Raw genomic sequence first — 284791 nt, 5'->3', positions numbered from 1 at the left:
GGAAACAGCCCAAGTGTCCGTCAGAGGACGAGTGGATTAAAAAACTTTGGTACATATATACTATGGAATACTACTCAGCCATAAGAAATGATGATATCGGATCATTTACAATAGCATGGATGGACCTTGATAACATTATACGGAGTGAAATAAGTAAATCAGAAAAAAAACTGAGATGAATCCATACATAGAAGGGACATAAAAATGAGACTCAGAGACATGAACAAGAATGTGATGGCAACAGGGGCGGGGGGGTTGGGGGAGGGGGGAGGGGGTGAAGAAGGAGAGAGGGGTTAGGGGAGGGGAGGGGCACAAAGAAAACCAGATAGAAGGTGACAGAAGACAATTTAACTTTGCGGGAGGGGTATACAGCACAATCAAATGTCAAAATAACCTAGAGATATTTTCTCTCAACATATGTACCCTGATTTATCAATGTCACTGCATTAAATTTAATAAAAAAATATTAATATTAAAAAAAAAAAAAGAATTTGTGGATATACTTTAAAACCAAAACACTCATGGAAGATTTTTGTAACACTATGCACCGGTTGTTTCAAAAATATTTGTTCACCGAGTTATGCCTATCTTTTAAATGTTGATAATTTCATTATATGTTTTCAAAAAATCCTATGTCAATGTCACTATGGATCTCACTAGGTACACACTATACATCTATTAGAATGACAAAAATAAAGATATAGTGATTATACAAAATGCTGGTGAGGATGGGCAGGAACTCATACATTACAGGTAGGAGTATAAAATGATACAACCAGTTTAAGAAAATAGAGTTTCTTACCAAACTAAACATGCATTTAGCATAAAACCCAACAATTGCACTATTCTGTTCATGCAAAACCTGTATACAAATGTTCATAGCTTTATTCGTAACAGCCCCAAACTAGAAACAGCAACTCACATGTCTTTCAATGGGGTAAATGGTTGAACAAACCTGGGTACATTTCACAAATCTGGCGCCTAGGTCCTTCACATCATCAATCAAGTCGTTGTGAAAAGCACTGAGTAAATGAACTGGGTTGATATTAAAGTCCTGAGCCTCCTGAATCTAGTATGACAGTGACTGGCTAGTAGGTTGTTCAGCAGCTAATCTTACCCAAACTTACCACTGTGTTGTCCTAGTCCTCCAGCTTGTGAGGGAGGGGAAAGGAAGGGAAAATAGCTTAAGTCCAAAATCCTACCTGTTGTACTTCCCTATTTTAAACATTTTTTTTTTTTCTGAAACTGGAAACGGGGAAAGACAGTCAGACAGACTCCCGCATGCGCCCGACCGGAATCCACCCGGCACGCCCACCAGGGGCAACGCTCTGCCCACCGGGGCGTCGCTCTGCTACGACCAGAGCCACTCTAGCGCCTGGGGCAGAGGCCAAGGAGCCATCCCCAGCGCCCGGGCCATCTTTGCTCCAATGGAGCCTTGGCTGCGGGAGGGGAAGAGAGAGACAGAGAGGAAGGAGTGGGTAGGGGGTGGAGAAGCAAATGGGCGCTTCTCCTATGTGCCCTGGCCAGGAATCGAACCCGGGTCCCCTGCACGCCAGGCCGACGCTCTACCGCTGAGCCAACCGGCCAGGGCCTGTACTTCCCTATTTTAATAATCCTGCTCAATGTTTTTTTTAGATGTTCATGCAAGCTCAAATGATCATTTTCATAGTTCTGTAAATACAACATACTCCCTCTTATCACATACCTTCCTCCCCTTTAAAAGTGACAGTGAAGCCTGACCAGGTGGTGGCGCAGTGGATAGAGCGTCGGACTGGGATGCGGAAGGACCCAGGTTCGAGACCCCAAGGTCGCCAGCTTGAGCGCGGGCTCATCTGGCTTGAGCAAAGAGCTCACCAGCTTGGACCCAAGGTCGCTGGCTCCAGCAGGGGGTAACTCGGTCTGCTGAAGGCCCATGGTCAAGGCACATGTGAGAAAGCAATCAATGAACAACTAAGAAGTCGCAACGCGCAACGAGAAACTGATGATTGATGCTTCTCATCTCTCTCTGTTCTTGTCTGTCTGTCCCTGTCTATCTCTTTCTCTAAAAAAAAAATAAATAAATAAAAATAAAAGTGGCAGTGAAGGGGCACCCTGGGGACTTCTAATAGCTTCCCATTCACCACCATTCCTCATCAATCATGTGCAGTGTTCCCATAACCTCATCTGAAAATTTCCCAAATATCTTAAAGATATTTTCCATTCAAGCAAAATTGTTCAATCAGTTGTAGTAGTAGGATGCTCTCCCCAACACCCACTCAACAAAAGATTTTATATTTACCTTGGGATTTATATTAGTCTACTGGGGCTACCACAACAGAGTACCACAGACTTGGGGCTTAAAACCCAAATTAATTTCCCCACGGTTTTGGAGGAAGGAGCCCAAAGTTCAAGTGCCAGCAGGACTGGTGTCTGGGGAAGCCTCAATTGTTGGGGTGCCGATGGCTGATGTCTTCGCATGGCCTTCCCTTCTGCCTGCATGGAGATCTCTGGCATCTCTTCCTGTTCTTGTAAGGACACAGTCCTATGTCTCGCCCTTAGGGCCTCACTTACGCTTTATTACCTCCTTAAATGTAGTCATCCTATTAGGGGTTAAAGTTTCAATATATAAATTTGAGGGGGCACATTTGGGGGAACAGGCTTCAATTTCTCTGTCCAATGTCTATTTCACCATTTTTCAAATACAACTTCAAAAAAAATGATGTAGATGAGCAGTTGTTTTTGTTAATAAAAATATAGTAACACTTTGAGCAATGGGCTTGTTTCTTCTCGCTTCAAATTTAACTTTTCAAATCCTTTTTGACATTTTCTACATTTTTCATACATTTGGCACTTTATCCAGGTACTGTTCTTATTGTGTTCAGTATTCTAATTGAACAAAATTTTTGTTGTATCCACAAAAACACTTGTTCTTACCTAATTCGAGTGTGCTGATCTCAAATCTGACATTAGTTTTTCTCTGTAAGTTACAGTTTTTTTTGCAATTCAAGATTTTAGGTTCTCATCTTATTGTAAAATTTTCAACATTTAGTTTAACATAATGAAGTAGAATGTCTTCTTGGGCATCATCTTTGTGAAAATATAATAATTTATATAATGCAGTAAATACACTAAAAGATATGATTGTATCAGAATTTGTCTACAATTTCAAAATAGAACATATTAAAACACTTATTTTAATCATAAAATTTGCACAAAACTTATTTAAATTCTATTCAGGCAAAAATTGGCATTTGTAGCTCTTGCGTTTGTGTACTTGTTGAGGACAATCTCGTTTGATGCTCCAGCAGTAGTCTGCTCATCACTAACAGCTCCAAGATTTTTGGGAAACTTATCAAGGTGACTGTTCAGGAAGTGAATCTTAATGCTCATATTACATCCAATGTCGTGGAAAGCTAACAGCATCCTTTGAACCAGAAGTTCATAGTTTTCTGCTTTTTTGTTGCCAAGGAAGTTCTTTGTAACTGCCACAAAAGACTGCCATGCTGCTTTCTCCTCCTTATTCATCTTCCTGGCAAATCTTCGTCACATATGAGGGTTTGAATTTGAGGTCCATCGAATACACCTGCTTTTATCTTCTCGAAAGACAAGGCAGGAAAAGCAGAAATCATATGTTGAAAGCATTCACTTTCTCTATTCAAAGCCTAAACAGTTTCATTAAGCCAAGTTTGATGTGAAGTGGGGGAAAAATGATCCTGTCTCGATTAACTACAGGTTCATTCACAATATTTTGCATCCCTACTTCCAGAGCTTCACGTTTCGGCCACTCCTTCTGTGTCCAGTGTTTCTCCCGAGCTTGGCTGTCCTACAAACACAGAAAGCAAGGATACTTTGTGAAACCTCTCTGTTGTCCTAGCAGGAAATTTACCATTTTAAGATTCACACAAATGATCCAGTTATGCTCCTCATACTTCACAAAGTCGAGGACAATTTTTATGTCATTCTTACTAAGTCATTCAATTCAGGTTGGCTAAACTGCTGAGGGGTTAATGACTGCTTGGCATCAGAAGAAGACCCTTCAGATTCTACAACCATTTCCTCATGCATCCTATCAAATTACACTTGACCACCATGTTCACTTTCGTCATCCTTAGAAGAAATAAAACCATTGAAAACTGGAACCAGGAGTGTCTCAGAGTGTGGGATAGGTCATATTGCTGAAGGAATATTAGGATATGTGATCATATGCCGTTTTTTCTTGCCGACGCCTTTTGTATGGATCAGACAGAAATAACAGTCACTGCTGTGGTCCTTAGGTTCACGCCAAACCATGGGAATACCAAAAGGTATTCCTTTGCGTTTTCCTTTTGTCCAGTCACGAAGCATTTCCTCACAATTATGACCCACAGTATGAGGATCCCAATTCTTGTCTTGATCGTCAAGGGGAACTTGAAAATAGGCAATATATGCATGTGTCACAAATGATGAAATATTGCTCCTTTGACGTTGAAGTGTGTAACAGCCACATATATAACAGAAGGTGTCAGGACTATTCTTACATTTACACCTACTAGAAGAAGCCATGATTCAATCTTAAAACAAAATAAGAGGGTGTTTTTATCAGATAATAATTTTTTACATTTAAAAACAACTACAATTATGTAAAAGTGATGTTTGTAAAACATTAATTGCCTTGTGGTTATGTTCAATCCAAGAGTCACTGCCCTTTAACTCCAATTTAAAATCCAATGCATGCCACTGACTGTAACAAAAGGAAATTAAAATTGCATAAAAACTAGAGCATGCACCATAAAAAGGATTTCAGATTTGGAATCAGCAATGCAGAAATATATAGAAACAGTTCTAAAATCTCATGCAATAGAAAATGAAAAAAAAAAAAATTGTTCCCCAGTGTTGTGTTCTGTCCCAGAAGGCATTAGATTTTAAAATTTATAGAGCTATAAGTAGTAGCTCACTCATTCTGTAATGAATACCCCATTTTTCTCCCTCCATCTGCTATTTTTGTATCTTTCTATTTTTTAATCTTAACTCCTCAAAAACCTGGCTGCATTTGGGAGAAAGTTGGAAAGCCTAGGACAGCAAAGATAATGCTTTCCTAAATGTATTCTTTTAATATTTTCTAATTGGTAAACAAATAGGAAATCAAAGAAAACAAGGGGCTTGCAAATGAATAAATGGATGTCTCCAACTACAAAATAAATTTTTAAAACTTAATCATTAATTTTTATGAAATCCTTTTAGAATTCAAATATAAAATATGTATCTTCAAAAATGTGTTGAGGTTTGAAAATACAATGAGCTTTTCCCACCCAATTTCTGAAGTGATGGAAAACTCAAGAATTTTAAAGGGTGTGGACAACAATCTCTTCTGACCCCCCGAGCTTCAACGAACAGCAAAATTTCTGCCTATAGCAAATCTGAGGTTCTCTCTTGCCTTCACAGTCTTGGGAGGGAGGATTCTACCTTGAGCAACATCTCACCATCAGCTGCCTCACATCATCCTGCTTTCCATTCATTCAGATTTATTTATTTTCTTATTTATTTTTAATTTATTTTTTTTTTACGGAGTCAGAGAGTCAGATAGGGACAGACAGACAGGAATGGAGAGAGATGAGAAGCCTCAATCATCAGTTTTTCGTTGGGACACCTTAGTTGTTCATTGATTGCTTTCTCATATGTGCCTTGACCGCGGGCCTTCAGCAGACCGAGTAACCCCTTGCTCTAACCAGAGACCTTGGGTCCAAGCTGGTGAGCTTTGCTCAAAACAGATGAGCCCGTGCTCAAGCTGGTGACCTCAGGGTCTCGAACCTGGGTCCTCTGCATCCCAGTCTGACGCTCTATCCACTGTGCCACCGCCTGGTCAGGCACATTCAGATTTTTTTAAACAACAGAGTAGTATATGCCGAGGGAGGAAATGGCAGGGATATATGCCACAGTATCACACACATACTGGTTTTTTGAATACAAGGGACTTTTACTTAGCATTTCTCAATTTCTGTGGTATTTAAATCAAATGAGCACACATTTTAGTTTTGTGATCATAAAAAGATGACTTTTTATAAAGAGAAAAGTAGCAGTAGATTATCTTGAGATAAAAGTTTTCTACAGTCCTCCTTACTTTGATAACTTACTTTATTATTCATTTTCATTAAAGTGAGGAAAAGTATCATTATTTCCATATTTTATGGGTTTTTTCCCATTTGTATTTATTCTTTATTTAGCAAACCATTTTCCACTATATGAAAATTTTACTTTCTAATCTATACGAAGGGAAAAACCTATTTTTCATGTGAAGTAGGCCATTTAAAAGAGAAATCTAAATATGAGAAGTTGAAGGGGAAAAGTGCTTAAAATAGTACTGCTTAATTTTATGCAGAAGGGGTAACATGGTGCCAGGGCATAATATAAGGAGCAGGAAGAAACCACACAAAGAACCAATTCTGAAATGATTTTTTCATTTTTAATTTCTTAAAAATTATGTTCACAGCACACTCCAAGAATGCCACAGAGCAATGGTTTGCTGCTCTTAGTCAAACAGAGTATGTCAGAAAACAAAACATTTTTAAATGGTTAATGGTTTTTAAAAATTAAGTCTCTAAAACTTCTGTAAAGCCAATAATCACGTCATTTAAATCTTTGTTTCAGAGTAGTAAACACTTTAGAAATGTAGTTAAGTATCTACCCCAAATCACACTTCTCTAAAATACAGTTAAAAGCTATATAACAGAAACAAAAATAAATATTTGCCTAGAAAGAACATATTTGGCATTTTAAAATAATGTTAAAGGAGAAGCTTTCAAGTGTAAATACTGTTTAGATTTTTACTTTCTATTACCAGATTGGGTCTCTAGTGGTTCCAATCTGAAATCAGTAACAGGAATGATTACATTGTAGCTGATGAACTTCAATCCTAACAAAGCCAATGTACTTTCCCAGTATAGTGCTTGAAGTGGCATCCAGCCAGTACTAAAAATTATTCAAAGTGAGGTCAGATAGTTCAAATTAGTTGGTTAATTTGGTACCCAACTTCTTTCAAGCCTAGTGTTCATTTGACTATTTAATATTTCTAATTAGCCTGCTAGAGTTCTCTCAACATTGATCAGTAAGTATACAGTTTGAATGAAATGTAAACTGAACTTTGTTTCTTTGACTTAATTAAAACATGTCACACAGGGTTAAATCATCTGCCCTTCCAGATGATGTACACTTTCATTATATATGGAGAGGAGATGCACCGTGAGTTACATTCATCTATTTCACTTAAATGTAGAAATGTTGAAAGTTAAATTTAAAAAATTTGGATGGTTCTTACACACTTATTTTTTTCAGAAACCTACAATGCCTTTTCTTGGATGTGAGTGAGCATGGAAAGGAAGAATTCAGTTTATATTTATGATGAACCAATAAAAAGTGTTTGCTTATGTCTGTTTCCATCAGCCATTCTGAAACCAGATTTCCATTAATAACTACTACTAAAAGAAGATATTTTCCTTTGGTCATAATCTGGAAAAAGAATTGAGAAGGGCTAATTTCAGGCCAATAAAATATTTGAGGACAGAAGACACACAAAACAGGGATGTGCTCAGAGCAAGTATGTTGTAATAAAAGCCTCCCTTGTAAACACAACTGTCCTTTCTTCCCATATTTGGAAATGTTACCTAAATTTTAAAAATTCTCATCAAAACATTTTACACCACAGATCCTACAAAATCAGGTCAATTTCAGCTAGATAGCATGTAGCTGTTAAGAATTATATTATCTTGTTCATTAGGTGATAGGTAGTAACATTTTATTCTCTCAAGGCCAAGCTAAAAATTCCACACAACTGGCATATGGGTTACAAAGGAAAAAGCACAGAAGCACCATTGTACACTCCTCACGCTCTGGTATTCAAGTCCCCATAACTTCATTGGCGTAGGCAGCCGCAGTCACTCCTGCGCTGACACTGAGAGCGGCGGGAATTGGTGCTATACATCCTGTGGGGCTGGAGCACCTTCCTCATCTTTCAGAAACGAAGCAGCTTTCCTTCCATTCTTCTGAACGTGATCTTCATTCATTTTCTCCAAAGCTTCTATCTACAAAATTAATACCATTTAAAACTGAATCCAGTTGTCAACATCTTATTTCACAGAAACCATAATTCAGATTGAGCCACCATCTTTATTCTCATAAAACAAGGTCACTCCTGCCTGGTCTGTAGTGGCGCAGTGGATAAAGCATTGACCTGGAATGCTGAGGTCGCCAGTTCAAAGCCCTGAGTTTGCCCGGTCAAGGCACATATGACAAGCAACCAATGAACAACTAAAGTGAAGCAAATATGAGTTGATACTTCTCACTCCCCCTACCTCCTCTTTGCAAAAAATCAATACATAAAATAAAAAAACAATTCTGACCAGTGCAAAGAGCATCCCAGGCACTGAGGACCTAGATTCAAAACCCCAAAGTCACAGGCTTGAGTGTGGGCTTATCTGGCTTGAGCGTGGGATCATAGACATGACCCCGTGGTCGCTGGCCTGGCTGGACCGCCCCCATCCCCCATCAAGGCACATATGAGAAAGCAAGCAATGAACAACTAAAGTGATGCAACTATGAGCTGATGCTTCTTATCTCTCTCCCTTCCTGTGTGTGTCTCTCTCTCGCTTAAAAAAATGAAAGAAAGAAAAAGGTCATTCCTGATGATGCTGGCCTTCAATTACACAGTATGTTACACATCTACTGCTCACAAAAATGAGGGGATCTTTTACAGCTTCATATTCATTTTGAAATATCCCCTAATTTTTATGTGCAATATATTACAATGTTTCATATACATACTTTACAGCTTGTTGCATATGGGTGTTTTTTACTTGATTACCAGGGTCAATATTTACTTATCTTTATCAGGTTTCCAATTGGAATCAAGGTATGTCTTACTGTGTACTCTATAAAGCTTTCAGGGAACAGGTAAAAGGATTTTCCAGCATTCATTCAACAATACTAACACCTACTTACTGAGCAACTGTACTGAGCTAGATGCTAGTTACCATCCTTCTCTGGCCTTAGACTCCTGAAGCATGCCAAATTCAAGTCGCACGGGGAGATCTGGAACAAACTCTACTCGCTCGCTGCTTTGGTATATTGTTGGAAATAATTACCTGCTGTATCATTTTTTTAGTTTTTGTTCAATATTAAAATACGTTTTCTGGAGGGAGATTTCTTTATGTTTCTATAGATCCATGTCGTAATAACTAGGTATTTCCCAGAATGACCACTGGTAACTTTTTATGTTTGTTTAGAAGCACAGACCATGTGTTCTTAATTCCTTTTTTTTTAAAATTTTTATTTTTTATTTTTTTTACAGAGTCAGAGAGAGGGATAGATAGGGACAGACAGAATGGAGAGAGATGAGAAGCATCAATCATCAGTTTTTTGTTGTTAAACCTTAGTTGTTCATTGATTGCTTTCTCATATGTGCCTTGACTGTGGGCCTTCAGCAGACTGAGTAACCCCTTGCTCGAGTCAGCGACTTTGGGTCCAAGCTGGTGAGCTTTGCTCAAACCAGATGAGCCTGCACTCAAGCTGGCGACCTCGGGGTCTCGAACCTGGGTCCTCTGCATCCCAGTCCGATGCTCTATCCACTGCGCCACCGCCTGGTCAGGCTGTTCTTAATTCTTGTATCACCAGAGTGTTTACCAGTTAACTTCATAAAACAGGGAAATACAGTGTACTGAAATGTGTTATTTGTCTCACCCAACTGTTAACTCCTCAAAGAACTGTTTTGCTATGTCTATCTTAGGGTTTAGGCCTGGAAAGGACCTAAAACATCTCAAGAAAAGAAAAATCTAAAATTAATTTTGTTTCTGAGGGAGGGAAGGATAAAACCAGCTCGGAGTGTCAGTTATCTGCTCTAGCCAGTACTCCATCACCAGCAAGGTGAAAAGCAGCTCAGCTTACCTCAGCTAAGAAGTCAGCTTCATTATCTGCGGAGATGTTTAAGCCTGAAACAGCATTGAAGAGTTCTCGTTCACTAAGGGCTTCCTTTACTCCTCCTTTCTGGAAAAACTAGTAAAGGAAAGGTAAGACGGTCAGAGACCTCAGCAAGGCTCGCTAAAAACAGGCACTAATACACTTGTCAGGCATTGCTCAATGCCTGTTACAGGATCCCCACTCAGGTTTAACTGTGCTCCGATCTACTTGTTCTCTGACCCCTCTTAAGACATCTGCGTTGTGTTCTGCGTTCAAGTCTGTCATTGTCTATAGCTGGTTTAAGTTTGCACCTTTAAAGCTGTAAAAACGAGCGGTTTATAAACGGCATCACTCTGAATGTATAAACTCAAAACACTCACTAAATCCCATGAATTAAAATTGTCATACAAGTACAGACATTATTTCCAATATGAAGTTATTTTAGGATTGAGAAAAATCATTACTATCGGAATCTGTTGCTAACAATTCATTTCCTTTAGAACAAACAAGTGTGGCACACTCTGTATTGACAGTGTCACCTCCCCTAACCTGTGTCCCCTGCCTCACAGGAACAATGACCAGACACTGCACCAGTAGGAATCTTGTCCTCTGAATGGTAACAGCAAAGACAGTAAACGTGCAGGCTTACCACACGCCAGCTTCTCTTTAAGCATTTTTCATGTATTAAATGTCTACTGCACTGTTTAAATATTTGGAGCCAAAATAAAAACTTACTCTATTGGAAATTTAATTCAATGGCTCAAATGTGAGGCATGCAATCAAATTCTTGATGAAAAAAACCCCTGACAAATGGGTCTTTATCTTGAAGGTAGCCAGTAACCAAACCCTTCCTTCAATTTCTAATATCTAGCTTATATTAGAAGTGAGAAAAATATATGAATCTTTTATATCCCATTAAAAAGTCCATATTAGTTTACATGCCTACCTGTGAGACATTCCTACAGTCACGGAACAAGAACTCCAGGCCGTGAGGATGGGTTGGTTCTACAGACTGACTGACATCGATCAACCAAACCTATTTAAATATAGAGCATATGGTGATTTACCTTCAGTAATTTACATCATCATTTAATCTGAACATTAATAAAATACGCTCCTCACCTTTCCAGCGTGCCACAGCATGTTATATTCACTGAGGTCAGCGTGCACAAGTGTGCACTGATTATATAGCTGCTGCATCAACTGTGAGGAGGCAAGGCAGACATTAGGAAATGAAGTAACAATTCTAATTTACCAGTTCAACCAAAAGGTCCATGCTAAGCAACAGTATCCAGAAAAATCAAGACTAGGTTAAAGAGCTAAACTTCCTCTTTGTACTACCTAGGGCTGGGCTTTCTTTATTTTTTATTTTATTTTTATTTTTTAAGGTGGGTGGTGCAACAGTGAGACAATGGTGGGTACTGAGTGTGTCCCTGTGATAACATGAGATCAGGAGGCCAAGGGGAAGACCTGGAACCCACATGAGTGAGAGCAGCCAGCTGTATGGTCACTAACCAGGAGACTTAGGCTTATCCTTCATAAAAGGGCAAAACTGACTCACTGAGACTTCTATGGGATGTATACAATTCCAAAGGTAAAATACTTCCCACAAGACAGAGTAGGAAAGAGATATTCTTATAAATTAAGCAGCACCTATGTTCGTCATTGATGATGAGCCCTTGCCTTATAGTAGAAACACCTTATCGGTGTTAGCTCTGTTTCCCAGCCTTAATATAATCAAACAGAATGAGTACATCTCTATTTCATCTCTTCCCCAGCCACCTCACCACCAAGAGAGGAGCCAGAAAAGTAACTGGACTTTCCTCTGAATGTTGTCCGATTGGAGGCAGAGAAAGCTGGATTATCTCTCTAGCTATAACTTAAAAACCTAACTTGTATAACATTTTTGTATTCACATCAACTGTTGACTGATGAGCGCTCCATGCAGAGGTGTAAAAAGAATATGTTTCTTCACTAGTCAATTAAAACAATATAGAAAACAAATGACAATATTGACATTTACTTAAGCTAGAAGGACCTCAGACTGAATTCAGTTGCTGTCCCAAAACATCAATAGCTCCTTCAGGGCTCCTGGCTTGTGCCTTCCACCTCTAACAGCTGTGCAGACGGAGAGACCACCCCTGCAGTCTGCAGCTGCACTTTCTTATAATGAGTCCAAATCTGCTTCCCTCAAATTTCCCAGCAAGAAAGGTAATTCCTTTGCAGTGAGAGCAATTATCATTCAAGAAGATATAAAAACCAATCAGACACTATATCTGCTAAATATACTAATGTCAATTATATTTAATGAAGTGTAGTGAATAACAGCTTCATGCTTCTATGTCACTGATGCTAACAATGGTGTCTTCACTTGCTTCATAAGTCTTTTTCTATAACAACTCAAGACATTCACATGGTGGTACGAAGACAATTCTTCAATGTTAACATTCCTTCACAAACTTCAGTTTGTTCTTACTATATTCTATTACCATCCAATAGTACTATTTTAACAAATGGTTTTAAAGTTTGAGAAAATATTTTTAAAAGCAGGTGAGTGAATGCTTTGAAAGGCACAACTTACGTGAAGCGTTTGAGAGTAGGCTTCTTTCATTTCTTCACTACTGAGCTTCACTTCTTTCAATTTAGGGGCTGGAACTTGATCATGGCCAATAAAAGACATAACTAAAATGTGTTTCTTGAGCAGCACAACTGATGGACAAGGAATTCCGGCTTTCTGCATTCTATACAGAAGTGATTAAGAATGTAAAGATCAGGAGAGAATGCTTTACTTACTAGAAAAACTAACGAAGGCCTGCAGTGCGCTGGCTGGTTCTTCCCTGGAGATGTGGGAATGCGTGTGAAGTAGTGGAAATGACAGACGGATAAGGAGACAATTCCAGTGCAGTGTGTGCGTCCACTGGCAGGGGGGACACAAACTATGGGAGCATGCAGCGCATCACAGAAGGCTTACAGAAACTGGGCAAATGGGACTTAGCCAGATTAAGACTGTGTGGGGAAAGGCTGGCCTAAGGCTGGAGGCAGCTCATGTAAGTACGTGGAGGTGTTCAAGAGCACAGTCTTTTGGGGAGTGTATAAAAATCAACACAGCTGGATCCTGAACAGGAGTGAGGGCAATATGGGTTGAGGCTACAGTGACAGGAAGGCTCTGCATCACAAAAGGACTTTGAACTTTACACTAAAGCAGCTGTTCTCAACCTGTGGGATACAATACATTTTTAAATAAAATATGTATTTTCCGATGGCTTTAGGTGACCCCTGTGTTTTGGTCGTTTGACCCCGTGGGAGTCGCGACCCACAGGTTGAGAACCACTGCACTGAAGACTACAGGGGCTACTGAAGAATACTAAGAAAGGCAGAGGTAAGATCTCAGTACAGAAGAGACAGGAGGCCAGGAAGACCTCTTGAAAAATTACCCTATACTTAGAATTCTTACTAAGTAGAATTTTGCAACTAATAAATATGAATATTACATTTGAAAGCAAACATCTTTAGAAAAAATAAACAAATTATGCTTTTAATAAGATACAGCAAAATTTATTGAGAAAGGTTATTACTAAGTTACTTGGTTGATAAATTCTGCTTAGAGAATTGGGAAACAAGTTTAATATTTTAAAGCAAAATGCAATTTGACCAGTAAGACTCCATACCCACCAAATAAACAAACATTACATGCAATAGACATTTTCTGAAACAAAAAAGGGAAACCGTTAATTATAATAAGCCTAATTGGAAGATACAAAAAGATGATGCTTAGATATATGACAAAATATCTTAGGCATAAAATGACTTCATTTCCCTGCACCTTTATGAAGGAAAGGAAAAAAGAAAATGACTTATTTATCCTAAAAACATAAATTCATACTTCTATGCATGGAAATGTTTATTATAGAAACCCTCATCAAACACTAGAATTTCAAGGCCTTCCATAATTTCTACAAATGAACTTAAAAGAAAGCATAGAAGCTCTGGCCTAATAGCTCAGTTGGTTAGAGCACTGTCCCCATATGCCAAGGTTGGGTTTGATGCCTACTTATGGCACATATGAGTATAAACAAATGAATGCATAATTAAGTGGAATGACAAATAAATGTTTCTCTGTGTCTCTCTCACTAAAATCAATTTAAAAATTTTTAGATCTAAAGCATAGATTTTTCACCTAGCTAAGAGGCCTAACACAAATGATAACTACTCAAGATTACCTCTTTACCTTGTGAGATTGTGCATTTCTTTTTCTGCCCACATTCGGATGATCTTACGTGGATTTAGTTTACTGAAGCGATCTTTAAACCTGAAGTCATCTTTAATATATTTGTCACGATTCTTAAACTCATTTAGGGTTGTTTTAAATACCTTAATGGCACATTCTGTAGGTATATATTTACTACATTCCTTTTCATCCTCCATGCTAAATGGAAGAAAAAAAATTAGGTCAGTGTAAGTTGCCAGGTCACAAGTAAAACAACTTCAAAATAAAGATTCTGTGACACATGAGTAGATTCACCTTCTCTGAGAATGACAAGGTTTATTTTTTTTTTTTAAGCTTTCAAGTTTTGGGTCTCAACGAAACCTTAGGTTTTGGTTTTTTAAATCAAACACATTTTCAAATAAGCTGTCAATCAGTTTTCAACAATCCGTAATATAATCTTCACTTCATGACTATGGAACCAAACTCAAGGAATAACGAGGACATACGCACTCTCAGATAGGCTGCAGTCCATCTGGGATGGTTCAGGGCCAAAGTCCAATAAAAGCAACAACCCAGAACAGTCTTTTAAAGCAGTCCCCTTCGCCGCGGGCAGATAACAATGAGTGCAGCGGCACTGCCCCCAGACTGTGCGCGAGGGCGGGGGAGTGAACGCCTGTAAACAGACAGGCCCCTCCGGGTCGGAAAGGGCAGGCCAGGCTTCCTAGAGCAGGAGGCCGCCGAAACAGAGGCAGTACGATGGGAGTATGAACACGCAGTCACAGCATTAACAAAAGGACAGGTAGGAACCACTGGACATGCCTGAGGAACAAACACTACAGCTAAGACTTGGCTGAAGTTAGAGCTGAAGCAATGGAATGGAGACAGACTTGTAAAGAGCCCTGACTGCCAGGTGCGAAGCCTGGATGTATCCCAAAGGTAACAGATATCACCAAGGGTCTGACATACTTCATGATATCAAGTCAATGACAAAGTCAGGAGGGAGGCGGCAGGAGCAGCTAGAAGTGTGGGCCCACTTAGCATGCTATTGCAATGGTCCCACAATAGTGAGCCACTGAGGAGTTTGAATCACGGTGGTGGTGCTGAGGAAGAAGAAACAATATTTACCTCTAAATATCTGAAGGAGTGTTAATCTGGAAAAGAAAGGAACTATGTTCCCAGAGGGCAGAATCTGACTCAAACTCCCAACCCCTCCTCTGTTCGCTATTTTCCCTGCTGACTCCTCCTCCAGTTAGCCTAAGAGGGTTAGAGTACTCCAACTGGTTCTAAGTAACCTCCTGGGAAATTTCATTTAACTCTGTGGCTTTAAATATCCTCTCTATACAGACAACTACTACATTTCTATCCTCAGTTCTGACCTTCTCCAGAATTTCAGGCCCATTTATGCAGTCCCTACTTGATACCACTTGGATGTCTAGCAGTAACCTTCCAAGTTCATATCCACAGAACAAAATTCTTGATAACTGCACCCTAAACCGGCCCTTTCCTAGGCTCTTGTCTCAGTAATTGGCACCACCTGCTTGTTCCAGCTAAGAATCTACCCTCTCACAGCCCACATCCAATCCAACAGCACCTACCATTAACGCTTACCTTCAGAACACATACAAACGGTTCCCAGCCTTCATTTTCATTACCACCTCCTTAGTCCAAACCACTGATCTCTCTCACTTAAACTATTACAGTAAGTTTTTAATTGATCTTACTACTTCTCTTACACTCATAGAATTCATTTTCCACATAGCAGAGTAATCTTTTTTTAGGGGGGGAGGGACAGACAGGAAGGGAGAGAGATGAGAAGCATCAACTCATTGCAGTACTTTAGTTGTTCACTGATTGCTTCTCATAGTGCCTTGACTGGGGGGCTCCAACTGAGCCAGTGATCCCTTGCTCAAGCCAGCAACCTTGGGTTCAAGCCAGTGACCTTTGGGCTCAAACCAGCAACCATAGGGTCATGTCAGTGATCTCAAGTGGCAACCCCACACTCAAGCTGGTAAGCCCATGCTCAAGCCAGATGAGTACACACTCAAGCCAGCGACCTCAGGGTTTTGAACCTGGGTCCTCAGTGTCCCAGGTCGACGCTCTTTTTTTTTTTAATTTTATTTATTTATTTATTTTTTACAGAGACAGAGAGTGAGAGAGAGGGATAGACAGACAGGAACGGAGAGACATGAGAAGCATCAATCATCAGTTTTTCATTGCACATTGCAACACCCTAGTTGTTCATTGATTGCCCTCCCATACGTGCCCTGACCATGGGCCCTTAGCAGACTGAGTAACCCCTTGCTGGAGTCTCGAACCTGGGTCCTCTGCATCCCAGTCCGACGCTCTATCCACTGCGCCACCGCCTGGTCAGGCTCGACACTCTTATTCATTATGCCACCGCCTGATCAGGCTGACTAATCTTTTGAAAACAAAACATAAATCACCGCTCTGGTTCCTACTGCACTGAAATAAGGAGCAGGTTCCTCACCCTGGCCTTACCGGGCCTAACCTCTGCTACTTCTCCAGCTCCTCGCTCCTGCACACACTGCACTCCAGGAGAGCTGGCTTTCCCAAAGTCTCTCAAAGATACCAAGTTCCTACCTGTCTTAAGGCATCATTAGCATTAGTTGTTCTCTAGTCTAGAATGGTCTTCCATCCTGTAACCTAGGATGTGCCATTCAAATCTTATTTTTCAGGGAGACAGAGTAGAGATTCTATCAAGAAAACAATTCCCAGTAATTTAAAGATGTTATAGACATCTTTGGATTTTGAGACCATAGGCTCCCTGTCACTACAATAGATTATCCGTAAGGTAGATGAAATCCTATCAGAAACACACTGAAGAGATTCCTTACTTGGAAGGTCTCGAGGATAGATCCTAATTTGTAATATAAAGAAAAAACTTCCTGGTTTCCTAGTAAACTACACATCTCTCTCTAGTTTTTAAGGTCCTGTTTACCAACTTCCAGTTTGCTATACAGTTTTATATCCTATTACCTCTAAACACTTATCTTCAAAATCTCATTGCCTAAACTTCAATCCTCCATTGTTAGCCCTTTTATTTTTTTTAAAGAATTAAACATTACAGATAAAGCTGAAGCTTCCTTTGATTACCACCCAGGTAGTTTCATTCCTTATTCCAACTCTCCAGAGGCAATCAGCATCATGAACAACATTTTCCTAGTCTTTTAACAAAGATAGCATGTATTAAATATCCACATACATAAGCATCTATTTTTAAAACTTCATATACATTATATTCTGTATGACTAAACATTTAGGTAGATAGCATACTATATATATTCTGTTACTAGCTTTTTGCACTCAGTACTGTTTAATTTTTGTTTTGGCCAATTTTTAAAATCCAGGCTGAGATCTAGCTTTATCAAGATCTTATCTCTTAACATGACTGGCAATAATCTTCCTCTGTTCTCTATTTCCAGCCCATATTACAAAGTCTCACTTATATAACTCTGTACTATGTAATTATCTTTTATTGGCCATAACAATTCTTGCTGTAATGTCCTCCTCTTGGCCATACCATAAACTCTTTGAGAGTAGAAACATCACATTTTATTTCCTGAAAAATCTAGCATAAGTTACTATGCAATTAATTGTTGATTTAAGGCCAACCTGAGAGGAAGAGAAACCGGAACAATTCTGTAGTAAACAGAATGCTAAGGTGGCCCCCAAGATCCCAACCCAGGTGTACACACTCTGAACAAATGTGTGGGTGGCAGAGCCACTCCCTTCATTAGCTTACATTATGTAGCAAAGGTGATGGTCTAGTCATTCCCAGGGTTATATTTCATTGTGTGACTCAGTCTTAGCCAACTGAAGGGAGAGATTCTCCTGCTGGCTTTGAAGAAGTGACTACTATATATGAAAGAGCTATACCACCAGACACTCAGGGGCCTCTACAAGCAGAGAGCAGCCGACACCTAACAGCCAACAAGAAAGTACAGACCTTAGTCCTATAGCTGCAAGAAACTGCATTGTACCACAAGGGAACCCAAGCTCCAGAAGCAGCCTAGTCTACATCCAGTCAGCAGGCCCATGAGACGCTGAGCAGAGAGCCCAGCTACGCCTTGCCTGCCCTTCTGATCAATTAAACTATGAGATAACACATGGGTAGTGTTGTTAAGCTGCTAAGCCTGTGGTAATTTGTCACAGAAAACTAATATGACTTTTAAAAGCATTTACTCTCAGTTGTAGAAAACCAAATGCTCTCTAGTTTTGCTAAATTACACTACCAAAATACAGATTATAATACCAATTCCACCAAAAAGGAAACAGATTATTCATTATAATAAAGTATTATTAAGTATATCAAAAAAATGGACAAAGGATAAACAAGGCAACTAGAAAGAAAACTACAAATGGCCAATGAAACATATGAACAAAATGTACAGCCTTAATCAAAATTAAATAAATACACACCAAAATATCAAAACAGTGCTTTTAATCTTTCACAGTGACAAAAAATACTGTTTGATGAGGACGAGGAAGACAAGCTCATACTGCTGATGGGAGCATAAAGTGAGTAACTCTAACTCTCTAAGGCAATTGGGCAATATCCATTGACATTTAGAATGTACACAAGCTGCGGATTTGACTAGCGCACAGGAAAAATTGCATTTGCCCTATCATTCAATGATAACACAAATTCAAGATTCTGGTCTTTGGTGTGATACACACAAAAAAATCTTTTTAATTTTTAATAAAAGAAATAAATACTGCTTGCTACAATAGCCGGTTAAAAGGCTCCAACAGTGAGCAAATATATGGGACTTTCCATTCAATGAGGTCTTCTACTACTGAACAAAAAGAGAGAAAAAAGTGTATATATAGTCTTTGCCCCACCATTTCAGCATTAGGAATTCAGTTTAAGGATATATTAGCAAAAGCATACCATGGTAGATGTACAAGGATATTCCTATATATTTACACAGTAGAACATACTATCATAATAACGGGTGAAGTAAGCCAGTAACATAGAAGGAGCTAAGATATATTACTGAAAAACTAAGATTCTGAATGTAAAGTTATAATCTCTTTTATATAAACACGAGGGATATAGGCATAAAAAATTTCTGGAACACTATAGAGTAAAAATTGTTAATAGTGGTTATCCTTAGAGAAAAGATCTGTAGGGTGAAAGCTGGTAAGAAAAGACAACTTTTAAATTTATCTTTTCTGTAAAGTCCTAATTTCTGCCACAAGTAATCTTTCATTTTAAATAATTTGTACCATTAGGTATATTTTCCTGGTCTTAGGGAACCCTCAAATTCAGAAGTAGGGCAAAAAAGCTTAAAGTAAGGGCAACAAAGCTTAAAGCTTAAGTAAGATTAACATGTACCAGGTATTGTCAAGTATGACCTTATTTGTCCCTACAAAAATCCTAACAAGAATCCTATGAGGCAAGGGTCAATTTACAAATGAGGTTTAGTAACTTGCTCCAGATCATACAGCTTAAAAAATGTTGAACTATTTTATCCTAACATTCACTGTTATCTTTTTTTTAGGGGGGAGGGGGGGACATAACAGGGTAATTCAATATACAATTATATGTGTATATCTCATCTAGAAAGGGAGACTAGTTAGTTAGTTTAAAAAATCTAAGAAAAAGACATGAGCATCAATTGTTTGAATCCCCTTAAGTATACAGTAAATAACCTTCTAAACCTAAAATAACTAGAATAATTTCTGTAATCTATTTTAACATTTTTATTTGTAAACAATGTTAAGGCAAAGGGAGAGCTGAGCTAGGAGCCCTGCTGTGACTTCAGTGGTAACAGATGATTTCATATTCCTGGCACCTTCCTGAACAGGCTCCACTTCTCAAAATGTTTCTCTCTCTCATGCCATTCTTTACTCATCTCAGCCCTCATAACAAAAGTGAAGTGGGTAGGATCTAAACAGCATTAAGATCTCCAAGAGACATTTTCTTAAATGTAAACATTATTTAAAGCCAGAATTTCTTAAATTAAGGGTTAGAGTTATGAGGAGAATAATGAGTGACTGATCTAAACAAATCCCTTCCGACCTGGTACCAAAAAGCCCTGAGACAAACTCAGGATCAAGCTTTAATCTGCTTCTTACAGCTGCTTATCTGATATGCTCTGATTACAATAAAGCAGAAAGAATACACATAGAAAAAATACTAAAGGAGTCTACATAAACCTAATGGTTACCACCAGATAGAGGCGATTAAAATGATTTTTTTTTACATTCTTATATTGTCTAAATTTTCTACAATAACATTTTAAATAATCTTCTTTCCATGAAGCAGTAACTTTGATTTTGTATAAATCCATTCATACTGGAAAGAGGGACTCAGCTTTTGTTGACACAATGGTATTGTATTTTGCTTATTTACCTCCCTCCATATGCATGAAAGACAACAGACTCCTTTCCTGTACTAATGCAGCCAGTGATTGTCTCCAACATTCCCGAGTTGACCATTTTATACATAAGTAAACGTGTCTTAGGATCAACTGCTTTTTCCTGCAAGAGATACAGTACTATAAATGAAAATGTTCATCACACATATTTTCTCAGCCATTTCTAATAGAAAATGTTCAAAATACATACCTTTTTAATCTTTATTATTTATTTAGAACAGGCTATTAAGAGTAGCATCAAGACTGGATAAAGAAGATGTGGCACATATACACTATGGAATACTACTCAGCCATAAGAAATGATGACATCGGAACATTTACAGCAAAATGGTGGGATCTTGATAACATGATACGAAGTGAAATAAGTAAATCAGAAAAAAACAGGAACTGTATTATTCCATACGTAGGTGGGACATAATAGTGAAACTAAGAGACATTGATAAGAGTGTGGTGGTTACGGGGGGGAGGGGGGAAGGGGAGAGGGATAGGGGGTGGGGAGGTGCACAAAGAAAACAAGATAGAAGGTGACAGAGGACAATCTGACTTTGGGTGGTGGGTATGCAACATAATTGAACGACAAGATAACCTGGACTTGTTATCTTTGAATATATGTATCCTGATTTATTGATGTCACCCCATTAAAAAAAATAAAATTATTAAAGAAAAAAAAAAAAAAGAGTAGCATCAAGATACAATTCATTCTTGTAACTTTAATGTCTTTGAAAATGAATACATAAAAGAATCACTCAAAGTCAGATGTTAGCTTAGTCAAAATCTTATTGCCAAAGTTTAAACAGCTCTCCCAGTAAACTTACCATTAGTTTGTTTTTCTAAAGGTTTAAAAATTACTTTATGCACAAGATATTAGACACTGTCTTATTAATGTACATTAGAGATTTTCTTTAAAATCTTAGAACATTAATATGCAAGATACACTATACAGTTCAAATTATGATCACTTAAATGTTAGTTTTAAGTGATTAATAACCATTATATTAAATCTAAAAAGTCTAATAAGCAAAGCTAGTTGAGTTTTACCTACAACTTTGATTTGAAAAACCACTCTCATGAAAACAGTATCAAACAAAAGAATGTAAGATTGCTTACTGCAGTAGAATGTTCTTTTTTCTCATGGAGGCGTGCACTTCGGCGTTCTTCTGAGTACGCATGTTGTTTTAAAGCATTGAAAACATGGTTTGATAGTTTTAAATCCATTCCAATTCCATCTCCTACCTGAAACCCAGGTGCAAACTGCCCCCCAAAAAGAATTAACATCTGAGTACTTTAATACAGGACCAGTAAAAACAAAACAATGAGAAGACCAGTCTTTACTAGAAAACAGGTTTCCTACTCAGTAAATGATCAGGCTATGAAGCAGAGCCCATAGGTATAGAGAAAAAATAAAGTGACTCACTAATAAACAGAAAGGAGAACAGGGCTATTTCAGAATTTGGCACCCAAATGAGGAAGTTTAGTCTAGTCTAGGCACAGAAAACATCCAATCACAACTAAAAACTAAAGTATTTCAGCATATGCTTTGTACCTTGCTTTTACATTGGACAAAGGGCACATTATATTTTGAGGACCACACTAAATCTTACCAAAGAAATAAAATTTCATAATTATTTCTGAGGAATGAGTTAGTATAGCAAGCCATTCCCACACCATGACAATTATGCTCTAGAGCTGCACTGTTCAATACGGTAGCCACTAGCCACATGTGGATATTTAAAGTTAAACTAATTAAAATAAAATAAAATATTCCGTTTCTCAGTTAAACCACCCAAATTTCAATTTTCAAATATAGTTAAAATATTAGATAGCATAGATATAAACATTCTACTATCACAGAAAGTTCTATCGGACAAGTTGTTCTAGAGTCAGATCTGGATTGTTTCTAGACTTTAAGAATATGTTTACTTAACAAGTATTTGTGTCCTTAAGTCTAAATATTTTATTAAACAAAATATGTATGAAAGAGGAAAAATGCTATTTTTTTCCTTTTTCTCCTGTTATATTTTATTTCTGATTTCTCAGGGGCAGTTCAGGCACAAGATAAAACATCTTAAAAGTATAAAAGGGGATACAGTAGAAAGTATTCCTCTCTCCCATTCTTACTGCCCAATAACCACAGTTATTTGTTCTTGGGTAGGGGTGCTATTTTACAAAATACAAATGTTACTTTCTTAAGAACAACTTCTTAATTTTAGAATCAATATAAATCAAACTATTTTTCTTAATATTATAGAATTTTGTCCTGCAGTACATTATATTCTCATTAGTGACTGAGATGTTTTGTGATCTTGCCATATTATAATAGGAAACATCTTTAGAAAGGACGAAGGATATTTCTAGAAATTTAAGATACTGTATTTAGAATCCCATGTTTTAACTTATTCTAATAAAACTCTCAATTCAGAGGTTATGCTTTCTGTTACTTACATTTTCCATTCTGGCTGTATTCTTTCTCCCACATACTATTTCATCATGTTTGGTGGTGATGTCTTTTCCTTTTCCAATAAAACCCTTTTTTGGAGTAGGAACTGGTTTTGCTAAAAGCAATTAAGACAAGCCAAGTACGTAGAAATAGCAAGGACTAAATTGCTGAATTCAATATTGTCTAAAAAGGTATCTGAAACTAACAGTAAATTGCCAAATGAGACTCAAAAGATAAATATAAGAATTCAGGCCCTGGCCAGTTGGCTCAGTGGTAGAGCATTGGCCTGGCATGCAGGAATCCTGGATTCGATTCCCGGCCAGGGCACACAGGAGAAACGTCCATCTGCTTCTCCACCCCTTCCCCTCTCCTTCCTCTCTGTCTCACTTCCCCTCCCAGCCGAGGCTCCATTGGAGCAAGGTTGGCCCGGGTGCTGAGGATGGCTCCATGGCCTCTGCCTCAGGCGCTAGAGTGGCCCTGGTTGCAACAGAGCATCGCCCCCTGGTGGGCGTGCGGGGGGGGGGGGGGGATCCCGGTCAGGCGCATGCGGGAGTCTGTCTGACTGCCTCCCCGTTTCCAACTTCAGAAAAATACAAAAAAAAAGAAAAAAATAGATAAGAATTCATTGGAAAACTTAGTCTTCCTATGTCCCCATCAAATAAAAGCACTGATACCTGGTCTATAGGGATCATCACGAGTATCCTGCCAGTCGACTTCATCTTCAGAACTATCACTATCTTCATAAGGATGCACTTTTCGATAATTTTCAAAGGAAATGGAAACTTAAAAGGCAAAAAGAGTTGAAGACTTATTTACGAGCACTAATCAAGCATTTTCTACCATCCAATGCAGTTGTCACAATAAGGTCATAGTACCTTTGCTATCTCCATTGAATTTTTTTTCTTCACGCCTAAGCTGTGCATCATATTCTCTGTCAAATTCCATCTGTAGCATCTGAGCCAGCATTAGGTCACTAGAAGTATCAGTGTTTTCTCCAGTAATAAATGGTCCTTCAGCAACACTATTCAAAATAAGGCAATATAAACTAACATACTGTGCTGATGTAAAGAGATGCTACCAATTATGAGATTAGGATGTGTTTTATTTATTGTTCAAAATTACACTATAGAAATAATGGGAAAATCTTTACCAAAGCACCTTCTCCTGCCCAGCTGCCCTCTGACTAAAGGCAGGAACCTGTGAGAGCACCAACTGAGATTAACCCTTTGAGTAGGGAGTTTTTTTCATGCTCACTGATCCCCAGAGTTTTTTTTTTCAAAAAGTGAAAATAGTTTCAGTTATAGTTTTATTAACTTAAAATCATGTTTGTTTGATAAACAATTTATGGAAACAAGAAGAACATACATTTGCCTTTTTTAATGTTGCCTTATATATTTTTAAAATAAAAAGATCGTACTCTGGATAGTCAGGAGGCATGAAGATGTACATGAACGTTCGTACTACTCAAAGGGTTAAGAAAGTTGTGAGAGACCTGGCTAGGGAGCTCAGCTATTTAGAGCATCGTCCCAATACACCAAGGTCGCAGGTTTGATTCCCCGTCACGGCACATATAAGAATCAACCAATGGAACAACAAATTGATGTTTCTCTCTCTCTCCTCCACTTCCATTCTCTCTAAAAATCAATGAATAAAAAAATTAAAAGAAAACTGCAAGAGAAAGCTGAAGGGTCTATAATAAAATCCACACTAAGACCCAAAATTCACTTGCTATGTGTTCTGATCAAAGGAGAGATAATATCTATATAAAAATAAACTACAGGCATTTGATTAAAACATTATTTGATAATTTGGAGACCATCTAGTTCAACTGTTACAATGACTAAACCCCTGAGAAACCAAGTGGTTTGTCTGAGATAATACTAAAACTCCTCACAAAATCAGGACCAGAACTCAAGTATCAGAAGACTGCCAGCACGGTGCTTTCTCCTGCACTGCTTTTCTACGTGTTTTTCTTCATCGTCTGTGATGACAATCACTAATTAAATCCTAAAACTTTGTTAAAATAAGCTGCTTAACAAAACAAATGTTTTGTGAATTTTACTTACACAACTTTAGGAAAGGCGGCAGCTTCGTCTTCTAACTGCAACTCTTTAGCCAACTCTTCACTCATTACATCAGACAAAGAACAAGATATTGTATTCTGAGGGGTAGCCCATGGACACTATTTTTTAAAAAAAAAGGAAAAATTCAATTCATAATAATGAAATTAAAATACCTTCCAAACTTGGAAATAGAATTATCTTTTGAGAATTCAACTAGTTAAATCAACCCAAAGTGAAAATGTTTCCCAGCTAATCAATGATAAATGTAAACTAAGACAACTTAACACTTTCTAACCTGTTTTGGTAAATAACTGTGTTCTTTCAGTTGAAGGGGAGCTATCACCCACTAGCCAACGAGTTCATGTAAAGCCCTGTTCCAAATCCATGCTCAACAGCAAACATCTGTTTATAATCTGGCTTCCATGTAGATTCTCTTATGGGAACAGACTCCACCAACTGGCACAATTTAAGCCCATCTGGAAGTTATACCTCATTCTAATTTACGTAAGTCTTTCAGATGTAAAAATTATGTGTCAGTCTCTCTCAAAACAACTTGGGATATGCTAAAACAAAAATGACAAACTGCCTGACCTGTGGTGGCACACTGGCTAAAGTGTCCACCTAGAATGCTGAGGTCGCCTGTTTGAAACCCTGGGCTAGTCTGGTCAAAGCACATATGGGAATTGATTGTTCCTGCTCCTCTCTCCTCCCCTCTCTAAAATGAATTAAAAAATAACAACAAACAATAAAAACTATATTTCTGAACTTCAAAAGTTGAGAAAGTCTTAAAACAATACCACTACAGCAAAGTGATAGTCTGGGAGACTCTTCCTAAGTGGCTATCAAGTCAGCCTTCCTCAATGATACCACTGTCAGCCCTCTTGAAATACAAACTGTAGGTATTGCACAACTCTTAAGTTTTTGAAAGGACAAGCCATACTTAGCAATAGCAAATGATTACACTTGACAGTCTAGTGATTACAACCATCAATGCTGAATAAGATGTCAAAATATCTCAACTTGCCCAGCTTCCCTTCCAAGATTCTACCCCAAGATATCACCCTCTCATCACAAAGCTAGGGCCTCCTTTCTGCTTCCAGTGCTGCTAGTTACCAGTCAAGCACATCACAACACAATGGTTTTTCTAAAATGCAGATTTGATTGGTCCAGTTTCCTTACTTAAAGCTCTTTCATTGTTTTAACGTTTTCCACTGCCTTTAGGATAGAGTACAAACTCTTTCCTTAACTACTACTACTGAGTACTTTAGAACAGTACAGCATATTTGCTTTAGCCAAACAAACTGCTTAGTCAAGTTCTATCTGGCTAAGGGCTTGTTGGTGTGACTCTGAGACAAAGGGCAACAGACTGTGGTAACTGTGTGGTAACCACAGCACTGAGGTTCAGGCTGTAATGGTGAAGTATTTAAAAGGGTGATAAATGACAGCTACGCCTAAGTGAGTCAGCATCAAGTTTTATCTAGTCTCACCCTGAGACTGATGAGAAGCGCCAATCCCCAGCACACACCTACACTAACCTGCTGAACTGCCCTGGAGAGAACCAGGAGGCTTCCTCAAGATCTAAAGTGACTTCAGTAGCCCAGATCTTATCAGTAATTAAGCACTCTCCTGGTGAGGATCTGGAGGTCTGGAATACTGAAACTCTCTGTAATCTGGAGAACATAGCTAATCTTTTGGCCACATAACTGCTTACTTCCTTCTAAATCCTCTATGTAGAAGACACAATGCTGCCTAGAAATACTTCATCTAACCAGTTTCAAAGTCCAGATTCCAAAAGACAAACGACTATATTCTCTAACGCAAAATTGACAATCACATTTTACAATGACTAATAGTAAAATAAAAGAGAATAATTCACTATATTTGAGTCACTTGGCCATATATATATATATAAATATATATATATATAAAACTTACAGCCTGACCAGGTGGTGGCGCAGTGGATAGAGCGTCGGACTGGGATGCGGAAGGACCCAGGTTCGAGACCCCGAGGTGGCCAGCTTGAGCGCGGGCTCATATGGCTTGAGCAAAGAGCTCACCAGCTTGGACCCAAGGTCGCTGGCTCCAGCAGGGGGTTACTCGGTCTGCTGAAGGCCCACGGTCAAGGCACATGTGAGAAAGCAATCAATGAACAACTAAGAAGTCGCAACGCGCAACGAGAAACTGATGATTGATGCTTCTCATCTCTCTCCGTTCCTGTCTGTCTGTCCCTGTCTATCTCTGCCTCTGTAAAAATAAATAAATAAATAAATAATTTAAAAAAAAAAAAAAAAAAAAAAACTTACATAGATATTTAAGTCACAGAACAATTGAGCAGTTGCAATATCATCCGTATTTTATAGATCTATGAACTGAGACACAGGTTTTTCTTTGTATAATAGGTAGAAGTGCTGAGATTTAAACAAACAGTTGGACCTAAGAGCCTGCACTTAGTTTTTTACTGTACTGCTCCCTAATCATCTTGTGTTGGGGTATAAGAAATAGACTGCTGTACTGCCTGCAGTTTAAAATCCAAATTCCTCAGCAGTATGTGTCCTTCATAACTTGACCTAATTTAACTTTCCAGTCTCATTTACCCTCATTACCTACGCTCAAGCAACAATTAATTATATGCCAAATATGGCATACTTTCATCCTTCCGCACTTCTCTCCTTATGCTTTCTCTTCTTATCAATTTCCCTTAAATTACACTTCCTCCTTAAGGCCGTCTCAATTCCATCCTTTCCTGTGTGTTGCCATACCACTGTGCATTGTCTGAGCAGGACCAATCACTGTATTGGATACTGCATCCACACAACGTAGCAGTAGCCCCTTGAAAGGCAAGGTCTTTCCATTCTCAGCGTCCAGCACAGAGCTTCAGACAGAAAGACACACTCTAGCACTTACTGGTTATGTGCCACAGGGAAACACTAGTGATACTTCATGGAACTGTCAGGTTGTCCCTAGGCTACAAAAGTCCGGTGTCTTTCTATACTCCTAATATTCTAAAGTCCTTTTTCCATCTTGAAGTTGGCCCCTTGCCCACCCACTTCTGATGTTTCTAATCTTTTGTGAAGGTCAATTAATTCCACACTAATGTGTAAAATTAGCTGACAATTCCTTGGAACAGGCAAGAATGAACGGCAGTAACCGTGATTTTGAGGCAGAGATTTAACTACTCCCAAAACAGACTGAATCAGAAAGGGAAGCACGTAGAGGGCACAGTGGGCAGCAAGACGCCCTGCCCACTCCCACTGCTCTTCTCCTGGGGGCCCCCGACTCTAGAACTGTACCTCCCTTACCTCTGCTGACCAACTCGCTGGGACGCCTTCCTAGGGTGAGAGTAAACAAGCACAGACTTTAGAAAGGTTGCCAACTCCCGTCCCTTGATCAAGTCTAAACTCTCCAAACCTGCAGTCAAAAGACCTCCATAAATGATTTTAAACTGTGTAAGGGACAATCCACCACAGGCACAAGGGGTTTACCACCCCCAAGGGGGCTTAGGAAATTTACTAGGGGCTCCTCCTAGGAATGGGACCCATGGAGTGTATGTAGAGAAATCCTTTGTCATCATCTTGCAACTCTTCAGTAATCAGGCACCCTTTGTAATTTAAGAAATTTGTTAAATGTTAAAATAATAATAAATCTAAGAAGATAAAAAAAAAGCCCCCACAATCTTCTCTATCTTGGCTGCCCAACATCTTTTCCCACTATTCCCTTCATCAATATAAACACCCCATTACGTCAGATGGGAAACACCACACAATTCTTTCTAGCTGGTTATTCTGCTTTAAATGACATCAAGTCCAGCCCCCCTGATTCACTCTTTCCTGTTTGCTGAAGAACCAGGAGACCCACTATGTTTTCCTCTCCTCTGGGAAACTGCCACCATTGAACTCGACTCCTTGGGGTTCTTCACCACTACCACATTCTCTCACATCTGGCTGACAGGAGCTCGAGGAAAATAGTCCCTTTTTCCTTCCAGCTCCTCCAAATGTGTCCCCTAGCTGCCCATCCCATTTTTCTTTTTTTAAAGCTTTTACTGCAGACAACTATAGGGGAAACCTCGAGTAAAATAAAAATAGAAAACAGCAAACACAAAGGGGAGCACATAAAAGTCCAAGTCCTCACCTTGGAGCAACAAGAGACCCATAACCCACAGGATGGTCCCCTGTCTACCCGTGCAGCTAGAAGATAAAACCTAGGCGGAGTACTTAAGTGGGTAATTTCACTTCTCAGGACAAGGCTCTCTGGAAAGCGTTATCTGGGTTTATACAACGGTCATGAACAGGTTGTTGTTTTGTTTTAACTTTAAATTTTAGAGTTTCATATTTATAGGAAAATTGCCAAGATAGTACAGAGTTCCCAAACATTTCATAAGCAATTGCTCTTGTATTAGTACTGTATATTTGTCACAATTAACAAACCAATGTTTATACATTATTATCAACTGAAGTCCATACTTTACTCAGAATTCCTTAGTTTTACTCAAATGTTCCTTTTTTCTTCCACAATCCTATTGAGGATAGCACACATTCCGTTATCATGTCTCTTTAGGCTCCCTTTGGCTGTCCGTTTTTTACTTTACTTGTTTTTGATGACCTTGACAGTTTTGAGGAGTACCAGTTTTGTACAGCTCCCTATCCAACAGAGCTACACACGTCCTCATTTTTGCCTACAATTAGCCAATCCTCCTCCTTGGAGTATCCCTAACATTCTTTGTCCATAAAGCAGTGTGGCATTTTATACATGGTAGCCCAGAACCTTGGGGCGGGGGGGAGGGGGGGGCTGCCCAAGACCATTTCAGGATCTGTGAGGTCAAAATTATTTTCATCACAGTACTACGACATACAGTTTCTTACACTCTCATTCTCTAAGAGCAGAGTTTTCCAGAGCCTGTGATCAGCTATGACATCACTGATGGAACCTGTCGGTGTGTATTCTTCCTGCAATTTCCAACCTTTTTATTTTCCCTAAGATTATATTTATTGACTTTACAGGGTTGGGTGAGGGGACGAGAAGTAGTTGCTTCACGCTATCTGTTCACTGGTATCTTGTTGTATGTGCCTTGACTGGGCAAGCCCACAGTTTTGAACTGGTGACCTCAGCATTCCAGGTTGGCGCTCTGGCCACTGCGCCACCACAAGCCAGGCGAACATTTTCTAAAGTAGTAGGTTTATAATATAAATGTGCATTTTTAGAGATAAATTCAGTTTGTATTCAATGTGTCTACTATGCACTAATTTACCAATCCTCGATTACACCTGCTATTTAATCTACATCTATGAAGCTGGATTTTCTTCATATACTTCAACCAAATCATAATGCAGCAGATTGAAGGAAAAAAGGAGCTATGAGAATCCAGCTGTCTTTTATTAAGTTATACATTTAAAATCACTTGCAAAAATGTAAAACAATATTACTCTCTTCATTTTTTTTTGTTTGTTTTGGAAAATAGTTTTAAATATCAAATATTACATTTTATATTAATATGACTTTTAAATCACTTAAAATATTTTTAATTGTTCAGTTTTAATTTTTTATGTGACAGATACCAATAGCAATAACCAATATAAACAAAAGTTCTGTGGGGTCTTCAATAATTTTTAAGGATGCAAAGAAATCCCAATTGAAAAGTTTTAAGAATTGCTGCCCTTTAACATTCTATTTTTCAAGACATTTCTCAAAACTGCACCCTCTCCATGTAGGCTACCATAACCACTTTTGTCTGCCAAGAGTTAAAGAAGGAAAGGATTAAATAAAACTTACAGCATCTTTCTAATTTTTTTGCCTGTGAAATGCTATGTTCCCAAGAGAACATCAATAAACACAGGATGGTTTTTTGTTGAATGATAAAAATAAAATCTGATTGAGGTAAATTTAAATTAAAATAGAACTGATTTCAAGAATTTTATTACTGAGTTAGTTTTTTGCAAGTAAAATTTGTTCTGAGGTTAGGTAATCTGAGCAAAGTTTATTGCATTTGACATTTTCACAAGGCACTATAGATGCTTAATTGGAGGAATTTAACACGTAAAGTATATATTAATTAGTCTCTACTGATTTTGCCCCTTTATGTCTACTGATCTTGGGCTTGAAAACAAGGTGTTAGTAGGGAAAAAAAGTACATGAAATAACATGTAGATGTAACCATAATTGCCAAAGGAATGTAGACTCTCCCTACAGTGGTATGAGAACTTTCATAAAACTAATTTTATTTAATAAGCTAATTATTTCCCCCTTCTCCTGTTAAGATCTGGCCTGAAGGTCTCGTAAGATTTACAAGTGACCCTTTACACACACACAGAAAAAGGTTCTGCGCTGGCGTGTAAAGAACTAAAAAAAAAGTTGGATTCCTTCACAACTTTAATTTTAGGAATACAAAATCCTAATGCAAGCACTCTTATTTTCAAGCAAACCCTCAATCAAGTGGAGGAAGAGTCTCCTCATACTTCCAGTGAAAGTTATCACACAAAGCACAGCCTGAATTCCAGAAACCAAATGTCAAATGCTTCATAAAATTAAAAGTTGGCCAGTATACGAAAAATGTTTCAGCTCAGGCCAGTAAGAATTCATAACCGGTTTACAGTACGTGGAGTACACTTCATGATTAGCCAACTGTAGAAAAGGGGCTCCTGGATTCACCTTTTACTACTTACAAAAACAAGAAATTGCCGAAGTAGGATAACCGCACTTGTCAAGTTAGGACACAGCTGTCTCAATCCCCTTTCTGTCCGGCTTCCTGTGTTACTGGGCTGACTCACTTGGCCCGTGAAAAACAAGTCGGTGCCTGCTCTCCCTCAAACGTCACTGTCCCTAAGCGAGCCCGGCCCACCAACACGCAACGGAGCTTCAGAGAGCAAGGGGCCGACCTAAAGGGAGACCCCGAGTGCCCGGCAGCCTGGCCCCTCCCCTCCCCTCCTCTCCCACTCCTCCTCTGGCGACCCTGCAGCCCCGCCCTCCTTTCCGAGGTCGCCGGGGTCTCGCCCAGAACTTCCCCAGTCGCCTTCGGAGCCGCCTCGGCGCCTTCCACCCCCTCCGGGCTCTCCGACAAGACCAGCCCTGGTGACCCAAGTACTGCAGGTGCGCTGGCCCCGACCGCCACTCACCTTGTTGGGTCCCCAGGCCGCTGCTGGCCCGGCTTCAGGCGATGACACTCCTACCAAATCCATGAGGGGGAAGAAGTCAGAGATGAGAACAGAGCAGACAGACAGCAGGACGGGGAGGCAGCCTCCTCCAAGGAGACAGGAGGCGGGACAGGGGCGACCAGGCGGCTGGGGCCGGAGCTAAGGTGACAGATGGCGGCCACCGCCGCCGCCGCGCCCGGAACTAAAACTCCTCTCTTCTGCCTTTTCTGCTGGGACCGTCGCTTCGGATTGGTCACGTCTGCGGGCTCCGCCTTAAGCCTCCTGTGCCCGCCCCCGAAGGGCTGCACTTCCGGCCTCTGGTCCGGGCGGCCCGTGTGGGGTGGGGCAGAGGTCAGCAGTGGCTTCTCTGGCCAGGCGGTATCCTGTCCTCGCCCTGCCTTCCCCTTATTTCCTTCTTGGCTGGGCAAAATAGCCTCTGGATCTAGTTATCTGAGTTAAACCCTGTGGACTATAAATAAACAAGCCTACGAATCTGTTTGTTATTTCCCGGCTTAATTCTAAACTGTGTTGGAGTGGGAGATACAAAGTGGTAGGCTTAGACAGCGGAGGGAGGCTGAGGCAGATGATCGGATATTTGTTAATGCATTTTGTCATTAGGAGGAGGACAGGAGGACATGGAATGTGGATAATGTAAAATATGTTACTTAATATTGAGATACATAGGAATGCCTAGTAAAAATTTTTACTTTGTATTTGGTGGAGAGATTCTTATAAAGTGGATGGATTAGAAGTAGCTAAGTTTTCACTTATGGTATATGTTCATGCACTATTCAAAGTACTATATTAACTCGTCAGTCCTCAAAATAATTCTGAAAGGTAAACTCTTACCGTTTACCAGTAATGAAACTGAGGCACAGGGAAATAAGTACCCTATTTCCCCATGTATAAGACACACTTAAAAAAAAAAGTTGGGGTCTAAAAACTGGGTACATCTTATGCAGTGGTTGTAGTTTTTTTACTTGCATTTTCCCCTTTTTCGCGCTTGTTTTTGCCCTCCTTGAAACTGATTCGTTATCAGACACAAATGAGGACAAGCTAATGTATGGGAGTTTTTTGGAGGGGGGTTGTCTTTTTTTTTTTTTTAATATTTATTGTCTTTAGAGAAAGGAAGGGGAGGGAGAGAGTGAGAGGGAGAGAAACATCTTTTGTTATTCCACTTATTTATGCATTCATTGGTTGATTCTCTGGACAATGCTTTAACCAACTGAGCTACCCAGTCAGGGGTCTTTTTTTTTTTTTTTTTTTAAACAGAGACAGAGAGAGAGGGACAGACAGGAATGGAGAGAGATGAGAAGAATCGATCAGTTTTTAGTTGTGACACCTTAGTTGTTCATTGATTGCTTTCTCATATGTGCCTTGACTGTAGGCCTTCAGCAGGCCAAGTAACCCCTTGCTTGAGCCAGCGACCTTGGGTCCAAGCTGGTGAGCTTTGCTCAAACCAGATGAGCCTGTGCTCAAGCTGGCAACCTTGGGGTCTCAAACCTGGGTCCTCTGCATCCCAGTCCAACGCTCTATCCACTGCGCCACCGCCTGGTCAGGCTAATGTATGGGAGTTTTGACAGTGATGAGGAGTTGTATGAATTTTATGATGAATAAAACTTGAGTTCAATAACTTTATGTAATACTTTCTTTTTCAAATTTCAGGCCCCAAAATTAAAGTGCATCTTATACATGGGGAAACACGGCATTTTGCTCCAGGTCATACAGCAAATAAGTAGCAAACCCGGCAGTCTGAAGATTGACTCTAAAATCTGTCTAGATGCTATAACTATTCAGACATTCTATTGTCTAGATGCTAACTATTCAGACATTCTATACATTCTGAATAACAGTGTTCTCCCTAAATTGCAGGTTAAATTAAGAACCAGGTTCCAATGCATGAGGTCTCTGGGATACTGACCTTGATGATTTCCATTAACATACAGTCCTTGCCTTCTACCCATTCAAGGTCAGAACAGGTTCTGAATCTTCCAAAAACTACGAACTGAAATAAAGTAAAACTATAGCTATATAATAGGAGACAGACTTGTGCTCGCCAAATGTCTCTATCTGTGAATGTGTGTTGGCATTGTATTCCCTCTCAGTGTTTAAAGGATTACAGCTAGTGTTCAAAGGTATAAATAGGTGAACAGAAGAGTGAGGTTGGAGACTGAAAACCTGCCAGGTGACTGATGATGAGGATTGCCTGAACTTCCATTTATACATCCTTTTTGTATTTTTTTTTTTTTTCTTTCTGAAGTTGGAAACAGGGAGAGACAGTCAGACAGACTCCCGCATGCGCCCGACTGGGATCCACCCGGCATGCCCACCAGGGGCGACGCTCTGCCCACCAGGAGGCGATGCTCTGCCCATCCTGGGGGTCGCCATGTTGCGACCAGAGCCGCTCTAGCGCCTGAGGCAGAGGCCACAGAGCCATCCCCAGCGCCCGGGCCATCTTTGCTCCAATGGAGCCTTGGCTGCGGGAGGGGAAGAGAGAGACAGAGAGGAAGGCGCAGCGGAGGGGTGGAGAAGCAAATGGGCGCTTCTCCTGTGTGCCCTGGCCGGGAATTGAACCCGGGTCCTCCGCACACTAGGCCGACGCTCTACCGCTGAGCCAACCGGCCAGGGCCTCCTTTTTGTTTTTTTGTTTTTCTTTTTCTTTCTGTAGCCAGAGAGAGAGAGAGAGAGAGAGAGAGAGAGAGAGAGAGAGAGAGAGGAAGGGGGAGAGAGGGGGGGAAGAGAGATGAGAAGCATCAACTCGTAGTTGCGTCATTTTTTAGTTGTTCATTGATTGCTTCTCACAGGGGGTAAAGCCAACCCAGTAACCCTTGCTCAAGCTGGCTACCTTGGGTTCAAGTCAGTGATCTTGGGCTTCAAGCCAGCAACCATGGGATCATGTTGATGACTCTGCGCTCAAGCCGGCAAGCCTGTGCTCAAACTGGGAACCTTAGGGCTTCAAACCTGGGACCTCAGCATCCCAGATCGATGCTCTATCCACTCTACCACCACAAGTCAGGCATTGACATATCCTTTAAATGCTTTAATACTTTCAGTCTAGTTTCAAGGTTCAGAAACTTTTAAAATTTCTTTACGATCACTTTAAATATTCCAACTTTATTTCCAAAATTTTGTTTTTGTTTTTGGTGCCTGATGTTGGTAGTACCAGGTAGAGGTAGAGCGGAATGCGAGGTAAGGAATCCCAGTGGAGCTCAAGGAGCTGGAATAACTTCTGCTTTTACTTGGTGACTTGTGAATGGTGGTGTCCAAAGATCTGGTTTGAAGGAAAGATAAAGATAATCTTAATTTGAGATATGTTACATTTAATGGCCTATGGAACATAGCAGCTATCAACATTTGTAAATATTCATATATTTGCCTATTTTTTCTCCACGAGAACTGGTAACATGTTTATTTTGTTTACTGGATAATCAATGCCTAGAATGCTGCCTGACATATAATAGGCACTCAATTAATATTTGTGATGAGCGAACTGAATGGATGCAGTTGAAAATAGCTAATAGACAGTTTGGAGTTTATGAGAAAAAATAGGATATGAAGTAGAAATTTAATTATCATAAACATAAGTATCTTTATTGAATGCTATTGTATTGACTAAACACTTCAAATATATTAGCTCATTCAATTCTTAAGACAATTCTGAGAGATATTGCTAGCTCCCTTTTATACATCAGGAAACTGAAATTTGGAGAATATGTCAGATATATTAAACTATATGCTTTATACTGGCTATGGAAGGAAATAAAAATGAAGATATTTTGGGAAAATATAGGGAGTTAAGGGATAAGACATTTTGATAAAATTGGAGTAAAGAAATTTAATGGGAGAAATGATATAATGGAGTGAAAGAGTTGAGAGATAGTGGGCTAAGTATTGATGAAGATGTGGAGAAATCGGAACCCTCATTGAAAATGTAAAATAGTGCACCTGCTGTGGAAATCAGTGGCTCCTCAAAAAGTCAAGCATGGAATTACTATATGTTACAGCAGTTCCACTTCTAGATATATACCCAAATAATTGAAAACAGATACTCAGCCAAATACTAGTACTTGAGTGTTCGTAGAACCAGTATTCACAATAGCCAAAAGGTGGAAACAATCCAAATGTCCATCAGTAAATAAATAAATGGATAAACAAAATGTGGTATATACCTACAATGGAATATTATTTGGCCATAAGAAAACAATTGTAGCCCTGGCCAGTTGGCTCAGTGGTAGAGCATCGGCCTGGCGTGCAGGAGTCCCGGGTTCGATTCCAGGCCAGGGCACACAGGAGAGGCACCCATCTGCTTCTCCACCCCTCCCCCTCTCCTTCCTCTCTGTCTCTCTCTTCCCCTCCCGCAGCCAAGGCTCCAATGGAGCAAAGTTGGCCCGGGCACTGAGGATGGCTCCATGGCCTCTGCCTTAGGCGCTAGAATGGCTCTGGTTACAACAGAGCAATGCCCCAGATGGGCAGAGAATCGCCCCCTGGTGGGCATGCTGGGTGGATCCCAGTCGGGCGCATGTGGGAGTCTGTCTGACTGCCTCCCCGTTTCCAACTTCAGAAAAATACAAAAAAAAAAAAAGAAAAGAAAACAATTGTAATGGATTGAATCATGTCCCCTCAAATTCATATATTGAAATCCCAACCCCTATGTTTGAACGTTACAGCATTTAGAAATAAGGTCATTAAAGAGGTGTTTAAGTTAAATGGATTAAAATGGGGCCCTAAGCCAATATAAGTGGTGTCCTTACATGAAGAGGAAGAGATACTAGAAGCATGTGCATGCACAAAGGGACAGGCAGCCATGTGATGAGTCAGCAAGAGTGAAGACATCTGCAAGTCAAGGAGACAGGCCTCAGAGGAAATTAATCCCATCAAAACCTTAATCTTGGACTTCAGCCTCTAGAATCATGAGATAATACATTTCTGTTGTTTAAACCAGTGGTTTTTAATTGCTATCTGTGGACCGGTGCTAGTCTGCCAAAAATTTTGTGCTGGTCCACAAAAGAGTTAACCACCCTGGTGTTGTATGGAGATTATAGACCCAATGATGATAGGCTAGGATATAGTTCTATGTTATTTAAACCACTCAGTCTGTGGTATTTTGTTATGGCAGCCCAAGAAAACTAATATAGGAATCAAGTACTGATACAGGCTACAGTGCGGATAAACCTCAAAAACAGTATGTTAAGTGAAAAAAAACAACAACAAAAAACCAGACACCAAAAGCAAATATTGTATGATTCAGTTTATGTGAAGAAAATGCAAACTAGGTAAGTCTATAAAGACAGAAAGCAGATTGGTTGTTGCCAGGTAATGGAATGGGGAGGGAGAAATGAAGAGTGACTACTTAATGGACAAGAGATTTTTCTTTTAGGGTATTGAAACCTGGAACTTGATATAGGTTATAATTGCATAGCATTTGTTGTAACGAAACCAGTGAGAGTATACAGACGTTCTCCACACCAAAGTTCAAATTTAGAGGAATCTTTATTCAAAGCCAGTGACCACACTGAGACCTAAGTCATTCAAATCGTGCGACTCCGAACATAGTTTGAAGTCAGCTTTTAAAGACAAAGTTACAGACTGATTGGGGAATAGGAAGGAGGGGAAGCATTGCAGTAAAACAAAGCAGTGAAACAAGCTCTTTTACAATGTTTATCTATAAGATTAATTCAGGGAAAAACATTCTGGGAACATCTGCAGCCTTACGGAACTATCCCAAGGCTACAGCCCGGGAACCCAGCCTCAGGGCCAGGGGTAGGGAGTCTTTTAGAAAAAAATGTAAGTTCTTCTGAAAGTCTCTGTTTTAGAGAAAGTAAGTTCTGCTAAAAGTTACTTATGCTAAGAGCCTTTCTTTTTTACATTTCACATTGTGAATCTACTCAAGGCCACTGAATTTCACACTTTAAAATGGTTAAATTTATGTTATGTGAATTTAACCTCAGAAAGGAAGAGAAAGAGAGAGAGAGAGAGAGAGAGAGAGAGAAAGAGAGACCTATTTAAGAGTTTTAGAGGTAGTCCTGACCTGTGGTGGTGCAGTGGATAAAGCGTCAACCTGGAAATGCTGAGGTCGCCGGTTCAAAACCGTGGGCTTGCTTGGTCAAGGCACATATGGGAGTTGATGCTTCCAGCTCCTCTCCCCTGTCTCTCTCCTCTCTCTCTGTCTCTCTCTCTCCTCTCTAAAATGAATAAATAAAATAAAAAATTAAAAGAGATTAAAAAAAAAGAGTTTTAGAGGTAGAACAGAGCAGATGCAGGTCACTCCCAAATCAGAGGAAGCCACAGTGAAACTGTGGTGAGGAGGTGAGGATGAGGTTAGGAATGCCAGGATAGTGGATGGGTTATCCACATGGACCTTAAGATTACTCAGTGAGATATCAGGGCTCGGGGTGGAGTGGGAGAGTATGAGCAGGTGTCAGAGTCTTCAGAAAATGTGCAGATTGCAACCCAAAGATCAGTAGATGACACTGGTAAGGAAGCTTAAAGACAGTGATAGCAGGATGGTCAGAGACACTAGGGGAGAACAGTTTTCTGGAGGGGGAAGGGATGATGTTTAGGAAGCGGCGTTGGAGAGAGAGTGAAGGGTGCTGACGACCCTTATTCCCTGCCTGGATACCAGAGGGAAATGAATGGTCTCAGAGGACACTCAATTTTTAGAGAAGGCAGGCTGCGAGGATAAGGGAAACATTTTCATTATAATATGGAGTTCCAGATTAGAACAGAAGTTGTGAGTTAACAATTTTAATCGTTGTGTGTCTAAAGTTAAGGTATGTACCTGATGACATCATCTATGTGCTCCTTGAAAAGGGAGGGGGATTTACAATATTGACAAATTGTTATTTTTTTCTTAAGTGAGAAGTGGGGAGGCAGAGAGACAGACTCCTGCATGCACTCCGACCGGGATCCACCTGGCAAGCCCAGTATGGAGTGATGCTCTGCCCATCTGGGATTATTGCTTTGTTGCTTGGCAGCTGAGCTATTTTAGCATCTGCGGTTAGGCCATGGAGTCATCCTCAGCGCCTAGGGCCAACCTGCTCCAATAGAACCATGGCTGCAGGAGGAAAAGACAGAGATAGAGAAGGGAGAAGGGAAGGGTAGAGAAGCAGATGGTCAGTTCTTCTGTGCCCTGACTGGGAATCAGACTCAAGACATCTACATGCAGGGCTGATATTCTGTCACTGAGCTAACCAGCCAGAGCCTAAAAATATTATTAATAGGAAAAATATGGTTTACCAAAACCAGGATATATTATAGTTCTATGTTATTTAGTAGTGAGTTCTTGATTAGGGTAATGGCCATTTTGCTGGCACAATGTTGAAAAGATATAACTCCAGTTTTTACTGTTATTTATTTGTTGATAAACTCACTAGCACTCAGCAGAGACAAAGCTATTTTAGAATGTGCACTACACAAACACATGGAATTGGCAGATTCTTTGGTTGCTCAAGGAAACATAAATAAAGCTCTCTAGTCTTCTTATTGAAATTAATTTAGTCTATTTTATAAGTAGCTGTTCCAGGCAATCAACAAGTATTTATTAATTTCCCAGAATACTCCTAAAGTCCTACGGAAGAAAGAAAAGAACTATGAGATTACAGCTGGAGAGATAAGGCATTCACATAGCAACAGTAAATAACAATACAACATTTCTATCTCATGAGAGTGCATGATTTATTGCCAAATGACAGCTTTGGACAATGAATGCCTCAATATGTGGGTTGGTGAGATATGGAAAGGCTCCGTGGAGGAGGTGCCACCAAACTAGGTCATGAAGTCTAGAGAGAAGCTATAAAGCTAGCTCAGGTGGAAGGCAGGGTATAAGATATGGCATAAGGGCAGGAAAGTCTGTCATGTATATAAGGTTACTAGAGTGGAATGTTATGAATATGCATCAGTTAGGTTTATATGGGACTCAGCAGTTCTGAATCCTATGTAACTCAGGACCATTTTTTTTAATAAAAATATTTTGTTTTTCTCTATTTATGGCACTATATATATAAGTGGGATATATATATATGTGTATATATACTGTTTTGTTTTGTTGTTTTTGAAAGAGAGAGGGAGGGAGAGAGAGGCAGGGAGAGAGATGAGAAACATCAACTCATAGTTTCATCAGTTTAGTTGCTCATCAATTGCTTCTCATACGTGCCTTGACCCAGAGGCTGAGGCCAAGCCAGTGACCCCTTGCTCAAGCCAGCAAGCTTGGACTCAAGCCAGCAACCTTGAGCTTCAAACCAGCCCTTGCCTTGTCTATTACCCCAAGATAAGAAGAGCTAGTGGAGCCCTGTGGGCTGAGAATCCTTGAAGGGGGAGGGGCTTCATAGAACCTGTTTGGTCTGGGAACATCCTTTCTAAATATAAGGGTGACTTCTCCTGCCTTAGGAAGCATGCAGTGAAGGTGGCTTAATTTGCCTTTGGTGGTTGAGTCATGGGAAAGGTAACTTCTCTCTAAAGAACAAAGACTCCACGCTGCCCCTTTCTCTGGAACATCAGTATGGTTTGAGACACTCTTAGTAAAGAGATTTGATATTTCAGCAGTTTTTTATAGCAACTTCCTAGCGAGAAACCTAGTTGGTGCCCTTTCTTTAAGAAGCCTTGGTTTGAAAAAAGTTGTCATCTATCCATACATCCATTTATCCATCTATCCATCCAACCCACCAAAAAAAAAAAAAAAAAAAAAAAAAAAAAAAAAAAAAAAAAAAAGGAACAAGAAAAAGAAAAGCCAATGTTGATGATCCCAAGCTCAAGCCGGCAACCCTGAGCTCAAGTTGGCAATCTTGGGGTTTCAAACCCGAGACCTCAACCTCCCAGGTCAACACTCTCTCCATTGCACTACCATGATCAGTCTCTTGTTTGTTTGTTTGTTTTAGTGAGAGAGACAGAGGGAGGGACAGACAGGGACAGATAGACAGGAAGAGAGAAAGATGAGAAGCATCAAATCATTGTTGCAGCACTTTAGTTGTTCATTGATTGCGTCCTCATATGTGCCTTGACTGGAGGTCTCCAGCTGAGCCAGTGACCCCTTACTCAAGCCAGCGACCTTGGTCTTCAAGTCAGTGACATTTGGGCTCAAGCCAACAACCAAAGGCTCATGTCTAATATCCCATGCTCAAGCTGGTGACCCCATGCTCAAGCCAATGAGCCTGTGCTCAAGCCAGGATCCTCAGGGTTTTGAACCTGGGTCCTCAGCATCCCAAGTCGACGCTCCATCCACTGCACCACCACCTGGTCAGGCACTTAAAATAACAGTTTTGTAGAGATATAATTCACACATCATATAACTCAGTCAGTGCAATTAAATGATTTTTAGTATATTCTCTAAATTGTGCAACCATCAAGACAATCAGTTGTAGAACATTTTTATCACCTCATAAAGAAACCCATACCCCTTAGCAGTCACTCCATTCTCTTCACCCCCTCCTCCCAGCCCCAGCCAACCACTATGCTATCTTCTGTCTCTATAGATTTACCTATTCTGGATATTTCATATGAAATCATATAACATGTGGTCTTTTGTTACTGGCTTCTTTCACATAGCATTTGAGTTAATTTTTGAGTATGGTATAAAATAAGGGTCCACCTTTAGTCAATATTCAGTTGTCTCAGCACCAGTTGTTGAAAAGTGCTATTCTTTGCTTATTGGATTATTTTGGCACCCTTGTCAAAAATCATTTGGTCATAAATATGAGGGTTTACTTCTGGATTCAATTCTACTGATCTGTATCTTATCATATTAGTACCATACTGTTTTGACTACTGCAGCTTTGTAGTAATTTTTGGACTCAAGATCTATGCATTTAAGTTTGTTCCTCCTTTTTTAATACTGTTTTGGCTATAACTGGTATCTTGAATTTCCATATGAGTTTTAGGATTAGCTTGTTAATTTTTGCAGGGGAACCACCTGGAATTTTGATAAGGTTTTATGTTGAATTAGTAGATCAAGTTGGGAAATATTGCCATCTTAATGATATCAAATCTTCCAACTTATGAGCATGACTATTTTTCCATTTATTTTTATCTTCTTTAATAATTTTTTTTTTTGTATTTTTTCTGAAGCTGGAAACGGGGAGAGACAGTCAGACAGACTCCCGCATGCGCCCGACCAGGATCCACCCGGCACGCCCACCAGGGGCGACGCTCTGCCCACCAGGGGGCGATGCTCTGCCCCTCTGGGGGGGGGGTCGCTCTGCCGCGACCAGAACCACTCTAGCGCCTGGGGCAGAGGCCAAGGAGCCATCCCCAGCGTCCGGGCCATCTTTGCTCCAATGGAGCCTTGGCTGCGGGAGGGGAAGAGAGAGACAGAGAGGAAGGAGGGGGTGGGGGTGGAGAAGCAAATGGGCGCTTCTCCTATGTGCCCTGGCCGGGAATCGAACCCGGGTCCCCCACATGCCAGGCCGACGCTCTACCGCTGAGCCAACCGGCCAAGGCCTTTAATAATGTTTTATAGCTTTCAGTATATAAATTTTGCACTTATTTTGCTTAATTTATTACTAAATATTTTATTCTATTTGGTGCTATTTTTAATTAAAATTTCCCCCAAGTTTAATTTTCAAATTGTTCATTGCATATGTATAGAAATGCAATTGATTTTTTTGTGTATTGGTCTTGTATCTTACAACTTTGGAGAACTCATTTCTTAGTTCTAATAGCATTTTAGTGTGTCCTGTAGAATTTTTGATATTCAAAATCTTCTCATCTATAATAAAGTTTGACCTCTTTTGCAATCTGGTTGCCTTTAAAAAACTTTTCTTGACTATTGTCCTACTAGAACTTCCAATACAATGTATAATAGAAGTGGCAACAATGGTCATCCTTCTCCTGTTCAGGAACCTTAGGGAGGAAATCATTGTCTTTCATTACTAAAAATAATGCTAACTGTAGGGTTTTCACAGATGCCTTTTATTAACTTGTGGAAGTACCCTTCTATTCCTAGTTTTAATTTTTAAAATTATTATTATGGAAGTGTGTTGGATTTTGTCAAACACCTTATCTGTTTCAACTGAGATGATGATATGATTTTTGTCTTTTATTTTATTGTCATGGTGTAATACATTAATTGATTTTTGTATGTTAAAGCAACCTTACATTCCTGAGATAAATCACACTTAGTCATGTATATGCTCCTTTTTTTTTCTTGAGATCAACCTTGCTTTATTTTTCTCATCATATACTACTTTTTTATGTTACTGAATTCCATTTGCTAGTATCTTGCTGATTTTTGTATCTATATTCATAAGAATATTGGTAGTCTTTCTGTTTTTTTTTTTTCAGAGACAGAGAGTAAGTCAGAGAGGGGGATAGACAGGGACGGAGAGAGATGAGAAGCATTAGTTTTTCATTGCGCGTTGCAACACTTTAGTTGTTCATTGATTGCTTTCTCATATATGCCTTGACCGTGGGCCTTCAGCAGACCGAGTAACCCCTTACTGGAGCCAGCAACCTTGGGTTCAAGCTGGTGAGCTTTTGCTCAAACCAGATGAGCCCGTGCTCAAGCTGGTGAGCTCGGGGTCTCGAACCTGGGCCCTCTGCATCCCAGTCTGAGGCTCTATCCACTGTGCCACCACCTGGTCAGGCTGTCTTTCTGTGTTTTAAGAGGAACTTAGAGGAGTCTCAAAAAATATGCAGCTGCTTCTGCCATATTTTGAAAATTCTCCATGTTTGCTTTCAAAATATTATTATTAAACATATTTGTAAGGGAAAAAACTCACAAGGTATTGTTTTATGCAAGCTCCTCTTTTTTATTCAACAAACATTTATGGAGCACTTATAGACTCATCATCAAAAATTTAATAATTGTATCTTTTGGTCTCAAAGACCTCAACAATATAACTAGTTAAATCTTTTCATGTATATAAAATGTCTGCTTCAATCTCATAGTTTATTGTTTGTCAATGTAAGCCCTGATAATTTCATTGCTATTCAGTGTTAGTTGAGTTTGTTTTGTAGAACAGAATAATGCAGCTTTGGAAAAATCAAAACTTTTTACAAGATTTGCAGCACCTTCGCAACCAATGTCAATTTCTGTTTACATGGTTCTTAATTGTTCTTGTTTCTGCTTGCTAAGCAAATTCTGTCAAGGAAAATAAGTGAAACAATAACTAAGAAATAACAGGGCCTGAATTGAGTTTGTTCATCTACTAAAAGAGCTCAGGGAAATCTCAGGAAATCAAATCAACCATTGATTTTAGCAAATTCTACTGGGCACAATTTTTTTTTTTTGTAAGGATAATTTAGATCTGAAATTTCTTTTCTAAGATAATGTTAAGGGAAAAGAACTTCTTAATTTATTTGTCTTTTATGTAGGGACAATACAGCCAGTGTTTGCTTGGATGATATAGTTTGATACACAATGTTATGTAGGGAATACAAGTAAAAATGAGCAAAAATTTTCTGGTGTGTGTGGTATTTCTAAAAATCCGTTTGTTTCTACATGCGGTGAACATTTCAATTGCACCTTTAACTCCTGACCAAGTCCATTACTGTTTTCGTGTTTGTTTACTACTATTTGACAGGTCAATTTCCCACCCTAAAAACTAGAAACAGGAGCTGTGCTTGAAACCCCACTTTTTGAATAATTTCTTATATAAATCTCAACAAAATGGAATTCCTTCTCTTAAAGAAAAACAACTATACCCATTCTAGTGCCTTCCCCCGCAGCCTTCCTTCTTTTAAAATAACATTTATCATTTAAAATTTTTTTTGTGTTTGCATAAGTAATACAGACTCAATGTAGAAAATTGGAAAAATTCAGTAAAGCACAAACAATATTTAAGTCCCCTGTACAGAGGTAGCTATGAACATTTTTCTCTGAATGGTAATGGGGTGTTGTGAAGTGTACTGTCAACTGCATTTTTTCCTTCTTCCACTTTCTGCTTTTACACAGCTACCGTCCATTCATTCTCTACAGGTGGTCACAGCCCTGGCCAACCTAGCTTCTCCTGCAAGGTCCTTCCGCCAGCTGGGTGCCGCCCCGCCCACCTCGAGTAGACCCCGCCCTACAGAGGAGCAGTCCCGTAAGAGCCAGGCACAGGGGGCGGTCCCATGCCCATTGGTGGAGCTCGAAGCCACGTGGCCGTCCAGGCAGCCAGGGTGGCGGCCCAGCTCCAGCCGCGGGGTCCCAGAGAAGGGCTGTGAATTGACAGATGTGCACGAAGAGGTGCCTGGTCGGCCTCATCTTTTGTACCTGCTACCTGGCTTTTTACCTCACGAACAAGGTGAGGGGATCGGGCGCGGGGAAGCGAGGATTCCGCGTGGGAGATTTGAGTCCCTGATTGTACGTGGAACAGATGCAGCCACCAGCTTTTATCTGATTGTTTCCTGAAGGTGATGGAGAAGAAATCGGCTCTGTGTGGGATGCTCTCTTAGAAATAGCCTGTGTTAACTGCACTGCCCCGTTTCCTGCCCTGAAAAGCATTCTGCACATCTCCTGGGAAACCGGATTTTTGACTGGCGAATTTGCAGGAACTTAATTTGGGGCAGTGTGTACTACTTCTAAGGGAGAGAAAACAATTGGTTCCCATTCCCTCGGGGAAGGAAGAGTAGGGGAAGAAATCGGGCACATCCTGCCTTTTTTTTCTAAACATGCCCTTGCCCCAGAACCCCCTCGAATACTGACTGGAAGCCTTTAAATAGAAGAGATCTGTCCATCTCCGCCGCACACCACTGATTCCCAAACCGATTATTTTTAATATGTTACCATCCCTGTCACTTCCAGTATATTCAATAATTTTTCATGGAATTATTTTTTAAAAATAAAACGTAAACTTAATTTGTCTAAAGTAATGTCATGAAACCCGTTTGTGAAGCAGCAGAAAAGCAGTGGCACCATGTTTTCTGTTTTGTTAGGAGGGGAAGCTCGCCTCGGGGTGGTACATGCAGAGAAAGGTTGGCTGGGACGGGGAATTGCCCTTATCCTGGACTCTGGGCTAGACACCAAACCCAAGCAGTGACAGGCCCAGGACCACCTTCCCCAGTGTAGGATCTCTGCTACTCCCTTTACCAACCCTCACTCCCCCCCCCCCCCCCCGCCACCCCAAAACCCCTCTGGCTCTCTGGAAAAGAACCATTAAGAAACAGCATTTCATGATACTGTCTTTCTCAGTGCAAGTGGCTGTCTTCAGTATGTTCAGAGGATACCTCTTTCCCTGTTCAGTGGATTTCTACTTATGGTGATGGGCCTTTAAGGATCCATTAATACCTCCTTGCTGGGAGCCAGAGAGAGGTTTGCATTCCTGGCTCCACTTATCTGGCCTTTGGGACTTGAATGATTCTAAGCCTGAGTCTTTTAAATCTGAAATGGGATAAAAAGTCCCCTTCACAGAGTTGTCACAAGGATTAATTAAAATGATGTTTGTAAGGTGATCTGCTGAGCGCCCAACATCATGGTGCATGCTACATAAAGTGGCAGTTACTGTAGAAGAGGGAAGGGAGGAAGGCAAGTCTTTTGCTTATGGTATGACACAGTAATTATTAGCTTTTAACAGATTCGGTTTTTCCTCATGGGACAGGGAGCTAAACTAAAGATTTTTTTGTAGTATCTACTCAGGAATATGTGAATTTGTGAAATCTTGGCCTTTATATTTAACTATACTGCTCAGAAAAATTAGGGGATATTTCAAAATGAATATGAAGTGATAAAATATCCCCTAATTTTTGTGAGTAGTATATTTTAATTTGTCTAGCTAACATGATTGATATATTGATAACATTATACTTTAAAACAGAATGAACTGCCTTAATTTCTGTATAATTATCAGAAGAGTTGAGGCATTGGCTAGAAAAAAATGTGTATCTAAGCAAAAAAAAGAAAAAAATCCAGCAGGCAGACAGTGGTTAGTTCACTGAAACTTATCCCCCTCTGTGTGTACATTTGCATGTGTGGCACTATTTTTATTTTTATTGAGGCACTACAACATTTTATTGTAATAAAGAATGAGTACCTTCTATGTGCATCGTCTCAAGGTGCTACATAAAAATAAACCAAATACTCTTGCCCCCAAGAATATCTAATCTGGGGAATAGAAATAAATGCCAGGGGCCCTCAGACTTTAAACAATAAGCCGAGGAACATCCTTCTGCGTTTCCATGACGGTTTGGATGCTTTGGTTCAGGGCTGTTGGGGAGTGTTGGGAGCTATATGGAAAGTAGGAGAACAGCAGAGAGCAGAGAGAGGTGAGGCGAGGGCATAGTATAAAGAGGAAGGAGGAGGTGAAGTTAAGAGCCATGTAGAGCAGCCACAAGGCTCCCAGAGGGGTAGGAGAGGTGGTTGTTCATAATGGGGCTCAGGTAGGGACTTAGTAACTCGCAGATTATGCTATAGTTTCATCTTCTCAGCCAGGAAGGTCACACTTCTTTCAGCAGCCAAAGTGAATGGGACCAAATAGAGACCAACTGAGAAAAGAGCTGTGGAGTGCGCACCCCGTGGGCATATTCCTCCGCATCCCATCTCTGCCAAAGGATTTTCTCTTAGAATTAACGAAGTCTTTCTGTGTCTGCAATCGAGGATCTTTTCTTCAAGTTTTTAGAACACTGTATGCTAGTTTCTTTATTTTCATATTTCTCTGTAGTTTCTCCTCAAACTGTTTCCCTTCTACTTGTATAAAAAATTTCATTAAGACTGACCTGTGGTGGCGCAGTGGATAAAGTGTCCACCTGGAACGCTGAGATCACCGGTTCTAAACCCCTGGCTTGCCTGGTCAAGGCACATATGAGAGTTGATGCTTCCTGCTCCTTCACCTTCTCTCTCTCTCTCTCTCTCTCTCTCTCTCTCTCTCTCTCCCCTCCCTCCTCTCTCTAAAATGAATTTTAAAACTCTTAAAAAAAAGAAAATCTTCTACATCATAGTTTCGTTCCTTAGTCTCATCACTGTTTGAACAGCAAGTGTTCTGGCTTTCCTGGCCTGGCCGCCCAGTCAGGATGGCGTGTTCCTCCATCCTGTGGGAGGTTCCAGCAGTGCCCGGACCTGGAGCCCAGGCAGCCACCTGTCCTTCTCCTCACAGGCATGAAGCCTTCAGTCTGGAGGCAAAGTCTACATCTGTTCTCCTTTCAAAGGCTCCCAAATTGCTCCTTCCTCTTCCCTGAGAAGCTCTCACTGTTCTTCCAAACAGCATTGTGCTCTCTCTCAGCGGCACTTTTCAGTGGTATGAGGACTTGCTGAAAGGAGAAACATAATTATATTTAGGACTTAGATACACCTTGTCAGGGATTTGCTTTTTTCACTGTTCTCTAGGAAGGTGAAGTGAGAGCTTCAGCATTTTCTATCACCTCCAGTATCTAGGACAAAGCTCAGCACACAGTAAACTAAGTAAATATTTGTTATCTTCATGAAAGTCATTAAAGGAGATGCAGGATATGGTCCAGATAACCACTCAATGCTTTCTCTATCTGTGTTCTAGAATGAAAATGTCAGAGAAGAGTGGGGAGGAACATATTGACTTATGTCAGTAAATAGACCAGACAAGAGTGAAGGTCATTTCTAATAAATGTATACCCGTGCACAGAGGCAGTTAGCCAGCATGTGACATTTAGGAACTCATGCAAATTGATATGTAAATTTGCCCAACACTATTCCATTTTTCAGGCCATGTGAAGAATCAGTGGAGTCCTTCCTAAAGCCATTTAATGGTTTTAGGCTTTAAAATTTTTTAAGTGCTTAGTGATAGAAAAATAGCAAAAGAGATCTAAAAGGACATAAGACAATCCCCCCATTCATTAAGTGCTGTAAACTTAACAATATAAATACATGTTGACCTTAGCGAGTTGGTTTAAAAAAATACTTGAAATGCTAGAGCACAGCAAAAATTGTGACATCTAAGTAGAATTAATTAGGAAAACAATCCTTAGCATGCAAAACCAAACAAAACCTAAACACAGAAGAAAACCAGGAAAGACTAGGATGCACTTTTATTTGAAGAGAAACAAAGAAGGGGGTTGGACTTTTGGGGACACTGACCGGAGAGCAGATAAAGTGGATACGCTGAGCAAACAGACTGTATCCAGGGTTTGTCTGGTTTTCTCTGGAGATGCTCTGGGCTCTGGGAAGATGCTGAGTGGTTCACCGTCTGAACCTCAGGCTCGGCTGCTGTCCCACTTTGCTCATTCTCCAGCTGGGGTGGGCTGGCTTCTGGTGCACGGGGGAAAGCAGGCCCACTCTTCAGTGTGACTTGGAAGGTCTTTTTTGTTTGTTTTTTTTGTTTTCCAATGTGTGATTTTGGCGGGGAGAGGATGGGAATAAAGGCCTTATGTTTCTTCAGTAGGGATTTCTTTGACTATGTGGTTTATCAATTCTCTATAATTTGAAAGTGTCCATTAACCTGGAATTTGTTTTTCAGTATGTGCTGTCTGTCTTGAAATTTACCTACCCTACATTGTTCCAAGGGTGAGTATTTTTTATGCTCCTTATACACACTTGTAGGACATGTCAACCAGCATCATTAAATGTTCTTTAAAATATATGTTAAAATTTTTAAATGTTTATGGGTGACATTGATTAATAAAATTATACAAGTTTTCAAGTATACAATTCTATAATCATCATCTGTACATTGTATTGAGTGCTCAACACTCCAAGTCAAATCTTCTGTCACCATATATTTGACTCCCTCTACCCTTTCTCTTTAAAATATTTTCAGTGATTTCCATGGATATTTTTAGCAAATAGACTTACTAGAATTTATTTAGCTAGTCTATGAATGAGCATTTAAATTGTGTCCTATTTGGGTGGTACAAACATAATGATGTTATCAGACATTTTTTGTATTTAACTCTGCCAAGTTTCCAACTCTTTCTTTGATGTAGATTCCTACATAAGAAATTTGGGTTAAAGAATATGAACTGCTTTAGGATTCTTAATGCATATTAACAAAATCTTTTCCAAAAATGTTTTACCAATTTACATTGTCATCCAGGCTGTATATGAAAAGTTCTATAATATACTTGAACCATGACTATTTTTTCTTCTTTCGGCTGATTTTATGAGCCCCAAATGGTATCACATTGTTTTATCTTACCATTTCTTGTTTATTCTTGAAGTTGGACAACTTTCTAATATTTATTACTAATTTGTATCTTTTCTTTCAGTGAACTGTCTATTTGTGCATTTTACTCTTTTAGTTTTAGAGAGGTTTTAGTATTTTTCTTAGCAGTTTAATGAATTATTTATATTTTAAGAATGCAAACCACTTGTCCATTATGTTTATTGGAATTTTTTATTATTTTTACAATTGTTTTGTTTTTTTGCCTTTTTACTTTGTTTATAATTATATTGATTATTTAAATATTTTAAAAAGTGCCATCATAGAAAATTTATTGTTTGAACATAAAAAGGAAGCAACAGAGATAACATGAGGTGAACTCAGTGTTTGGTCATGTGACGGAGGGATGCTATTATTAGAAAGAAGATTGGAGGTAAAAATGCCATAGGGTCAGGTCAGTAGTCTAGGTATTATAGAAGCAACCTGTAGTGCTCTGACACTCATATTTCTTTTTCACCTTATTCCCTCTCACCTTTCTATTTTTTTTTTTGTTTTGTTTTGTTTTTGTTTTTGTTTTTTTTTAATATTTTTCTGAAGCTGGAAACGGGGAGAGACAGTGAGACAGACAGACTCCCGCATGCACCCAACCGGGATCCACCTGGCACGCCCACCAGGGGCGACGCTCTGCCCACCAGGGGGCGATGCTCTGCCCCTCCGGGGCATCGCTCTCCCGCGACCTGAGCCACTCTAGCGCCTGGAGCAGAGGCCAAGGAGCCATCCCCAGTGTCCGGGCCATCTTTGCTCCAATGGAGCCTTGGCTGCGGGAGGGGAAGAGAGAGACAGAGAGGAAGGGGTGGGGGTGGAGAAGCAAATGGGCGCCTCTCCTATGTGCCCTGGCCGGGAATCGAACCCGAGTCCCCCGCAAGCCAGGCCGACGCTTTACCGCTGAGCCAACTGGCCAGGGCCATCACCTTTCTATTTTTTAAATATTTTATTTATATAGAAGAATATATTGAGTTTCTTTTGTGCTTCACCATTGCCTTCATAGTTACTCTTCTCTGTCACAATGTTATGCTGATATTTACCTACATTTCATCAAATCTTTAGTCAATTCTTGATCATTGTTGGTTTATTTTAGTGTATTTTGTTATTTTAGTGTATTTTATTTCTTCAATGTGAAGAAATCATCCCTCCACTAATAGTTTCATTTATACTGGCCCCGTTTGTTACGTTTTATTGTATAATCCTTACTTTGCCTTTGGGTAGTTAATATAATATACAGAGTTATTTTTCTAGGGTCTTTTTTTTTTATTATCTTGGTAATAAACTTCTTTTTTCTTTAGCTTTTTGGGAAAATTATTTGGTAAAAATTTTCTTAAGCTTTTTAAAAAAATACAGTTGACAAAATATTAGTTTCAGCTGTACAACATGGTGAATAGACATTTATATAACTTACAAAGTGATCACCCTGATAAGTCTAGTAGACATGGAATATTTCTAAATGAGTACTTAGTTGTCAGCTTTTAAGAAAAGGGGTTATGCTAGCCCGACCAGGCAGTGGCACAGTGGATAGAGCATCAGACTGGGACGTGGTGGACCCAGATTTGAAACCCCAAGGTCACCAGCTTGAGCATGGGCTCATCTGGCATGAGCACGAGCTCACCAGCTTGAGTGTGGGGTCTCTGGCTTAAGCATGGGATCATAAACATGACCCCATGGTCACTGGTTTGTGCCCAAAGGTTGCTGGCTTGAAGCCGAAGGTTGCTGTCTTGAGCCCAAGGTCACTGGCATGGGCATGGGGTCACTCACTCTGCTGCAGCCCCCTGGTCAAGGCTCATATGGGAAGCAGTCAATGAATAACTAAGGTGCCGCGACACAGACTTGATGCTTCTCAACTCCCTCCTTTCCTGTCTGTCTGTCCCTCTCTTTATCTCTGTCTCTGTCTTTGTCACAAAGAAAAGAAAGAAAAGAAAAGGTGTTATGCTAAATTGTTTTAATTATAGCATTTAAATATGTGGTTGAGCTCATTATCTCTCATTTTTAATCCATTTTTTATATTACACAAATGCAAACAAAAAAGCAAGGGTCATGATCTTAATGTCAGACAATGTTGAATTCAGGACAGAAAGCATTAAACAAGTGAAGTCAGAGAGATACATGTTATAATGCTAAAGCATGCAGTCTAAAATGAAAAGACATTCTAATGCTGCAGCATGCAGTTAAAAATGAAAATAAAATGGTGATGAGTACCTATTGACACCAACCAAACAACTGGGCGCCATCATTCATCAAACTAAAAGTGCAGGAATACAGGGATAAATAGAAACATACTGGTAATAGGAGACAAATTCATCGCTATAGTTCTTTGACAGTTCAATTGGACAAACAAAAATCTCCATACATATATTAATTGTATTATACATATGCGCTAAGTAATACAATTAATAGGTAAATATCAAACATTGTATCTTGAAAATATAGATTATGTTCTCAAATGCCCATGGAATATTCACAATGAATAAAACAATAGGAGATATGCAGTAGGGCAGAGTAACTCATTCTACAAATATTTACAGGGTGCATACTGTGTGCCAGGCACTGTTCCAGATACTTCTAGACATCAGTGAAGAAAACAAAGATTCCTGTCCTCATGGAGCTTGCTTTTCTCTTTTGCCTGTCCCTTAAATTTACATGTAGTGAATAATACCCTCTATCCAGTTGCCTGACTCAGAAACCTGCTAGTTATTCCTTTTGTGTGTGTGTGTGAGAGAGAGACAGAGAGAAGGACAGAGAGAGGGACAGATAAGGACAGGTAGGTGGGAAAGGAAAGAGATGAGAAGCATCAGTTCTTCGTTGTGGCACCTTTAGTTGTTGATTGACTGCTTTCTCATATGTGCCTTGACTGGGGGGCTACAGCAGACCGAGTGACCCCTTGCTCAAGCCAGCGAACTTGGGCTCAAGCCAGCAGCCTTGAGCTTCAAGATAGTGACCTTTGGGCTCAAGCCAGCGACCCTGTGCTCAAGCTGGTGAGCCCACAGTCAAGCTGGATGAGCCTGCACTCAAGGTAGCAACCTCAGGATTTCGAAACTGGATCCTCTGCATCCCAGTTCAATGCTTTATCCTCTGCACCACCACCTGATCAGGCCCGGGTAGTTATTCTTGATTACTTTGTCTCCTTCGTCCCTAACATGCAGTTAACCTCCAGGACCTCCTGAATGTGGTTAGACTCTGTCCACCTTCTTCATCCCCATGCCACTGTCATCTCCCAAACTACTCTAACAACTCCTAACTTGCTTGCTGGCCCCTGATTTTGTGTTTTTCCTATATGCTCTCTCTCTCTTGTTAAGGGAGGGAGCTTCCTCAAATGCAATCTTTTGTTATGGGTGCTGTCCTGCACATTGTAGGAAGTTCAGCAGCATCCCCTGGCTTCTGCTCACCAGGTACTGGTCACAACCCTCCCCTCCCACACTCCTACTGTGACAACCAAAACTGTCTCCAGATAGCGCCAGATATCCCCTGGGGAGAAAAACCGTCAAGGTGAGAACCACTTCTCTAGACCAAGCTGCTCAAGGGCACAGCCCGTATTTGTTCCACCTGTCTGTCAGCAAAGGATACTTAAAAACTGATCTTATGGAATAAGCAGGTGTCCACCAACACACAGGAGACTGGAAGAACATTATGGGTCAAGAGGACAGCACAGGATGCCTGATCAGTGGTGGTGCAGTAGACAGAGCATTCATCTGGGGCGCTGGGGACCCAGGTTAGAAATCCTGAGGTTGCTGGCTTGAGCCCAAGATCACTGGCTTGAGCAAGGTTCACTGGCTTGGCTGGAGCCCTCTGGTCAAGGCACGTATGAGAAGCAGTCAATGAACGCAACTACGAGTTGATGCTTCTCTCTCCCTTCCTGTCTGTCTCTCTCTGTCTCTGGTTCGCTTAAAAAATAAATAAATAAAATTAAAAACAAAAAATTGGACAGCATGAGCAAACTCTGAGAAATATGAAGTGGCCTGGCACATTCCTGGGGCTGTGGGCCGTTCGGTGTGGCTGGAAATGTGGTTGCCCATGGCGACAGACAGGAGGTGATCCTGGAGAGGGGCAGGTGCCAATTCCAGAAGGATTGTGTGTCACACACAAATGACTTTATCCTGTAGGTTAGAGGTTCTCAACTGTGGTGTCGCGATACATAAGTATGTTGTAATCATTTCTGAGGTAGTGTCTCAAGTCATAACTAAAAGTAAGGTTTTGAAATTTATGAATGATTCACCTGAAATAAAAAAACAAGTCATTTGCTATTTTGCTGTGCTTTCTGCAGTGGGAAAGGGAGGGATGCTTATATATATATATATATATAGTATATAATATATAGTATATATATATAGTGTGTGTGTGTGTGTGTGTGTGTATAGTTGGTTTTTTATGAGGGACAGACAGGAAGGGAGAGAGATGAGAAGCATCAAATGATAGTTGCCCCACTTTAGTTGTTCATTGATTGCTTTCTCATATGTGCCTTGACTGGGGGGCTCTAGCTGAGCCAGGGACCCCTTGCTCAAGCCAGCAACCTTGGGCTCAAGGCAGCGACCTTGGCCTTCAAGCCAGTGACCTTAGACTTCAGGCCAGCAGCCATGGGATCTTGTCTACAATCCCATGCTGAAGCCGGCGACCTCGGGGTTTTGAACCTGGGTCCTCAGCATCCCAGGTCGATGCTCTATCCAGTGTGCCACCACCTGGTCAGGCAAGAGGGATGTTTATTTTATAGCCTGTGCTCACCTGGAACCCTGCGAGCTGAGGAGACATGTCAGTGAGCTTCATGACCAAGTATGCTGTGGCAGAAGAGAGGATGAGAGGTGCCACCTGCAGCACCGGGAAGAATGAACCATTCTTAAAACAAGCGAGTAGCACAATTAAGTTAGCATTTCATAACAAATTCCTTGGTCTCAGTGTAGAGACTGGATGAAGTAAGACAACCCTGGAGAGAGGGGACAGTGTCCATGGTTCAGCTGTGAGATGGTGAAAGTCTGAAGTAGGCAGAGGTATAAGGGAGGGAAGGGAACTGTTGTTGGGGTAAAAGCAATAGAATTTTGCAAGTAAGTGAGGGGGATGAGGATGGAGGAGGGCTCGCTTTCTGTTTTGGCTGATTGGGGCAGTGGGAGGATGGCCAGGATGGTGAGGAGAAAGTTCAAGGTAACGTTTTAGGAATGCTCTATTTGGGAGCTTGTGGGGCTTCTGGGTGAGAAGGGGGACTTGAGAACCATCAGTGTAGAGGTCATGGGAAAAGAGGTGGCTGTGAGTAAGGTTGTTCAGGGGAAGTCTGGAATATGAGAGGACCAAAGTCAGCACTTACTGGCACAGCTGGATTCAGGGGACTAAGTAAAGTTGGCAAGGACAGGGCTGAGAATTGGGTTGATAACTAGGAGAGAGTGGGAAAAACAGTCGTAAGAAGGCCTGGATGTGTATATTTATGTCAGTTGACAGATCTTATGTGGCTGGATGGCTTTGAGACCATGGCACTATGGTAAATTCAGATTGGAAAAAAAATCAATAAAAATTTAAGAAAATAAATTCAGTTTGGCTTTATTCTTTTCAGGTGGCAGACGTTAATCGGTGGACTTTTGCTTCATGTGTCATGGAAGCTGGGCTGGGTTGAGATCAACAGCAATTCAAGGTAGAACCTCTTCTGTGCTTCGTGATTCATACTTGTTTCCTTTTTACAGGATTTAATTTCTTTGGTTGTACATTGCAAAACATGGTTGTTTGAGTTGTTTGGTCTCTTGGTTCCCTTCTACCCATGAGACTCAATGAATTTATAATGAAATAGAATTTCAGTAGTGTTTTCTGGTTAATAATGGCACTAATATATTAAAATTAGTTGAGATATATAACATGATACCATATGAATTCGGCTTTAGTTTAGATCATAGGACCACTATGAGTGAGGTTTTAAATAAACTTTAAATATTTTTATTCTGAAATTGTTTTCTTATAAAAGAGTTAGAAATAACATAGTTGCCTGACCTGTGGTGGCGCAGTGGATAAAGTGTCGACCTGGAAATGCTGAGGTCGCCAGTTTGAAATCCTGGGCTTGCCTGGTCAAGGCATATATGGGAGTTGATGCTTCCAGCTCCTTCCCCCTTCTCTCTCTCTCTGTCTCTCTCCCTCTCTCTGTCTTCTCTAAAAATGAATAAATAAAATAAAAAAATTAAAAGAAAAAGAAAGAAATAACATAATTTTCATATTCTAACTCAGGTTGCCCAATTATTAGCTGCCACACTTTTATCGTTTTTTCTTTATATAGAATGATATATATGTTTTTTCTGAACCATTTGAGAATAAGTTTAAGATTTCAGAGTAAGATACCTCTTTTCTTTACTTCTAAATTCTTTAGCGTGTATTTCCTAAGAGCAAGGACACTTTTTTTACATGACTACTGTACAGTTGGCAAAATCAGGAAATTAACATTGGTGAGATACTATTATCTTATCAACAGACCATATTCACGTTTTGCCAGTTTTCTCAGTAATATCCTTTATAACCTTCTCCTATCCCCATTCTGCTCCCTGGTCCAGTTCATAGCATGCATCACATTAATTGTTACGATTCTATTAACACAGCTTTTCCAATATATTTAAAAGAAATCTCAAGGGCTGTGACACTTTTCAGCCAAAATTATAATCTGAATGGCTATTCCTGCCTGCCTCTCCTGGATAAATTCTCAGGATTCTTTGAGAACATCATGCCTCGCCTGAAAAGATGCACAAAATGAAAAGAAAATGAAGTTAAGGTTTATATGAGTAAGGTAAACATCGGAACTGAATCATCTGGCCAAGACTTTCTCCTTGTAGTTTAGTTTATCTGCCCAATAATCAGATTAACCGCTTAATTGCTAAGTCATACCTATGCTTGACAGTCTGGGGAAACTTTGGGAACATCTCTAGTATAAATAATAATAATCATTTCCCGAAAATATAAAACTGGAGAGGAAGCCCTGGCCGGTTGGCTCAGCGGTAGAGCGTCGGCCTGGCGTGCAGGGGACCCGGGTTCGATTCCCGGCCAGGGCACATAGGAGAAGCGCCCATTTGCTTCTCCACCCCCGCCCCCCCCCTTCCTCTCTGTCTCTCTTCCCCTCCCGCAGCCAAGGCTCCATTGGAGCAAAGATGGTCCGGGCACTGGGGATGGCTTCTTGGCCTCTGCCCCAGGCACTAGAGTGGCTCAGGTCGCGGCAGAGCGACGCCCCGGAGGGGCAGAGCATCGCCCCCTGGTGGGCAGAGCGTCGCCCCTGGTGGGCGTGCCGGGTGGATCCCGGTCGGGCGCATGCGGGAGTCTGTCTGTCTCTCCCCATTTCCAGCTTCAGAAAAATACAAAAAAAAAAAAAAAAAAAAAAAAAAAAAAAACTGGAGAGGAAAAAATTAGCATTTAAAATTTTTTTTAATCATAAAGAGAGAGAAAGAGACAGAAACGTCGATCTGCTCCTGTGTGTGCCCTGACCAGGGATGGAACCCCCAGTGTTTGTTGGTATCGAGCCAATACTCTAAGTGTAACCAACCGAGCTGTCCAGTCAGGGCAGATCTAGTATTAGAGACTTTATGAAGGAGTGGCCCTGGGAGCATAGGTGTGGGTTAATCTCCCTGACCTGATTATGCCCTAGATTATCTGCTGAAAGAATATTCCACAAAACATGCTTAACTAATCCAAAGGACTAGTTCATTATGTCATAATTTGCATTTCCATGATATAGTGTCCTCAACTTGATAAAATAAAGATATTTTGGGATTTTACATGTGATATTACTTTATATAGTTCAGTGAGCACTGAGTCTTTATATAAACAAATGGGCCCTGAATTTACAAGGCCTGTGATGGTTCTAATATTCTGTTAAATAATGAAGCAAAATGACCCCAGATGGTTGAATTTATTCCTTCACAGAAGCAAAAGATTGGACTAGAATAAAGGAATTTGCCTGACTTGTGGTGGCACAGTGGATGAAGTGTCAACCTGGAATGTTGAGGTCACCAATTTGAAACCCTGGGCTTGCCCAGTCAAGACACATATGAGAGTTGATGCTTCCTGCTCCTCCCCCCTTCTCTCTCTCTCCCCTCTCTCTAAAAATGAATAAATAAAAAGCTAAAAAAAAAAAAAGAAGGAATTCACTGCCAGATTTTGAACTCGGGTGCAACAGTGCTTGTTAACACGGGTCTTCCACTCTTAGAGTGATCCTGACCATAAGTATCCTACAAGTTCTGATGTGAATTATTTACTTATTTAGTAATAGTCTTCAATATTACCTTAGTCATGTTTACTTAAAAGCAATGCCATTGTTCATACTTAAAGGTTTTTTGTATGTAAAATATACATAGCATAAAATTTACCATCATGAACAGTTTTTAAGTGCACAGTTCAGTCGCATTAAGGACATTTACACTGTTGTGCAACCATCTCCACCGTCCATCTCCAGAACTGTTTCGTCATCCCTAACGGGAATTCTGTGCCCATTAAACAATACCTCCCACTCTCCCTTACCTCCAGCCCCTAGTAAATCTCTGTTCTACTTGTTCATGTCTATGAATTTGCCTAGTCTAGGTGCCCCGTTTAAGTGGAATCATACAATATTTGTCTTTTTGTGACTGGCTTATTTCACTTAGCATAAGGTTTCAATGTTCATCCATGTTGTGGCATGTGTCAGAATTTCATTCCTTTTTTAAGGCTGAATATATATTAAAAAATTTTTTTTAGATTTATTCATTTTAGAGAGGAGAGAGAGAGTGAGAGAGAGAGAAGTGGGGAGGAGCAGGAAGGATCAACTCCCATATGTGCCTTGACCAGGCAAGCCCAGGGTTTCAAACTGGCAACCTCAGTGTTCCAGGTCGACGCTTTATCCACTGCGCCACCACAGGTCAGGCACAGTGCCCATATGCCACAGGCCCGTATTTTCTCTGTATGCCACATTATATACCACATTTTATTTACCTATTTATCTAATGCTGGGATTTTTCATACTTTTATTGCTTTTTTATGGGGGCGGGAGGAATGAGTAGTAGAACTGGGTGAAGTCAAAGATTTCCAAGATTCTTTTCCTGGAAGAAGTGGTCATTTGATGGTAGAGCTTTGAGATCCACTAGACACTGTTGTCCCTTGAGCTCACCCAGTGCTACGTTCCACTAATCTCAGAAGATCCATGGTCATACCCATTCAGTCTCCTTGCTAAACATCTTAGAGACCCGTTCACTTCTATCTCCTGGACTTGCTTAGATGGTTTCACAGCCACACGCATGATTGTGCTCAGTCAAGCTTCTTGGCCAAGATCTCAGTGTCTTACAGTTATTTGATGCTGTGTGGTTAGCAGCTGTGACACAGCCCCAAATTTCCAGTTGCCACAGGCCCAGTTACCAGATGGCAAACAAGGACACAGCACTAGAGTCCCTTCGTGTATGCTGGGCTGGGTGTGTGTTTGCTGTGGCTGCTGCTTCCTACTAGCGTTGGCTACTTGATGATGTCATGAGGACACTGAAGCCTAGCTTTGCTGTATGACTGTGTATTTGCGTGGGGATGGCAGAGGTTGGGCTCTGCTCAAAATGAGAACAACAGCAGGGAGACAGTTGAAGTCCCTGAAGTCATTGTGGAGTAGGGGTTATAATGGTGAGGCTGGGTCCCAAGTTGGTGCTTAGTAGTCTGTGCCACAGAGAGCTCACTCAGTCTGTCCTTATAACCTGGAGCACAGCAGAAGCCCAGATTCCCTCTCAAACCAGTTACAGAACCGGGCACCATATTTCTTACATTGCAGCGAGGCCGTATCTGCTATGTTGGTCAGTCTCTCGCCACATCGCATGTTGACTCCACCAAGTAACCCAATGCAATCACTCTCCTGCAGGATGTTTCCTTGGCAACCGGTTATTACCACCAACTGTTGGATGATGCCTTTGAAGGCTTCTGCCTTGCAAAAGATAGCACTGGTTTCCAGCTACAAGCTTGTCATCGTATGGCAACTACTGCTGTTGCCAAGCCATTGCAGAATGTTGAAGTGCTTTTTCTAGCAGATGCTGAAGCCCTTTGCCGAAGGCTGTCTATATTTCCAAAACATGATCCTAAAAGAAATTTGTGACCTTTTTCATCTGGTAGGCAGCACAGTGAGAACAGGGCACTCTTTACCAGATTCTTGAACCATCACTGAGGGTGACTCAGATGTGATTTCATTAGAGATTTAGACATTGTCTTCCAAATACTAAATTACCAGCCTACATGTTTAAATAAAAGCACTTTTAAAATGATTTTTAACCTACTTGCCACTTTAAACTTTCAAGTTTTCAAGTATGAGAAGTTCTAAGTTAAAAATTTTATTCCATGACACCTTTGTGACCAGAGATTTCTAACAGATGAGGGAGAAGCCCCCACACCTTAACTTTTTATTGAGAGTTTTTATGGAGAATCATAACAAATGTCTTTGATAAAACTTCCAAATAAACTCAGCCCTGTCCCTAAAGAAATGAACAGTGAGACAATCAGGATCCAGACTACTTCCTTTTAATGATTGCTTGCTTGTTTTTAAGTGAGATAGCCCACTTTCATTAAAACTACTGGTGGTTGGAATTTACTGCTTATGTTTTAATGTGTTCACATTTTATTGTGATTGACTCTTGTAGTTTTATAAAAAGTCATCTTTGCTCACAAAGGAAAGTTAGCACTCATATTCATGGTTTTTTTTTTCTTTTTCATTTTTCTGAAGGTGGAAACGGGGAGGCAGTCAGACAGACTCCCACATGCGCCCGACCGGGATCCACCCAGCATGCCCACCAGGGGGCGATGCTTTGCCCCTCTGGGGCGTCGCTCTGTTGCGTCCAGAGCCATTCTAGCGCCTGAGGCAGAGGCCACAGAGCCATCCCCAGCGCCCCCAGTGCCCGGGCCATCTTTGCTCCAATGGAGTCTCGCTGCAGGAGGGGAAGAGAGAGACAGAGAGGAAGGAGAGGGGGAGGGGTGGAGAAGCAAATGGGTGCCTCTCCTGTGTGCCCTGGCCGGGAATTGAACCTGGGACTCCTGCATGCCAGGCCGACGCTCTACCGCTGAGCCAACCGGCCAGGGCTTCATGTGTTTTTTGATATTTTACCCTGTTGTTTTTTCTCCAAAGGAATGCTGTAAATATATATATATGTACAAATTACTTTTAGGGGATAATAAAACCAACTTCCAAAACTTCCTCAGGAAACATGCTGAAAGCCACTGGAGGGACATAATACTAAATAAAACCCGATTGGTGTTGGTGTGGTGACTATGATTGTTCCCGGGAGGAGAGTCCACGAGGCCAGGGGTGATAAAAGGGAGGGGTTCTTTCTTTCAGTTTTATTGAGGTATAGTTGACAAATAAAATGGGAAGATATTTAAAGTGTACATTGTGGTTATTTGATATATTTATATACTGTGAAAGATTCCCAGCATCTAGTTAATGAACAGGTCCATCACCTCACATATTTACCTGTTTATAGTAAGACTATTTCAGTTATACTCCCTTAGCCAGTTTCAATTATATAATACAGGGCTATCAACCGTAGTCACCACAGATCCTCAGACCTTGTTCATCTTGTCTGAAAATTTGCGCCCTTTTACTAACCTCTTCCTATTTCCCAACCCCCCAGTTCCTGGCAACTGCTTTTATGCAGTTTCTATAAGTGTGAGGCTTTTTTTTCTTTTTAAAGAGTCACATGTGTTACCCTGAGGTAGTTACCTTTTTCAGGACAGGATTTCTGACCTTTGACACATGCAGGTCATGCCTACCCCACCCCATGCATAGGAATTTAATGAACTCATGCTCTATTATGGACCACACCTCGTGTCCCCGTCACTGTGTGTCAGCACAGCCCCTGGTGGCCCCTTCCCAGGCAGAGCTGGCAGTGTGAAGTGCACCGCTACCAGATCTGAGATCGAAGCCTGTGTCTGCTAGTTGGATCGTCAGCCCTTGTGGACTGTGGACTGGCGAGGTGCTTGTACTGGGCTTTTCCTCTTCCTTGTGTGTATTAGAAAGGAGAGCTCTTTTCTAGCCCGTCTCACTGAGGATTTGGGGGCCTGAGCAACCTGTATTTCTCTCACTTTTGTCTTTTTGGCCTCTGTTTCTCAGTCCTGGCATCTCCTCTGCTCTAGGCTGTCCCTGCAGTCTGAGTCCGAAGGCTCAGCTGTGCACCAGCCCTGGGCCTTGTGGGAGTGGTGAGGTGTCTGCTGATCGGGGGGAGGGTGACCCCCTGGCTGGCGGCTTCAGGTGGCAGCCCGAGTTCTGCAGCAGGGTCCAGGTTGGCCTACAGGGAAGGAGGAGAGTGGTCTTTCACACAGGACGATGTTGGGACTTGAGCGCTGGCCCTGGCTGACCTTCAGGGGTTGTGAGAACCTCACTGAAAGTGACACGAATTCCATTGAGCAGGATATGGGGTTATATGTTGAGAATCTTGGGCCAGGGAATGAAATGGGAAATGGGAAGAAGTGATGATTCCAAATGGAAAGAACCAGTTGTGAAAGTGCCTGAAGAATGGAACTTCACAGACAAGATGGTGACCAGGTCCTTTCTATCTCGCCAGCAACGCTGCCTCGTGTGAGAAACCTTGGGCAGCCCCGCTTGTGAGTCCGGAGGTTGGGGCCCAGCTGCCTGCATTGAATCGGGACTCGGCAAACAAGAGACAGAGAGTAAATATTTTAGGGTTTGTGAGCCATGCCATCGCAGTCACAACTACTCCACTCGGCCTCCGTCATAGGAAAGCAGTAACAGGCAGTGCATAAGGGGCAGGGGTGGTTGTCTGCAAACAGCAAGCTGTTTTCAGAACCAGAGAGCAGGTGGGGATTGGCCTGTGGGCCATGGTTTGCTGACTACAACTCTAAGCTACTCTCTGTCACACAGACTATCTTCACAGGGTTCTTGGTTTCAAGTAATATTAGGGTTGAACGTTGTCAAGGGTGTGTGGCCCTCTGTGAGTCAGAGGAAGGATGACGAGGGAAGGAGAAACGTCTATGAAGAGGAGGAAAGAAAGAAAAGAGAATAAGACTCTTTGGGGACTACAGTCACCAGTAATGGACCAAAAAAATAAGATCTAGGAATCTTTGTAAGTATTGAGTTAATATATCTAGAAGTCCTTGTAAATGATAACAGTGTTGACTGTATAATTGTAAGGTATTACTGTTTAGGCCAATAGTCAACTTGTAAACCTTGGTACCTTGGTTGCTTGTTATTTTCATGTTTGGAAACTGTTTATGGGTCCACTGGGTGTCAGTATAACAGAGAATTTTCAAGAATTCAGCTCAAGGAGACCTTCAGGCAGTCATGAACAGATAAACTGAGTATTTTCAGGGAACAGATGTTCCATCAATAATATATCGCTATTTGGAAAACAAGTGACTTAATTTAATTAACCTTCATCTCAATAACAACAGTTTTATTATAATTCACACCAACATTTTACATGCTTGTAAAATGCTGTGTTCAGCGGGGTTCTTAGGGGCCACAGAGTGTGCTCAAGCAAAAAACAAGTCCACAACTCAAGCAAGATGCCGTATTTGTATCTGTGCTTATAAATTGTGTGAGATATAAATCATAAATCCGGGAAGAACAATCATGCATCACCACAATTTTCAAACCAGACCCTGTGGCAAACGTCCTTCCACAGGGACTGCAGTCTGCAATTGTACAGTCTGTTATCTTTCCCCCTGAGAGCTGCTGTGAGATCCCTTCCTACACACACACACACACACACATAGACACAGACTCACACTCACTGGCTCAGCCACTCCGCAGAGGCCCATGCACCACAGGGACCCAAGATTCTGCCAGGACCACCGCAGGGTTTAATTCCATCTTGCCTCCTTTGTTGACACTTAGGATAATATAAGAATAAACCAGCACAGGAGGTCCAGATGGTGCCACCTTATGAGTGAGTAATGGGGAAAGAAAGAGTGCATTAATAAATAGTTTGGGCTCTTTTCTTATCAGGTGCTAATTCCATCACGAGAGCTCTACCATTATGACCTAACTTCCTCTTAAATGCCCCACCTCCAAATGCCATCTGGAGTTAGGGTTTTAACATGTGAATTTTGGGGGAATACAACTGTGTAGTCCATAGTAGAGGGTGAGTCAGTAGAACCTCTGGAAGGCAATTTTATAACCAGTTACAAACTTTAATGTATGTATCTTTGAACAGCAATTGCTCTTGGGGGATTTATGGTGAATATTACAAAAACATCATGAACATAAGAGAGTATATTCAAGATAACCATTGCAACATTAGAATAGTAAAAAATAGGATTAACTTAAATGTGCAGCAGTAGCCTAGTATCCAATGGTGAATAAATCGGGAATAATTTCTGACATGGAAAGGTGTTAAGTGGGTTATAAAGTAATACATACAGTAGGGTCCCATTTCTATTGACGTATTCATATGTGGCCACCTGGCATTGTTTGGAACGAGACATAGCAAGGTCTTAACAGTGGTTATTTTTGGGTAGTAAGATTGTGATTGTAATGTTTTTCTTGATGATCTATATTTTCAATATTTTACAGCATGGATAGGTACTAGTTTTTAATAAGAAAATAAGATAAATTATTATAGAAAACAGCCTCCATTTCAAGGGTCTAAGTTCATGTCTATTGAAGAAAAACATGTTTGGTTTTTAATGTAGTTAGTTTTCTGTTGTCATGGTTATAGGTTATAACACGATTGTTATAAATGTTTATTGAATTTGGAATTGTTTGACTCCCCATCAGGGTCATTTCAAAGAGGCAGCTGGCAGGATATATGCAGCTTTTGTTCTCACCCATGCCCTTAAAAACTGAGTGTCTGTGCGCACCGGCAGTTCTGTTCAGAGTTTGAGAGAAGCAGACAGAGACGTGTGAATTCGGGTCACGACTGCCGTTTCCCGGTATATTTTGTTGCTGTTGTTTGCCCCTTGCACCAATCCAGAGGGAGAAGGCTAAGTTATGAAAATTCTACGTGGTGATTTATTCAGCAAATATTTGAGTGTCTACTATGTATATGCTGGGCATTGTTCTGGGTGCTGGGGTGCGCGGTAAACAAAGCTGACAAAAATCCTTGCCCTCAACTAGCTTACATTCTAGGCAAAGGGAAACAAGTGAATGTGCCCTGACCGAGAATCAAACCGGCAGCCTCTGTGCTTCGGGACAAGGCTCTAACCAGCTGAGCTCTGTCCAGGGCTGTCAACTTTCTTTATGGTGTCTTTGGCCATTTTACGTTAATGGCTCCTGTCCTTGGGGTTAAGTGTGGAAAAGCCAGAGGAGAACATTTATTAAGTGTTGTTTTTAATGTGCCACGCACTGCCCTAGATACTGCATGTTCATCCTATTGGCTCATCTTCTCCATAGCTGTCTCTGCATTATTATCCTCCTTTTATAAGTGAAAACAAACAAACAAAAAAACTAAACAGTTCTCATTGCAAACTAGCTTTAGAGTTGGGATATGAATCAACTAGCTTTAGAGTTGGGCTATAAACCTTCTGTGTGAAGGTTTGCCTGACCACAAAGGCATATTTTTTCTGCTGCACAAAACCTTCTCTCTCTGTGTTGCATCCTTCCTGCCCCCCACTTCTAGATGACCCCTAGATGACCCCAGCCCTAGGTGACCTGACAGAAGAAAGGGCACAGCCCAGAGAAATATGTGAAGTTCGTCCATCTCTTAGAGCTACTGGTTAAAGTTAGGTAATTGCTGGACATTCCTTGGGTGTGATGAGAGCTAATTATTATTTCTAATGATTTACATAACCATGTCCTGTTATAAGATTATACTCTCCAGTGACCAAAACCAGACATGATTTCCATCTGTTATCGCTGTATCTCCTTGGAAAAGAATCCTCAGTTATAGTGCCTCAGAGCTAACTAGGGTTTTAAAATTATAATTTTATTTCTTCCTGAAGAAATGGTGTTTTAAAAATATGTCGAAAGATGGCAAGAGCACACAGAAGCACCAGCGCCCTTGTGGCTTGTGTCTTTACCTGTTTCTACACCACCTGTAAAAATCTGGAAGACACTTCCGATGCATTTTATCTGCCACGTAACCCCTGAAAGGTCTGACCCTTCTGTGTTGTGGTAGCACATTAACAGCTGTGGAAACCCTGTAAGGCAGAGTTCTAAATTCTAATTCCTGAAGCAGCAAGTGGAAACAATTCTTCAAAGTATGTAAATGCTGCCAGTTGACTACACTCCTGCAGCAGGTTCTCGTTGGAGTGAGGCCTGCCGGTCGGTGCGCTCCCACGGTGCTAGTGCGCTCCCACAGGGGAGGCCTGCCGGTGCGCTCCCAGGATGCCGATGCCCGTGCGCTCCCACAGGGGAGGCCTGTCCGTGCACTCCCACGGTGCTGGTGCGCTCCCACGGGGGAGGCCTGCACATGCGCTCCCACGATGCTGATGCCACAGTCTGTCTGCTGCCCGTCTCTCCCACTAGCTTGTAAATTTCAGTTCAGTGTTGTTTAGAATTTTGGAATGAACAATTAATGAAGAGTAAGTTTGTGACAAAGTCTTACTAAACCTTAAGCCACTCTTATTGCTGAGAATAATAGACCAAGGGGGGAAATTATGTTGAAGAAAATACATTTGAATTGTATCCTCAAAACCAGGGGTAAGGGAATGCAGGAGAATCAAAGGTAAGGCACACTTAATAGTGTGTTCTTGATCACTAGAGAACAGGGAGGCTCCCCAGACCCTTACATCCAGTGCTTTACTTGACATCTCTGCTTAGGTGTTCCAAAAGCATCTCAAGTTCATAATATTCAAGACTGAGTTAATGATTTCCCCAACCAAACCTCTTCTCGTTTTTCATATCTTAGTGCACCCATTTATCCGCTATTCAAACTGGAAACCTGGGAGTCATCTTTGGTGTCTCTATCCCTCATCCCCCATCCCCAGTAGAAATTATCACCAAGTTCTATCGGTTTCTCAAATTGGTCCATTCTTTCCATCTCCATCACCTCTTGTTTGGACCACTGCAATGTACACCTAACTGATACCCTGCCCCACATCCCTAACTCCGTTTTAATCTATTTTCCATGCTATAGTCAATATTCTCAAAGTGCAAATTAGGTTGTATTACACCCTCCCTACCCCCGGATTTGTCTCCATCTACTGAAAGTATATTTTCCTTCCTCCAATTTCCTCTTGCCACAGGGCCTTTACACATGCTATATTTATGTCTGGAATGTTGTGTCTCTTTTGCTGCTCTACTTAACCCCCTATACCAGTTTAATTTTGGATTTTATCTCAAATATCACTTATTTAAGGAAAATTTCCCTCGCCTCACTGACCAGGTCAGATGCCCAATGGTGTTATAGTCCTTTCCTCTCCTTTGTAACATTTCTCAGAGTATTTCACACTTATTTATATCAACAAAACACACATGGTTCCCACCTTTCTGAAACTTACAGTTCATTTGAGGAATGAGGAAAATGTTAATACACTGCTCACAAAAATTAGGGGATCAGGGAACATGCAGATTCTTCAATACTTTCAGCCTTTTGTATAGTGCATTTTCATCAATGAAATAAAAGTTGGTTTTGCATCTCATTTGACTTGTTTGCTTTTCTGATGTTCTTGTTTAATAAAAAAAATCAAATGCTTTTTTTTTAATCACTTCATATTCTTTTTTTTTTTTTTTTGTAATTTCCTGAAGTGAGAAGCAGAGAGGCAGAGAGACAAACTCCCACATGCACCCGACCAGGATTCACCTGGCAAGCCCACCAGGGGGCGATGCTCTGCCCATCTGGGGTGTTGCTCTGTTTCAACCAGGGCCATTCTAGTGCCTGAGGCGGAGGTAATGGAGCCATCCTCAGCACCCGGGCCAACTTTGCTCCAATGGAGCCTTGGCTGCTGGAGGGGAAGAGAGAGACAGAGAGAAAGGAGAGGGGGAAGGGTGGAGAAGCAGATGGGCGCTTCTCCTGTGTGCCCTGGCCGGGAATCGAACCCGGGACTTCTGCACGCCAGGCCGATGCTCTACCCCCGAACCAACCAGCCAGGGCCTCACTTCATATTCATTTTGAAATATCCCCTAATGTTTGTGAGCAGTATATTTATAAAAATTCCTTTACCTGACTTTGTCAGACAAATAACTAGTGGGTTAATTTAAAGTCAGATAAATCAGGGAATCATCTTTTTATTTTATTTTATTTTTTTATCTTTCTGAAGCTGGAAACAGGGAGAGACAGTCAGACAGACTCCCACATGCGCCCGACCGGGATCCACCCGGCACGCCCACCAGGGGGCAACGCTCTGCCCACCAGGGGGCGATGCTCTGCCCATCCTGGGCGTCGCCATGTTGCGACCAGAGCCACTCTAGCGCCTGAGGCAGAGGCCACAGAGCCATCCCCAGCGCCCGGGCCATCTTTACTCCAATGGAGCCTTGGCTGCGGGAGGGGAAGAGAGAGACAGAGAGGAAAGCACGGCGGAGGGGTGGAGAAGCAAATGGGCGCTTCTCCTGTGTGCCCTGGCCGGGAATCGAACCCGGGTCCTCCGCACGCTAGGCCGACGCTCTACCGCTGAGCCAACCGGCCAGGGCAGGGAATCATCTTTTGATGAAACAATCTATTTTCTTTTTTGTCTGTGATCTGATTTTTATTCAAAATTAGCTGTCCACAGTGATTTGATCTTTATGGAATAAACAAATTTATGCCGTATGCTTTTCTTCTGTGATGGGTTTCTTTCCTGTGGGCTTCTTCTCAGCCATTGGTCTCCTGGTAGCTGCAGCTTTTTTTTTTCCCCCACCAAAGGCTTCTTCGACTTTTAACACCAACAGCCTTCTTTTCTTCCTTCCCTACCCCAGGCTTCTTGCCTGGAGCCCCTTCTCATCTGACCTGGCTCCTGCTGCTGCTGCCACTTTATCCGCCCAGAGCTTGTGGCTCTTGGCCTGGTGAAGAATGTGTTCCGGCGCATGGTCTTGCACGTGGGTTTAGCTTCAAGATGACTCTCGGGCGTTTCAGTGGATTCTTCTCCTTCAGGACTCTGTGATGAGACTTCTTGCGTGGTGCCCAGAGGGCTCTTTGGATCTCTGGGCTTTTCAAGATTCTGCTAAGGTCTATACTGAGCATCTTGTGTGTGGGAAGGTTGTAGTTCTTCTTGAGGGAGGCAGCTTTACACCAAGTGCCACACAGATCACCTAACTTGCAGAAAGCACTTTCATTCCAAATGCAGAGATGGCCCACAAGCCCACCAGGAGCAAATTTCAAAATATTCGGTTTGCTTATATTAAGCAGAATAATTCCAGGGATGTTTCTGAAGGCTCTGATGATATCATTGTCATCATTATAGGTGATGCTAGGTCCCCTGTGTACGACAAGAGTTTCTCATTTTGCCCTTGCCAGCACTCATTTGAGAGGCTTGGACCTCTTTGAAATCATTCCTGGGCTTGAGTTCCTTCCTTCCTTCCTTCCTTCCTTCCTTCCTTCCTTCCTTCCTTCCTTCCTTCCTTCCTTCCTTCCTTCCTCCCTCCCTCCCTCCCTCCCTCCCTCCCTTCCTTCCTTCCTTTCTTCTTTCTTTTTTCCTTCCTTCCTTCCTTCCTTCCTTCCTTCCTTCCTTCCTTCCTTCCTTCCTTCCTTCCTTCCTTCCTTCCTTCCTTCCTTCCTTCCTGTGAGAAGAGAGGCGACAGAGAGACAGACTCCCACATGTGCCCCAACAAGGATCCACCTGGCAACCCCTGTCTGGGGCTGATGCTCAAATAAACTGCATTATCTTCAGCACCTGGGGCCAACGCTTCAACCAGTTGTGATGGAGGAGAAGAGAGAAAAGGGGGAGAGGGAAGAGAGAGAAGCAGATGGTCACTTCTCCTGTGTGCCCTGAATGGGGCTCGAACCCAGGACATCCACACACTGGGCTGATGCTCTCTATCTACTGAGCAAACCAGCCAGAGCCCAGGGCTTAAGTTTCTTAAGAAGCAGGACAACCTTCTTTGTCTTGTAGTCTTCAACTTTTTTTTTTTCGTATTTCTCTGAAGCCGGAAATGGGGAGAGACAGTCAGACAGACTCCTGCATGCGCCCGACCGGGATCCACCCGGCACGCCCACCAGGGGCGACGCTCTGCCCACCAGGGGGCGATGCTCTGCCCCTCCTGGGCGTCGCTCTGCACGACCAGAGCCACTCTAGTGCCTGGGGCAGAGGCCAAGGAGCCATCCCCAGCGCCCGGGCCATCCCTGCTCCAATGGAGCCTTGGCTGCGGGAGGGGAAGAGAGAGACAGAGAGGAAGGAGGGGGAAGGGTGGAGAAGCAAATGGGCGCTTCTCCTGTGTGCCCTGGCCGGGAATCGAACCCGGATCCCCCGCACACCAGGCCGACGCTCTACCGCTGAGCCAACCGGCCAGGGCCTAGTCTTCAACTTTATCTTCAAGATATCTTCAGGAGTTTCCTCAGCACGATGGACTTTAGACATGAGCTGCTCTGGTGAGGCCGAGGCAGCCATGCAGAGCACAGGACACATCGCTGCTGCGTTTTCTTCACTCTGCAGTGGCAGTGGTGCCAGGGTTTGGTTGGTGCAGACATGCAGCCCCATGGCACATTTTTCCGAAGGTACACTGGCCAGAATGATGGGTCCCACCACCTCAAGCTCTGGGAATTTGAGCACCCCGAGACTCGGCTCTGGTTTGAAGACCTGCTGATTCACTGGCAGCGTAGGGCTGGCTATTGCTTTCGCGCAAGTCAGTGTGAACAAACTTTACAATATCTGGTCAATGAGAGCCTTGAACATAGCAAGCACAGTGACACTTTTGCCAGATGCTTCCTCTTTTTCAGAGTACACTGATGTCAGTGGACAAGCACACGCCATGGCATGAAGAGGAGAAGGCCACGCTTCCTCGGTGGCTCCCACGGAAAAAGTGGAACAATCCATTTTCATTTAAGATTTATAAATATGCATTCATTAGCTAATCTTTGGGTAAGGTTTTTCTTTTACATACGAATTGTCAACTAGTCTTACCTTGAGTCTTTTCTTGCATAAACTACACTTAACATTTACTCTGAATTTTAGTAAGGTGAGAACTTTGATAGTTTGAAACAATATGAATGCAGAACCTATTCAACTTTTCATTATTTTTCCTTTTCTCTCCTTTCACACTTGTCTTGCCCACGCCTGGCTTGGCAGCACTTTCTCCAGTGATTCACAATTGTTATTCCTAATAGCAGCTCTGGTTTCCTGTTGGTGTGTGGTGGAGGAAGGCAGCTGTCTCACTGATAAGAGACTGGGGGCAGGCCCAATAAATCGCCGTAACCGACCTCTTCTGCAGGTGTCTAAGGCTCCACCACTAGTGCAGGTTGCTCTGCTCCATCCACCTCGAGCGTGGGCCCTGAGGCAGATGTCTGGGGAGAACCCAAGCACGAGTGTCCCTGTGCCTGGGTCACAGTCCCATATTTGGAGCCATATGCTCAACACAGTTGCTCTGTTGCATCTCCCCGATGTTGCTTTGGTCCAACTAGACCTGTGTATATCTTTTCTAGTTGAATAAATGTCTTTGTGTTTTGGGGTAGAAGGGGTAAAATAGAAGATGTTCCCTAGCCATGTTTTTGTTTTTGTTTTTTTTTATAGAATCTCTCTCTCTTTATTTATTTATTCATTTTAGAAAGGAGAGGGGGGAGAGAAAGAGAGGAGAGAGAGAAGGGAAGAGGAGCAGGAAGCATCAACTCCCATATATGCCTTGACTAGGCAAGCCCAGGGTTTCGAACCGGCGACCTCAGCATTTCCAGGTGGACACTTTACCCACTGTGCCACCACAGATCAGGCACCATGTTTTCTTTTCTGCACGTCCACAGCTACTCAGATACCTTAATGTCTCTTGGAGTCCATTGCTTGGCGAGAGTTTTCTTTGAGACGGAAGGAAACACAATGTCTGGAGCCTCACTGACCTTACATTCCACAGTCCTGGGCCTGCAGCGGCTCGGCCAGCGGCCATTTTCCCCAGTGCCTCCTTCCTTCCTTCCTCATCATCCTTGCTGCAGTATATTCTCTGGGCTTCCAGAGCGTGCCCTGGGCCTGGATCCTGTCTCTGCTGACCCTTCATATCTGATGGGAAAGCCCTTTCCTAGAGGAGTAGCTTTTGGCTAATGTTATGGGTGACCCATTAGGATGGTGGATGGCATATTCCTTTCTGTGTGCACCTTTTGGTTGGAAGAGCAGACATCTAGTATTGCTGTAGGACTAGCAGTTCCTCAGGTCATTAGCTACCAGACAAAACCTTGTGTTTGCTGCTTGTTTATTTACATGTCAGTGCTCCGTTAGAGTATGAGGTCCTTGAGGGTAATGTATAAATGGGTGGTTAAAGTCTAGGGCTTAAAAAAAAATCTAGGGCTTTAGAGTCAGGCCGACCTGAATTCAATTTTTGGCTTTGCCATTACCAGCTCTTTTGACCATAGGTAAAAATTACTTAAAATCTCTGTGCCTAAGTTTCCTCACCTGTACAATGGGGATAGTAACAATAATACTTTCCTCATAAGACTGTTGTGCAGATTTTTAAAAGATATGGTGTAGAAAACATTGAGTACCATGTCTGGTCTGTAGCCAGGGCTCAACAAATGTCAACTGTGATGTTGCTGTTAATAATTCTGGTGCTGTCAGCACCTTCCGAGCTGCTCTGAGTATTTGCTGAATGAATGGACATAAGAAGTAGGGTTTGAAGGCCTTGCAAGAGACTGAAACATTTTAATGCCATGTTCCCTGGGAAGTTGTATAAAAGCAGGTCTGACCATGAGTGGAGTGCCTGCTCATGCTAATAAAATTAACAAAGATCATTTCTTGAGCAGGCACCATCCCAGGAGAGCAGTTCATTGAGTTAGTTGGATTTTTATGTTATAGCTTGCTGGAATGGTCTCATTTATTTATAGCTATTAATAGAAGATTGTTCTGGGAACCTGACTTGGTGGACTGAATGCATTTCTAATTGATGGGGGAAACAAAGTACAACCTCAGTGATATGCACTCCATAAAACACTGGGTTTTGCTTTTCTTGAGGAGCAAGAGTTTTATTGGGCAAATGAGTTGTAAAATCTGTATTTTCTGGTTTTGCTTACTCTTATTGTTAAAGATGGCCACTGTTCACGTGATGATGCTCTCACGTGATAGTTAACTACATTCTTGTTTGGGAAGGGGCTTGGTTATGCTAATGTGTGCTGGAGGAGGGACTTTCAGGCCAAAAAGTTTTAAAAGGAGGAGCTAGGAGGCCATTTTGGGGAGAAGACCACGTTGTTCCAGGAGAGAGAGACCACGTTGTTCCAGGAGAGAGAGACCACGTTGTTCCAGGAGAGAGAGACCACGTTGTTCCAGGAGAGAGAGACCACGTTGTTCCAGGAGAGAGAGACCACGCTGCTGTAGAGAAGGGAGAGACCACGTTGTTCCAGGAGAGAGAGACCACGCTGCTGTAGAGAAGGGAGAGACCACGTTGTTGTAGAGAAGGGAGAGGCCACGTTGTAGCAGGGCGGAGAGGGCATGTTGTAGCAGGGCGGAGAGGCCACATTGTTGTAGAGAAGGGAGAGGCCACGTTGTAGCAGGGCGGAGAGGGCACGTTGTAGCAGGGCGGAGAGACCACGTTGTTGTAGAGAAGGGAGAGACCACGTTGTAGCAGGGCAGAGAGGCCACGTTGTAGCAGGGCGGAGAGGCCACGCTGTAGCAGGGCGGAGAGGCCACGTTGTTGTAGAGAAGGGAGAGACCACGTTGTAGCAGGGCGGAGAGGCCACGCTGTAGCAGGGCGGAGGGGCCACGTTGTAGGAGGGGCCGCGCTGTAGCGGGGCGGAGGGGCCGCGCTGTAGCAGGGCGGAGAGGCCATGTGGAGGAGAGGAGGCAGCCAAGATGGAGGCATGCAGAGGGGACTGAGTGAGGCTGGTGAGGCCTTTGATTCTAGGAAACTCGGATTTGTCAGTAGCTTTGTGAGCACTGAGTGAGTGGGTTTTGGAGCCCAGTGTGTTTGTGTTTATTCACTTGCCAAGTGCGAGCTAGGAATAAAGGTAATGGCCTACCAGTTCTTGGCTCTGTTGTTTCAGTACCATCTGCCTGAATTAAATGCTAATGTGCAAAAGCCAAGTGGCTGTGATGGTGGCCGTGGCTACCGGCTTTCCAAGTCTAAATTGTAATGAAAAGCAGTTCTTGGTGGGCCACAATTTAATCAAATCCTTAAAGATTCCAGGAACCAGCATTCTAGGTTAACGGTTGAAGAAGTCAGCACATGGCCTCCCAGCCCAAGTTCTAGCATGCTTTTATTTTCCAGTCCTGTACTTTGACACTGTGGTTCCTTTTGTTGTAGTTCTACAGAGCTGTTTGATATACTGCCCAGGTAAACAGCCTTTTAAAGTTTTTATAATTTGGGATGAGTTCAAAACTTCTAGCTACTAAAATCCAAAGAATAATGTTTACTGCCCCCTTAAAAAATTAGATTTGTCCCCTGTCCCAACCTGCAGGAAGGCTTTTTCCACGTCCAGCTCATCTATGCCCTGTTGTGGGATCAGGAGCCCAGGTAGATGGCAGAGTGGCGAGCTCTAGGCGGGATGGCTTTGTTAGCCTCTATCACTCTCAGTAGGTACAGACCACGTCACACTTCTCGAGTCACTCAGGACGTTTAGATAATCGCTGTCACTGTCTTTGGTGCGTCTGAAGGATAACACATTCCAGCTAGGTCTTTTGGACATAAAGTGACAGGTGTATCATGGCCTCTTTTCTTCTTTCTAGATCTGCTGTTTTGATGTGGCTTCCTGCTTCAGTGCTGTTTGTGGGCATAATCTATGCTGGTTCCAGAGCTCTGTCCAGACTGGTAAGTGTTAGAGGTTTGGGGGGACAGCCTTCTCTCTTCTGCTCCTTTGCCTTTTAACTTTCTGCTCCCAGGTCAACAGGGGACAAAGCACAAGCCAGATTGGAGAATAAGCCTGGGACTTGGCGCCATCATGGGGCCTTGTACCCCCTCTACCTGAATTGAAGATAACAGGGAAGGGCCAGCTTGTTTTATAAGATGGACAGGCACAGCTGGAGGTGCAGGAAGAAAGAGCAGCAACATTTGTGGCGCTCGTCACAGATAGGGCCAGCCTGCTCTGTCCGAATGCAGGCTATCTCAGGAGGAAGGAGAGAGGCTTTAGCTTGCTCCTTGCTCCTGGGGAACCATAACCCTGCCCATTGGTAATGTGGCCGGGGCATGCTGGGTTCAGTTGTGGATGTACGTGCCTGGCACAGAATCGATACCCACTAGCATGAGGATGCTAGTGAAAAATGTCTCTACTCCCTCCTCCTCCTCTGTCTTCCCAGGATTTGGCTCCTCAAGGGTGGGAGCTGTGAAGATAAACTTCTTCCAGTTACATTATATGGAACTCCAAAAGTGGAGTGAGTTTGCCATTGAAAGAGAATCCGTTAATACCACCATTAACCAGAGACTAAGAACATGGCTTTAGAAAAATCAGTACCGCAAGTAATGACTCTTCATGCGTTTTACCCTGACCACTAACTTTTTGTCTATTAAAAAATTATTGCATTCCTATTTTTGGAAAAATGCAAAATTTACAAAACAATTCAGTCCTTTCATGTAAAGCTTGTTGTTACGTTGGTCCCTTAGCTGTCAGATATGAGAACAGTGAAAAGCAAACCAGATCTGCCTGGCTGGATGACTATACTATTGTTAGGACAACAGCAGAATTGCAAAATAGCCGCCGAGAATTAATAGCAGCAATTTATAAATTAAATAAAAATTTTTACATCATGATTTATAACCCTAAGGAGATGGGATGGTGTTCACAGTGCGGGGCTGGGGGCGTCCTGGGTGGTCCTGAGAGTAACCCGCAGTGCATGGTGGTGCTCAGCCCAGATCGGAGGCCCACAGCAGGCTCTGGCCGCCCTTCCCGAGACAGTCAGACTCCTGTTCGCCTGCTGCCTAACTTTACAGCCTGGCCTGCGGGGGGCGCTTCTCCTCCTGTAGCGGAGTGTAGCATTTGGTAGAAAAGCAATGTGTTGTCCAAAGGCCTCTAAAGTTTTTCTAAGACCTGGGTAGTTATTGATGCCAGAATTTTGACGTTTGAATAATTAACATGTGCTAATAATAAAATATTTTTTTGTTTGTTCAGTGCTTTTTCCTGTTTCTAGAGTGATCTATTTTCTGTATCTTCGTGTTTCTCGTGGTCACCTGATCGGTGCTGGGTGACCACCTGACAGCAGAAGGAACTCAGGTGTGGGAAGTCTTGATCGTCTGCCTCTGGTTCTAGACAGTGGCAGCTCTTCTGACCTGTTGCCTTTTCAGAGATGCTCTTTAAGACCAATGCCTATGGACTTTAGAACAGGCCCAGGGTATAGTAGTCATGCATAACTCCAGACTCTTTTGGTTGCAAGTGTTGGAAAGCTCATAAACTAGTCTACGTATGAGGAAATTCACTGTTTCACGTGAGTGAAATGTCAGGCAAGGCTTGATCCAGAGGATCCAATAACACACTCAGAATCCGGTTTCTGTGTTTCTGTCTTTTAATTCTGCTCTCTGCCTTTGCCTCCTTTCACAGCCAGACCCCAATCTCATGGGTGTTGTTGACTCCACACTCAGATCTTCACAATTTTAAGTCTAATGGAAAGAGACTGTCTTTTTGTGGTTCCTGTGTGAGTCCCTGGATTCTCGCTGTTTGGATCATTCAGGTCCACTGCCCAGCACAGGTCTGAAAGCTAACCAGGAGCATGGGGTCGTGCTGACTGTCTGGCACTGGACCACCCCCTCTCTGAACTAGTCACCATGGCTAGAAAGACTCAGAGCACTGTTTAGCCAGCCCTCAACATACCTAGATTCCACAAACCAAGAGAGGTTGTGGCAGATCCTCAATATTGGATGCTTCACCAAAAGAAGGGTAAGGATACTAGATGGCATAAAACCCCTCAAAAATCCATCATAAATGTCAGTGAATATGTGTGCAGGCGGATGGGGAGTTGTACAACCTAGAAAGTGCTTTTTGAAATGTGACCCACAGACATTGCCGGTCGTGAGCTCTGTGTTATCCATCCTAGGAGACTGGGCCGGAATGCACATCAACTTCCGCACTAAACCTACAGCTTAGTTGAGCTGACATTTCATTTTTACAGCAATACTTTCTGTAGAAGGACGCAAAGAATTGATTTATGTTCTGGTGCGGGCTGCTTATCTTCTTGAGGCTCAGCACTGTGAGTAGCATTGACCTAGAGCACAGTCTCCTTTAATAGGTAAAAAGAAGCTCTCACAAATCAAACTCTTTGAGCAAAGGGAAAAACCAAAACCCCCAATAGCCCAGTTAGGGGAGGAGGACAGACAGGAGACACACACTGTGTTGTAGGTGTAGCGTGCTTTCTTTGTTTTCTGAGTTCTTTGTTTTCACGTAGTTGCCTAAAACTTCATAAAGTGGATTAAACATGAGGTCCTTGTACAGCTTGTGTTAGATAGAAAACAGGCATCAGTATGCTGGTGCCAAGCTGTCAGTTTAATGAATCCATGAAAAATTGGGGAACAAGTGCTCATTTAAAATCCATGGGTGCATTGTTATGCAAAATACTCTGGAGGTAGCTTTGCTCTGTAAAGGCCTCCTGTCTCTGACAAGACTTGGAAACTCTGTTCTCCTGATGTGCAGCTCCTGAGAGGAAGCTGGTTTCACTCTGCAAAGGCCCGGTGGGACAGCACTTTCGTGACTTTTCCACCTCAGACTCACAACCAAATGCTATACAGAGTTAAGAGAAAGAGGTTGTTCTTGTGGCTAACCATTATCAAGTATTTCTTAGGGACCTACTGTGTGCTGGAGGCTTCATGACAAATCACGGTTCCTGATCTTGAGGAACTTCAGAGGGAGTCAGTGAGAGACACACAGCTCACTGTGGGAGTAGCCACCATGAATATTCAATGGTAGTATGTGCTGGGCCCTTCCCATTGCCAACCTTCATGGCATGAAGTTGGACTTAATTACTCCTATTGACAGCTGAGGAACCTGAGATGCAAATTACTTGGCCAAGGTCAACAGCTAGTAAAAGTTAAAATAGAGGTCCAGACCCAAGTTTGTTAGCTATGCGGTGCATCTCCAAAGCTCACCCTGTTTCTGCCCTAAATTATACCAGCCAGAGGGGATCCGCTAGCAGGACGGAGAGGGGCCGAGGCAGGGTGGGGGCGCTGTGTCGTTGCTCTCTCTTCACTGGGGCCAATCCAGGCCTGCTTCTCCAGCTTCCTACACTGCATAAGCTCACAGTGGTGATGGCTCTGCTGGCATGTGTGCCCGTCTTTGGAGGGACAGTACAGTCTTGACCAGTCACTACTATTCTTGTTATATAATTTTCTGGCCAGAAGCCTTCTCAGGTAGACAGGGTGCCTCAAAGCCCGTGCTGGCCATTGTTCAGAACATGTCTGCAGATTCACACATGATGAGGGTGCTTGTGAGGGGCCATGCTGGTGTGGGTGATTTGGCTCCTCAAACCATGCTATGTCCTTGCTTGGGGAAGCCGGAGTCGGCAGTTGGAGAGAGTCTGCAAATCTAAGTTAAGACATCTTAACAGGACTGGACTTGGTGTCTTACTTTGATCTTGGTCCTTCCCAAATTGCTTGTCAGGGTTTCTGTCTTTTGTGAGCACGACATTCACTCAACATGTTGGGATGGAGATTGGATGGGGGTGTTGCTGAGGAAACACACATGGAGTGAGTTAGTTAAGTAAACTGGAGACCTCTTTGTTTGGCTCCAATGTCATGTAAAGGAGCTTGGAGCCACAAAGGGGAAGAATGTAAGTGTTGACATGGAGTGGAGACTCTTCCCCTCATGTTCCTGTCCCCGCTAGGTAGAGGCAGCTCTCTCCTTTCCCCTTGGTTTCTTCTCAGAGCTGATCAGAGTCCCGTTGCAAGGACCACTTATAAAGATGTGGGCTCTCTGGCAAAATAGGAAACCCCTCCTCTGGATTTTAGTTATCTACTCGTTCCATCTAAAGATGTTCTCTATAATCCTTATAAAATGACTTATTAACATGGTGCTCCAAGGGGAAACTTCACAACATGGGACTGGGCAATGATTTCTTGGATGTGACAACAAAGACACAGTCATCAGAAGAAAGAAGAGATGAATTGGACTTTGTCAAAATGAAAAACTTTGGAACATCAAAGGACACTATTAACAGTAAAAAGGCAACCTACAGAATGGGAGAAAATATCTGCAAATCATTTATCTGATAAAGGATTAATATCAACAACAAAAACCAAATAACCTGATTAAAAAATGGGCAAGACTTACATAGACATTTCTCCAAAGAAGATCTACGAATGGCCAATAAATTAATGAAAAGATGCTCAACATCATTAATCATCAGGAAAATACAAATCAAAACCATAATGAGATACTACTTCACACCCATTAGACTGGCTATTATCAACAATATAGAAAGTAACAAGTTTGGTGAGGATGTGGAGAAATTGGAACCCTTGTTCACTGCTGTTGGGAAAGTAAAATGGTGCTGTGGAAAACAGGTACAGTAAATCCTCCAAGAATTAAAAGTAGAATTACCATACGGTCCACAAAATCTACTTCTGAGTCTGCACCCCCCAAAAAAATTGAAAACAGAAACTTGAACAGATTTTTGTACACCGATGCTCATAGCATTATTCACAACAGCCAAAGGTGGAAGCGACCCAAGTGTCCATTGGTGGATGAATGGATAAACAAAGTGGGGGAGATGCACAAAACGAAATATTATGCAGCCTTAAAAAAGGAAGGAAATTCTGACACATGCTACAGCATGGATGACCTTTGAGGACATTATATTAAGTGATATAAGCCAGTCTCAAAAGGACAAACACTGTGAGTCCACATATATGAGGTCCCTAGAGTAGTCTAACTCATAGAGGCAGAGGTGGAATGGTGCCTGCCAGGGCTGGGACAGAGGAGAAGGACAGGTTAATATTTAATAGGTATAGAGTTTCACTTTGCAAGATGAAAAATTTCTGAAGACAGATGGTGGTGACGGTTGCACAACAATGTAAATGTAGTTCACGCCACTGAACTGTACACTTAAAATGGTTAAAATTATAAATTGTATATGTATATTTTACCACAATTGAAAATATACATTTATCTTTAAACACCCTGGGATCCAATGGAGATTTTCTTGGGGATTATATGAAGAGGAAGGAAAGATCATGGTCTCTCACTGGCCTCACTCATAACTTCTTCTCATGCTGTGGGATATGCATACTTATTTCTGTGCACTTGCGTAAAAAGGGTGAGAGCCATTCACTGAGAGCAGGCCAGCCTGCCCTCTCTTCTAGCCCGTGCATTCATTCACGTTCTCAAGTGAGCAAGCCAGAAAACTGAGGCCGCCTTTAGTCCCATTCTTACTCCCATGCATCTCACCACGCTGGAGGAGTTCCTGTATTTTGAGGTGTCTATTTTTCATACAGCAAGGCCTGTAAACATGGGTCATCTGCTTGATGTGATGCCCACATGAAGGACTGAGATGACCTCTCAGCTTGTACTGCAGATACACTGGGAAAGAGGGGAGTCTGGTCCTCTGCCCTTAAGGAGTTTGTCATCTAACAACAGAATAATAAAATTAATATAAATAAACACTTAAACTTACTTCATGCAAATCAGTTTATAAATGTGCTTATTTATACATATATACATGTACAAAAATATCTCATCAACCTCCAAAAAGGATGTCTGGTGGCTTAAAAGGATGATTATGATTAAAAGAGATAAACATTTTTTTTTTTAAATAGAGGTAAAAGAAAAAGTAAATGAGGTAACAGGAAGACTTAACACATAGAAATTTATGCTGTAATATTTTACAAAATAAATATTAGTTGGGTCTTGAGCTTTCTGCAGCCAAATACAAAAGTTACAAGACTCACACTGCTTGTGAGCTAATAGTGGGGGCATTGCCACAGAGAAGCCGAGCTCTTCTTGCTCTCAGGCGCTGAGTCCTCACGAAGGGCAGACAGGGCCGCTCAGGGAGGCAGGGTCTGCAGTACGTCTTTGTTATGAACAAAATGGTAACCTGGTTTCTCGGATCTTCATGCGTTTTTGAGGCATGGGGGCGCAGCGCGACTCAGTAGGAGCAGTTCTCTGGGCTGAACCACTGTTCTCGAGGTTTCTGGCTCCATCACAGGTCGGCAGACTGCCTTTAGGCAGCCTTCTAGAACCTTATTTCTGGCCTGCACAATTTTGGTAAAAGTTGTGCTTTTATAAAAAAAAATAAAAATAAAGGCAAGGGCCTAGAGTGCAATTATTCTATATTATAGGTTAAGGCCACTCCCACACATTGAAGAATCACCTCAAAAGAAGGTAAGATTGACATTGTTTTACAAATTTTAAGAAGAAGTCGTCCACCCCTCTGCAGAGTGACCCAAGCCATGCCTGTGAGTAGGGCCACTATTTTCCATAGGAAGCTGGTCCAAGTCAGTCCTAACACCTGAACAAAATAGCAACGAAGTCTTCAAAATTCCACTCTGGGAAGCATGGGAACAGTGAAAGATTTTAAGTTATAGTTACCAATATCTCTTCACAGCCAGAGAAAAATTTCCAATGGTACATGGATGAAATGTTGAATTTCATGCTAATGAACTCTAAGAATAAATTCGTCGCAAATTATGCCCCTAAGTAACTAAATGAATTGTCCTGCAGTGAATTTGAATTTGGTCAATTACATTTTGTGTCACAATGATGATTTGGGCTTTATGGTAGGTGATTTTGGGCCATTTTTTCTGATGAAAGATGTTAGGATCTTTTGTTGTTGAGGCCATTCCTACAGCCTTGACAATGTGGAGGGCATGCTTATTTTTCTGTTCTCTTCAGCAAGAAGCAAGTGTTTAGATCATCCAATTATTAAGAGGCAGGTTAAAAAAAGAACCAGAATCTATTTCTCTATTTTCTCATCTGTGTAATGGGGATATAGTAGTAGTATTGTCCTCATAGAGTTATTATAAAGATTAAATATGTAGAAGTTCTTAGAACAGTATCTGGAACATAATATGCATTCAGTATGTCTTAGCTGTTGTTATTGCTGTTATCTTTCCTCAGATTTCGTTGGATTTGGCAATGTAAGTCTTGCTGACCCTCGCTCCATAAAGATAATAAAGGGCTGGTTTTCTGAAGGAATCAGTCACTAGTAGGTCTCCTGAACTATTAGTATAGATCACACTGGGTCTTGTGCACAGATTTAGAGGCCAAGGGAAATCACACTGCCTCAATATTGTTTTTGATGGATCTCTACAGAGGCTGATATATAGTCAGTTGTAGAACTACTGTTTCTAAAGCCTGCTAGCTTCTCAGTAGAGAAAAATGGCTTGAGAAATTCTGATTGAATTTTTTTAGGTACAAATGGAATATATATTTTTTTAATTGGCATAAAGTTTATTCTGTGTTCCTCCATTTTAGATCATACCAGTTTTATTACTAGAGGAAGCCGACTGGCAGGACTTGGAACACACCAGTCGTATTGGACTATGGACAGCGATAGGTCTAGGATATTTATACAGGAGCTTGATGTGATTTGGATATTATAACATGCAGCTAAGAATGTGGGCTTTGCAGTTGGGCCTGGACTGGAGTCATGGTTCTGTCCCTGAACTAGCTGTGAGCACTCTGGCAAGTTACTTAATCTCCTGAGCTTCAGTTTCCTTGCCTATAAATCAGGGTAACAGCACCCACTAATACAGTTGTGTGGAGGAAGTTTAAATAAGAGAATGCAATGAAAATAATTGCCCCTGTACTCAACACATAATTGGTAGCTATTATTAGTATACTTTAAAATCAATCTTGTATGTATAGATAGATCCCTTTCCAGAATCTGTATCTACTCAGAGGAGGACCCAGGGAGGTTTAGAAACCTGTCCACAGGTTATAAGGTTGGGAAAATTAAGGCTCTTTTAGGTCTAGATTTAGAGTCTAGACCTCCAGAATCTCAGTCCTAAATCTGGCCTCATTATTGATTTTATAGTCAAGGAGTCAAAATATTTAAATAAATAAGATCCAAGTTGCCCTTTAATATTCACTTTCATCTGCCGCATGATTAACCTGTCCAAGATTTTCCTTGCCATCTTCTCAAGCCGAGAACTAGAAGGCCAGGGTCCAAGTGTGCCAAACATGGCATTGTGGATAAAGCCAGTTACAAACAGACAAACAAAAACCTCATAAAAATAATTTAAAACAAAGTAATTCTAAGGGGAATAAAAAGCACAAATGTCAAGTAAAATAGAAAATAATTAAAAAGAAAAGGCAGTTTGAGTTGAATTTTTAATGAAAGATAAAATAAGAGCAGAAAACATTAAAGGCGAGGGAAATGTAAGGCAAGAACTCGAGAGAAGTAAATCAATGCAGTTTAGAACAAAGTGCTAAAATAGGGCAGGGCTATAAAGTTCTGAAAGTTTTAAAAGCAAGGTAAAAATATATCCTCCAAAGAGATAATGACCAAATTCATCCGGGAGTAGGTGAGAAGCGTGATCTTTAAGCAGGTGCTCTGAGCTGGGACAGTTTCCCAATTGAGGAGCCTTGTGGAGGCTGCTGAGGGTGGGCGTGGTATCAGGTAATACAGACGACCTTTCGAATAGTGCTCCTGAACCACTCACTACATCCTGCACCGTCATTATTTCCGCGGTTCTTCCTAATAGCTGCTGATTGTAGATACTGTTATCCTCATACTTCAGAGGAGCAAACTAGGGCTTGGGTCACTGCCCTGTTCCACTAGCAGATAGTGGAGCTGGGGCCTGAAGCCCAGTCTGATGCCAAAACCCATGCATGTCCGTTACCTTTTTCTGCCTTCTAGGAAATCATCATCATCAACAGCAAAGACGATAACAAAACCCCATGCCCCTAAATCCTTCCCCCTCACCTCGTCAAGATGTTCTATGAAATTAGGAGAGACTGGCATTCCCAGCCAACAGCCCAGCTCTAGTCAATGCGCAGTGGGGACTTTGTGTGTCTTAATAACCCATTGGAGTGTTACTTTCCTTTTTCTCCCTTTTTTGTGTTTTGGTGCGAAGTTGATTCCAGTTATTCAAATGTTAGCCTCAGTTCAGTTTCCTAAATGTCTCCTGACTGTGGACACACTGCCCATCTTCACTGCCACTCCCAAGTCCAGGCCACCGTCTTGTCGTTCTTGCCTTAGTTTCCTGTGGCTGCTGTGACAAATGACCACATACACGGGTGGCTCGGAACAAGAGTCGTTTAGTCTCTCCTGTTCTGGAGACCAGAGTTCCAGGGTCAGCATCACCGGGCTGAAATCCAGGTATGTCAGCAGAACCGCACCCCCTCAGGGGCTCTAGAGGAGGATGCAGCTGCTGACATTTTTTATCTGTGGCCTTATCACTCCAGTCTCTGCCTCTGTGGTCACGTTGCAGCCTCCGTGTGTGTCAAATCTATGCCGTTTTTGGATAGATGCATGTGTTGCCATTTAGGACCTGCCCAGATAATCCAGGGTAAATTCCCTATTCAAGAGTCTCAACTTAATTACATTTGCAAAGATCCCTTTTCACCATGTAAGGTGGCATTCGCAGGCTCGGATTGGGATGTGGCTAATTTTTGCACAGGGTTGGGGGGGCTCAGTCTACCATGCCTTAGACTTTTGCAACCGTCCCTGCCTCCTGTCCTCTACCCTGCACACACCTTTAAACACACAGCTCAGGTCGTGTCACTGTCTGCTTCAAAACTCTTCAGTGGTGCCAGTGGCCCTCGGTACATCCTGAGTCCCTGATATGGAGGTGACTCCATATCAGAGTCTTCCACCTTCCTCTTCCCAATTCCTCCCTTCCACATTCTGTTCCACCCACTCAACTCCCCCCACTTGCTGAGGAGCTGGCTTTACTCTGTCCTCGGGGCCATTGTATGATCCTCTGCCTGCAACACTCCCCATTGTGTCTGGCTCACTCTGGTTCATTGTTCAGTTCTCAGTCAGCCTTTGGACTTCACTTCCTCCGAGAAGACTTGCTCTCCCCTCCCTGGGCTGGGCGCACCTGCCTGTGCGCTCTGTTAGAGCTCTAACCTTGATAGGGACAGTCTTCCTACTGTGTTCCCCTCGTTCACGGGATGTGTTCTCTGGCACAGTGCTTGACACTCAGCAGGTGCTTAACAAATAGGTGTTGATGAGAATACTCGTAGGAGGGGAGCCATACATTCGCCCTGCCTAGAACAATACCACACCCAGGAGCACCAGTCCACGCAGGAGTTGTTACTGGAGTGGGTAATACAGTATATGCGAATGCCAGGAGTTCCCACGGATCTTTATTTTTAAGCAGAAATCAAGAATTATGTAACTAAAAGATCAAAGAAAATATTTTCATGCTTATTATTCTGTTTTCTTTCAGGCTATTCCTGTGTTTCTCACTTTGCATAATGCAGCTGAAGTTATCATCTGTGGACACCAGAAATGTTTTTGGAAAGAGGTAAATGATATCGCAAAATGCTAGTTTCACTTCTCTTACTTTAAATGTCAAAGGCACACTTTTTTTTTTTTGATGTGGCTTAAATTAGTATCTACCTTCTCCTGACACCTGTTTCCAGTCAAGACTGCCTGACAGTGGTTATAAATGTCAAGGACCACAGCTTTGACATCCCTTCAGTTCACCGAGCACGGGCGAGTGCTTGTTGGCCACAGGAAGCTCCACTCCAGGCCAGGCCTGAACCAGGGCCCCTGGGTGCAGGGAGGAGGGACTGGGGGCCTGGGGGCTCCCCCCTCCAGCTCCTCCAGGCACCTCGTGGACATCAGTGTCAGAGCTGCACATGAGGTGCTGGTGGTACTGGCCCGCCTTGGGACGGACGTTCCTTTTCCTCCCAGCCCCAGCTCAGCCTTAGACCCGCTAGCGCAAGTGGCTTCACTGCTGCTCCATCTGTGAAAAGGGCTGGTAATTTCACCCAACTCACAGAGTTGTTGGGAGGATGCCACGTCAAGTGCTCCTATCAGTGTCGGCCATGGAACAGATGCTCTGTACATGTTAGCTGTGTTTATTAACATTCGTAGTGGTGGTTTTAGCTTGGTCCCTCTCTTGAGAGTTCCTTTGTTTCTAATATCTTCCCATTTGAAATGATTTTTTTAAACAAAATTTTGGAACTTTTAAACTAGAGAGGCTGGTAAGCCATTCAGTCAGCACACGTCTTATAGGGATACAGGAGACAGAAGCATCCTTCCTGTGGCCAAGGCCACGCTGCACACCTGTGCACCCATCGTCCTGCCTGCTAGGGCGGCATCTCCGTGGGTCACCTCCCCTCCTGCTCGGTGGGTAGTTAGCCTCTCCCCCTCTGCTGGCTTATTCCCTCGGTCTATAAACATGCCCAGTGTTCTCAGTCCACCATGGGTGGAGCAGGCCCTGGGAGACCCACTCACACCCACACAGCACAGGGAGAGTGTGTCTACAAAACCAAACCTCAGCAGGAAAGCCAGCGCATGCTTCCTCATGCACCCCCTCCGCCTCCACCTCATCCGTCCTCTTCCTCGTCCTTGCCCGCCACAGCGGGAACAGAGGGTCTCTCGTGCTGTCCACACCTGTGCCCTTGCCCGCCACAGCGGGAACAGGGGGTCTCTCGTGCTGTCCACACCTGTGCCCTTGCCCGCCACAGCGGGAACAGAGGGTCTCTCGTGCCGTCCACGCCCGTGTGCCCTCAGCCCCGTCAACCCCTGCTCCTGCCCCACCACTACCCTGAAAATGCTCTGGCTGAATCACTGACGCTTCCCTGTGCGACTCCCTTGGCTCGTTCATCACCCTGCGCCCTTTTCCTGACTCTCGTAGCTCACTTGATCCGCACTCCCCCGTCCCTGCCGGTCTCTTCCCATTCTCTGACTCATAGCCACCCATCCTTCCTTTTCCTTTGCCCCAGGGTCTCCTAGGGCTCTCTCTGAGGAGCCTTTTGTTCCCACGCCACGCACTTTCTGGACAATCTGATCCACACCCGTGACACCAGCTACCTTCTGTTCACTGGTGACTCCTGAAGCCCCATCTCCAGCCCGGACCTGGCTCTTCAGCTCAGACCCCCTGGCTGCTGGGCCCCAGCCCTGGTGTGTCCTGGGCATCTGGAATGCAGAGGAATCAAAATGGAACTGATGTGTTTCTCCACACTCGCTCACTGGGTGATCCTAATCCCGACTGTCCTCTGCTGAATCAGAAACAGCAAATGAGGGCTAGTGGCCTGGAAGGACCAGTGGGGCGTCACTGTCGGACTGGCAGGCGGGCTGTGGCGGAACAGGGTCGTAAAGGGCCAGGCCCTGGAGCTAGGTGGGTCGCCTTGCGCCAAACCCTTCGACCTTGGGCAGCTGACCTAATTTCTCAGTGCCTCAGCGTCCTCATGTGAGTGCATAACCCAAGGCTGTTAACAAACTTGTAACAGTCTGTCTATACGTGCAGAGCACCTGGAGCAGCAGCAGCACAGAGTAGCCCTCGGAGTAAGTGAGCTCACCCAGAGTGATGTTAGATAGTTACTGTGATTTTTGGCAGTGTGTGTTTGAGGTGTAAACTGCCCCAATCACCAGGACTTATCACTGGGCGATTTGGGACCCGGGGGGCCTGAAACGGTGTCTGCCCTGACACTAACTCCCGAGGTGTCTGCCCTGACACTAACTCCCGAGGTGTCTGCCCTGACACTAACTCCCGAGGTGTCTGCCCTGACACTAACTCCCGAGGTGACTGCCCTGACACTAACTCCCGAGCTGACTGCCCTGACACTAACTCCCGAGGTGACTGCCCTGACACTAACTCCCGAGGTGACTGCCCTGACACTAACTCCCGAGGTGACTGCCCTGACACTAACTCCCGAGGTGACTGCCCTGACACTAACTCCCGAGCTGACTGCCCTGACACTAACTCCCGAGGTGACTGCCCTGACACTAACTCCCGAGGTGACTGCCCTGACACTAACTCCCGAGGTGACTGCCCTGACACTAACTCCCGAGGTGTCTGCCCTGACACTAACTCCCGAGGTGTCTGCCCTGACACTAACTCCCGAGGTGACTGCCCTGACACTAACTCCCGAGGTGTCTGCCCTGACACTAACTCCCGAGGTGACTGCCCTGACACTAACTCCCGAGGTGACTGCCCTGACACTAACTCCCAAGGTGACTGCCCTGACACTAACTCCCGAGGTGTTTCTGGAACCCTGAGTGGATGGCGTCTGACAATGAACTTTTGCTCGTTTTGCTCTCCATGTCTCAGGTCTGAGCTCCTGTAGTCTGAGGGGTTTACAATATAAAAGGATACTCTCCTCTGGAATGGGTGAACTCTTGCAGGCACCAGACTGGTTCGCTGCCCTTGAACAGAAGCCCCGCATAGTTACCGGGTGCACATGTTACTCCTGGGAGAGTGGGGGCATCCCTTTTGTCCCCCTCCCTCTGTTCCTACACTTCCACCAATCTGTGGAGATGTAGGTTATATTTAGCTCGAAACCTTTCAGTGACACATTTTTCTCATAATAGGGATAATTATCCAGGTGTTCAGAGCCAGGTCACCTTTGTGTGGGTCATCCTTTCCTTCCTGAAGGGATGGGTGTCCCCACCAGGGGGCAGTGGAGCCACAGTGGCATGTCCTCTGTACTCTGTGGAGGAGGGTCCACAAAGGTGAGAGAGTAAAGGGTCTAACGATGCAGGCTACTGCTTTGTACGTAAACAGAATCTGTTTGTTAATCTGTTAGTAATGCGTGAACACTTAAGACCTCCTTCAGAGCAGACCACGTGTCTCTCTGGTCAGCACTTCCCTTTTAAACAATGTGGTCATGCTTCACATTTCATCTGAACTGGAGTCAGAAACTGTCGTTTGTCCTCAACTAGCAAAATCACCCTTCTGAAATGTTCAGAATTAATCTGTTATTCTCCTTGACCATTTCCCCTACTGAATACAGAACAATCTACGCTTCTCCCTGCCAGAATTTTCTTCCTGAGTGCAATGACTAATTCCCTTAAACTGTCTTACGAAAAGGAGGTGGTCAAGGTGGAGTCTGCGTTAGAATGTCTTCATTTCAGGGAGTTTAAGTGCCGGGTTGAGATTTTCCCAATCTGCTCTTTCCCTTCTCTGTAGGGGTGGAGTCAAAAGTCCCTTCTTTCTTACTGTTTCTTAATTTCCACATCATACCAGAGAATTTATAGCACCGCTGGGAGTCAGAGCTGGATTAATGAAAGGAAAATTTAAAGAGACAGACCAAAGTAGATGTTGAACACAAGCTTAATTTCTTCCCTGGCACAGGTTACATCAACTTCTCTCTTTCTCCCTGTCGCGGTGTGTAAAGTACGGCGAGGCTTGGCCCCGGTGTCGTTTTGGTTGTTCACAAGGAAGCCTAATTCAGATGAGAGGGTGGCACAGCTGCATCCAGGGTGCTTTGCCGAGGTGACTCGACGCCGCACCTCTGAGTCATTCTTCATTTGGTCCAAGCAGGAAAAGCCTCGACAAACACTCAAGTGCAGCAAGCTCTTAAGCCCCCCATAAACTTGATCTAAGTATTTTCTTTTATGGAAAAGTTTTTAAAGACTAATTATATATACAAATCTCTTTATTTTTCACGCAGAAAACTTCTCCTGCAAAGCTCTGTAGGTAAGTTTTAAAAAAAACACTCACCTCTAAAATACAAGATTTAACCTGATTTTTAACTGTAATGATAAACTGTTTGTTGACAATTCATACTTGAGAATTGACAAGGAGATTTATATAAACTCATATATCCCAATTTTGTGTCTTATTCTAAAATTGACTCTCTCTCTTTTTTTCTGAAATATTTTATTCTTAAGGCAAAAACAACTCGTGCTAGATTTCAGTCATTGATGCCCAAAACTTTCCTAAGAGTTGTGCAATACTGATGGAGAATGAAAATGGAAAACATGGAAATGACTTAAAATTGTAAAAATGATGTTTGCAGTTTATTGGATTTTTAAGAATCCCTGTGGTAGAAAAAGCATTGGCCTGTGAGTGTAGGGATCGGGGTTATGACCCTGGGCCACAGCACAGTGATGGTGGGCAGGAGCCAACACCCTCTGTGCCTCAGTTTCCTCGCTAGACTCTCAGGCAGCTCCCTGTGCCCAGGGTGCTGATTTCAACCTGGACACCTTCCCTGACTGCTTCCTGCCTCCTCTGCAGGAGCTGCGAGCTTTGTCCTGTAGATACAACACCAACAGCGGTGCTTTGATACATGGATCTAGGACTTTTTGTTTTAAATATTTCTGGGCTTTCATCCAGTCTCTTTCTTTGACTTTATTACAGGCCACTACTTGGCAAAAAAAGAAACATCAGGACTTATCCTCTTCTTTAAAAGATTAACAGGTGTAAAAGGAAGGCATTAAAGCCCCTAATACCTGATATACTCAGGTATTGCTCAAAGCCAAGGTTGGTGGAAACCAGGGGCTGTCTCACACCTGGCTGTTCCCATCTCCCCTCAACCCCAAGGGTTTATCTGTTTGAGGGGGTCTCTAATGCTCATTGCCTGTGGATGAGGCAGTGTCCTATTCTACAAAGCCTTCTACTGCAGGAAGACACCAAACCCATTAGGATTCTCCTCTTTTCCCCCCTTAAATCTTCCTGCTCCTGTGCAGTCCCAGAAAATCTCTGACAACTTCCTTCCACTCATCCCACCCTTTGTCTCTGAGCCCTTCGGCAGCCTAGTGCCTTGGAGTCTTCCATTTGTTTGTAGTGTGTGTGTGTGTGTGTGTGCGCGCGCATGCATGCACGCGTACCTTGAAAGTTGGTAGGCTGGAAAGGAGAACCTTCCTGTCCCTCAGGATGTCCCAAGGGACGTTGTTGTCCTGACCTTCCCAAGGTCGTGAAGTCCCCATTCTGATGACTCTCCCATACCAGTCCTCCTGCCTTGGGCCCAGCCAGCCATGCTAGTCTGTTGGGTATACAACGACACATGATGACAACAGAGGGGACTGTTGGAGTGTGGGGCTGTGGAAAGAATTGATTAACATCACTACTGTCAGTGTTCTGGGGTTATAACTATCAGGTTGTTGTGGATGACATATATATGTACATACAAAATATAAACTTGTATATGTATGTAGAATATATTGGTATGAGATGTCATATGACAAAGTCCCCTAAAAGGAACAAAGCTGTATTCTCTGCTTCTGATCCTTTGCTGTTTGCTGGCTAATGGAATGCTCAGTCCTGAATGGCCCCACACCGCACTGTAGAATGGGAAGTAGGGGAGATAATATGTGACAATTTGGGCTTGTGTTTTCTGGTGCCTTCTCTTATGTGGAGAGAATGGGGAAAGTGAGAGGGCAAGATCTTTTGCTGTAGAAAACCTAGAAGAGGTGTACTGAAAACCAATGATCGCTCCAAAAGGTAGCTCTAAATTGCCTTTCCAATGAATGAGGGTAGCTTTCTGAAAATATCTGTGATTAGCAGTGTTACTTTTTTGCGCAAAAATTTTAAAAAATTTGCCTGACCTGTGGTGGCGCAGTGGATAAAGCGTCGACCTGGAAATGCTGAGGTCGCTGGTTCGAAACCCTGGGCTTGCCTGGTCAAGGCACATATGGGAGTTGATGCTTCCAGCTCCTCCCCACGTTCTCTCTCTGTCTCTCTCACCTCTCTCTCTCCCTCTCTCCCTTTCTCTCTCCTCTCTAAAATGAATAAATAAAATAAAAAAAAAACTATTAAAAAAATTTTTTAAAATTTATTATGAAAATTTCTAAACATATATATAAAAGTAGACAGAATAGGCCCTGGCTGGTTGGCTCAGTGGCAGAGCATTGGCCCAGAGTGTGGAAGTCTGGGGTTCGATTCCCTGTCAGGGCACACAGGAGAGGAACCGTCTGCTTCTTCACCCCTCCCCCTTCTCTCTCTCTAACTCCCCCCTCCCTCTCCTGCAGCAATAGTTCGAATGGTTAGAGCAAGTTGGTCCCAGGTGCTGAGGATGACTCCATGGCCTCGCCTTAGACACTGAAATAGCTCAGTTGCTGAGCAACAGAGCAGCGGCCCCAGATGGGCAGAGTATTGCCTGGTTGGGGGCTTGCTGGGTGGATCCTGGTCAGGGTCAGTCTATCCCTCTGCCCCCCCGCCTTTCACTTAATAATAATAAAACAGTAGACAGAATAGCACAGTGATGCCCTGTATGCCCATCACCAGCTTCAACAGTTCTCAGCTATGCCCCGCCCAGGGCCTCCTCACTTCAGCAAATCGTAGGCCCCATAACATTTCATCTGTCAATATCTTAGTATGTATAAGAGATTTTCCTAATAAAACCTTTTATTGGGGAAAAAGTTTAAACCTGCAGAAAAGTTGCAAGAATATTATAAGGCACTTACATATACCTTTTACTTAGATTCACCCATCAATAATATTTTTTACATTTGCTTTCTCTGTCATTGTATACAGGTGTGTGTGTGTGTGTGTGTGTATATATATATATATATATATATATATATATATATATCACAGAGAATATATATAATATATAATCATTCTTACTTTAATTTTTCTCTGAACCATTTGAGAATAAGTTGCAGAGATCATGACCCTACCCCTAAATATTTTAAAGTGTATCTCCTAAAAATAACAATTTCTTATATAAATAGTGCAGTTATCAAATTTAGAAAATAAATATTATCTGATGTTGAGTCCATGTTCAAATTTGGCCAGTTGTCCCAATGTGGTCTTTTCTAGTAATCTCTTCCCCCGAAGATGTGTCTCTTGCTCGTTCTTTCATCTGGAACAGCTCCTCTGCCTTTCATTATCTTTCATTGCCTTGGCATTTTGAAGAGCATAAGCCCACTTCTTTGGGGACTGTCCCTGAAATTTGAATTTGTCTCAGTGTTTCCTTATGATTAAGCTCAGGTTTTGCATATTTGGGAGGGATGTCACATGAGTGACATTGTGCCGTTCTCAATATGTCAGATCAGGAGACACGTGATGTAAATCTGTCTGATTATTGGAGGCATGAGTTTGATCATTTGGTTAAAGTGATGCATGGAAGAGTCTAAGGTGCTTTCCGTGATGTTTCTTTCCTTTTTGTAAGTGGCATAATTGTAGACTGAATTTCCAGTTTTCCACTAGTGTCTTTTTGGGAATCCATAGTTTTAAGAAGTCTCTCTTTTATTACGTATTGCACAGGCACACTGATTTTCTCGAGTGAGCCAGCATGGGTTTTGCAAATGTCCTGCAAGTGCTTGTCCCTGGGAAAGTGGCTGGGTGTCCATTCAGTGGAGCACACAGTTGAAAACTGCTTAAGTAGTGAGGCTCTCAGAGGGTGAACAGGGGACCTGGGCTTGGTCTCGTGGGATCTTTGCCTCACCTATGCTCCAGTTGATGTATTTCAGCCTCTGTGCTATCTGGGAAATTCCTTGATGTTGAAAAGAGAAGCTGGTCCTGACCAGTTCGCCCATCTGCTTCTCCACCCCTCCCCCTCTCGCTTCTCTCTCTCTCTCTCTCTCTCTTCCCCTCCCGCAGCCATGGCTAGATTAGAATGAACTGCTCCTGGGCACTGAGAATGGCTCCATGGACTCGCCTCAGCTGCTAAGAAAGCTTAGTTGCTGAGCAATGGAGCAGCGGCTCCAGATGGGCATAGTATTGCCCTGTAGGGGCTTGCGGGGTGGATCCCGGTCAGAGTGCTAGCAGAAGTCTGTCTCTGCCTCCCTGCCTCTCACTTAATTAAAAAAAAAAAAGAAAAGAACGAAAAAGAAAAGTGAAGCTACTTGTTTTATTCCCCTGTCTGCAGTGCCTTCTTCCTCCTTGCCGCTGCGGGATGCCTCCCCTTCAATGACTCCCAGGTAAGTTCAGGTAAACACATTTTGCCTTCCGAGTATCTTTTACTATCAGAAGCTTGTGTATATGAGCAGAATTTCCTAGTCCTTTCTTTTAGAATCAGAATAACCTGGCCTATGCCAAGGCATTAACACTTTCAGACTGGGGACCTTTTGGACACGCCAGTGCTTTTCCTCTGGCCCTTACCTTCTCCCCGAGGCTGGGAAGTGTGGTCTGCAGAGTTCTGGTCTCCAGGTGCTGTGGTGAGTGCCGTCTGCCCTCTGCGTGTTCTTGAAGAACCTGAAAGCCAGTACCCAGTGCCCCAGCCTCATGCATTGAATCACAGTTGGATTTTTCTTCTTGTCCAAGGTCCTCATCTGCAGAGTGATTTTCACTTGCTTATCTGTTTTTCTTTATTAGGCACTGAGGACCCACCCTCACTCCCAGTAGTCATTCCATTGCCTGGTCTTTTTTCGTTCTTTTCTCCCCCAGCACTTATTAAGTCTCCATTAAGTGTCAGGCACTGAGCCAGGCTCTGGGGGCATAAAGAAGAATTGTCCTCATCCAGACAGAAATCGGAGTCTAGTTAGAGCAAAGGGGAGGAGGACAGACGATGAACAGACAATTATAGCACAGGGAGGAGGCCAGGGCTCTGTCCCAGGAGGGACGGGACGCTGTGAGGCACCTAGGAAGATGGGCCGACTTGGGAGATAGAAAAGCTAACAATTACGGGGAGCCTGCTGTGTGCCCGGCGCCGTTCCAGTGCTTCATGTGCCTAATTTAAAATCTCACAGCAATCCCACAAGGGATTATTATTACCTCGATTTCATAGCTAAAGAATAATGCAGCCTGAAAGGTTACCAACTAATGACTAAGTGGGATTTTAGAGTTTAACCCAGATCTTTCTGATGCTAGAGCCAGGCAAGTAGTAAGTGAAATAGTGTGGAATGAGATAAACTCCTTCGGAGACGAGGAAGGGAAGGTGACTAGGGGCTGAGCTGGTGGGGGAAGTGTTTGTGCTTAGGCAAGTGCAAGTTTTCTTTCTCTGGAGAGGGGGCAGTAGATGGCCCTGGATGGGTTGACAAGGTCTTGTCATAGAGACCCTTGAGTGTCATGAGTTTGGATTTTATCCCGAAGTCACTGGAGGACTATTGAATGATTTTAAGCAATAGGTGACATCCTCAGATCAGCCTTTTATAGACCGAGGGTGGGGACAGGATGAGGACTGGGGCAGGGGTGCTGGGAGCAGGGAGCACGTTAGGAAGATGTCATAGACACCCGGATGAGAAGTGAGAGGAGGGACTGGCTCAAGGCTCCAAATTCCTGTCCTGGCTCCCTTGCTTGGCCCTGCGCATCGACACTTAGCGTTTCTCATTGTCACGCTGGTTTGTTTGTTGGTACCTATAGCCATGTTTTTTTGGTTTATTATTATTATTATTAATTTTAATGGGGTGACATTGATAAATCAGGGTACATATGTTCAGAGAAAACATCTCCAGGTTATTTTGACATTTGATTATGTTGTATACCCATCACCAAAGTCAAATTGTCTTCCGTCACCTTCTATCTGGTTTTCTTTGTGCCCCTGCCCTCCCTCCTCTCTTCCCCACTCCTCTCAGTAACCACCACCCTCTTGTCCATGTCTCTGAGTCTCATCTTTATGTCCCACCTATGTATGGAATCATATAGTTCTTAATTTTTTCTGATTTACTTATTTCATTCAGTATAATATTATCAAGGTCCATCCATGTTGTTGTAAATGATCTGATGTCATCATTTCTTATGGCTGAGTAAATTCCATAGTATATATGTACCAAAGCTTTTTAATCCACTTATAGCCATGTTTTTAATGTCCTGTGTTACAGTTTGATCCAGATGGATATTTCTGGGCTGTAATTCACTTAACCTGCATGGGTAAGTTTTAAAAGCATGCTTAATTAAATAATTAAGGCTTATTAATTAGACCTTATTGTACATTCACTTTTTAGTGACTTTGGACAATAAGAAGATTAAATACAGGTGTTGAGGTTAAAATTAAATGGAGGCTCTCTGGTTTTATTTTCCTGTTTTGGAGTTTTCCTCAACTGTTCCGTTTCCAATGTAGTCTCCTCTTTTTCGTGGGAAACACTAATGCTCTCCACACCAGCTCCCGTTCTGCAAGCTCACGTCCACCTGTGGGATGCTGGTTGGTTTTCTCTAAAGATGGTGGGAAGAGATCCAGAAGTTTGTGCCAAAGACATTCTCATCAGTATACAAAACTAAAATAACTAGGTGTTTTAAATAAAAGGACCATGTGACTATATTTCAAACCCTGTGTTTAGTGTTTCCTGTCCTTAGGCCCAGGGGGAAGAGCAGTGCCCTTTGTTAAACACTGTTCAGAAATCCAGTGCGTTTCTCCTGCACACGAAGCAAAAGCAACCAGCAGCTTCCTGTGAATCCTTCAGTTGGTCAAGAGCCTTCCCCGCCCAGCACTGTCCATATTGACCACATTATCACCGGGATTACGCAGTTAGCATCCTGGAAACTCTCCCAAGTGTTGTCGGTTGTCCGCCGTGGGCACGGGGACCCTCCTAGGGAAGAGAGGCTCTTCTCCATGTGGATTTGGTGCTTCCCGGGAAGTGCGGGCAGCCGCTCACACACAACGCCCCGTCCCAGTAACACGTGTTGCTTTATTTTCAGGGGTGTATAAGATACTACGGAAGTCCCAGAAACCCAGTGCATTAAGGTAAACTTTTAAAGTTCAGTGAGCTGTTTGGTTAAGGAAAAGGGTGAGACCGTGGTGCTGGGCGCTGCTCCTGCTCGGACAGAGACTCTGCAGGTCTGGTTGCAGCGGGACAGCGGGCTCGACCCCCGAGGCCCTTTCTCTTGTGTTGGAGCCGTTGCAGTCCAGGTCCCCCAGGACCCGAAACATCCAACCGTCAGCGAGGACGTGTGAGGAACAGGGAAGTCTCTGTGCTCTTCCTTCAGGGGCAGTCATTCAGATGACGTTTTCACTAAAATTATGTGAACAGCTGCTTTGGACCCCGTTTCCTCCTCCAGCTCGGGGGCACAAGTCTCTTCTCCTGGTTTCCCCAGGCCCTTCTAACTGGGCTTGGTTCAGACCCAGCAGAGTCCCCTGTCAGTAGCTCTGCGCTGGGGTAAAATGAGGCCTTTGTTGTGGGCAGTCAATGGACCAGCCTCGGCGAATGTTAATGAAGGAGAGATTCCGGTCTCGGCTGGGCTGGAGCAAGGCGGTCAGAGCCCCAGCCCAGCCTGGAGCAATGCAGTCAGAGCCCCAGCCCAGCCGTCTGGAGCAATGCAGTCAGAGCCCCAGCCCAGCCTGGAGCAATGCAGTCAGAGCCCCAGCCCAGCCTGGAGCAATGCAGTCAGAGCCCCAGCCCAGCCTGGAGCAATGCAGTCAGAGCCCCAGCCCAGCCGTCTGGAGCAATGCAGTCAGAGCCCCAGCCCAGCCGTCTGGAGCAATGCAGTCAGAGCCCCAGCCCAGCCTGGAGCAATGCAGTCAGAGCCCCAGCCCAGCCTGGAGCAATGCAGTCAGAGCCCCAGCCCAGCCTGGAGCAAGGCAGTCAGAGCCCCAGCCCAGCCGGCTGGATCAATGCAGTCAGAGCCCCAGCCCAGCCGTCTGGCTTCGGGCCCTCAGAGCCGCCCTGGAGGCTGAGGCTGAGGAGGCCAGGTCTGCAGGGATGGCTCCTGTCACTTCGGGTCTCCAGAGCACCTTTTGTTCTTTTAATAAAGTGTTTCTGGAGCAAAAAAAAAAAAAAAAAAGTAGAGTTTCCAGATAAAATACAAAATACCCAATTAAATCTGAATTTTAGACAAGTAGTGAATTTTTTTTTTAGTGTAAGTATGTATCATATAATATTTGGAGCATACTTATACTAAAACATTACTCTTTATTTGAAATTCTGATTTATTTGGGTGTCCTGTATTTTTATTTGTCAAATCTAGTAGCCGTAGAAGCTAGTCCATTGGTCTCAGATAGTTGACACTCCTTTAAAGTGACAAATGGACACATAAGAAATAATCAGCCGTACGTGAAGATGTGTGTGACCATACTAAGCTAGGAAGTACTGTTTTATTTCACTTAATTAATTATTGTAAAGTGTATTTTTATTAGGGTGTCACTAGTTAACGTAATTATACAGATTTCGGGTGCCCAGCTCTACAACACGTCTCTGTGCCCTGCACTGTGCATTCATCTCCCTAGGAAGTGTTACTTTACAAAGGTGCCAGGAACCAGCTTTGAGTATGAAGTGCTCTTCCATACTGTTTATTGGTAATTTATAAATGTAGTAACTTATGCATAGATATAATTTATTAACACAAGGTAATGACAACTTCGTGTATGTAAAATGCTTTTCTACTTTACGTTTTATCTTTTCTTTTTTCCCTCTTATTCCCTAGTGACATTGACCAGCAGTACTTAAACTATATATTCAGGTAAAATATGATTTACATTTTCAAAGAGTAACTCACAGACTTCTAGAGCTAATGGATTTTACTTTCCCAATAATATTTTGAGTTGGGGATTCTGAGCCAGTTGCCTTCCAGGGAGGCAAGCTAAGTCATTGTGAGGGACCAGAAGCTGAGAAAACCAAATAGCAGTCCTGCCCTCAGACAAGACAAGGGCCTCTGTCTGCCCCACACTCCACAAGCCTGTCTCTCTCCCCACGGGGATGGTCTGTGAGGCTAAGGGAACATTTTTCCCCGAGCCTGCAACTTCCCTTCCAGCCTGGGCCCTGGAATTCCCTACCCACATGCTCCAGAGCTTGACTCCAGCGCCTCCCTGGGTCTGTCTTCCCAACTCATCCCTAGACCCAGTGGTGTCCAAGGACAGGCTGTTAGTGGGAGGGGTGTGGGGGAGGGTGGACCTACAGGCTCTTTGAGGGATTTAGGTAATTTATAAGTAATGAATATTATGGGATGTGTGGCTAGGACCCTTTCTTTTTACTACAAGTAGACACTAGGCTTTCCTCATCTATTAAATAGAAAATTACCATAATGTTCTTTGTTTATACCCCACTTTTCTTCTTTCTTCTTTCTTTTTTTTTTTTTCTTTCTTTGTGAGAGGTGGGGAGGCAGGGACAGACTCCCGCATGTGCCCCAATCAGAATCCACCCAGCAAGGCTGCTAGGGGGCGATGCTCTGCCCATCTGGGGCCCTTGCTCCATTGCAACCAGAGCCATTTTTTAGTACCTGAAGCGGAGGCCATGGAGCCATCCTCAGTGCCCAGGGCCAACTCGTTCCAGTCAAGCCATGACTGCAGGAGGGGGAGAGAGAGAGAGAGAGAGAGAGAGAGAGAGAGAGAGAGAGAGAGAGAGGAGAAGTGAGAGAGGGAGGGGTAGAGAAGCAGATGGGCATTTCTCCTGTGTGCTCTGGTCGGGAATCGAACCCGGGACATCCACACGCCTGGCAGATGCTCTACCACTGAGCCAACGGGCCCGGGACGGATATTTTTGTGGGCTGGCTTCTTGGACCTTCAACTTACCTTCTACGCAATTAATTTTATGGCAAAATCAGACTTAGCTCACGTTTAACAGTTAGCTTTTAGAGCACAGCCTATTTATAATTTAGTCTGCTTTTGTTTAGCTTACAAAGACTCTTTGTCGATGAGGTGAGCACGATAATAGTTGGCGGCATGGCTGACCCTCAGAGTGCAGCATGGGTCCTTAGTCTGCACAGGGCAGAGTCAACCCTCTGGCTCAAACCTGAAGCACTTCAAGAGATTCTCACTCTCTCACTGAGGAGCGAAATTTCGGCAGAGTGAGACCTTTTGATGCAGATCATTTGCTTTTAGGCCAGTGTCACTATTTCCAAGTGGAATGGTGGGAAATGAGGCGTGTTCTCAGTGCCTTCCTCACTGCTCTGCTGTTTCCTTTCCAGTGTGGTGCTCCTGGCGTCTGCATCTCATCCCACAGGTAACCGTCACTGGTTTGTGTGTTTGTTTTACAATGCAGTGCCCTGACCCTGGCTCTCTCTCGGAGGGACATTTTGTAAGAGGATGTAGTCGCCTCCCAGGATATCAATGATCCACAAACTGAAAACTGTTTCTAACAACCCCTTATTGAACTGTTGCCCACGAATGTATTCGTGTCCCTTCCTGAGTGTTGTGTACATTTTCATCCGGTGCGACCTCAGAGGCGCGGGTGGGTGGCACGTCCGCCGGGTGGACAAGTGCTCGTGTTGTCCTCTTCCGGCTCCGTCTTGAAGCATCCAGAATTGCTCTTCAGTTCTCGTGCTAACGGGTTTGGTGAAAAAGTTCAAATTCACCTTATTTCTAACCGACGTCCTTTTTACCATTCTTTATCATCTGTTATTATTTCATTTGTATAATTCTAGATTAAAGAAGTTAAGTATTAAAACTTACCTTTATTCTATTGCTGAATTAATTGCTTTATAGTTGTTTTTCAGATTCAGGATTTACTCACAATAATGCTATTCCACTGTGCTTTTTTACTTCGAAAGGTTTTTGATGTTGGTGCCAAAGATAAAGCAATAATAATCTGTGTTTGGTATGGCTAAAAATACATGTTTTATGGGCCACACTCCTTAAACTCATGCTTATTGACCATTTGCGATGGATAGGGTGTTTGCCAAGCCCTTGGGGGGGGGGGTCGTCTCAATTCTCTTATCTGTAGAATGAAAAAGGTGGACTGGATTCTTTCTAAATAATCTCATACTGTGCCCAAAACAGTGACACCTTCTTGTCAGTGTATTTAGCTGCTTCACACACTATTTGAGCTGGTGTCCTTAGGGAACTGCTGGTAGTGACTCAGGTAATGTTTCTAGATTGTGTATGACACAATTGAACGCGTGTCCCATCAGGATGACCTGAATTACCTGTTTCCCTCCATGCATCATTCCACACTTACCCACACAGAAGCATGTGTATTTTCTGCCCACTCCCACAGCCTGGTGTTGCCTCACAACTGTGACGTTTGCTCTGGACTGCCCTTTCCATGATCATTTGTTGAAAGCCCATCCTTTGTAAAGAAATCATACGAAACCATGGTGTTATCCCTGAAGGCTCTGCTCACCCATAGTGCTGGTTGCCTGCCCTTCAGTCATGCCTCCTGTCATTCCTGCGTGCAGCCGGGAGGTTGCCCCCAACCCGTACTTCAGAGCTTGCTGGGCATCCTCCCCACTTGAAATGTGCTTTAGTCAAAGGCCTTTGGACATTTCTGTTTGTTGGTTCTCCTTGGTTGACATGTTCATTTACTCCCTGAGTGATTTCTAGTGGGTTTGGTGAATAATTGTCACCTAAAGAAATCATTCTGCCTTTTGACTAAGAAGCTATGCTGGTCATTGGGTTGCACTCATGAATATCAGAGCTGAAAGGAATCTTAGTGATTTTCCAAGATGCCACCACATTTTACAAATGAGGAACCTGAAGCCCAGAGGAGGTGAGGTGACTAAGGTATTGTGGAGGAGGTGATGGCAGAGGGGGACTAGAGTTTAGGTCTGTCTCCTGACCCTCTGTCCAGGATTTTCTTTTTTAATGCTTCCATTTTAGTGATCTTACACTTTATTACAACGTCTCCCAGGTGAGTGAATACTTTTGTCTGATGTCCCTAATTTCTTTCTGGGGCTACTCTTGGTTTGGAGACCGTTTTCCCCACCAGTTGCCAAGCACAATGACTGCTAGTGGTCATGTATACAGTTAGGCAGCACTCCCACATTTTACCTTGAGTTATTGCTAAACTTTTAGGTCAAAACTGGACTACCTTGGGCAGTTAGTTACCTTCTGGAACACCAAGTAGTCAGCAGCCCAAAGTTGTAGACTGGCTTGGGCTGACGAGTAATTTAAAATGGGCTTTGGTTTCTTTTGGAGGTGATGAGAATGTTCTGGAATTAGGTTGTGGTGATGGTTATACAACTCTGTGAACACATACTAACAACCACTGAGCTGTAGACTTTAAAAGGTGAATTTTATGCTGTATGAATTATATCTCAACAAAATAAAATATATTAAGGGATAAAAAAGGAAATCTATTTTATTTGAGAACCTGTTTGGAGCTCAGTTATGCCTCAAAAGGATATTTGCAAGGATTAATGTTTCTCCAGATTATATTTTAAGTTAAAAAAAAGAAGGTGCATTAGGCATCAGGTGCTCATTTCCCGTTCCTTCCCCTGCAGGCTCCAGTGCGTTGTGGGGTGAATGACTGAGGGTGGGTCTGTGGTGGGAAGCTCGGGGAGTTGCAAAACCTGTGGGCTTCATCAGAGAGAGACAGGGGTGCTTCCGGGAAGGGCTCCTGGCTGGCTCTGGTTTGGTGCAGTTTTCAGGAAGCTGAGGTGATGTCTTTGAAGAGGCCAGATATAGAAAGTTGGCTTCTGTGAAGGTTTGCTGGCCTGATGAGACTGGCCTTGATTCTGGTATCAGTAGCAGAGGCGACCTTGGCCTACCTTGCTGTACGTGGCTGAGGTGTCCCTGCGAAGTCCTTGCGAGCCTGAGTAACCGTCATAGCAGGGCTCTGGCAGAGGTCCTGGGGAAGGTAGGTGGAGGTTACGTACAAACCAGTGGCAACTTTCCTGAGGAGTCCAGAGACGTCCATCAGTATCAGTGCCAAGTTCAGTATCTAAATCATGAGCATCCTCCACTTAGTATTATGTGTATTAGGTAACATGAAGGCACTTTATTTATCAAAGTGCTCTGTATGGTAACCATGATCAGCTTTGTTGGTTTCCTAGAACTTTTACAGATTGTGTGTCAAGGTATCTTAAACACACGTGTGTCAATTTGTCCTTTCACCTCCTGTCACGGGAGAACCATTGACCTGAAACCTTGGTATGTTGGGGTTGGTCCTTGAATGCCTGCTTGGATGAAGATTGTTGAGTAACAAAACAGTCTTGACTAGCGTAGGGAATCTACTTGGGAAATCTACATGAAAAGAGGCTGTCCCTGATTAAAAAAAGAAAAAAATATATATATAATTGACATTTAACATTGTATTCATTATAAGTATACAATATAATCAGATATATATATATATATATATATATATATATATATATATATGGTGGAATGATCACCACCATGTTCAGTAAGTTAACATCTGTCACCACACATAACTGCAGTATTTTTTTCTTATGAGAACTTTTGAGATCTACTCTCTCAGCAACTTTCAAATATGCAGTACAATATTGTACTGTAGTCACCATGCTGTACATTAGACCTTCAGGACTTATTTATCTAATAACTGGAAGTATACCTTTGACTGCTTTCAGCCATGTCACCCACCCACCACCCCACCTCCAGTAGTCACCAATTTGTTCTCTGTCTCTATGAGTTCAGGGTTTGTCTTATTTGTTTTTAGATTTACATATGAGTAAGCTCATACAGTATTTGTCTTTCTCTGCCTGATTTAATTTGCTTACCATAAGTCCCTCAAGGTCCATCCATATTGTCACAAATGGTAGGATTTCCTTTTTTTATGCTAAATATTCCACTGTAAATATGCCACATTTTCTTTATCCATCAATGGACATTTAGGTTGTTTCCATATCTTGGCTGATGTAAAGAAGACTATCCACGTTTGTTTTTAAAGGTTTTATTCATTGATTTTACACAGAGAGAAAGAGGGTAAGAGTGAGAAGTATCAACTCATAGTTGCTTCACTTTTTTTTTTTTTTTTTTTAATAAATTTTTATTAATGGTAATGGGATGACATTAATAAATCAGGGTACATATATTCAAAGAAAACATGTCTAGGTTATTTTGTCATCAAATTATGTTGCAAACCCCTCGCCCAAAGTCAGATTGTCCTCCGTCACCCTCTATCTAGTTCTCTGTGCCCCTCCCCCTCCCCCTAACTCTCTCCCTCCCTCCCTCCCATGTCCTCCCTCCCCCCCCCACCCTTGGTAACCACCACACTCTTGTCCATGTCTCTTAGTCTCATTTTTATGTTCCACCAATGTATGGAATCATGTAGTTCTTGTTTTTTTCTGATTTACTTATTTCACTCCGTATAATGTTATCAAGATCCCACCATTTTGCTGTAAATGATCTGATGTCATCATTTCTTATGGCTGAGTAGTATTCCATAGTGTATATGTGCCACATCTTCTTTATCCAGTCTTCTATTGAAGGGCTTTTTGGTTGTTTCCATGTCTTGGCCACTGTGAACAGTGCTGCAATGAACATGGGGCTACATGTGTCTTCACGTATCAATGTTTCTGAGGTTTTGGGGTATATACCCAGTAGAGGGATTGCTGGGTCATAAGGTAGTTCTATTTGCAGTTTTTTGAGGAACCACCATACTTTCCTCCATAATGGTTGTACTACTTTACAGTCCCACCAACAGTGAATGAGGGTTCCTTTTTCTCCACAGCCTCTCCAACATTTGCTATTACCCGTCTTGTTGATAATAGCTAATCTAACAGGGGTGAGGTGGTATCTCATTGTAGTTTTGATTTGCATTTCTCTAATAACTAATGAAGCTGAGCATCTTTTCATATATCTGTTGGCCATTTGTATCTCTTCCTGGGAGAAGTGTCTGTTCATGTCCTCTTCCCATTTTTTTATTGGATTGTTTGTTTGTTTGTTGTTGAGTTTTATGAGTTCTTTGTAAATTTTGGATATTAGGCCCTTATCTGAGCTGTCGTTTGAAAATATCAGTTCCCATATAGTTGGCTGTCTGTTTATTTTGATATCAGTTTCTCTTACTGAGCAAAAACTTTTAATTCTGATGTAGTCCCATTCATTTATCTTTGCCTTCACTTCTCTTGCCATTGGAGTCAAGTTCATAAAATGTTCTTTAAAACCCAGGTCCATGATTTTAGTACCTATGTCTTCTTCTATGTACTTTATTGTTTCAGGTCTTATATTTAGGTCTTTGATCCATTTTGAATTAATTTTAGTACACGGGGACAGGCTGTAGTCGAGTTTCATTCTTTTGCATGTGGCTTTCCAGTTTTCCCAACACCATTTGTTGAAGAGGCTTTCTTTTCTCCATTGTGTGTTGTTGGCCCCTTTATCAAAGATTATTTGACCATATATATGTGGTTTTATTTCTGGGCTTTCTATTCTGTTCCATTGGTCTGAGTGTCTATTTTTCTGCCAATACCATGCTGTTTTGATTATCGTGGCCCTATAATATAGTTTAAAGTCAGGTATTGTAATGCCCCCAGCTTCATTCTTTTTCCTTAGGATTGTTTTGGCTATTCGGGGTTTTTTATAGTTCCATATAAATCTGATGATTTTTTTGTTCCATTTCTTTAAAAAATCTCATAGGGATTTTGATGGGAATTGCATTAAATTTGTATATTGCTTTGGGTAATATGGCCATTTTGATTATATTTATTCTTCCTATCCAAGAACAAGGAATATTTTTCCATCTCATTGTATCTTTTTCGATTTCCCTTAACAATGCTTTGTAATTTTCATTATATAGGTCCTTTACATTCTTTGTTATGTTTATTCCTAGGTATTTTATTTTTTTTTGTTGCAATCGTGAAGGGGATTATTTTTTTGAGTTCGTTTTCTAATATTTCATTGTTGGCATATAGAAAGGCTATGGACTTTTGTATGTTAATTTTGTATCCTGCGACCTTACTGTATTGGTTTATTGTTTCTAATAATCTTTTTGTGGAGTCCTTCGGGTTTTCGATGTATAGGATCATATCATCAGCAAAAAGTGATAGCTTTACTTCTTCTTTTCCGATATGGATGCCTTTTATTTTTTTGTCTTGTCTGATTGCTCTGGCCAGAACTTCTAGCACCACGTTGAATAAGAGTGGAGAGAGTGGACAACCCTGTCTTGTTCCTGATTTAAGGTAGAAAGTCCTCAGTTTTATGCCGTTTAATAGGATGTTGGCTGATGGTTTATCATATATGGCCTTTATCATGTTGAGATATTTTCCTTCTATACCCATTTTGTTGAGAGTCTTAAACATAAAATTGTGTTGTATTTTATCAAAAGCCTTTTCTGCATCTATTGATAAGATCATGTGGTTTTTGTTCTTTGTTTTGTTGATATGGTGTATTACGTTAACCGTTTTGCGTATGTTGAACCATCCTTGAGATTCTGGGATGAATCCCACTTGATCATGATGTATTATTTTTTTAATATGTTGTTGTATTCGGTTTGCCAGTATTTTGTTTAGTATTTTAGCATCTGTATTCATTAGAGATATTGGTCTGTAGTTTTCTTTCTTTGTGCCATCCTTGCCAGGTTTTGGTATGAGGGTTATGTTGGCCTCATAAAATGTGTTTGGAAGTATTGCTTCTTCTTCAATTTTTTGGAAGACTTTGAGTAGAATAGGAACCAAGTCTTCTTTGAATGTTTGATAGAATTCACTAGTATAACCGTCTGGGCCTGGACTTTTATTTTTGGGGAGATTTTTAATAGTTTTTTCTATTTCCTCCCTGCTGATTGGTCTGTTTAGGCTTTCTGCTTCTTCATGACTCAGTCTAGGAAGGTTGTATTGTTCTAGGAATTTATCCATTTCTTCTAGGTTGTTGTATTTGGTGGCATATAATTTTTCATAGTATTCTACAATAATTCTTTGTATTTCTATGATGTCTGTGGTGATCTCTCCTCTTTCATTTTGGATTTTATTTATTTGAGTCCTGTGTCTTTTTTCCTTGCTGAGTCTTGCCAAGGGTTTGTCAATTTTGTTGATCTTTTCAAAGAACCAGCTCCTTGTTTTATTGATTTTTTCTATAGTTTTTCTGTTCTCTATTTCATTTATTTCTGCTCTGATTTTTATTATCTCCTTTCTTCGGCTGGTTTTGGGTTGTCTTTGTTCTTCTTTTTCTAGTTCCTTAAGGTGTGAAGTTAAGTGGTTTACTTCGGCTCTCTCTTGTTTGTTCATATAGGCCTGAAGTGATATGAACTTTCCTCTTATTACTGCTTTTGCTGCATCCCAGAGATTCTGATATGTCCTATTTTCATTTTCATTTGTCTGTATATATCTTTTGATTTCTGCACTTATTTCTTCTTTGACCCATTCATTTTTTAGAAGTATGTTGTTTAGTTTCCACATTTTTGTGGGTTTTTCCCCCTCTTTTTTGCAGTTGAATTCTAGTTTCAAGGCTTTATGATCAGAAAATATGCTTGGTACAATTTCAATTTTTCTAAATTTGCTGATATTGTCTTTGTGGCCCAACATATGGTCAATTCTTGAGAATGTTCCATGTACACTAGAGGAAAATGTATACTCTGTCGCTTTGGGATGAAGTGTCCTGTAGATGTCTATCATATCCAGGTGTTCTAGTATTTCGTTTAAGGCCACTATATCTTTATTGATTCTCTGTTTGGATGACCGATCTAGAGCCGTCAGCGGTGTATTGAGGTCTCCAAGTATGATTGTATTTTTGTTAGTTTTTGTTTTAAGGTCAATAAGTAGCTGTCTTATATATTTTGGTGCTCCTTGGTTTGGTGCATATATATTAAGGATTGTTATGTCTTCTTGATTCAACTTCCCCTTAATCATTATGAAATGACCATTTTTGTCTCTGAGTACTTTTTCTGTCTTGTAGTCAGCATTATTAGATATGAGTATTGCTACACCTGCTTTTTTTTGGGTGTTGTTTGCTTGGAGTATTGTTTTCCAGCCTTTCACTTTGAATTTGTTTTTATCCTTGTTGCTTAGATGTGTTTCTTGTAGGCAGCATATAGTTGGATTTTCTTTTTTAATCCATTCTGCTACTCTGTGTCTTTTTATTGGTAAGTTTAATCCATTTACATTTAGTGTAATTATTGACACTTGTGGGTTCCCTACTGCCATTTTATAAATTGCTTTCTGTTAGTTTTGTATCTAGTTTGATTCTTCTCTTTTGTTTTTCTATCATTTGTTTTTGTTTGTTTGTGTTCCATACTTCTTTCCTCTGTTGCTACCTTTTTTAAGTCAAGTGTTTTTGTGGTGGTTTTTTTAAGGGTGGTTACCATTAAGTAATGAAAAGGGTACCTACCATATTCATTGTAGTACCCTATCTTATAAGTATTTCTGTACTTCATCATCCTTTGCTACTGTTAATCTCCATCCTCTCCCCCCTTTTTTTCCTTTGTTGTCACAGTTTAAGTTTGGTTTTATTGTGTTCTTGGTGGAGCTGTTACTTGTGGTGTTGTTTTCTTTTGTTCTTTGAATCTGGTTGGAAAACCCCCCTTAGTATTTCCTGGAGTGGGGGCTTTCTGTTGATAAATTCTCTCATCTTTTCTGTATTTGTGAATGTTTTTATATCTCCTTCATACTTGAAGGATAGCTTTGATGGGTATAGTATTCTTGGCTGAAAGTTCCTCTCTTTCAGGGCTTTAAATATTGGGGTCCACTCTCTTCTAGCTTGTAGAGTTTCTGCTGAGAAATCTGATGATAATCTAATAGGCCTTCCTTTATATGTTGTACTCTTCTTTTCCCTGGCTGCCTTGAGAATTTTTTCTTTGTCATTGGTTTGTGTCATCTTTATTATGATGTGCCTTGGAGTGGGTTTGTTGGGGTTAAGAAAACTTGGTGTTCTGTTTGCTTCTTGAATTTGAGGCTTTAGTTCCTTCCACAGGCTTGGGAAGTTCTCGTCTATTATTTGTTTGAGTATATTCTCCATTCCATTTTCTTTCTCTTCTCCCTCTGATATACCTATTATTCTTATGTTATTCTTTCTGATGGAGTCAGACAATTCCTGTAGGGCTTTCTCATTTTTTATTATTCTTGAGTCTCTTTCTTCTTCTCTCTGTTGTGCCTCAAGTTGTTTGTCTTCTATTTCACTAATCCTATCTTCAATCTGGGCTGTTCTGTTAGCTAAGCTTGTTACCTCGTTTTTCAGCTCCTGAATTGAGTTTTTCATTTCTGTTTGATTTGTTTTTATAGTTTCAATTTCCTTGGTAATATATTCTTTGTGTTCATTGAGTTGTTTTCTGATCTCCCTATATTGCCTTTCTGTGTTTTCTTGTATATCTCTGAGTATTTTTAAGATTTCTAGTTTAAATTCTCTGTCATTTAGCTCCAAGGCTTCCAATATGTTAAGTCTTTTCTCCATAGATTTTTCCACATCTATTTGTGTTACCTCTCTTTCTTTTGTATCCATAATATTCGATTTCCTCTTTCTTATCGGCATCTGAGGGTGGTCTTATTGATAGCACTAATTAGAATTAATAAAGAGTAAAAAGAAAAAAAAAAAAAGGGTAAAATACCCCACACAAAAAAAAACAGTAATAATTTATTATTTCCCCCTTTTTTCTCTCTTCTCTTTCCCTCCTCTCCCCTCCTCAGGGAAATATTGTGCCTATAATGGAGGGCCTGATTTGGGGTGAAGAGTGCAAGGGGCAAAAAAAGGGAGTAGGGACCTACTAAATGCAAAAAAAAAAAAAAAAAAAAAAAAAAAAAGGAAGAAAATCTTAGACAAGCATAAGATGATTTGCTTGTAAGTGATGGTCAACTAAGAGATATAATGAGAGGGATAAGAGGGAATCAGAAAAAAGGACCAAAAAAGAATAATAAAGAAGAAAAAATAAAAATAATAAGTAAAAATCTGTTGTATTAAGTGGAGCGAAGACTAAATACAATGGAGACCTTGGGTTGGGAGGACCCAAAATGCCACAAAAATAAACAAACAAGAGAAAAAAAAATAAAAACAAAAGCAAAAAAGAGAAATAAAACCAAAAAAAAGCCTTGAGTCCCAAATTAACTAATTTGTTCGTGATTGAGGATTATATGGGAGGAAAGTAAAATGAGAAAAGAAAAAACGAATAGAAAGGAAAAAATAAGAAAAAGAGAAAAACGAAGGAAGAAATAAAATAGGAGGAGAAAAAAACAAAATAAAGCAAGACAAAAAAAAAAACAAAAGAGGAGAGAGTGAGAGTTAAGTGTTTTGGAGTATAACCTTAAAGGAGGGTGAGGATGAAGAAGAAAAATAAAATGCAACACTCATGGGTAGTGTAGTTCAAGAAAGGGGAAGCATAAGATGGGCAGAGAATAGAAGGACCGAGGTGGAGGAAATAAAGGCAAAAAGATAGAAGAAACAAGCAACAACAACAACAACAACAAAAAATTAGTGGATCAAGTTGTAAAGTCTGTGGGTTTTTCTTGATTTTGAGAGGTTAACTTCTTCCTTTTTCTTTTCTCTCCCTCTTCCTAGTCGGTGACTCTGTACCCCAGGCTCTGCCCCTGTGTCACTCTTAGTTAGGGATTTGCAGTTGATGGGATTCTATGGCAATGTCATATAATTGGCTTTAGTCTTGCTGGAAGTAAAGGCTTGTTGGCGTTTGCAGGGTCCAACGATGAGAGAGTTTGCTTTCCTGGATTCTCTCTCCTAGTCCCCCCTTTCTGAATTAGCAGCCTGGTGATCCAGCTATAAGGCTGCAACTGCTTCTGCCTGGGGCGTAAGAGGCTCAAAGAGCTGGGAAATCCCCACTCTATCCCCACTCAGTGCAAGGCTTTGGGAAAGGCTCTGAGAGTCAGGGCCTCCAGTGTAATCAGGCGGGGGTGGGAGTCAATTGTTGTCAAGGTGACTGTTCATCGCCTATCATTTAGTTGGACCTCTCAACCCAGGCTTTCCACACTTTATAGCCTGTTTTTGCAGGGAAGAAGAGGCACTAGTCTCTGCTTACGACTAGTGTAGTATAGACCTTATTATCTGCCAAGTCCTTCTTGTTAGCGTTTATCCCTGAATATGGAGGCTCTATCAATCAGAAGTTGCCCCCGCCCCTTTACGGAGAGGCACTAAAAAATATCACGCCTCTTGTCTTGGATCGCTGAACTGAGAGAGATCTTATCAATTAGAACCGAGGGTGCGCAGATTTTATGGGTTAAGCTAATTTCAGTGATTGGGTTGCAGCTGTGTTTCCGAAGGTATTTTAGGCTGCCTGCGCGCACCCCTCCCCCAACGCTTGATTGTTAGCTTGAATGGCTGGGTGAGGTGCCCCGCCCACGGAGAGAATCTCCCAAGCCTCTCCCGATCGCCCTGCCGCTGGCGGCTGGACCGCACCAGGCGCAGGATGATGGAGCCCCCTGGGTGTGCGGGCCAGTAGGGCGCCCTGGGCGCGCGGAATGCCCAAGGCACGCGCGCGAATGGGGCGCTCCGGGCACCGGTGGCCGGCGACCCCCACTCGCAGTGTGCGAGCCGCTGGGAACGTCAGCAGTGCTCAACCGGACCGGGCGCGTGCGGCGGCTCGTGGCGGCCGCTCGCGGGGGCTCGCGGCAGCTCGCGGTGGCGGTTCGCGGGGGTTCGCGGCAGCTCGCGGGCTCGCGGCGGCTCGCGGTCGGCCGCTCGCGGTCGGCCGCTCGCGGCGGCTTGCGGTTCCCAAGTATATGGGCTGACTCACCGCGGGCGCACTCCCTGGCGGCTTGAATGAGCGTCGCTGCGGTAGCTTCCTCCACACCCTCGTCTCTCAGATTCAAGTGATAACAGTCCTTTTGCTTTCAGTTTGTGTGGAACTCCGGAATGCTCCGAGGATAAATTTTTCTGTTTCTAGTTGATAAATTTGTTGTGATTTAGGGGAGAGCTGTCGGACGCGCTTCTCACGGCGCCATTTCCGTGACGTCCAGTTGCTTCACTTTAGTTGTTCATTGCTTGCTAATTTCTTGTCATATGTGCCTTGACCAGGCAAGCCCAGGGTTTCAAACCAGCAACCTCAGCATTTCCAGGTCGACACTTTATCCACTGCGCCACCACAGGTCAGGCGGTAACCCCATTTTTAAGATAGAACAGCACTTTGTTTCTTCCCACTTGCTCATTACTCTTTCTGTCTAGACTGCCCACAGCCAGCATCTTCCCCACACCTGCACCAGAGAAGACGTAGTAAGAGTCAAGACCCATAGGTACAGTCTCTTTTTCAAGGATCTGCTAATAATTTTTTACCTTTTTTTTTTAGCGCATGTGAGAGAGAGAAAGAGAGAGACAGACAGGGACAGACAGACAGAAAGGGAGAGAGATGAAAAGATCAATTCTTTGTTGAGGCACCTTAGTTCATTATTTGCTTTCTAATATGTGCCTTGACCAGGGGCTTTAGCCAAGCCAGTGTCCCCGTGCTCAAACCAGCAACCTTTTGCTCAAGCCAGCGACCTTGGGTTCAAGCCAGCAACCATGGGGTCATGATTGACCCCACGCTCAAGCTTGTGACACTGCACTGAAGCTGGTGAGCCTGCACTCAAGCTGGGAACCTTGAGATTTTGAACCTGGGTCCTCAGTGTCCCCGGCAGATACTCTATTTACTGTGCCACTGCCTGGTCAGACAATTTCTGACACTTTAAATGGAGGCTTTATTGTTTTTGTTTTATTCTCACCTCTTCTTTTTTACTTGCATCTTATTTGGTAGCACTTAGAAAATGTTTTAAAATCTATATATAATTTACATATATGAAATGCAGCTATCTTAAATGTACAGCTTGACCAGTTTTGACAAATATATATATACCTATGTAACTCATACCCTATCAAGATATAGAACATTTTTTCTTTACAGATTTTCTCACACCCCTTTTTAGTCATTCACTTCTCACCCACCACCAAAAGTCACTACTGATCTGATTTCTGTTACTATAGAAAAGTTTAGTCTAATCTAGAGCTTCATATACATGGGCTTACACGGGAAGTATCCCTTTGTGTCAGGCTCTTTCGTTCAGCATGGTGTTCAGAGATTCACCCAGGTTGTGTGTGTATCACTGGTCTATTCCCTTTTATTGCCGAGTAGTGTGCCATTGTGTGAGCATACCGCCTTTTAACCACTCACCTTTTGATGCTCGCCTGAGCTGTTTCCAGGTTTTTGACTGTTATAATAAAGCTGCCATGGACATTTTTATATCAGTCTTTTTGTGGACTTATGTTTTCCTGCCTCTTGAATAAATACTCAGGAGTAGAATTTCTGGTCTTAGAGTGTGTGTGTATTTATAGATATATAACTTTTAAAGAAAATGCCAGTTTTCTAAAGTGCTGTCCCATTTTACAGTCCCACCCAGAAATGAATGGGAGTTTCAGTTGCTCCATATCCTCACCAACAGTTGTTGTCAGTCTTCCTGTAGCTGTTCTGGTGGGTGGATCCTGGTCTCAGCAGTGCTTCTGACTGAGCTGACCCTCTCACTCGCTCATGAGTAACTAGAAAGGTAAGCTTTCTTGGAGGTGCAGATGATGCAGCTTAGGTTTCAGCCTTTGGGGCACATTGGACATAATGGCAGAGATCAGGTAGTTCTCCAAGTCCTAGGCACAGGCTCTGCCATTTTTCCCATCAGGACCTGGGTTTCCGTCTTAGTGGGTAGAATCTATGTCCTCCCTCTAATTTCTCAACCTCATGCATAATGCAGAGGCTCCAAGAATCTGGGAACCTTGCTTCCCCTCAGACTGTTTTAAGCAGTAATAAAGAAGAGAAATTCTTCCCGTGTTTGAAAGTTGGCCCCTCTCCTGTGATGGTCAAGAGGAAGAATCTCAAGGCACCAGAAGAGCAGGGAGAACCATAGGTCTGACCCAGCAATGACCTTGTTACCTGGTGTGTCCATTGCTCATGTGTGAGATAAAGAAAGCAGCACTGGTCTCTTCTGGGAACTGACCTTCCGTTCTCCTGCCAGTTCTGAGGGCTAACTGTGGTGAGAGGAAATTTTCTTGATATTCAAATACCAATTAGGCTTGAATGTGGTAAGATCGTGCCACACTTTCACCAGGGCAATTTCATGCTCTGTGATCTTCAGAGAAAGGAGTTTCACTCCCTTGCTCAGAGAGCCAGCAGAATTTTAACCAGGCCCAGACTTTATTGCATCAGCTACATGTTAATGCCACAAAACGTGTTTACAACTCTTGAGCCACTTAATTGGTGCTTCAGTTGTGCATTCTGCACTGGATGGTGCAGGGATTTTTTCTGAGCATCTTTACAAAGTTTTTAGGCTCCTGGATCTAGTCCTCATGTGGTTGGGGTCAGCCAGCCACACACTACAACAGCCCCAGGGCTGTTTGTAGCACAGTCATCACCCTCGGCTGTTTAGAGGTTGGGGTGCACCCTGTCCATGTAAGAGCCCTACTTTAGTCAAAGAGAAGGCAGGCTGAAGGCATCAGAGGGCAAGCATTTGGATCAATTTCAGATTGAGGACCAGCATATCAACTAGAAGGTATTTAGAACATTCCGTCCAAAGGAAGCAAGAGAGGGTTAAGTCTGTCAGATACTCTCAGTTCATAGTGGTTATTGTGTGGCCTGGACGGTTCTCACACAGTGGATGCAAATGATGAGTAAGGTAGTCCCTGTCCCAAGCACTGATAGTTTTAGAAGGACAGCAGGCATGAGGTCAGCTTAGTGCCATGTAAGAAATGTATGGAAATTTTAGAAATGGCTCAGAGAGCGAGCTGTTCTCTCGCTCAATAATTTACAGGATCAGCGTTCAGGATTTGGGTGAGGGATTTAATCTAACTGGTGAATTCCCGAGGATAGTGACTTTATTTTTGTATCCTCTTCCCTGTCTACCTCTGACCCCTCTACAGCCTGGGCTGGGCTGGAAAGGTTACCAAAGCACCCCGAGTCTAGTTCACCTCTCGATGACAGGCTGGGCGCTGGGAAGAGGCAGTGTCCAAGGAATCTCGAGGTCCTGTGTTTAAAATTATCTCCTTCTCTGCCTCCCTCACGATCACACTGACTGGCTGCGGTTTCTCTCACACTGAGAGGGAAACTGGGAAAGAGCCAGGAGCTGACAGCTGCCATGGCGACACAGCACATCCTCCACAGACATCCCTCCCCCCAGCTGAGCAGGGCTCCGGTGCCCTCTCGGACCGGGTGCTCTGGGTCACCTCGCTGCTCTCACGTCTCTGGGGAAGGGACTTCAGATGGTGGTCTGAGCCTGATGATGTCATTTACAAAGTCCCTCCACCAATATAGGTCCCAAGTGTATGATAAAGGTACTCAGTGGAGGCCCTGGCTGGTTGGCTCAGCAGTAGAGCATCCACCCCGTGTGTGGAAGTCCCAACTTTGATTCCTGGTCGGGGCACACAGGAAAAGCGATTATCTGCTTCTCCACCCCTCCCACTCCTATTTATCTTTCTCTTTCTCTTCTCCTCCTGAAGCCATGGCTCGATTGATTCAAGCATGTCAGCCGTGGGTGCTGAGGATGGAGCCTCTGCCTCAGGCACTAAAAATAGCTTGGTTGCCAGCATCCCCAGACAGGGGTTGCCAGGTGGATCCTGGCTGGGGCTCATGCAGGAGTCTGTCTTTGTATCTCCCCTAATCACACTTAAAATAAAATAAAAAAGGTACTCAGTGGAATCATGGCCAATTGGTACAGAGAGCAAGAACTCTGAACCTCTTACTGGGGTGCACAAAACCCACATCCCATGAGACCCTTTCCTTTTAGTTAAGCACACACATATGCATAAAAGGAACAAAACAATAGTCATAATAAAAAATAAAACAACTCTTCAGAGAAATGAAATTCAGACCTTTCTTTCCCAATACTAGATGGCTGAATCACTTGAAATTATTAGGTCTCTCAGGAAGTGTAGCAGACTATTGTGTCGTTTGTCCTGAAACTCTTGATGAGTAAGAGTGATGGTGAAGGAAATGATGTGTGTACACCCCACTGTGCACCTGCCATGTGGTGCCCACTCGGAAAAATGGCCCTTCTTGCTGCAGTCCATCCAGAACCGAGAGGCAGGCCGAGGCCAGGGGCCTGGAGCGCCTGCCTCTGCCTGCGCCTCAGAAATTCCAGATTTGGAAGGATTAAGCTATCTGCTGTGGAAAGGCTTAATTCCTCTTCTTGGGACATTTTTGGAAGGCTTTTTGCTTTTTTAATCTCCTGACTTCTTGTTTGTGACCAAGTTCAAATTCCAGAGAGAGAAGCAGCCAATATGTGTGATTATTTCCTCTTGCACCAAGTGGAACTAAAAGAATGAACTTACTTCACTAGAAATAAATGTGCCCTTTGGACCTTAAGCTACGATGAGTATGCACGGTCAGTCTGGCCCCGGCACCGTTCACGTAGTAGTTAGCACAAAAATGAAAAAGGATGTCAGAGGCACACAGCCTTTTTTTAGATATAAGGCAGAAAAGAATAGAAGAATCTTTTGAGAAAAGGACTGTTTTTGTCCTGCACTCCACCTCAGGCAGGATGGCTGCCTGGCAAAGAGGAAAGGTCCCAGGGTTGCGAGGGACGGTTCACACTGGGCTCCGCAGTTGCAGAGTTGTGCAATCTTAGGCAAATCTCTTAGCTTTTCTGACCTCTGGTTAAAATGCGGGTAATGAAACTTCATGGAGTTGTTGTAAGGACTGAGAGATTAATGTACATAAAGCTTTTTTAGCATGGGGCCCTGCCCTGGACAGACTCTCACTAAATGGGCATTATATTATTATTATTATTATTATTATTATTATTATTATTATTAGAAAAAGCCAGTAACATAGAAACCCTGGGAATGCCAGTGTGAATTCAGTGCTGGGCAGCTCAGTGCTCAGAGGGTTAACTGTGCTAGAGACCCTTGCGCTGCATTGCTGGGACATTGTAGGGCCCCGGACATGTGGCCTTGGTCTCACCCTTGCTCTGCCCCCAGGTGATCTCCTCGGAGTCCTGGACTTCCCGTTCCTGTATTTCTACAGATTCCATGGCAGCTGCTGGGCCAGGTAATCTCAACTAGTAAAACCCTCGCACTATGAATTTATGTCCCTGTACTGCTAGCTGTGTCTTCATTTCGGTGAAGTCCAGGGTCGGTGCCATTATCCAAGTGAGTGGCAGAGAGGTGGCGGGTGCTGGCGTGAGAGCAGCTCCCTGGGCCGACAGCGGTTGCTATGAACACCTGCAGGGACTCAGGGCTGGCCTGGGACCTTTGAGGAGCCCTGTCCTGCAGCAGTTTTTAGGCCATAGCAGTTGTTTTCAAATTTGCTGAAGACCTAGGATTTCCTGAGGTTTTTTTTCTCCACAAGCAGTTCTTAAACAGAATTTCAGTATATAGTATTGACCAAACTGATTGAATTCAAGGGAAGATTTGGGTCCACAACCCTACCTTCTCAACTCTACCTTGGCCTCCCTCTTGCTCCTGAAGGGTAACCTCCCAAAAAACCCTCAACTGAACCCCCAAGACTATGAGAAACAGATTTTGGAAAGCGTTGACTAGGAGATGCCTGGACAACAAGGCGATCTTTAATAGTGACCTTGGCAAGTATGCAGGGATGTAGACCGATTAAATGGGCAGAATTGGATACATAGAAGTTTATAGCCATCCTAGTTCCCTTTCTTCTCTTTGCTTGACTTTAAGAAGCTGAAAGGTGTCTATGGACAGCCCACAGCATGTATTCTGATATCGTGGTAAAACCACACTTGGGTTGAATTCCAGCCTTGCTTCTTCCTAATTGTGTGATCTGTGGTTAAGTGTTCCTAGATCTCTCAAGCCTTCATTTAGTTCTCTCATCTATAAACTGGAAAAATAGTAGCAATGCAGTGTGACTGTGTGTATTGAATAAGGTACATATTTAAAGCCCTGAGTATTCGCCTAAATAAATGATGGCCATTTTATTACCTGCTCTGGTCAACTGTAAATAAAATGCCAAGAGACCATGAACAATTGCTACATAAAAGTCAGACCACCTATTTCCACACATAGAGGATTTTACCCTGTCAAGTAGTGACTCTTTACAGAGTCAAAACACTGATCTGTGGCTAGGAACTGTTTCCAATGGGGGTTGTTAGTACCAAAAAAATCAATATTATATAGCGTTTGCTTCTGCATTTGAGCCTCAGATTGATTGATTTATCATCCTCGGAAGACTTTCAGGAGAACACTGACAGAATTCATCTTCCTGGTTCCTGTCATCTGGTCAGGCCTGGTCACTTAGCTAGGAATGTGTGCTAAGCGTGTTAGTGCTGTTCTGGTGCCCATGGACTTGTTTGCCTGTGGGTATTTGGCAGTGTGGGCAAACGGGTTGTGGAGGAGATATGGTTGTTTGGAATAGAGCAACATCGTTCACAGCTCATTGCTGTTGGCTTTGTGAGATGACATTTTGGCTCCATTTCTGCCTCTTTCAACCCACAACTTTTTCATAACCCAACATGAGAAATCAGGAATTCTTATTTGAAGGATTTGGAAATATTGATTTGGATTGATTTAATTCTCAGCTTTATTTTAACCCATGGCTTCAGTCCTTAACCTGTTTTAAGAATGTGCTGCTTTTCCCTGTCTTATCTCGAGGATCCTCCAGGTCCTGGGGGAGCTCAGAAGGGGTCATGGAGGTCTGAGGGGATAGTGGGAGTAGCCATGACCTGGACACCCCATTAGCAGGAAGCCCAGGCTCTTTCATTTCTGGGGTTTTCCCATTGATTTTAAGATCTGCTTCCATAGCAACAGGTAGAAGAGCTGAAAAAAAAAGGAGAAAGTTAAGGGTTTATGGGTAATTTAGAAATGATTCACAGACATACAAGTCAAGTGATGGGAGCGAGTCGTGGATGCTTCCGTAAGCATGTAGGTAAAAAACCAGGAGTAGCTCAGTTCCAGAAGCTGTGCTGAGAGGCGAGGTCAACATGGACCATGCCCTTCCTCTTGCTAGAGGTGGAGGGGAGAGGAAAGACCAGAGCGGAAGGGGATATGGGAGACTGGATAGGCGCCTGTGAAGTTGTTCACTCCTTGGACGCAGAGGGTGAGAACCCCCAAGGAGAGCCCTGAGTGCTGGCTGCCGTGCTTTACACACTCATCTCACAGCCACGGGCACTGGCGGCATTTCTCTCTGTCTCTCTGGTCGAGAGCATCCGTGGTGAGGTTTGAAGAGCTGTGGAAATTGAGATTATAATTTTACCTGTGCCTCAGTTGCTTGTTAATAAAATGAGAATTGGGGATGGGAACCTTTCTGTTCTGAAAAATGTCTGATTCCCAGAAGGTAGGATGAGGACTGCTATATTCATTTCTGCTTTAAGATCACAGTGCCAGAGGCAAGAAAAAAAAATGGAAAAAGGAAAAAAGGGGATTTGGTCAGGGTTATAAGGATCAATGAACACCACCAAGAACAGAGATTTAGGGCACTTGATTTCCAGCCTGCTGCTTACCCACAAGGGCCCCTTGCCTTCCAGGTATGAGTGACTCAACATTTGAATCCATAGCTGCCCAGCTTCCCATCTCTACAGGTGCAAATCAGAATAAATTTGTAGGTCAGCCAGGCCAAACAGGCTGATAGACACACAAGGGAAGCCTAATGCCCATCTCTGGTCCCGACCCAAGAATGTGGCTGTGACTGGTCTAATCTAAAGAAGTGAAGGCACACATTTCTGTGAAATTTGCCTTAATTTAATTCAAACTGCTGGAAAGTCAGCCTGTCAAACGTTGATGTGATACCTACGATGACCAGGGCTCCATGCTTGGCCCTGTTGGGGACAATACATCGAAGCCCAAGTTCAGGCCCAGACCTCTCAGAGGTCACCATCAGTGTTGGAGCCACACACCAGTGCCTATAATAAAGGTCAAATGGCGCCCGAGGCCCTGGGGTGCAAACAGGGACAGCTCATAAGACCCCCCTCTTTGATTTAGGAAGTAACTGCAGTCTTGTGTCTTGCTTTGCAATTTTCAGCTCCAGATAAAGTTCACACTCAGACCCCACTTGCGTGTATGTGCTGAAAGTCAGCCCCTGTCACGGAGTCGTCTGCCGTGCTCCAGTCACCCTGCCTCCAAGTGTCAGGAGGAGTGACCGTTCTCTTTGGAGCTCCCTTTGCTTTGGACTTGGCCACACAGCGACACTTGAAAACGGCTCCAGAGCAGGCCGCTGCTTCCCCTCCCTGCTGGGTCAGTGCCCGGCTGGTGCCGACCTCTGAGTAGCCCCCGAGATGCTGCCTCAGCCTCGGGCCCCCGACGGGGTTCTCTCGGGTCACACACCTGGGCTGGGCTTTCTCTCGGGTCACACACCTGGGCTGGGCTTTCTCTCGGGTCACACACCTGGGCTGCGGCATCGTTGTCAAAGCGCGGTTTCTGTGCAGGTTCTCCTGGTTTGGGGGGCTGCCGCTACTGCGCCCAGACTTCTTTCAGGTTCTTACCGGAACCCGGGACCAGCGCAGTACAGACGCTCCGTCCTCAAATGGTGGATTTCCCTTTGGAATGCTTTCCCTGGCAGTTCATTCTGCTTGAAAACACTGAAGCTCTACCTCGGCAAGCACAGAGCTCCAGATGTCACAGGGGAGGGAGCAGGAGGTCCTGTCCTCCACGTTTGTTTACTCTCATGATTTAATCAGAGAGCCTTCCCGAATTTCTACACCTGTCCTCCCACCTCTAGTAAAATGCTGTCATCATAGCTTCTTAGAAAAGTAGAGCTGAATGGGGTTTTAAATTTGGGGTGTTTTAATCTAGAGATCACTGTAAAAGATGAAATAGATGTGTGATGATTAGAAATTGACTGGTAGAATCTAACAGAAAATAGTTACCTGTTGGCTCAAAGAAGACAAGCCTCACTGACAGAATGTTTTCTCCTCCCAGTGGATTGTTAGGATTCCTTCTCATGTTCAGCACCGTGAAGCTGAAAAGCCTGCTGGCCCCAGGGCAGTGCGCAGCCTGGGTTTTCTTCGCTAAGGTAAGAGAGAGGAGGGGTGGGGCACAAATGGTCTCAGGGCCTTTGTGTCCAGTGTGCTCAGAGCCTGTGTCATGTAAGGTGTGATCTTCCTGCCTGGCCTTCAGCCTGATCCTCAGGCACTCAGGTGACAATTTCTGAGGCCTTCTTTATCATGCTCCTGCAAGGTGACCTGGGTAAATCCCTAACTTTCCTAAGCCTCCACTGACCCCTCTGGACATGAGAGGTTTTGCTCAAAAAACCCTCTAAACCTTCTCCAGTTCTAAGAGACTGGACTCCTGGATGCATGGGGAAGTTCTTTTTTTTTTTTTTTTTTTTTTTTTTTTTTTTACTTTTATTGATTTTAGTGAGAGCGGAAGGGAGAGAGAGAGACAGATAAGAACATCGAGCTGTACCTGTATGTTCCCTGACCGGGGATTGAACCAACAACTTCTGCATTTTGGGACAATGCTCTAACCAGCCGAGCTATCCAGCCAGGGCATGGGGCAGATCTTATCTTTCTTCCTGAGACCTGTGAAGGTGTACAGAACTCAACTGACTTTCCCAAGAGGTCTCAGCCCATCAGAGGTGATAGAGCAAGGAAAATAGGCCAATGACCAGTTTGGGGACTTTAATGAAGACTTCAAAAAAGGAAATATTGGCCCTGGCCAGTTGACTCAGTGGATAGAGCGTTGGCCTGGCATATGGATGTCCTGGGTTTGATTCCCAGTCAGGGCACACAGGAGAAGCAACCATCTGCTTCTCTCCCTCTCCCTCTCTCCCTCTCCCTCTCTCCCTTCTCTCTCTAATCCCCTCTCACAGCCAGTGGCTCAATTGGTTTGAGCGTTCACTTGGCCCATGAAAATGGCTGGGTTGATTTGAGTGCATCAGCCTCAGGCACTAAGAATAGCCTGGTTAACTCAAGCATCGGTTCCAGATAGGGGCTGCCAGGTGGATCCTGGTTGGGGGCATATGGGAGTCTGTTTCACTATCTTCCCTCCTCTCGCTTAAAAAAAAACTGTTATGAGAATGCCCATTGTGTAAGACTGACCATGGCTGAAGCATAATATAAAGAGGTGGAAAAATAAGAAGAAACAGAAGGCACAGAGAATCAGCTGTGGGACATATGATCTGCACTGAAGTGCTTTGGGATCAGTTCCTCCTAGTGAAGTACTTTATTTCTCTAAGGTCTGGGAAAGGTTCAGGTTGCAGGGCCTAAGGCGCTGCTTCTGAGGAGTGATATTTCTTAATTAATTTATTCTAATGAGAGACTCATTTAATCTTGTGCCTTTAGTAACCTTTATGTTTGTTGGTTGATTTTGTCCTCCCAGAAGACAAAAGCAAATGTTTTTCTTTGAAAACAAGATTTCACCGTGATACTTTCACCTGCATGGCCTACTTTAGTCACTCTAATGCCGCAGAGCCCCGGGAGTGGCTGCGGCAGGGACTTCCGGCGTGACGGAGGGAGTGGGCTGACACATTCTCTCCCCCCAAGTCAACTAGGAAGCTAGGCAGAGACTGCCAAAAATATCCATTTTAGTTCTCTAAAAGTTGGCCAAAGGCATGCAACAAACTGAGAAGCATTTATTTGTTCGTGAAAACTGCTAAGCTTTGGGTGGGAACGGCATGCGTTTGTGGCATTATTGCTAAGGTTGCTACGATTCCCTCCTCCCCAGCTTTGTCAGTGTGATAGTTTGACCAGAGCATGGCAGCCTATGACAACCAGCAGCCTTGCTGGTGCTTGCAGGATACTCCATTTGAAGTATTTTTTGTTAAAGTGGCCGTGTCAATGGTTAATAAACAAGAAGAACCAGTAGCTCCACTGTCTTGAGTTTACAGTCCTCTTTGGGACAAGCAATGGACCAGTGATCTAGCTGGGGACTTAATACAGCTAGTGCTTGACTTACAACCATGATTAGTTCCAACAGACTGGTCATAACACGATTTGGTCGTAAGTTGAGTAGGCTATATGTACAGTACTGTGAAATGATGTTATAAAAATCTTTAAGTCATGTTTTATCATAATTTTCTTTCATTATTGTTATATATCATAATTTTCTTTGTTCATTTTATGCCATTTATATCATTTTATGCCATTTGTTCATTTTATGCCATTTTGTTTCTTATTTTTACATTCGTCAGGTTTAAGTAAAACACTGCATTACCAGTACAACTGGTTTAATATTTGCAAAGACAATTTCCTCTTGGTAGACATCTTGGGAGGGGTTTGATGAAAAATATCCAAGACACAAAACGTAAATACTGTACCACGTCTGGAATAACAGTTGAAATGGTGCACGCGGAGATGGTAGTGCTGCCGGAAGCTGGTCCGCACTGTCGTACGCCCAGCTGGGCAACGCTTGCGCTGCCAGACGCGGAGCAGTCGTGGCTAGCGATTGTGGTCATAAAGTCGAATGGTCATAAGTTGCATAGGTCATAAGTCGATCAATATTTGTAGGTAGTTCTGGTGGGTGACAGAGCCATCAGGGCCGCTCCATGTATCTCAGGATGACGAGGAGCAGAGATGGAGTATGCCGAACGCACTCACACATCTCTGGCAGCAGAGCCATACAGGTAGAGGAGATAGGAGAGAGCCCGCAGATCCATTGATCTATGTGCCTGTTCTTATGCCAGTATCAGACTGTTTTGAGTACAATGGCCTGTAGTATAGCTTGATATCAGGAAGTGTGATACCTCCCCCTTTATTCTTCTTTTTTTTTTTTTTTTTCCATAAGGACTAACATTTATTGAGCATGTACTATGTAACAGGCAGAGCGGCTAAGGGCTCTACATGCCTTAGTTCACGTAGCTTTGCAATACTCCTCTGAAGCCAACATGGTTTCTATACCCATCTCACATAGAAGGAAACTAAAGTACAGAGAGGTAAGTAGCTTGTCCAAAATGACACAGCTAGGTTAAGTGCAGAGCCCCGTCACTCATAAGCCCATAAGTTAGACTCCCATAGTTTCCTTCTTCCCATATAAGCATGCTCCATGGGGTGCAGAGCATGTGCTAAGGACTTCGATGAGGGAGCACACACTGTCAGCCTCAGCTTGGAGTGTGGCCAAGCCGAGCTTTCTAAACATAGTTGGCTTCAGATGGAGGAAGAAGCTGGGCCATGGAGTCTGACGCAGGCCAGCTCCCCTCCCAGCGGTGGTCTCCCAAAAGCTGCTCCAGCCGGCTTTCATGCGCTTCAAGAGTTCACCCCTCTGGGGTTTGGCTGTCAATCTTGCAGGCTGGAGCACTTGATTTTCTTAGCTCACCAAGAAAAGAGTCATATTTTAAAGGTTATCTAATATTTACATTTAGCATATATAAACCTGGAATGCTATTTTATTCTTCTTTTTTAAGATTGCTGAGGCTATTCGTGTTCTCTTTTGGTTCCATATAAATTTTTGGAATATGTGATCTATATCTTTAAAGTATGTCATTGGTATTTTAATTGGTATTGCATTGACTTTATAAATTACTTTGGGTAATATAGATATTTTAATGATGTTTACTCTTCTTAACCATGAGCATGGTATATGCTTCCATTTGTTTATATCTTCCTTGATTTCTTTTATCAATGTTTTATAATTTTCCGAGTACAAGTCTTTACTCTCCTTGGTTAAATGTACTCCTAGGTATTTTATTTTTTTGGTTGTAATAGTGAAGGGGATTGTTTCCTTAATTTCTCTGTCTGTTCATTGTTGGTGTATAAAAATGCCTCTGATTTCTGAGTATTAATTTTATATTCTGCCACCTTGCTGAATTCATTCATCAGGTCCAGTAGTTTTTTGACTGAGACTTTAGGATTTTCTATATACAATATCATATCATCTGCAAATAATGATAGCTTTACTTCCTCTTTTCCAACTTGAATGCTGTGAGAGAAGGCTGACCCGGGAGTCAGGGTGTTGGTTCTGTTCCTCACTGCCATGAAGTACCCACCCCCACCCCCAGAGCTAATCTTATGACCTCTGCTTAGGGAGTCCCCTCCACCTTGCGAGTTCTACCCTAGGTGACTATACATGAGACATTCAGTATCCAGACTCGCACAGCCAGCCTCTCCTGGCTTCTGTTTACTCCTTAGTGGCATTAGAAGTGGAGAGGGCCCCTGGCATGGGCAGATTTATCATTGAAATCTTTGAGTGTTCTTGAGCAGCCCTGACAGCTCGTGACATACAGAAATCTATCACTTTGCTGAGGTATGAATTTGAACCTCACACACGGTGAGGTGGGTGTGCGAGGATGAGTCACTAAGTGGGTAAATTGAGTTGACCAACTACTCTTCAGCGAGGTTATGCTGGCTGTTACTTGTTCTTATGTCATGCCTTTTTTGAAGTGGTAAAACTTTGGTGACTGTGTGTGTGTGTGTGTGTGTGTGAGAGAGAGAGAGAGAGAGAGAGAGAGAGAGAGAGAGAGAGGAGGGAACATGCCTCCAAAAAGAGCTGAGTGCTAGGGCTGGTGATGGAAATAAAGTAGAGAAGCCTAAGAAACTGCAGTTTCTTAAAGTAGCCCATCTAACTCCACAGTGCTCCACAGTGCAAGCAAGTTCACTGTGCATTCTCTACAGAAATAAGACAAACCGATCTTGGAAGTTTCGGTGAGGCAGCCAGCAGAACATTTGCTCACTGAGAGATGAAAATTTAGAGAAGTTTGAAAAAGTGGCCCGAGAGCAAGGCAGGAGACTATGCACACATTTCCAGGAAGCGGCCGATGGAAAAGGCGCAGTGTGGCTACTTAACCCACCTTATTTTCAAGTAAGAGCTAGTTTGAAAATATTAAGATATGTTTTTCTTGGCAAAAGCTGCAGTTAATAGGTACAAACAGGTCAGCTCTCTGTCTCACAACAGATGAGGTTTTTCCTAAGCTAGAGAACTCACGGAGGACCGGAGGCACAAGTCCTAGACTGTGACTATTGCAGGGCACATAGGAGCTGTCAGCGTCACATACTAGACTGACAGTCATATGAAAGAGCCTATCAGAGGTAAGGAGAGAAACTGACCAAAGAAGGTTATGATTATATATGTGTGTCAGATTGTCACGTATACACTTGAAATATATACAGATATGTTTGTCAAGTATTCCTCAATGAAGTTGGAATAAAAGAGAAAACAAACTGGTAAAAAGGAACACAGGAGATGGCACAATGGCGAAGAATTAGGACCACTTTCAGAAACTCAGTGAAGTGTCCCATGATGCCAGGCTTCCAGCATCACTAACATCCCTCAGTAGAACAGAGCGTTCTTCAGCAGTTCCAAGAAATACAATTAGCACCATCCTTGAAATATTCAAGAAGTTTTAAAAGTAAAACGGAGTTAACAAGATTAACTTTGGTTAAAACTAAGGAACGAGGGGGGGGGAGAGGGAGATAAAATGACAATAATAAAAATAAAAACAAAGGTAAAAATATGGGTACAAATGAGATAAAAATAATATTTTTCCAAACAGCCAAATGTAATAAGTTGGACAACCTAGATGAAATGCATGTTTGGAAAAACTGAAAATGGCAAACGGGAATGAAAAAGAAAGGGAAGACTTGATTGGGACGGTGGCCATTAAAGATCACCACGCACTAGAAGTTTCCATAGTAAGGATCATGTTTACTCTTTACAGATAAATAAGGGAAGCTGATGAACTAACTGATATGGTTAGTATAACCTTGTTTCCAAAACCAGATGACTGCATTGCAGGGTAATAATGGTTTAGGCCCACTGTATTTATACCATAGATGCAAAGGTCCTAAAAGAAACAAAAGGGGTGGCGGATTGGAGGAACAGGTGCCATTCATCGTATTTTTAAAGATAAAGCTCACCACCCAACACTGGGAAAATTTTCTTTCTTTGTCCTGTGGGTTCTGTTTGTCAATTGACTCTCTGACCTTGTTGCCGCTCCATTTTTGTTCTTGAAGACAATACAGGTTTTTTATGTTGTCAAGATTTTTTCGCCATAAATCAGTAAAGGGAAGCAAACAGAAAGTGACCCCAAGTGGGTGAACTACAAAGGTTCCAAAACCTCACAGTTTATACACCACAGTTCTTGGTTTATATTTCCAGAATTCTTTTGGAGATGGTAAATGAGTGACAATGAGACTCAGTAAATATTCTTCTTCCTTCTGACCATCTGCTCACTGGGAGACCTGAAGAGACCTCTGTGACAACGTATGAGGTCCCTTTGAGTGAGATGGTAGTGGACATTCCAGAGGCGTCCAGCCTGAATGGCCCATCCCAGTATAACCTGCTTCTCACTTCTTGCAAGGAAGCCAGTCCTAAGGGGACCTTCCCAGGGAAAACTGTTTGGCATGCCAGAGTGCAGAATTCTTGGGTGGGGGGACATCTTTTCCTGAGCAGACACTCTAAGTGTTGGCAAAATTGTTTTGGGGCCTGACCAGGTAGTGGCTCAGTGAATAGACCATCGACCTGGGATGCTGAGGACCCAGGTTCAAAACCCTGAGGTTGCTGGCTTGAGCGCGGGATCATAGACATGACCCCATGGTCACTGGCTTGGGCCCAAGGTCACTGGCTTGACGACCAAGGTCGCTGGCTTGAGCCCAAGGTTGTTTGGTTTGAGCAAGGGGTCACTGGCTCAGCAACAAACAATGAGAAAGCAATCGTCTGACCTGTGGTGGCGTAGTGGGTAAAACATCGACCTGGAACGCTGAGGATGCCAGTTCAAAACCCAGGCTTGCTGGTTAAGGCACATATAAGAAGCAACGACTATGAGTTGATGCTTCCTGCTCCCAACCTCCCTTCTCTCTGTCTCTCTCCTCTAAAATCAATAAATAAAGTTTAAAAAAAAAAAAGAGAAAGCAATCAATGAACAACTAAGGTGCCACAACTATGAGTTGATACTTCTCATCTCTCTCCCTTCGTGTCTGTCTGTTTCTCTGACTCTGTTCATCTTGCTCTTGTGCATGCATGCGTGCTAAAAAATTAAAATTAAAAAAATTGGGATTTGGTTCAAATACATTATTTGTGTCAACTGTTTAAAGGCACTGCTGGAGTCCTCCTGTTACCTTCCTACGAGACTTTTTTTGTAATTTCTAGCTCAGAGAGACATGGGAGTGACCTCTACCCCCACTCCCTGGCTTCTAGATATATGAAAATAATTAATTAATGATTTAACTGGTCTCTTCCCCAGGAAGCACCTTGTTTTTTAGAATGTGTGCGTGGGCCAGAGAGACAGAGGCGTCAGGACAGGGGAAGGACAGTGCCATAGGCAAAGGCAGGTTGACAGATAGTTTTTATTTGGAGGATCTGGGAATGGGTTAATGAGCATCATTAAGTTCGGGGATGAATTCTACACAGCTGAGACCAGGTGGAAATAGGTGTTCCTGCTGTGCCCTGCCCCGTAGAGAGGTGAGTGAGGTGCTGGCCCTGTGCCTCCTCTTGAAGAGCTTGGAAATAAGAGGCTTCTTTGAAGATTCCCATCTCTAACATCGACTAGGATTTAGCATTCTCTGCACCAAATGCTTTGCTCAGAGGCAACACTGAGTACAGGGGAGTGGGAGGTGTGGGGAAAGGATGTGAAGTGGAGAGAAGTGTTCATGTTGGGGATCTGAGCTAACTCAGGCTGAGCTTGTGGAAAAGGACTCCAGAGAAGGCTGCCGAGGTCTTACCACTCCGATGACCTTTTGTTGGAATTATTTCCGCAGGTGCTCACAGCTGGTTCATCAATATTGCTGTTTGATGTGATCCTGACCAGAGCAACCGTGGGATGGTAAGTCTCTGTTTGCATAGAGAGAGGAAATGAACATTAGCTGTTTGGGTTTCATCAGGATACTAATTTATGCTCTCAAGTGTTGAAGAAAAGGTGCATGTGTTGGGCTTGTGTTTTATTGACATTAAATATGCACTCAGATGAGTGTATACATCATGGATTTACAACTCGATGACTCTACTCTTCGCAAGCTGAATATACCACCCTTACTGCAGCCGTACGGATAAACAACAGCACATTACCGGTACCCCTTTCAGCCTCTCACCCATACAAGAGTGACCACTATTGGTGAACTATTATTTTATATAGATAGCTATATTTCGGTATTTTCTTTTACCCTTCAATTTGTTTTCTTGTCAACAAGGTCCAAACCATCCTTGTTTAGCATGCACGCATCCATTTGCTTAGAGGCAGCACTGCCTCTCTCTATGATATCTAAGCAGAGACCTGAAGGAAGTGAGGAAGAGAGTAATGGGTTATCGGAGGGAACAGCACATGCATAGGCCCTGTGGTGGGAGTATGCTTGGTCTGCTTGAAGAGCAGAGCAGTGTGGCAAGAGGGAGAGTAGTAGGAGAGAAGGCTACAGAGGTAGTTGGCAGCTGACCCTGTGGGGCCTTAAAGGTCATTGTAAGGGCTTGGCTTTCCCCTGAGTGAGAAGGGATGAGATGAGAAGATTCTGAGTCTCACACATCTCTGTCTACTCTGTGGAGGATTTATTGTAGAGCAGGCGGTGGGGGTGGGGTGGGGAGGGGGAGGGGGAGGCGGGGAGCATAAAGAGCAAATAAGGCAGCGACCCTGGCGGGGGTGGAACGACCAAAACATAGGGGTCGACTCTCAGGTTGAGAACCGCTGAAATAAGGGCTCTGGCCATGGTCTAGGTGCCCGGGGACTAAGACCGGCTGGTGCACTGGCAATGCTAGGATATGGTAGGGTGCCAGCAAGGCACGGAGACTTGAGAAAAGGAGAGGAGTCTGGGGTGACTCCTCCGTTTCTGGCCTGAGCATGGAGAACGATGCAGGTGCCTTTCACTGAGATGACGAAGTATATGTGAAAGGCGGCTTTTGCAGGTTGGAGGTGGAGAATTACCAGGAGTTGGGTTGGATATATTAAGGCTGAGGTGCCCGTTACACCTGAGAGTTGTGATATCAGTAGGTAGGTGACTAAGGGGGCCTGGAGGTCAGCAGAGGGGGGAGTCTTTCTGCGTCCTCCTTAACCATGGCATCCACATTGCCCCTCAGAGCCTCTGGGCTCCTCCGCTCGGCCTGGGTTGCCATGCACCCAGCTTTGCCGCTGGCCACCGGCCTCTCAGCCTCCGTGCCTGCATGTCGAGGCGACCTCAGCAGGCCTTCCCTGACCACATTCTACACCAGGTCCCGGCTACTTCCTGTCGCCTTGTTTCTTTCCTGCCTGGAGGTTCCAACAGTCATTACCGTGCTTGTCCGTTGTTCTGCTTTTTACGGACTGCTTCCTTCATAGAAGGTAGCACCCGCTGGGCATGTGGGCTCCGTGCTGGATGCAGGTGAGGGGGGCTAGGGGTGACTAGAGTGTGTGGCAACTTTAGACAGATGGCTGCAGCCGCCGCCTGGAACAAAGCTATGTGGAGGATACCCAGGAGGCAGAGGTGGCAGCTGTGAGGGTAGGTTCAGCCATAGCTCCTGGAAAGGCCCACAGGACCCTGCACCAGAGCCTCAGCGCCTGTGGCCACAAAGGGTTTGGCCGGAGAGAGACAAGGACGTATGGAAGCTGCTCGGGGGTGTTGCTGCCACAGCCCGACAGTGTGACTGGAGCTCCTCGCCTCGTCCTTCATAGACAGACTGCGGGGTCTCCCTCTGTGACAGCTCCTGGGGGCGTGTTAGGGCCCCCGGACCCCTTGTGGTTCTGCTCCAGGGCCAGGTGGTCACGGCCACGCTGGGCACAGAATGGAGCGATCTCGTGCGATCTGCCTCTGAACTCCGCACAGGCTCTGCCCACTGAAGAGCTGACCAAGTTGAGAGTCTGCTCCAGATTACCACGTGCAGACGGGTGCTGCCCTTGTTCCCAGGGCTTTGGCTGTCTCTGCGGGGAGGGGACGGGAGGGGGCGTCATGGCAAGTCTAAGGTGTTAAAACTGCTCACTGCCCCCCTTCACTGGGTATGCTTCATTTGGGGGTGTATACTTACGATGTGCACTGAGTAAAAGTCAAGGTCTGTAATCTTCCACTCCCACTGTTACACCTGCCAGAAGTCATAACAGTTTGGTTTAATGATGAGAAAAATGCAGTGTTCGCTTCAGGAATGTACATGCCAGAGAGGTGGGCTCTATTGTCTTCACGATGAAAACACACCACGTGGTGCTTCCCTTGTCGCCCAGGACTGGCTCGGTCCTTGCTGGGACTTTGCCCAGCCTACCGGCTGCTGGCCTCGAGACACAGCTTTCCTCCCCCGGGACCTCACCGCCCGCTGCCCAGCCCGAATCACTAATGCAGCGCACTGTGGGAAATAGTTCATATTTGTGTGGCTGCTTACTGGTCTCCTGTTCTTTGCTTGAGGAAGAAACACAAGCCTAGGGCCTCTTAAGATAATGCTTGTTTCCATCCTAGTTCTGAGATACTGTTTGGCAGATTCCCCCTGACTCCTACCCTCTGGAATGGCACTTTAAAGCTGAAGTGTAGACAAAATTTAGATAGATTTTTACATTTCTTTACCAATATGGAAAGAAAAGCAAATTGTTGCTTAGCTGTGCTCAAATAAGGGATAGTTCTCAAAAAAAAGTTTGTTTGTATTTTCATGCTTGGGATCAGAGCCATCCTAAAAGCTGACCCCCTCCTTATTATTTTTATTTGCTTACATGTTGGACCAACAGAATCATCACCTGTTTGACTGAGGACCTCAGTGCTGGTTGGTGGGGGCTGGCGCTGGGGCCTGGGGTGCCCATGGGTGCCTCTGGTCTCCCAGCACTTCTTGTGAATAGTTTCCTCGTGTATCTGTCATAGCCACAGAAACAACAGTATTATTTTTTAAACATTCGTATAAGATTCCTGTAGGATAAATGAGAGGCAGGACCAGGCTGTGGATACCATGATGAGGAAGTCTAGGAGGTACTTTTGCATCTCATGTGGCTTTGGGCTAAACGGGGTTTATTTAATTAACAGATTATTTTCCACAGGTCTAATATGTGCCAGAAACTGTTCTTGGATAAAAGTGAAAAATCACTGTCTGTCTATAGTTGCTCATCTGCCTACCTGAGGGCAGGTCCATGTCTAAACCATCCCAGACTGACAGAAATGAATCTTCTGGCTCACAACATTCAGAAAAAGGGGTTCTCATGCCTGACCAGGCAGTGGCGCACTGGGATGCGGAAGGACCCAGGTTCGAAACCCCGAGGTCGCCAGCTTGAGCGCGGGCTCATCTGGCTTGAGCAAAAAAAAAAAAAAAGCTCACCAGTTTGGACCCAAGGTCACTGGCTCGAACAAGGGGTTACTCAGTCTGCTGAAGGCCCACGGTCAAGGCACATATGAGAAAGCAATCAATGAACAACTAAGGTGCCGCAACAAAAAACTGATGATTGATGCTTCTCATCTCTCTCCGTTCTCGTCTGTCTGTCCCTATCTATCCCTCTCTCTGACTTTCTCTCTATTCCTGTGAAAAAATAAAAAAGCGGTTCTCATCCTCGCTTGGGAACACCTAATGGGGGCATTTCAAGCCCCAAGAAGAAAAATGGGAGAAAAAGAAAAATTAGGCAATACTTCCATGCCCTCCTCTTCTTCCTGATCTTGTCTCCTCTTCTTTTAATAATAATAACTAACCATTTATTGAGCAACTACTATGTTTCAGGCATTTTCCCATTAATATAATCTGAGTTTTACAACAGCCCTCCAATTTATCCCCATTTTAAAGATGAAGATGCTGAGATTCAGAGACATTTGAGTGGTTTCTCAAAAATTTTTTAGCTACTACACCTAGTAGGTGATTGGACCTGAATTCAAATGGAGGTCTTTGTTTCCAAGACCCCATAACCTGCCATGTACCGATCCTGTACTGATCGCCCAGCTCAGTCCTCAGAGGTGCTTTTTTGGGAAGAATGACAGAGGATTCAGACAGACACCAGATTGTCTATTGAAAAGTTCAAAATAGAAAATGTCCAGACCTTCGAATGTAATACATTTTGGGCATGTTAAAATATTCAGTTTAGTTCTTAGTCTCCAGTTCTCCCACTGCTCGTTCATTTCCAAACCCCTGACCGTATTTATTTCTGCTCTGGTGGGAAATTCACGGCTCCCCTTAGTATTTCCATCTTTCAATGTTCAGTTAGTCTCAATGAAAGGAAAGGACTCACAGACTGTCACCTCAATAATTCAACAGTTATGGATACCTGCATGATTTCATAGCCACCAGCCCTCTTTAGCAAAAGGCACAGTGAAGCCCTCCTCTGATAGTCCCACCAGAGCATCAGCCAAGGCCCCGCCCCTCCACCTGGTCAGATGAGTGGACACAGCACCCTCCTCCCCCAGGGAAGGTGTCAGGATCCACCTTGCAGCCCGCCCCCTCCCACCACACAGCTGGGTTTACTTTGGATGATTGGGTGGGCGGTTCCTGGGCCTGACCTGGAAGTGGGATGTGAGTCCCAGCGGCAGAATGGGGGTGGGGGGCAGCCCTCACTCTGTTGCACGTGGACACCAGGTGGCCCCTGGCTCTAGGGCGTGGAAAGCTGACCTCCTGATGCTTTTGCAGCCTTCTGCTTGGTGGACTTGGAGAGGCCTTGCTGGTTTTCTCGGAGCGGAAAGGCACCTAATGATGAGTGCAGGAGAAGGAGCCTCCCGTGTCCGCTGGAGGAGGCACCGCCAGCTGCGGACGTCCTTGCCAAGGGCTTGGACAGAAGGGAGCAAGGATGCTGAGACCACCACTTCTCCCTGTGTCCAGAACTCTTTCTGGGGGTCTCTGGCTGCTGCAGATGGACTGTGCTTTGTCTTCAAGGTGTGCTGTTCCCAATCGTATGGAAGCGGACATGGGATTCCCCTGGGTTGGGCAATGGCCCGCTCACCGCAGCCAACATGCAGGCCTCCTTATTAAACGCCCTTCACCACACACTGCTTCACACTGTGTAGCGGGCCCAAGGCATTTTGTTGCATTTTTGGTTTTGTTTTGTGCTTTTACATCTTTGGAGCCTACTGGGGACGTCACCCCTTTGCTCTCTGCTGGCTTGTTGAGAGCCCTCACTCACCCATTTGTGAGAATTCCTCAAGAGGGCTTCCACTGGGCAGGGGTGGGGGGCGTTCTGGGCCAAGAAGAAGCCGGGAAGGACACTATTACTAGAATGAGTGCTGAAACCTTTTGTGGTGTGTGTTGTGTTGTATTAAATTCTGCATATATATATATACATATAAATATATATATGTATATACATATATATACACACACATATATATACATGTGTGTGTGTGTGTATATATATATGTACTTTTTTTATCTTTTGCTCACCATTCTCTTAACTTGGTCCTAAACGATCACCAGAGAGAGTAGGGTTTACCGCACTAATGGAGTCCCTCCCTGGGCAGATGAGAAAAAAAGAAACAAATATTTAATATATGCATACACACATACATATTCATATTCCTTAAAGCTTTTAATCCATTTAATTCCCAATATCTTAGAGTAAGTTTCAAATCATTGAACACTGAAGTATACTTTTTTTAGGCCAGATTAAAAATTGAACTAAAATTCTAAATCTTGCCTCTATGGGAATCAAAAGAAGTGAATTTGCATGAAGTGGTTATTTGATTCTGAACCCACAGTGAAGGTTTAAGAAAATAATGTCTCACTCCAAGTATTTCTGCTCAGAGTGGGTTTTCTGAAACCTAACTACTCTGCAGCTGTTGGTTTTGGTCCCTGTCAGATGTCATGAGCGCAGAGAGTCCTCCCGGGGGGAGGCCAAGCCTGGAGTGGGGGACACCATCCTCCCCGCCAGCGAGGGCGAGCCCCCAGCACCGGGAAGGGAGCCTTGTCCACTCTCGGCCCTGTGGAGAGTACGGTCAGCTCGGTCAGTGGCCGTTCTTCCTGCATGTCTTTCTCCAACATTTGAGGAGAGAAAATCCAACTGGGAATGGATTTGTATATTTGCAATTTGAGTATCTTAAATTCATTTCGTCGTCTTTCCTGTTCTCTGCTTGTCACTTAGGTAAAGATCTTCCAAGTGACCTTCCCACACAGGTAGTCTCAGCTTCCTTTTGTTCTTCACCTGGGATGTCAAACTCTGTAGATTGAGGATCAAATAGAAAATCTGAGCTTGGAATTCTCCTGATTCTTTGGCTCCCACAAACCTCTCTGTATAACTGAGGCCAGTTCTTCTCTATCAGTGGAAAGTGGCACCTGTCCAGATGTCATCTTATGCTGTCTTTCCAAGTAGCATTTATGCAAATCAAGATTCTTAGGGCTGGAAAGGGCCACGTTCAGATAACGAACGTGTAAAGTCTCTTTTCCAGCAGGACTGACCTCAAACACTTTGGCTGAAAGTTGTAGGCATTTCTTTTTTTAAAAGAATCTCTAGCAAGGGTAGGCTGGGTGTGTGTGTGTGTGTGTGTGTGTGTGTGTGTGTGTGTGTATGTGTGTGTGTGTATGTGTGTGTGTGTGTATGTGTGTGTGTGTGTGTGTGTGTGGTTTTTGTTTCTTTGATTTTTAAAAATCATGTTCTAGAGTTCCATTGTTTTTAAAATCTCCAATTTCTTACTTTGACAGCAGCAAGAGGCAGTGGATAAGGTGTTCCTTCAATATTTCTTCCTGTTTCCTTCATCTTCTATCTCTTCTTGGGCTATTTTCTTCAAGCTTCAATCACTTGCCCAGGTTCACAGGCTCCGCTCTGAGTGCAGGGTAAGCCCAGAGGCCTGGAGAGCAGGGCTGCCCAGCTCGGTGCAGTCCCTGGGCTCCCAGGGCCCGTGGACGGGCATCTCCAGGAGTCCCGCTCACCCGTAATGATCCATCTGGTCCTGTCCTCTCAGGGTCCTGATCACCAGAGGTCTGGAGAGCAGGGCTGCCCAGCTCGGTGCAGGCCCTGGGCTCTCAGGGCCCGTGGACGGGCATCTCCAGGAGTCCCGCTCACCTGTAATGATCCATCTGGTCCTGTCCTCTCTGGGTCCTGATTACCAGAGGTCTGGAGAGTGGGGCTGCCCAGCTCGGTGCAGTCCCTGGGCTCTCAGGGCCCGTGGACGGGCATCTCCAGGAGTCCCGTCCACCTGTAATGATCCATCTGGTCATGTCCTCTCTGGGTCCTGATTACCAGAGGCCTTGTTGGCTGCAAGTCAAAGCATGGGTGTTTTGTTTTGTTTTTGTATTTGTGAAAATAAAGAATGTGCTTTCTGTCAGGAGAGGCAAGGTTCTGTATGATTGTGTATTATTACTAATCTATGTAGATAAGGAAAAACGAACATTTATTATTATTATTTGGTAATTTGCCTTTCTCTTCTCTTCAACCCCACTAGGAGAGTATTGCAAAAAAGGTGTCCTCCTTGGAGAGGGAGTTCTTGCACCTTAAACACAGACCCAGACTCCTACGAATATCCAGGCCACTTATCTCTCAGTAGGGAAGGCCACCCAGCTGCTCCCTCTAGCCTTGAACTGTCCAGTAGGGACATGTGTGGCTACTGAACACTGGAAGGGGGGGGAGTTCAAATCCAGATGTGCTTGAGTGTAGGTACACACCAATTTTGAAGACTTAGTTTTTAATAGGATGTAAAATTTTTATACTGATTACATGTTGAAATAATATTTTTGATATATGGGGTTAAATAAAATATATCACCAAAATTAAGTTTCCCTGTTTCTTTTTACCTTTTTTAATGAGGCTACTACAAAACTTTAACTTGTGTACTAGGCTTCCATTGGTCCGTGCTCATCTGGAACAGGTCTTCCACATGGGCCCGGGGAGGGGCGAAGGACGGGGGGTGGATGTAGCTGCTGGGGTACCAACCAGTAAGAATGTCTAAGACATCTAAGACCTCTGAGAGATCTAGGTCCTTTTGATGCATCTTGTCATTTATTCTTCCTAATGGTGGGGCAGATATTTTTTCCCATTTTCCCAACAAGATTCAGAGTTTCAGTAACTTTTCCAGGGGGACCCAGCTAGAACTCAACCCAGCTCTCTCTGATAAAGCCTGTTCTTTATCAGAACTTTACAGAGTTCTGTTAAGAAGGAGAAAAAGGGCCCCTACAATTTACAGGGGGTGGTCAGTCAGTCCTCCAAGAGGTGCTTCCATGTGGGGTCCTAACACATGTGAGGTCGTTTGTGACTTTCTCCCTGGAGGCCACCTTCCCACCCTTTGCCAAAGGGCAAGGTCTGTGGCCTGAGCTGCAGCTGCCTTCCCAGGGTGCACCAGTCCCTCCCGCCAGCCTCCTCCCTCAGGTTGTGTCTGAGATCCACCGGCATGGGGTGGAGCAACTAGAAGCACTTTGGGAATAACCCTGCTCTCATCTGAGCTACAACTCTACGTGTTTCCAGAACCAATCGTTGCCGAATGCTCCAGCTGGGATGATTGGCACATGAGGAGTCTGAAGGTCGAAGGGGCCTGGGCAGCACTGCCAGGCAAGGAGACCCTGCCCTTCCCTGGGTCTGCATGTCCCAGCAAGGAAGCAGTCCCAGATCTGGACGAAACAATAAGCATGTAAGAATGCGACATGTGATCAATAAGGCTAGGAACATGATACCTTTCTTGAACAGTTGCCTGGGCCAAAGTATTGAAGTAGAGTGTGAAATCAGCTGGAGGTTCTAGTAGTTGGGACTTTTGGGGGTCAATGGTCCTTTGATCCTTGCTCCAGGCAAAGCCGGTCAAAGGTGTGAGGCCCTTAGGCTTCTCCCAGCCCCACCCAGCATCCTTGACTTGAGGCTCTGTCCCTCAGCCCAGCACAGAGGGAGGCAGTGGTGGCTTGTCCCCAAAGATGCTCCCACTGCCACCCCAATTCTATTCACGCTCCTGTGGAGTTCCTGCCCCTTTCTCTCGAGTGGGGCTGGCTCTGTGGCTGGCCTGTTGCCAGTAGGATGTGGTAGAGGTGATGCTGCACGACTTCATGGCCGTCAGAGCAGCCTTGCCACGTCCTCCACGGTTTTCTGGAGCTGCCCCGAGCTCCAAGCTGCCTTGTGAAAGTCTGACCACCCTAAGGCTGACATGCTGGGGAGACTAGGCTGGGCACCCCAGTAGACAGTCCCTGCTGCTCCAGCCAGCCCAGCAGGCCACCACACCTGTGAGGGAAGCTCTCCTAGACCCTCAAGAGCAGTCACAGGTGAATGCCATCAAGTGACCTCAGTCTGCGCATGTGGGACAGCAGATTTGCCCAGCCAAGCAGTGCCTACGTGAGCTGCAGGTACAGACACAGGAGAGGAAGGTCCAGGGTGCGTGTGTTTGAGGTGATGGAGACGCTCTGAGCGCTTTGTGCTTCCTTCCCAAATTTGTCTCATAAACTGTAGGTGCCCCTTAAATATTAGTTAATCTAGTCAAAGAGATCACATTCGTCCTACCCTCCAACCAAATCATTTTCTTAAACTGAATCCAGCTAAGGAAATTAGTTCCTAAAATTTTTAGTAACAAATATTTAGCAGAATATTTAGGACTAAACTCAGCTAAATGGATGACTCTGGAGAAGGGAAGTCTCCTGTTTGCTCTCTCCCTCTCCCCAGCAGCTTCCTGAATTTGCCGTCTATGCCCTGTGACTTTCAGACTCTCTCAAGCTCCGCTGACTGAAGCCCTTTCTCGGGGGAGATGTGAGAAGCTTCCAGTCTGTCTGTGAAATCTGACGTGGGAATGGGGCAGATGAACTTGTAATGCAGGCTAGGGGTGACTGGTGAGACGGGTGGGTCTAAACATACAAATACATTGATATAGAAACAATAAAATACTTTAATTCTTTTTTCACAGCCATAAGCTTTCTTCAGTCAGGTGGACACTTCTCTCTTGCAGCTAGGAGGCGATGGCGTGGTGACGTACAGGTGGTCCCAGTGAGTCATGAGTCCCAATTAAAATTCTGCAGTATCAGCCCTGTGAACGGGGTGATAAGAGTCACTACCTCTTCAATGGACACATCTTCAGCTCAGGATGCAGTTGGTCCCAGCTGTCAAAAGCCTCCAAACACTAATCATGTGTCTTATATTTATTCTGAATTTTTATAAAACTCTTTTATTAATATATATATATATATATATATATATATATATATATCACAACAAATGTGCTTATTATGTACTCTAACATAGAGCACAGGAATACACACACACCCACCGCGGAGCACAACCCAGCCGTCTCCAGAGTGGGGAAAGCGTGAAGGTTAAACATGTGCACAAGGTCTGATGGCAGAAAGGTCCAGGGTGCCACACTCCACGCCTTCCCACGAGGCCCATCCAACACCGAGAACTTGTTTTCACCCCAAGGGTGGTAGAAGTAACAGAAAGTGTCGTTTTCTAAGGGCAGAGGATGTCAGACAATCTGGTGCAGAGGGCGATCGTTATCCAGAGATAATGTAGAAATAGCTGCGAAGGTCAGCCTGGCCCCTGCGCCCGGGCTGAGGTCTGCTCAGAGGGGGTGGCGCTGGTGCTGCAGGTCGAGGGCTGACGCGGTATCGCAGTATCGCGCAGACACGCACACTGTCACACTCACTCAGGCACACGCCCCAGGGGAAGTGCACTTCCAACAGCTGATACAAAAATAGATTGATTGGCACGCTCTTTTGACACAGTGAGGGTATCTTTTGAAAGCTTTCCCTCAACTTTTGCGAACGGTTTTCTACTCTCTGCTTCAAAACTTCACACTTAGGTTGGAGCGGGTTTGGAGAGAAGGTTCTGGACCACGCTTGCAAAGTTCGTGTGTGCCCGGGAGGAAGACTGGGGTGGAGATGGCTAAGGAGTCTTGCTCGTGGAGAGCTGGAGGGGCTTCTTGTCTTTGGCATAGGCCTCCTGTTCCCTTGCTGCGTAGTAAACAGCTCATCTCGGCTAGCCAGACCCAAGACTTCCCTGAAAAGTTTCCGGCACTGCTTCTACACAGAAACATATTGAGAGGAAGAAGTCTGGTATGCTGAGTCTATTTTTGCATTTCCAGTAGTGAGTGCAGCTCCACTGAGTCCAGAGAAAGCAGTCCCTGGCCCTCAGGAGGCCTGTGCTAGGAGCTCTGGACCAGGCGTCTGTAATGGGGCATGACTTCATGCTCCGGCAGATGAAGGGCAAATTCCAAGGCCACTAACACCAGGAATTCAAAGGCAATCAGTTCTCGTCTATTCAGCCGGAACTTCTCTTCCAGTTTCTGCAACAGAAGTAAAGAAAACAAAAAGCATTTCAGCTTTAACATCAAAATCCTAGGATGCCTGGCTGGTGGTGGCACAGGGGGATAGAGTGTTGACCTGGGATGCTGAGGTTCAAAACCCCGAGGTCGTGGCTTGAGTTGGAAGATAGTGTTTAATGGATACAGAGTTTCAGTTTTGCAAAATGGATGGTGGTGATGGTTGCAAAACAATCTGGATGTACTTAATACCCCTGAACTATAGACTTAAAAATAATTAAAATGGTAAATTAAAAAGAACAAAGCATACTTTTTCATATGTGGGGAGTACCTACACTAGCTCCCTTTCTGCTCTTCCTTTGCTACTGAAGACAGCTGCAGAGATAGTCACATGGAGCACTGTGGTAACCCTGTGTTTTATTTTCTGTGTTCTGACGTCTGGACAGCTTGGGGCCTTGCTGACTCTGGAAGCATTGCCCCTCCCAGGGTCAGCCAAATCCTGGAGAAAGTGAACAGCTCCCCTGAGAGTACACTTCTTAAATGCAAACTAAGCAATTTAGAGCCCACACCCCAACCACCTTCTCTCCTGGCCCTTGCTCTCTGGGCTGAGCCATTATCCACCTGCCCTGATCACCCAGGGTCAAGTACCAGACACCCAGAGCAGCCTCTATTCCCCAGAGCCCACTGAGATTATTCAGTTTCCTACCCCTAAGCCTGCTTACCCTGCCATGCCAATTCCTTCCTACAGAAACCACAAGAAAGGCTCCTGCCCAAGTTTCTCCCTCTCCCTCTGACCACTGACCAGCCCTACTAATTCCCTATTCCCTGCATGACCCTTGTTGCATGGTGTGGCCCCTTATGAACTGAATGTTTGTGTCCCCTCAAATTCATATGTTGTCATCCTAACTTCCAATGTGATGTTACTAAGAAGTGGGGTGTTTGAGAGGTGGTTAGGTTTCGAGGAGCTCATGAGGATACAGTCCTTATGATGTGACTAATACACATACGAGAAAAAAAACCAAAGTGTGCCCTCTCCCTTTCTGCCACGTGAGGACACAGTGAGAAGCTGGCCATCTACAAGCCAGAAAGAGGGTCCTCATCAGCCTGACCTGTGGTGGTGCAGTGGATAAAGCGTCAACCTGAAACACTGAGGTTGCCAGTTCGAAACCCTGGGCTTGCTTGATAAAGGCTCATATGGGAGTTGATGCTTCTTGCTCCTCCCCCCATTCTCTCTCCCTCCCTTCCTCTCTCCTCTTTGAAATAAATAAATAAAATCTTAAAAAAAAAAAAAGAGGGTCCTCATCAGATACTGAAGTAGCTGGCACTTTGATCTTGGACTCCCAGCCTCCAGAACTGTGAGACATAAATGTCTATTGTTTAAGCCGCCCCGTCTGCGGTATTTTGTTTTGGCAGTGTGAGCTAAGACACTCCTCCTCTTGGGGGCTTACCCTCTCTCTTCAATGGCAACTGCCTCCTAATCTGTTGGCTTTCCCATACCCCAAATTTTCTATGAACACAGGAGTCTTTTGAAACAGGCATTCATACACTGGCCTAAAGAGATCAGTGTTTCCTTACTTTGATGGGCCTCTCCTATAAAGAAAGGAGAAACCTATGCCTTCCTCCGAAGAGGAGGCAGCCAAGGCCACAGGAAACCAAGGTCTGTGGAGCCAACGTGTGCAGCGGATGCTCCGCGGGTCACGCTGCCCACAGGCACCCTTGCCTTGCTATCACAGTGTTCTGAGGCTGTAAGAATAACACTGGACTGGAGCGTGTGCAACCTCAGCTATCAGGACACGGGCCACTTACATCAATTAGATGTTTGACTTCATGCTTTTTGAGGTCACTTCCGATTTTGGCGGCTAACAGCACACATGCTCCAGCACAGAGCTTCCGGTTCTGTTTGTTTAGCTTTCCCTTGAGGGCGAGCTTCTCAAAGTAGACAAAGGCCATGGCCACCGTGGGCTCCTCGAAGCCACAGTCCTCCTGAGCAAGCTTCCGCATTTCTCGCTTCAGACTGGAGAAAGACATGAAGGAGGGGAGTCTTATTAGAACTTGGAGTTTCAGGCACCCCAAAGAATAAGACTACTTTGTCTAGAAAGCATTTCCTTTCTCATTCCCAGAAGGGTGTTATGGAATGAAATTAAATCCCTATGAGTTGGAAAGTTACGTAACGTGTGAGGAATAAACTTCTCTGTTGGTGAGGTTGTATAGAACGTGTCAACACAGGGCCCAGAGGTTCACACTGAACCTAGTGGATGGCTGAGGGTCTCTCTGGAAACCTAGAGAGCTGTCCCAGTGAAAGAGGGAAACTAAGAGGAACGATGGCCATTCCAGAGAGATGATACAGAAATGTTAGGTACTTGGTGTCAGCTCTGCCGATATCAGTTATGTCCACTCCTTACGTCAGAAGAAGGGTTAGGCTAAGAGCACAACAGCCAGCGTGCTCAGGAAAGCTGCCCAGCACGTGGACACAGTGGGAATTCTTCATTTTCCTTACCTCTCTGGCTTGTCAAACCAAACATGTCGGAATCAAAGCAGTATTAAGATATTAATACATGTGCACATCAATGGTGGCACATGTTCCCACACTGTGTTGCTGTATATGCTCTAGCCCCGTTACACGCGTGCATGTGCGAGCGCACGCATGCACACACACACACACACACACACTCACACGTTGTGCTGTCCTGGTACACAGGTACCATAAGTCACTTTCTCTCCAGCCCAGTCAGGCCAGTCCTCTTGACCATTTGGCTGGCAGACATGAGTGACCACAAAGTTGATCCAACCAACTCTAGGGGCCGGATTCTGTTTTGGCTGCTTTGCTGACTGCTTATAGACAGGGCTTGGCTGTCACTTCTGGGCAGACAACTGTGGGTGAAGAGTTATCTCAAATCCATGATACCAACTCTTTTCTCTTGTTTTGTCTACATCTGAGAAAGCAGGGGACCCAGTTTCCTATTCTCGCTGAGTTTTTCATAACATAAGTCTTCCTGAGCTGGTGAGCTGCAGAGGGTGAAATTTTTCTTTCACTGAAGGCACTTCCCCCAGATCCTTGTCAGCTCGTGTCAGGAGATCTGCCTTCCGCCTGCTTCTCTTGGCTCTCACAGAAAGGCAGCCAGCATCTCACAGGCCGCTGTTTGCTGACTGTGCCCATATTTCACTTGAACCATCACACAGAGCATGAGTGTAATGCATGCTGGGAGTGGGGACTGAAGGGAAAGTTCAAGTGGTTGTCAATCCCCACATACCTCCTGATTTTGCTGAGTGTTAACCTAATGTGAGGAAACTTCTCCTTGAAGGTCTCGTTCATGTCCTTGTTGAGATCTGAGAGCTTCACGTAGTCGATTACTGTGGTCTACAACAGATCAGGCAACAAGGTCACTCCTTACAGTAAGGGTTCTGGGCAATAATTATGTACGCTTTATGGCCAGCTGATAACTTCCAGCACCACCACACACTGGGGAACCCAGGTGAACTCCACAACAAGCGTTCGCCGAACCCAGAAGCCTGAGCAAGGCTGTGGCCTCTGAAGGTCGAGGGAAACCAAGTCCCTGCTCTTAGCAGGAGCAGGTGACATTTAGAAACACTGGCCTTGCGACCATCAGCGGTCAGGGCTTGCAGGGAGGGACGTCACCCTTTCAGCTCTGTGTTTCAGTCTGTCGTTCACATACTACAATTTGATTTGCATCGATCTGGGTGCAATCCACACTTGACCATCACAAGTCATTGGTCTGTGGGAGACTTATCTCATGACCCCAAACTTCAGGTTCCACACCGGTAAAACGGAAACAATAGTGGTGCCTCCTCCCGATGGCTAGTTTGAGAGCCACACGAGAAGCACAGAGCTCTGTGTAGTGCTTGGCACGTGGCAAGTCCTCAACCAGCGCTGGGTCCTTCTCTGACTGTGGGGAAATACAGGATACGCAACACAGAACTTACCATCTTAACCATTTCTAAGTGTACAGAGCAGTGGCATTAAGGACATTTACACTGTTGTGCAACCACCTCCACCGTCCATGTCCAGAACTTGATCATCGAGCAAAACTGAAACTCCTCCCATTAAACAAGTCCCTGTTCCTCCGCTCAGCGCCTCCTGGTAGCCACCACTCTACTTTCTGTCTCTACACTTCTGACTATTCCAGTACCTCATACAAACGGGTCCTGCAGTGTTTGTCCCGTAGTGACTGGCATAATGTCCTCAAGGCGCATCCACATTGCAGCATATGTCAGAACTTCCGTCCTTTGTAAGACTGAACAGTATTTCACTGTATGTCTACAATGTTAGCTATTATTAATAGTCCCTTAAACCTTGAGTTTCCTCCTCCTCCCTCGTCCCTTTCTAAGTCTACCCTTCCTTGCTTACTGGCTTCCTCAAGCCCTTTCAGAGGACTCTGCTCTTCCTGCTCCCTCTGCCTTACCCTGTCAACTCTGAATTACACACAGCCCCCCAAGCCCTCTCAGAGGACTCTGCTCTTCCTGCTCCCTCTGCCTTACCCCGTCAACTCTGAATTACACACAGCCCCCCAAGCCCTCTCAGAGGACTCTGCTCTTCCCTGCCCCCTCTGCCTTACCCCGTCAACTCTGAATTACACACAGCCCCCCAAGCCCTCTCAGAGGACTCTGCTCTTCCTGCTCCCTCTGCCTTACCCCGTCAACTCTGAATTACACACAGCCCCCCAAGCCCTCTCAGAGGACTCTGCTCTTCCTGCTCCCTCTGCCTTACCCCGTCAACTCTGAATTACACACAGCCCCCCAAGCCCTCTCAGAGGACTCTGCTCTTCCTGCTCCCTCTGCCTTACCCTGTCAACTCTGAATTACACACAGCCCCCGACTGGCTCCCCCAGGTTAGTATCATTTCTACTCCCTCGGAGTATACTTTCAAAGGGCTGTGACAATAGGATGCCCTCTCCGCCTGGCTGTAGGTGAGAAACTTCATCCGGCAAAGACAAAAAAAGGAGAAACACAGATTCGGATGAGAAGGGCCGTTCCCATGGATGGCCATCATGGCCAACCTCTTCTCAGGAAGTGCCTGGTCTTTTCCCGAAGACACATCAAAGCTGTCCTCAACAGCTCAAACAGAAGTTGGGGGTTTCCTGGGAACGCCTCTGTTCAGCAGACCCGTGGACTTTGACATGATTTGTAACAAGCACAGAGAATGCCTCTGGCATCAGTTAACAACCAAGAACAGGCAGACACCTGCACGTCCGAATTCACACTGATCCGAATGGCACCTTCTTTGCTTTTGGTGAATAAAGGCACCCAGCAATACTAACTCAAGTGATTCCACCACAGCTGTCCACAGCTTCTCTAATCCTGAGTGGAAGGGGACCGGTGGGTGCGACAGCGGGACCAGTGCGCGCACAGGCACGCACACACGTGTGGAAGGGGACCAGTGCGCGCACAGGCACGCACACACGTGTGGAAGGGGACCGGTGGGTGCGACAGCGGGACCAGTGCGCGCACAGGCACGCACACACGTGTGGAAGGGGACCGGTGGGTGCGACAGCGGGACCAGTGCGCGCACAGGCACGCACACACGTGTGGAAGGGGACCGGTGGGTGCGACAGCGGGACCAGTGCGCGCACAGGCACGCACACACGTGGTGTGATGCGGCTCCGCTAGGAGCAGGGCGCTCGGGACTTCACAGAGACCCCTTACTGCCGAGGTCCAGCAGAGTGGATGCCTCCGTCACCCTCCGAGATGGGCTTGCTTCTCTTTCTACTTTTCAAAATGGCCTTATTTCATCTCAAGCAAATATCTCCGCTGGCTGAACAGGACGGAAGAATTTTCATGCAGGAAACACCCAGCAGAACGGGGGACCATATCAAACACGCTTACTTCAAGTGGGCCCACCTGCCAACCAGCCAATTCTTCTGCTTCCTAAATACCCAGCACCTCTGCCCCTTTCTCCCACCCTCCCCACATCCAGGCACCCGGATTCCTAGAGACAGCCTCCTCCTGCTTTTCCTGTGCAGATGAAAGTCACGAGTTTGCAATGCTGTGAGAAAGCTCAAGCAAAAGGTCATCAACCTTTGTTGGGGGCCGAAACCGTGTGAGCCCCAAGCAGGGATATTCTGGGGGTGAGGGGGCATGTCTGGATCCTCCCTGAGGAAACCATGGCTGTTCTGCTTTTTTCTGTCTTACATGTAGATACACTCAACGTTTCTCTTGAAAGAAGGCTCCCATTGCCAAAAAAATTCTTTGCAAATGCATACCAGCCGCCTCACCTGACAGATAAGGAGACAGAGGGCAGCGAGGTGCAGAGGCTTGCCTGGGAACTAAGCGGGCTGAGGCGGGGCCAGCACTGGGATTCAGACCTCTCAGATCACACACCTACTGCCTTCCTGCTTTTCCGTTCTTAATCAGACTGAAAAGAGCAGCAAACTGGCCCTGGTTGGCTGGCTCAGTGGACAGAGTGTCGGCCCAGCATGGGGATGTCCCGGATTTAATCTGGTCCAGGCACACATGAGAAGCAACCATCTGCTTCTCTTCCACTCCCTCTCCCCCTTCTCTCTCTTCTCTCCCAGCCAGTGGCTCAAATATTTCAGGCATTGGCCTTGGGAGCTGAGGATAGCTCAGTTGGTCCAAGTATTGGCCTCAGGTGCTGAGGACAGCTTGACTGATTTGAGTATCTGCCCCAGATGGGGGTTGCCAGGTGGACCCCAGTTGGGGCACATGTGGGAGTCTGTCTATCTCCCCTTCTCTTAGTTACAAAAAAGAAAAGAACAACAGAGAGTAGGGTCTGGGTGGTGGTCAGAGGCTCCCACTCCAGCACATTGGTCAACTCTGAGAAAGTGGTTTAACTTCCTTGAGCCTCTCCTTTTTCTTCTCAGTACAAGGTAAGAACACTTGATGGGGCTGTTTCATAAGTTTGTCTTGAAGATCAAACAGAACAGAATGTACCTAAAGGACACGGGAGGGTTTTATCGAGCGCATCACAGGGGAAGACAGCAGCAAACTGGGCTCGGCTCCAGGCCCACTGAGTCAGTGTCTCCGGCGGGGCCCTGCTATCAGCTCTGTGATGCTGCACAGGTGAATCACATCCTCCTTGCTGATGAACAGCCATCCACTTCTGCAGGATCATCTCCCCTAAATCCGTGGTGGTCATGGGAACCTCCAGTGACCCCCCTTCATTATACACTGTGGTTTGGATATCTGACCCCCTCCCGGGACACCTTCTGTACCTCCCGACTCCTTTGCAGCTAGGATTCCAAATACAACCCCATGCCTTCCTGTCTGACGTAGCAGCGTGAGAGGGCAGCACTGAAGCAGAGGCCATGCTCCCGTTGTTCCTGCTGCCAGGGGGGCTGTGGAAGAAGTCCCGGATTCTGCCGGTGCAGACCATAGCAGAGCAGGTTCCTGACTGCTAGCTGGAAGCACTACTTCCTCCGGAGCTGGGACTGGTGCAGCCCCCACTAGCCTGGTTCTGTGGCACGGCGCTGGGATCATTCCTGAAATTCCAGCTAGGCAGCTTCTTCAGCCTCCCCAGTGATTCTGTGAGCTCCTTGGAATTCATATGTAACAAATCCCTTTCTTCTTAAATCAGCTACAGTGGATGCTGGACCATGACTGACACACATTGCTTTCTTCCATTGATGGCATTTACCACTGTCATGACTATCCTATAGACCAGCTTCTAATTCCCATAAAGGCACCAATGTCATGGTTCCCCAGGGTACAAAGCCTTGCCCTGGGGCCCTCACATGCCACTCCTGACCAGTTTTTGCTTTCCATTGGCCCTGTGAGCACCAACAAGCCAGCTCAGTCTGCAGCCCTGGAGATGGGGCAAGGAGGGCTCAGGCCCAGCCCGGGGCCTTGCAGGAGACTCTTATTTCTACAAGTGGCGTCATGCTGACTCTTTGGGGTATAAAGCTGGTGCCTACTTTTCCTGAGAGAGAAATGAGTGGACACGTCTATTTATTTCCAGACTGGACCCTAGAGGGGAGCACAGAGACATGGCCACATAACAGCATCGTTACAAGCAGGCACCACTGCTAGGGGTTGAATTGTGACCCCCCAAGAAAGATGGGTTGTGGTACGAAACCCTAAGTACTTCAGAACATGACCTTATTTAAAATAGGGCGTCTGCACATATAAATTAGTTAAAATGAGGTCATACTAAAGTAGAGTGGGCCCCAATTCAGTGTGACTGGTGCCCTTATAAGAAGCACTGGGAGGAGGTGGCCCGTGAACAGACACACAGGAAGAGGAGAGCACTGTGGGGGGTGGAGCAGGGATTGCAGTGATGCAGCTCCAAGCCCCGGGGAGCCAGGCACTACCAGAGGCCAGGAGAGCCAGGGAGCTCTACAGACACACATTCTAGTCTCTGCTGTTATGGGAGTAGGTAGATTGGCTTTTAGAGCAATAAAATGCCCTCAAGACTCAAGGCGGTAATGAGAGGTTGGCGGTAAATTGTGGGTGTCAGTCTGGGGAGGATGCGACAGTGATCATATTAGCTTCCTGCAGCTGCTGTAACAAAGTGCCACAGCTGTGTGGTTTAAACAACAGAAATGACTGTCTCACAGTGCTGGACGCTAGAAGTATGACATCAAGGTGTCAGCAGAGCCACGTCCATCCTCTCTGAAATCCAAACAGAAAGCTTCCTGGCTCCTTCCCAGTGTCCGGCCATCCCCGGCATTCGTGAGCTTGGAGATCCCCGGGGAACTCAGGTGAACCCCTAGCAGGGGCGCCTGCTTGTAGCAGCGCTGCTACGTGGCCATGTTGTGCTCTGACCGCCCAGCTTTGCCCCAGGCAGTTGTTGGCCTTGGCCTTGGTCTGAGGGCACACTTTACATGTTTCTTCTTTCTCCGCCTCTTTGTTTGCTGAGACAGCTCTTTTCTCCACTCAAGCTTTCGTCTCCACTTCTCTGAGCTGCAGCTCCGTGGGGAAGATCCTGGACTCTGGCGCCTGACTCCCTGGTTTAAACCCTGCCTCTGCCATAAAAGAGCTGGACAGACTCGTGTAAAATGCTCAAGTTCTCTGCCTCAGTCCCTTCACCTGGCTACTCCGTCATCTGCTCATGTCGATGACTGCAGGGCACCAGCTCTGCGGGGCTGCTCCAGACCCTCCTCACACCCAGCGGCATGGGCACACTGAGTGACCGTCTGCTCCCAGCCCCTTGCTCAGATGGGTCTTGCACACACTCTGCACCTGGAGCCGCTGCTGCACAGCAGCCCATATGGCCACACTCTGGGTACGGGAAGACTCATCATGAGCCCAGGGCTATACCGCTTCAGGCAGATTCCAGATGGCAGCCCTTGCTGTCTTCGATTCCAGTTCTAAGAAGCACTTTCTGGAATAGAGCAGCCATGGCTCCTCTGCATGGTCCTACCTGCCTTGAGAGGGCCTATGACATCCTTTAGAAGCTGGACCTCCCCACTATCCGGGGAGACAGGCATGGGGTCACCACGGGCGCCCAGCCACTCCCTCATTCTGGCTTGAGAGAGAATGAATGTTTTTTTTTCTAGATCTTCTCTCAGTCTAACTGTATAATTGATAAAGACTTGCAATGTCCAGAATTTACCAGTGCATTTATGTTACTGTTAATCAAACTGCTAATAAATAGGCTTGGTTCCTTCTTGGTGTGGGACAGAAGGAGTGACCGCTGTTTTCAATGCCACCCAATTCTGGGCCATGAGACCCACCAGGTAGAGGACTTGTAGTGGCCCCGGCAGTGGGGGACACGTGGGTCGGGCAGCGTGATGGGCAGGCAGCTCCAGCCCGGCTTGCATTGTTGCAGAGGGCACCATTCTGAGCTTGGAGTGAGAGATCGCTCCCATGCATTTCCTCACAGCTGCCTGGCTGCAGGGAGGCTGCGTGTGCACAGCTGCAGACAGGCAGAGGGGAAGGCTGGCTGAGAGGAGACCACCAGATCGCGGAATGTCCAGGGAGACGCAAATCAGAACGGAGCCTGGCCGGCCTACTCATTGGAGGCAGTGTCAGGAAAGGAAGGACCAGTGGGGGGCTAACACCATGAATCCCCTCTGAGATAACAGGAACAGACGGTAAGACCACAACTGTCTACCACATCTACTGCGGAGACACTGAGACATCACATCCTTTGCTTTAAAAAACACATAAAGGCTTGACTCGTCATGAGAGTAGGGAGGGAGCCTCCACGGAACTGAACGTGGGCCCCATCCCAGCCCATGGCAACAGTCTTGAAAATGAAGGCCTCTGGGTTGGGGTGGGGCTGCAATGGGAGGGGGCGGGGCCGGCAGGGAGGGAACTGAGGCAGCGGGTGGGGGGGCTGGAGGTACAGAGGCCCTAATAACAGCACTGGAGAACAGTGGGGGGCTCAGAGCTGACAGGCTGCTGCTCTGATTTGAACAGAAACAACTAAAAGGTGCTTCTACCCTGGGGCCTGCTTGGTCTGTCCTTTCTTCCCCACCCTCCTGCCCTCCACATCTCCCTGGGAATTCTTATGAGCAGCTCTGAACAGGTGTGAGCTTGCTCTAGACTGTGCTACTGTTCCCTGCAGGGTCAGAGGGACCCCTGGGGGCAGGAACATTCCAAAGTAGTCTGGGTTCCAGCCCCAGGAGCCAGCAGGGAGCCCAGGGACACATAGGCAGCCTCCCTAAACCTCCCCTTCCTTGCCTGCAGGAGAGAAGAAGGCAGAACAGTGGTTTTCATTTTTTTAATTTTTATTTATTTATTTATTTATTATTATTATTTTTTGTATTTTTCTGAAGTTGGAAGCAGGGAGGCAGTCAGACAGACTCCTGCATGCACCCGACCAGGATCCACCCGGCACACCCACCAGGGGGCGATGCTCTGCCCATCTGGGGTGTCGCTCTGTTGCAACCAGAGCCACTCTAGCACCTGAGGCAGAGGCCATGGAGCCATCCTCAGCGCCCGGGCCATTTTTGCTCCAATAGAGCCTTGGCTGCGGGAGGGGAAGAGAGAGACAGGGAGGAAGGAGGGGGGAGGGGTGGAGAAGCAGATGGGCGCTTCTCCTGTGTGCCCTGGCTGGGAATCGAACCCGGGACTTCTGCACGCCAGGCCGATGCTCTACCACTAAGCCAACCAGTCAGGGCCTTAATTTTTATTTATTGATTTTAGCGAAGGTGGGGGGGAGAGAAAGAGAGACAGGAACATTGAGCTGTTCCTGTATGTGACCTGACCAGGGATTGAATGGGCAACCTCTGTGCTTCAGGACGATGCTCTAATCAACCGAGCTATCTGGCCAGGGGAAGACGGTGATTTCTACAGCTCTCTCCAGCACCAAGAACCACTGCGCAACCAGAGCTAACCGGCTTTTGTCACACCTGTCACATCCATCGGTGCTCCGAGCTCAGCTGGGCACTGGGAAAACAGATGTTACATGCTTGCTAAGGTAATTAAGCAGAGCTGCGACCCTCGACTAAATCTATCCAACCACAAACAGCTGGGCATTTTGGCCATTCTATGCATTTAATCTTTTCCCTAAGAGGACAGTAAATCACGAGGAAATTATGGGAACAGGCCGTCAGCCCATGCAGGCAGGGCTGTGTCTGTCGCTATTGCTACCCATCAGACTCCAAATGCGGAATCCTGGATTTACTCTCCCTGCCCTCTCCTGAGGGAAGTTCTTCAGCTTTCTTCACTGAAATAAAACTGAGTAGAGAAACACAGGAAAAACTGCCTCCGCTTCAGGTTTTTACACAACCATGTGCATTTAACAGCTGGTGCAAAAGCACATTCACAGTTTCAGATATTTGTCAATATTTACCTGGTGCTACACAAACTTCTGGAGTCATCTCTCCACCCACCTGAGATGACACTGGATGTGGCCCCAAGGTCACACACACCCACATAGCATTTGGATGCACTTTTAAATGTATGCTTCTTAAGCTGTGGGCTCAGAGCATGAGCTGCTTAACTGTATATTAAAGGTTAGGTTAAAATAAAAAAACTTATCAAAAATCTAAGATAAATGCATAGAAAGGGAGCAGCTGGTGCAACATCTTGGGTAAAGTGTAAAGTTGATATTTCATTTTGTATTATTTTTACAAGGAAAAGATGGAAAAAAACAAAACAAAACACCGCAATTTGTTTGCATGTGACACCACAGGTGACAATTAAGCTGTGAAGCCAGACGCAGAAGACCCCATGGAGTAGGATTCCATTTTTATGACATGTTTAGAATAGATGAGTCTACCGAGACAGAAAGTAGATGTGTGGCTGCCTCGGGCTTACGGAGCAGGGGGCTGAGGGTACGGGGCTCCTTGGGGGGATGATGAAAATGTCCTGAAACCAGCTCTGGTGACAACTGTGCACCTTTGTGGATATTCTAAAGCCTGCTGAACTGCACTCTTTAAAAAGGTGAATTGTATGATATGTGAATTATATCCAATAAAGCTGTCACAACCCCTGCCCCGCCCCCAAGAAAATAACAAACAAACAGAAAACATCTACCATAATGCAAGAAGGCATTTAAGGCATTTTATCTTTAACACTTCACACCAAAGCTGTCAGGCCTCAAGGACCCATGCTCAGCTCCTGTGCAGGTGCTTGGCCGATGGTCCCTGGGGCTGCAGAAGCCCCAGAGCCCTTGCGAGTCTCAGGAGGGCCCTCCCCTGGTGTGGTGGAAACGCTGTGTGACTTTTCTTAATGAGGGTCTCCTGGATTGAGTGAGCTTCACGCACCTTGAAATCTGAGGGCCCCGGAAGGCACCTTGCCAGGGAGGGCCCCGCGGGTCTCCAGCTGCTTCAGCCTCTCAGTAACCCTCCCCTGCCGACAGGTCAGAACGTGCTTCTGTCGTTATGACAGCTTTCTGTGAGAATGAAGTAGGCAAGGAGAGCAGGCCGATCACCTGCCACACGGAGGCCGAACTGTCCCCCTTCCACTGAGTCTCCTGTTACCCGCGGCCCAGCATCCCGCACCGCGCTGGACAGTTAAGCTCTAGGGCATATTCTCCCAGCACCGGGGAAATGCGGGTGGAAGGAAGGGTTTTCTATGGGTGCTCAGACTGTAACATTGAGTAAATCAAAGAGCAGGCACTTGATCTCAGAGGTCAGTCCAAGAGGTGTCCCCTTGAGGTTTATATACCTACGGATATCATAAAGGTTGTTACTAGGGTTTCTTTCTGACCAAACAGTTCTAGAGAGATTTCTTCCTGAAAAAGGAAAAGGATCCAGAAATCCATTCAAATAATACTAACCTTTTTGGCATTAACTTAGTCACCCTTGCACTTACTTTCTCTTAATTGCTCTCCACACCCAGAAAGGGGGGAACCACTACTCTCTTCAGCTGCCAGGTTCTAGTGATAAATAACCACTCTCTAGTGGAAGCTGAATTAAAAGCCAGGCGGCACCCAAAGCAGCAGGCGTCTGGCTCTGACACGCGGCCTCCGCCCTCCCTCGCCACGCTGAGAACCACCGTCATTAGCTAGGGCCCTACAAGAACCTGCACGCAGCCCGGAGCTCCGCGCCCTTCCAGGCTGTGTGGTCACCTTCCAGAAACTCTAAGGCCCACAGAGGCTGCGACAACTTGGTTTCCACACCTGCCCCGGGAATTTTTTGCTGTTGTTCACACCGTCACCTTTGCCCTTCCTCAGTGGCTAACAGTGGGAGTGACCTGCAGGGAACAAAGTTACAACACATGGTTGGAACTACGACTGCGGGGCCGGTCTTAAAGGGGCGCCACTTAAACCACGTAAATAACAGACTTCTTTCTGAGCCTCAAGGAAATGTTCTCCACCAGAGCCCTCCGCTGTGAGGCACGTCCCATCCGCGGCAACAAGTGGCCCTTTCCTCATCTACATAGAACAAACCTGAATGAAAATATATATCGAACCACATCCTGGCTGGTTAACATCACCTGTACTGACTCGGAAAGCCTGCGCCTAGGTATTTGCCTCAGAGAAATAAAAATATGTCCACAAAAAGACTTACACAAGAATGTTTACAGAAGCAATAGTCATCACACCTCTAAACTGGAAACAGCCCTAATGTCCATCCACAGGACAAGGGACAAACTATGGTGTACCCATACAAAGAAACCCTACTTAGCAACTAAAAATAAACTTACTGATACTTGCTACGTAAGGAATCTCACAGATACTAATAGCTGTGTGGAAGAAGACAGATCATATAATGGAAGAGTACACAGCCCACGATTCCATTTATGTGACACTCTAGAATAAGCAAACCGAATCTGTGGTGACAGAAGTCAGAATGGCAGTCGCCTCTGTGGGGAGGGGTGGAAGGCGGGGAAGACGAGCAGATGGGAACTTCTAAGAGCAGAGAAATGTTCTATCTCTTGATCAGAGAGGAGGCTGCAAGATTCATGGAACTATACATTTAAATGGGTGCGTAAGATTTTAAGTAAACTATACCTTAATATGAAAAGAAAAAAAATGGCCACAGCAGGATCTGATGGGGTGGGAGGACTAGCTCATCGCTTTCGGGGCTGTCGCCTCTGCACAGGCCACAGGAACACCTCTGACCCTGAGATTCCACAGGTACAGGACACGCCAGCACGCCAGACAGCAGCCCCAGGTTTTCAGGCTCGAGGTCTCCCCGGGCCGGCCTACCTGGAGCTGCCCGGGGCCTAAGGAGACAGGGACGGGCAGCAGGACCCGAGAGGCGCTGGGGGCCGACAGTGAGGGAGGAGGGCAGTGCTGCACCCAGTCTGTGACCATCATGCCACCCTCTTCCCAGTCTCCCAGCAATGGCTTCCGCAGGGCATCCTGGGGCGGGGGCAGAGCATTGGGGTGCGCAGGCGGGCACAGGCCTGACTTCTACCTGCGGGGGCGGAGCATTGGGGGTGCGCAGGCGGGCACAGGTCTGACGTCTACCTGCGGGGGCGGAGCACTGGGGGTGCGCAGGCTGGGCACAGGTCTGACGTCTACCTGCGGGGGCGGAGCACTGGGGGTGCGCAGGCTGGGCACAGGCCTGACGTCTACCTGCGGGGGCGGAGCACTGGGGGTGCGCAGGCTGGGCACAGGCCTGACGTCTACCTGCAGGGGCGGAGCATTGGGGGTGCCCAGGCTGGGCACAGGTCTGACGTCTACCTGCGGGGGCGGAGCATGGGGGGGTGCGCAGGCTGGGCACAGGTCTGACGTCTACCTGCAAGGGCACCCTGCCAACAGTGAGGGTTCACACCGCAGCTGGAGTGCTCCCAGGTAGGTCTGTCTGGGCAGAGTGCCCCTCGCCTAAGGGCAAGAGGGACCACAGACCCTCAGAGAGGGCCTTCAGCAACCTGGGCTGAAGATCTGTAGTTCTTTCTGTCCATCTTCGTTGTCAGTGCCGATTACAAGTGCAGCTCCCTGTGCCCGGGGTTGAGACAGTGTCATCCTGCAGGGCAGACCTTCGTGTGTGTGTGTGTGTGTGTGTGTGTGTGTGTGTGTAGAGGGAAGAGCAGTGACTTTTACTGTTACAAATACTGATTTTACGGAGTCACCCTCTCTCAGACTCCCAGGTCTCGCCCTGGGCTCCCCTTACGGAGGCAGCGTGGAAGCGCCTCCTCACTCTCAGTGCCTCCTCCCCAAAGGAGCCTTACTCGAGGCTCATCTCCAACCCTCTCATCACCTCCACCACATTCTTCACGCTCCCTATGCCTAAAGTGGTTTCTCTACTTTTTAAAAAATTTTTTATTTTTATTGTTTACATAGATTCTAGTGTCACCCCGAACGCATCCCCCCTCCCTCATATTTCCCTCAACATCTCCCTAAACCCCTCCCCCCTTCCCTTCAGGTTTATCCCATCCTATCATCCCCTTTCCCTCTGTCCTCTCTTCCTCTGGTCCCTTTAATCCCTCCTCTGTCTCAATTCTGTTCCTCAGTTCACATTGTTCCTTGGATTCCTCAAATGAGTGAGGTCATATGATATTTTTCTTTCTCTGCCTGGCTTATTTCACTTAACATAATAGTTTCCAGTGGACAAGTGGATTAAAAAGCAGTGGTACATACACACAATGGAATACTATGGGGCCATGAAAAAGAAGGAAATATTACCTTTTGCGACACAATGGATGGACCTGGAAACTATTATGTTCAGCGGTTTCTCTACTTGTTTACAGCCTGACGTCTCTACTCACCAGGAGGGCGAGTAAAACAGGGGCTGCGTCTGGCTTGATCTCTCCTGCATAAGGAAACCCCTGGCCTGGCACAGAGGGCCTCAGTCAGTACTGGCCACGTGGACACATTCTATACCTGTTACCCAACACACACAACAAAGCAAGCATGCAGACAAAACCCCCAACCCTCCTCACTCGCACTCCCGCAAGTTCCATGTACAAATGCACGAGAGACAGCCCTGTACCCCACGCCTGCTTCCAGAGGGGACGTCTCCCGGGAGCGGGTTCAGGCTCTTTGTAACACATGACACACACAGCAGTGCCTTAGACAAGAATGCTGAAAAGCGGGTGTCTCACATTTTATCAAAGCGCCGATACCTATGGCCAACAGAGAAGGAGATGCAGGTTTTATGGAGCTGACCAGGCAGTTGCATCTGTGAGCGATTTCATTCTCTAAGAGACAGACTGTTACAGGAAGCACGGGCTGTAGATTCAGTGTGGCGAAGCGAGAAACAACCTACTTGGGAACATAAACCAAGGCGGGTGGGACAGATACGCGGACGTGGCGAGTCATCCAGCACACGGTCCAAGGGGGAAGACAGCCCGTGCACACAGGTGCACACACGGGGGCTGTAGCCAGAGCCTTCAAGCTCACAATCACATCACTGAAAAGGAAGGAAGGAAGGAAGGAAAAAAGGAAAAGGGAAAGGGAAGGAAAAGAAAAGAAAAGTAAAGAAACAGATCTTGCGCCAGCCCAACACCAGGCCTAGAAAGAGAGGTCACTGTTATCACCAGACATGCCACATCTATGGACAAACTCCCCACCAAACGTCAATGTCAATAAAAGATAGCATGCTCTCTCCTGCTCCTGGGAACCTAGGGATGTGTTAGACTGTTGACCCAGAGAATCCTTCTCACACCCTCCTGGAGTCGGCAGTTCTGCCCCAGTGCTGAGGGAGGTGGATTCAGGGCAAAGCGAGAGCAGCTCTGAGCCAGGAGTCCCGGCCTCCACACCCACTTCCTGTCTGTCAACTGTGACAGCCTCACACAGGCTCCCTGAGCCACAGTTTCCTGCCCAAGTTACTTAATAAATAAAGTGAACTCTGATAACTAAAGCAGTGAACATAGAGAATCCTTCTTCTTACACAGTCATGACCTTTCAGTTGCTCCTTCCCTAACATGAGGGAGACGATTCTGGTCATTTATTCGACATTTATTAAGTGTGAACTTACATAAATAAGCTCTGTTTAAAAAAAAAAAATCTCACAGGTCACAGAGTGGGAAAAATAACTCCCTATGGGTCTGGTTTTGCTTTCCATGTTAACAGTCGGAGAATAAAAACAGAGGGGTGAGGAGGAGGGCAATTTTAAACTAAATGCCTTTGGTAATTCATTCTGACTCAATGTGGCATATTAGAATGATCCCTGAGCTGTTTGCAAAATTATAAGAGGAACTAGCAAAAAGGCCTGACTTCTGCCCGGTGTTTCTCTGCTGTCAGCTACTTACCAAATGTTCCATTAGGAAAGAGGCTGGAGGGTTGAACCCCGCTACCAAGAACCCGCAGCTCAGCATGAGTGTGTAGTATGTAGGGTGGGGCCTTTGAGTGTGTAGGGCGGGGCCCCACTCTGGCTTCTGCACACACAAGAGTCTATCACAGAAAAAGGGACCTCTGCTCATGGCTGGGGCCAGGGCTGTGGAGAGCAGCATAGGTTAGAGAGGAGCGAGGAAGCCCGAGCAAGATGTTTCCAGCTGTGCTCCTCACATCTGGCCCTGGCATGGAGGCAGCGGGGCATTCTGGGTCAATGATCAGCAGAATCCTGGCCCGATGGCGTGTGTGGCAGGCCCAGGCAGCAGGTTCCCCTACACGCTCCACTCTCCCCTCCCCCTCCACATCCCGGGCTCAGCCTGCCTCCGGGTCAGGGCAAGTCCATCCCGAGAAAGCACACAGGACCTGGCCGGGCTCCAGCGATCTCTGGAGAAGGGGCAGCCCAGGGTGGCCGGAGACGGTGGTCAGCCAAGCAGAAACCGAAATGACACAAAGGGAAAAACAGAAAGAGCCCAAGAAATAAAATCAGCAAGGAAAAGTCTTGCATTCAACACCCACATTGTCCTACTTTCCCTTTCCCAGGAGATGATTCTGTCATCCTGAGCCTGTGGCCAATTGTGTGCTCAGAGTGCATGTGCCGGCCTGCACTCGCCTCAGAACTCCAAACAGAGCTGAACCTGAACTCAGCGCTGCCGTGGTGTGCCTGGTCCGCTCCTGGTGGGCTCTATGGATGTACAAGTTTAGGCGAGACCCCTCAAAGGTGAGGGTCCCTGACCCTGAACTGGTACCTAACGTGAGTATGCTGGACCCGGTGACCAGCAGAATCCTGGACCGGCAACACGCTGGTCTGTCCATAAGCAACGGCACTAGAGTCCTCAAGAAGGTCTCCAGGCTGAGCAGTGTGTGAACAAGCCCCCCATCCCAGGCAGAGCCCCCCATCCCAGGCAGAGCCCCCCATCCCAGGCAGAGCCCCCATCCCAGCAGAGCCCCCCATCCCAGGCAGAGCCCCCCATCCCAGGCAGAGCCCCCCATCCCAGGCAGAGCCCCCATCCCAGCAGAGCCCCCCACCCCAGGCAGAGCCCCCCATCCCAGGCAGAGCCCCCCATCCCAGGCAGAGCCCCCCACCCCAGGCAGAGCCCCCCATCCCAGGCAGAGCAGCCGTCTGTTAAGACCCTACGTGCCACCTCCAAGCTGCTCCCTAGAGGCTGAGGGCGAGCAAATCCATCCTCTCCACTGCTACTCACCATGTACGAAGGGAAGATCAGAACTCGCTTGTGCTTGCCGCAAGGCCACTGCGGGTCATCCAGGAGATTTGGGTCGTAGTCCGTAAAGTCTCCCAGGTCGCTGCCTATGGATCACATGCAAAGTGATAATTAGGAGCTCCAGACCCCCCCCCCCCCCCCGAAGCAGAGCAGCTGGGCCAACGCCAAGTACAGAGTTGGAATGGAGAAAGGCTGGCTCCAGGGCACTCAGCTCAGAGGCACATGGTTTGCTCTGACTTTTAGTAGATGTCTGCATGCCAGTGAAGTGTATCCTCCCCCCAAAAGGGTTCACCAAATTCTTAACATCATGACTTTTTTTTTCCATTTTAGAAAATTATGTGTTAATCTCCCTGACTCGGGAGAACACAAAACCTCACAGAGCATGAAAAATGCACTGAGCACACCCAGATTTCGAAATGTGGCGCCGGAAAGGCTCATTTCCTAAACCTGCAGATCGGCGGGTGGTCGTGCCACATGAGAAGCACGTTTCTGGTGTGAATGCTCCTGGGCAGACTACTATGTCGCATAAACACAAACCAAAGCAGGTACCAGTGCAAACAGCTATAAACGACCAGAGGTGGCTGGGACACGAGGACAGTGCCCCTGAACTCAGCACCGGACAGGCCTAAGCAACGTCACATTCACCTGGAATTTCTCTGACAGCAATAACACTGCCCCTAAAAAGCTTTTCCCCTAATGTCAATTCTTAACAAAGGTTTGTAGTCTTGACAGGCAGAACTGAGCACTGAAGTCTTCCTTCAGTAGCCGGGTTAGCTCACCCACTATGAGAATCAGAAGGCAAGTTTTCACTGGATCCTGGGTTTCTGTCCCAGTTATCCGAAAAGAAGCCAAACTTGAGCACTGTGAAAATGTAGGCAAGCAATAGGTACAGGTGAGATGAGGACCAGGCTGGTGGCGAGAAGCCAGGGAGTCCAGCTATCTCTGGAAGATGGCCTGGGCATTTCTCCTTGAGGAAACTCAGGGAGTTGGAAACTGAGGCATCTCATTAGAGAGATCACCCTGTGGCCTGCTTGTGAGCCTGCACAGCCTGCAATCGGCTCACCCCAAAGTCACACTGCCTGTGAATGAGCTCCTGCTCCAGGGACCCCTGTCCTCCAGTCTGCATGCAGGGAGGCCCCAAGCGCACTGCACCCTGAGACACCTGCCGCGAGCTGCCAGGCCCAGCCAGGCCCCAGGTTACCTGTGTCGAGGCTCCCCTGGGTGCTGCTTGCCCGTCCTATGGAGAGGCTGCGGTGGCTCAGGGTACGGAGCTGGGAGAAGGAGGAGGTGGAGTCGATGGTATTTCTCCGGGTTCCAAAGGCATTTGTGGGTAACAGAAATTGGGTATAAGAAACAGTCTAAAAGATGAAGGCAAAAATGGCAAGTGATTATTCCCAGGCAATGGTAGGCTTGCAATCTGACCACGCTATGCTGCTACCCACGTTCAGGTCCACAGTCTCCTTCCTATCTGCAATTTTAAATCAAGGAGATCTGGAAAATAAAATTTGTTTGGGCACTCATGTGTCCCAAATTTGTGCCAGAATTGCCAATTTGTAGTTTGTTGTTCTACTTATTCAAGCAGTCATTAGTTGAATCTCACCTATTCCCTGCCTGGGGATCAAACCTGCAACCTTGGCATATTGGGATGATGCTCTAACCCAGTGGTCCCCAACCATTTTTGGGCCACGGCCCGGTTTAATGTCAGAAAATATTTTCACGGACTGGTCTTTAGGGTGGGACGGATAAATGCACAAAATAAAATTATGTGACCGGCATAAAAACTGTGATATTTTTAAATATAATTGTTGAACTTACAATATTTATTGGGCTAAGTTAAAGGAGGAATAAGCATGTCCTCATTATTCAGGCTGTATTTAAATTTGTTATTCTGACAACGTTTCATGTTATTTATTCTTTCTCTGCGGACTGGTACCAAATGGTCCACGGACCGGTTCTGTGGCCCAGGGGTTGGGGACCACTGCTCTAACCCACTGAGCTCCCGAGCCAGGGCCCATCTGTAGTTTTAATTTATCCCACGTGGTGAGACTAATCATGTTATGTGACAGAAATACGAGTGTGTTTGGTAACAATATGTTATCTTAGACACTGTTGGAATGTTGGGTGATAGGTGAGGCACAACTGTTACTACTTTTCATAAACCAGCAAGTGCAGAATTCCAGAACATATCAGGCCCCAGGAGTCTCCGATAAGGGACTGTGACATCTGGCAGTTCCTTTGGCAGATGTCATTCACCACACTCTCTGTTTTATCCTCCCTCATTCTGGTGTGAACACTCAACCTGTCTGGGGAATCATGGCTTATGCACTGTGAGCTCAGGACTCATGTCGTTTGGCCAAAGTGGTGGCCAGCTGTCCCGGTGGGGGGGGGGGGCAGGGAGGTCATTTGCTTCCCAGCAGCTCCACCTGCAGGCAAACTATGCTGGGATGGCTTCCCCAGAGAAACACTAGCCTGGGTCCAGCACAAGAGGTCAAGTTCAGATTTCAGCCTTCACTCCTCGGACTTCAACCCCGCAGCTGAGTGAACTGTGGGTGAAAGAGGAAGGTGGTAGCTCTGCTGCTCGGTGGTCACTGTCCGAGAGGCTGAGGGGCTCTTAGCTTCTCAGGACCATAGGAAGTCAGAAGTGCTCTATAGTGGTGGGAATGCTGCTTGATGACCCATCAGTTTATGCATGTTCAAACTGCTCATCATCTCTCCATCCCGGAACCTGCACATGGATGCGTGCGTATGCCTGAGATACTGGTCAGTGTCCCCCACTCTGTTGTGTGCAGTGTGGGCAGAGAAGCAGATGTGCTGCTATTCAATCACTGTCTCGATGGACTTCCGTCTGCACGCTGGGGGGGGGCAGGGAGGCCGGTGTCATAAGCCATAAATGTGCCCACATCTGGCTCCGCACCACAAGTAGGGTTCGTGGTCCGTCATGCTGCTTCTGCTTCTGCCCCTTGTGGTGTCGGCACAAACTCGCTGACCGGATGCCAGGCAGACTTACCTTCCCGTCCGCTCCCAGCTCCACACCTTCGAGGCCAATGACCTCTTTCAAGCTCCCAGCACCTGCTGATTGTCTCCCTCCGTCCAACTTCAAATCCCTGGGGAGGACAAGCCAGAGTGCTGCTGTTTACACCCAAAACAGACATGGTGACTGACGCACACTAAGCAAGACACCACAGTCACACTCACGAAAGTGACCAAGCAGGCCCTTGGCTGACAGGGTCTCCTCTGGCCCTCCTTCAGGGCTGGTCAGGGGCACTCTGGGCAGCTGCACCCACTCTGACATAAATGACATCCCACTGAACTGAAAGCCTGAAGGTGAGAGTCAGGGTCAGAGGCTGGTGGACTACTGACCACCCGTCCAGTTCAGCAAGGCCACATCACTGATGGCCACCGAACAGGGACCCGGGGGCACTCCCGGGCACAGCGGGGCAGCGGCTCCCTCGGGACCTAGCTGCTGATTTCTCTTTAAATCGGGGGACACCACCTCTCCTGGACTCCCCACTGTATTAGACAGGAAAAAGAAATTCTCGTCCTAAACAGTTCTCAGGTTCATTGCTGGTAAAGAAAGAATTAAGGCCATAATAGTCCTCCAGCTACCTTGCCGGGCCATCTAGGAAATGAGTATCTTTCTATAAAAAAACTAGTCTCCAATATTAACAATGAGCACTTCACAATTTACAAGGACTTTCAGACATCATCTCTTATTCTTTAAGATGCCCCCATCAGACAGGCATTGCTATTATTATCCTATTTTACAGGTGATAGAAACAAGGCCCAGAATAGGTCAATGGCTTGCCAAGGTCACCGGACAGTGGCCTGTAGAAACTGGTTTTGCACCCAATATCTCCAGTACATCTTCAGGTTGCCCTGGAGATGCAAGACAGGCTGGGTGAGCGATGCTCAGACAAAACTGCTCACATGTTCAAGGACAATCTCCCTCTCCTTACGTAGTTCTCAAACTTGGCTGCGTGTTGGAATCACCTCAGGATTTCTGACAAACTACTGCTGTCTGGCTCCCATCCCCGCCATTCTGACTCAGTCAGTAAGGGGCACAACTCGGCTAATGGGGTTTAAATGCTCCCCAGGTGACTCTGAATTGCAGCCACATCTGGGAAGGACTGTCTTCCAGCTCTGTCTCTGTGACACAGCACCTGTTAGTCAAAGCGCCTCAGGGCGGCAGTGTTCTTGCTGAGTGGCCTGGAGAGGCACCATGCTCAGGGGTTGTCTTCTTCTGTTTCGTTTTTAAACTATTTCTTTATTATTTTTTTAGAGAGGGAAGAAAGAGAGAGAGAGAGAGATAAGGGGGGAGGAGCAGGAAGCATCAACTCCCATATGTGCCTTGACCAGGCAAGCCCAGGGTTTTGAACCGGCAACCCCAGTGTTCCAGGTCGATGCTCTATCCACTGCGCCACTACAGGTCAGGCCGGGGTTGCCTTCTATGTGGACTCAGGGGCTGTTTCTAAGCAAGAAAAAAAATGTAAAAAGGTAAAAGGAATCAATGAAAAAGAGAGAGTGAAATGGAGCTGGGTGAACAGGCAGAAGAGACAGGACCCGCCCACTGCTACGAGGAGCACGGGAGTGTGACTTGGTGGAGCAATGCTGATCCTTGTCTATGGGCGTTCCATGAGTGAACTGGCTTCCTAAGCCTACAACGCAGAGTGTGATTAATAACAGTTTTCAAAGGAAATACCTAAGACCCGCACCCAGTGAGGACTGCATTTTTAAGGCAGCCGCTTTGGGAGGCCACGGTTCTGCCATGCTCAGGACATCTCCGGAGCTCCTTCTGGAATTAACACTAAAGTCATGCGGAACAACAAAAACAAAACAGAACAATCTGCCAACCCGCCCCAGTCTGCCAACTTTATCTCCATACTTTAACCAGTGTTTCCCCCCACTGACCAGATTTGACTGCAGATGACTTCAGGTAATTTCAAACATCAAACTCACCCCTAAGGGCAATACAGAATAGGACGGTAACTCACAGAACTATAAACACTTCATTAGAAGGTGCAGATCATCCCATCAAGAGCTCTGAAAATGTTCTGACTCACAGACATGCTCTAAGGATGTGTCTGAGTTCTCCTGAGGATGCCTCCTCTGCGGGGACCACACTCACTGAAGGCTGCCAGGTTCAGGAGAGTTCACGGCACGGCACTTTATAAACATGCTGTGCCAGCAGAAAGCCCTGCATTCCAGTTACTGACCTCAATCTGCAGCTAGAAGGACCAAGTGGGCTGGGGCAGAGCAGGGCTCAGCAAGGCCACCAAAACCTCAGGACCATATATACCAGAGACCACCCGCCCTGCTAACCTGCCTCCTACAGGAGCTTTTGGGACGGCTCTCAAAAGACTTCCTCTAGTAATGAGGAATGGAGACGATGAATGCACCAGGGCGCTAACAAAGGGAAATGCCTACGGAGCAAGATCCAGGCAACGAGGCCAAAACAGCCATGATGGCTCAGGAGCAAGGAGCCTCCTGGGGAAAGACCAGGAGCGGGGCTGATAGAAAGATAGCAGCGCTTGGGTTTCATTTAAAAACCTACAGCACGCTTCCAAGGACTTCCTGCTTCCCTGAAGCCACACCACTTCCTGCTTCCCTGAAGCCACACCAGCAAGCACGAGCCTCAAATTTTCCAGTCCCAAACAACTGTCTCCTTGTTTCCATTTCACCAGACAATGTTATTTAAGGCTGAAGTTAACATAAAAGCAAGAAATGCATTTATGGGGTGAGAAGACCAAAAGAAATAAGGTGGAGTATTAAAAGTAAAAGGAGTATTAAAAATAGGGGCCTCCCTATTAAGAGTACTCCTTACACTTAAAACCAATATAATAAAGTATGTCAGTTACACGTACGCAGACATTGTTATACAAAGAGTGCTTCTGGACGGAGAGCTGGCTGCAGGCAGGACGCAGGCCAGCTCATATCCTGTCTACACAGCGCGCGACACGTCAGATGCGTAAAGAAGTGTTCGTGGCCTGACCTGTGGTGGCGCAGTGGATAAAGCGTCGACCTAGAAATGCTGAGGTCGCCGGTTCAAAACCCTGGGCTTGCCTGGTCAAGGCACATATGGGAGTTGATGCTTCCAGCTCCTCCCCCTCTTCTCTCTCTCTCTGTCTCTCTCTCTCTCCTCTCTAAAATAAATAAGTTAAAAAAAATTAAAAAAAAAAAAAAAAAAAAAAGAAGTGTTCGTGGAGGCCTGACCTGCGTTGGCGCAGTGGATAAAGCATCAACCTGGAAATGCTGAGGTCGCCGGTTCGAAACCCTGGGCTTGCCTGGTCAAGGCACATATGGGAGTTGATGCTTCCAGCTCCTCCCCCACTTCTCTCTCTCTGTCTCTCCCTCTCCTCTCTCTAAAAAAAAAAAAAGAAGTGTTCGTGGAGCTGAGAGAGTCTTGTCATTGCTGTCTCAGGGGTTCACAAAGGTGATGTGGGGAGTAGGTGTTTGTCCATCGTGCCCCCTCCATCTGCCTCCCAGGCTCACTGTGTTCGGAGGCAGCCCTGCCTTTGCCAGCTGACCCTTGGCTATGAAGTGTACACAGCCCAGTTCACAGAACCCAACTGCGCTTACCCCACACTCCCCTTCTGATACTTCCTCCAGGGCAAATGGAGCCGTAAAAAGTCTACTTTTGGTGTTTGCATCAAATACAAGACTCTTTCCCATGAAATAAGCCCTAAACTTTATTTAAAAGATACAGGAATGTTTAGACCCGGTGATTGGCCAAGTGCCTGAGGGACACTTGGGACCACACGGAAGAGAAGCCTTGGACTGCACTTTGAATGAGGGAAGCTTCATAACCACGGAACCTATTTCCCTGCAATGACTGGGCTGGTCCATTTACTGCAGCTGCCGTTTCCCGCAGGCTCTTCACAAACATCATTCTGCTTTCTAAATAATGAAACCGAGTCAGAAAATAAGCAGGGAGAGTAGCGGGTCCATCCTTACCTGATACTAGAAAAATACATACTGTTCAGGGTTCACAGAACTTCCTGCCACGATGAAGAAGTTCTCTGAGTGGTCCCATTCAGTAGCCACTAGCCACAGGTGGCAATTGAGCACTTGAAGTGTGCCTAGTTGACTGAGGAAGTGAATTTATTTTAGTGAATTTAAATTTAAATGGCCACCTATGGAGAGTGGCTGTTATATTGGACTCATCAGCACCCTAGCTACCATTAATTTATAAGATAGCCGTAGATGATATACTCAGTGACTTGGATTTCGTCTTCCAGTTTTCTTCCCAAAAGTGGCCTAGCCATTGCGTCAGGACATATGTTCATGCCAGACCGCAGCTCACCCAGGAAACTATGTTCGGAGTTCCGGGGGGTAGCAGAGAGGCAGACACTGTATAAAGCAGGGGTTAGGAACCTTTTTGGCTGAGAGAGCCATGAATGCCACATACAGTGTGTCCGTAATGTCATGGTGCACTTTTGACCAGTCACAGGAAAGCAACAAAAGACAATAGAAATGTAAAATATGCACCAAATAAAAGGAAAACCCTCCCAGTTTCTGTAGGATGATGTGGCAGCATGTGCGCATGCGCAGATGATGATGTAACACCGTGTATACAGCGGAGCAGCCCATGGCCATGCCAGTCGAGATGTGGATGGTACAGAGGAAAGTTCAGTGTGTTCTGTGGCTCGCTAAATTCGAATCCGTGACCAAAGTGCAGTGTGAATATCGGCGCGTTTATAACGAAGCACCATCACATAGGAATAACATTACTCGGTGGGATAAGCAGTTGAAGGAAACCGGCAGTTTGGTGGAGAAACCCCGTTCTGGTAGGCCATCAGTCAGTGATGAGTCTGTAGAGGCTATAGGGGATAGCTACCTAAGGAGCCCTAAAAAATCTGTGTGTGAGCCCACATCAAAAGCACTGAATAGGAGAGTTTTCCTTTTATTTGGTGCAGGTTTCACATTTCTATCGCCTTTTGTTGCTTTCCTGTGACTGGTCAAAAGTGCACCATGATTTTACGGACACACTATATTTTAAAATGTAATTCCGTGAGAACCATATAACGACCCGTGTACATTATGCATTATCCAATAAAAATTTGGTTTTGTCTCGGGGGACAGCTGTGATTGGCTCTAGCCACCCGCACCCATGAACATGAGTGGTAGGAAATGAATGGATTGTAATACATGAGAATGTTTTATATTTTGAATGTCATTTTTTTTAATTAAATATTTGTCTGTGAACCAGATGCAGCCATCAAAAGAGCCACATCTGGCTCGCGAGCCATAGGTTCCCGACCCCTGGTATAAAGTTAGCACAGTGAAATTACCTTTAGTGGGGATGGAAATGATGACGGTGGAGTCTACTATCAAAGGGGACCTATGTCCTGCCACCTTGGGGACAGGACTCCCAGCCATGATAACAATTCCCATCCTACAGGAGACACAGCAGCTTTTGCCCTGAGGGGCCATGAGGACAGGGGTGATGGGTGTTTGGGCAGTGCCAGAGCACGCCAATGGAGAGTGACCAGTGTGTGCCCCCCAATCCAAGGCATTCCAGGAGACTCTGGGGGTGGTGGTGGGAGGGATGCCCAGTGGTAATTAAGTTTGAATTTCCTTCCAGCCTTGTGGAAGGGGGACTAATAGTTCATATGAAGTAGTTTTTTCTTTTTAAAATTAGAAATGAGCCATTTCTTGCACACCGAAGCTGATGCACTCATATCTGCTCCATTTGCACTTCAAACACTTCGCTGACATGTAATAAATGTCACAACTGCTCTAGAAAATGGACTAGTTCATGAGAGCACACTATCCCACTTTTCCTGTCTCAGATTCAGGGAGAAGTTGTCACTTCGTGGCTGCCACTTTGATGGGTTTGAATTAAGAGCACACGAACGTGTACACACATCCACGTGCAGTCACACATCCACAGAAAATGAAACACATCTCATTTCTTTTGAAATTGTTGGAATCTTTTAACAGCTCTTGAATTTGTATATCTCAAGACTCTTGGGATCTGCCAAATATATCTTTCACAGAGAGGCTGACGCACTTCTCTGGGGTTGCCCTTAGCTGAGTGCTGTCATGTCACTGAAACTTTGTATTAACACGAACCATATGAAATTGCTGTCATTTTCAAGTTTTGTCCTATATGAACGGCGATTTCATATCGTGCCCCAGTTTACAGATAAGGTAACTGCTCAGGCCCGACGTGAGTATAAAGCAAGCAAGAGACCCGTGTCCCTTGATGTCCCACTTGTTTGGGAGCTGAGAGGGTGGCAAATGGCCTGCAACAAGGAACTCTAAGTGGTGACACTGGTCCATTAAACAGAGAGTGTTAAACATCCACCGAAGGCCCTTGGCTCAGTGGTTGAGCATCGGCCTGGCATGAGGATGTCCTGGATTTGATTCCCGGTCAGGGCACACAGGAGAAGCAACCATCTGCTTCTCCACCCCTCCCTCTCCCTCCTCTCTCTTTTTCTTATTCTCCCGCAACCATGACTCAGTTGGTTCAAGGGCATCGGCCCCAGGTGCTGAGGTGAGGATGGCTCTGTAGAGTCTCCACCTGATATGCTAAAAATAGCTCAATTGCGAGCACAGACCCAGATGGGCAGAGCATCGCCCCCAGACGGGGGTTGCTGGGTGGATCCTGGTTGGGGCACATGCTGGATGGAGTCTGTCTATCTCCCCTCCTCTCACTTGGAAAAGAAGGAAAAAAAGTCCACTGTAAAAGAATGAGGCAGAAGTTCAGGGTAGTGATAAAATCTTGATGTTTTCTTTCTAAGAGCATTAAACTCATTAAGATGGCATATGAAAGTAGGAATAACTCTGGCTTAGCTGCTGGGGGTAACCCTCCCGCACCAGCAAGAGAGATGCTGGGGGTAACCCTCCCGCACCAGCAGGAGAGATGCTGGGGTAACCCTCCCACACCAGCAGGAGAGATGCTGGGGTAACCCTCCCGCACCAGCAAGAGAGATGCTGGGGTTAACCCTCCCGCACCAGCAAGAGAGATGCTGGGGTTAACCCTCCCGCACCAGCAGGAGAGATGCTGGGGTAACCCTCCCACACCAGCAGGAGAGATGCTGGGGTTAACCCTCCCGCACCAGCAGGAGAGCAGGATGCCAGGGAGTAACCCTCCCGCACCAGCAAGAGAGATGCTGGGGGTAACCCTCCCGCACCAGCAAGAGAGATGCTGGGGTTAACCCTCCCGCACCAGGCAAGAGAGATGCTGGGGTAACCCTCCCGCACCAGCAGGAGAGATGCTGGGGTAACCCTCCCGCACCAGCAAGAGAGATGCTGGGGTAACCCTCCCGCACCAGCAAGAGAGATGCTGGGGGTAACCCTCCCGCACCAGCAAGAGAGATGCTGGGGGTAACCCTCCCGCACCAGCAAGAGAGATGCTGGGGGTAACCCTCCCGCACCAGCAAGAGAGATGCTGGGGGTAACCCTCCCGCACCAGCAAGAGATGCTGGGGTTAACCCTCCCGCACCAGCAAGAGAGATGCTGGGGTAACCCTCCCGCACCAGCAAGAGAGATGCTGGGGTAACCCTCCCGCACCAGCAGTAGAGCAGGATACCGGGGGTAACCCTCCCGCACCAGCAAGAGAGATGCTGGGGGTAACCCTCCCACACCAGCAAGAGAGATGCTGGGGTAACCCTCCCGCACCAGCAAGAGAGATGCTGGGGTAACCCTCCCGCACCAGCAAGAGAGATGCTGGGGGTAACCCTCCCGCACCAGCAAGAGAGATGCTGGGGTAACCCTCCCGCACCAGCAAGAGAGCAGGATGCCAGGGGGTCTGCAGCTGAAAGTGATGAAAAGCAAACTGAAGTTGAGCTTCTCAATTTCTTTGAAAAGCCTAGGAGATTACTTTTTTCCAGATACACGTTGGGTTCAAATATTAATTAATTTTTGTTCCACCTCCTTCTAAAAATGGAATGGAGGCAAGTTCAAATACCATATGTGGATATTGTCCAAAATTGTGTGGGTGAAGATTTAAATGCTGTAGCTTGAACTCAGAGATGACCACCGTTCGTCAGGTTATAGAAAAGGATTTCATGCAGGAAGATGCGCTGACAGGCCCCCTGTCTGACTCCTTCTCCTCCACAGGCCCAGGTGACAGGCAGCTCACACTTACTCAGCTACCAGAGCTCATTTCTCATGTTATTTCAGCTTAACTTTTGCAGAGGCCCATAGCAACAAACACACTTTGAACACGCAGCACAAAGATTTCTTTTCTTTTACAAACGTTGGCTGACTGGGGTGGGAGGCATGGGAGACAGTTTGAGGAGGGCTAGGGGAGGGTGTCACAGAAGATTGGAGGAGAGGATTAAAACAGAAGAGGAAAACGCATTTGGGGAAACAGCCAGGCAGCAGTTCTACCTTTAAGCAAGAAGCGGAAATACAGGTTGGTCCTTCTGGGGGGTGTAAACCCACCCTTCACAGGATGGCTCCGCAATGCACTTCCTGAAGACCTCCTTGAGAGCCTGTAACCTCATGGTTGGAACCCCGGGCCTCTGTCTTAGTTCTGGCTCCCACAGCCATACTAGTGAACGTACGTGATTTCATAGTTATAGAGTCATCTGCTCAGAGCAGATGGCCAATCTAGATATCCCGCCCAAAGGGGGTTACTTAGGTTGCTAGTAACCACACAAGGGCCAACTCTTGATTTCATCTTGAGTAATAGGCAAAATGATCTTTCGTTTCCTTTTCTGAAAGCTCAGAGCTATAATGCATGGAATTGATCAAATAAAATTTCCTGTTAGATAACAAGAAGTTCAAGCTACAGCCCTTTCCTTGGGGAACTTACAGTTAAGGAACCAGTAAGATATAAATAATTAACACCTGGAAATTCGATGAATAAAGTATGTATGTGACCAATTAATGAATTTCCAAGGCTTTCCATGTCTAAGATGGGGGTGGTCTGACTCCATTTGTGATCAATTCTCTAATGGTGCTCTCAACTAAACACCTTGGAATGCCAGCCGGGAGCTCCACTGGGCACTTGCTCTTTAAAGGACAACAATAGGTTGAACACTTTGATGTGTAAATAATTTAAAAGATTAACTATTAAATATTAACTAGATTTCTAGATCCTTAAAAAAAAAAAAGAGAGAGAGAGAGATTTGCTACACAGAAAGCAAAGCTTGAAAGCTGGATTTGAAAGGAAATGCCACTTGTGAGTTAAATTAAGCTGTTACACAGCCACTGGAACTCCACAACAAGTATTAACAGTTTCAGAAGTTCTATCTGTCGCCTCTTCAGATAACGCTGCCATCTTGGATTGGGTCTGCTTACTTGTGTCAGAGCAGACCCTTATCCCCCACGGTTCCGAATCAATGGAACATGGCCCAGGGCTGACAGGAAAAAGTGAAATCGGAGCTTTTAGTCTTATAAGTCCTTCCCCTCTCACACTTAGCACTTCATCGATATGCCATTCCCCGAGAGGAATTGGAAGACAATGAAAAGGGCCTTAATAATGTGGCTTACACCAAAATCTTTGTCTAAAGGCAGCTCCTATAAACAGCTGGATAATGGGCATGATTCATCCATGAGATCATTCCAGAATCTGTCTCTGTGTGGGAATCAGCTTGGTGTGAGGAAAGAAACACAATTTGTGAATGTGTAATTTTCCACAACAAAAAGGTGTTTTGGGTAAAAGTGGGTGGGAGGGAGGATGGATGGACCCGGGGCCAGGCAGGGAGCACTTTGGCTTGGAGGTCCCCTCTAAGAATAAAAGCAGCTGTATTCTGTGTCACAAAATGATCAACACTCAGGAGATGGACCAAAGAAAATGACCTCATCTGAAATGCCCCAACGCCCAAAGCTGAGGACATAAACACCACATGAAAACTGCTATTTTAAAACACGTCCCCAGAGACACCTTGGGCTCCACTGGGAAGCCATTTTCTTCATCACATGTTCTCGGATATATCTGTAGTAAGCTAACCTAGTGACTATCAATCAACCAGGAACCGTTATCTCAACGGGTCTGTACTTCCCACACACAACACAGAAGCTACTTTGCTGGAATCACTAGCTTGGTTATTTTATGCAATCCCCAACCACAAGTTAACTGGATTCACTTCTACTTTCTTCCAGTTGGATCTCTATGGCAAAACTAGGCTCACAGTTGTGAGTTTGCACAACACAGTTTATTCTTATATTATTATATATTAATTATTGTATTATTTTCCACATGAATGACTGTGAACCTACTTCTGCCCTACCCTGTATATACAGAAATACCTACTAATGCCCAAATGTCTCAGGAAATCACACTCATGCCAGTCCCCATATGCACAGGGACAGGACTGTGACTGCCCCTCAACACAATGCCTACAGTCTTTCACTCACCAGTGGGTTGTGCTCCAAAAGCTTTTGAGTTGGCCGTCTGAGACTAGGGATGTGTGTTCCCACTGACACGACCTTATAAATGGAGATTAGCCCCCACATAATGCCCTTCTAGCCTAGAATGTAACTGAACTAGCCCAGGAGTCCAAGCAAGAGGTCTGGTCGTAGGAGCAACAGTCAGAGGGTAGTAGAGGGAGAGGAGTAGGAGAAAGCTGAATCTCCCTCAGGATTCCTTGGTCTGGGGAGGAGGTCAGGTTGGCATTATTTCCACTTTCCTCTCCAAACCTGTTCTTTTCAGGACTCTAAGATCCCTTCTCCTTAGTTGTTCATGTTTTTCATGATTTCTTCCCTCTCTTTCTTTCTGAACTCAGATTCCTTTGCAGCTCCCAGGTTTTCACTGCTGGTCCTGGCGCAGCCCAGGAGACGGGCGGGGGTGGGGAGAAGACAGGGTGTGGTCTTGCTAGAGGTGCGGACTAGGCATGGGGCCTGTCTGCTGAGGGAAGGTTGGGAAACGCTTGCAACTCACTTTGTAAGCGGAGCGTCACCAAGCCAAACCACAAATCCACACTAGAAAAGAGAAGGCAGTGACTCATGTGGATAGAAGGCAGAAAGACTCAGATGGGTCTTGGCAACTGTCGGTGAAGAGAAGAGGAGCTGGTTGAAGGCTGGGACTCTTCCCAGAAAATGGTATAATTCATCAGCTTGATCTGAGAAGAGAGTTTACAGCTATGGGAAGGTCTGATGTTACAGTTACAGTGAAAAAGACGAGCGACATCTGTTCCTCTTCTTTGAAACTGGCTTCTAATAGCTTGTTTAAAAGGTGGGATTTGGCAAAGCTTCTTCACACCAGCAAGAAAGATCAAAACAAAACAATTATCTCTTCATATTCCACACATGCACTACGGACAAAAAAGGCCAAAGGGAAATACACCAAAATGTTAATGATGGCTTTGTTTCGGTGAGGCTCAGTCATTTAATTTAAAAAAAATTTTTAAAGAGAGAGGGAAACATCAGTCGGTTGCTCCACTCATTCATGCCATCATTGGTTGACTGACTCCTGTAAGTGCCCTGACTGGGGATCGAACCAGCAACCTTGGCATGTCTGGATCTGGATGATGCTCTAACCAACTGAGCCACCCAGCCAGGGCTCAGTAAATTTTATCTTCCTTTTATTTTTATATACTTTCCAGGTGTCTTTAATCGACATGCACCTCTGAGGAAAACAATTTAAAGAACAGTTAAATGCAGATCTGAAGATGAATCCAGTGGTGGGATTCAGCTTGTTCTCACCGGTTTGGCAGAACTAATACCTAATTTTTTGAGCTTGGTGAACCAGCCGTTAAAATGGCACTTGTCATCAGGGTTCTCTCTAAGGTGGGCGCCTGGGCAGTCACCCAATGTGGAAATCACAAATTTACATTCCTGACCTTTTTTTTTTTTTTTTTTTTTAACAGAGGCAGAGATAGACAGGGGCAGACAGACAGGAACGGAGAGAGATGAGAAGCATCAATCATTAATTTTTCGTTGCGCGCTGCAACTTCTTAGTTGTTCTTTGATTGCTTTCTCATATGTGCCTTGACTGCGGGCCTTCAGCAGACTGAGTAACCCCTTGCTGGAGCCAATGACCTTGGGTCCAAGCTGGTGAGCTTTTCTTTGCTCAAGCCAGATGAGCCCGCGCGCAAGCTGGCGACCTCGGGGTCTTGAACCTGGGTCCTTCTGCATCTCAGTCCGATGCTCTATCCACTGCGCCACCACCTGGTCAGGCTCCTTATCCCTTTTTAACATTTATCTGTGCAACAGCGTATTCTAAGCGCCCATAGGTGAAAAAATTCCATCCATAGGTGAAAAAAATTGCATGTGAGGATGCCAACCAAGAAGCAATATGGACATATCTTAATAAGTTTTATTGTTTTTTGTCAGGTATTATTTAACATATTTTCATTAATATTTTAAAACTTTTTCTTATAACAATCTAGTTTTGTATACCTCTTTTATTGTTCTCATTTAACTATTAAATGCATAAAATAATAAACTACTTTTCGGTTTATTGATTTTATACTTTAAATGGTCATTAGGGCAGAGAACTGGTTATTAAATTATTTGAATCCCACTACTGAATGAATCCCTTGTGCTTGTAGAAATGCACAGCTGGCTAAGTCATCATGAACCCATCTGAGACTTGCTATGTTGAGGAAGATCTAGAAAGAGCAATGAAATAGCTCTTGCGATTGAACACAAACGAAGCCAAAGCTGACATTTAATGCATTCAATGAGGACCTACTATAGGCCTGGCAGGGAGCTTAGAGCTTTCACACGTAGTGTTCCACTTAATACTCTCAAAATCCCCTGAGGATGACATTATAGTCAATTTCACAGATGAGTAAGTTTGGGACCAGCAAGGTTAACATGCCAGGAACAAGGCTTCTGCCTGTCAGCTCTCTCCCATGAGCCCTACTGCTCCCTGGCCTCCGATGCCCACTGGCACCAACAGAAGGCGTGGACGCGGACTGTGGTCTCCCCGATGGGGTCATGGCGGGTGGAGGAGAGATGAGTGGGCTTCTTGGCCCACTCGCCCTTTTCTGGAATAGCTCTCTGCTTAGCTGTTTTACTTACTGGTGTTCTATGAAAACTTGTGTTGAAAGAATGGTTACTTCAATTAAAAAAAAACAGTCTGAAAAACCACAGGACTAGACAGTCTCCAAATTTCTTCTGGTTCTAAGTCTATTCTTGCAGCTGAAGAGTGCTCGCCATCAGTGACCTTGTCTGAATTGGCATTACCTGGCAAATCTTCCATGTCAGGTATCTTTTAGTGAATTAGAAGAAATGGCAATGCCCTTATGTCCAGGAAGGGCTTTCATCCTCGGAAGTGGTTTCTGCTCACTGAGCTCGGCCTGTGGGCCTGCTGTTGTGAAATGCAGTCCATCCTGCCAGTGATTAGTGGGACTCCGCGCTCAAGTGCTGTGTTATTTGAAAGGAGTGAGCACAGTCTGCAGCCAGCCCTCAATCTAAGCGTGCCAGTGAATGCTGACATCTTCCTGACATATATGCACCTGATTAGAAATGACCATCTGGGCCATGGAAAGCGTGGGCAGCGAGGACCAGATTGTGTGTGTGTGTGTGGGGGGGTATGTGTTAAGGAAGACCAAGGCAGGGGTCACCCCAGACAATAAGAGGGGCTCTAGTGACAGCATAAAGTTCCTCCACTAACCCCCACAAAGTACTGACCCTGGGGAAACCACCCTCTTCAAACTCTATACTAGATTGAACCCAAAGATATCCCTCACTTTAAGCAAAAACAATAGAGATGAAAGGAAAACCATGTGTTGATCAAAATGGGGCTGTACCTTAGTTGCATTTTGACCACATGCTGCTCAGTCTGGGAGATGCTGGAACAACCTGAGCCGAGTGAGGGTAGGTAAGCAAACTGCTGAAAGACAGAGGGCTCTGAGGGGCTTGGAGGGAGACTGCAAAGGCCAGGCGTGACCACAGCAATGACCCTGTTTTCTGAGTGTGCCCCACCCTGCACTCCCCGCTCCATGCCCATCATGCAACAGGCGAGAATGAATTCCTAAGTGAAAGAACAGGGAAAACGGACGGTTATCAGAAACACCTCATTTTATCACACAGACAACTTCATGAGAAAAGCAATCTGTAAATCAAGCCATTTATTAAGAAAGAAAGTAAGAAAGTTTCTTACTTCACATAGCCCAGTCACTAATCCTTTTGTGAAATGAAGATATATTTGGTGCTGTGAATAATAATCCTCTAATGTAACTGTTTTGCATACTTTCTCAAAAAGCATCTTTCATGCATGGTGTGAAAATGGAAGGAAGACCCTCCCCAGTCCCCACTCACTTCCCTACGTGCTGTGGGGCGACCAGGAGCGGCCGGGAAGGTCCTGGGACACAAGAGCCAGAGCATTTCAAGGTCATGAACCAGGGAAGCCCACGCACAGTCAGGCTGTCTCTACCATGTCGATGCCTAGACAGTGTGACCACCTCCCCATTTTTATAATTCTGTAATTCATGCCTTCCTACTTATAACCCACAAACCCCCAGATGCAGGAATTACACAGATTAGTTTTTACCCAACAATCCACCCAAGATGCCCAGGGTGTGCCCTGGGAGATGCCCAGGCTTCAGTATAAACCGGCAGCCTCAAAAGCTATCAGAAGGCCACCACCCAGCATCTTGGCCACTGGGTCCCCAGGAGGTGACCTCCTTCCGTGGCACATGCATGAAGCTCTGTCATCACCCAGACACACACCCGCCAGTTGGTGCCACCTGTTTCTTGTTGGTCTTGAGCCAGCAAGCCCAGCCCGAGCTGGGTGGTGGTGGGGGAGACACACTCTGCAGTCAGGTGATCACGTGCTCCAGGGACTGTCTCTGTGCAGCCAGCTGGCCCCAAAGCAGACAACACTGCACCTTGCAGAGCCTGCAGCCAGCCTGCCTCCCACTGCTGCCACTGTTGCCTGCCCCCCTCTGCCCCAGCCTCATAGCTGCACAACAATCAGGGGAGAAGCTACTTTCTGAGATGGTTGTGAACATTAAAGGAACAAGTGTATATAGAGCACTTAGGACAGTGCCCGACATTCTGTAACAATCTGTGTTTCAGCTTACACTATTGCCTGTATGTGTCATCTTCACACATGATCAACTAATCTTAAGGAAAGACACTCTATTCTCAAATACCTCTATCTATAAATCAAGGCAGGGAATAACAGCTGGAAGACTGGGACAGTTAAGTAATCAGGGTAGTGGGCTTCAAGCAGGAACTCTAAAAATCACTTTGTGAGCTGCTTAGTATAAATCTGGTGGCATGCAAAATGATCGCAAACATTTCATTGTTCTCAATCCCTGGTTGATTAAGCCCCTACCCTTGTAGCTCATACCAGGGAACATGTACCAAATAAAACTGGAAAAAGGGACCTGAAGATGGCAGCAGAGTAGGCGGATGCACAGACACCCAGCTCTCACCACCAAACTGGAATACAAATCAATTTAGGAAAAATCAGCATGAAAAACCAACTCTGGACTACAAGAACAGCTCTCAAAAACCAAGGAGCAAAGAAGAAGCCACAACAAACCTGGTAGAGAGCGCCTGAATCTCCCCTATTTACAGGAACGGAGGGGGGGGGGTGAGGCTGAGAGCCCAGAGGAGATCTCACTCCAGGGAAAAGAGCAGAAAATACTACTCACAGCCACTTGCCTGGCAACCAAGGAGCGAGGTGTGTTGAAAAGACCAGCTTATCTCCCAAGTGGAAAGGAAAGAGAGAGGGACAGACGGTGAGGGGCCAAGGAATAAAGGAGACGATCTAAAAAAAGCTGACTCATCTGTGCTGGAGGCGGTCATAGCTGGGGGAGGGACTGATCCTTCCCCACAAAACAGTACTGAATTGCTTCCGGATCAGACATCTCCAGACATCTCTCTAGCTCCAATCAGCACAAAAAGACACAGCTGAAAACAAGAAGTGGGGAGGAGGGACAGTAACTCAGGTCTCAATGGAGATCTGAGATACACATCCCCCTCCTGAAGCTAAGAAAACACCCTGCCCCCAGAGAGATTAGTTGGTGGAAGAGGCCTTCAGAGTCTCAGGTTACACCCATCCCATTCCTGGATACAGTTTCAAGGAAGCCCCCTGCTGAGATCAGTAAACAAGACTATCACCTATTAAGAAAACAAACAAATCAAGACTTCAAAGCTGCCCAAATCCGAAAGTGGATTACAAATAATAGCTGATACCAACCCAAGAAGACCTAGAAATAACACAACTGATAACTGGAGGCAGACAACACCAAGCCTAGACTCAACCAACTCCACAAAAAAAACACAGACAATGAGAAGACAAAAGAGTGCAATCCAAATGAAACCTTCAGGAGATGAACTGAGTGATATGGAAATAATCAAACTTCCAGATGCGGAGTTCAAAATAATGATTGTAAGGATGCTTAGGGATCTTAGAACAACAATGGATGGTCACTATGAACACCTAAATAAAGAAATAGCAAGTATAAAAAGAATCAGTTGGAGATGACAAATACAATATCAGAAATAAAGACCACAATGGAAGGAATTAAAAACAGGATAGATAGAGCTGAGGACTGAATCAGCGAGTTGGAGGACAACTGGAATGAAGACATGAAAGCAGAGAAGAAAAAAGAAAACACTCAAAAAGTCTGAGGAAACTTTTAGAGAGCTCTGTGACAACATGAAGAGAAATAACATCTGCATCATAGGGGTTCCTGAAGAAGAAGAAAAAGAACAAGGGATGGAGACTTTGTTCAATCATATCATAGCTGAAAACTTCCCTAAATTAATGCAGGAGAAACTTTCACAAGTTCAAGAAGCACAGAGGACTCCATTAAAGAGAAATCCAAAGAAACCTACACCAAGACACATCATAATTAAAATACCAAAGCTAAGTGGTAAAGATAAAATATTAAAAGCTGCAAGAGAAAAAAAAGCTATCACCTAAAAAGGAGCCCCCATAAGGATGACATCCAACTTCTCAACAGAAACACTTGAGGCCAGAAGGGAATGGCAAGAAATATTCAAAGTAATGCAGAACAAGAACCTACAACTAAGACTACTTTATCCAGCAAGGCTATTGTTTAAAATCGAAGGAGAAATAAAAAGCTTGCCAAACAAAAACCAACTCAAGGAATTCATTACAACCAAACCAACGCTGTAGGAAATGATAAGGGGCATGGTGTAAACAGATCAAAGTGGGAAAAAATATAGCAAAAAAGGAATACAGCATTAATGAATAAAATGGCAACGAACAACTACATATCAATAATAACCTTAAATGTAAATGGATTAAATGACCCAATCAAAAGACATAGGGTAGCTGCGTGGATAAGAAAACAGGACCCGTACATATGCTGTCTACAAGAGACACACCTTAAAACAAAAGATACACATAGATTGAAGGTAAAAGGATGGAAAAAAACATTTCATGCAAATGGAAATGAAAAAAAAAAGCTGGGGTAGTAATACTTATATCAGACAAATTAGACTTTAAAACAAAGGATATAGTAAGAGATAATAGAAGGCCACTACATAATGATAAAGGGAGTAATCCAACAGGAAGATATAACTATTATAAATATCTATGCACCTAATATAGGAGCACGTAAATATATAAAGCAGACTTTGATGGATTTAAAGGGCGAGATCAACAGCAATACTATAATAGTAGGGGATTTCAATACCCCACTAACATCACTAGATAGATCCTCAAGAAAGAAAATTAAAAAAGAAACAGCAGACTTATTGGACACACTAGATCAACTCAATTTAATAGATATCTTCAGAACCTTTCACCCTAAAGCAGCAGAATATACATTCTTTTCAAGTGCTCATGGTACATTCTCTAGAAAAGACCACATGTTAGGGCACAAAAGTGGTCTCAATAAATTTAAGAAAATTGAAAGCACATCAAGCACTTTCTCTGATCACAATGGCATGAAACTAGAAATGAACCACAACAGAAAAGCTCAAAAATTCTCAAACACATGGAAACTAAATAGCAGGTTGTTAAATAATGAATAGATCAAGAATGAGATCAAAGAAGAAATAAAAAAATTTCTAGGAACAAATGACAATGAGCATACAACAACTCAAAATTTATGGGACACAGCAAAAGCAGTATTGAGAGGGAAGTTCATAGCACTACAGACACACTTTAAGAAGCTAGAAAAAGCTCAAATAAACAACCTAACCCTGCATCTAAAAGAACTAGAAAAAAAAAACAGCAAGTAAAGCCCAAATGTAGTAGAAGGAAGGAAATAATAAAGATCAGAGCAGAAATAAATGACATAGAGGCTAAAGAAACAATACAAAGGATCAATGAAACTAGGAGCTGGTTCTTTGAAGAGGCAAACAAGATTGATGAACCTTTAACTAGAATCACCAAGAAAAAGAGAGAGAAGACTCAAATAAATAAAATTAGAAATGAGAGTGGAGAAATAACAACTGACACAACAGAAATACAAAATATTGTAAGAAAATACTATGAAGAACTGTATGCCAAAAAACTAGACAACCTAGATGAAATGGAAAAATTCCTTGAAACATACAATCTTCCAAAAATCAATCTGGAAGAATCAGAAAACCTAAACAGACAGATTACAACAAATGAGATCTAAACAGTTATCAAAAAACTCCCAACAAAGAAAAGTCCTGGGCCTGATGGCTTCACAAGTGAATTCTACCAACTATTCAAAGAAGAACTAACTCCTATCCTTCTCAAACTATTTCAAAAAATTCAAAAGGAAGGAAGACTTCCAAGCTCCTTTTATGAGGCGAGCATAATTCTGATTCCAAAACCAGGCAAAGACAACACAAAGAAAGAAAATTATAGGCCAATATCTCTGATGAATATAGATGCTAAAATCCTCAACAAAATATTAGCAAACCGGATCCAACAATATATGAAAAAAATCATACACCATGATCAAGTGGGATTTATTCTGGGGAGGCAAGGCTGGTACAATATTCGTAAATCAATCAATGTGATTCATCACATAAACAAAAAGAAGGAGAAAAACCATGTGATAATTTCAATAGAAGCAGAAAAAGCATTTGATAAAATCCAGCACCCATTCATGATCAAAACTCTCAGCAAAGTGGGAATACAGGGAACATACCTCAACATGATAAAAGCCATCTATGAGAAACCCACAGCCAACATCATACTCAATGGGAAAAAATTAAAAGCAATCCCCTTAAGATCAGGAACAAGGCAGGGGTGCCCCCTTTCACCACTCTTATTTAACATAGTCCTGGAAGTCCTAGCCACAGCAATCAGACAAGAAGAAGAAATAAAAGGCATTCAAGTTGGAAAAGAAGGCCCTGGCCGGTTGGCTCAGTGGTAGAGCGTCGGCCTGGCGAGCAGAAGTCCCGGGTTCGGTTCCCGGCCAGGGCACACAGGAGAAGCGCCCATCTGCTTCTCCACCCCTCCCCCTCTCCTTCCCCTCTGTCTCTCTCTTCCCCTCCCACAGCGAGGCTCCGTTGGAGCAAAAGATGGCCCGGGCGCTGGGGGTGGATCCTGGTCGGGCGCATGCAGGAGTCTGTCTGACTGACTCTCCCCGTTTCCAGCTTCGGAAAAATACAAAAAAAAAAAAAAAAAAGTTGGAAAAGAAGAAGTAAAACTATCATTATTTGCAGATGATATGATATTGTATATAGAAAATCCTAAAGTCTCAGTCAAAAAACTACTGGACCTGATAAATGAATTCAGCAAAGTGGCAGGATATAAAATCAATACTCAGAAATCAGAGATATTTTTATACGCCAACAATGAACAGTCAGAAAGAGAAATTAAGGAAATAATCCCTTTCACTATTACAACCAAAAAAATAAAGTACCTAGGAGTAAACTTAACCAAGGAGACTAAAAACTTGTACTTGGAAAATTACAAAGCATTGATAAAAGAAATCAAGGAAGATACAAACAAGTGGAAGCATATACCGTGCTCATGGTTAGGAAGAATAAACATCATTAAAATATCTATATTACCCAAAGCAATCTATAAATTCAATGCAATACCAATTAAAATATCAATGACATACTTCAAAGATATAGATCACATATTACAAAAATTTATATGGAACCAAAAAAGAACACTAATAGCCTCAGCAATCTTAAAAAAGAAGAATAAAGTAGGAGGTGTCACACTTGCTGATATCAAGTTATACTACAAGGCCATTGTACTCAAAACAGCCTGGTACTGGCATAAGAACAGGCATATAGATCAATGGAACAGAACAGAGAACCCAGAAATAAACCCACAGCTCTATGGACAACTGATATTTGACAAAGGAGGTAAGGAAATACAATGGAGTAAAGACAGCCTCTTTAACAAATGGTTTTGGGAAAATTGGATAGCTACCTGCAAAAAAATGAAACTAGATCACCAGCTTACACCACTCACAAAAATAAACTCAAAATGGATAAAAGACTTAAATGTAGGCCGTGAAACCATAAGCATCTTAGAAGAAAACATAGGCAGTAAACTCTCCGACATCTTTTGGAGCAATATATTTGCTGATTTATCTCCACGGGCAAGGGAAATAAAAGACAGGATAAACAAATGGGACTATATCAAACTAAAAAGCTTTTGCACAGCTAAAGACAATAAGAACAGAATAAAAAGACAAACTACACAATGGGAGAACATATTTGACAATACATCTGATAAGGGGTTAATAATCAAAATTTATAAAGAACTTGTAAAACTCAAAACCAGGAATACAAACAATCCAATCAAAAAAAGGGCAAAAGAAATGAATAGACACTTCTCCAAAGAGGACACACAGATGGCCAATAGGCATATGAAAAAATGCTCAACATCACTAATCATTAGAGAAATGCAAATTAAAACCACAATGAGATATCACCTCACACCAGCCAGAATGGCGCTCATCAACAAAACAACACAGAATAAGTGCTGGCAAGGATGTGGAGAAAAGGGAACCCTCCTGCACTGCTGGTGGGAATGCAGACTGGTGCAGCCACTGTGGAAAACAGTATGGAGATTCCTCAAAAAACTGAAAATCGAACTGCCTTTTGACCCAGCTATCCCACTTTTAGAAATATACCCCAAGAACACCATAGAACAGCTCCAAAAGGAGAAATGCACTCCCATGTTTATGGCAGCACTGTTCACAATAGCGAAGATCTGGAAACAGCCCAAGTGTCCGTCAGAAGACGAGTGAATTAAAAAGCTTTGGTACATATATACTATGGAATACTACTCAGCCATAAGAAATGATGACATCGGATCATTTACAATAACATGAATGGACCTTGATAACATTATACAGAGTGAAATAAGTAAATCAGAAAAAAATAAGAACTATATGAATCCATATATAGATGGGACATAAAAATGAGACTCAGAGACATGAACAAGAATGTGATGGCAATGGGGGTGGGGGCTTGGGGGAGGGGGGAGGGGGCGAGGAAGGAGAGAGGGGGTGGAGGAGGGGAGGGGCACAAAGAAAACCAGATAGAAGGTGACAGAAGACAATTTGACTTTGGGTGAGGGGTATACAGCACAATCAAATGTTAAAATAATCTGGAGATGTTTCCTCTCAACATATGTACCGTGATTTATCAATGTCACTGCATTAAATTTAATAAAAAAAAAAAACTGGAAAAAGTCACCAGATCTGCAGATTTTTTAAAATCTCAAATTAAAAAAAAAAACCTGGACAAGGAATAATTATTCAGATTGGAGCTCTAGGTTTTTGGTGGATGAGGAGGGTGAACAGCATGTCCCATTCATAAACTCCTAGTCACCCATACTTAATCGCTCCCACATTAGCAAAGCTGACAGGGTAAGAACACAGAGATAAGCTGTTTGAGCTCACGGGATCTTTGGAGTCTAGTCAAACCTCTCCATTGGACAAATGAGATTACCAAGATCTAGATGAGCCTGTGACTGTGACATCCAGGACCAGGACCTGGTCTCCCATCCCCTCCCTTCTGAGGCCGGGACATGGCAGGGTTGGTCAGCAATGGGATTCCAGCTGGGTTGGGGCTTTGCTGAATTCTCTTGGCTCATCAGATGTTAGAGAGACCCTTCCCTGAAGTTTGCAAGGAGCCCGCTCACCCTCAGAAGTCAAAGGTGAGGCTAGGACAGCCTTCTCCACGTCTACATCAAGCTGAAGAGCCACCCTTGCCGGGAGTGCCCCTGGGTTCCTCCACTGAATTCACTGATTTCCTTCCTCAGTGCTCCACCTCATAGGACACTGCATAGGACTCATTGAATTGTTTGCTCTGTGGCTTGATGGTTATTTTGTTCGCTAACTTGTTTCTGTCTCCTACCATTAGAAGGTAAGCTCCATGAGAAAAAGAGACATTTTCTTGTTCACCATTGTATCCCTATTGCCTAGAAAAATGCTGGCACATTGTAGGTTCAACAGGTTTTACAGCAGGAATGAATGAATTCTGATGTGCAACGGTAGCACCTGAATTTCTACATAGGAGCCAGGCAGGGATGACTACATACTTAGGGGTTGAATAAGGATAACAAGACTTTACATAGCAAATGCTTGGCTTTACTGAAGAGCACAGATTTGCTGTAAATGTAGACATGGATGAAGATCTGGGGGCAGTGGAAGCACTGTGCAGTGCTCCCTGCCCGCCCTCCCCATGTCCTGACCAGGCTGTTCGCATGACTGGCTCCTTTGCTGAATGACACACTGCTGGAAAGCAGTTCTTACTCATCCCTGCGCCCTCCCAGCATCCATCCAGGTGAGTGCTCACCATGGGCAGAAGACACGGCTGAATGACCAAAGGCACGAATGAAAAAATGAACAAACGGTGAAACCTCCACTAAGATGGGCCTGTCTGCTCTGCTCAGCGGACAACAGGAGCCAAAATAAGCTCAGTTCAGTTTAAAACCAAGAACAAAGCTTTGGGGTCGGGGAGGGAGTGAGGGCAAGCCAAGACACGAGAGTAGGACTTGGGACACTTCAGGGCAGCACGAGAAGCCAGAAAACAGAACCGGAAAGAGATAAGGCCATCCTGAGAGATGCTTTCCAAGTAAAGGAGGCTCAAATACAGTGGATGAACTTTTGAGTTTCCTGTTTTTAAAAGTTTCTTGTGATGAAGCTGGAGCTGTACATCGGCCCGTCAGCAGGGCGGTTTGTGCTTGTCTGGAATAATCTGGCACATCTGGTCCAGTCCACGTGCATAAGTACGACGGAAACACGGGAGCTAGAAACCACAAGGTCAGCAGGCCGGGGTGGCCCGAGCCCTGGGTGCAGGTGTTGCTGGCTCTGCTGGGGGAGTGGGGGAACTTCACCCCACTGACCCCCCCATGCCTAGGGGCTTGAGCGGTGAAGCTGGGGTGCATCACAGCACTTTAGAGATGACATACCCCATCATCTCGAAAGTCCTTTCCACCCCTAAAATCCTTTGACTTACGTCCTGGTCACAGAGCGAGCTTTGGCATAAAAATAAAGGAATTTTCCACAGTGAAAACATATTAGTTAATATGTACATAAACTAAAGCAGTTGAAAAAATATGTGTGTAGGCCCTGGCCAGTTGGCTCAGTGGATAGAGCACTGGCCTGGTGTTTGGACATCCCAGGTTCAATCCCTGGTCAGAGCACACAAGAGGTGACCATCTGCTTCTCTCCCTCTCCCCCTTCCCTCTCTCTTCCCCTCTCACAGTCAGGGACTCGGTTGATTCAAGCATCAGCCCCAGACGGGGGTTGTCAGGTGGATCCCAGTCAGGGCACATGGGGGAGTCTGTCTCTCTCTCTCATCTCCTCTCACTTAAAACATATGTGTGTGTGTGTAAATTTACTATTATACATATTTTTAACATTTGAGCATAGCTGTTTCCCAATAATTAATTTAAAAATCATAATTATAAATAGGATCTGTTTATTAAAAAATTTAAAAAGCAGAACAAACACTTTTTGCTCTCGCTGCTTAAGTATAATATTCTGAATTGTGCCCATAGTTTCTTACGGGAGGACTTAAGTAGCATGTGCTGCTGAAATGGGCATGTTCTTTCCTCGGGGAGGTATTATAGAGGACCCAACCATGTGTTCTGTTACGGAAAATTAACTTTCCTGCAACTTGGTTTCCTCATCTATAAAATCTGAAAGAGTGGCGAGTGTGAGTTTGTTCATGTCCAAGATGTAAAAGGTTGTGTCCTATGACCCCTCTCACTCATTTTCTTCTTCATCTGGGGACAACCAGCAGAATAGATGAAGCTGCTAATAATCCTACAGGTGGCCCTTCTTGAAATACAGCAGTCCTCCCTTATCCATGGTTTTGCTTTCTGCAGTTTTACTCATGGTCAACTGTAGTCCAAAAATACTGAATGTAAAATTCCAGAAAAAAGCAATTCATAAGTTTTAAATTGTGTGCCATTCTCAGCAGCATGATGAAATCTCATACTGTCCAGCTCCGACCCAACCTGGACGTGAATCAGCCCTTTGTCCAGCGTACTCACGCTGTACATGCATCTGCCTGTTAGTCACTTAGTGGCTGTCTTGGTGATCAGACCAATTGTCCCTGTTTCACAGTTTCACACTATGCACACATGACCATTGCCACGTGCTTTTATTTAAGTACCTTCCTTGTACTTAACAATGCCTTATTTACATAACTTTTATTACAGTATATTGTTACAATTGTTCAACTGTGTGTAATTTATAAATTAAATGTTATCATAGGTATGTATGTATAGGAAAAAATATAGTATATATAGGGTTCGGTACTATCTGCAATTTCAGGCATCCATTGGGGTATTTTGTGTGTGTGAAAGTGAGAGAGACACACACACAGGAAGGGAGAGAGATGAGAAGCATCAACTCATAACTGTCACTTTAGTTGTTCACTGATTGCTTTTCATTTGTGCCTTGACTGGGAAGTTCAAGCTGAGCCAGTGACCTTGGGCTAAAGCCAGTGACTTTGGGTTTCAAGCCAGCAACTTTTGGGCTCAAGCCAGCGACCACGGGATCACGTCTATGATCCCATGCTCAAGCCAGCAACCTTGGGGTTTCAAACCTGGGTCCTCAGCATCCCAGGTCGACACTCTGTCTACTGTGCCACCACATCAGGCAACATCCAATGAGTCTTAAAATGTATCTCCCTGTGGATGAGGGGGGACTACTGTAAATGGTGAAACAGCACCAGGGGCCATACTGCCCTCCCACGTGGCAATGGTCATGTGTGCATAGTGTGCGGCTGTCACAGCAGCCAGAGGGCAAGCCTAGCACTAGTTAACAGAGGCCAGCGCCAACTACCCATGTTGCTCTCAGCGTCCTGCCCTAAATGGCAGCAGCTCCCTGACAACAAACCCCAGATGCAGGGAACAGCTGAGGGTGAGGCAGCAAGACTCAGAGGAGGCAATGAGCACAGAGTTCAGGGACGGCAATGAGGGCGGGAGGATCTGCAAGGTCAGATTCTCACTTACCTACTTTTCTCAGAGCAGAAGAAGGGGGCTTGTTGATCTAGAGAGGTGATCATTCCTCTGGCCTGTTGCAAATCACCTAAGCCAGTTCCTGGTACTACTCTACTTTGATATCTACTCCCGCTTGCTGGTCAGTTTCCAGCCCCCACGCCAAGATGAAAGGGACTGGATTGCCAAATGGTTTCTGTAACTCCTTTCCTGACCTACCTTTCTCCAAAAGTTGACAAGGCCTGTGGAATGGGGTGGCCCCTGTATGGTTCTTGCTTTACAGTATTGGAAGAGATGCCAAAATGCACACTTAGAAACAGCAGGCAATATGGTGAGGACATACATGCATGCACGTGTGTGCGCTCACACACACACACATACACACACACACCACAAAATAACAGGGAAGTTTTCTGGCTGAAAAGAAGGTAGAACTTTTTTTTCTTTCAAATTTATAAACACCAAATTTGCAGTGTCAAATTTTTTTTCAAATTTACAAATACCAAACTTCCATTTGAAATGGAAAGGGCTGCAGATTATACACGTGGTAGCACAACTTTTCACCCAGAGAACTACAAAGCAAGCATGCGTATACATACCCAACGTGAACAGTGTCGCGATACGGCAGCCCCGAAAATATACTACAGAAGGATCTTCTGCCACTGATAAGGACTATTCTAAAAAAAAAAAATAGAACAAACAACAACCAAACAAACAAAATGCAAAGACTTTTAAATTAAAAAAAAAAAACTCTAGCAATTGAGCATTCATGGAATTCACAGCAATATCTGCACACTCCCACCACCTCCTCTGACAGATGGTGTTCTGCACTCCTTGCAAAACGCAACCTCAGCACAGCAGCATACGCTGCCTCTCTTCATCCAGATGTTAACATGAGAGACCCTGGCAAGGGGCTCTACTGAGTACACATGAATCCTCCGGTGAGGTCTGCTGGCTGTGGGCTGCACGTGCAAGCTGGAGAGACACGGCAAAAGTCCGGGGTGCCCAGTGCTGAGCCAACAGTCATGCCACATTTAAACCATTGATTTCTACTCTGCTGTATACAATGCAAGAGCAGTGGTGCCGGAAACCATGAGCAAGAGAGACACTCAGATGTCACTATGATCATTAGTGTTTTTTCAAGATGCTGGCAGCGTGTTAGGTTCCGAGAATAAATTAAGGGAACAATTACATAATCAGTCTTAGCCTCCATTCCTGCCATAAAGCTACTATTGGAAATGGTACTAGGACGCTCCTATGTAATCAAAGGCCACTTAAAAAAACATTTAAAAAACTCTCAAAAGTACTTATCCTGGCATCTGAGAATAACATTTGTGAAAGAGAATTAGTGATGAAAAGAATGGAGAAACGAGTGGAAATTAAAAAACAACATTTTGTTGATAATAGCTAATCTAACAGGCATGAGGTGGTATCTCATTGTAGTTTTGATTTGCATTTCTCTAATAGCTAATGAAGATGAGCATCTTTTTATATACAGCTAAGTGCTCGACTTACGACCACGATTGGTTCCGATAGACCAGTCGTAACACGATTTGGTCATAAATTGAGTAGGCTATATGTACAGTACTGTGAAATGATGTTATAAAAATCTTTAAGTCATATTTTATCATAATTTTCTTTCATTATTGTTATATATCGTAATTTTCTTTGTTCATTAAATGCCATTTGTATCATCTCTACCCCATTTTGTTTGTTATAACTGTTGATCACATGGGTGCAGAACCTTTCACAGCTTCATGAATTCTTTATCTTTCAAAACCATCGACACAGTCAAGTGTGATAACTTCATATCATGTGTGATCACATTCACTTTCTTTCCTCTTTCATACTGCTTAATTACCTTCATTTTCATGTCGAGATCAATAGCCTTTCTTTCCTTCTTGGCAGGCTGAGGCATAGACATAGACAATTTCCTCTTGGTAGACATCTTGAAAGGGGTTTGATGAAAAATATCCAAGACACAAAACACAAATTGCTGTACCAAGTCTGAGATAACAGTTGAAATGGTGCACGCAGAGATGTTAGTGCTGCTGGAAGCTGGTCTGCACTGTCGTACGCCCAGCTGGGCAACGCTTGCCCTGCCAGACGCAGAGCAGTCGTGGCTAGCGATTGTGGTTGTAAAGTCGAATGGTCATAAGTTGCATAGGTCGTAAATCGATCAATACCTGTATCTGTTGGCCATTTGTATTTCTTCCTTAGAGAAGTGTCTGTTCATGTCCTCTTCCCATTTTTTTACTGGATTGTTTGTTTGTGGTTGAGTTTTATGAGTTCTTTGTATATTTTGGATATTAGGCCCTTATCTGTGCTGTTGTTTGAAAATATTTCCCATTTAGTTGGCTGTCTGTTTGTTTTGTTGTCAGTTTCTCTTGCTGTGCAAAAACTTCTTAGTCTGATGTGGCCCCATTCATTTATCTTTGCCTTCACTTCCCTTGCCTTTGGAGTCAAATTCATGAAGTGTTCTTTATAACCAAAGTCCATGAGTTTAGTACCTATGTTTTCTTCTATGTACTTTATTGTTTCAGGTCTCATATTTAGGTCTTTGATCCATTTTGAATTAATTTTAGTACAAGGGGACAAGCTGTAGTCGAGTTTCATTCTTTTGCATGTGGCTTTCCATGCAGCCCCATGTTCATTGTAGCATTGTTCACAGTGGCCAAGACATGGAAACAACCAAAAAGCCCTTCAATGGATGACTGGATAAAGAAGATGTGGTACATATATACTATGGAATACTACTCAGCCATAAGAAATGTTACAACAACATGGATGGACCTTAATAACATTATACTGAGTGAAATAAGTAAATCAGAAAAAACTAAGAACTACATGATTCCATACATAGGTGGGACATAAAAATGAGACTCAGAGACATGGACAAGAGTGTGGTGGTTATGGGGGGGGGGAGAGGGAAGGAGTGAGGGGAGGGGAGGGGCACAAAGAAAACTAGATAGAAGGTGACGGAAGATAATTTGAGTTTGGGTGATGGGAATGCAACATAATTAAATGTCAAAAGAACCTGGAGATGTTTTCTCTGAACATATGTACCCTGATTTATTAATGCCACCCCATCAAAATTAATAAAAAATATATAATTTTTAGTGCAATGGCAACACACATTAGACGTGAAGCTTACTTACTGACTTTTGTAATCTTTCCTTTCAATACCTGTAGTAATAAAACCACAGAAAAAAACAGTACGACTAATTGCATCAAGGTCTGTGGATTTGACCTTGTTCTAAATCTCTGATATTAAATTGCTTACAAGCTCAGGATACAGTCAGGCTCCCTGGCATGGCAGGACCTTTATCTTCCAGCTCTCTCTGCCCCTTTGATCTTAACACGTGTGGTACTTCTTCCTGCGCCCTATCATCCACCATCTAGAGCTGTGGTCCCCAACCCCCGGACCGGTACTGGTCCGTGGGCCATTTGGTACTGGTCCATAGAGAAAGAATAAATAACTTACATTATTTCTGTTTTATTTATATTTAAGTCTGAACGATGTTTTATTTTTAAAAAAATGACCAGATTCCCTCTGTTACATCCATCTAAGACTCACTCTTGACGCTTGTCTTGGTCACGTGATACATTTATCCATCCCACCCTAAAGGCCAGTCCGTGAAAATATTTTCTGACATTAAACCAGTCCATGGCCCAAAAATGGTTGGGGACCACTGATCTAGAGGACTTGCATAAACCCACCGTAAAGTCCCCTGCTGTTTCATATCTCTTCCTTTGCATGCTAATTCTTCTGCCTTTTGTGCCTATAGGGTATCCTTGGTGAACTCCTATTTATTCTACAAAACCTTGCTTAGAAGTCACCTCCCCAGGAAGCACTCCCCTCCTTCCTTAGTTACTCATTCCCTTTTTGATGCTGGTTCCGTTCCTCATTTCAGTCCAGGAGTGCAGTGCCCACCAGGGCTGCTGATCTTTCGCTGCTCTCCTCCCCTAGACGGTCAGCGCAAGCTCGAGCACACGGTGGCGCCTCCATGAACGCAGTCTGAGCAGTGCTGTGCTTCAGAGCTGCCCCCGAGGGCCCGCCACTGGGGGACAGGCCTGCTCTGTCTGTCCATCCCACACTGACTCCTGCCCACAGGGGCTGCTGGGACCAAAGCAGCATTCCCAGCTTCAAATACCAGTGTGGTCACCCGTGTGTGACTTCTTATTAAATCCTTTGAGCCTCGGTTTCCTCATATAAAAAATAAGATAAAATTAGGAACTACGCATTGGGATGTCGCAAAGAGTAAATGAGAGTACAGGAGAGCCCTCAGAATGCTGCAGATAATATGCACTCACTACATATAAACTAACTTAAACTTTCACTGGGGACTGCCTTTTTAGGTTGAGGTAAGTTTACAAGCACAGTACTTAGATTTAGAAGCTTTTCGGACCTCTGTGCTAAAGTACACAGGCCTGCCCGGCTAGGACAGGCTGTGCCCTGAGGAGCGCTGAAGGATGCCGGGCGTGGCCTGTCCACAGAAACGGAGTCCACACAGAGGTCCTCTCCTCTCTCAGGGAGAGATTCTCATCAGACACCACAGACCCAAGACCTGGTCACTCGTGCAAGGACATGACATCATATCCAGAGTGGGCCTCCAAGGTCTGAAGGCCAAGGGTTAAATAAGTCCCGAGCACACCCGCCTGGCTCCCTGCGCCTGGCTCCCTGGCCGCCTCGTTCCCTGGCCGCCTGGCTCCTTGGCCGCCTGGCTCCCTAGTCGCCTGTCTCCCTGTCTCCCTGGTCACCTGTCTCCCTGGCTCCCTGGCCACCTGTCTCCCTGGCCGCCTGGCTCCCTGGTCACCTGGCTCCCTGGCCGCCTGGCTCCCTGGCCGCCTGGCTCCCTGGTCACCTGGCTCCCTGGCTCCCTGGCTCCCTGGCCGCCTGGCTCCCTGGCCGCCTCCGGGAGACCAGCAACACTGCTGACATCGCAATGCCCGCGCCAGTTCACTTAAGTGGACGTGATGCTAGCTAACACTTACTAAGTATCAATTAGATTTCAGTGACTAAATCTTTTAACTAAGGAGGCACAAGTAAGTGACGTGCCGAAGGGGACACATTGGCAGGTGCGACTGACTGTGGATTTTATTACTACTCTGTGCCCTGAAGCTTGCTCTTTTGAAGACTTACTAGAAGAGCTTGCTGCTGTGGGTCTGACTGGGTTCCCACGGACTTCTTCAACACCAAGAAGTCTGCCTTCATCCAGGTTTTTGAGGTGGCTTTCGAGCTGGGCCTGCCAGTCACCAGGCCATGCATGGAGTGGGGACAGAGGGTGACTGATCACAACAAGAGCCGTGACATCAGAGTTGCTGGAGGCCAGGGTGGCTCTGTACTCCCACTCTGCTCAGCCTGGGCCCGTTTCCAGATGGAAGGACAGAGGTTCTTCAACCTCCCCCCCCCCCCACTATCCATCCAGGAGAAAAGCCTGGGACTCCTCATTCTTCCCTGTGTCACTCCACATCCGCATCTTCTACAACACAGAAGAAGGAATGTGTTGGACAAGGCTGTCTGGCTTCGTGTACTGAATCTTCGTTCCTCAGTGCTAATGTGTCCTTCCTTCCCACACACCAAACTTGTTGGGACATTTTTAATAGAACAAGAAAATGAGAGAATATAAATGCCTGTGAAATGGAAGCATTCTTTCCAAAGTTCCAACCACAATGTGCCCGTTAGTAAATGAGCCACGTTGTTCTGCGAGAGGAGCACACGCACTGTGTGGTCCTGCTTGGGTCTGGGAGAGGCTGACAACGGGAGTCTCATTCAGAAAGACACGGTATTCTAACGCACAGGTCACGTTTAGAAACTGTGGATACGGAATGCTTCCCGACAGCTCTGGTGGGGCTGGCACCTCTCTGGCTGCCATTCTCCAGCAGCTGGAGACGGGGCAGGTAGGGAAGGACTGCTACATCTCTGGGCCCGACAGCTCTGGTGGGGCTGGCACCTCTCTGGCTGCCATTCTCCAGCAGCTGGAGACGGGGCAGGTAAGGAAGGACGACCACATATCTGGGCCCACCCCTTCCACTCCGGGTCCCAGCACCCCGCAGCCTCTCACTCTGCAGGGACCAGAGGAGGCACTCAGAGCGGAGATCCGCAGAGCAGCCCCGAGGCAGGTCTGCAGCCGTTCACACCCCAAGGAGCTGGAAATAGCCAAGGGAGCTGCTGAGAACACGTCCTCCGGTTTCCTGAAGTAGCTCTGGAATCTGGGAGGGACATCAGGCCTTCAGAGCAGGCAGACATCAACCAGAGGCGAGCAGGTCTGCTGTCTCCTTCACCGGCAACTTGCAACTTCGAGCAGCGTGGATCTAAAGACCAACTGTGGTGTCCTGAGCCTGCGGGACTGGGTGACTTTGCAGCTGGGCTCTTTATAAGCATCAGGCCGTGTCCATCACGCTGGGCACGCTCAGGAAAGTCAGAGGCGCTGGCCTCCTCCAAGTACTTGTGCGTTTGTGAAAGAAGTAGGTCAGATGCTGGTGACAGCCAAGCCCCGTTTCCAGCGGGCTTCGGAAACGGACCACCTCCACGTCTTCCCTTCCAGCTGCTGTAGCTATCGTCTTTTCCGCTCCAGTGTCATGCAAAAACCCGCACATAATTTCCCGCATTTGTGACACATAATGGTTTATTTAGGAGTTAAGATGACCAGAAAGCATTACAAGTAAGATTATGACTTCAGAAGAGGAATTAATTCCAGGGAGATGGGTCTTTAAGGAATTAAAGATCACATCTCCATACACAAGAATCTGTCAGAGGGGGAAATAGTAAGAGAAGAGGCTCCCCAGGGCTGCAACCCACATGGGCAGAGTTCCCTCTGGATCCACAGTGTTTTCCAAACCCTTCAGGAAGCACGGACCACGGTCTGCCGCTGGAACAGCGTCTGACTTCTTCCTGCAGCCTCGTTTCCATGCTTAGGAAAGCGTCTGATGGAACTTGCGGCCTTGGGCCACAAAGCTAGCGCTCTGTGGTGAGAAGCTGGTGTGCTCAAAACAGCCAGAAAATAACAAGGGTCGCCCCATTGACAGAGTGCCATGGACTGCTAATACTACCACCACGACAGGACAGGCTTTTCCTGCATGCTGAGGCGTACCTTAACCTACAATGCAGGGGGTGGTGGAAGAGTTCTGAGATACAAGTTATATGACCTTCCTATCCTCCTTCCTGAATGGCACAGACAAGGGCTCCATCCTTAAGAAGCTTATGGTTGGGCAGGAGATATTTACACAAGGGTATTACTGGCCTGGAGCACTAGAGGGCACTGTAGAGCACAGCTCAGGGACAGCTAACCTGGCCTGAGGGAGGCGAGGTGGGCTTCCTGGAGGAAGTGACAGCTAAGTGGAGGCAGGACAAATACAAGGCCATCAGGCTACAAAGAGAAGATACACTGGCAGAGGAAATGGTTCGAGGCTGGGAGGAAAAAGAGCAGAAGGCTTATTCAAGAACCTGAGCATGCACTAAACTACTCTTCCCTGATCTCCACCTGCCTGACCCACCAGGAGCTCTAGTGCTCTCTGTGAACCACTGGCCACCGCCCAGCTCAGGCCGGGAGGCTGTTCTCTAGAACACCCACACTGAGCTGTGCACTTACTAAGACTTAGTTATGGATGTCCCCGACTGTTCACACCAGTTGGACTTTCTTCATGAAAGACTGCACAAACTAAAAACTGTGGGGAAAAGAGGGGAAATGTGGTTTCCATAAAACATCCCAACAAGGCAAGTCACCAAAAAATTTACATTTGAGGTATGGGCAAGACATCTATAAAAGATAAGAAAAAAATTATAAAAATCCCAAAGAATTTTGCAACTAGATTCCTCAGTCATTTTGTAAAAGCCCAATCCGGACACGGCAGCAGTGAGTGGACAGAGTAATCTGTGAGGGTGACAGCCCGAGGCAGGCCCCGAGCCTGGGCCTCCGTGTAAAGAACAAGGCCTGGCATCAAAGAAACAAAAACTGGTGCATGAATGAACAACGATATGCCTTAAATTAAAGCACAATATTTAAACTACGGTATGTAACTTTTGTTGGGTATGTTTTCCATTGTTTAACACTAATCTCTCCCTGTAACCAAGCAATTACTGTAAATAATTCGGCACAGCAGGACGGTGGTAGGGGGAGGAGGAGGGTAAAACTGGTGAGGCCAGCGGGCCAGCTCCGAGCCTGAGCCTGTGAAGGAGTCAGTCCTGGGGCTCGGGAGGCCTGGGACCGGGTGAGACGGTGACAGAACCTGCAGCCATGGGGGGGATGAGCTCCCCAGCAATCGGAGTGAAGTGAGAAGAGGGACAGCAAAGCTCCAGACTGCGGGAGAGAATAAGGGAGCCCAGGCCGCTGTCTGAGCGCCACATGCCAAATGGCTTCCACATGGAAATGAGACCGTCTCACGGCTCTGGGGGCCAGAACCCGAGTGCAAGATGCCGACAGGGCCCTCTGATGGAGGCCTAGGGCAGGATCTGTTCCAGCCTCTCTCCCAGCTTCTGGTAACTCCTTGGCTTGTGACAGCACAACACCAACCTTCACACAGCCACATGGCATTCTGTGTGTATGTGTGTGTGTGGGGGGGTCCCCAAATTTCCCCCTTTCATAAGGACACCAGTTGTATCAGATGAGGGGTCAACCTTGCTCCTGGACAATCGCATCTTTTTTTTTGAGAGAGAGACAGACAGGAGGGGAGAGAGATGAGAAGCATCAGCTCGTAGTTGCAGCACTTTAGTTGTTCCCTATTGCTTTCTCATATGTGCCTTGTTGGGGGGGTCTCCAGCTGAGCCAGTGACCCCTTGCTCAAGCCAGGGACCTTGGGCTTCAAGCCAGGGATCATGGGGTCATGTCTATGATCCCATGCTCAAGCCGGTGACCCCACACTGAAGCTGGTGAGCCTGTGCTCAAGCCGGCAACATCGGGGTTTTGAACCTGGGTCCTCAACATCCCAGGCCGATGCTCTATCCACTGCGTCACCACCTGGTCACGCAGGAAAATCTCATCTTAACTAGTTGTAATGAGATATATCTGTAATGACTCTATTTCCAAATAAAGTCACATTCTGAGGTTCTAGGGGTTGGGACTCGGCAGAAGACTTTCAGGGGGACACAATCCAGGGAGGTAGCAAGCTGAGCATGCTGTCACAGAAGTTAGGAGGTCCCCTCTCCTGCTTGCTCCTCCAGAAAAGCCCCAGCGGCTCTGTCCTGCAGTGTGGCCCTGGCCTGGAGTGATCTGCTAGCTGTCACTACAGTCTTCTCCTCAGACTGCTGAACACCCCTGCGGAGGCGGGGGGGGGGGGGGAGGGGACAGACGGACCGAGGTCTGGTCTCCTCCAGGCTCCCAGGCCCTCTCACCAAGCAGAGAATTGAAACAGAACCACAGGGAAGCCTCTATCCAACCCCAGACCTTCCCTCTGAGACTCACTTTATTTCCTGCAGTGTGTCTGCACAGGCAAAGCCAGACCACGGTCCTCTGCTCAGCGCCTCCATGAGTCTCGCCTCACTCACAATCCCCCCTCTCAAGACTCTTCAGGACTCGTCTCCTCCTCCTCCTCCTCTCTCTCTCTTTCGCTCTCACTCTCCCCTCCATCCACACTGGCTTTCCTACAGTTCCTCAGGGACATTCCAGACTTTCCAGCTTCAGAGACCGCACAATTGCTGTTCCACCCACCCTGAATGTAATTCCCTGCACGCGTTAGTCCCGCCCCTCCTCCTGACGACTGCTCCAGGGAAGCCCCAGCCCTCCACGGGCCCTGCCTGCACACGCCCACCCCTCACTGCACACACCCGCCCCTCACTGCTTCTGTTTTCCTCCGTAGCAGACCCATCCCATCTCTGACAGGATGTACTTACTCCTTAATCGTCTGCCTTCCCAGCTAGCCTGTAACTCATTGAAGCAGGACCTTTATTAATTCTTAAGTTTTATTTAATTAAAAAATTTTAATTTAATTTATTGGGGTAACATTGATTAATAAAATTACAAAGGTTTCAGGTGGGCAATCTATAATACCTCACCTGTGTATTGTATTATGTGTTCATCACCCAAGTCAAGTATCTCACCATTACCACTTGAAGCAGGATCTTTGCTCTAGTCACAGATATTACTTAAACAGTCCTAGCACCACCTGACTGGTGGAAATGCAGTGGATACAGGGTTGACCTAGGACGCTGAGATCCCAGCTTGAAACCCAGGGGTCGCCGGCTTGAGTGTGGGCTAATGCAGTTTAAGTGTGGGGTTGCTGGCTTGAGTGTGGGATCCTAGACATGATCCCATGGTCACTACCTTGAAGCCCAAGGTCACTGACTTGAATAAGGGGTCACTGGCTCGGCTAGAGCCCCCAGTTCAAGACATATATGAGAAGCAATCAAGAACAACTGAAATGTCGCAACTATGAGTTGATGCTTCTCATCTCTCTCTCTCTCCCTTCCTCCCTCTCTCTCTCTCTCTGTCTCCCTTCCTCTCTCTCTCTCTCTCCCTGACAAAAAGAAAAAGAAAACACAGTCCCGGAACAGCAGGAGTCAGTGCTTGGTGCTGACTGAACTACACACAGGGTTCCCTGCACTCTCCACAGTTAAGGAACTGCTTTATTAGGCACCTTCTGTCTGGATGCACCTGTCTCCTTCCCCCAAAAGGGCTGTTTATTCAGAGTTGGTTCAATGAAATGAGACAGAAGGTCCGGCTATTCCCATTGGTCACGTGTCATCCCTCCTGCCTTCCACATGAAAGGGGCTCAGAAAATGAGTCCACCGCAACAGCATCGTCCCAGTACAAATCCAATGTCTGAAAACACGACACGTGGATCAAAACACGACAACAGAACTGACCCCGGGTGGGCGAATCAGTGATACATTCCGTGATCCTATCCTAAGGACAACAGAACAGAACTGACCCCGGGTGGGTGCCACAGTGATACATTCCGTGATCCTATCCTAACGACAACAGAACTGACCCCGGGTGGGCACCACAGTGATACATTCCGTGATCCTATCCTAACGACAACAGAACTGACCCCGGGTGGGTGCCACAGTGATACATTCCGTGATCCTATCCTAACGACAATAGAACTGACCCCGGGTGGGCGCCACAGTGATACATTCCGTGATCCTATCCTAACGACAACAGAACTGACCCCGGGTGGGCGCCACAGTGATACATTCCGTGATCCTATCCTAACGACAACAGAACTGACCCCGGGTGGGCGCCACAGTGATACATTCCGTGATCCTATCCTAACGACAACAGAACTGACCCCGGGTGGGTGCCACAGTGATACATTCCGTGATCCTATCCTAACGACAACAGAACTGACCCCGGGTGGGCGCCACAGTGATACATTCCGTGATCCTATCCTAACGACAACAGAACTGACCCCGGGTGGGTGCCACAGTGATACATTCCGTGATCCTATCCTAACGACAACAGAACTGACCCCGGGTGGGCGCCACAGTGACACATTCCGTGATCCTATCCTAACGACAACAGAACTGACCCCGGGTGGGTGCCACAGTGACACATTCCGTGATCCTATCCTAACGACAACAGAACTGACCCTGGGTGGGTGCCACAGTGACACATTCCGTGATCCTACCCTAACGACAACAGAACTGACCCCGGGTGGGTGCCACAGTGATACATTCCGCGATCCTATCCTAACGACAACAGAACAGAACTGACCCCGGGTGGGCGCCACAGTGACACATTCCGTGATCCTATCCTAACGACAACAGAACTGACCCCGGGTGGGCGCCACAGTGATACATTCCGTGATCCTATCCTAACGACAACAGAACTGACCCCGGGTGGGTGCCACAGTGATACATTCCGTGATCCTATCCTCTGAGTAGGACAAGCTAAATCAGCTCATTCTGCAGTTACACCCGATGTTAGCCTCTGTGCAACACATTGTTAATCTAAATTCCAAGGTATTTTTTCACATGAACTTCTGAAGTCTCTCTCCTGTACTGGAAATCCTTTGTCCCTGTGCATTTATTCTCGGTGCTCTGGGCTGCACTTCCAGAGGTTGAAGTAACTAAGTCTGGGTTCTCTGTAACACATTCTCCTTCTCTCCCGCTTTGGACCTGCCACGAGGCCCACAACAAGGCTTCCTGCCTTCAGTCCAAAGAGGAGGGAACATTCAAAGAATATCATGTGCTATTTTTCTTAAAATCCTCTTCAGGCTACTGTCGGCTAACAAACTTCAGCTGTCTGCGGGGTCTCCGGCCCCAGCATGGCCCAGCACGCTGTTCAGCTTTCTGCCCCGGGGATGTGCTGTGATGAGGAGCAGTCTCCCATCCTGCTGAAATCAGATGCCTGGTCTGCGGCAGCCCTCTAACTTACTAACTAGTTACTCTATCACTAAGCAGATGAAGTGAACTTAACATGACTCTTTGTCTGGAAAGTCGTATTGATTGTTAGCAAACTCCACTCTTTTCTGAAAGCACCCAAACCATCTGGTTAACACTCCATTCCAGGACTCTGCAGCAGTCAGCTCTGGGCTCGCTAGTCCAGGGTTATTAGAACTTACCCTCTGCGACTACTTTGGTCTCTTTGGGACTTTTCAAAATTGCCCAGCATTCAACTTAGAACTTTAATTCTCCATGGTGTTCTAATGATCATTTGTATTTCTAAATTTTTTCCATTCCCTGGGATCTAGTCCTGAAGACTGAAGCTCATTTGAAAAGGCTTCTTCCTTCAATTAGTCCACAAACATTTATTGAGTGCCTACTGTATGCCCTGCACACTGCTTTGTTTGGAGTCTGCATATCATAGTGCCACCTGTTAAAGGCCTAGTTTTAGTTTCAACAGCTGACATCTTCTCTGTCCTTGTACCATCAACCCCTGTAGTTCACCATCCCTTCCCTCCCTCTTCAGAATATGGTTTGTAAAGCCCCATGGCTACACTGGCGTTTTATTTATTTTATTGTGATAATATATATAAATAACATAAAATACACCATTTAGCCATTTTGAAGTGTATAATTCAGCCTCATTAAGTACATGCACAATGTCGAATAAGCATTACCACTATGTTTCCAAACCTTTCCCATTGCCCTGGTAACCTCTAATCTACTTTCTGTTTCTATGGATTTACCTATCTGGATATATTGTGTAAATGGAATTATGCAATGCCTGACCTTTTGTGTCTGGCTTATTTCACTCAGCATAATGTTCTCAAGGTTCATACATACTGTATCATGTATCAGGGCTTCTTTCCTTTTTATAACTGAATAATATTCCTTTGAATGTATAGATCACATTTTATTTATCCATTCATCTGTTGATGGACACGATGTTGCCACCTTTTGTTATTGTCAATGATGCTACTGTGAACACTGGCTACAAGTATCTGTTTGAATTCCTCTTTAGTTATTTTAGGTACATAATCTGTCAGCTGGGTCATATGGCAATTTTAGGTTTAACTTTCTGAGGAACCTCAGAACTACTTCCCACAATGGCTGCACCATTTTACATTCCCACCAAAAGCACAAAGTTTCCCATTTTCTTTTCTTTCTCTCAATTTTTAGTTCACTCTGCACTTGAGTCTGCCTTATAGTATTCTTACATATTTCCCATTCTTTTATCAGTCGTTGGCCCTTTGCTAATGATTTTTAAAACCAGAATTCAATAGAGAGTTTTCTCAAAACCCACTACGACATGCTGTCCTACAGTGTACGGGGTTTTTATCCCCCACCCCTCCCTTCAACTACGAGAAGGAGTCTGGGAATCTGATGCCTGGATCTTTATTCCACTCTCAACTTTAGCTAAGTGTTCTAGTTTCCCCTTTTGTGAATGGGAATGAGGAGTATATTAGTTTACTGTGGCTGCAGTAACAAATTACTACAAAGTTAATGACTTAAAATAACACAAATTTATTATCTTACAATTCTGAAGGTCAGAACTCTGAAACGGGTCTCATGGGGCTAAAGTTCAGGTGTTAGTAGAGCTGGTTCCCAGCAGAGGGTCCAAAAGGGACTCCTTTTCTTGCCTTTTCCAGCTTCTAGAGCAGAGGTCGGGAAACTTTTTTGGCTGAGAGAGCCATGAACGCCACATATTTTAAAATGTAATTCCATGAGAGCCATACAACGACCCGTGTACGTTATGCATTATCCAATAAAAATTTGCTGTTGTCCCGGAGGACAGGTGTGATTGGCTCCAGCCACCAGCAACCATGAACATGAGTGGTAGGAAATGAATGGATTGTAATACATGAGAATGTTTTATATTTTTAAAGTTATTATTATTTTTTTATTAAAGATTTGTCTGCGAGCCAGATGCAGCCATCAAAAGAGCCACATCTGGCTCGCGAGCCATAGGTTCCGACCCCTGTTCTAGAGGCTGCCTGCATTCCTTGGCTCATGGCCCCTTTCTCCATCTTCAAAGTCAGCAATGGATAGTTGAGTCTTTCTCACATTGCATCACCCTAACTCTGACTCTTGTCTCCCTCTTCCACTTTTTTCCCCCCTCTTCCACTTTTGAGGACCCTTTGATTACTTTGAGCTTCGCCCTGATAATCCAGGATAATCCTATTAATTTAAGGGCAGCTGATCAGCAAACTCAACTCCATCTGCCACTTTAATTCCCCATTGCCATGTAACTTAACATATTTACAGATCCTGAGGATATGACATGGGCATCTTTGGTGGGGTGGTGGGGGATACACGTTATTCTGCTTAATACAACAGTAGTAACAGCTGCCTCATAAGGTGTTTCGAGAATTATGTGTATTTCTAAATTCTTTCCATTTCTCAAGATATAGTCCCGGACACTGAATACTCATTTAAAAAGGTCTTTCCACTCATTTACTCAACAAACACCTGCTGAATTGAGTTAGTGAAACAAAGCCTATAAAGTTCCCAAAAGTCTGGCACCCTGTAAGCACTCAACAAATACACCCATTATCACCTTAGGGTGTTCACGATTTTATAACCCCTTGGGACAATATGGTTGTAGCCACAAGAAGCTACTTCTTAGCCGGAACTTTCTGTCTTCTTAAAGCCCAGCCAAGCATCGCTTTCTTTTCCAACTATTGAGTCCAACATGACTTCCCCAGCCAACCTGCCTCTGTGCTATGACAGAAAAAGAACCGGGGTGCAGAAGCTCCCATTGCCTGTGGCTTTTATCTGCCCGCTAGGAGACATAGTACCCAGCAGGGCCAGTGCAGAACGCGCCACACCGTGAGGCTCTATCAGGACCCGAAGCTTCCACAGCTGGGTCTATCCTCGGTGTCCAGAAAATACCCTTAGCTCCACCTGGTCCAAAGTTCTTCAGCTTGGCTCCAAAACACTCTCAGCGTGGCTCTCTCTGCATGACAGCCACACACAAAGCCTTCTAGCAGATCCCCAATCCAGCCTCACAGAATTCACTGATGCCAGACAGATGGGGATGGTTTTCACTCGAAGTAGACTCTATCCTCCATTAGAACCGCGTCTTCTACTGAAAGGGCACTTCCACTTCTCACGCCAGCCGGGAAATGTCACAGAGAGAACTGGGTGGGGATGGAGATGGCTGAGGCCCCAAGGTTTATTTCTAAGCAGCTACCTTGATATTACTGATCATGAGGTTGACTTAGGTTTTTTGTTTTGTTTTTCCATAAGCACAAGGATGGTCTTTTATCATATTTGGTTCTTGGTTTTTATTATCTTTTCCCCTATCTTAAATTGTGCTTAACACTCACAGTCCCGTCAGGCATGGAGTCTCAAGAGAGCTGTCATCGGTCATCCTGTCAGCTGTCCTCCGGTCCTTGCTGAGATGGGAGTCCAAAACCTCCTGGATGCTGGTGCCTCTGTCACACGAGCGGCAGGTTTGGGGACAGAGGAGCCTCAACACCAGGGTCTTCAGAGCCAGAACAGCAAGTGGGCCCAGGTTGGGCCTGTGGTCTGAGAGGCTGGTCGGTGCTGGTCCGAGGTCATAGAGAGACCTGGGAGCTGGGCAGAGCATTTGAGTGGGCTGAAGTCTGGGCTAGAGCTGGCTCCTTTTCCGACTCTTCCCCAGGCGCGAGAAGAGGTGAACATACCAGCACTCGGGCCACTCGGCTTCGCTCCAGACCTTTAAGATCTTTTATGGACACCTCCAGCGCTGCCATAAAGCCTCAACCCTCCCCAATGTGGGCAGAAAACCTGAGTCAAGTGGTGCCGACACTCGCAGCAAGTGTCCCTCCTGTGTGGGGTTGTGTACACGACTCTGTACAACCAAGGCAAGAGACTGAGACCCCTCCCCAGTCACTGCACCTGCAGGGACTTCTGAAAGTTTGACCAGGACCCCACCTACCCACCCCTGCTGGCCCAGAGCTCATCCACATGTCCCCAGGCACCCTGCGTCAGGACAATCTCACGCCTGCTGCTGTGGGGGCAAGTCTCCTTTCCTTTCTCAAAGGCTGGGTCACATCCTCCCGTTCATCAGCTCTTGACCACAATTTCCTTCTGTCACCTCAGAAATTGTATTTTCTTCCTGGCGTTCTCCTGGTACTTTCTTTCATCTAAAAACAATCCACCCTTGCTCATAAACCGGGGGTGGGGGTGGTTGGGAGGGGGCACCTCTAGTTCTTTCATCCTCCTTTGGCACAGAAAAAGCAGTTCTCACCTGGGCTATTGCAGCTGGCCATCGCCACAGCCTCTGGCCCAGGGGTCGGGAACCTATGGCTCGTGAGCCAGACACGGCTCTTTTGATGGCTGCATCTGGCTTGCAGACAAATCTTTGATAAAAAAAATAATAACTTAAAAAATATAAACATTCTCATGTATTACAATCCATTCATTTCCTACCACTCACGTTCATGGTTGCGGGTGGCTAGAGTCAATCACAGCTGTCCTCCGGGACAACACTAAATTTTTATTGGATAATGCATAATGTACACGGGTCGTTGTATGGCTCTCACGGAATTACATTTTAAAATATGTGGCCCCTGGCCAGTTGGCTCAGCGGTAGAGCGTCGGCCTAGCGTGCGGAGGACCCGGGTTCGATTCCCGGCCAGGGCACAAAGGAGAAGTGCCCATTTGCTTCTCCACCCCTCCGCTGTGCCTTCCTCTCTGTCTCTCTCTTCCCCTCCCGCAACCAAGGCTCCATTGGAGCAAAGATGGCCCGGGCGCTGGGGAAGGCTCTGTGGCCTCTGCCCCAGGCGCTAGAGGGGCTCTGGTCTCAACATGGCGACGCCCAGGATGGGCAGAGCATCGCCCCCTGGTGGGCAGAGCATCACCCCATGGTGGGCGTGCCGGGTGGATCCCGGTCGGGCGCATGTGGGAGTCTGTCTGACTGTCTCTCCCCGTTTCCAGCTTCAGAAAAATGCAAAAAAAAAAAAAAAAAAAAAAAATGTGGCGTTCATGGCTCTCTCAGCCAAAAAGGTTCCCGACCCCTGCTCTGGCCCATGGTTTCTACACAGCCCTGAGAGCTGCTTTCCTGCTCTAAATTCCAGTTCTCAGATCTTCAGATAAACTAACAGTCTCTCCTGGCTCCCTCAGAAAATTCCTCAGCAAAACTGTCGGCAACTGCATGGTTTCCAGACTGCTGAGATTGCTCCTGGGTTAAGGGTTTGCCGAGGAAGTGGCTTCGTAAGGTAATATAAACTGGCAATCCCATTAGTCCAAATCTTTCATTAGCTACACCCTCTCGCTACGAAACCACGCCAAGTGATAATCTGACTTTGTATCCTCAACAGCATGCAGAGGTGGGGAATACTATTAATGTTGCCCATTCCTTTGGCTTTGTCCTTGGTTTTAGTTAAGAATTAAAGGCTTTCTATGCTTATTTTATGGTTAAAGGGATTATGGATAAAAACACAAATGAAAATCAATGATAAATAATTACACCAACTATGGCATAAGTAAGATTTGAATTTAGTAATTAAGAGCCACAAAGACAAAAGAAACAGAATAAGGCAATAATTGTAATAGTGAAAGTAAAGAGAAATGAGAGAGACTCAAAATATTCTACTTAACAAATGAAGTTTGGTACATTTTAACTAAAGGTCTGTACTTAAAATAAGAATATATACTAAGAAAAATTTATTTGACAAGAGAGCTCAATTTTGCTATTCTAAAATCACTGAAAAGCCATAAAATTATGTTCTCTACTCAGCTACGGTTTAAAAAGTACATATACTTTACAAGAAAATAAGTCTTTTAACACTGTAATCATTATTGTTCATGTTGTATGATGTGTTTTACACCAAATTACAGTACTGTTTGGCCTTAATCATCGTAGGAGTCTAACAACTTTTTAGCAATGTTAATTTGACCTAGAGTAGTACTGGTCTTCTGTAAGTCAGGAGATCAAACAAAATGGTCTTTGCATAGGACCTCTGCTCTGGGATGTTGCCTCTAATGCTCCCATTCAAGAGAAACCACTATCCAGGTCACAGGTTAGACAGAAGCTGTCCCTAAGGGGTACAGATGGGTACTGAGCATCCCGGGACCCTAAGAGGTCTTGGAGCTCTGTGCTAGCTCTGCCCCTGGGCTGCCATGAATGGTCTTAGTCATTCAATCACAAACATGCCAGCAATAATGATTCTGACCTGTTTGCCACCAGGATAGTTTTAATATCAAGATCACATCAATTTCAACCATGGTAATTTTCATTTATTAGTGCTTTCCAAAAAAGCAACTGAGGAGCTGGAGACCATGTGCTCCAGATGTCAGGGACCGGAACCAGCGCCTTGGAGGAATCTGCCAGCAAAGTCATGACTCCACTCCCCTGAAGCCTCCAAAGCCAGCGCCAAAACCAAGCTCAGGCACAGATCTGCGGGGGTGTTTACTGACCAAAGCATACAACCCTGGTGAAAACAGAAAATAAAACCAAAAAAAAGCATAAAAGGAGGAAAAAACAAAAAGTAAAAACTCAACTCTTTTTCTGTTCAAAGTTTACTATGAAAATATATTTGAGTACTATTAAATTTTCAGTTTGTGGTTAATCTAAAAATCTTACCAAGCCTCTCTGGTCAGTGTTTGGAAGCATTATTCTCTATAGACTTCTTTCAGTGATTCTGGCAGGAATGGGTTAGACATAGTCTATCTGGGAAGGTTATGAGAGATCCTGTTCATGGTAACAGCGTGGGCTTCACTTGGCTGAGGTCTGACCATTCAGACAGTCCCCTCCACCCCTTCCTGACTGGACCCGCCCCCTCTTACAACTGAGAGGCTGCCGGGCAGCTCCTGTTAATGTAATACCTGCCGTTCCGTGTGTCGTGTTGCCGCATGTTCTTGATAAAGTGAATTTTCTTTGGTCTGGGCGAACCTGAGAGAGTCCGACATCTGAAAAATAAAGTCATTTCAAAAATGCAGTCAGTGGCCCCTGGACAGCTGAGACATCTCCACACAAAGACAGGAAGGAAAGAACAGACACATGGTTTGAGTCACCCAAGGATAATGAGGACAATATGGCTGGAAGCAAGGAAGCTTAAAAAAAAACCCAATGACAGACAACTTCCCTGATAACACTGATAATAATTTATATGGGTCTCTGAAAGCCCACTAATGAAAACTATTGTTCTCAGTTACAATAACATAACCTACCCGAATTCCAAAGACATTATTCTTTCTTGTCATCTTAAAAAGAATCCTCCTGTATCAACACAGGTAACAAGACCACAAAACTATGAATTTAAAGGATTTAGAGGGGGAAAAGACACTGGAAAATTCAGTTTAAAATCAACCCTGAATCATTTTTCTTTTGTAGCAGAACTCTGGCCTGAACCACCTTCAATTCTCAGCTTGATTGTGCCTGGAAGTCACAGCTTTACTTTGAAAAAGAACCAGAGACCCAGCTGGTAGCTCTTTCTTTTCTTTTTTGTTTTTAAGATAAATTTAAATTTTTATTTATTTATTTTAGCCAGAGAGACAGAGAGAGGAACAGATAGAAACAGATAGGAAGGGAGAGAGATGAGAAGCATCAATTCTTTGCTGTGGCACCTCAGTTCTTCAGTGATTACTTTCTCATATGTGCCTTGAACAGGGGGCTACAACAGAGTGAGTGATCCTTTGCTCAAGCCAGCGACCTTAGGCTCAAGCCAGTGACCTTGGGCTTCAAGCCAGCGACCTTTGGGCTCAAGCCAGTGACAATGGTGTCATGTCTATGATCCCATACTCAAGCCAGTGACCCCACGCTCAAGCCAAATGAGTCTGCACTTAAGCTGGTGATCTTGGGGTCTCAAACCTGGGTCCTCTGCATCCCAGTCTGATGCTCTATCCATTGCACCACTGCCTGGTCCGGCTAAGATAAATTTTAAATTAATATTTGTTGAACAAAATGACTTGGATTCCATTCCTGGACTATATGACACGTTCTCATCCTGCAGGACTGACACAACAAGACAGGAGGTTGAAGAGATCTTATTTGTGTATATACTTTTTTCAGTCACCTGAAAAACTCCAAGTTGCACACATGCAAGAACAACAACAACAAAAAAAGCAAAATAAAAAAACCAACAAATGAGAGTCTGAACTTTAGTCCTTTCTCAAAAAAGGAAGCTGTGACTTTTCTATTTTGGTTTTTGCTACCAAATTGTTGTTAACTTAAACCTTTCTGACCGTGGGACCCAGGGGCTGATTCCGCCACCTGAAGCAGGGACCTGAGAACTCACCGATTCAGAGAGGAAGTCCCAGAGAACTGTGCCCGGCTGCCCAAAGCCACAGTGAGGTCTGGGCTGGGGCCACCCCCCACGTTCAGTCAGTTCTGAACCTTGAGGCTTCTTGTACAAAAGTAACAAGATGGCCCAAGAAGGAGGTACATGGGCAGATCGAGCACAGGCCTGGGGAGTGGACAGGGTCACAGACCTGCAGAGCATCTCCAAACTCTAAGTCCCCAAGGGCCCCTCACAAGGGAAATTAGGTGACGCCGCTGGTCCAGACCTCAGGGTGTCTGCCCACCCCACCCCCACCCCCCTTACCCACCGTCTCGGAAAGGCCAGTCTTTCTAGAAGCCTCTTCTCAGAGGACACTAAATGTTTTTTTTTTTCATAAGAAATAGCACCTTAAAAATGTAACTTAACTTGAAAACAATCACACTGAATGAAGGAGTGCCAGCCAGAGCAAACACTGACACCAGGTACTTGGTGACTTTCATCAGAAAAAGGGGGTCCCCCTGGCCTTGGGTCCAGTGGAGAGAAAGCTGCCCTTCTAGTCATGTCCACTACATTCCAGCAGGGTCCACAGCCTGTGTGGCTCTGCAGGACGCTGCACAGAAACCTCCAGCCCCCATCCCCACACTCCCTAAGACCAGTAATATTCCTTCCCTAGCATTGTTGTGAAGGTACAATGCAGTGAAGTATACAAGAGCTCCATAAACTGTCAGGAGACACGGTCAGATACAAACATGTACATTCACGCATAGGGACATACATGTAATTATTTATATACACATTTCAGGCGTTGTGATTGTTAATAGGCCATTAGCTACAAAGGGTGAATATTTTGTTACTACCTGCCACCTATAGTTAAAACTGCAGTCTTTATTAAGGGCCCCGAATTCTTGGTTTTCAACAGATTCTTTTAGAGCCTTGCAGAGCCTTGCCTGAGGGACTGAGTAGATGCTTCCTGTGGACTGCAGGCGGAGTCTGAACTGCGCCAGCACCCACCATTCCCACTCCCCACTCCAGGCTTTCAAACCCAGAGTTATTCTACTTGGTTTAAAGGAGACAGGGCCTCATTCTGCCTTCTTGGGGCAACCCTATGGGGCAGGCCCAGGACCCCAAACTGCCTCAGTTCTACCTCCAGAAATGAATGCTTGAGACTGCAAGCCACTCAAGGTCCACAACTGTCTCTCTCACACACAGCAGAAGATTCTAGAAACATGTAGTCACTGAGAGGGGAGAAAGTGTAAAGCTTTGTTTCCATTAGTTTCTGGACAGGGCCAGGTGCTCAGGAGTGTCCTCACACCTTTACCCTACTTGTCCCCAAAAGGAGAGCTTCCTGGGCCTGCCTGTCTGAGGGCAGGGGCCCCAGAGCAAGACTGTCAGCTGGACTGTGAGGGCGCCTTCCCATTCCCACCCCAGTGGGGAGAAACTAGCACCAACCCCAGACCAGGGGAGGGATGATCCGAGCGGTTCCTTGCCTACTGTGCCCACAGAAGGAGGTGCTGTTACCCTTCACGTTTGAGGAAAAAATCCCCCAGGCTTCTGCGGGAACTGGAAGTCAGCAAAAGAGCCGGAGGTGGCTGTCAGCACCAGCAGGGAAAGGGTAAGTGCAGCAGTCACTTCACAGAGCACCAGCCAGCACCCACCAACCCAGACAGGCCAGAACACAGGGGCAGGGGTGATGGCTGCACATTTGCCACAGATGAACTGAGGTTTTTCTGGATACCTAGTATGGAGTCCTAGGGTCCTAATTTCTAGGACACTAGTAACCACCAGGCAAGTGGAAAATGCCCCAGTCTATAAACCCTCTCCTGGTAAATGCTAAACTCCTGGAGTTCTGGCTGGATACAGGAAACTTACTAACAAACTGTGATGCACAAGCCAGGCTTTCAAAAGGAGAACTGGACAAAGGTGCTTTATGTTGATATCAGCACCCAATTCTAGCTGCATGAGTTCCTCATTCAAGGAGCTATTTGTTGTCTTTCTTTTTCTTTTTTTGAGCATTCAACTAAACCACCAGGAACCTAAGAAAATGCTTTAAGAGAATTGTGGCATTAGCAACAACTGCCAAGGAAACTGGAAGGCTGAGCACTCAGGTTGTGGCAGGTTAAGCAAAGAACTACAGTAATTTCTATCTAGACCGCCTGAATTAACGTGCAAATATTCATTTAAAAACATACATTTTAAATGATGCAAAATTAAATTAGGATATAATTAAATTAAAAGCTAATTTAATGAAAAATTTGCTCTATCTTGTTAGCACTGATTACAGGATACACTTAATTATGCAAAAGGTTTTTAATAGATGCCTTGGAGCCATTTATTCAATGTGCTGAGTTTAAAAGCAAGTTGGGCAGATAGCCTTCCGCCCCCAGTTCCCCAAATACAGCAGTGCCATTAATGGTATATTCACTCCACAGCACTGGGGAGCTGGAGAGGGCTTCAGTGGTCAGCCAGTTTGTCCCTCCCATTTTACAGGTGGAAAAACTAAGTGAATTTCCAAGGCCACATAACCAGTTAGTAGAAGAATCAGGCCAAGAACACAAGTCCTCTGACTCCTAAACTAAGGCCCTTTCCCACCATGCCATGCTAATTTTATTTCCTAGGAACAAATAATATTCTGAGAAATTACTTTTTTTTATTAAAAAGAAAAAGGAGTCCATTAGGGAAAATAAAGACTTTTTTTTTTTTAATTTAGTGAGAGGAAGGGAGGCAGGGACAGACTCCTTGCATGTACCCCGACTGGGATCTACCCGGCAAGCCCACTAGGGGGCGATGCTCTGCCCATCTAGGGCCTTTGCTACGTTGCAACCAAAGCCATTTTTAGCACCTGAGGTGGAGGCCATGGAGCCATCCTCAGCACCTGGGCCAACTCGTTCTAATCGAGCCATGGCTGCAGGAGGAGAGGAGAAGAGAGAGAGAGAGAAAGAGAGAAGCGAGAGCGTGAGGGGTGGAGAAGCAGAAGGGCGCTTCTCCTGTGTGCCCTGACCGAGAATAGAACCTGGGACATCCACACTTCAGCCTGACGCTCTACCACTGAGCCAACCAGCCAGGGCCTAAAGACTTCTTAAACTGCCTAAATTCCCTGATTTCTGGACTTATTTTTAAATTCTGTATTTATACAAGATTTGTTGCAAGTTAAGTAGAGTATTCTGTAGGAGCTGGATCAGGTTACAGTTGAGGACAATAAGTCGTTTTTACTCTGCTGGTCTGTGCTGTCAGAGGCAGGAGCAGTAGATGCAGAGCACCAGCCTGGGAAGAGTCAGAGAGGGGGTACAGGCGTGATGGGGCGTGTGACTGGGAACACCCTGCCCAGTCCCCCACAGCACCCCCGGGAAGAGTCAGAGAGGGGGTCCAGGCGTGATGGGGCGTGTGACTGGGAACACCCTGCCCAGCCCCCCACAGCCCCCCTGGGAAGATTCAGAGAGGGGGCACAGGCGTGATGGGCGTGTGACTGGGAACACCCTGCCCAGCCCCCCACAGCCCCCTAAACCACCTGGAATCCCTACAGAGGGAGTAACATCTTCCACCTGGTTTCCCCCGGCTCACAGCTACCACGCTGACCTGGCAACTGCGGCTTCTCCTGCCTCTGGGAACACCGGGTTCTTTCAGCTCCATTCAGTGATTTTTCCGTCTGTGGTACCTGCTCAAACGCCGAAGCCACTGGGTGCCACCTGAGAACGTTTCCCTTCCGCTCTTGCTGATTACTCTGGGCTGGACCCAGCTCCCTCATTTGCCTTTTAACACAGCTTTTTGTGGGGCTCCTTCAAGGAAACAGCCCTCCTCCCACCATTTAAAGTAGCAATGGGTGGAAGAACATTCGCACCCTAGCCACGCCTGTCACCTAAATGCACACCATTCATCCAAGGACGGGCCCCAGGTTTTGTTTGTTTGCTTTAGATTTGATTTATTCATTTTTAGAGAAAGGAGAGGGGGTGGAGAGAGAGAGAGAGAGAGGGAGAGAGAGAGAGAGAGAGAGAGAGAAGGGGGAGCAGTGGGAAGCATCAACTCCTTTATGTGCCTTGATCAGGCAAGCCCGGGGTTTTGAACTGCCGACCTCAGTGTTCCAGGCCGACGCTCTACCCACTGCGCCACCACAGGTCAGGGCACACACATTTTCAAAGAGACTTCAGAAGTAGAAACTGAACTGTCTGACCCTGGCTTTCTCCTTGGGATAATGTCAGTGAGGAGAGTCAGGGTCACCTGATCCTTTCGACCAGACCCAGGCCTATCTGTGTTCTACCCTTTATCCAGGTGGTCTGTGGACAAGACCTAGAACCTGGGAAAGAGGCTCCAGGCAGGGCAGGAGCCGGACGCAGGGTGAGATGCTTCCCTTCACATCAGCACCCTCCCATGCTGAAAGGGAGAAGCCTGGGACTCCCAAAATCCTGGCCAGCAGCCAGTCTATAAGGGGTACAGGTGTGGGTTCCCAGAGCAGCTGGTGCAAGTTGAGGGGAGCACCCCCTGCAGGCCTCCCCTCTGCCACCTGCCAGGCACGCCCTGTAAAGCCAGCGTCCCATCTTGCGTCAGTTCCTTCTTCAGGGAGGAGCCCAGACACGGGCTCCCCGGCGCGGGCTGCAGTGAGGACTACAGAACTGCAGTGAGTGAGTACCGTCTCCTCCAGCAGGGAGGGCCAGGCCAGACCGCGGAGCAATGGGGCTGGCGGAAAGGTGCAGGATTAGAGGAGGAAAAGCTGCCATCAGAGGCACAGCACAGCTCAGCAACTGCTGTCACCAAAAAAAAAAGAAAGGTGCCTCGCCAGCACTTTTGTAATCCCGAGGGAGATGTGGACCGCTTTCAGCACCCAGGGAGCACTCCCAACTTCCTCACAGAATGTCCCCAGCAACGGGCTGCACAGTGACCGCGCAGGCGCCTCCTGTGAAGCCCAGCACTGTGACCCCTGTGTCACTGCACCTGGGAGAGCCGGGCCAGGCTGAGCTCCTCATCAAGCAGCAGCTTCCAGATGAAAGGAGAACAGCACCCTAGTCCCCGTGCAAACAGGACTAGGCCAGTATGTACATGCAGTTTATAGTCTTCTAGTTCTAATGGTCCTCAGGGCGGGGGACTCAAAACTGTAAGTCTGGGGTCAGACGGTCGTTTTAAAAATTAAATTTTGTAGATCAAGAACTTAAAACACACACACACACACACAAAAAAAAAACCCCAAGAAAAACTTTGGCTGCAACCCTGTACAGCGAACTGTTTATATATACACGTAACACCATTTATATATACAAAGAACACCAAACACTTACCTCCGTAAAGGGGCGTTCTCTTCAATGTCCTCCAGGGTCTCCAAGGATGACCTCTGGGAGATGAGGCGACGTCTGCCGAGAGAGGAAGGGGGTGAATCCAGGAGTTAAAACTGCATTGTGAAATGGAGCAGGCATTTCTACACATCTAAAAACTGCTCTAGGAAATAAAGTCCATCAAAAAGAAAAAAGTGCCTGACCAGGCAGTGGCGCAGTGGATAGAGCGTCAGACTGGGATGCTGAGGACCCAGGTTTGAAACCCCGAGGTCACCAGCATGAGCGCGGGCTTATTCGACTTGAGTGGAGGGTCGCTGGCTTGAGTAAGGGGTCACTGGCTCGGCTGCAGCCCCCTCCCCCGGCCCTCATCTAGGCATGAATGAGAAAGCAATCAATCAACAACTAAGGTGCCTCAATGAAGAATGAAAGCTTCTCATCTCTCTCCCTTCCTGTCTCTATCTGTCACTCTCTCTCTCTTTCTCGCTAAAATAATAATAATAATAATAACTAAATAAAAAGAAAAATGATCAGACAAAAGCTGTCTTTAAGAAGCTGCCACATTCCTCGCTTCAACCTGAATGCCAGGCCCCTCTTGCCTTTCCAGCTGTAGGGCTGCTCTGTGTGATCAGGGAACTGACTGGTCCTTTTTATATAGCAATTTCCCCCAAAAGAACAAAAAGAAAAAAACACACAAAAAACCCAAACCAAAAAAAGAAGTTGCCCCCTATAATAAACAACTCAGGCATCGTGTGCAGTTTTTCTCAAGCATCAGATACTTAAGTATTCAAATATTAGTGGTCTGGACCAGGTTAGTTGATAAATATTAAATTTTAAACCCATGTTAAATAAAATCTCAATTAGGATGCAATAAAATCATTAGGATGCAATAAAAATGGTTCTAGTCTCTGGGTGGCCATGATTTCAAAAGCAACTAGAAACCAGGAAGACATTATTTCTTTGGAGGAGTTTCTCAGAGACCAGTAAGAATAAATACCGGGGCGTGTTTAGAAAATACATTTACTTTTTCCAGCTGCTAAAGAATTGCAAACCACCTGCTCAAACCTCCTTGATCTCGTTTCTTCTGCCTGACTGAGATAAGAGCAGGTCCCAGCTAACTGAGACCACCTGGTACGGGATCAGGGCGGGGTGGTCGTAAATCTAGAGTAAAACCACCGGAACCAGGACCAGCATTGCACAGTAAGTGATTTGGCTGAGGGGGAGGCAGAAAAAAATCTGGGTCTTTCTTTACCTTGAAAAAGATGGGATTAAAATTAGAGGGGTAAGTCTCTTTTGTATTACAGTTGACAAAATTTAGATTAAAACAAACAGTTATGTTTTAATTTGTTCTACAGAAGAACAACAACAACAAAAAAACCTGAATGTCTTGTTTTGTCTTGTGTGTACTTTCTCCGACCAACTACCTTGACACCTTTTGCTTCATGTTTTACTTTTAATAAGACAATCAGAAAGATCATTTCCACAAACTCTTCATGGACTTCAATTTTCTAAGACCCTTTTTTAATCTTTGATATTCCTAGGCTTTCTAGAGTGCTCATCATACACCCTTGTCCTCCAATGGTGAACTGGCCTGATTCTTCAGATATTAGTGATCTGGACCAGGTTAGTTGATAAATATTAAATTTTAAACCCATGTTAAATAAAATCTCAATTAGGATGCAATAAAATCATTAGGATGCAATAAAAATGGTTCTAGTCTCTGGGTAGCCATGATTTCAAAAGCAACTAGAAACCAGGAAGACATTATTTCTTTGGAGGAGTTTCTCAGAGACCAGTAAGAATAAATACCGGGGTGTTTTTAGATTCGTCAATTTGAGAGCCATGATTCTCCAACATCACTTAGGGTCTTCCTGACATATGGACCTTCTACAACTCCTGAAGTTTAACTCTATAATTAATTCACATTAAACTTCCTTCCATTTCTACAATATTGCCAGATTTCCAACCGTCAACCAGACCAGAGGCAATGTGATGGGAAGACAATGACCAATTCGTTAGTAAGCAGGACCTGTGTGTGCAGTTCTGAGACCTTGGGGACTCGGTCCACCAGGACGCAGAGGACAGCAGCCTGCAGCTGTGACTTTGAAGCCTCCAAGCCATCAGCTGAGCCCGGCTCCTCTCGTCCAAAGTCCCAGCAGATGGGGCAGGTGCCTGTCGGTCACACCAGGGGCAGGCACCACCACGCTCCTCATCCAGAGGACAGTGCAATTCCACAAAGGGGCCCGTGAGCCGGGCCAGACAGTCAGAGCTTTCAGTCCCGGCCTCGGAGGCTTTGCAGCCTTAGAAAATGCCTTAATCCTTGAGTCTTAGTTCCTCAAAGCCTCAGTTCCTCATCTATGAAATGGGAAAATGAGAGTGACTGAGAAACAGAGAGACATCAAGTCCTTGGAACAGGGCAGTCACTGACATGCAGCCACTGGGTTTTTGATTGATGTGCCATTTTCCTCCACTGGGGCTGCGCGCTGACCTGCCCTTCCCCCTCAAATGACCAGCAGGTTGGCTGTGGTGCTCTGGTCTCTCCCCCAATCTCAATCAGTGGCAGGGTCACCCCAAAATGCCTTGTGAGCCCACCTGGGACACTACTCCCTCTATACCTACACCCCTAAGTGTAACTAATGCATGGGTCACCTTTGCTGAGGCATTGAGCACACATAAAATCATTCCACATCAGGACTCTGAACACTATTCTCACTTAATAACAATGTCTCCACCACAGTTAGAAGGTAATGATTAAAATATTTACCCTGTTTATCTCTGGTTAATGTTCTATTTTAAATCAAAAATCAATTACTGATTTAAGTATGGTCACCTACATTATCATTAGAGATAACTTCTACCCACAGGCAGAAATAAATGTACAGGTTTCAGATCCCGGAAATCTCAACAAATTCTGTCAAACTCTGAGCCTTCCTTAGATATCACTTTAGACAGAATATGTAGATACTCAGCTAGACTATTGAGATATAATGAATTTTTAGACACAACAGAATAGCATAGCATTTTCAAGCAACCAGTAAAATGGGTATTTTACTCAATGGATGAAAATAGAAGTAAATAGATGTTTTGCTCAATCTGCAACCAGCACAACTGAAGCCACTGTGCAACTCCGAGGACTCCCCTCCCTCAGGCACCCTCACAGAGGCCCACCAGAAGCTCTGGGGTTGGCTCCTCGGGCACTAAGATACAACCTGAGGTCCCGGCAAAGGCTGGGCAGGGGCGTCCCCTTCACACATCCTGCACCCACCCGCTCGGCCACACGAATGGCAAACTGGCCTGGTGGAAACAAAAAGCGGGCCCAGGCCTGACACCTGTCCCCGATGAGCTCCTAGTCAAGGGGAATCCATGGGATGCCCACCAAGGAATTCCATTAACAACCCTTCGAGCTACTCTCGCATTAGGGAATCCCCCCGCCCCAACCACCCCAGGAGCAGCGTGGGGAGCACTCCAGCTGAAGAGGCCAAGCAAGTCCCAGGCTGAACAGGTGAGGCCCCCACAGGGCAACCCGGGACCCCACAGGCCCTCGTCCAGGGTGTTCACCAGGAAAAACCGGTCAACTTACAAAACCATGCAATCTGACAATTCTCCAATTAAACAGCTGCATCCAGCTCTGCCTATGCTGGAAAAGAGAGGTACTTACTTAGAAAATAACCAAATTAGAATATATTTTTCTATACATTTATAAGAATTTGCTTTTCAAAACCTAGTATATTCAATAATCTCTTCATGAGCTGAATAGGTATAAATCTCTCTCTGCCTCTCTCTCTCTCTCTCTCTCACACACACACACACACACTCTCACATACACACACACTTGGACACTTACAGTCTGAATTCCTTAGAGAGAAAAAAACCAAAACCCAAATGCCCACGTGTTCTTTAATCTGGCGAGTTACTTCCCTCTTCACGAGTGGAATAACACAGCACATTCTCTGAGATGGGGACTCAGAGCGTGGGCAGAACTACTACCGGTCATTGTACAGAAACCGTCACATGGCACCGCACACAGAGATGCGTGTCCACCCTTCCTTCATAAAGGACTTGTTTGCCGCTACACGGGCACACCCTGTTGTGGTAACACAGTGGTGCTCATCTCTGTCCCCGGCCACCTCGCTAGGTCCTCAGGTATGTAGCCACCTCCTCCACTGCCTTCTACCCTCAGACAGCCCGCAACGGAAGAGGAGGCTAACGGCCGGTGGCCAACCTTCAGTGGGCACATTTCACCACCCAGTCTGGCTCATACACTAACCCATTACCACGCAACTCCTTATTGTCAGGCATAGTTAACAAGCAAAGGTCTGCGTATTTTAACAACTGACAAGAATGCCTAGCCTTGGCCAACATACCATGCCCCCTTATTAATCAAGCAGACATCCAGTAAGAGACCGACAGACTTCAAAACAACAGCATTATGTGCCAACATCATCAAATGGAAGAGTCTGCGTCTGGTCCTCAGACTGAGTCCTCGGGTTCTCCGTCCTGCCAATGATAATTCAGGCCCTTCCACACGGGCCACAAGCACCTCGGAGGCCACTGTGGTTCACAGTCAACACTGTATGTAAGCCGGCCTCCCTAAAGCCTCCAGACTCATCTTGGAATCACCTTTTGAATGTTCATCTCTGCCCAAGCAAGGAAATCATACTCCATGACCAGACTGTGTATCTGGATATACATATAATACTCAGACCAAATCAACCTGCTTATCATTAGGGCTAGCAGTTTGTTCGTCTGTGAGTGGTCACCGTGTGGCCTGAGAGCCAGGGCTGGCCACAGGGTGGTTAGAATAAACCCACTTACACTGAAAGCATAAGGAAAGTCACCGGGAGGAGAAGAGAGAAAAAACCCACACAGACGAGCATGTGACTAAGATGACAGAGGACCAGCTGAGGCAGGATCTGGGCCAGCATTTCTAAAGCGTCTTTTAGGCACAAAAATGTCACTGGCTCCACTCTCAGGACAGGAGCAGTGACCAGCCATCCACACTGACCAAATGGGAGAAAGTGGGCCCCGCAGCCTGGCTGTCCTGAGAATTGGCCAAAGCTCTGTCACTGTCCCAGCTGACGACACGCCAGGACCCCAGGACAAGTGAGGGGCGAGGCGGGGGCTCCACACGGCACCTCCGTCAGCACTTCTGGAAGAAGGGCGTCTTCTCTCAGCCTGGTGAGCAAAGCACCTGGGAGAGAGGGTTCAAGTGGGCAGGGAGGGGGGAAAATACCAGAAGAACCTTACCAAAGCTGGACTCCCGTTCCCTGCTGTCCCTGCTGACCAGTGAGAACAGGGTGGGGTCATCTGTGGGTCCAGCAGTGCCAACTGGTCATGGCTAATCCCTTTATGGGGAACCTGGGGAAGGTCAATGTCAAGTTTGTGGGTTCCACAGGGAACAACTCTAGTCTGAGAGTCAGGATTAGCATGTAACGAGGAAGGTGACTCCTGGCCTCACATCAAGTGAGGAAGTTAGACTGGATCAAGCTCTCCACCCTGGCTGTGTGCTGGAATGTTAAATATCTCTGGGAGCAAATCACGAATTCTGAGAGCAAGAAGGGACCTCTAGCCATCCGAGCCAACCATTGCTTTTGTCACCATCTTTACAAAAAGACAATTTTCTGTGCAGCTCCAGTTTCCTCCAGACTAGGATCCCTGTCCTGGCTGCAAGACCGGCCACTGGAGGGTATGGTTACCTCTTCACGGGAGCAAAGGAGGGCTTTACAGCTACCTCAGTTACACAGGTGATGCGGTGAGCTGAGGTCATGATTACCTCGAATCCGTTCAGACAGTTATTATGAGAAAAAAGAAGCCAACCATAAAAATAACTTATTAATGTGGTCACATGACACCCACAGACTTGTAATTTATTTGCTTTGTTGCTGTGTCTTTTCCCCACTGCCCATCTCCCTCCCCCAGACAGAACTGCACCCCACCAGGCAGTGAGCTACTCAGGGGGGGCCCTGCTTTCCTCCCCGTGCAGCCCCAGGGACAGGGCATGCTTAGCAAACCATCAGTGCCAATCAAGACTGGCCGAATAGCCTGACCAGGCGGTGGCGCAGTGGATAGAGTGTCGGACTGGGATGTGGAGAGCCCAGGTTCGAGACCCCAAGGTCACCAGCTTGAGCGCGGGCTCATCTGGTTTGAGGGAAAAGCTCACCAGCTTGAATCCAAGGTCGCTGGCTCCAGCAAGGGGTTACTCGGTCTGCTGAAGGCCCGTGGTCAAGGCACATATGAGAAAGCAATCAATGAACAACTAAGGTGTCCCAACGAAGAACTGATGATTGATGCTTCTCATCTCTCTCCCTCCCTGTCTATCCCTCTCTCTGACTCACTCTCTGTCTTGTAAAAAATAAATAAATAAATAAATAAAAGGAGGCTGCAACTCGATCCCACAATCAGGGAAGCCTTGGTTTAAAAAAAAAAAAAAAAAAGACTGGCCGAATAACGAACTCCCTCACTGGGCGGGTGTCTATGGCTTTGCCCAGAGAGCTCCTGACTTGCCACCTGATGCTTTTCTACACACAGTTGCTGGGGGGCCTCTCTATCCAATGTACAAGTTCCAGGTCTGTTCATCAGAGGCCCAGACATCATCCTCAGAACACCTCCCAACACCGCTTTACAACAAGCGCAGAGAGGCAGAAAACCCTCACCCAGTGGGGGGGGGGGGGCAGAGGGGGAGAAGGGACAGTCCCCTCCAAGCACAGCTGAGCAGTTCACAACTATGAGGTGTCGTCTGTTTAAAATGGATCTCTTCTCTTTAAGCTTTTTTTTTTTTTTTTTTTTTTTTACAGAGACAGAGAAAGAATCAGAGAGAGGGATAGATAGGGACAGACAGACATGAACAGAGAGATGAGAAGCATCAATCATCAGTTTTTTGTTGTGACACCTTAGTTGTTCATTGATTGCTTTCTCATGTGCCTTGACCCTGGGCCTTCAGCAGACCGAGTAACCCCTTGCTCAAGCCAGCGACCTTGGGTCCAAGCTGGTGAGCTTTGCTCAAGCCAGATGAGCCTGCACTCAAGCTGGTGACCTTGAGGTCTCAAACCTGGGTCCTCGCATCCCAGTCCGATGCTCTATCCACTGTGCCACCGCCTGATCAGGCTCTTTAAGCTTATTAAACATTCATTTTTCCAAATGGAACTTTGTCTCACTGTAAAAATAAAAAAATCAAACCAGGAAATCCATAAAGTAGAAACTGAGGGAATGATCTGTAACCCCGCGAGCATGTGGGAAAGCCCTGTGCAGGTCCTCTCAGGGATCAGAACTGTGACAAGGAAAGAAAGGTTTGCCTTTTTAGAAGCAAAGGCAGTCGGGAAGAGCAGTGCCACAGGACGAAGCTGGGACCTGGCTCCGCTGCCCACGACCCTCGCAGCATCTGAGCAAGATAGAGTGGGACCTCAGAAAGCAGCCACGGGGGAGTCTGGGGTCTCCCCCAGGTTAGGAAGCATTCCCCAGGGCCCATACCCTGACGCCTCCACTATTTCTGGCTACAGATGAGCTAGCAGGAAAAGCAGTCCCCACAGAGGACCCAGGCTTGATGGCTCACAAGAGCAGCAGGGGGCAGGGAGATAAGGCCACTAGGAGGATTGGGGCTCCAGCCTCACTCTCAAGGCCTGGTCCTGGTGCCCGCAGGTCCAACAGCCTTCTCCGTGTGAAGCTGCAGGTGTGGGAGCAGGAGCCTGCGACCATCCCAGGGGCCAGACAGCGATCAGGGCGCAGACCACGGGCAGGTGTGGGAGCAGGGGCCTGCGACCATCCCAGGGGCCAGACAGCGATCAGGGCGCAGACCACGGGCAGGTGTGGGAGCAGGGGCCTGCGACCATCCCAGGGGCCAGACAGCGATCAGGGCGCAGACCACGGGCAGGTGTGGGAGCAGGGGCCTGCGACCATCCCAGGGGCCAGACAGCGATCAGGGCGCAGACTACCGCCCAGGTGGAGCAGGAGCAGCAGGCTGTGGCCGGGCATCGGGCTGGACAGCAAGCAGTCCCGCTTCATCCGGAGCCTGAGGGAACTAATTCCAGCTCTTAGCCTCCTTTTAGACTCCTTTTCTGACTTCAAATTGTAAAGCTTTCAAGGGCCCCAATCAGGACCCAGCAAGAAAGGGCTTAGGGTCACCCGCCTAGAAAGCAGAACTGGCTTTTTGGGCAAATAGAAAAATTCCCTGGTAAAAACGTCATGAGGTCCCATCGCCTGGTTCTTATATCCCCACATCACTGACACATTGTTTTTTTCTGAAAATAACGTTTAACTCAGTTGGAAAAGGTGGTATAAAACGCAGGGTATAAATCGGTAACTTGTGAACCGAGCGGCTGTGGGAGCCTCGTCCTGCAAGGAGCCCTGGAGAGAAGAACCCGAACATGGCCAAGAATTGCACTTTCATTGACAGATCTCTGGTGACAACGCTGGTTTTCGTACCAAGCTCTCAAGGCCAAGTGCACCTCTAACTGCCATGGTTACAGCCTTCATTTCTCTAACAGAACGTCCAGCTGTGGAGGCCACAGCCGTGAGCTTGCTCTCCAGATTCAGCAGCTGAATTATGATAACTTTGCTCAGGATTTGGCAGATACAGCCAGGATTCCAGATGCTCTTTTAGCAGAAGTCAAATCAGATTGTGCTCACTGGCGAAGCAATCTGTTTCGTACCGATACATCTGTGTTCACAGATGAAGAAGGAAAGTCAGCTGTCACTTCTTCCTAGACACTACATAGTCTTAAAGCAAAAGCACCCTTGACCTTGACTGGTGTGGCACAGTGGATAGAGCGTCGACCTGGGACACTGACCAGGTTCAAAACCCCGAGGTGGCCAGCTTGAGCACGGGCTCATCCAGCTTGAAGGCAGGATCGCCCACTTCAGTGCAGGGTCCCAGACATGCTCCCATGATCATGGGCTTGGCTGGAGCCCCCCAGTCAAGGCATATATGAGAAAGCAATCAATGAGCAACTAAAGTGCAGCAACTATGAGTTGATGTTTTTCATCTCTCCTTCCCCCTTCCTTTTCTTTCTTTCTCTCTCTTTCTCTCTCTCTCTCTCTCAAAAACCAACCAACCAACAAACAAAAAGCACCCTTGGCTTCAGCCTGAAGACGTGTTCATCAGATCCGTGCTTAGTTCTGCTTTCCATGGCCCTAACGCCTTGTCTAACAGCAAAGTGGCTGATGAAACTGTGTGCGTCCCTTACTTGCTCACCTGGCAACAGCTGCTTGTTAGACTGACTGCAGGGGAAACCCCAGAGTAGGGCCATGGGCTCTGACACTGTGCTGTCACACTGGCTGGGCCAGGTCACCAGGCTGCGGCCACCGGCAGCACCCTGCCTGGACCCATCTGCCCCTGCAATGCTGCTGAGCAAAGGCCACACAGCTGGCCTCCTCTCCCCCGGCACCTTGTGCCCCTGACGCCAGATCCACACCCAGGACACTGACAGAAGCAATTCAAACTCCCCAGCGAGTCACAAGGATCTTCGTTGTGACAGAAAAATAGGTTTCTTTTCAACAAAAGGAGAGATGCACAGATCAAGAAACAGGGAGAAAGCTAGGAAACCGACTTTCAATCTGGCTGTTTTAAAGTCTCCAGCTGATAAGTCAGGCAAAAATCACATTAAAATCAACACGTGAAGAACTGCCAGTCAGCTGTTCAAATAATATCCCTTTCTCCACTTTTATATGCAGGTCAAGAAAGCAACTCTAAATGTTTACAGAGAACACAGAGGCCCCTGGCTCGCCTATGTATACTTTCATTTCAAGGTTCCCATCAGACTCGCCAAATTCTGGAAAACCAAGGTGTGAGGTCATCTCAGTGTTCAGGGCTTATTAGCAGAATTTATAAACTAGCCAGGAGTTCACTTCTCAGATCTCCCAGTCCAGCCTTCCCACTGCCGCCCTATTTATCTTACCAAATACCCTTCACTTCCAATCCAGGGCGGTCAACCTTTTCACACCTGCCGCCCATTGTTGTGTCTCTGTTGGTGGTAAAATGTTCTAACCGCCCACCGGTTCCACAGTAATGGTGATTTATAAAGGAGGGAAGTAACTTTACTTTGTAAAATTTATAAAACAGAGTTACAGCAAGTTAAAGCATATAATAATAATTACTTACCAAGTACTTTATGTCGGATTTTTGCTAAGTTTGGCAGAATAAATCTTTATAAAACAACTTACTATAGTTAAATCTTTTTATTTATACTTTAGTTGCTCCGCTACCGCCCACCATGAAAGCTGGAACGCCCACTAGTGGGCGGTAGGGACCAGGATGACTACCACTGGTTTACATCATGTCTCTCCCTAATTTGAAGATCAGTAATGACTCCCTCTGGACACATGTTTAAAGGCTCTGACAGGGATAGAGGGGAAGTCAGAAGACAGCAGCACACACAGCACACTGGCCATCCCAAAGGCACCTGCCCGGCCTCCCTGACCGTCCTTGGGTTATCAGGAAATAAAGGGGCTGGCCCAGGGCCACCGCTGAGTGACAGTGCTGTTCTCATTCCCACTCAGCCTCATCCCTGGGGGAAGTGCTTGCCCTGCAGCTGGGTGGAGCAAGTTGACCAAATGTGCAGAAGAGCAGAAACCAAAAACAGTTCAACTAGTTGGGGAAAAAAACAGTGTCCAGAATAGTTTAGGCTTTTGTGTGGCCAATGAGGTAAATGACATTGTCCTTGCTACCCAACATGCTGATACCCATGTGGGGTGGGGAGGTACTGACGAGTGGGAGCCATGCCAGGACAGAGGGAGGGTGGGACGGACATGCAAGTAATGGAAAATCACTCAGGATAAAAGGGCCAGCTTCATCCTGGAGTAGCAAAGAGCCCTGTTGACCTAATATAACCAGTCCAAGGAGTCTGGGGCCGACTCATGTATGTTCTGTGAGGCCAGGACAGACCAGGTATGAAGTGCGTGGGACGCAGAGGAAGGCACAGGTGAGCCCAGAGCAGAGCCCGGTCTAACTGGGCAGAGGGAAGTGGAGTACCCCCAGAGAAGCATTTACCAACCAGTGTGGATGGTTCAGGGGTAATCCAGGATGGACTTCTTATTACAGGCTCAGCAAGATGGGGCTGCACAGGATGGAACCCCAGTTTGTGCAGGGCACAGCGGCATTCCCTGAAGTAGTCAGGGAAGGAGCAAATAGGAGCCAGGAGCCAGGAGGCCCCCAGTCAGATGGCGAGGGTCAGTTCAATCAGATGGCGAGGGTCAGTTCAATCGGATGGCGAGGGTCAGTTCAATCGGATGGCGAGGGTCAGTTCAATCGGATGGCGAGGGTCAGTTCAATCAGATGGTGAGGGTCAGTTCAATCAGATGGCGAGGGTCAGTTCTAGGAGGAGCTGTAGAGACCCCAAAGGTCAAATGAACACACACAGACGGGTGCGCTGGGGGCTGGCACAAACACATGCATTGCATAAGTGTGTGCGCGCTCATGCAGCGTTTCCATCCGAGACCCGGAGAACAAGGCAGGGCTAGGACACCTGTAAGGCCCACATCGAGAAGCGAGGTGCAGACACAGTAGGCTGGAGTTGTTTCCTTAGACAGGGCTGACTGCAGCCCGTGCCGAGCCTTCTGAAGGCCCACCAGTTCCTGAGTCGTGTCTGATGCATCCAGGGCTCCACTCATCCCAGCCTTTTCAGGAAGCGCGTTTCATCCTGGACCCTCTTCTCTGTCCTCAGGATGGGCTGTCTCTTTAACTCCCACCCTGAAAACGGACCAACAGCACTGGTGGCCTCACCTTTAATTCTCAATCCCTGGGACTTACTGGTGCTTTCCAGCAATGCCTTCGCAGGCTCAAAACTTTCTAAGCCAGATAGATACACACTTATTTTCCATAAGAAAGCAAAATGAGGGCTCACTGTGCCCTGCTCTACAGGGTTTGCAGCACAAAGGCTGGAGAGGGACAGGAGAAAGCCAGACTCCTCTCCCTGGCTGCCCAGTCCAAGAGCTGAGATGTCTGGGAGCTCATCACAACCAGCAGGGAGTCAGGCCGGACTGGTTACATCCCAGTGGCATTTAATGGGACCTTCCAACATCATCACTCCCCTGAGCTTCTCCCTCGGTTTCCAGCATGACCTTTCTCTGTTTGTTCTAAAGGGCCTTCAGCAGAAATGAATTCTGACAGTTCGGAAACAGGATGCAATAATTTATAGCAAATTTGAGATTAATGGAATTTCATCAATATGTGGTTTTTCAGATTCACTGTGGCCCACATTCAACAGCAGCTTCTGGAAATGAAGATTGATGCTTCCTTGTCTATTCAGCTTCAACCAACAGCGCCCCTCTTCCTACCAAGGGTCCCAAATGATCTCAACCCTTTCCAGAAGCCTGTAAAATAATTCCTTGTTTCGCCTTGGGCACCTATGTTTATTCCCGTTATTGTAAACCGAATGGGCACAGCTAAATCCGGGGCCTCAAAAGCGGCGTATGGGGTAAGGAGTGCCCTGAGGGTGACCAAATCTTACTTCAAAACAAAACTCAATCTGCTCCACCGACCCAAATCCTAGTGTCCTCCTTAGACGCAGTGTGGTGCCACCTGCTCTGCAAAGCTGTCCCTGACACTTTCGGAATTCCTACATTAGGTATCTTTACTGTATTACTCGCACACTTGCAGAATGATTGACTTTATTCTTATCTAACACCCTGTACCTGAACCTGACTGCAAGCACCTTGACGACAGATTCCTCTGTCTTCCCTTCTTTGAGTCCCCTTCAATGACCAGCATATGACCCTGCCACAGTAGGCACTCAATAAACCCTTAGGTACAACATGGATAACTGTCTACAGTTAGCCCACGGGGGGCAAGAATGGATCTGAACTGCTCCAGGGAGTCAGATTAACATTTTTCTGAGAGACTGTCACGAGAGCCTCAGTAATCCAGCAGGGGCCCAACCGACATGAGGGACGAGGTCCAAAACCAAAGCAGGGACCTCAGAGATCACCTGGTCACTGATGTTCAATTGTGTTTTTTTATTTTTTGAGTGGCAAAATTATTTTTCTTTTTATTTACTTTTTTTTTATTATTAAGTGAGAGCCAGGGAGGCAGATCCACCCAGTAAGCCCCTGAGGGGGCGATACTCTGCCTATCTGGGGCCATTGCTCCGTTGTTCAGCAACCAAGCTAGTTTAGCACCTGAAGTGGAGGCCATGGAGCCATCCTCAGCACCAGGGACAACTTTGCTTGAACTGAGCCATGGTTGCAGGAGGGGAAGAGGGAAAGAGAAGAGATAAAGAGAGATAGAGAAAGAGAGAGACAGACAGAGACAGAGAGAGAGGGAGAGGGAGGGAGAGGGAGAGAGAAGGAGAGAGGGGCAGGGGTGGAGAAGCAGATGGTCACTTCTCCTGTGTGCCCTGACCGGGAATCAAATCGAAACATTAGACCAAATGAAAGAAGTCAGTCATAAAAACCAGATAGTGTATGATTCCAGTGATATAAACTGTCCAGAGATGCAAATCCAGAGACAGAAAGTAGCCGAGTGGTTGCCCAGGGCTGGGTGTGGGGAGTGGGAGGGATGAGGAGTGACTGTTAATGGCCATAGGATTTCTTTTCTGGGTGATGAAATGCCTTAAAATTAGACAGTGGTGATACTTGGCACAACTCTGCGACTATTCTGAAAACCACTGAATAGTATACTTTAAATTAATGGTGTATTAATTACATCTCATCGAGCTGTTAAAACATTTATGATATATAAAATCTACATGTGTAAAACATATATGTATTTTGGAAAAAATACAGAGTGAAAATAAATCAACCATTTGTGGAACTCCTAATGTTCTTGATGAGATCCCTAGAGCTCTAGATGATACAATTCTGAAAACTATAGATCTGGTTCCATGTCCTCTGTGAGAGCTCCGGAGACTGAGACCTTGACTGCCCTGCCCGGGCTGGACCGAGATGGTGAGAGAACAAGGAGAGGGCCCACACCACCTCACTGCAGAGCCGGACCCTTTCCTCTCTAGTGTGAGAGAGCTGGACCGAGATGGTGAGAGAGCAAGGAGAGGGCCCACATCACCTCACTGCAGAGCCGGACCCTTTCCTCTCTAGTGTGAGAGAGCTGGACCGAGATGGTGAGAGAGCAAGGAGAGGGCCCACACCACCTCACTGCAGAGCCGGACCCTTTCCTCTCCAGTGTGAGAGAATTGGACCGAGATGGTGAGAGAGCAAGGAGAGGGCCCACACCACCTCACTGCAGAGCCGGACCCTTTCCTCTCCAGTGTGAGAGAATTGGACCGAGATGGTGAGAGAACAAGGAGAGGGCCCACACCACCTCACTGCAGAGCCGGACCCTTTCCTCTCTAGTGTGAGAGAGCTGGACCGAGATGGTGAGAGAACAAGGAGAGGGCCCACACCACCTCACTGCAGAGCCGGACCCTTTCCTCTCTAGTGTCGGTTAAACCAGTCCTCCAGGGGCTGTTCTCAGCACAGGCACCAGGTGAGAACACACGGTGGTGGATGTGGGCAAACCCTCCTCAAGGCAAGGCCGACTCAGCACTTGTAGGAAGGATCGGCCTAAAGTGCTGGGTCACCCACCTGCCCACCTGTCCACCATTCCCTTTCCCCCGCTGAGCAAAAAGGAAACATCCTCACTGCACCCATCAAAAGGTTGTTTGTTTGGAGCTCAGGCATCGATTTCCTAACTCGACACACATGTGCAAATTACTCTCTTTTTAGAAAGGCCCACACTGCTTTCTGGGAGAGAACAGGAAGCACCTGGGGCATCCACGAAGAAAGAAGAAGGACAATACACCTTCCTGGAGCTTCCTTCAGCGTCAGCATCTGGGGAGGTGGGTGGTTTAATTTTTTAACAGCTTGTTCAGAGCTCTTTGAAAATATATTATTAGCGCATCTGCCTCGCCATATACATAATTAGCAACAACAGTTCAGGCTGTTCAGGAAAGGTCTCCGGAACGAATCTGCAGCCTGAGACCCGGGCCTAAAACCACACGAATATTCACTTGGATGTGATGTGGATCCAGCTGCTGACGGGATTCTCTGGCCAAAGCCTATCCGAGAGGCTTGAATGGTCCCTTTATGTCAGGGCTTGGGTGATATTCTACATGGTTACTGCGGAAAATAATAAACTCTCAACAGCCTGGAAAGTGGGGGATATACTGTTTGCAACCGATGTTTTCAGAAAGCAATGGACTAAAATAAATGCAATGAGCTGTCATAACTTCCTAAGGATGCTCAACGGTGTCAAAGGGCAGGATCCGTAAACTGCAGTCCCTGTACCTCTTGGGGGCTTCGGCGCACCTTCAAAATCAGACGCAAATCATGCAGGTGTGTACCCATGCCCATTTCACTCTTTTCCAAAAGTCTCTATGATCCCTGGAGAAGATTAGAAACCAATGCTATCAGGCAAAGATGGTGCGAAGAGGGGTAGCTGGGGTAGCGGGCAGGGTTCCAGATCCAATTCTGCCTCTGTTACGTGACTGAAGCAAGTTGTCGCTGTCATCGCTTTCACCACATACCTACAAGTATTCGTGGTTCTTCTATGTGTTAAAAATACAGAGAAGAGTAAAGAAGGGTAAGACGTGGTCCCTGTTCTGGGTGGCTCATGACCTGGTAGGGAGACAGGAAATACGGCTCTAAAAACTTGAAGACAGTTAAATGCTCACAGGCCAGAGCCTGGGATGCAGAGCTCTGAGCTGTGCTCCGTCCAGCAGGGATGCAAGGCTCATGGGATGTGGGGAACCAGAGTCCCAGGGAGGGTGTGTGTGGGTCTGTGGAGCCTTTGGCTCTGCTCCGTGGAAGCCAGGCAACTAGGGTTTCAGTGGGTGGCAGAAATGGTGGGGACAGCTGAGGGGTGACAGTCAAAGCAACAGCAGAATAGAAGTAAGGGCGCTCTCTGAAAATTGGGTAGATTCCTAAAGATGGCAGGAAAAATAATAACACTTTGTTCTGTCAAAGGAAGATAAAGAGTAGCAAAAATAATAAATAAACAAATACTATAAAACTGCCAAGAAACAGAGGCATGCCTGACCACTGGTGGCAAAGTAGACACTGAGACCCCAGGTTTGAGACCCCGAGGTTGCCAGCTTAAGTGCAGGGTCACTGGCTTGAGTGTGGGATCACTGACATGACCCCAAGGTCACTGGCTTGAGTCTAAGGTCAGTGGTTTGAGCAAGGGGTCACTGGCTCAGCTGGCGCCCCCCAGTCAAGGCTCATATGAGAAGCAATCAATGATCAACTAAGGTGCCAAAACAACGAGTTGATTTTCCTCATCTCTCTTCTTGTTTGTCTGTCTCTCTCACAAAAAAAGAAAGGAGGGGGGGGGGAGGGAGGGAGGGAGGAAGGAGAGAGAGAGAGAGAGAGAGAGAGAGAGAGAGAGAGGAGGGAGGCATGAATAAAGACATGCAGCGCTGATTAGAAGAGCATATGCTATGATGGCTCAAAGCACACGAACGTTCTTCTGTCCCACCTGGGACAGGGCTCCCCGGAATTATAAGCTGTCATTCATCCGTGCATACAATCATCCATCCATCATTTATTAAGCACCATAACAAGGGAATAAAGGGTAATCAAGGATGAAAAGAGCTTAGTCCCTGCCTCCAAGAACAATCTGGTGGGAGGCTCATGAACAGAGAACTATAACACTGGAGAACGCACTTATAGATAGATGTGTCTGAGGTGGTGCAGGAACAAGAAGAGAGGACCCCAGGCCCCAGGGTAGGGCCAAGGAGGAGCAGATTGGGAAGACTTCCTGGGTGTCAGTGCTGCGATGGACATGGGAGACCAGTAATCCAGGTAAGAACACACAGGGCCTAGCTGTGCAGGTCACGTGCTAGCAAAGCCCATGAGCCCCCAATACTTTACCCACTCGTGTCTAAAGAGAAGAACAAAGTCTCACCTTCTCTGCAACCATCACAAATGGGAAAAGGTCCCTCAAATTGGTCCTTGCTCCCTGCTCAGTCTTCACAGACTTCTGCTCCTGGATTTCAATATGTGTCCTTTGAAACTGAGGCTTGTCAAGTGCCAGGACATGCAAGGCCCACTCTGATGCCTATTGGACATGCAAGGCCCACTCTGATGCTGGATTGTGCCTATTAAGTTGGCTCTACAATTTAATGCCTCATAATCATCAAGAGCCCATTTTCTCAGGCCCATAAAAACCCAGCTGTCTGGCTTCTGCTTTTTAACTAAAATAAAGTATAAGGGGCATAAACAGACATCAACATGCTGCTGAGAAGCCTTGGGTGTGTGGTCCTGGAATCAAGAAACACCGAGGGTAACACTTGGAAGCTACCCTACCGCTCAACCCTCTGGAGGTGAGAGCAAAGGTGTGGAAGAAAGGGAACCTTTATCCTATGCATTGCTTTATCCTTAGTGCTTCAAATAGCACTAAGACTCTCAGGAAGGTCCAGGCCAGATCAAGAAGCTGCTGGCTATAGTTACAACTTTGTATTTCATTTTGCGAACCATACCAAGCACCTTGCTAAGGTTTTTACAGACATCTTTGCATTTAATTCTTCCCCCTGTGTGGCTGCTACTATTCTGACTCCCTTTTACAGAAGGAGAAACTGAGGTTCCAACACGGTATGTAACTTGCCCAAGGCCATAGAGCCGGGAGGTAGTAGACAAGGAACAAGGCAACTTCTATACTAAGCAGGCTGAGTACCCAAAATGTACCTCTTAAAAAAGATATTAACTGGCCCTGGCCGGGTAGCTCAGTTGGTTAGGGTGTCATCCTGCTACACGAAGCTTGTGGGTTCGATCCCCAGTCAGAGCACATATGAGAATCAATGAATGAATATATAAATAAGTGGAACAACAAATCTATGTTTCTCTCTCTCTCTCCTTTCCTTTCTCTTTCTAAAAATCAATACATATATTTAAAAATATTTTTTAAGATATTGACCATTTTATTTTATTTTATTTATTTAAGTGAGAGGAGGGGAGGCGGAGACAGACTTCAGCATGTGCCCTGACTGGGATCCACCCAGCAGGCCCACCAGGGGGCAATGCTCTGCACATCTGAGGCCCTTGCTCTGTTACAACTGGAGCCATTTTTTAGCACCTGAGGTGGAGGTCATGGAGCCATTGTCAGCGCCTGTGGCCAACTCACTCCAGTCGAGCCATGGCTGCAGGAGGGAAAGAGAAAGAGAGAGAGAGAGAGAGAGAGAGAGAGAGAGAGAGAGAGAGAGAGAGAGAGAGAGAGAGAGAGGCAGAGCAAAGCGAGAGGAGGAAGGGTGGAGAAGCAGACGGGCGCTTCTCCTGTGTGCCCTAACTGGGAATCAAACCTGGGACATCCACACGCTGGGCGGATGCTCTATCACTGAGCCAACCGGCCAGGGCCTAGTTATTGTTGTTAATCTCTTACTGTGTTTACCTTATAAACTAAATTTTATCATAGGTATTTACATGCAGGGAAAATCATAGTAAATATAAAATTTGGTACTTTCCATGGTTCCAGACATCCACTGAGGGGTCTTAGAATGCATCCCCTGTAAATAAGGGGGGACTACTGTGTTACAGAATACCACCAATAAAACAGAAAATAGATGCAATTGCTGCTGGCCGATTCAGACTGCGTCCCTGCCTTCCTCTGAAGTATGAAACCACGTGGCACTGGGTGCTGGCTTGGTTCCTGCAGCAGACCACAGTGCAGTTTGCAAAGACATTGTTTCACTCTCTTTAAAAGCAAATCTTTATTCTCCATATTCAAAATCACTCAGACTTCAGCACCTGGTAATTAGCTGCAAATATGTGCAAGCTGAACTAGGAATCGTTTGAAATATTTCATGAACTCACTCAAGGATTTTTTTTTTCATTAATAAAAAGAAATTACATGTCTTTAACTGAAATTAAATTAATAAAACCTGATTTGGGGTATTTATTTTAAATTGATATGCTCAATGTTTACCATTAAAGGTATTATTAGAATGGTTAGGCCAAAATGTTGGAAATGAGCATAAAACTTAGGATGACCTTTCTTTAAGCATAAACATCATTCTCTACTTTGGAAGAAATAGGAAAATGTCCATTTGCACAGCTTCACTCTGAAAGTTATTTATAACCCTACAGATATGTCACCAGCAGCTGCGTGGATAGTAAAGGCACAAGGTAAGGAAAAAAATAAAAATAAAGACAATAAACAGAAATAAGGTCATCTTCTAGGGAGTATTTTTTACTCCTAACATTAGAATGTGCCACGTTCTCCTCCCTGGCACAGGCATGGCACTGCCCTCCAATCAGTCCACACACTGATGTCTCCCTTGGTGCCCTGCGTCCCCATCGTCCACAGCCCGTCTATCTCCAAGGCCACCTCACTGCCTCCTAAATCTCTTGGAATCTGCCCGCTCCTCCCCACCCCATCACTATGATCTAGTCCAGATGATCAACATCTCCTGCCGGGACCACCGCGGTAAAAACTCTCTGGTTTCCTCCTCTCTGCGGTTTCCCTGGTGGAGCTGTTCTTCCTGCCGGTGTGGCAAACACCTTTCAGAACAGCCTTACTCTGACCCCACCTGGCTGATAACCCTCTGATGGCTTCCCACCCCTCTCAGGATGCAGATCCACACCCTCAGCACAGCTCCTCCTTCCCCGCGCCCTCCTCGCTCCCGGCACTGCAGGCGCACTGCCCCTCCTCTGCCTCTGCCAGGGCTCCCTTCTCTGGCCCTCCAGGAAGTCTGCCCAGGCTGGTCTTGCGGTCTGACCTTGTTCCCCCTTCAGGTCTTAGTTCAGTGGTCCCCTCCAGAAACCTGCCTTCCCCACAACTGGTCAAACCCACCACGGTGCTTACTGCAGACTCCAACACCGCCCTCCGTGACATGTAGCACAGCTGCACCCTTCACATTTACTGGGTGACTATTCAAGAGTCTCTCTCCAGGTAGAAATAAGCACCAGGATGGCAGGGACCACCCACGTTGCCTACAAGTTCTGTCAATTCTATCTCCAAAATGCATCTTGCGTCCATCACCCCCTGGCCATCTCTACCCTCGTCCAGGCCACTGTGTCTCTCTCCAGGGCACTCCCTAGAAGCAAGAGTCTCCCAAAGGTCCCCCACATGCATGCCTGTCCTTCAGTCCACGCAGCCATCAGTGGGGTCTTAAAAGTAAGCCAGAGTACCCCACTCCCCACGGTAACTCTCCCAGGGATTCCCACCACAGTTACGACACGGTGAGAAGTCTCCACCCTGCCCAGCTCTGGGGCCTCGGCTCCCCAGCTCTGAGTCCACCATGCTCCAACTACCCGGGCCTTCCCTTTCTTCCTTAAACACAGCAAGCCTGACCCATCTCAGGGGCCAAGAACACACAGTTCCCAATGCTGGAAACCCACCTCCCATCGTAGGTGGCTCACCACTTTCTCATCCTCAGAAGGGCCTTTCCCAGCCACCGCACCCAACAGACACGCGCAGACCTCAGCAACTCCCCCACAGCGTTCCTCAAAATTTACTTTCCGTGGCCTTTTCTTTTCCAGTTGCCTCATCTTCCCTCCATTTCTTACACTAGGCGCTAAGATCTGTGATGGCAGGAACCCCATTTCTCTGGTGGCCCACCATACTGCCAGTCCTTGGCACCTGGCAGAAGGCTTTCAACATATCTGTTTGGATATTTGAAGAAAACTAAGATCTTAAAATAAATGCCTTAAAGCAAAAGAAAAATATTTCATATAACACCAGACACTATGAACATCTTCCGGGAGGTACAGTAAAGTCTGAGACACACGAGGCTTTGTCTAGAGCAGTTGTTCCCAAATTTGAATGAGTCCCAGCCCCACCTCGGGGCCAGCAGAGTCAGACCGCTGGGCCCCAACCCGGACTTTCTAATTCAGGTCCGGGGTGGAGCCTGGGAAATCCCACTCCCACAAGCTCCCAGGTGCCGCTGGTCCAGGGGCCACATTCTGAGAACGACTGGCCTACAGCCACGCCAGAGATCTGGACAGAAACACAGCTGTTCAGCATGGAGTTTAGGTTTCTCCCCCCAAATTCCACGGTGCCTCACTTCTTCCCAACGCTGGCGCTTGCTGGCAAGCCCTGGCACCCCTGAGCTGGTAAATGCATCACCCCGCTCTCTGCTTCCATCTTCGCTGGGGGTTCTCTCCGCTTCTGGACGGTCATGTGGCCTCCTTACAGACACTGGTCTTCGGCTTCATCCTAACTACTAGCATCTGCAAAGACTCTATTTCCAAACAATGTCACATTCTGAGGTTGCAGGTAGATGTGAATTTTGTAGGACACTATTCAATCCAGCATCCACAAGAGCTGCAGAGCTGTGTGACCCAGATTTCAGGGACTACAAGTGGCGGTGCCCCTGAGGGATGTGCCCAGAGCCCGTGTGCTACCATGCGCCATGGTAAGCCCAAGTGACTGATGGTCAGAGGCCTCTGTGCTGCCCTCACGTGCAGGCCCCACCTTGCTCTGGGACTCCCACACCAGCTCCCTCCCTCAGGGAGAAGTTAGCAGGTGTCCATGAGTCCCATGAAACCCATTTGAAAATTCTACATGTGTAAAAGTGGATGAACAAACAATTTCTAGAGAACATTTTGGACGTGCACAGGGTCATCTTTCGGAAGCGACAACTGGGACACCAGGAGCCCTGTGCTCCCTCCTCCATCCAGCCGGCCTCCAGCTTTCAAAAACTCAGCTCTTCTCACAACTGATTCTGCTCAGCTGTCTCCTTCTGCCTCTGAAATAAAACTAACCTCCCTCGTACTCAGCGAACCGCACCATCACGCTGGCCTGCAGGCCCCGCTCAAGGGCTCAAGGGCCAGGTCTAGGAGAGCCGCCTGCTCCAACTGCAGGAACGGGGTCCTGACCGCTCCTGCCGCCTGGGAGCCCGGCTGTCTTGGGCTGTCATTCTCCTTCTGGAAGCCGGGCGCTGGCCCCAATGATCTCTGAACAACCAAACTACTTGACTGTCACACACAGGTGTGTCAACAACCTGGCACACAGAAAGGTGTGGGTCGCCACTGACCCAATGCCGAGTGGGCTCCACTGGAAGCCCTGGGCACAGGCCAACTCTGCCTAACCAGAGGCTCAAAGAGGGGAGGTGGGTTCAGAGGCAAAGGGACCTGTGAACAGGGAGGGAAAGTGAGGGGAAAGGTGAGGCGGAGTCACCACCACATGGGCCCCAGGGGCCCCCAGGGGTCTTCACACTCAAAGGACTACGCTTAGAAAAGGCAGCCAGGTGGGCAGCACGAAGACCACAGAACGACGGCCGTGACTTCTACTAAGGGAGTGAGCCAGGTGCATCTTCCAGAATTCCCCGTGGAGGTACACTCCTCTCATGTGTGGCCCAACAGGGCTGCAGAGGACCGTCCAGGCGTGTGCCTACGTGTGGGCCAGGCCCGCGGTCACGCTTCACCCTGCCTGCTCTAGGTGCAGTGCTGAACATGTGAACCCACCCCTCTGGCTTCCTGGTCCCCAAGGCCTTTCTTTTGGCAAGGGCAACTGTCAAGACTCCGTGTAACTAGGGGCGGAATGCAGCACCTAATGGAGGAGGTACTGCCCTCCTTTGCTGCTCTGATTTTACTTCACGACTACTGAAAATTAAAACAATGCAGGAAATTGTGTGTTCAGACTACCACAGCATTAGCTCCACCGAAGCAAACAGCTCCATCCCGATGATCTCAGCTGACCTTGTCAAGTTTCTCAGCCACTTGATGAACAGCGTTGGGCACAAGGCAATTGTGGACAGAATTACCAGCAACAATTTCACTGACTAACCACCAAAGGCCAAACCTCTGCTGGGTGTTGCTTGTTCCATTTTTATCTTAATGCTTGCAATACCCACAAAAGGCAGGAACTATTATTCCCATTTTACAGACGAGGATGTTGAAGCTCGAAGGGATTAAATGAGTTTGCCTAGATTGGTGCCGTTAAGTGGCAGAGGCTGACTCCAAAGCTGGTCTTTCTATTCTTGAATCTGTTGGCCCAGTTTTCTGAGGAGGTCAAGGAGCAGGGTGCCGGGAAGGAGGACCTGACACCAACACTAATATTTGGAGAGAGCTGTCATTACTGGGGAAATCTTCCACAACTCGGGCCCCCAACCAGGCTTCTGCTGGCCTGCCCCGGAGATTATCACGTGAAAGTCAGCATCCTGGCTGGAGGAGAAGGTGCTGGCTAGCCAGAACGATAGCACAATATTTCTTTGTATTTTAATATACTGACCTTGACTGACTCTAGCCCATAGGTCTGAACTGGATGAGGCCCTAGCATTTTTGTTCCCTTGAAGTTAACTAACATACAAATGGAAGATTTGGGGCAGAAAGACAATAAAATCTCACAGCATCTAATAGAGTTCTTTGTTTTTCTTAAGTGATGCAGCTACGGTAGTTTTTTGTTTTCAAACTCTGAACTTAAAGTAACAAATGAACTAACAGAACAAACTCATAGACACAGACAACAGAACATTGGTAACCAGAGGGCAAGGGGCTGGGGGGATGAAATGGGTCAAGGGGGTCAAATATATGGTAACGGCGGAAACTGGATTTCGCATAGTGAGTGTTGTAAAGTAACGTTCTGCCAGGTTTACGTAGAGACACCAAGTCCAAATGAATTTTTAAGGAATTTTATTAAAGAAGGAGATTTATTAATATGCCAGCCACATATGACTAACACGGGGCAAAGCTGACCCAAATCGTGCAGTCCAGCATATAGCCCTGAGACAGGTTATATACCTTTGATCACACACAGGTTGGCGGGAAAAGGAGGAGGAAAGGAAGATGACACAATCATTAGCAAGCTTATAACATTCATCTATAGGATTTATAAAAAATATTTCTACATATTAAAACTTATCAAGTAACACAATAGCGAAAAATGTTGTTTTATATATGAAAAGACATTCCCAAATCTTTCAGTGTTCATCTGCCATCCCTTTGTCTAGAGGTGTATACATGAACTATACGCCTTCAGGGTGGGAGGGGAGCCTACATGGCACCAGGGGGTAACCGTTTGTGAATGGACCAAGGGGATAGTGTTTGTGAATGGCCCATTAAGGAGAGGAAAAAGGCTCACTTAATCTTTCTTCCCCTCCCCCGCACCTGGCTAGGTGTTTATCCTCTTCCTCACAGGTGTGGGAGAAGGGAGGGGATCCAAGTTCCCTCTCCCCTTCCACTCAAAAGCCAGCACAAAATCTCTTTATTTACAACATTATGCTGTCATCCATCCAGAGTTGGTGCAAATCACACCGAAGTATAAAAATCATATTTATAAAATCTTTCTGTATGCTTAGCCCGGATTATAAAATGCCCTTTAAGCTTCCTAGTAAAAGGTAGTTTTCTACACAGTATGTTTCTGCAAGCCAGGAAACTTTCACATTCCTCTCCCCTCACTCTCTACAGAAAGGAGAGGACAAGAAACCTGACTCTTCTTCCTAAAATATTAATTTTTGCAATTCTTTGGTACTTTACTGCTGTAAGGTGCCAAAAGCTACAGAATTAATACTAATATTTTAGGAGGCTTAAAGAACATTTTGTTGATTTGGGCTGGGCGTACAAAGAGGTTTTGTGGATGACCTCTCTGTATTTGTGTAATTAGCATAAAACCAATATGGCCAAGGGCATTGTGTTGTAAATGCAGAAGAGGAAGGAGACTTGGATTCTCTTACCTTCCCACATACCTATGGGGAAATGGGTGAATAGGGAGCCAGCTGTAGGGAGAAAAAATTAAATTAAATCTTTTCTTATACTGATGAACCATTTACAGGCATTTGTCCCTATGTAAACTACCCCTTCCCTCCTGAAAGCATGTAGTTAATGTATGTATCTCTAAACAAAAGGTATAAACTTATGCCGTGATGTCAGGTTTTTTCCCCTCCCATGTATAATTAAGAGTATATTAACAGCCCCTGAACTATTTTGGGGGCTGTATAATTTGGGCCTGTTGCCCTGTGTCAGCCATATGTGGCTGGCATATTTAATAAATTTCCTTTAATAAAACTTTTCAAAAACTTATTTGGACTATGTGCCTCTACTAACACCCATGGAATTGTGGATTGGGTACTTTACAACATTACCACATGAGCATGCAGTAGAGTACAAAAATATCAAATTATGATGTTGTACACCAGAAATTTATATAATGTTATTAACTGATGTTACCTCAATAAAAAATTAATTGAAGAAAAATAACTTCTCAACTTAGAATTAGAAAATGTAGATTTCAAAATTCCATCTCTGCCACATACAGAGTATTTAACCATGGATGAGTCAATCAGTTCTTCATGGGCTTGACTTTCTAATCTGTAAAACAGCTACCACGTTGCTTTTTAAAAATAATTTGATGAAATAATATATATGTAAGCATTTGTAAATTTTTGTGAAGCCCCAAACAAGTAAATAAAACCTACATTTTTGGAAGTTTGTTTTGTGATGGATAAATCCAACCCCTCAATTACCTTGGACATTTGTAATTTCATCTTTCTTCTTTACTGTTCTCTCTCCAAAAGCAAACTTGATTCAACTCAATAAGACATAATACTTCATCAAGTCTACCTTTCAACATTGGATCAACCATTTATGCCCTCTCTCTGGTCTCTCACATCCCCTCCCCCCAAGATGATCAAAGTTACACAGTTTGTTTTATAAATCATTGGGCAAATGAATAAAGTGCTTTAAAATAAAACAATGGGCTAGGCGCATAGAAATTTGGCATTCTTGAATATTTGATTAGTCTCTTCTTGAATGGCTTATCATCTATTTATCATGAAACTTAACTTAGATTTAACTACATCTAGGAAAAGATAGGGACCCTTCTTACACACACATGATTGTAAAATTCCAAGTCTGAAACTACTAGCATTTGCCTGTTGTTTTATAAGCTTTTTGTTTTTGTGACTAAATGTACAACATAAACCCCAAACCACATTAATGATAACCCTGTTAAATATAAAATGGTGTGCAATTATCCAAAATGCTAACACAAACAAAGAATGGGAAAAAAACAAGAAACCCTGATTAATAATAGTATGCTCTTGGAGGCCTTTAAAAACCCAACAAAAATAAAACTACAGCATTACAGAGTTAGTAAAGAAGAGTAAGGGCTGATGATTTCATGATTCCAACATGTAACGCTAAACAGTCTTTTGAGCCCCACAGTGTCTGTGACAAGTTTGATTTTAAAATTGCATGTGGGATGAGTGGGTCAGATATTTTTTGAGGTGGAACACAGATAATGGAAAAAGTCACAAAATTCTGTGAAGTAACAGATTCTTACAAAAACGTCTGGTTTTTAGCACTGTTCCTCTAATGGTGACATTTTGCAGTCCCCCTTTGGGAGACTGGAACAAAATGATGTAGTGTAGCCCTGGGTACACATGCCGGTAAACCAGCTCTCTGGAAGGAAGGACAAGCCCTGCCTTGTAAAGTTGGCTCATTCCTGTAGTGTAAAGATTCCCACCAGGACTGATGGCAGGTCACCAACCAGCCCACAGAGTCCTCGGTCCACAGGAGCCAGCTATAGCACACTACGAGGTCTACGAAACCCAACTTCGAAGCAAGAGAAACCAGGGTCAATTTCTAACTCTAGATTCCAGTTATGAGGCCTTGGGCAAGTTTTGTTAACCCCTCCCAGCCTCAGTCTCCATAGCTCTAAAATGGGTATAATCCCCAAGGGAGCAGGGGGGTTGCAGTGGTGGCCCACGGGCAGCCACGGCTGCCTCCTATGAAATACAAGCAACTTAAAACTGACAGGATCAGATGTGGGTTTCGACGGGGGAGGAGGTGCTGGCAGGTCCAAACAGAAGCCAGGAGCTTCCAGAAGGCAAGGACAGTGAGGGTGGGCTAAAAGGGGCCAGCGCTCGCCTCCACGATATAAGACAGGGGTCACACACTCTTTCTGTCGGGAGGCAGAGAATGAATAGTTTAAGCTTTTGGGGGGCCATGTGGTCTCTGCCACAATTGCTCAATTCTGTCCTTAGAGCACAAGGGCAGCCAAAGACAGTACAGAAATGAGCGGGCAGGCTGTTTCCCAGAAAACTGTATTTATAAACAGCCAGTGGCCTGACCTGTGGTGGCGCAGTGGATAAAGCGTCGACCTGGAAATCCTGAGCTCGCCGGTTCAAAACCCTGGGCTTGAGATGACGTCAGAGTAATGGTGGAGTAGGAAGCGATACCGATAAATCTCCCCCAAAACTCAACAAGATCTTCAACCAGAAACAGAAAAACCTATACTTGGAGCCTCCAGATGCTTCGCAATACACCCGAAGGTATGGTCGAGTGAAAAATTGGCTAAATATATAACCAAACCCCGAAGGAAATAGGGAGTAAGAAATGCTCCGCCTTCCTCACTAACCTAAACAGGGCGGCTTTCTCTGGTAACTGTGAATATAGAAACTGAGGCGGGCAAAGGGGGTGAATACATCCAGGCTGCGGCACAAAGGGCCGAACCAGGCTGTGGCACGGAGATCCTAGCCGAGGAAAAACTGATCCTGTGGCAAGCCGGGCAATACAAGCTAACACTCGCGCCAAACCCAAACAAAGAAAGACAAGCGGGGCAGCCATTTTACCCGTTCTCCTGGTTGGTGCGCAGTTAGTGGGCGAGAGATTTCTTCCTAAGCCCCGGAAGTGGGTGTCCGTGTTACCCCACAGAGAGGCAGGGTCAGAGGCCTTTCTGTGGGCCGAAAGCAAAATCTCTGGGCAGCCCCAGCGCCCTGGGAAAGCCGCGCACGGGAGGGAGCAAGAACTAATTCCAACGGTGGAAATTTTCCGTGCTGGTGAGGGTTTCACTCAGAGGGAAACGCGGCCGGCCTCATATTCTGGTGTGCGTGCGCAGATAGGAAGTGAGCGATTCCTCCGAGTGCCTCGGCAGTGCGCGCCCGTGTTATCGCACAGAGGGGCAGAGTCAGGGGCCTTTGTGTGGGCAAAAGCGGAATCTTGGGCCGCCCCAGCGCCTTGCAAAAGCCGCGCACAGGGACGGAGAGAGAGTGAATTCCAATGCTGCAACTTTTCCATGCGGTTGGGGGTTTCATTCAGAGCGTGAGACTGCTGGCCGGATATCCTGGTCTGCGCGCGCAGATAGTGAATGAGAGTTTCCTCCAAGCGCCCCGGAAGTGGGCGCCCGCCTGTGTTATCGGACAGAGTGGCAGAGCCAGAGGTCTTTGAGTGGGCGGAAAGCCCGCCTGATTATGCTAGCAGCTCTGACTGACTGAGCCTTACCCAGAGCCCTGTGCTGAGTGGAAATAGAGTGGGGAGTTGCCAGCTCTTTGAACCTCTTACTATCTAGGCAGAGGCAGCAGCAACCCCATAGCTGGATTATCAGGCTACTAATTGAGGAAGGAAAGACTAGGAGAAAGGCTCCAGGAACACGGACTCTCGCACTGTCGGAGCCTATAAATGCTAATGAGCCTCGACTGCCAACGAGACTAAAGCACAATACATGACATTGCCATAGAGACTTATCAACTGCAAACCTCTACTTGAGCGTGCCAAAGGGGCAGAACCTGGGGTACAGAGTCACTGACCAGGAAGAGGGAAAGAAAAGAAAAAGCAAGAAGATAACCTCTCAAAATCAAGAATAATCTGCTGACTTTATAACCTATCCCATTTTATTATATTTGTTTGTTTGTTTCTCTTATCTTCATTCTTGATACTTTTTTTCCTCCTCCAATTTGGCCGATTAACTCTCTGCCGGTCTTACTCTCTCCTCTCCTTGAACTACACTACCCATAAGTGTTACATCTCCCATTATCTTTTTTCTCCTCTTCCTTTCTCTCTATGAGGGTTGCACTCCAAAACCCTTAACTCTCTCTCTCCTTTCTTTTTTCTTCTTTTAGTGGTTCCTTCTTTTTTTCTCTCTCTCTCTTTCTTTTCTCCCTCTATATTAGTTTCTTCCTTTCTCCTTTACATCTCCTCTCATTCAAACCTCAATAACAAACAAATTATCTTATCTGGGACTCAAACTTATGTTTGTGGCATTTTGAGGGGGTTTTACTTCACCTTTTTAACTCACTAGCAGTGCTCCCATCCCTGGCTCTCCATTTTATCTAGTTCTTGTTCCACTAAATACAATAGTATTTTTTTAATTTGTCCCCCCATTTTTCTGTTTTCCTCTTATTCCTATCATCATAACTCTTAGACAACCAACACCTAAAAGTAAATCATTTTATTCTTGACCCAAATTTTTTCCTTATTTGCTTTTTGTGGGTCCATACCCCCCCCTTTTTTTTTTGCCCCTTTATTACTTTTCCCCAATTCAGGCCCTCCATCACAGGCATTGTTTGTTATAATTCACAGTTCACCACAAGATTTTCTCAAGAAAAAGGGGAGAGGAGAGGAAAAAAGGAGGGGGGGAATAATTTCTTTTTTTAAAAAATTATTATTTTATTTTATTTTTATTTCATTATTAATTTTTTTTAAAAACAACAACTCTTTTTTATTTTTTATTTTTTTTAACTTTTTATTCTTTATTAAATCTCATTAATACTATCAACAAAACCACCCTCAGATGCCATTAAGGAAGAGAAAATCGAATATCAAGGATACAAAAGAAAGAGAGGTAACACAGCTAGATGAGGAAAAATCTATGGAGAAAAAATTTAATATATTGGAAACCTTGGAGCTAAATGACAGAGAATTCAAGATAGAAATCCTAAAAATCCTTCGAGATATACAAGAAAACACAGAAAGGCAATTTAGGGAGCTCAGAAAACAACTCAAAGAACACAAAGAATATATGTCCAAAGAAATTGAAACTATAAAAACAAATCAAACAGAGATGAAAAACTCAATTCACGAGCTGAAAAACGAAGTAACAAGCTTAGCTAATAGAACAGGTCAGATAGAAGAGAGGATTAGTGAAATAGAAGACAAGCAACTTGAGGCACAACAGAGAGAAGAAGAAAGAGACTCAAAAATTAAAAAAAATGAGATAGTCCTACAAGAATTATCTGACTCCATCAAAAAGAATAACTTAAGAATAATAGGTATATCAGAGGGAGAAGAGAGAGAAAATGGAATGGGGAACATACTCAAACAAATAATAGATGAGAACTTCCCAAGCCTGTGGAAAGAACTAAAGCCCCAAATTCAAGAAGCAAACAGAACACCGAGTTTTCTTAACCCCAACAAACCTACTCCAAGGCATATCATAATGAAATTGACACAAACCAACAGCAAAGAAAAAATTCTCAAGGCAGCCAGGGAAAAGAAGAATACAACATATAAAGGAAGGCCCATTAGATTATCATAAGATTTCTCAGCAGAAACTCTACAAGCTAGAAGAGAGTGGACCCCAATATTTAAAGTCCTGAAAGAGAGGAACTTTCAGCCACGAATACTATACCCATCAAAGCTATCCTTCAAATATGAAGGAGAAATAAAAACATTCACAGATACAGAAAAGATGAGGGAATTTATCATTAGAAAACCCCCACTCCAGGAATTACTAAAGGGGTTCTCCAATCAGATACAAAGAACAAAAAAACAGAGCCACAAGTAAAAGCTCCAAGAAGAACACAATAAAACCAAATTTAAACTGTGACAACAACAAAAAGAAAGAAGGGGAGAAGATGGAGATTAACAGTAGCAAAGGACGATGGAGTGCAAAAATACTCACAAAATAGTTCACTACAATGAACAGGGTAGGGACCCTTTTCATTACTCAAAGGTAACCACCATCGAAAAAACCACCACGAAGCACATGAGATAAAAAAGATAGCAACAGAGGAAAGATGTATGGAATACAACCAAATAAAAACAAAAGATAGAAAAACGAAAGAGAAGGATCAAACAAGACACAAAACTAACAGAAAGCAATCTATAAAATGGCAATAGGGAACTCACAAGTGTCAATAATTACACTAAATGTAAACGGATTAAACTCACCAATAAAAAGGCACAGAGTAGCAGAATGGATTAAAAAAGAAAATCCAACTATATGCTGCCTACAGGAAACTCATCTAAGTAACAAGGATAAAAACAAATTCAAAGTGAAAGGCTGGAAAACAATACTCCAAGCAAATAACATCCAAAAAAAAGCAGGTGTAGCAATACTTATATCGGATAATGCTGACTACAAGACAGGAAAAGTACTCAGAGATAAAAATGGCCATTTCATAATGGCTAAGGGGACACTGAATCAAGAAGACATAACAATTCTTAATATATATGCACCAAACCAAGGAGCACCAAAATATATAAGACAGCTACTTATTGATCTTAAAACAAAAACTGACAAAAATACAATCATACTTGGAGACCTCAATACACCGCTGACGGCTCTAGATCGGTCATCCAAACACAGAATCAACAAAGACATAGTGGACTTAAACAAAACACTAGAGCACCTGGATATGATAGACATCTACAGGACATTTCATCCCAAAGTGACTGAGTATACATTTTTCTCCAGTGTACATGGATCATTCTCAAGAATTGACCATATGTTGGGCCACAAAAACAACATCAGCAAATTCAGAAAAATTGAAGTTGTACCAAGCATATTTTCTGATCATAAAGCCTTGAAACTAGAATTCAACTGCAAAAAAGAGGAAAAAAATCCCACAAAAATGTGGAAACTAAACAACATACTTTTAAAAAATGAATGGGTCAAAGAAGAAATAAGTGCAGAGATCAAAAGATATATACAGACTAATGAAAATGACAATACGACATATCAGAATCTATGGGATGCAGCAAAAGCAGTGATAAGAGGGAAGTTCATATCACTTCAGGCCTATATGAACAAACAAGAGAGAGCCCAAGTGAACCACTTAACTTCCCACCTTAAGGAACTAGAAAAAGAAGAACAAAGACAACCCAAAACCAGCAGAAGAAAAAAAATAATAAAAATCAGAGCAGAAATAAATGAAATAGAGAATAGTAAAACTATAGAAAAAATTAATAGAACAAGGAGCTGGTTCTTTGAAAAGATCAACAAAATTGACAAACCCTTGGCAAGACTTACCAAGGAAAAAAGAGAAAGAACTCATATAAACAAAATCCAAAATGAAAGAGGGGAAATCACCACGGACACCGTAGGTATACAAAGAATTATTGTAGAATACTATGAAAAACTTTATGCCACTAAATTCAACAACCTAGAAGAAATGGATAAATTCCTAGAACAATACAACCTTCCAAGACTGAGTCAAGAAGAAGCAGAAAGCCTAAACAGACCTATCAGTAGAGAAGAAATAGAAAAAACCATTAAAAACCTCCCCAAAAATAAAAGTCCAGGCCCTGACGGCTATACCAGCGAATTTTATCAAACATTCAAAGAAGACTTGGTTCCTATTCTACTCAAAGTCTTCCAAAAAATTGAAGAAGAAGCAATACTTCCAAACACATTTTATGAGGCCAACATAACCCTCATACCAAAACCAGGCAAGGATGGCACAAAAAAAGAAAACTACAGACCAATATCTCTAATGAATACAGATGCTAAAATACTAAACAAAATACTAGCAAATCGAATACAACAACATATTAAAAAAATAATACATCATGATCAAGTGGGATTCATCCCAGAATCTCAAGGATGGTTCAACATACGTAAAACGGTTAACGTAATACACCATATCAACAAAACAAAGAACAAAAACCACATGATCTTATCAATAGACGCAGAAAAGGCTTTCGATAAAATACAACACAATTTTATGTTTAAGACTCTCAACAAAATGGGTATAGAAGGAAAATATCTCAACATGATAAAGGCCATATATGATAAACCATCAGCTAACATCATATTAAATGGCACTAAACTGAAGGCTTTCCCCCTTAAATCAGGAACAAGACAGGGTTGTCCACTCTCTCCACTCTTATTTAATGTGGTACTAGAGGTTCTCGCCACAGCAATCAGACAAGACAAAGAAATAAAAGGCATCCATATCGGAAAAGAAGAAGTAAAGGTATCACTTTTTGCAGATGATATGATCCTATACATCGAAAACCCCAAAGAATCCACAAAAAGACTACTAGAAACAATAAGCCAATACAGTAAGGTCGCAGGATACAAAATTAACATACAGAAGTCAATAGCCTTTCTATATGCCAACAATGAAACAATTCAGAACGAACTCAGAAGAATAATCCCCTTCACGATTGCAACAAAAAAAATAAAATACTTAGGAATAAACATAACAAAGAATGTAAAGGACTTATATAATGAAAACTATAAACCATTTTTAAGGGAAATTGAAAAAGATATAATGAGATGGAAGAATATACCTTGTTCTTGGCTAGGAAGAATAAATATAATCAAGATGGCTATATTACCCAAAGCAATATACAAATTTAATGCAATTCCTATCAAACTTCCAATGACGTTTTTTAAAGAAATAGAGCAAAAAATCATCAGATTTATATGGAACTATAAAAAACCCCGAATAGCCAAAGCAATCCTAAAGAAAAAGAATGAAGCTGGGGGCATTACAATACCTGACTTCAAACTATATTATAGGGCCACGACAATCAAAACAGCATGGTATTGGCAGAAAAATAGACACTCAGACCAATGGAACAGAATAGAAAGTCCAGAAATAAAACCACATATATATAGTCAAGTAATTTTTGATAAAGGGGCCAACAACACACAATGGAGAAAAGAAAGCTTCTTCAATAAATGGTGCTGGGAAAACTGGAAAGCCACATGCAAAAGAATGAAACTGGACTACAGTCTCTCCCCCTGTACAAAAATTAACTCAAAATGGATCAAAGATCTAAACATAAGACCTGAAACAATTAAGTACATAGAAGAAGACATAGGTACTCAACTCATGGACCTGGGTTTTAAAGAGCATTTTATGAATTTGACTTCAATGGCAAGAGAAGTGAAGGCAAAAATTAATGAATGGGACTACATCACACTAAGAAGTTTTTGCTCAGCAAGAGAAACTGATAACAAAATAAACAGAAAGCCAACTAAATGGGAAATGATATTTTCAAACAACAGCTCAGATAAGGGCCTAATATCCAAAATATACAAAGAACTCATAAAACTCAACAACAAACAAACAAACAATCCCATAAAAAAATGGGAAGAGGATATGAACAGACACTTCTCCCAGGAAGAAATACAAATGGCCAACAGATATATGAAAAGATGCTCATCTTCTTTAGTTATTAGAGAAATGCAAATCAAAACAGCAATGAGATACCACCTCACACCTGTTCGATTAGCTATTATTAGCAAGACAGGTAATAGCAAATGTTGGAGAGGCTGTGGAGAAAAAGGAACCCTCATCCACTGTTGGTGGGAATGTAAAGTAGTACAACCATTATGGAAGAAAGTATGGTGGTTCCTCAAAAAACTGAAAATAGAACTACCTTATGACCCAGCAATCCCTCTACTGGGTATATACCCCAAAACTCAGAAACATTGATACGTAAAGACACATGCAGCCCCATGTTTATTGCAGCATTGTTCACAGTGGCCAGGACATGGAAACAACCAAAAAGCCCGTCAATAGATGACTGGATAAAGAAGATGTGGCACATATACACTATGGAATACTACTCAGCCATAAGAAATGATGACATCGGAACATTTACAGCAAAATGGTGGGATCTTGATAACATGATACGAAGCGAAATAAGTAAATCAGAAAAAACCAGGAACTGCATTATTCCATACGTAGGTGGGACATAAAAGTGAAACTGAGAGACATTGATAAGGGTGTGGTGGTTACGGGGAGGAGGGGGGAATGGGAGAGGGAAAGGGGGAGGGGGAGGGGCACAGAGAGAACAAGATAGAGGGTGACGGAGGACAATCTGACTTTGGGTGATGGGTATGCAACATGATTGAACGACAAGATACCCTGGACTTGTTATCTTTGAATATATGTATCCTGATTTATTGATGTCACCCCATTAAAAAAATAAAATTATTTAAAAACAACAACAACAAAGAAACAAAAAAAAAACCCTGGGCTTGCCTGGTCAAGGCACATATGGGAGTTGATGCTTCCAGCTCCTCCCTCCTTCTCTCTCTCTCTCTGTTTCTCTCTCTCCTTCTCTCTCTCCTCTCTAAAAATGAATAAATAAAATTTTTTTAAAAAGCATAAAAAAAATAAAAATAAACAGCCAGTGGCCACATCTGGACCATGGGTGGGCCATCGTCTGCAGACCCCAGGGCTACAGGGGAAAGGGTGAAGCTGAGAAGACACAGAGTCCAAACAAAAGAAACTCACCCAGGAAGGAGGTAGTGTTATTCCCACTGCCTAGATGAGAACCCAGTCACAAAGTAAGTGACAGAGCCAGAGACACAAGGACGATTCCTGCGGGTGCCAGGTATTGTGTTGCTTAGATTCCCAGCATCTAAACCATGAAAAGGCCTGGGAGCACCTGATGCATCAGATGGCAACCTAGGTGACAGGAACCGAGGTGCGGCTGAGAAGAGGGGCGCGAGCTGGGCGCTGGGCAGGACCGAGGACTGTAGCCACTGAGAGCTCTGGACCGTCCCCTGGGCCCTCACACACAGAGGTCCTTCCTGAATGACAGAAAGGCAGAAACCAAAATAAGGAAACCACAGGGTGAGCAGTGCCCTTAGCGGTCATTTAGGCCACCTTCTGCCTAGTTCAGTTGAAGCCACTCTGACAAGCATTTACAAGCCTGACTCACAAATCGCAGCAGAGGGAGTGAAACAGGTGAGGAAGGGCCGACTCCGGTGCCAGAGTGCCCGCATCTGAACTCAGCTCCTACAGACGGTCAGAAGTCACTTAACCTCCCTGCCCCTAAGAGTGGGGTGATAAGGCTGTGCTGTCTGAAGACTATTATATACGAGCTTGCTTAATCTCCATAAAGTGCTTAGAATAGTACCTGGGACGTGCTGTTAGAGTAAAATACTGTGTCAAGGCCCCGAGCCAGGTCCCACGGGGAGGGAGGGCATGAGTGGCCCTGCCCTGGCTGGGCTCAAACAAGGAGCTCGCTCTAATTGTGAGGCGAGACATGTCCAGGGTTTCCAGCTATGGCTGTGCAAACCCATCATCACTGGAATATGTGGCCTGGCTACGTACTTCTCCCAACACGGACAGGGACCATGTTTTCTGTCTGTATGAGCAGCAAAGTGGCACCTCACAATAGATACTCACTATGTTCACTGTTTGTTGAATAAATGATTCAAGGTATAAAGTCCCAATACTTGAATTTTTCCACAACATACCTGATGGATAGCAAAGCACCTAGGTCACGCTCTGCCCACTCTGTGACCTTGGATTCCTGCCCTCCATGTTGTTAGGGGTTGAAACTGATGTCTACAAAAGTACTCTATAAACCCGAAGGCCCTTTAGCAACAGAGGAGGTTCCTGCAGATCACTACTGAGATGTGGTGGTGGTGATCACTCCCAGGGCCACTGCAACCAGCTTGGATGGACTCCTAGAGCTGTCAGTCCCGTTGGGACACCTCTGCTGCCAGGTGGAGCACAGCTGGAGGTGTTTTCCAAAGACCTCCCTTATGTGGAGGGAGACCCATTCATTCACTCATTAGTGCATGTCCTGCCAACCGAAGCCACAGGGAACAAACTTAACACCATGCCTGCATCTCATTCTAAGGTCAGGTTGTACAAACACCCTCAAGCTAAACCCACCTGGCCTCTGTAGCAGGCCACAGGACTAGGACGCTCACGCACTAGACCTGGAAGAACAGCTGTGTGCAACTGTCCCAGCTCTTAAATTCCACAAGGAAACTGAGGACGCGCAGGGTGTGAGGCGAGACATGTCCAGGGTTTCCAGCTATGGCTGTGCAAACCCAGAATCTAGGGTTGCCAAGTCCTGGTCTGCATTCCTCATCCACCTGGCCTCACCTACCTTTCCTTCCCAGCATGTTCTAAAGGCCACCTGCCCTTGGCCCTCTCCCTCCCCAACAACTCTCCTTCCAGTGGGGAAAAGTTGGGGCAGGCAGAGCTTCTGGGGACAGCTCTGGGACGTGGTACAGAACCGTGCCAGCTTCCCCGCCCCTCCTGGAAGGCAAAAGGTCACACTTGAACTTGCTGCCCTCTCTGGGCGCCTGCCAACAGTAAGCAGGCTTCCGATTTATTTCCCCTTCTGAGCTCACCCACACCATGACGGGCTTTGTGACTGCCAGGAGGAGGGCGGCGGGTGAACCTCGGGCCACTGGCCTCAGCCCTGGCAGGGCACGGCCTTCCCGAGCCTTGCGGAGCATCCCGACCAGAGCCTGGCCCGGCCTGGGCTGCAGCTTTGGCTTCCATGATTCATGTTGCTGAAAAAATAAATGGCTCGACAATAACTTGGGTTTCCTTACTGCTGAGGAGTTCAAAGTCCTTTACAGACTTCTGTAACCCAGATGGGTCAGGTGGCTGACAGCTGGAACTCACAGATTGGTGACGTGCCTGAAGTCACAAAGCAAGGTGGGGACAAAGTCAGGAAAAAATGTCCAGTCCCCCTTCTTATTCTGGTTCTCGATCCCCTAGTCAGCTCGGACTTTTCTTCTCAGTCAAGACCGAGACCACAGCCACGGCGCTATAACAGGCTTCACCCCGAGACGGGCAATTCCCAGTCTGCAGAGCAGTGGGCTGTGAAGTGAGCCTGCTGCCCCAATGCTGAGTGACCCTGAGCAGGTAACTGGCATCTCTGAGCCCTGGTTTCCTTAGCCCTACAGTAGGAATAAAGTACGTGTAGAACCTGCTCTCTCGAAATGCAGCTGATCTGCATCCCAGGGAACCAGTTAGACAGAACGAACTGAGGTCCTTCCCAAACCTGAAGAATCAGGGCTGCCTTCATCAAAACCCCTTGTGAGTCTAAACATATTTACATCCGAGAAGCCCAGATATGTATGAAGCACTTACCACTACATCCCCACACACATCCAGCTCTCAATAATACATGTTAAGTTCAGTCAGCAGCTGAAAGAACCCAGACACAGGCCAAGGCTCTCGTGAGGAAACAGACCCAGAAGAGCTGATTACCTTGCCCGGGGTCACACGGTGGCATCAGGATTCAAACCCAAGACTTGAGGTTCTTCTGTACCACGTGACCTCCTTCCATTTAAGACCTAAGTCTGCACAAGGCACAATGCAATGCTAACTCGTGTGTTCTAAGAAGCAAAACCCTCGTGTTCTTTTGAAATAATACCCTGGTCACCACACACCCTTCCTGTCAGGGGCTCAGACTCTATGGGCTCCTGGGCGGCTGTCTGCTGCCAGCTGCTGCCTTAGATAAAATTTTAAAGTGAAAGGAAACCTTAAAACACACCTTATAAATTTACACTCCCTTTCACCCATTGACACCTAGGTTCCTCATGCGGAGCTCACTGCCCAAGCAGAGACACACAGGGTGTCACGCTAGAAGGCATCTTTTTCACTTCCCACCCCTGACACCCAGCCAAAGAGCAAACCCCAGTGTGCTGGCTTCCCAGGGCTGGAGCCCGGCTCTGAGGCCCGTGGTCCTGGGTTCCCTAGAAATTTCAGTGGAGAATGGCAAGTAGCAGCGAAGCTGGGGGACCCCGACAACGAGGCTACTCTGGTTCTGTGAAAGAATCTATACACAGGGTGGCTGTGAGGATTAATGTGATAAATGTCAGACATCCAGCACAGAGCACAGAGATTATGTCATCATTCCATTCACACATCTGTGCCAGGCCTGGGCACAGAGATTGCCCTGTGTTGTATTTCAAAGTTTGGAAGTCCAACCAATAATTGTGATTGGTTTTACACAATGGAAGTGTAACAAAAAAAGTGTCCAGATGGAAGTAACAAAAAAAGTGTCCAGATGGAAGTAACAAAAAAAGAAAGTTTCAAGATTTCAGATGGGTAATTCTGACTTTTATATACCCATAACAAAACTGATAGGTGAAATCTCAAGTTTATTTAAAAAAAAAAAAAGGCAGATTTCAGATACAGGATGGCAACGCTTTCCAAACTTCAATCTGTGTATGAATCATCCCTGAGCTTGTTAAAACGCAGATCTGGACTCAATACTCTAGAGTGGAGCCTGACAGTTTGCATTTCCTTTTTTTTTTTTTTTTTTTTGTACTTTTCTGAAGCTGGAAATGGGGAGAGACAGTCAGACAGACTCCCACATGCGCCCCACCGGGATCCACCGGGCACGCCCACCAGGGGGCGACGCTCTGCCCACCAGGGGGCGATGCTCTGCCCCTCTGGGGCATCGCTGTACTGCAACCAGAGCCACTCCAGCGCCTGGGGCAGAGGCCAAGGAGCCATCCCCAGCGCCCGGGCCATCTTTGCTCCAATGGAGCCTTGGCTGCGGGAGGGGAAGAGAGAGACAGAGAGGAAGGAGAGGGGGAGGGGTGGAGAAGCAGATGGGCGCTTCTCCTGTGTGCCCTGGCCAGGAATCGAACCCGGGACTTCTGCACTCTAGGCCGACGCTCTACCACTGAGCCAACCGGCCAGGACCCAGTTTGCATTTATAAGAGGATTCATGAAGGTCAAGTTTAAATAGCAAGAAACAAGTCCTGGGAAAGCATCGTTTGATTTAAAAATGACAGACCAGGAGAATACCCAGGGAGGGGTGTGTGGGAGCAGCCAGGCTGCTGGGCTTCTCAAAGGGAAGCACACCGGGAAAGCAAAGGGCATTCTTTAAGCTGTCCCTGGGGCTTCTTCAAAAGTGTTTGTAATCTACATCACTTTGTCTAGGCAGGTTCAAGTACTCTTTAGTGATCATAAAAGCAACATGCTTCTGACAAAATTCTTGAAAGCAATCTAGGGAACAAAGCATCCTAGGATATTCCCACTTCAACAGCTGCTTCAGGGCCTTTCTTAATTTAAGTTTTAACCATTTACCTCCTCTGAATACATTAAATTTCATGCTTTTCTGTGGAAGGCAGTATTTTTTTTTAATGTCTATCAAGTTGTCAGTTATGGAAAATCCCAAAGTAGTTAGATGAATGTGATGGTCCGGTAAGGAAGTACCTTACATTGACTCACCCATCTTAATGTGTGTGTTGTGGAGAAAGCTCAAACATACAAGGGCTTCGTAGAGACTGGATCAGATATTAAATTCTAACTATTCTTTGGATCAGAAGTATAACACACAAGATCTCGATAGCCCCTTAAATGAGATTTTTGGAGACATAGTGTGAGGTAATCTGATCTCCAGCTGCTCTTCACACAAGAACACATCTGTCTACCAGGCAACTCAGGCCAGCCATGCATGTTGGCTTAGAGTAACGTATATGTTTATTACAATTCCTGTCATGACCTTCTGTGCTAGACGGCCTTATGCTCAAACTATAGACATTATGAGCCAGTGAGTGATGTCAGGCAGTTATATCGAGCTGCCCAGAAACTGCTGAGTGTGCTTCACTCACCCGGAATGGAAGGGGTTTCCCTCCCACTAATGGGGAAATGTGTGCACTGACAATAAATGCCAGGGACAGACTGTCACATGTGCCCAGCCTCAATAATTCACCCATACAATCACGAGGCCGCTTCCCCTGCTCCTCACCCCTGCCTGCCTGCAGCAACATGCACTCACACTGCTGTGCTACATACTAAGCAGGGTCATGATTTCACCCACTTGGGAAGAAAGGGACCCAGCAAACTTCTGGATAAGTCCAGTTTGTTCTTCCCCATTTGTCCCTACGGGGAGAAATAAGTGTTTCAACAGGCCACCTTCTGAGGCCAGGGCATGCCTGAGCTTTCAGATGAGCATTACAGAGAGAAGGCAGAACAGAAAATGTACTACCTTCTCATCCTGAGGCCTGGAAAACTGGCAAGGCCCCATCCCAGAAGAGGAAACTGAGGCCTCAAGACGTTAAACTAACTGAGCCAAGGTGGAGTCGATCCTATAACTAACTGCATACGAGGCCCTATTAACTCATAAGGGAGGACAGTCACTCTCTCTCAGAGAACAGACAAGCATTCTCCAACCCCCTCCACTCCGACCCTCTTCCAATCTCCAGTCCCACTGCCTGACACAGATCTAACTCCCAACTGTCCCTTGAACATATGGACAAGCTCCAGCTATTTCCTGAGCAATAAGCAAATGTCCAACATTTCATGTTTTTGCTAAGATGCGAGTACAACATGCTTTCAACGAATTCTAGCAAATTCATTTTGAAATGGAAAAAAGAATCCTCAAGCTCTATTTCCCCTCTGTACCCCACCCCCCAAGGCCAGATACAAAGGAATGTGAGGACTTGACGTTATTTGAGGAAAGTAAAAGGAATACGCCAAGTTGTCCTGAAACACAGGAATACTTGAGCGCAGGCAGGAATTTCTCAGGAGGGATTCAGCACGTGTCTGTGACAAGTTCCTGCTCACACGCATCGCTGAGCCGCGAGTCGGACCCACTGCTCCAATCTATGCACCACCAAGTCCCGTCTGGAGTGGGGAGAGCGCGACTCCGGGTCTGGATGGTTTCTGGAAATGTCAGATCTCCTTGCGATGGGAGCGTTTGGCGCTGCTTTTTAATGGGCTCCCGCAACTCGCAACTCCGGACCCCACTGCATGACCGCGGCGCTTCAGCTCGGCGAGTTCTGGGCTTGTGCACACACGTGTGAACACATACTCCCTAGGGACTCTCCCACTTTCGCGTACCCTAGTGGTTTAGGACAGGGGCCAGAAGCCCACGGATCCAGCAGGGCTAGGGAAAGGGCTGGGGAAGGTGGAAGCGACCCGTGTCCCGCAGCCAAGAGCCCGCCGGAAGGGACGCGGGATTGGGCGCTCGTCCCGGATACTCACCGAGACCGCTGCAGCTGCTCCAAGGCGCTGGTGCTGCCGCCCTGGCCCGGCTGCTCCAGGGCGCAGTAGTTCTGAGAGGTCTGTCTGGAGAAGGCGATGGGCAGGATTCCCTGAGTGAACGAGTTGAGGCGGCCTCGACTGCCGCTCCCACTCCCGGGGGTTCCGGAGCCCAGGAAGGGGGCCGTCGGCACCTGCACGCTGGTAAAGGCGTCGTCCTCCTCCGACTCCTCTTGCCCGTCCGACAGCTGCAGCTGAGCGCAGGCGGCGAGTGGCGCCGGCCGGAGAGGCTGCAACTGCTCCCCCGACGCCCGGCCCGCGCCTAGGGGGCTCGCGACCCCCCGGGCGGCCCCGAGTGCGGGCATCGTCGCCCCGCAGGGGGTCAGGGGCGGCAGCGGTGACCGCTGAGGGAGGCAGGGACCTGATCCAGCTGCCAACGCCGCCGTGCCCGCCGCGGAGAGCGCGTTGCAGCCGCCCCGCTCGGCCCCGGCGAGCTGGCCGAGCCGAGTCCTCGTGGCGCAGGCGCTCCCCGCGCCCGGCTTGGCCGCTCCGCTCTCCTCGCCGCTGCCCCACTCCTCGTCCTGCAGCGGGGGCCGTCCGTCCAGTGAGATGTTGGTGAGGAAGGAGAGAGCAGCCTGGCGGTGCCGCGGGTCCATGCGTGACTTCCTGGGGGGCTCCAGCGGCGGCTGGGCCGGCGCGTTGGCCGCGGGCTGGGGCTGCGGCTGCTGCAATCCGCTGGTGCCCGCGGCGTCGGTGTCGCCGCCGCTTCTGCTGCTGCTGCAGGCGGTCGTGCTAGGGGTGGCGGCAACCGCCGCCATTGTGTCCGTCTGCCGCGATATTTCCGCGCTGCCCGGACTAGTGAGCGGCGCCGGAGTGCTAAGCCGCGGGAGCGAGCGCGGGTGCCCCGGGCTGGGCAGGGCGCGGGGCGCGGGCGGCGTGCGCGGCGGCCGGGCCCCCCCACGGGCGAGCCATGCTCGCCCCTAGGTGATCGGGCGGGGGGCGCCGCCTCCCCGGCCCACGCGCGTGGCTCGCCGGCTCTCGCCGGCTCGTTGGCCGCCTGGTCGCTGTGGCCCCGGCGCTCCCTATCCCCGCGTTCTCCCACTGCTGGCCGGGGAGTCTGTATTTATAGGTGCGCGCGCCCCGCGCTCGCACTCCGGAGCGCTCTTTGCAATAACACACTATCACGTGTGGGGAGTGAAACCTGGGAGGAAAACAAAGCCGAAGGCGGCGGCCGCAGAGACTGGCGGCGGGAGGCGAAGGGCCAGAGGAGGAGGAAGAGGAGGAAGAGAAAGACGAGTGGGTGGCGGGCCGGGGATCCGCCAGGCGGTCCTGGTCGTTGGAGCTTCCTGGGGAGAGTTGGTGGTTCCCGGGGCTCGCCGGAGCCAGGAACCGGAGGCGAGCACGTTTCCTCCGTGCCCTCAGACTAAGAGTTGGGGCGCAAGCAGAATTCCTTGAGTCACAGCTTGAGGATGGGATCCCGGGAGAGTTTTGGGTCTACAAGACAGTTATGTGGAGCAACGCCTAGATATGGCCCTCAGCTTGTTAACTGGACCTGCGCTGCTGTTGGGTTCCGAGAAATAAGTCCTTAATAATAGTTACACGGGTATGTTAACAGCCTCTTATATGGACTGTCCCACCTTGAAACTGTCGCAAACCGTTGAGTTTGTGCCTCATTTATTCTCAGGCCGAGGACGCAGCCCCTGAGATAAATGCACGCCCCGGGGTGTTTAAGAGCCCAGGCGCACAAACACCTTTCGTGTGGCCAGACTAATTTACACATCCTCATCTGATGGAGCTGTCAGTCTTCATCTCTCTCAACAAAGGCCAACTTAAATTTTACTTTGGCTCTGAAATGTGCTTCGTTTTCTATGAAGACAGAGGTGATTGAGATGGCCTCACACTGTAGTACGTTGCAACTTTTTTTTTTTGTGTGTGTGTGTGTGTGTGTATTTATAATCTCTTTTCCTCTTATGTAAACTGGGACTAATATGTATTTTGTAAGGTATTTTTCCCTGCAGAGAAGGAAGGAAGGGGCTGTAGCCACGAAGTGTGGAATGGGAAAGGCTTTATTTAGTACAGCTCATCCCACCCCAGGAGGTCCTGGAGGGGGGGGGCAGAGGCCAGGGGAGTCGCGTGGATTAAACCACGTGAGGGATATTTAAAGGGGTTCTCTAGGGTGGACGAGCTAATATGATGTGGTGAAATCTCACTGGCTGACGGATGGTCTCTCTTTTTCCAAGGACCTCTGGGAAGTTTCTTTTGGCATATTCCGATCTTTTTGTGTTAATTAGGGGCACCGCTTATTCATCTGGCTACTTCCTGCTGATTAGGGGCCTCGTGGGGAAGGGGAAATTGGCAGGTGATGGCTTTGAGGAGTGTCGGGAACATCTGTTTGGCCATGAGTTGAGAAACTTTGCGGATGCGGTTCTGTAAGGATTTTTTTTTTTTAAAAAAAGAGGAGTAACAGGAGGATTTGCAGGGTCCAGCCTTTTGGTGAGCTGAAAATGGGTAGGGCCCAGTGGTTCCAAACTGCCAGTGATCCTGCATGGGAGCAAGCTTGAGGTGAGAGACATGGTTGGAAATGAGGGTAGTATTGATTATGGGGGAGCCCTTGGTATTGAGGAATGGTAGGAGTAAGTGGGAAGATGCTGTCAGTTGGATAGTGGCTCCGAGTCTGTGTAGAATGTCTCGACCCAGAAGGGGTACAGGGCACAATGGCATAACTAAGAAGGAGTGCAAAAAAAGGGGATTCCGTTCAAACTTCATGTCAGGGGTGGTGTGCGAAGGGGAAACGATGAGGTTCCATCCATTCCCATAATCAAGACCTGTGAGGGAATTAGAGGTCCAGAGTGTGATGGCAAAACAGAGAAGGTAGCCCCATGTCCACAAGAAATGAGATGGACTTACGTGCTAGTTGCAGCATACCCTGGGTTCTTCGAGTCCAGGCCGTGTCCTAGGAGTTTGAGCTATGTGCCCACCTGGCTGGCTCGTCCTCTATGTAGAGGCATTGAGGAAAAAGCCTGTTGCCCAAAGGGGCAATTGCTCTGCCAGTGACCAGGCTGCTTGCAGTTAGGGCAGGGCTCAGTGGGCAGCTGCGGGCAGGACCCTGTTAGGCACAGTGGTCTTGCTTGCCACACTTAAAGCAAGCTCCTGTTGGGGATTTTCTTTGCGGCTCAGACTTGGGTCGGGCACCTCCTGTGCCTTGCCCCTGTTGCTCTGCCAGCCTCAGGGCTGCCACAGGAGCCTGGGTTTGGAGAGTTACCTTCTGCTGCATGCAGGCCTGGTGAACAGCCTTGGCCTGTTTCTACTAGTTGGGACCATTAAAAACTTTAAATGCCATGTTCACAGGTCCTGGATAGAGGTTTGGGGGTTGAGAATAAGAGGAGGGGGGCTTGTGGGGAGCCTGGCACCCAGATCCAGCTGGAAACGCTGGAGCCAGAGGCAGCACAGGGCCAGAACTTCCTGCAAGAAAATTGGGATTGGGCCTTGGGGTCCTGCAAACCAGTGTAAGAGCCAATAGTAGGCGGAGAATGGCCTAACAGAGGAGGGGTTTAAGAACACAGTAGAAAAGGGAGGGGCCCCTGGCCAGCAGGGGAGGAGAAAGAGAGAATGGTATTTGCAAGTGAATGAGAAACAGGATCCTGAGAAGGGAGGGAGTTTTCTGGAGGGAAGAGACTCGAGCAGAAGAGGTCTGCAGAGAAACCAGAGAGGGGCCCCGAGAGAGGGGTGCCCCTGGGGGTCAGGCAGGAGGGGGAGAGAGTTGGGAGTCCACAGAGACGGAAAGATTAGGAGCAGAGGTTTTAGGTGAGGTTTCTCTGGCCCCCAAAAAAGTTCTGCGCGTAGAACAGGCAGCACAGAGATTAAGGATGGGCACATGAATAACTAGAAGCCCTATATGTAAGGGATCTCCAATCAGTTCCCAGATTTTTTGGTGATAGTTAAATTGGTGAGGGTGTTAAAACCGAGAGTCCCTTCAGGAGGCTACCTGGTCTTATTATCCAGTGGGTTCTGTGGCCTGGCCACAGTGGAGAAGAAGAACTGTTTCCTGTTCTTTAGGGAGGGAGAGATTTCAGATAAGGCAACTCCCAGAGTGTTTTTGGATTAGGTTTAGATTCCTGTACCCCCACGGCCGCCCTCAGTCCTTGGAGTGGTCAGAGATGAGAATTGGCATCCCAAAACTCAAGCTCTGGCCACAGACAGATAGGGAAAGTGGATGTGCTCAGGACGTCTCCACAGGCACACATGCACTCGAACGGAAAGAGGTCCCTGACGTAGCTACGGTTTTGGACAGGGAGTCTTGGCGGAAAGAACTGAGGGGAAGGCTGGAGGCACCGTGCACCAAAGTGGGTGGAAGGTCGGAGATCCTGGTTCTCTCTCAGAGGGGAAGGGAAAAGGGGCGATCCTTGTGGACTTCAACTCCTCCCGGGTTTTCGGCACCAAAATGTAAGGTATTTTTTCCCACCGAGAAGGTAGGGGCCAGAGCCACGAAGTGTGGAATAGCAAAGGCTTTATTTAGTACAGCTCATCCCATCTTACAAGGTCCTCTGGTCCCAGGGGACAGAGGCCAGGGGAGTCGCATGGATTAAACCATGTGAGGGATATTTAAAGGGGTCCTCTAGGGTGGTTGAGCTAATATGACGTGGTGAAATCTCACTGGCTGATAGACAGTCACTCTTTTTCCAAGGACCTCTGGGAAGTTTCTTTTGGCACGCTTGGTTGTGGGCAGCCCTAGCCAAAGTTTCCGGGTCTGAGTTCTTCACGTGGCCTTCCCCCATTATCCACCGATCTTACATACTTTGTCATTCATTTGATAACATCCGTTTGGCACCTACGGTGTCTTCTATAAATACAGATTCCTGCCCAGAGCTGCAGCTCTGGATCTGGGAAGACTCTCTGAATGCAGTATGACAGCCCCACTCCAAACAAGAACCTGCTCTGGCTGTGGGTGGAGGGGGGGTTGCGGGGTCGGAGCAGTGAGATCAGGCAGGAGCCCTCTGACAACTTGTGCTAGTTTCCTTTTGCTGTTTGGGCGACTTCCCGAATGCTAATTAAGGAGCCATCCTCACACTGAGTTAAGCTCTGCGACATCTAAGAAACCTACCTACACGTTTCTGAGGGAGAAGCAATGTGTTTTAAGATCAACGGATTAATTTAATTAAAGGTTTAAATTTAGCCCTGGGGCTAATGGATAACTCTACATTGAAATTCCACTCCATTTCAAGTTCAGGAGAGTAAATTGAGTAATGGAGAGCAAATACACCCTGTCCAGAGATGTGCAGCCAACCTGGAGGATGAGATATGGGGGAGTTTCAAGTTACATTTGCTTAGGACAAACATGGCTCATGACCCTTCACATGAACAATTGTTCATATTTTATTTTATGTCAGTATTAGGCCTTTTGGAGAAGTGAAGTCTGCTGTCTATTCATAGTAGTCTTGTAGCAGATAAGTCAAAGCTTGATGACCAGCTGTGAAATATCATTAGGATTTTAATTACTTTGTTTAACTAACTACCTAGAAATTTCCAAGCTGCCTTATTACAATTGACTTATTTTCCATGACCACTGGCCTGGTTGTGCTGGCAGGCAGTGTGCAAAGAAAGACACCAACTCCACACATGTAAAAGAAAACACTATTTTTTTTTAAATTATGAAAGTGATAAATGTTAATTGCAAAACATTTAGAGAACAAGATAAGCAAAGACAAATAGGGGAAAAAACATCACTAACAATCTCATATCCTATGAAAATAACTTAAAATCTTGCTTTTTGTCATTTGTGTATTTTTTAAACAAAAGCAAAAAAGGCTGTGTCTTGTGTTTATTTTTATTTTTTGCTTGCTGTGTTGTGATCATCTTTTCATTTAGAATATTCTTCTATAGCATGATTTGAATGACTACATAATGTTCAATTTGACAGAAAGATGATAATTATTAAGCCTATGTGGTACATGAAGCATTTAGGTTGTTTCCACTTTTGCTGTTATAGAGAGTGGCGAAGACAGCCTTTGGTTTTCTAAATCTTGCTGCCATTCAATATTATTTTCTTAAGTTAAATAGATTCTGGAAGAAGCAACGCATCATGTTTTTAAGGCTTTCCATCTGGAAAAGTTCCAATCTTATCTCTCACCCTGTTGCCAGCACTGGGGGTATTAAATTTTTTCATAAATATTCATTTCTTTATCCATTCGATATAACTCTTAGCCTATTTTATTTATTTATTTATTTATTTATTTTTATTTTTTGTGACAGACAGAGCGAGTCAGAGAGAGGGACAGATAGGGTCAGACAAACTGGAAAGGAGAGAGATGAGAGCATCAATTCTTTGTTGTGGCACCTTACTTGTTAATTGATTGCTTTCTTATATATGCCTTGACTGAGGGGCTTCAGCAGACTGAGTGACCCCTTGCTCGAGCCAGTGACCTTGGGCTGAAGCTGGTGAGCTTTGCTCAAACCAGATGAGCCCACACTCAAGCTGGCGATCTCAGGGTTTCAAACCTGAGTCCTCTGCGTCCCAGTCCCATGCTCTATCTACTGCACCACCACCTGGTCAGGCTTTTTGCCTATTTTAAATGCCAAAGATGCAAATTAATTTAAAATATTTGTTAAAGCATCAAACAAGAATCAGCATCTACTTTACCTCCAAACTGCTCGTTCTATCCTCCTATGGGGATATGACAGATATGATTTAATGTTCACTTACTATGTGCCAGCCACAGAATAATTCTAATCCTATGACCTCCCTGGAGGTGGGGTGCATTACCATCAATATTTTATAGATGAGGCTCAGAAAATTAAATAATTTGCCCAAGGTAACCTAGCTCTTAAAGTGGTTGGATCAGTAGGCAAACCTTATTCCAAGACCTACACGTGTTCTGACGCCCTCTGCTGGTGAGGCTGTTTTATGGGAGGAGACCAACCTCACTTTTAATCTTACATTTGTATTTCAGCGTCAATAATGGAAATCATAGAAGCTTTGGAAGAAGAGGATCTGAGTGTCAAGAGCAAGTCTCTTAACCTCTTCACACCAGTTTCCTCTGTGGATTATTTGAAGGTACAACTGAGACTAAACAAGAAGTATTTTATAAACCTTAAAGTACAATTTAAAAAATATTTGTTGTCATTCTACTCCCTGAATTATTACAAATGTACTTATTTTTCACTTATGTATTTACTGATCAAATATTGAGCAACTTCTATGGGCACAGCGCCACCTTGCTACAAAAGGGATAAAAAGAATTGTGGCCTTTAGCCCTTTTGCCCTTAACAGTGAACACAGTGGAAAACAGAAGCTCAAGTCACATTTAAATAAAAACGCACTCCAGACTCTGATTAAGTGAGCAATCTGACTGGGATTATAAATGTTATAAAATATGTGAAAAGGGGGAGCTCTTTCTTTGAGGTAAGTCCTGAGGGGAAGGCCTCAGGCAAAAGTCAGGATTCAAGCTGACCTGTGAGATAAAGGCAGAAAGAAGGGGACACTTCAGGTAGAGGAAGTTCTGCAAATTCCCTGGAGGCATAGAGGACTAAAACTTAAAATGTAATTCCTCTTGATCAGCCAAGATTTTTTTTTCATTTACAGGGGGTCCTTGGGTTCCGTTCCTATGACAGCAACATAATCCAATTTTGGTCTAAGTTGAAACACACCCTAGCCTCAGTCACAGCTATCCTAACACAACTGTAAAATAATCTAGAACGTAAAAACACAATAAGCCACAGAAAAAGGAAAATTACATAAATTACTGTACACTGTTCTGTAGTAACAGAAAAACATGACTAAAAATGAGTATAAAAAATTCCTTACCTTTATTCCTGCGGTTGGCTTGCACACTGGAAGAGGCATTGCAAGGTGGGAGAGAGTGACCTATTGGGAGGAGGAAGCTGGGGACGCAGGAGAACCTGCAGAAGGTGCTGGAGATACTGGGTCAGGTGAATCAGGATTGCCTAAGGAACATGCAGGAGACACTGGAGATGATTCTACCTGTACTACAGGTGTTTCATCTGGAAAAGCAGCTGATGTAGAGGGGACAGGATCTGTCACATGCCTCTCTACCTTCTTAAAGAATTGTTCCAAGCTAGTCTGGAAGATTGATGACTTCCAAAATCTGCCTGTAGCATTGCAAGACATCCATAACAGCTGAAACACCACATCTCAATGTTTTCAAGTTTTTATGGGAGTGAGTGTCATAAACTCGACATGTCATATGTTGAGACTCTCGTAAGCTGAGGAACCCCTGTGCTTTCACATTGCCCCTTCCAAGAGCCCATTCTGAAAACATTTTTTGCATGCACCAGCTGTTTCGATTAACACATAGGAGGTCTAATTTTAAAAAGAAGAAATCTGCAAGTAGCTGCTGATCCTTTAAAAAACAAACATAGCAGACCATGAAATCTGAAAATTAGCTTAGGTACAACAGTGGCTGTCACTCATAACAAACCATCTGCTATAGCAGGAAACAGGAGGTTCTGACACCAGTTTAGGTTCTTCCAAGGCTGTGAGCTTTTGGGGGTTCAGGTTGCCCCAGCTTCATGTATTGACTTCCAGATGAAGGCTCCATTAGACTCTGCATAAACACCTAGGGGGCTCTGTGTCTCCAGTATCAAAAACATTATTTTATAGTGTTTGCATTTGTCAGGCCATTGTCACATGAGAATGGGATAGATGTGGCCAGAATCTGGGGACACATCACCACTTTGTCTAACACTGGGAAGTTCAGCTGGACTAACTGGTGGTCCATGGTAACCTTCACTGATAGATATATGAGGAAACAGCTGATGAAAGTGAAATGTAAGTGCCTAGCCATTGCTTGAAAGAAGGAGAAATAGGAGTGATGGACACTTTTACTCCGCTGATGGAGTAGAGATTGAAACAACCTTTCCGAAAGGTCATTTGGCAATAGTATCAAGAACCTTAAAAAGTTCATAATTGAGAGCATGAACTTTGGAGTCAAACTGGAAGAAACTACGTGCAAATGTTAAAGGGTGGAATTACTGGAGACTTTTTTCAATTTATTTAGGACTATCGAGAGGCAACTTGCTTTCTCAGCCACAGATGGGTAGGATGTGGTTAGACACAGAAGAAAATGCCTGGTGCTAAAGGGACCAAGACGTTGGTAAGAAAAGAACAGCCTGCCTGACCGGCGGTGGCACAGGGGATGGAGTGTTGATCTGGGACACTGATGCTGCGGTTCCAAGTCCCGGTTTGAAACCCAGGGTTTACCCAGTCAAGGCACATGCGAGAATCAATCAATGAACAACTAAAGTGAAGCGACTGCGAATTGATGCTTCCCTCTCTCTCTCCTCCCCCTCTCTCTAAAAATGAATAAATAAAATCTTTTTTTTAAAAAAAGAAAAGAACAGACTTTTAAGAAGTGGCTAGCAATGAATAAACCTCCAGAAGAGAAAATTAAAAAGATCACAGCAATGAGTAATGGAAGGTAAAGTTGATAAGCAACATATAGCACCAGATAATGAGGACTCAGAATCTAAGGAATTTGAACCTATAGCACTATAGACCTATAGATAAGTTTTAAACAAGAAGTGACATATGTTGCCCTGATCGGGTAGCTCAGTTAGTTAAATATCATCATGATATGCCAAGTTTGTGGGTTTGATCCCTGGTCAGGGCACATAAACAAATCAACCAATGAATGTACGAATAACAAGTTGATGTTTCTCTCTCTAAAATCAGTAAAAACAATTTTTTAAAGGAAGTGATGTTGATAGCCAAACTGAAAGGGTGTTATTTTGGCAAATGTGAATTGTGGTAAGGTACCAAAGAATTGAAACATTAATATTGGTACTTTAGGAGAAAAAGTCAGGTTTCTTGTCCTCTCCTTTCTGTAGGGAATGAGGGAAAAGGAATGTGGGAATTTCCTCGCTTGCAGAGACATACTGTGTAGAAAACCCCCTTTTTACTAGGAAGCTTAAAGGGCATTTTATAAATTGGGCTAAGCATACATACAGAGAGATTTTGTAAATATGATTTTTATACTTGTGTGTGATTTGCACCAACTCAGGATGGACAACAGCATTATGTTATAAATAAAGAAATTTTGTGCTAAGTTTTGAATAAAAGTAGAGAGAAAACTTGAATCCCCCTCCCTACCCCTGCACCTGTGAAAAAATAAAAAATAAACACCTAGGCCTGACCTGTGGTGGCGCAGTGGATAAAGCGTCGACCTGGAAATGCTGAGGTCGCCGGTTCGAAACCCTGGGCTTGCCTGGTCGAGGCACATGTGGGAGTTGATGCTTCCGGCTCCTCCCCCCTCCTATCTCTCTGTCTCTCTCTCTCCTCTCTAAAAAAAATGAATAAATAAAAATTTTAAAAAAAGGCTAAGCTTAAAAAAAATAAATAAATAAACACCTAGCCAGGTGCCAAGGGAAAGGAAGAAAAGATTAAGTGAAATCTTTCCTTTCTCTTTCCTTCTTTAATGGGCCATTCATGGATGCTTATCCCCTGGCACCATGTAGGCCCCCCTCCCATCCTGAAAAACCTGTAATTAATGTATATACCTCTAGACAAAGGGATGGTAGATGTACACTAAAAAATTTGGGATATCTTTTAATATGTAGAACAACATTTTTTGCTATTGTGTTACCTTATAAGCTTTAATATATAAGAATATTTTTATAAATCCTGTAGATGAATGTTATAAGCTTGGTAATGAATTGTGTTATCTTCCCCTCCTCCTCCTTTTCCCGCCAACCTGTGTGTGATCAAAGGTATATAACCTGCCTCAGGGCTATATGCTGGATGGCACAATTTGGGTCAGCTATGCCCGGTGTTAGTCATATGCAGCCAGCATATTAATAAATCTCCTCCTTTAATAAAACTCCTTAAAAATTCATTTGGACTTGGTGTCTCTATGTAAACCCGGCGGAATGTTACTTCACAACAAAATATGCATAAGGGGTTGAAGAGAGAGCCTAAAGGAATGGTGAGCATTTTTTTATTTATCCTTCCATCTTTGTATTAACTTGTTCAGCACTCATTGAGCTCCTGCTTTATGCCATGTTCTCTACTAGGGACTTAGAGTAAGGCAAGGTCTCAGCTGCAGCCTGCTGAGAAAGTTGGGGAAAGAGTTGGATTCTCTTTTAATGGTCATTTCTACCTACATACTTTGGATTCTTACCACAGTCTGCTGTTTATCCTATCTGACAGATAATGTGCCTCCGGTCACACACTCCATCCCTGGATGGTTCCTTTGGTGACATCTTAGGGCAGAGGTTTGTGTCAGCAGGAATTGCTTAATCTTCGGGGTCAGAGAAACCCCACAGAGAAGGTAATATTTGAACTTGGACTCTAGGTCACATGTGAGACGGGCACCTCAGGCCATGCAAAGGCACAAAGACAATAAAGTCAGGACTCTGTTACAACAATTCAGGCCTGAGGCAATGACACTTGGAATTGGCAGTGAGAATGGAAAAGAAGGGTCAAGTGTGAGACATTGAGGAGAAACTGGTTTCCAGATTTCCAGCCTTGGGAGCGGATGGGGGGGGCAGCTGTAATTTCTAGAAAAACCAACAGTACCCTAAGGAGGAGAGAACAGATGAAAGAGTAAATGCTGGCTGAATTTTGGCATGAGTGCCTGTTTTATACTATCAGTCAGTAGCCCAATGAAAGGGCTAAGAAGATGTCATTTTCCTAAATTGCAACTTCAAAAAAAAAGTAGGTTTGTAAGTCTGTTGTGGCACAATCCCCCAGTGTGGTTACAGATGGCCTCACGTGGTGAATGGCTGAGGACAGTGGTGGGATTTAGCCGGTCTGCACTGGTTCAACAGAACCAATACCTAATTTTTTGTTGAGTTTGGCAAACCGGTTGTTAAAATGGCACTTGTAATTAGGGTTCTCTCTAAAGTCAGTGCCTGGGCAGCCGCCCAATGTGGAAACTGTAAATTTACATTCCTTACTCCTTTCTGATGTTCATCTGTGCAACAGCATATTCTAAGCACCTGTAGTAATGTTCATTCTGTCCATAGGTGAAAAAAATTTGACGGAACTATGCTTGTAATCTTCATTCATTTCATAAAACTCATTATACCTTTGATGAAATACTACATTTTAACTCCCTCACATTTATTATTTAAGTAAACAAACATATAACATAAAGATAAAAAAATTCCAAACAACCAAGAGGTGACAAGGTGTCATTGGAAATATCTTAAATACCAGTTTTATTGTTTTTTGTCAGGAATTATTTAATATTTTTCATTAATATTTTAATTTATTATTTCTTTAGTTTTTTTCTTTTTTATTATTATTAATTTTAATGAGGTGACATAGATAAATCAGGGTACACAGTTTCAGAGAAAACATCTCCAGGTTATTTTGACATTTGATTATGTTGCATACCCATCACCCAAAGTCAAATTGTCTTCTGTCACCTTCTGTCTGGTTTTCTTTGTGCCCCTGCCCTCTCCCCACCCTCTCCTCCCCCTGCCCTGGTAACCACCACACTCTTGTCCATGTCCCTGAGTCTCATTTTTATGTCCCACCTATGTATGGAATCATATAGATCTTAGTTTTTTCTGATTTACTTATTTCACTCAGAAATAAGTAGTATTTCATAGTATATATGTACCACATCTTCTTTATCCAATCATCTATTGAAGGGCTTTTTGGTTGTTTTCATGTCTTGGCCACTGTGAACAATGTTGCAATGAACATGGGGCTGCATGTATCTTTACGTACTGGTGTTTTTGAGTTTTGGGGGTATATACCCAGTAGAGGGATTGCTGGGTCATATGGTAGTTCTATTTTTAATTTTTTGAGGAACCACCATACTTTCTTTCATAATGGTTGTACTGCTTTACATTCCCACCAATAGTGGATGAGGGTTCCTTTTTCTCCACAGCCTCTCCAACACAGAATAAGTGCTGGTGAGGATGTGGAGAAAAGGGAACCCTCCTGCACTGCTGGTGGGAATGCAGACTGGTGCAACCATTGTGGAAAACAGTATGGAGATTCCTCAAAAAACTGAAAATTGAACTGCCTTTTGACCCAGCTATCCCACTTTTATGAATATACCCCAAGAACACCATAGCACTGTTTGAAAAGGAGAAATGCACCCCCATGTTTATGGCAGCATTGTTCACAATAGCAAAGATCTGGAAACAGCCCAAGTGTCCATCAGTGGACGAGTGGATTAAAAAGCAGTGGTACATATATACTATGGAATACTATGGGGCCATGAAAAAGAAGGAAATCTTACCTTTTGTGACAACATGGATGGACATGGAAACTATTATGTTAAGTGAAATAAGCCAGGCAGAAAAATAAAAATATCATATGACCTCACTCATTTGAGGAATCCAATGAACAATGTGAACTGAGGAATGGAATTGAGACAGAGGAGAGATCAAAGGGACCAGAGGAAAAGAGAGCAGAGGGAAAAGGGATGATAGGATGGGATAAACCTGAAGGGAAGGGGGAAGGGTGCTGTGGGAAGGGGCAAGAGAGATGTTGAAAGGAATACGGGAGGGAGGGATGCATTTGGGCAACAGTAGAATCTATGTAATACAATAAATTAAAATAAAATTATTTGATTACAAAAAAAAAAAAAGAAATCAGCAGCTAGATCCCGAGGGAGCCACTGCCCTGCTGTGCCCGGGAGTGCCCCCGGGTCCCTGTTCGGTGCCACCTAAGAGTGGCGTGGCCTTGCTGAACTGGATGAGAGATCAATAATCTACCAGCTTCTGACGCTGACTCTCACCTTCAGGCTTTCGGTTCAGTTGGATGTCATTTATCTCCGAGTGGGTGCAGCTGCCCAGAGTGCCCCTGACAAGCCCTGAAGGAGGGCCAGAGGAGACCCCATCAGCCAGGGCCTTCTTGGTCACTTTTGTGAGTGTGACTGTGGTGTCTTGCATAGTGTGCGTCAGTCATCATGTCTGTTTTGGGTGTAAACAGCACTTCTTTGGCTTATCCTCCCCAGGGATTTGAAGTTGGACGGAGGGAGACAATCAGCAGGCTCAAGCCAAGAGCCTTGGGGTTTTGAACGTGGATCCACAGTGTCCCAGGCTGACACTCTCCACTGCGCCACCGCCTGGTCAGGCAGAAACAGATTATTATGATATAGTGATTGAGAGTTTGGAAGAGCTCTCCAAAGAGTGATTGGACCATACCATATACCCTATACCCACTTTTAGGAATTTGTGCTACAGATATGCTACCACGTGTACAAATGCAGAAAAATTAGAGTTATAGTTACTGTAGTGTTGTTTGTGTAAGGTCGGCCGAAGAAGGACACCTGAGTTCAAGCAAGAAAAGTTTTGGCCCTGGCCGGTTGGCTCAGCGGTAGAGCGTCGGCCTGGCGTGCGGGGGACCCGGGTTTGATTCCCGGCCAGGGCACATAGGAGAAGCGCCCATTTGCTTTTCCACCCCCCACTTCCTCTCTGTCTCTCTCTTCCCCTCCCGCAGCCGAGGCTCCATTGGAGCAAAGATGGCCCGGGCGCTGGGGATGGCTCCTTGGCCTCTGCCCCAGGCGCTAGAGTGGCTCTGGTCTTGGCAGAGCGACGCCCGGGAGGGGCAGAGCATCGCCCCCTGGTGGGCAGAGCGTCGCCCCTGGTGGGCGTGCCGGGTGGATCCCGGTCGGGTGCACGTGGGAGTCTGTCTGACTGTCTCTCCCTGTTTCCAGCTTCAGAAAAATAAAAAAAAATAAAAAAATAAAAAAAGGAAAGTTTTTATTGGGGGTCATCTGCCGAGCTGACTCCTAAGGCGGAGGTCAGCAACTGGTTCTCTAACAGGTAGAGTTAAATAGGGGATTCAAGGGTGGGGGCTGCTAATAGTTATGGGGAAAATGTAGCTCTCAGTGATTTATGTAAATTAGCTGTAAATAAGCGAAGGGACCTTCCACACCTGGGTTAGCCAATCTGGATGTCTAGGGAGGGGTGATCTGGAATGTCCAGTTTTTAATGTCCCTTCGTCTAGTTAAGGGAGGAGGGGGTCATGGCCCCCGCCTGCAACCCTATCAGTTTGTAATAAGAAAGGGTCGGAACTAGCGATCATAGGGCTGGTTAACAAATCCTGGCACATCCATACAGTGAAATATTGTGCAGCTGTTAAAAAAATGAAATAATCCTTATGAATGTGTTATGAAAAGACTGCCAAGTGTTTATCGGAAAAAAAGCAAGCTGCAGAGTAGTGTGTATTTTATGCTGTCATTTTATTAAAAAAAAAAAAAGCAACTCACATACATAGCTATTTACTTGTACTATGTATAGACGATATCTTGGATGATCCCTAAGAATCTGAGAATAGTAGTTTCCTCCTGGGAGTCAAGCTGGGTAGTTGGAAACAGAGATGTCAATTTCTATTCTTAACTCTTTTGTACTTAAAAAAAAATTTTTTTTCGGGAACATGTATTACCTATTCATATAATAAATTAAATTAAGAAAAATATGTTTTAATTTAGCATTCTGCTCCATAATATATCCACAATTGACTGAGTGTAAAAATACTGCTTTAAATTACTTACCTTACACTAATTAACTTCCCTCCCAAATCTAGAAATTAACATTCTAGAAAGACAGACACCTTCGTCCTGGACCTTTGTCTTTGGGCGCAGCAGCAAGCATCCCCTTTCTGAAGAGAACGGAACTTGGAGTGTTTGGCGCACTAAGTAGCTGCCTTCCAAACGTGAGTTCCTGCCTCTGCAGGGATGGAACTGTCCTGGGAACCGAGCTGGAGGGGACCCCGCTCCCCCAGCAGGGTCAGAAGGCTGATGAGTGTCTTACGCCCTGAGCAGAGCTCTGGGAGGTATTATCCCATGCAGTACTAGGTGTCATCATCCCATGGAACCCATGCTCTTTAGCCTGAACCAGTACCTGGCACGGTAGGCACTCAAAAAAAAAAAAAAGTTTTCTGGAATGAACATACCAAGAGTTATGGAATCTCACCTGAGGGAGAGACAAATACCACTCAGAAGTTTTGGGGAAGTCCCATAAACAGGTGACATTTAAGATGGGGTTTAAAGAAGGAATGCTTTAAGGTAGAGGACTAGGAAGATTAGAGCCTGCATTTCAACTGGGGAGAACAGCTTATTTGGGGGCATGAGAGTGGAGGGAGAGGGGTGTGGGAAGGCCAGATGTGCCAGCTCACAGAGCTCTTATCACACACTGGGCGGATGCTCTGTCACTTAGCCAACCAGCCAGGGTTTTCCTTCTGTTATTGATTGCTCATTTGAGTCCAATGAGGTCAGAGAAGGTATTTTGTATGATTTCAAAGTTTACTGAGCCTTATTTTATCATATAACATATTGTCTATTCTGGGGACTGTCCCCTGTGTACTTGAGAACTTATTTTCTGTTTTAAGGAATGGTCAATTGATATGAGTTAAGTCTAGTTTCTCTAGTTTTTATGAGAAACACTGATTAGATCAGGAATCATGTTGTAGTGTGAATACTAATTTTCAAGATAATTTCTTTCTTTCTTTTTTTTTTTTTTTCATTTTTCCGAAGCTGGAAACGGGGAGGCAGTCAGACAGACTCCCGCATGCGCCCGACCGGGATCCACCCGGCATGCCCACCAGGGGGCGATGCTCTGCCCCTCTGAGGCATCGCTCTGTTGCATCCAGAGCCATCCTAGCACCTGAGGCAGAGGCCACAGAGCCATCCTCTGCCTGGGGCAGCTGGTCAAACCTCGAGAAACCAATCCACTGGCTGGGCTCGCGCAGACACCCGCGGGCGGAGGGCGGGCTGGCCCCCGGTGGCAGCGGCGGAGACATCGGGGATAGGGATGTGGTGGGCAGCTGGAAGTGCGCGCGCGCGCGCGTGTGTGTGTGTGAGAGAGAGAGAGAGAGAGAGAGAGAGAGAGAGAAAGAGAGCTGGGCGCACTCCGCAATTGGTTACAGAACAAGCGGGCCGGCTGCTCAGCGATGCATGCACCTCCTCGCATCCACCCGCTGGCTCCGCTGCGTCGCCCCCGCCCGCCCCCAAGGGGCGGATCAGGTAACGCGCTTCGGAGAGTTCCAGCGAGACCACAACTCACTCTCCCCAAGTCGAGTGAAGCGCACGTTTTCTGCGGGCTGGGAAAGAAGGGCTGCGGCCGCGAGGGCGGCTCAGTTCGGCTGTGGGAAGTTTTCTCTCCTGCTAGAATTCGAGGTGAGGACCCGCGACGCAAGCGAAGGCCAGTCGGGCGCCCCATATACCCAGTTGCGGGCTGGCGTCCTGGCGCCAGCGAGATGTGCGCGGGTACCCACCCACTCAAGCTTCGCAATAAACTCTGTCCAGTGATTCCAGTGAATGGCGCCGGGCGGACCAGGGCACGAATCAGGAGACGGGTCCCGGAATGGCTTGAGAAGGAAATTCGGGTCTGAGATGAAACTCAACTCTTACTATTTTGGAAGTGCTCTCCAGTGCAAGTTTAAAACTAGAGTGTGTGCTGGCAGTTTCTGCCCCAGGCAACTCCCATCCACCAAAGCCGAAGAACGGGTGAGGGTCCAAAAAGTTGTTACGGGTATGGTGTTGCCTAACTGTGTCATCAGTGAGTTATCACACAGCTTTTTTATTTGGGAAGAACGTAAATAGATTGTCATGTTAAATACATATCTTTGGCTACAAATAGTAGCGTTTAGCATTTTTTCTTGTCCACATTTATAAAAAGAGGGAATAGAGACTTCTGTAGTTAAAGGGAAAAAGGAAATTGAAAGGAGCTGAAAATACCGAACTGTGTAGTCTGGGTGGCTTGTGTCCCAGTAGAGCCCAAGCTCTACCTCAATCAGGTGTCCCTGATTCGACTTCCCCCGTGCAGTGGGACACTTATCAGCAGGGCTGGCAGCCTCTTTGAGATTACTCTGTTTTTTTTTTTTTTTTTTTTGTATTTTCCCGAAGCCAGAAACGGGGAGGCAGTCAGACAGACTCCCCCATGCGCCCGACCGGGATCCACCCAGCACGCCCACCAGGGGGCGATGCTCTGCCCATCTGAGGCGTCGCTCTGTTGCGACCAGAGCCACTCTAGCGCCTGAGGCAGAGGCCACAGAGATATCCTCAGTGCCCCGGCAAACTTTGCTCCAATGGAGCTTTGGCTGCAGGAGGGGAAGAGAGAGACAGAGAGGAAGGAGAGGGGGAGGGGTGGAGAAGCAGATGGGTGCTTCCCCTGTGTGCCCTGGCCGGGAATCAAACCTGGGACTCCTGCACGCCAGCCCCGACGCTCTACCACTGAGCAAACCGGCCAGGGACTACTCTTTTTTTTTTTTTTTTTAACTATTTTTTCCTTTTTAATTAAAAAAAATTATTTATTCATTTTTAGAGAGGAGAGAGAGAGAGACAGAGAGAAGGGGGGAGGAGCTGGAAGCATCAACTCCCATATGTGCCTTGACCAGGCAAGCCCAAGGTTTCAAACCGGCAACCTCAGCATTTCCAGGTCGACGCTTTATCCACTGCGCCACCACAGGTCAGGCCCAGCCAGGGACTACTTTTGAGGCAGCTATGAGGATGCTACTGTTAAGTGCCACCAGAGGAAAGACACAACTGACCCCCAAATTAGTTGCAATAATCACACAGGCAATTTATTACTCACAAATCCTTTTGGCATGCCTGGGTACAGCTTAAGGGGGCCCCATCGGCGTGCTCCTCTTGGCTGTCTTTGGTCAGAGCTCAGAGCTGTGTGGAGACAGTCCACATCAACGTTGGAGTCTGGGCGACTACTGCTGCACAGAGCCTGTAAGGCAAGCTTTAGTACCTTTTCTGGCCAACGCCTTCTAACAGGTGTCAACAGGATTATCACCTCAAACCACCTTTTTGGGAGTTCCTTGAAGGGAATCCCCTTTTATGTTAATCTACTGAAAATGTTTACATTAATCCACTTTTAAAGATGTTCTTATTTACATTAAATTAATGTAAATAACACCAAGCCACTTCTTACCTAGGTATAACTTCACACACATACTAACTGGGCTCTGCTTGTAAGTCAGAGTCTGTTTATCACATTACAGAGTTATGGCACCAAGCCACTATATTAATTCCTATCCAAATGGCATAACTTTATTTAATTTTAATAATTATTTTAAATATTTTAATTGCTTTTCTATATCTTCCATATTTTTTATATTTCTATATAATTACTATAACCTTATATTACTACAACAGCCTGAGTTTGAAAATACATAAAATTATTAGGACTGCCAAACAGCACTTCTGAGAAGCCGTATCACAGATTGTGAAGAAAAGCAATGCTGAAAGAGGAGCAGGCTCAGAACTCCTCCATTCAAGATCCCAGAAATAGTTGCTGAGTTGTTCTCCCCCCCACCCCTTGCTGAGGATAGAAAAATGATACATTGGAGATAAAATCATCCACTATATCTTTATACTCTGTATGTCTGGGAAATTTTGGATAATGTCTCTTTAGATTTTGCAGTGGTGAAGAAGTTTATTCACATTGACACACACTAAGTAATGCATACTGTATTAACTTGTATAATACTATACTAGCATTTTATAAGGAATTACTTTTTAAAAGTTTACTTCATGCATAGTATTTATTAGACAATCATAACCAGTAGGCTGGTTATTAAATTACAAAAAGTGATGGTGTCATACTGCAAACAAAATTAACCAATATTCATTGGAGAGCAAATCATTTGAGCTCAGGCTAGCAAGGACTTTATGACAATTTTAAGAAAAATTGCAGTTCCTGTGAGTAATGTGTTGGTCGAACCAGTTTTTTTTTTATCCTGTCAATTAAGTAAAAGTAATTTTCTTAAAATCATATTTGAGAAAGACAACATAGAATTCCACAAATAATTTTAATTATCCCAATAGATAGCTAATATTTTAATCTTAAATTACCTTAGAAGAAAGTGCAACGTTGATTCCTAGTATATAAAGGGAAACATAACTTCTCTAAATTGCCATAAATCTCTCCTATAAACTAAGCCTAAGTGTTTAAGTATCTACAAAGTTATGAATATCCTCCAAAAAGGGGAGTTAAAACATATTGAAAATTAGCATGAAATGTCTGGATTGATTCTTTAATAGAAAAGGAATCATTGTGCAGTCTTAAGGAATCATCCTAAAGTTTCTCAAAGCTACCACGGTTGATCAAGTCCTTGCCCCTCGCTGATTAGAGCTTAATTTAGCTCCTTGAAAGACTATCCTTGAGTTAATTTCATTGGCTTCCTAATCACCAGAGGCACACTCTCTCCCTCTAGTGGCTGTGTTTAGACACTTTGCATTTGGTGTCCATGTCCCTAAAACTGGGCAGGAGGCAGTGGCTCTCAGATTTTAGAATAGCAAATGACCACCTGTAAGAATTAGACCAAATGGGGAAACTTGTCCGTCTTTTTAACATTGTATATTCGTTGCTCATTTGCAGCTCATGGTACATCCAACTTACCTGAAAGAAGTCATATCTATATACTAAAACTAGGGAATCTGTCTTATCCTCTGATGTCAAATGGCTCTGGTTCTGAAACTCACAGTTTCACTTGTGGGAAGGAACCTTTGTATAAACTATAGTAGTTCACTTTGTTCACAATTTTTTCCCGACAGTATTTTACAGTGGTTAAAGAATATATTTCCACCTTATACCACTACACTGCACACATTTTAAAAGTGTGTGTGTGTGTGTGTGTGTGTGTGTGTGTGTGTGTATATATATATATATATATATATATATTCTACACATAAAATGTACTACCAGGAAAAACAGTACCATCCTCTTTGCCCACTGTTTCGAGTTGGAGAGTTGAATTTTCACTTTGGGGTGGAAGGTAATGAGGTGAGAGAAGACATACTTGGCCCCCCTCGTTTTTCACATGTCTGGTTCCTGCTTATCCTTTCTGTCCCATCCCACTGAAACTATGCCTTCCAGGCACCAACCCCTGTATTAGCACATTGCACATTTCCATCACTGTACAATTTGTAAATATTTTAATCATTTGTTAAGTTTTTAAAAGATAAACTTTCTTTTCCACTAGAATGTCATGTTTTTAAGAGCAGGGATTTTGTATGTCCCACTAACAGTGATTTTCTTAGAACTAACAAAATGTTTGATATGAGTTGTTACTCAGGAGGCATTTACTAAATGCCTATATGGAGGTAACCACATACCTGGATTCTGTGTCTTAAACTGTTTTCAGTGGACAAAATGAGTAGGAATTCAGATAACATTCTCATTCCATAAGAAGTTTGTTCAAATTGTGGATCAAATATCATGTTACAAATATATTTAGCTCTGATTATGGTTCATGTGAAGAATGTGATATAAATTTTAAAAGTATAAGTAAAGTGACTAAAATTGTATTCCAAATACAATTTTGAGTGAAATACATATATGTGCCCTGTTTCATCAACACATTATTTCATGTTAATACCTGGTAATTCATGAACAAGTTGACTGTCAAGAAATGCAAAATATTTAAATGAATTCTATAACCACTAAGTGCAATTAGCAAAAGAAAAAAATTTAAAAGGTAATGTAGCTAAAAAGTATATTATGAAGTATTAATTTTTTTAACCTTTGGATTATTTTATCTATTTTAGATTTAAAAGCTCCAGTAAAGGAACTTGGTTAAAAGTACATTCCTGGTTGTTTAAGGAATTAATTCTACGTTTTAAGTTTGGGTTTTGTTTATAGCAGAGGTTAGGAGAGGGCAATTCAAAACATCATAGTACTTTACTAATACATATTATATACTAATTTCTTATTTAGATGGCTTTATTTTTCTAGCTCTCAAACATAATCATTCAGAGTAGGTTCCCTTAAATAACTTGAATCCCTAAAAAAGTTGAGATGAACAAGCATGCGTAGGCACAATGTTATAAAACTGATTACTTGTTTTATTTTTGTCAGGTTGTGGTGGTCTCCTCTTTGAACTGGTATTCTCTTTTTAAGTGGGATGTGGGCAGTGGTCTTACTTTTTCCTGACAACCTATATTGGTACCATGAAAAAGCAAGGAAGCCAGAATTGGAGCCACAGTTTTAAAGAAAAAGCTCTAAGATACCAAATCCGTTTCCTAAAGAAGGCATATTAATACCTCACAACTTTGCCTTCTTGACCAGGTTGATATAGTCTGGAGTCTGTCTGGGTAACATGTGAGTCCTATGGGTAAGGATCTTCTTATTCTCTTCACCTTGAACAATAGTGTCTTTTAGCAGTTCTTAAGAGTATCACTTTGCAATTAGAGATAAGACTCTTGTACCTCATAAGAGGTAATATTATGACTTAAATTCACACTTTGATAGAATAATATCAGGCTTCTTCTAGAGAGCACATTTTGATGTAGAACAGAGGATAAGCTATCTCTTATCTCAAATGAGAACTATAAATTGTGGGGAGTTAAACTTAGGCCAAGGGGGTGAATATTAGCTAGGTTTTTGAATAAGAATGAAAGCACACATTTTTAAAGATGTCAATAAAAGCTATCATAGTTGCTTTAAAATGAAAATGTGTTCAGCATTTCAAGAATTAAGTTTTATTAGTGCCAAAATGAAGAAACTTTGAGCTGGGTCAAGTGTAAATAGCTGGTGCTCAAAAAAACAACAAATCTAAAAGGCATTGGGAAGAACATTCTTCTAAGAAACCCTAAAATTATTAAATATAAAAAATATAATGAAGTTATTGGAACCTCCAGTAAAGGGTAGTACAGGAAAGAAGAAGATGAGTAAACTTTATGAAGACACAGCTCATAAATAGAAGAGGTTAACAGTAAAGGGGAACACATTGTCTAGTGCACATTAATTTAGATACAAGCTAATTACCAGCCACGAGGAAAAGAAAAACCAAAAATGACTATTTGACTTTGGCATTGGGAGGTGAAATTAGGTCAGACTAGACTAAAGATCTGTGATACCAATGGTTAGATTCTGCTGGAGATAGCCATAGTCTGAAGCAAGGTGATGCCAGGTTGCATCTTAGGGAAATATTTGGCAAGTAAACCAGTACCAGTAAGAGTATGATCCTTTTTTTAATCCTGTGAAAAACTCATGGAATTACATGTCCAGTGCCTGTGAGAAGCCTCCACTCTTTATAGACCAAAATCCTTTCACAGTACAGCAAAGTCACATGGCATGTTTAAACGATGCTATATAGCCTGAAGAAAATAGAAGAACACATTACAAAGAAAAAGTGCACCCTTGGAATTAAAAACTACACAGGGATAACGATGGAGAGCCATGAGCCGTTTCCTGCTTGATAACTCTGAAAGACGGTCTGTGGTGTGGCCGAGGAAAGTGAATCAAAGGAAGGTCATTTACAGGTAGTCAAGTCAAATGTCACCTCCCCCAATTCTCATGACTTGTGGTTTAGAGAAAGGTTAACTTAATATAGAGGATAGTGTGGCATTCTGAACTGTCTTAAGACAAGATATGTGAATATGAGAATAACACCATCAGTATTTCTCCCCGTAGCAGTTTTGTTCAAAAGGGTACTTAAAACTTGACGTCATGGTGAGGTACTAGACACCTGGGAAAGTCCCACATGGTAGACTCAAGATATCATCAGAAGTCCTATAAACTATATTCCTGAAACTGCTTCATTGGAAGACTATTGTTGAAATATACCATTATTGGGAAATAAATCCTATGCAGCATCTATAGCACTTTAGATTGATGATATAACTGATTTCAGTGAAGTAGGAGCATCAGTGTGACTGGGAAAGCGTATATATCATCATCATGGTTCGCACGTTACATACATTATCTCATTTAGCCCTTGCAGTCATTTTTAAAAGCGGTAATATCAGCTCCATTTTCACATGAAGAAATTGAAGCTTGGAAATATTTTATCTTGTCCAGGATATCGCAATGTCAGAGCTGGACTCAAAGACATGTTTTAAGTTCTAGAAAGACTATGTAATACCCACCATGTTATACTGTCTCCAAAACAGACAAATAGATTTGTTAATCCTACAAACCTGTTGCTGTTGTTAAATCCAGCTCTTTGGGCAGCAAACTGTTGGGTAGCATACCACGACTGAATTAATTGAAAAGAAAACTGAATGTCCACACTCTTAGAAGGAAAATTGGAATGTGTTATCAACACAGAACTCTACCAAATTCAGTGCTTGCCTGTGTATGGAACATAGCCTACAGTGTGTCCGTAAAGTCATAGTGAATTTTTGACCGGTCACAGTAAAGCAACAAAAGATGATAGAAATGTGAAATCTGCACCAAATAAAAGGAAAACCCTCCCAGTTTCTGTAGGATAATGTGGCAGCATGTGCGCATGTGTAGATGATGATGTAACACCGTGTATACAACGGAGCAGCCCACAGCTATGCCATTCGAGATGTGGACGGTACAGAGGAAAGTTCAGTGTGTTCTGTGACTCACTAAATTCGAATCCATGACCAAAGTGCAACGTGAATATTGGTGTGTTTATAACGAAGCACCACCACATAGGAATAACATTACTCGGTGGGATAAGCAGTTGAAGGAAACCGGCAGTTTGGTGAAGAAACCCCGTTCTGGTAGGCCATCAGTCAGTCACGAGTCTGTAGAGGCTATACGGGATAGCTACCTAAGGAGCCCTAAAAAATCTGTGCATGAGCCCACATCGAACTGCACTGAATAGGTATGAAACTGGGAGAGTTTTCCTTTTATTTGGTGCAGATTTCACATTTCTATCGTCTTTTGTTGCTTTCCTGTGACCGGTCAAAAGTTCACCATGACATTACGGACACAGTGTATTTGACATCTAATACTTTAACATCAGATATTTTCTGTACTTACCTTGACCTCTTCCATAAAGTGAATGACTTGAGAGCAATACTGAGAGAATTAAATGATAAACAACCTATAAAGAATTGAGTAATAATTAATGGTGACAAAAAGATATGGACAAGAACTTAAATTAAAATTCTGGGCCCTGGCTGGCTGGCTTAGTGAAAGAGCATCACCCTAGCATGTAGAGGTCCTGGGTTTAATTTTGGGTCAGGGCACACAGAAGAAGTGCCCATCTGCTTCTCCACCCCACCCCCTCTCATTACTCTCTCTCTCCTCCTCCTGTAGCCATGGCTTTATTGGAGAGAGTTGGCCCTGGGCACCGAAGATGGCTCCATGGCCTCCACCTCAGGCTTTGAGAAGAGCTCAATTGCTGAGCAATGGAGCAATGACCCAGATGGGCAGAGCATTACCTCCTAGTGGGCTTGCTGGGTGAATCCCAGTCAGGGCACATGAATGGGAGCCTATCTCTCTGCCTCCCCTCCTTTCACTGAATAAAAAAAAATTTCTGGATACCCAAACATATCTGCACATTTTGTTCAAAGGGCATCATTTCTGATTCATCGCTCTCAGAAACATATGCATCCTATTTCTCTCTTTTGTAAACACTTGATTTACATGTGCAATGAATAAATTATTGACTCTCGGCCCTGGCCAGTTGGCTCAGTGGTAGAGCGTCGGCCTGGCATGCAGGAGTCCTGGGTTCGATTCCCGGCCAGGGCACACAGGAGAGGTGCCCATCTGCTCCTCCACCCCTTCCCCTCTCCTTCCTCTCTGTCTCTCTCTTCCCCTCCCGCAGCCAAGGCTCCATTGGAGCAAAAGATGGCCCGGGCGCTGGGGATGGCTCCTTGGCCTCTGCCCCAGGTGCTAGAATGGCTCTGGTAGTGACAGAGCGATGCTCCAGATGGGCAGAGCATCGCCCCCTGGTGGGCATGCTGGGTGGATCCCGGTTGGGCGCATGTGGGAGTCTGTCTGACTGCCTCCCCGTTTCCAGCTTCAAAAAAAATACAAAAAATATAAATAAATAAATAAATAAATAAATTATTGACTCTCTGTGGTAAAAATTGCAAGTTTAATGGCTATGGTATTCTTAAATGAAATTTTGGATTTCAAGAAACAGACCTTCTAGTAGAGAGTGACTCAGTTTGTGGTAAAGGTCAATTTGTCCATTTTCCTGGGATTCATTAAGTGCAGCCTGTTAGAATAGGACTTTTCTCTCAGTTTTAATTTAAAAATACAGTGAATACTGGAATAGAGAAACCGTACTATTTTTTTTTCTGTGTGTGTGTGTGTATGTGTGGCAGAGAGAGAGAGAGGAACAGATAGAGACAGACAGGATAGGAGAGAGACAAGAAGCATCAATTCTTTGTTGCGCACCTCAGTTGTTCATTGATTGCTTTTTCATATGTGCCTTGACTGGGGGGCTACAGCAGACTGAGTGACCCCTTACTCAAGACAGCGACCTTGGGCTCAAGCTGGTGAGCTTTGCTCAAACCAGATGAGCCCGCGCTCAAGCTGGTGACCTTGGAGTTTCAAACCTGAGTTTTGAAACTGGGTCCTCTGCATCCCAGTCCGATGCTCTATCCCAGTGATAGTCAACCTGGTCCCTACCGCCCTCTAGTGGGCGTTCCAGCTTTCATGGTGAGTGGTAGTGGAGCAACCAAGGTATAAATAAAGAGATTTAACTATAGTAAGTTGTTTTATAAAGATTTATTCTGGGCCCTGGCCGGTTGGCTCAGCGGTAGAGCGTCGGCCTAGCGTGCGGAGGACCCGGGTTCGATCCCCAGCCAGGGCACATAGGAGAAGCGCCCATTTGCTTCTCCACCCCTCCGCCGCGCCTTCCTCTCTGTCTCTCTCTTCCCCTCCCGCAGCCAGGGCTCCATTGGAGCAAAGATGGCCCGGGCGCTGGGGATGGCTCTGTGGCCTCTGCCCCAGGCGCTAGAGTGGCTCTGGTCGCAACATGGCGACACCCAGGAGGGTCGCAACATGGCGACGCCCAGGATGGGCAGAGCATCGCCCCCTGGTGGACAGAGCGTCGCCCCTGGTGGGCGTGCCGGGTGGATCCCGGTCGGGCGCATGCGGGAGTCTGTCTGACTGTCTCTCCCTGTTTCTAGCTTCAGAAAAATGCAAAAAAAAAAAAAAAAAAAAAAGATTTATTCTGCCAAACAACAAAAATTCGTCATAAAGTACTTGGTAAGTAATTATTATTATTATATGCTTTAACTTGCTGTAACTCTGCTTTATAAATTTTATAAAGTTACTTCCCTACTTTATAAATCACCATTACTGTGGAAGAGGTGGGCTGTTAGAAAATTTTACTACTAACAGGATACAAAAGTGGGCAGTAGGTATAAAAAGGTTGATTACTCCTGCTCTATCCACTGCACCACCGCCTGGTCAGGCTAAACTGTATTGTTTTAATTCATGTTTTTCTGTCCCAGTTTGTATAGATATGGAAGTTACATATTTGTTCTCTTGTAGAGGATTTTTTTCTAAAAGCAAATATAATCAATACTATATTTGATGCCAGAATTGCTATTTATGAAGTAAGTTGATTGATGGCTTTGGAGGAACTTTGCTCTACTGTAGGTCATTTTGAATACTGTAGGTCTACAGAATGAATATTTGTTCTGCTATGCTTATAATATAGTCTTAAAAATAATTTAACATTTCTCCATATTTTGTTAGAGAATGAATGCTTAACAGAAGACTAGTAAAATATTTAAACAGTAATCACCTTTGTTCTTAACCTATCATAGATGAGAGAGGGTATCCCTTCCCCACATCTTGAGAACTATTGACTTCAGAGGTCCTTCCTGATATGGATACTGCAGTCTGTAAGGTCTGGTACCATACGCAGCATATCATACCCAAATTGGTCCTTGATCAATTACAAATCCAATAGTAGCAACTTTGTGATATTTTCACATTCCATGTCTTTTTCCTATGTGGAGACAATGTACTTGACAATTATGCTTTTCTTTATAAAGAAAAGTTATTTGGGAATTTTTATATAGCCATTTCTTATGAGTTTCAACTTTTATTAGTTGTGTTTTTTAAGAATAATAGTGGACCTATGAACTTCAGTTTCTTGAATCCCACAAGGATAAAAGCCAGGCCCTAGAGAGTGAAGCTCACTAAGGTCATGCTATTCTGTGCATGACCCTTGTCATCTGGCCACACTTCTCTCATGACCCTTGAGAATATCATGACTCACTCTTTTGTCCGCTTTCAAACGTCAGTGAATCATGGATCCTTGATCAAGCCAGCCTGCTTCAGAAGATTCACGAGGCAAAGCAGTATTATTTAAATAGGCTGTCTAAATGGAACCAGTCAGAGGTCTGATAAGAAAACCAGGTAGTCTAAGAAGGGGAAAGGAAGAGATTCAAAGTGGCAAACACTGCCCCTAATGCTAACAGCAGAAAACAGATTAGAGTTGTTGAGGAGGGAATGAGAAGTGAGGGAGTGAAGGCTGTAGGTACAGACCCTTATTTCAATGTTATTTAGCTATAAGAGGAAGGGCAGAAGCTAGTAGCTGGAGGAGGATATGGGATCGAGTAAATTTTTGTTCTTAAGTAAAACTTCAGCATGTCTCCATGCCACTGAGAAGGGGTCAATTGCCATTAAGATATTGAGGACAGAAGAATATTGGTAAAATGAGGTCGCTGAGGGGACAAGGTGAAAAAGGACCTAGAGAAAGAGTGAAATAACTAGCTTCAGATAGGGTAGAGGAGAATGGTGTAGAGAGAAGCAGGAAAGAACACAGGTAAGTCAATTGATATGATGGGAAGTTGAGGAGGTTTGAAGACCGTGTTAGTGGTATTTACTGAGAGTAAAGGGGGAAATGACTGGATTGAACATTTAAGAAGAATGAATAGGCTTGAAACAGTTGCCAGAAAAAATGTGCAAGAAACCAAAAAAAATATATATGGAAAAATCGATGGGCAGAATAAAGGTACCATTTGAGACTGGTGACTACAAATAAATCATTGATATGCTTGATGCTGTAACTGAAATCCCAGTCTAGCTGTAGGCTTGGAAAATATGAAAGGATTGATCCAGTATAAAAATTTCACCAGGTGGGGAGCTGGAAAACATGGGATAAAAAAAAGTTTGGTTTAATTCAAAGAAATAAATTGCAGTAATGAACCATAAAGAAGGATACTAACAGATAGGGTGCCAATGAATGGAGAAAATTAAAGGGATATAGAGACCTTGGATTCCAGTGAGGTTGAAGAACTTGTCTAAGGCCTGACCAGGCAGTGACTCAATGGATAAAGTGTTGTCCTGGGACGTGGTGAACCCAGATTCAAAGCCCTGAGGTTGCTGGCTTGAGTGTGGGCTCACCAGCTTGAGCATGGGATTGCTGGCCTGAGTGTGGGGTCATAGACATGATCCTATGGTTGTTGCCTTGAGCCCAAGGTCGCTGGCTTGAGCAAGAGGTCACTGGCTCAGGTGCAGACCCCTGGTCAAGGCACATATGAGAAAGGAATCAATGAACAACTAAAGTGCCACAACTGTGAGTTGATGCTTCTCATCTCTCTCCCTGTCTGTCTCTCCCTCTCTCTGTCTCTCTCCTCTCTGTCTCTCTCATGCATGCTAAAAAAACAAACAACAAAAAAACTTGTCTAAGAAAAAATACTGAATGAGAGATGAAAACATAGAGGACTATGAATAAACATATTTTCGATGGAGTGAATGATGTCAGGATCCAGAACAGGGAGAGAAATCATGTCTTCTAGGAGTTATATTATCAGAAAAGTGATAAATTAATCAGAGGATTGTCTTGGGTCTTGGAGAATTAAGAAAGATTCTGAACTAGGTGCTGAAGGCTTTGAAGAATGAGTCCCTAATGAACTGATAAATTCAACAAGGAGGAAGAGTAGTAACAAGTAGCAGAAAACAAGGAGCACCAGAGGAACTGGAGTTTCATACAAGTGTAAAGATTGTGAAAACTGGTTTGGAATTGTATGGGGGATGCTGACCCCGTTTTCTAACACTGAGCTAGGTGAATCATAGGAACATGAGTGGCCTTCTCTTGAGAGGACTATCAATGGGGGTGACCATATAATCTAGTTTGCCAATAACAATCCTGACATTATTACTAGTACCCCTTTTTTTCTTAAAATTGTCCTGGTTTCTTTTTTTTTAATTTTTTTATTTATTCATTTTACAGAGGAGAGAGAGCGAAAGGGGGGAGGAGCAGGAAGCATCAACTCCCATATGTGCCTTGACCAGACAAGTGCAGGGTTTTGAACCGGCGACCTCAGTGTTCCCAGGTCGACGCTTTATCCACTGCACCACCAGAGATCAGGCTGTCCTGGTTTCTTTAAGTTACATATTTATTTCACTTTAAAAGGGAGTAGTGGCCTCAAGGAAGAGCTCTTTCATTTAGGAAATACATTTTTTTTTCTAAGTAAATGAGAGGATATAGGATGGATTTGCTTGCTCATTTGTTTTGCTTGAGGGAAGAGTTTCAAGGACTATAGTAAGAAAAGTGCAGGAGAGGATGGAGCAGCGCAGAGTCAATCAGAGGAGCAGAGACGGCAAGTCACGTTTGAATTCAGAGTGTGGACGAGATGAGTTGACTCCACCTGGAGCTCCTGTCCACTAATTCCATCTTTATATCAGCCTGCTGCCTCCTTTAATCTGGAATCAGATGGATAGCCACACCTTCAGGGGTCAAATATGCCTATTATTATTTATATCTTTATATTGTGGCTAGAGATTGCAGCAGGTACTCTCTTTCAAGGTGAAAGATTCACCTTCATAAATGTTTCACAGAGTCCGACTCCTGCAGATCCATTGCCACTAAATGGCTCCTAATTGGGATGATAGCCTTGTAACACTTGCTCCCCCTTGCACTCGTAGTTGGAGTGCTCTTTCTTCTGAGCTTTGGCAGATTTGGCTTTGTCCTCTGCCAACTCTACTCCACTACTTCCTTCCAAATCAAGGAAGGAAGACAAGGCAGCTGAAAGCCTCTGGATCCTGTGAGGACTGGTTTGTTCATCGAAGTCACTAGATATTGCCAAGCATTGTACAGTGAGAGCTGATGATGAAAGGAATAGGTAAGCTAGATGACGGCAATGACAAAAAAGCAAATGGAAATTAACAACCTTGCTAAATGCAAGATAGTCTTGTCTATAGTCACACCCATAGGCTAAAGTGCACCTTCAAGAAGATTCATTTTTTGAAAATAGTCCCACTTCCACTCACCACAGAAATTTCTGTTACAGCATCTTCATAAGAGACATTTATGTCAATAAAGCATTTGTATTTAAGTCTGCAAATATACATATATATATATATTGCAATAAAACTGAATAAAGTTTATTGATGTAGTTTATGGAAATACAGATAAAGCCATTTTTCTGAATTATGGACATTCATCAATGGGATGACAAATCTATAAGTTAAAATGAGTTGTTTTCATTCATGTTCTAAAAATATATTTTTTAATTGAATCTATAGATGTGACACTGGATAACATAATTATACAGGTTTCAGGTGCCCAATTCTACATCTCTGTACTCTGTATGTGTTTACCCCCCCAAGTCAAGTCTTCATCCATCACCACTTATCCCCTCCCCCTTTACTTCCCTCTACACACACACCCACCGCCCTGCAATCTTATTTACAAACAGACTGTTGGCAGGAATCCTGAAAGTAGTAAGTTTGTAGCATCAATTAAATACATGAATCATTTATTTAAAAATCTATACACAATTTTTCAGAACTACTTCATGATAA

The 284791-nt window shown here is 45.0% G+C and overlaps 3 protein-coding genes, 1 non-coding gene and 1 pseudogene across 5 annotated transcripts; 1 reads left to right on the top strand and 4 right to left on the bottom strand.

Annotated features, from left to right (window-relative positions):
• Positions 1-6404: 6404 nt before the first annotated feature.
• RIOK3 (RIO kinase 3) lies at positions 6405-32357 on the bottom strand. Its single transcript, XM_066247586.1, has 13 exons — positions 32121-32357; positions 25018-25133; positions 23827-23972; positions 23626-23733; positions 22957-23066; positions 21622-21765; positions 20490-20617; positions 14132-14329; positions 12485-12644; positions 11026-11106; positions 10850-10939; positions 9892-9999; positions 6405-8033 (listed from the first exon to the last, which is right to left on the bottom strand). The coding sequence occupies exons 1-13, from the start codon at positions 32181-32183 to the stop codon at positions 7926-7928; spliced, it is 1560 nt and encodes a 519-aa protein (XP_066103683.1). The 5' UTR covers positions 32184-32357; the 3' UTR covers positions 6405-7925.
• A 12847-nt stretch (positions 32358-45204) lies between these two features.
• Positions 45205-135563, top strand: LOC136315732 (UDP-N-acetylglucosamine transporter TMEM241). Its single transcript, XM_066247587.1, has 15 exons — positions 45205-45355; positions 49472-49518; positions 55698-55775; positions 74765-74846; positions 85350-85427; positions 89527-89552; positions 93670-93721; positions 95561-95609; positions 96375-96420; positions 98097-98132; positions 99576-99610; positions 116140-116209; positions 120034-120127; positions 127743-127807; positions 132517-135563. Exons 1-15 carry the CDS (start codon positions 45284-45286, stop codon positions 132575-132577), a joined length of 891 nt encoding a protein of 296 aa, XP_066103684.1. The 5' UTR covers positions 45205-45283; the 3' UTR covers positions 132578-135563.
• On the bottom strand, positions 68736-70882 carry LOC136315597 (large ribosomal subunit protein uL4 pseudogene; annotated as a pseudogene).
• A 2939-nt stretch (positions 135564-138502) lies between the features above and the next one.
• LOC136315540 (CDK5 and ABL1 enzyme substrate 1-like) lies at positions 138503-254442 on the bottom strand. Of its 2 annotated transcripts, XM_066247229.1 has the most exons (10): positions 253388-254442; positions 211878-211949; positions 205220-205303; positions 186684-186761; positions 160852-160948; positions 159046-159202; positions 157827-157930; positions 142286-142392; positions 140841-141048; positions 138503-139058 (listed from the first exon to the last, which is right to left on the bottom strand). In XM_066247229.1, exons 1-10 carry the CDS (start codon positions 254200-254202, stop codon positions 138918-138920), a joined length of 1863 nt encoding a protein of 620 aa, XP_066103326.1. In that variant the 5' UTR covers positions 254203-254442; the 3' UTR covers positions 138503-138917. The 2 variants fall into 2 exon arrangements, with proteins under 2 accessions (XP_066103326.1, XP_066103327.1); XM_066247230.1 differs by lacking the exon at positions 186684-186761 and having other exon boundaries at positions 253388-254441.
• Positions 251023-251098, bottom strand: TRNAS-AGA (transfer RNA serine (anticodon AGA)). Its single transcript has one exon. It is a non-coding gene; the product is annotated as a tRNA-Ser (tRNA).
• Positions 254443-284791: the final 30349 nt, after the last annotated feature.

This window comes from Saccopteryx bilineata, chromosome 11 (genome assembly GCF_036850765.1).
Source record: "Saccopteryx bilineata isolate mSacBil1 chromosome 11, mSacBil1_pri_phased_curated, whole genome shotgun sequence".
Taxonomy (NCBI): domain Eukaryota; kingdom Metazoa; phylum Chordata; class Mammalia; order Chiroptera; family Emballonuridae; genus Saccopteryx; species Saccopteryx bilineata.
This window is presented reverse-complemented; position numbering and strand designations above follow the sequence as displayed.

Bases quoted from the DNA above. Each gene is read 5' to 3' on its own strand.
- RIOK3 (XM_066247586.1), bottom strand. From the start codon at position 32,183: ATGGATTTGGTAGGAGTGTCATCGCCTGAAGCCGGGCCAGCAGCGGCC. The intron at 14,330-20,489 runs GTAAATAAGCAA...TCTTCCATTTAG, and splicing joins TTTCATGCATATGGAGGGAG to CATGGAGGATGAAAAGGAAT. The intron at 11,107-12,484 runs GTAAGTTGTGCC...GCCTCCTCACAG, and splicing joins CCTACTCTCAAACGCTTCAC to TTGATGCAGCAGCTATATAA.
- LOC136315732 (XM_066247587.1), top strand. From the start codon at position 45,284: ATGTGCACGAAGAGGTGCCTGGTCGGCCTCATCTTTTGTACCTGCTAC. The intron at 116,210-120,033 runs GTAATCTCAACT...TTCTCCTCCCAG, and splicing joins CATGGCAGCTGCTGGGCCAG to TGGATTGTTAGGATTCCTTC. The intron at 127,808-132,516 runs GTAAGTCTCTGT...ATGCTTTTGCAG, and splicing joins ACCAGAGCAACCGTGGGATG to CCTTCTGCTTGGTGGACTTG.
- LOC136315540 (XM_066247229.1), bottom strand. From the start codon at position 254,202: ATGGCGGCGGTTGCCGCCACCCCTAGCACGACCGCCTGCAGCAGCAGC. The intron at 211,950-253,387 runs GTGAGTATCCGG...CTCTCTCGGCAG, and splicing joins GAGCAGCTGCAGCGGTCTCG to ACGTCGCCTCATCTCCCAGA. The intron at 142,393-157,826 runs GTGAGTAGCAGT...GATCTGTTGTAG, and splicing joins TGATCTTCCCTTCGTACATG to ACCACAGTAATCGACTACGT.